Source organism: Motacilla alba, chromosome 2 (genome assembly GCF_015832195.1).
Source record: "Motacilla alba alba isolate MOTALB_02 chromosome 2, Motacilla_alba_V1.0_pri, whole genome shotgun sequence".
In the NCBI taxonomy this organism is placed as follows: Eukaryota; Metazoa; Chordata; class Aves; order Passeriformes; family Motacillidae; genus Motacilla; species Motacilla alba.
The window spans coordinates 126,410,959-126,699,316 of NC_052017.1; the positions used below are offsets into that span (position 1 = coordinate 126,410,959).

General features: G+C 38.6%; 5 protein-coding genes and 1 long non-coding RNA gene across 17 annotated transcripts; 4 read left to right on the top strand and 2 right to left on the bottom strand.

Moving 5' to 3' along the window:
- Positions 1-1,056: 1,056 nt before the first annotated feature.
- LOC119697215 (Y+L amino acid transporter 2-like) lies at positions 1,057-21,416 on the top strand. 9 transcript variants are annotated; one of them, XM_038127675.1, is made up of 12 exons: positions 1,058-2,742; positions 2,855-2,931; positions 3,706-3,748; positions 9,174-9,691; positions 11,101-11,226; positions 13,895-14,039; positions 14,916-15,039; positions 15,778-15,881; positions 16,157-16,253; positions 17,305-17,454; positions 19,586-19,769; positions 20,444-21,416. In XM_038127675.1, exons 4-12 carry the CDS (start codon positions 9,190-9,192, stop codon positions 20,533-20,535), a joined length of 1,524 nt encoding a protein of 507 aa, XP_037983603.1. In that variant the 5' UTR covers positions 1,058-2,742; positions 2,855-2,931; positions 3,706-3,748; positions 9,174-9,189; the 3' UTR covers positions 20,536-21,416. The 9 variants fall into 9 exon arrangements, with proteins under 9 accessions (XP_037983608.1, XP_037983603.1, XP_037983605.1 ...); XM_038127677.1 differs by having other exon boundaries at positions 3,709-3,748; XM_038127680.1 differs by lacking the exon at positions 3,706-3,748 and having other exon boundaries at positions 1,057-2,742; positions 2,824-2,931; positions 20,439-21,416.
- A 31,676-nt stretch (positions 21,417-53,092) lies between these two features.
- OSGIN2 (oxidative stress induced growth inhibitor family member 2) lies at positions 53,093-73,721 on the top strand. 2 transcript variants are annotated; one of them, XM_038127803.1, is made up of 7 exons: positions 53,093-53,430; positions 54,480-54,544; positions 56,365-56,519; positions 61,167-61,303; positions 62,925-63,116; positions 63,785-63,876; positions 65,841-73,721. In XM_038127803.1, the coding sequence occupies exons 3-7, from the start codon at positions 56,453-56,455 to the stop codon at positions 66,886-66,888; spliced, it is 1,536 nt and encodes a 511-aa protein (XP_037983731.1). In that variant the 5' UTR covers positions 53,093-53,430; positions 54,480-54,544; positions 56,365-56,452; the 3' UTR covers positions 66,889-73,721. The 2 variants fall into 2 exon arrangements, with proteins under 2 accessions (XP_037983731.1, XP_037983730.1); XM_038127802.1 differs by lacking the exon at positions 54,480-54,544 and having other exon boundaries at positions 53,094-53,430.
- On the bottom strand, positions 73,197-98,437 carry NBN (nibrin). Of its 2 annotated transcripts, XM_038127800.1 has the most exons (16): positions 98,255-98,436; positions 96,571-96,704; positions 94,840-94,985; positions 93,418-93,577; positions 92,901-93,004; positions 88,620-88,737; positions 88,139-88,329; positions 86,966-87,066; positions 85,332-85,464; positions 84,627-84,887; positions 83,880-84,348; positions 81,828-81,899; positions 80,464-80,619; positions 79,348-79,461; positions 78,299-78,348; positions 73,197-76,662 (listed from the first exon to the last, which is right to left on the bottom strand). In XM_038127800.1, exons 1-16 carry the CDS (start codon positions 98,283-98,285, stop codon positions 76,632-76,634), a joined length of 2,271 nt encoding a protein of 756 aa, XP_037983728.1. In that variant the 5' UTR covers positions 98,286-98,436; the 3' UTR covers positions 73,197-76,631. The 2 variants fall into 2 exon arrangements, with proteins under 2 accessions (XP_037983728.1, XP_037983729.1); XM_038127801.1 differs by lacking the exon at positions 81,828-81,899 and having other exon boundaries at positions 98,255-98,437.
- A 2,634-nt stretch (positions 98,438-101,071) lies between these two features.
- On the top strand, positions 101,072-117,363 carry DECR1 (2,4-dienoyl-CoA reductase 1). The gene is made up of 10 exons (XM_038127166.1): positions 101,072-101,205; positions 104,415-104,617; positions 105,502-105,559; positions 105,706-105,792; positions 108,124-108,271; positions 111,514-111,613; positions 112,870-112,942; positions 114,896-115,042; positions 115,357-115,419; positions 115,512-117,363. The coding sequence occupies exons 1-10, from the start codon at positions 101,143-101,145 to the stop codon at positions 115,569-115,571; spliced, it is 1,002 nt and encodes a 333-aa protein (XP_037983094.1). The 5' UTR covers positions 101,072-101,142; the 3' UTR covers positions 115,572-117,363.
- A 3,971-nt stretch (positions 117,364-121,334) lies between these two features.
- CALB1 (calbindin 1) lies at positions 121,335-139,496 on the bottom strand. Its single transcript, XM_038127168.1, has 11 exons — positions 139,300-139,496; positions 138,922-138,998; positions 134,396-134,470; positions 129,695-129,778; positions 129,550-129,606; positions 126,558-126,635; positions 124,226-124,281; positions 124,089-124,128; positions 123,948-124,001; positions 123,744-123,815; positions 121,335-123,329 (listed from the first exon to the last, which is right to left on the bottom strand). Exons 1-11 carry the CDS (start codon positions 139,379-139,381, stop codon positions 123,216-123,218), a joined length of 789 nt encoding a protein of 262 aa, XP_037983096.1. The 5' UTR covers positions 139,382-139,496; the 3' UTR covers positions 121,335-123,215.
- A 136-nt stretch (positions 139,497-139,632) lies between these two features.
- Positions 139,633-202,955, top strand: LOC119697070. 2 transcript variants are annotated; one of them, XR_005255713.1, is made up of 4 exons: positions 139,633-139,800; positions 147,320-147,438; positions 156,329-156,450; positions 197,891-202,955. It is a non-coding gene; the product is annotated as an uncharacterized LOC119697070 (long non-coding RNA). The 2 variants fall into 2 exon arrangements; XR_005255714.1 differs by lacking the exon at positions 147,320-147,438.
- The last annotated feature ends 85,403 nt before the right edge of the window (positions 202,956-288,358 follow it).

Here is a 288,358-nt window from a genome sequence, read left to right on the forward strand (position 1 = left end):
GCTGTCACACTGCTGCAATCACTGTGGGCTGCTCCTCTTCATGTGCCATCACCCTGAGGTGGCACAGCTGTAGAAAAAGTAATTTTCTACCCCCAGCTCTGAATATGTCCACATCTGTAAGGCCATGAGCATTCCAGCCAAAGCCCAGCTCTCCAAGGAAACTCTGAGGCTATTCAGTATAAAAACTCAGGCCAATCTCCCTCTTTCCCTGGACCCTGAGCCTCACTCCATGATGGAGTACAATTGTGGAATAGTTCAGGTTAGAAGGGGCAGCTTGTCCAGCCCCTCTGCCATGGTCAGGGACATCTTCAACTGGATTAGGTTGCTCAGAGCCCTGGCCAGTGTGACCTTGAATGTTTCCAGGGCATCAGACACTACCACTCTGGGCAACATCAACCAGCCCTCTCCAACGTCTTAGGCACACACAAATTTCCTTGAGCAAAAGGGAGGAGGAGGCAGCCACAGCTGGGGCTTGAGAGATACAAGGGCATAAGGAGAATGATTTGGGGTCAGCATGTGGGAAGAGAGGTGGAGGTTGTGTGCTTGGCCACACAGAGTGAAGGGTTTATGGAGGTGACAGACGTGAGAGTCAGTATGAGCCACAGTCTGACACTGCTGTTGTTTTACAGTTGTTTTAACAGTATTTTGTGCATTCCTCATTACTTCATTGCAATTCCTAACAGATTTTCCTGCTTTTTCACTCCAAGGGGAAATGCTGCTGATGTTTCAGACTGACAATAAAAGCTTTTCCCTGAGTTCTAACAGCTCACTGAAAGCCTTTCAAAATATGCATGTAGAAATGTCTTTTTATATGTACACAGGGGAAAATAGAAACATAGGACTACAGATATTATTTAGTGTTTGTTGACATTAGATTTTGTATGGTATTTTAGCACCTTGTCACTTAGTAGTGGCTGCTCCTTGTGTTCTGCTCCCATACCTGAAGTTAACATGATTGGAAGAAGCTTGTTGGTCTGTGAGCTACATTCTCTCCTGCATCAACTTCATGGCAAAGTAAGTAAAGATCTAATTTTACCAAGATGACACAAATGGTGGCCTTTATTTGTCACTCAGAGTCTTGCAGCTAATGGTAGAGGGTGTTTGGCAGTGTGTTTTCAGTCAGGGTTCAGTGTAAGCGCATCTGTTGTGGATGAGGACCGTAGGGGCCTGTGCTGGCTGAGGCACAGAGGGCAGAGTTACAGAACAGGAGGAAGCAGAGGACTTGGCAGGGGCACCACTGAGCTGTTTGCTGCAGCTGAACCATGGTATGAATGAAGAGGGCTCTGGAAATAATTGAAGTAGCCTTGTTTCCAGTGCACAGTATGAAAAGCTGTCCTGAGCAATAATGGAAGTGTGGGCAAGAAACCAGAAAATGCCACAGGTTTATTCAGGCAAGCATGCCTTACTTTGCTGTTCAATCAGGAAATGTGTGTTTATATGTAACTAAGACACACAGAATAATTACTGTGAACAGTAAGTTGGTACAGGAGGAGCTTCCCTGCAAACATTCTCACCAAGTCCTGAAATACTGTAAAAATCAGTAAGAAAAACTTGTTACAAAAGCATTCACATTCACTTCCTTACATTATCCATCTTGCTAACTTAAAATGCAAGATTAAATGTAATCTTCCTTGGCAAAGGAACTAGACTTTGTGTTTAGAGAATAAATGTTCAGGAAAAGTCCTTTTTGTGCACAGTGCATGCTTTATGATTGCTCAATGTTGATTTATGTACTGTTCCTGTAAATCTATGGCAAATGTCCAGTAGTTTGTAACCATGAGGGTCAGACCAATAGAAATATGGAACACATTAATGAAGAAAAGACTCTGTTTCATGTTTGAACATGCAGCTTCTACAAACTTGAAACAAAGGGCTGAAGCTGGCTCAGGAGCAGGATAAATGGACAATATAAAGGTGCTCTGATAGCAAAGTCCCTCAATAACACAGACAATCAGAAAACCAGATGGGTGCCCCAAATCAGGAACAGGACAAACTCAAGTTCAAATTTCAGAGTGAAAGTAATTACACATTGTTGAAAATATGCATTCTGGGCTTTAGGCTATAGTTTCTGAACATTGCTTGGCAGAATAAAGAGAATTTAAGATGACAGAGGCCCTGATTAAGGAACATGGTGCTCAGCTTCTGTTTGTCCAATAAGGAACATCCCTGCAAAACAATCCCATTGCCAAAATGCTTCTTGCTACATTATAATGTACGTAACCACAAATTTGCAGGCAGCTGGAATTGTGCAATCTTTTCAGGCAGGCGGACTTAGAGAGCTCTCATCCTTCATAGATAAAACAACTTGAAAACTGTTTATTCAAAGAATTTGTCCTACACCTGCTTTGAATGGGGTTTTAAAGAAACACAGCCATTTCTGTGTAAACATTAACTGTATGGCTGTCTCAGTCTACCACAAAAAGCTTGTTTATACTAGATGTTACTTTAAATGAAGCAGGAGGAGCCCTGGCTTTTAAAGGAAAGATTTGTGTTGTTTTTATTATTCCTTTTGGTCACCATGGGTTACAGAATGGAGCGTGCAACATGAGTCTATGCTCCTGCTTGTTTTCTAGTGGGGCTGCTCAGGTGTGTTAGAGGAATATCTGTGCTTGGATTCAAATATTTTACTTTCCTGTGTGGATTAGTGGTTCAATCTGATGAAGTGCTGTTATCTGGTGTCTCAGCTCTAGTGACAAGACTCTTGACCTGCTGGATCAGCTCCTTCCAGATGCCCTTTGGCACGTGAGTACATCATTCTTCACGGAAAACAAAAATCCCAGGTTAGTGCTCTTGCATTCATTAACTTTTTGCTCTGCCACAAAGATTTTATTTTCTGGATGTTTACTTGTTTCAGTAGATATTATGCTGTATACCATTCTGGCTTTGCTACAGGACAACCTATTACTTCAGAAGACTAACTGAATACACTGGGTAAATAATTTCTTTCTTTGCTTATTTTTATCCTAGGGTTTTTTTTTTAAAGCTTATTTAATTAAAGCAAGATCTTAACACCAGATCAGCCTGTTTTGTGTCTTATGCATCATGCAATAAATTATTATAAAAGACACAGATCTGTAATTCTGAAAATAAAAAAAATAATTGAGCTGATTAATATTTAACAATGCATAGATTAAACTTAGAAGAAAATTTGGAAAAAAAAACATTTAGTTGTTTGAAATTAAATAATACCTATGAATTTCACTTTACAATTCTTTGCTAGTCTACCCCTCTTAAAGACTTTCTGATTTAGCAAGTTATGCCATCAGAATAAACATCTTTGTGTAGTGTCAATAAAAATTCCATTGTGTCTTTCTAAATCAGCAAGAAGGAATTAGACTGCATTCATTATTCATGGTTTCAGTGACATATGGATGAAGGACTTTTTTCCCCCCCCGAACTTTCCTTTCGTTTTACCTCTATCACAACTTTCTTAGGAATAGAGAGCAGCAGTTGCCTGCTTCTGCCTGCTAATGACTTCAGTTGAGGCTGTTTGGGGAAGCCACATTCCAGGAGAGTCTGAGATCTTTCTTGAAAGCTTTCATTGATTTTAATATTTATGCTACTGTAATAAAAATAGCAGGTAAGGCAAAGCTAAACAGAGAGTGAGAGAAGAGGCTATTCATTTGGGTGTTAACTTACCCATCCTGGTAAAACAGAGGTGTTTGTTTAGAGCAGCAGCCTAAGAGAGACACTGTTCTATTCCAGCAGCTTTTCTGCTAAAGGAAGCAAGCGTGTCACCTGCCCTCTGGTAAGCTGCTAGCTTCTCTTTTTAATACTTTCCTTATACTTGGGCTACAGCAGCTCTTCTCTCAAATCTCCTCTGCGATTTGTTTTGGGGTGGGAATGTAGTGCTGGGGGTGGAGCAAGTCCCTCCTGTGGGAAAGGCAGTCTATGACCATAGCAATGCATTTGGAGCATGTGAAGCAATAATTCATTAAATGTTTTTATAAACATAGAATTTGAAAACCAAAAGGAAATAGGCTTTTTTCCTATTGAGTGAGAAATGTTTGCTTCAGATGAGATCAAAGTGAATTTTTTGTTGCTGTTGTTTAGTTTTTAGTATTATAATTTCTGAGAGTATTTTATTTTATGTTGTTTCCTCATACTGCATAATCTTGTTTTGTTTGCTTTCCTCATTGGGAAATGTCCAACAGTACAATCTGTTATGAATACTCCCTTTGAGACCTGTTGATGCTCATACTCAGTAGTAGTGTTTTGAAGTTTGAACTAGACATTTTTGGTCATGTTGAAAACTGCTTGCTCATCTGATTTCATGTTCCAATAGCTATTAATATAGATGTATATGTTTGGGGTTTTTTAACTTTTATTCAGTCTTCTACAGGCAGGAGAAAATTGCCCAGAATGTACTTAGAGAAAATAAGAGATTGCTCATGACTTTTAGAATGGCTTTTTACGTGCACATTGATTTCTAATACACACATAATTAAAATGTGCTAGATTTTAATTTTAAATGTTAGTCTCACTAATTTTATGACTGAAACTAGAAAATATTGGGAGTTTATCAATTTTCTTAACTGGTTTGGCTTTTCCTGGTTCATTGGTGGCACTTTCATTATTGAGAAATTTTGTGGAGTTAGACAAAATTCACCGAAAGAAAAGACCATGAAATGAGGTGTAAATCTGACGGCCAGCATGTTCCAATATTTTTTCATAGGAGTTAACTTTCTAAATGTCCTCAGCTTCCAAGGGAATCAGCTGAAGGCAGCAATAATTGATCTGTGAGACCTTATTGATTTACTAATATTTCTTGAATTAAAAGATGAGAATTGCTAAATGTTCTAACAAATAGAGGCACCTCAGTCCCTCTAGAAGCTGTTTGTAGGACTTCACAAGTCTGTAAATTCCTATGGATTTACATAACCACTTCCCTGACCAAGTCTTCCTGAATCATTTGGCAAAGGTGAATTACCTCCTTAAGAAGGAAGCAATCACTCGTGAAATGTAGACCCCTGAAGAATGGGAAGTGTCTGAGAAAATCCTGCCCCACCAAACCAGCCCTACAGTAATTTATGGAAGAACTGTGTTTGATTTCAGCTCTAGTTTTCGACTGCTATCCACTTATCCCTTCTTCCTTCACTTTTGTGTATGACTTTTGGCAGTGGCTTAAGTAAGAAACGAGATTTTGAGAATTACCTGTATGCGGTGTTACTGCTTTCTTTAACTTCTCAGGTGTTAGTCTCCAAGGTCCTTTCTGTTGCTCTTTGCATTTACAGCTATGAGATAAACATGAAGCTGCAAAGGATTTAGGGCCATTATGGCTCTCTGGGCTCTCAAGGCATTGTGCTTTCCCTGAGAGGAAAATTTCCCTCTATTTATTGAGAGAGTGCCTAAGAAAAAGGAAGACCTGAATGAAAATAGGGTCCTGAAGTTGTGTAGCAGAGCTCTTTTGCTGACACAAGGCAAAGGCAAGTGTTGGCAGCTGTGTCATTCAGCCTGCTGTGGCCTCTGAGACACACTGATTCCAGAAACCAATAGCTCCTTTTGCTTGTCCCACTCCGTGGGACCAAGACAGCAAGGACTTTCCTTAGCATCAGAAAGCTTTTATGCTTTGCTCTTCAGACTTCATACTCAAGAGTGACAAAAAAGGCCTGTACTGGTAATTTTGCTGCCACAAAGTTTTATCATCACAATACCCAACCGTGTTAAAGCAGAATACAAAGAACTTCAGCTTTTTAATTACTGCATAAATTAAAATTTCTGGTCTCAAGAAGCCACTCTGAATGCTAGAAGATTCTTTGTAAACATTTGTAATCTATTATAATATAGGATTTTACAACTGGACATGGCCACCTCTGTAACAAATCTCGTTATTACAGCTCTGATGGTTGTCCCCAATAAGCTCTCTCAGTTAGAAGCTTTTGCTGTCTCTCACTTGGATTATGTGCACCCTCAAAATATGACCTAAATGTCCAAATTATGGAGAAGAGCTATTGAAGCATTCTTGAACATTCAAGCTTCTCAGCTGAAGCTTCTTGGCACACCAGTTCAAGGCAGAAGCAACAGTGATGGTCCCAGAAAGGGGACCTGGTGGCATGAGGATGAAGCGATAGTGACAACAGTAGAACAGGAGTGTTAGCCAGATTCAGTAGGAAAAAAAATAGCAGAAGCTATACATGAGGTAAAGAGTTAGACAACAGACACTGGGCATATCTTTGAATAGTTTTCATCATTGCCTGGAATGTAAAAGCAGTAAATTCTTTATATACTTGACAGAAAAATTATTCTTATGCTATTATACAGGGAGATCAGTACAGGAGACTATTTCCCATATCCCACTAATTTTCTTAATAGGATGAAAACTTTGCTGAGAACAAGCATCAGTTGTGATTCAGTGAATCTTATTTATTTAAGAAAGACATAATCCTGAATAAAGAAATCAGTAACTGCTCCTATATTGTGATGGCACTGAATGAAATCAGTGCCCTGTCAAAGCTGCTAGAAATACTACTGTTGTCTTGGTGGAGAAGGACAGGCAGAAGCTGTTTAAAAAATTTTGTTCAAAATTTTCTACTTTCAGATGATATAAATTATGGAAACTGAATCTCTCACCCTTTGATTCTCAGGCCATACCTATTTGTGGACTTATTTGAGGGTCTGAGTAAAGGTTTTGCTAATGTGACATGTCTCAAAAGTACTGAATTTTGAACTGTTTCTTCTAATTGTTTTTCTTTTATGCTGGTTTCATCAGTAGACACTTATTTATGCAAGAAATACTTCCCTACACAGCTCTGGTTGCACTTTTTTTAGAAATCAGAAATAATCTTTTAGAAGCACAAGAGATAAGAGAAAAATATGCAAGACATTGTGCTACTTAAGAATATAATTTAAACTTTACCTTAGTTCTCTCATGAAAGCTGCAGACTGTAAAAGTGTTACTAGGCACCAGTAGCATTGCCAGTTTAAATGATCAAATGTCCTTTAGCTAGCAGGCCATCTGCACTAGACATCCAAGTTCAGGTTTGATACCATGTACACAAGTTACCCATACCTACCAATTACTTGATTTCTTGTATTCTTTTTACAGGGAAATAACTGTATCTTACTTATCAGTGAGACTTCATTTCAGGAAAAGTGATAGCCCCTGGGTTTGATCACTGCTTGCATAGCTCCACATTCACATCACCGGGGTAACAATTGCATTTTAAATTCCCACACCCTTTGAGCTGTGATGACTGAAATAGTTGTGCATTTCAGCTCACAGCCAGAGCTTGCATTTAAAAATCTGAAAAAAATATTTAAAAGTCATACATCAAGCATAAGAAGCATACAATTATTTTAAACCAGCTATTCTGGAAAAGGACTATTAATACAGAATTATGTCCAGATTTTTAGCATGCTACTATCATGGTGAACTCTCCAAACAGCTGCCATAATGGGAGGAGTTTCTGCTGATATTTTACATAGCCATTGAGAACAGAAATGGAGACAGGAGGTTCTGGAAGTATTGTCCTGTATTTTGGGATGAAGAGGGTGACTTTGTCCTCCTGTCTGTCACACAGAAGGAAACAGGTGAAGCTCATCAGGAATTTAAAGGAAGATATATGAATGGTGTATTGGATGCATGAAATTTCTCCCTGCAAAACAGGATGATGTTTTTTATTCATAGAGGGATGATTTGAGAAGTAACAGGAGTCACTTGTGTGTGTGAGGAGGAGGCCAAAAAAACAAGAGGGAGACTGCAGTCATGCTTGGAGACTTTTGACAAGAGTTAATATTTAACTTTATTCCAGTGTCCCCACAGTTTTCCTGTGGTTAGAGAAAGTGCCATTGGGATGAGAAAAGCATTTAATCTTTAAAGAGAGTTTGGCATCTTTTAATTTTTAGTACTCAACAGGTACTTGTTTGCTATTTGATCAATTAGGAAAGTGAGTTGCATCAAAAAAGCTGGGAAGGAACACATAGAATTACAATATATTCAGGGTTGCTAAACCAGTCGTACTTTACAAAGGAAAGCAAACCTTTCAGGAAGTTTGGGGAGGGCAGATTGTTTTAAACTGGCCATTCACCCATATTTTAACCACACAAATTTTTAAGTCATGTGTAATGTGTAAAAGTAATGTGTAAACATTTGTAATTAAATGGGTTTTGTTTTGCCAGTGTTGCATGGATGAGCTTTTTTCTGCTTGGATCTAGGTCATAGGATTTTGAGGAAATTATCTTCAGAAGTGCTTTAGAGTGTGTGAGGAGGGGAGAAGGGAAGGAGAAACAAATGTCTTTTGAGACAGATACCAAAACTTAGCCATTGGTCTAAGCACCCTTATACATCAGCAGGAGCCAAGAACGGAGGCAGTCACTGCAGTCCTGGGTTCCTCATCCCCAGGGACCTCAGCCCCAGAGCTGTGCATGTGTGCACAAGGCAGACTGATCCATGGAGCTGTGCAGTCAGGTCGTGCTTCCCAGCTCCCAGCACTCTTGGATCTTGTCCTGCAAGCACCAGAGGGAGATGCTTTTACAGGCATGTTTTGTTGGACTCTCTTACACAGAAGCGTTCCAGGGACAGAGTGTTCCAGACTCAGTCCCTGAGAATGTTAGTGGCTTCTCCTGAGTTAAGTGAGGTTAATAGCTAACCAAGCTGCATTATTCATTGCAGCAGTGATCTCATCACTAGCAGCAGTAAAAGTTGTTGTTTTTTTTTTACTCTCATATGAACATTTATTTTGTGGGATTAGAGGTTTTGAGGCTCTTTTTCTGTCTTTACTCTGGTGTTCCCCAGCATAACAGTTTTCGAGTGACTGACATTTGATGAAACAAATAATAATGTAATTAAAATACTTTCTGGGATAAGAACGAATTTTAGGAAGAGGTGTTCTTGTAGAAGATACTCCAGCTGTGTTAGAACATGTTTCCAGGGATACAGTGTCTCCTTCTTCCTTTTAATATTTTCAATAGCATAACGTAGAATTAAAATTCAAGACACAATAATAGTGAACTGAAAGTTAATAAAAGCTTGAGAATCTAAGACGGTGGCCTCATGTTTATGCATTGAAAAGCTATGCAACTGTGAAAGTTAAGAAAATTCACTAGTGTGCTGTTCCTGAACTGCAAGACAAAATCAGGCAAAACAGTTGTTCCCTGTATCATTTATGCCTTGTATGTTAATTATCTTATCCATGTCTCTGATTACAAAAGATGTTCTTTCCTCTTGTTTTCAGGTAATGTGATTTGAAGATGTCAACCTCTTGGCAAATGTGCTGCAATAAGAAGTCCAGAACTGAGAAAACAAAAGCTGAAATGGACAATATGGCAGAGACAAGTGAAAAAATGCAGATGAAAAAAGAAATCACATTACTAAATGGAGTTTCTTTAATTGTAGGGAACATGATTGGCTCTGGCATATTTGTATCACCCCGAGGTGTTTTAATGTATAGTGCTTCCTATGGACTCTCACTGATCATCTGGGCACTTGGTGGGATTTTTTCCCTGTTTGGAGCTTTGTGTTATGTTGAACTGGGAACATCCATCATAAAATCTGGAGGCAGTTATGCCTATATTCTGGAGGCATTTGGGGCCTTTGTGGCCTTCATCAGACTCTGGTCTTCCTTGCTAATTATCGAACCAACGACTCAGGCAGTGATAGCAATCACGTTTGCTAACTATATTGTTCAGCCAATTTTTCCCCACTGTGAGCCGCCATATGATGCAGTCAGGTTGATTGCAGCTGCATGTATATGTAAGTACTGATTGCCAGAAGTCAAGAACTGTAATTATACGTGGTCAGAGAAAGTTTTTCTAAATTTCTATTTCTTTGCATTTTGTGAAAATAATTATTACCTATCAAAACCATAGTTCTTAAGAACTAATAATCTTTTACTCAGATGTATTGTGTTTGGAGCTGGTATTACTAGAAGGGAGAGAAGAATTACAAAATTTGGCAGAGAGAAATTGTGACTGATGATTAAAGGTACATGTATGTCTATGGTTCACTGGCCTAACTGGCTGATAGGACACTGTTACATGCACAGATTAATTTATGAAAACGAAGGCAAGAAGTTCTTTGAGCATGTGTGGTTGCATGCTAGTGCCCTTACTATAGAGAATGATTTCTGAATTATTTGCATTTTGAGCATTACAAAACCCTTTTTCTTCTTTTCAATACTGAAGTGTAGATTATAGGCAGGTCAAGGAAACAGAAGCAAAGACCAACAAGACTTCTAGATAAGAAAAAGCCCACTTTGATCCGTGCTTGAGAGCACTCTAGGTGACCATGCCACATTTGTTCTCTCTTCTCTGGTAGCTGGGCTTCATACCTGGTACCAATGCACACCATTACCTTTCCTCATCTGTCTCTGTTTTGAATCATGGGATTGCAAGAGGGAGAGGTTGCCTGCGTTGCCCCTGTGTGTGTGGTAGAGTGAGAGCAGATGGGTACATGGCTCAGACCCTGGCTGGACCTGCTGCCCGCCAAGGGACAAGCCTGACTGCAGAGAATATGGCAAAAGGAGGAAAGGAAAACTGTTTGATCCCACCCACTCTCTGCAACCAAATAATTTGGTATTTTTGTTAGATTGTGTGAAAACTGGGACTTGAGAGGATTCTGCAAGTAAGTGCTATGCAATCTTCAGACTCAGAGCCAAAATTTGAGTGCCGCAACTTCTAAGTCATGAGCACAGAGTAATAGCATGCTGGCCTGGCTCAATTCAGTATCTTCTCATAGCATGTAACCTATTTTTGTGCAGAAGTTGTCCTTATTCGGTACCAAAACTAGAACTTAACTTAGCAGGAAGAAAATTTTAACATACAGGATATAATAAATACTATCATTTGCATGTAAATAGCTCTTGTTAAGTTTAATAAAATTTAGATATTATTTAAAAGGAGAAGGAGCTAGTACTAAAGTTCAAAAATTGATGTGTTTTGTCTTACCTACTGTTGTGAAAGCAGTATTCTACAGAAAACCATCCTGTAAATTTTAAACCAGGTGCTTCATTTTAATATATCTGGGTGGTCCTGAAGTGGTGAAATTTGATTCAGTTTTACTCCTTGAAGGAGTAGTGGTATCTGGATAGATGGGTTTGAAATACGACTAAAGTGATGTTAAACATCCAGTGCTCCTTTCATGCATATTCTTTTTCTCTACAGGTTCCTTAACATTTATTAACTGTGTTAATGTAAAGTGGGGTACCCGTGTACAAGATGTTTTCACATATGCAAAAGTCATGGCTCTTATCTTGGTGATATCTGTTGGCCTTTACAAAATTGGCAAAGGTAAGAATCATTTTAATTTACCTAAGTTCTATTAAATAACTCATATATGAGTTTCAAAATCCATGTAGGGAGATCTTTAAGACTTACATATGAAGAGGGAGATCCTTAAGACTTATATATGAAGTGTTGTTTATTCTGGAAAAAAAAAAAAAGGAAGTCTGCCATAGGAAGATCAGATGTATTTTATGGCTTGTTAAGCAATAGGGGGTTAATAATTCAGGCCAAGTCCTGTGCTGCTTGGTCTGAATAGTAAATAGCAGCTGAATTAACATCACTTCACTGCTGGCTAGTTAAAGTCAGCCTCGGTGTCTGACTCAAGCATTACTACCTGTCCTATAACAGGACAGGGAAACAAAAATTGCCTTGCTCCTTACAGTTCCCCCCACCACCATTCTCCTCCTGCCTCACCCCACTGGCACCACCCCCAGCCACAGCACCCTGCCCAGAAGAGGACCAGAGAGGGTAAATCATAGGTGAGATTTGTGGGAGGGCATGTTTGCCCCTAGAAACAAAGGAGAAGACTGTAACAGTGCAGTTCTGTGAATCACTATGGCATGATGTTACTGTAAGGCATCACAGGGCAGATGAGCCACCTCCTATCAGCAATAACTGGACTGAACTGAACACGCTGCAAAGCTGGAGAGCAGTTTATTCTGGTGCTACTCAGAGATTTGCATATAGCAATAGATTTGATTTTATTACTTTGGGCCTCTGGTACAGTGAATTCTCCTCTAGTTCTAGCTCTGCTGCTTAGATTACTAAGGTTTTTACATTTTCATTTCCTTTGAAATTCGTAAATTGCATAGCCATTTTTTGTCTTTATTCCATTGAAATAAAGGTGATTTCTCCTCTTCAGTTTAGGAATTATCTTTTTCTCCTACTAAATTAACTTCTAAAACCCAACAAGAATGCTTTATTTTCCATATTTGCTGGTTTCCTCCTTTCCTTGGCACCTGTTGCATCAGCTGTTACACTGTAAAGCTACATTAGACTTTAGGAGAGCTTTCTTGGTTAGCCATTACCTCTGCATGTCAGTTGTCACCAGCTGGTTGAAGTCTAAAGGAACCTGGACAACCAAACCCAGCCCTAAGGGCAGAGACGTGAAGATTCAGAGGAGAAGCATTGCTTAAGGGTCACAGTTACATGAAGGAGTAGTGCCTCTCATAAAACTGCTGCAGTTTTGCAAAAGTGTGATTCTGTGATGTCACCTCTGTAGCAGCACTGCCTCTGCTTTCAAACTGCCTCCCCTCCTGCTCACTGGTGTGCTGCTGGATCCAGGGGCTGCTCCCTCTGGTCCCACATCCTGCCCATTTTGTTTCCACTGCATTGCTCTGTGGGCTCAGGGAGGGTTGAAGCATAGAGGGAACATTATGGTGAGGCACAGGAAATGGTGAGAGCTTTTGCTGGTAGTGAAGGTGTCATCTCTGCTTTGTTTAAGCAGAACTGAGCACTTAAATACGGGAAAGACTGGGAGGAGGAATGATGTAGATTTCTGGAGGAAGCTGTGATCAGGTCAATGACCCTTTTAAACTCAGCAGCTGTTTTAATGAAAAGAACAGTTATGATGTTTTAGCCCTGCCATATCCTTTCTGATGTGCTTGGATACACTTATTGTGTTAAAGGACTACAAATATATCTGATTTTGAATATGAGCTGTCTTTACAAAAAAAAAAAAAAAAAAAAAAAAAACTTTTCTTGAACATCTTGGATTTTTCTTTCTTTTACCTTCCAACCATTTTCTTCTCCAAAGTATGTGAACATCTCATAGCTTCTCTTCTTTGGTTCTAACAGTCTCCTGCTCTTGGATGACTGAATTGCTTTTGTAGTATCTATAAACGCCTTAGTTGAATCAGTGCTTTCATTTTACAAAAAAAAAAAAAAAAAAAAAAAAAAGACATGACATTCTTTCCTAATTGAGGTTTCAGCATGTTTCTGTCTTCTCTTAATACTTAACCCACTTCCATTTTCATTAGATAGTAGACTTTCCTTCTGCAATCTCAGTAAGGCCTTTCTTCCCCTTTCCAGCATGGCAGTGAAGGTTTATGCAGTTTCACTAACACTTGGCCTATTTTGCAGCATTCTGTCATCTCAACCAATGGAGCTTAACTAAAGCAGAATTTTGAAATGAAAGATTTTTAATCTCATCACTTAGTTTTGGGGAACACCCTTGCGGGTCAGAGCATCCCACTGAAAACTAAAGGAGGTCCCCCTCTTGTGGCCACTAATTCATCTGGTGAAAATAAAAGCACAGCTGTTAGGAAAAAATAAGAGACAGATTCAAGAACTGAAACTGGGTTTGCCAAGTGTCTCATCCTGGCTGAGAGGGTACTGCATGCCCTTGGTATGGCTCCCTCCTTCGGTAGGGTCAGCAGTAATGTCAGGAGAGGACTCTGTGAATTCTGGTAGAATTACAAAAGTCACGTCCAAATAACAAACACGTGAAAATGTTCTGTTTTCTCCCTGTGCAAGTGTAGCTGTCTGAACATCTGGCTGAAACTCTCTTGTTTGTTAATTAAAAATGTAAGTTGTGTACTTTTAGATACAGTAATGAAACCTGGATGCAGTGGGGTGGTATTTCCTTTTTGCTAGCTGGCACTTCAGGTGTAGTGCCCTTCTAAGTTGCAATCCTTGAAATGTAACAGGCAATTGGCACCTGCCATTTGTACAGGGGAAACTGAAAACCTGAGAGCTCCGTTTGAGGGCTCAGCAACAAACCCAGGGATGATCGCCCTGGCTCTCTACTCTGCCCTCTTCTCCTACTCAGGATGGGACACGCTCAACTATGTCACCGAGGAAATGCAGAATCCTGAGAGGTAAACACAGGCTTTTCCTTTGAACCACTGACAGGGTCTGGCAGGACAAGCCACTCTGTATTTGTTTCTGATTAGTCAAATTGTTTTCTCTTCTCTTCAAGTGAAGGAGTAAGTAGGAGAACTCTTTCTGATTATTGTGCTCATTTATCAGTTATACCACACTAACGAATCGTTTACCTGTATATGTGTATTTTACATCTTCCACTTCAGCCTACAATTTTTAAAGAAGAAGAACAAATCCCTGCTGGAAGCAAGGAAAAGCAAAGGTGCATCTAGCCCTCTAAAATTCCCTGCATCTTTTCAGTTAGGCAGAATTATTTTTCCGAGACATTTTTTGCCACCAGTAGAGTAAGGCTGTGTCAGATTTATGGCTTTTATGATGTGATCTTCAGCATTATTGTTTATGGGCAAATACCATCTCCTCCCTTCTGTAGGGATGTCAGCCCTGTGGGAGTGGGTTTGAGTCAGCCTCTCAAGCTGATATAGTTCATCTTGTCTTGGGACACGCATAGGTTATGAGTCAGGAAAAAAATGGCTCAATCAAGAAAATACCTAAGTCTGCACTTAAATCTCATTGTTTCAGAGCTCTCTTAGATTGCTGCATATAACAGACAGTGTATTAAATTTACATGTATGAATGTTTTAAGGGGTTTTTTTTAAACTTGTGACAGACACACAAGCAACAAACTAAGCTTTTTATGGAATTGTTTCACGCATGGCTTCATGTTGTTTTATAACCCCATGACTCCAAATGATGGATTACAAGACATAACGGAGATAGAAACCTTCACAAATGCTTGAATCTGGGAACAATCTTCTATTTAAGTATTTCTCATTTAAATAACAAGGAATAATTTTTCCATTTTCCCTTTGCAGGAACCTACCTCTTTCTATTGCAATTTCAATGCCTATTGTAGCTATTATTTACGTAATGACTAATATAGCATACTATGTAGTGTTGGACATGTCAGCTCTCCTCACAAGTGATGCGGTGGCTGTGGTAAGTTGTGGAACATAACCCAAACAAAAGACACTAGAGGAAAATTTCAGGTAGCATCCTTGGCAAACAGCTGAAATACTGTCATGCTGAAGGCTGCTTAAAACATTTTTGTCATGTAACAGTGCCAGTTTATCAGGAGGTGCATATCAAGAATATATCCAATAAAAATGCTCTTGAAAAATTGTCTTGTATACTCTTTAAATCCTGCTCTTGACACTACATCATAGGAAAGATGCTTTTGCCAGGACCAGGACCAAGGAGCTAGAGAAAGTCTGGGTGGTTGGTGAACCAGGTTTTTTTGTTATCATTCTAATGTACAGTACGTGATTTTTAATGATACACAACCACAGCAATATTTTCAGTGCAAAAGTGTGCACTGAAATGTTTTTTAAAACCTTATCAATGTTTTATACAGAAAAAAAAAAGATAATTCATTGAGTACTACAGTTGGGATTTGTCAGAATACTTTAAAGCCAATACATCATCCTCTTTTCCATCATTGAATTAATCTAGGCTTAGATTTTTTAAAAAATATTTTTAGTGTATCATCTACCAATTTTATTTTGATGCTGATCAGCTTTTCCAAAGTCTAATTTCCTAAGTCATTATTGGGTGTCATCAAAAAGCATGGGCTATGAAACTCTATTTTGGATAATGTGTTTTCATGAGAGTTTCTCAGAATTATCCATATGCCTAACATAGTGGGCCTCACCATTGTTTTTTTTTTTTCTGTTACAGACATTTGCAGGTGAAACCCTTAGTCATGCCAAGTGGATAATTCCTATAGCAGTGGCCATGTCTTGCTATAGTGGCTTAAACTCATCAATTATTGCAGCATCTCGGTATGAAATACAAGATTTATTTTAAATAATTGAAAAGGAATCATTTATCTGCATTCTTTACTACCATTTGGTAATTTTTGCCATGTCAAGTCGTTCATTTATGATGGAGGTATTGGTAAAATCAGATGTCTTCTCATGATTAGCACCATTTGATAAACTAAAGCCACTTAAGAAGAGAGCAGCACTTACAACAGTGTAATAAAAGAATTGTTTCTTTGCTTTGTCAGGAAGCAAAAAGCTATTCCTATGGTTGAGCTTCCTTAGTCTTTTTTTAGGCTTTTCTATGTCGGAGCCAGGGAAGGACACCTCCCTGTCAGTCTGAGCTTGATTCACGTAAAGTGCTTCACACCAGTCCCTGCTCTCCTGTTCAACGTAAGTGACGCCCCAGCCTCGTGCCTGGCTGGGCAGTTGGGGTTTGCACCTCAGGTAAAACATCTCTGCTCTGCCCTGGACTTCTCACAGACTTCTCCTGCCCTGGAGACATCTTCTGCATATGCCCACAACTTCTAAAACTCATTGAGGAGGTGGGAGTGGTGTTATTTTGTGTGTTAAAGGGTTTTTTTTCAGTTTAAAGAGAATGGCTTGATTTGTTCATATGCTCTCCAAACAATATTAGTGAGAAGTACAATAGCATTGCTGAGAAAACAGAGAATGGCTAAAGATGTAATGGTATAGACAAGAGCTGTTTTAGTCTTTAATGTGAGCTGTTAAAGTGTCACTGGAGGAGAATACGTCAGGAACACCTCTTCAACCCTGCCATAGGCTGATGTTCTACAACTGTAGTTATAACAGGAGTGACAAAGCTCTTAAAACTAAATTTCTACCATTGGATGCCTATAGCCCTATTGACTTTTTTTCTGTTGTCATTATACTTATAGTATAATTTGTATAAATTTGTATAAATGAGATCTTGTGACACAAAATTGTGGAACTATAAGTTACAGAATTACTGGCAATTATTTTCATAAATAATCCATGTATTTGAGTATGTATTTTATTTGGTGTCTGCCATTGCCCTGTGTTACATATCATTTATTAATAGATTATCATACTCATCCTGCTTGACATCAAATAATTTACTAAAAATTATAATCTCATTATGAAGACTCTTCTCACAGGGACTAGTTTGCACTAGCAAGTTGATTTATGCTCTCTTAATATACCACCATTCACATTTTTCATGTGGAAAGTGGAAGTTTTTCTGCTCATCTGTTAAAATAGACATTGAATTCCTGGTGGTTTAGGTCTTTCTGTGCAGGCAGTATAGCACACCTGCAGGGCACAGAATTTACTCTAAAGGTCTCAATTTATGAGTGGACTTATGTCCTAAGCTCATACAAATAGGTTGGAAATAGGTCAGTTTATAATTTAACTCTGTCCTTATTTTCACATTAAAAAGTCTTTGTTTTTTTATTATCTCTAGGGCTTAATGACTTTGCTTTATCTCCTTGTGGAAGATGTTTTCCTCCTTATTAATTACTACTGCTTCAACTACTGGCTCTTTGTGGGTCTGTCTATTGCGGGACTAATATACCTAAGATATACTCAGCCACATAGACCACGGCCTGTCAAAGTAAGTAAAAAAGACAAGAAGAAAGCTCTAAAAGCCAGCTAATGCATGTGTTTATATGATCTTTAATATCACAACAGTAACAGTTAATATTATAGATTATTTATTAGCCATAGAAATTCTTTCAAAAAACAAGATGAAGGAGCAAAACCCATTAAGAGTCCACAAGAACACCTGTTCTGGTAGTTTTGCTGTGAGATCAAAATTATATACACCATTTATTCTTCTGTCATTCAGACTTATAACAATTTTTGTTTCAAAACAAATAAGGAATAAATAAATGTCTGAGGTTTTTAGCCCATCCTGGAAGAATAGCAGACCTCAGTAGAGATGGTGATGGAGGCTCCAGAGTGGTTAAGACTCTGATCAAACCAACATGATTTAACAAACCCAGTAAAATCCCTACAAAGCCCATAAATGTCCACAATTCTGCCCACACAGAAGTTAGCTTAAGTAATCAAATATATTTTGAATGTTCCCTCCCACTGGGTAGTGGTCGTAGACAGTAAAATGCAAGTTTAATGATTGACTTAGAAAAGCATTCGACTATCAGTTAGACGAGGGAGACTGCACAGAAACAAAATGTGCCTAAAGCCTGTTTCTAGTTTTAATCCAGTCATTGTCCAGGAACCAAGGATGGAAACACACAGCAGGCACACAAAACCATGCACTGGCTCCTGTTTGTTGGCTCCATGACCTGCATTTTGGCTTGGCAGTGATGCAGTAAAAATCAAGAGAATTACAAATTAACACCCCCCAAATATTTCTTCTTTGTCAATCTCTCTTCCTAAATTCCTGCATCATTTTTACAAACTCATTTTCTTTCCACTTAAGTGTAACATCCTGATTAATTTTTTAAAAGTTCAAACAAAAGCATAAAATATACTAAGCACCTCCTCCTAGAAACCTACCCAATTTTCCACAACAGACCAAATTTTCCTGAAGCATGTTCACACTCAATTTCCAAACTTTCCCAAAAAATATGTTGAAGACAAAGATTAAATCTTGCCTTATTGGCAATTTTGCCTCTGACTCTGCTAAGGATTACAGTCAGATTTTACACAAAGACTGTTTAATTCCTGTCAGAATTTACCAGCTATTTATACCAGTAAACTCTCACCAATTTCAGCTGGAATTCAAGTGGACTCCTGGACCCTTGAGAAGGCTCACTACTAGAGACAGTAAACAAAAATTAGTGAAAAATAAATTCATAAAGAGGTTTTTAAAACTTTCATAGAATCATAAAATGTCACGGTTTGGAAGAGACCTTAAAGATTATCTAGTCCTAACCATCCCTGCCACAGGCAGGGACAATTTCCACCAGATCAGGTTGCTCAAGGATTTATCCAACCTAGCTTTGAACTACTGCCAAGTTTGGGTATCCACAGCCTCCCTGGGTAACCTGTTCCAGTGTCTCACCACTTTCACAGTGGAGAATTTCTTCCTAACACCTAACCTAAATTTCTCCTCTTTCAGTTTGTACCCATTATTCTTTATCCTATCACTACAGTTCCTGATAAAGAATCCCTCTCCAGCTTCCTTTTAGACACTGGAAGGTTGCTGTGAGGTGTCCATGCAACCTTTTCTTCTCTTGGCTAAACAGCCTCAACTTTCTCAGCCTGCTGTCATAGGGAAGGTGTTCCTGTCTTCTTATCAGCTTTGTGGCCCAGCTTTCCTTATTTGCGATATGATATTTGTTAAGTACCCAAAAAAATGGTTGTAAATAAGTCCATGAGTTCCACAACATAAAGATGGTAATTGAAGGTCTAGAGAGGTAGTTCCCAACCTAAACTACATGTAGCAATTCATAACTGAAGTTGGAGAGAAAGCTACACATTACTTAAAGTACTACTTTCAAAGGTTGATCTTTTAGTAATTGTAAAGGAACTGAGTTTATACAGGCCTGAAAAAATAAAATTCTCAAATGCTCAAATGTGTGCCAAATAAGAGGCTCTCAGCAGTGTACACAGAAGTTAATAAATTATGCTGACTGTAAGCAGTCAAAAAGATTCAATACATACTTTTGTTATTGACATGTCTAACTTTAATCTGCAAAGCCTGAATTTTTACAATAGACTGTTTATTGCATCTTTTAACAAATGTTGGTGTTTTGTTTTTTTTTTTGTCTTCACAGCTTAGCCTCTTCTTCCCTGTAGTATATTGTTTGTGTTCCCTATTCCTGATTATAGTACCTCTCTACAGTGACACAATCAATTCCCTTATTGGTGTTGGTATTGCCCTCTCAGGCATTCCTGCATATTATTTGGGAGTCTATCTGCCAGCTGAAAAACGACCTAAATGTCTACTTTGGCTCTCTGGTAAGCAATATCATGTTCCAGTCACCATGTCAAAACCTTGGTCAGAAGAAGGAAAGAATAATTTTTCCTAAAATCATTATTTATATGAAGTTTTGTTATGCTTGGTACGTGGCATGTCTGAGATCATCTGCTTTATCACATGGTCCTGAAAACAAAGCCATGTTTACCTGTACAAAACAGTCCAATATGTAGGTGTCATAACTGTGTTGGCTCAATAAAAGCCATGTAGGATTGGGAATACTTTTTAATACCCTGGAAGGTAGAAATACCAGAACATCTTTGCTTCACTTTCCATCCAAGAAACGGAACAATCGAAATCAGATGATTGCAGAGATTTTCAGAAACAATGAAATAATTAATTATTAGCTTGAAGGGTTGTTGCCAGTCCTCAAATTCAGGCAGTCTTGAAAAGCAAATCTTTAATAGTTTTATTTATTATACGTTGAATTCAGCTGTCAATTCAATGAAAATGTTGATGACAATCTGATTAAACAAAAATTTCAGTTTAATTATTGGCTTCCTTTGCCTTTAGCTATTTATAACTTATGCTTAATTCTATTGATTAAGGTGTTTCAAGATTTTCCTAATATCTGTGTAGTGTTTTCAAATCCTCAAAATCCAGATGTATGCCTAAGACATATTTAAATTTCTGTCACACATTTTTGCCAGTACAGCTACAACAACGAAGTATGTTCAGATGCTCTTCTACTGTGCTCTGTCAGACCTGGACATAGACGTGGAACCCACAGCAGCTAAGAGTAAATAGAGTTGCCTCAACGTTGAGAATTGTGCCCTGACATCTCCTGTCTGGAACAATTTCTATCATCTGAAGTTCTCCCCACATGTTCAGTCATACTAGAGCACTAACCACTGTACTGTGCATCAGTTTGATGTCAGTTAAGTTGTGACTCTGTTTTCCAGGATTTCTTTTTAAAATTTTGTTTGTTAATAGTGAATTATCATGTAACATGTTGAAGCTATAAAGCACTTTGTTAGAAAGGATGAAAGTTTAACAAGAAAGTTTAACAGATATGTATTCTTGGCAAAAAGCTCTTTGAATGTAGAATCTGAGAACGAAAAAGGGATGGAAGCAAGTTTTGATATAGAAGAACAATAGATGTATAAATTGACAATTGCTGAGCCAGTCATCACTGGACAACTAAAAAAGCAAAGGTTAAGTCGAGTTGGAAGGGGATTTTATGACTAGAGCAAAGGATATGTTGACCACAAACAAAAAGATGTTTTCACCAAGCAGAAATAGGTCTTAGGAAAAGCAGAAAGATACCACAAACAAACAAGCATGCCAGTGTGGCAAGTAGAAAAAAGGTCTAAGAATTTTCTGCTGCAGGAAAACTGAAAAAAACCCTTAAGTTTAAACTGTAACATACTAACTCATGTGATTGGATAGTATTGACCATAATATGGTAAGGATAGTAGTTATGATAGGCTATAGGTAATAGTAAAGGTATTGATTGGTTATGTATTAAGATGCTCAGCAAATAAAAGTATATAATGCACTGTAACCAAAACTAAAGGGTCTTCAGGCTTGTCTACAGCTGGAACTGACAGCTGTAGGCGTGGCTCTGTCACCCACAACTCAAGACTGCTTTAAAATCTTGCATACAATAAACTGCATTTTGAAGAGCCGCCTGGAGTCCTGCGTCTCTCATCTCAGGCTCTTACTAATGGCACCCACATTTAAGTAGGCAAACTCGGACTTTTAGCAGTAAGAGACCTCCTGGTGAACTCAGAAGGAAGTGCCCACAAGGAGGAACAGGCACATGTAAGGACTGGGGCCCGGACAGGTGTTGCCGCTGGACAGTACCTGGATCGGAGCTCAACGTACAGCACCTGCTGCAAGGAGGACAGCAGGTGAGCACCGGGGAGTCAATGGGGCAGAATGTGTCTGCCGATCAGAGAGATGTGTATCAGCATTTAAAATGTTTAATTAAATCCAGTCTAAGTAAATTACCAAAACAAGAGCTTAAAAATCCTCTACCATGGACTGAGACCAACTTCCCAAATGCTGATTCTACGGCTGTCTTTACCAGAGATTTTTGGGACTCCCTGCGGGTAAAATTATATAATGCTATTTTCTCACCACAACAAAACCCTCCCTGCTACCTCTCCAGCTGCGAGAGGGGGAGGAAGATGAGGGAGAAGAAAACAGCAACTGCAGTAAGAGAGATAGACCAAACTAAAAGCTACTCTACCTCGGAGGATGAGGGGGATCCCTTAAATCCAACACCAATAAACCCTGAAAAACAACCTGATTTGTTTCCAAATAATCCTAGGGCTTCCCCCGTGACTGGAGGAGATCTTTTAACCAGGTCGCCACACCAGCAAGAAGCACTGAGGGACCCAACAAATCATCCCGCAGATCTCTTACGCCTGAAGCTTGCAAGGCTCAAGAGAAAATTACTGATGCTCTGCAAAATAGACAAGCACATCGCTATGTTCCAGATAAATCTTTTTTCCTTGCAGTTTTAGGAGAAACGCTGAGACTGTATGGCCTCATCTTTCAATGGGACTCCTCTCAAAATGATCCTTTGTTGATAATTGAATGGGTTTTTCTTTCTTACAGGTCACCAAAGACAATCTTTACATCTTTAGAGATGATTTCTCAAATCATCATCAAAGGCAGAGCAAGGCTTCTTTCTATACCAGGTTGCAAATTTACAATCTTCTATTTAGCCATAATTAAATCCTATTTTGATTGGGTCATGCAAAAGTCAGAAGATTTGCTGTATGTCTTGTTAGATTTTCCAGGTGTTTGCTCTACTCATTATCCAGCACACAAACTGATCAAAGCTAAATTATGCTACAAAGAGAAACTCCTTATCAGCGAAGAACCTTTAGAATCTCTTCACTGATGGGTCAGGACAAACACGCAATTCAGCAGTTACAAGTCAAAATGAAAATACTAAATCTTGGGAACAAGAAACTGGCACCCAAACGTGAACTACGCAGAATCACCCAGAGAAATTGTCTGCCAGAAACAGTTCAAGAAAATAATGGAGTTTTATTATTATTTGTGTGGGTTCATGCAGCTTTTAACCTTTTGTTTTTATTTTTACAGTGAAGCTTTACCTGTAACTCAACCAAAGATGAATGTTTGGGTTTCTTTAGCCATGTCTGCAGGCTCCAACACCATCTGCTTATCCAACATGAGCCCCCTTTTTCAACTTGTTTGGTTGGAGTGCCTTTCCCAGAAAGTTTTGATAATGTCACTTTTGATAAATATTGGCCATACGATGATCCCCAACTCCCAGCCTGAGACACCAAACTAATATTGATAATTATAAAGTTGATAAATCTGACATTCAAGAATTAGAAATTTTTTGGCTCATTAACTATGGACTCTTGTTACTTGTTTCATTTTGTGGGAAAAAATGGCCCTCATCTAAATGTTACTCCTTATCACCCAGTTTATTGTAATATGACTTTGTGTCATCAAACTCAGCTTCATACATATGATGAACCTCACACAGATCATTTTAACAAACTTCCAATTCAATTTCCTAAAGGAATTTGGCTCATCTGTGGAGACAGGGCTTGGCAAGGTATTCCTTCAAAACTAGACACTGCCCCGGGACTTGTGCCCTGGGACAACTTACAATAATTGCTCCCAGTGTCAAAAAAGCGATCAAAAAGAAAAATAGAAAAATAAGATCTTCCTTGGGGCATCATTATGAGGACAACTGCAATAGTGATTTTCACCCTTGGAACTCTGGAAAATCAATTGTTACAAGCATTTTTTTTGCCTCAGATTTCCTCAATTGCACTGAAACAGTTAACCAAATTAGGGTGTTGGCTCAGTAAAGAAGTAAATGCCACCTCTCCTATGATTAGTGACTTGCTGACAGATGAAAAGGCAGTCAAACATGCCACTTTACAAAACAGAGCTGCTATTGACTTTCTTTTACTAGCACATGGACATGACTGTGAAGATTTTGAAGGATTGTGTTGTATGAACTTGTCTAATCATTCTACTTCTATTCATAAACAGCTGCAAAATTTAAGAGATTTAGCTAACCAAATTACAACAGATGAAACATCTTGGCTAGAAAGTTTGTTTGATGGTTGGAGCTTTGCACCTTGGCTGAAGGAACTTTATAAAGTAGGCTTGATTGTTTTAGTGGTGATAATTGTAATTGTAGTAGGGGTGCCCTCTGCACTTCAATATGTGCAGAGAATGATGAATCAGACAGTTTCTAGCATCTCTGTTGTTCATCAGACTGGGGGAGATGTTGGGAAGGATGAAAGTTTGACAAGAAAGTTTAACAGATATGTATGCTTGGCAGAAAGATCTCTAAATGTAGAACCTGAGAACGAAACAGAGATGGAAGCAAGTTTTGATATAGAAGAATAATAGATGTGTAAATTGAGGTTTGCTGGACAACTAAGAAAGCAAAGATTAAGTCGAGTTGGAAGGAGATTTTATGACTTAGAGCAAAGGATGGGCTGACCACAAATAAAAAGATGTTTTTACCAAGCAGAAACATACCACAGGCAAAAAAGACGTTGATGTGGCAAGTAGAAAAAAGTCTAAGAATTTTCCGCTGCAAGAAAAACTGAAAAACAACTTTAAGCTTAAGCTGTAACATACTAACTCATGTGATTGGATAGTATTAACCATAATATGGTAATGCTAGTAGTTATGATAGGCTATAGGTAATTATAAAGGTATAGATTGGTTATGTATTAAGATGCTCAGCAAATGAAAGTATTATAGCCAAAACAAAAGGATCTTCAGGCTTGTCTACAGCTGGAACTGACAGCTGTAGACACAGGCTCTGTCACCCAGGACCCTGGACTGTTGTAACATCTTGGATACAATAAACAGCATTTTGAAGAGCCACCTGAAGTCCTGCATCTCTTGTCTCAAGCTCTTACTAGCCACACCTGCTGGAGGGAGGAAGGGCAAAAAGAGTTTACACTGGAAGAAAACCTGCTTGGTGATGTTTGAGAACATTCTACTGACATGCAGAGACCAGAGGGGGAAAAAAAGATAAAGGAAAAGAGCATTTACTGGTTTAAAACTGTAATAAATCCTTCCTCTATGTAGAAATGCAAAGAGTAGTTTAGAAACAGAAGAAAGGCAAATTTGATAGTAATGCTCATAAGTTATAGGACAAGCTGCTGAACCACATGCCTGATGTGCAAAAGAATGTCAGAACTATTGCAATGCACAGTGTGTGTTTGGGTCAAAATATGGTCTTCATAGTGATATTACCTTATTTCTGATTAGACCTTCCTCTTGTCCATATTGTGCCATCATATGAGGAATCCTGCAAATTACATCCATCTTTCTCTTGCTATCTTAGAACTTAGGTCCTGTCTGTCTCTGACACTGGGTCATCTTGGAAGCAGAATTTAAATTGCCGGTGGAGTCACATTTGATTCCACAAGGGGGAGAACTCCTCTGCCTGGTGCTCTCAGGAAAAAAAGAGCCTGCTGTTTTCAGATCTGCTTGGAGCAGTAGAACCAGAGTGATGCGTATATTCCTGCCCCCAGCAAAAGTCCTGAGATGTACAGGCTTAACACCAGTGTAAAGTGTCAGCTGAATAATACATATGTACAACAATCTGCTGCAAGTCCAATGAAAATGACATTTAAGTCCAAACATTCCTCTTTCTTTATAGGATTGCCTTGGTAGCAGCAGACAGATTTTTTTCATTCCAGCTGCTTCCAATATGTAACAGCATGAATGAAAAGGAATACCTTTTCAGAATTTCCACATTAAGCATAAATAATAAATGAGCTAATCATAGCTGATAATAAATTAGCTATTTTATGGAAATGAAAAAAAAACTGTTCTGCTTGAAAGTCTGAGTAGTTTTCCATCCTTATACTCCCTTTTTTTTTCTCTATCTTTTTGTCAGATAAAACTTGTGAAATATCCAAGTCTCTCTGCTAATTGGTAGTAAAGAAATATTTATAAAGACACTCTTTGGAAAAATACAATGTTGATATCAGATGCCTGTTGACCTGCTGCCAATATGATGTCAGTACATGGGCAGCTATGGCCTTTTTTCTATATTTGTTATTTTTCTGTATCACTCTGTTGAATTCACTTCCACTTTAACTGCCTTGTAGAGCAATCCTCTAGCTCTGCTCCCTTAGTGGAATACCAAGCCATCCTTGCTTCCATCTCAGTTTATGATATCCATCTGCTGCCGGTAATTCTCCCGATACATGAAGGTACTCTTGATCAGCTCCTCCTAGCAATAGGTGCAAGTAAACAATAGGCACAAAGTGGGCAAGATATCTGCAAGAGGTAGGCAGCAAAAGGTAGCAAAAGGGGACGGGCAGGAAGGGTATGCAGATTTCATATTCTTTTCTTCATTTTGCTTACTTTGCTCTCAGGCAGAGTACCTGCATTAGTTGTACTGCTTGTCACAAATCCAGATGGTAAAGAGATGGAAAGAGTACAGGGATGCTTCCCAGTTTTCTATGGGCAAGGTCAGGAAGGCCAAGATGCAGCTGAAGCTGAAATTAGCAAAGGGAAATAAAAGGATTGCTGCAGGTGTGTCTGCCTGAAAAGGAAATTCAAAGAAAGCCCCATCCTGGAAACATTCAAGAGCATCTTGCACGGGGCTCTGAGCAACCTAATCCAGTTGAACATATCCCTGACCATGGCAGGGTTGTAGGACTCTTAAAAGGTCCTTTCCAACCCAAATTATTTTATGATTCTATGAGTCTGAGTCTGTGATTCTTCCTTATGGCTAAATTGCTGAGTGGAGCAGAGGGCACGCTGAGCTCCTGCACTGTAATTTTTTTCTCCTGTTGACATCCATGGCAATAAATTATTAAGTTCCAGGTTAGAGAAAGGATGGGGACTGAGAGCTCAGCCTCCTGTGTGGCTGGGAAGATATATCAGCACAGGCCAGGGTGGCATAGTGCAGTTTCCTGAATAAAGCACAGGCAATCAATTTCTGCTAATGGTTCAAAGCAGGGTGCTTTTGCAAAATCAGTTCCCTGGAAACAGGACATAGGGCAAAAGATTTTGACAGTGAATCATCTTCATGGCTTCAACACCCTGGGCTCAAACCATGCTGGTTTTCAGCTGCTCTGTGGCTTTACCACATTGCTTTGGAAGAACAAAATAGGCTGTAACACAAACATGGGCACTAGGAAATAATCAGCTGGGAATGATTTCTGTGTGAAGTAGAGCCATAATATATATTTCTCATCCCTAAGTGCACTGTAGGGCACTGTCAGAGAAATGCTGTGCTCTGGCTGAGCACAGGCATCAGAACAGTCCTGTGGTGCCAGGGAGATCTGAGGGTAAATGACAGTGGCCTGAGCAGAGCTGAAGATGACAGCCAGGTAGACAGAGCAACAGCATTGCTGAGGATGTGAAGAGGGGCACAAGCAGCTTTCTGCACAAAGGGAACAGACACTCAGCATCCTTCAGCCAGAACAGGAATATTCACATTCATGCATCTACCAGGATATAAATAATCCTAGTGAAGTGGCTGCTGCATTGATAGACTGGAGGCTGTCAGCCTTTAAGTGGTGGGAGCTATGAGCTCCTGATGTTGTCTTTGTGACAGCCAGCATGGCTGGGCAGTGCCTGTGGGGAGCAAGGGAGGACAGAACTAATATTCAGGCTCTCAAATTAATTAACCTAAAAAAACCCCCTAAAATCTAATAGAGCACTGCTGAATTCTTTTCTGTCAGGCCTTTTAGTTTCTCTGTTTATTCTTTAGCTGCATTTCAAACCTTTCACTGCAATAATGGGGCATGGAAAGGACATTTGTTCAGGTAGGTTTGTTCTTTTATTAATTACGTTTTGGTTTTAAAAGGAGAAAGTACTATAGAATCAAAAGATTCAAGTTTGGGTTTAACCACAAATACAGAACATTTAAAAGCAGAAATGCAATTAACAATTAATTGCAGAATGCAGAGAGCTGATATGGAACAAGGGAAGAAATCAGCAACTGGTATTGAAGGATAACACCAACCTTTTTGCAACAGCTATGCCAGCAGAAAGCCCACAACAATTTTAGAATGCCATATGCCTGTTTTTTTTCCTTTCTCCTTTCATATACCAACAGTTTAATTATTTTTGTTTTCTTTCCCTTGCTTTTCCTCTACTCTTCATTTCCTCACCATTCCACTGCCATAACTGGAATTCACATGAGAATGATTTTACTTTGTACAGAAGTATTAAGGACAGCAATTTCTTCTCTTTGCCTCCTTTTCCCCTCCTCCCCCTCAAGATTTGCTTTAATGACTTGTCCTAATTAAGTTTGAAAAAATTCTTTATTATATTCGCAGATTTTCTTTGGTGTGATCACTTAACCTGTAAATTATAATTGCAGATTTGGTACCCATGCAGACTGATTATTATAATTGGTACCTGCTACCTTCCTTTTAGCTTTCATTATATCTGTGTACTCAAGGAAGCTAAGACAGTTACATTTCAGAAATAAACAGAATACAAAAAATAATATGTTTGCCTTTCAAGTGCTTATTGCTTTCATACAATATCGTTACCTATTAAAAAGAGAATCTGCTGAGTACTATCTGGGTATGGTAAGAGCACAGTCTGAAATTAAAAAAAACACTTCTGAGCACTTTAGAAATGGACCAAAAATCAGACCAATGTTTGTGGGGTCAAAACAAGCTATGTTACCTGAAAACTTGACCAAATATATTTTAAAAAGCAGCTCTGCCGTGCTGTTGCATTGATAAATCCTGTGCTTTTCACTGAAAAGATGAGTGACAAATGGTACAGGCCTTCTTTCAGTAACTTAGCTTCCTTGAAATCTTCCATATAATGAAGAGAACTGTACAAGATCTAATTTAAAGAATTTGTAGGAATGCCCTGCAATGCAGAAAAAAAAATCAAAACAAATTGATCTGAGTTTGATCTAGCAAGGAAAGGATGAAAAGAAAAGTGAAAGAAGGCTCTGAAACAGTCAAAATAGGCTGGTTGACCAACACCATTAAAATTGCCACTCCTTTTCATAAAAATCATGCTCCTGTAAAAAGTGTTGGACATGAAAAATTAATCAAGTAATCTCCATAGAATTTGGCTAAAGTTTTAATTGGTGAGCATTTAAGATTTTTTTTTCCTTTCATTCACTCTGAACTTGGGTAAAAGGGTAGAAGTTACTGAATTAGAAAGTTATTTTAGGCTGGGATATTTTTTAATTACCTGCACATCACTGATCTGGGTAAAAATAGGAGCCCATTTTCATCTGCTGTAAATGGCAGAAATCAATACAAATTGACATTATTCTCTTGCCTGCCACCTAATAGTATGTAAAACCAAGACATGAGGATTTAATTTATAACATTTTTTGGTTTATGTCTTTGCTTGTTGTACCTTTGTGCATTACCATTTCCTTCACAATAGCACTTAGATACCAGCTTAAAGGTTTTAAAATGTTATTGACTTTGTGTCTGTATTTTTATTGACCTATCTGGTTTAATTCCAAACTTTTTTCTTTATCAGACCTAGCCTGAAAATTTTGCTCTGCATTCTCATTCCTGAGGGTGTTTTATATTTCTGCCTGTATTCAGTCTCAGGAGATGCAGATTTACCAATGGAATGGAGAGCTGCAAAGGCCTTCTATTGCCCTTGCCAACACATTGTTTCCAGCATCAAGTTTCTCTTATTTAGTTCTGTGCAGATTTGATTCAGATGGGGCTCTTCTTCTTAGAATGAGAGTATCATAGAATCATTTAGGTTGGAAATCATCTTTAAGATCATCAAGTCCAACTGTTAATCTAGCATTACCATTGAACCCTGTCCCTGAGAACAATGTCTACTATCTTTTAAATAACTCCAGGGATGGTGACTCCACCACCTCCCTGGGCAGCCTGCTGCATTTTCATCAAATTAAAATGCAACTACACAAAATACATAGAATGATAAAAGAAGATAAATGAAAACTACACTACTACAGACACGTAGTACCAATACGTACTGTTTCTATAAAAGAGAGATATAAATAAAATGTAGAAGTACATTTCAGCCACTGCTATTGAGCAAGCCATTTAATCCTACTTGTGAAATGGTTCTTGGTACCAGCAGTAGCTCTGCCCTATGGCTGTTTTATGTATTCACAGGCTAGTACAGCTTTCCCAGTGCAGTGATGACAAAGATATTCTGCAACTCATCCAGCAGAGCCCAGCAAAACAGTACTATGTTTTCCCTTCCACATTTCCTTTTCTGTGCACCTTTTCTCCCTTCCTAGGGAGCTTGCAAGGAAGCTGCCTGTTTCTCCTACTATTCCTGTCTTGGTTTCCTAATTCCTCTTTGCCCTGATGCCTGTCAGCTATCGCATCATTCTCTATCCAGCTGTATTTCAGCCCTCCTCTCCTCTTTCACCCAGTCTTGTTTACAAGCTCTGTGGGATGTGGAAGTTCAGGGTTTGCACAAAGCATTGCACTTGTGATTGTTGCAAGCCTATTGTTTATAACACAGGCAGTCCTCTTAAGCTATTTGCAAATTCAAAATTCACTATGTTGTTGCATATTCACAAAATTTCAGATAAAAAAAGCATTCCTGACTGTCGTAAGCATCAATTCATACCAGGGACATAAGAAATCACCTCGATGAAGGCAATTGGTTCCACTGGTGATCATGCTACTTTAAAAGGATAGAGACTAGATAGACAGACTGTTCTATCACAGAATATAGACATATTATGGACATGTTGTCTAGATTAATTTCAAGCTGTGATAGTATAGACTGTGTCAAGCTTTTCACAATGGGTAATGTGCTAAAAAAATAAGAATCAGAGTGAGGAGTGAAATCTGCTGAAGAAATTATTTTAGCTGTTTTTACCTAAGGAGCAGCCATGTCCTGCAATGCTGTGGAGGGAGCTCTCCTACAACTGCTGGCACAGAGTGGAAAGTTCCCTTTGCAACCCAAGGGGGGCCACTGCTGGGACCAGATGAAAGACAAGTGATGACAGCCTGGAGAGGTGGGAGGGGAAAGGCCCAACTGCCCCAGAAGAAGGAGACATGGGGCTAGCAGGTCCCCAAGTGATCCACAGAGCCATACCAGCCCTTGTTGGAAATGGGTGGCCCTCCAGGTCCGGATGAGAGCATTCAGAATGGATTTACACTCTAAGAGCGATGTTATTTAAAATAAATCTTAAAATTAAGTAATGAAGCTGGACTTGTGCTAATAAATGAAAAGTGGCTGAGAAAGGCCTGATATCCACTTGTCTACAGTACAGTTTCCTTCAGAAAGAAGTAGGCTGCTAGGTCATGGAGCTTGGTTTACTGATTGTATTGATGCTGACTTACTCAACTAATTAAAATCCTCATTAGTGAACTTAACTGAAAATCTGCTATTTTCAGGTCAGGCTTCTGCCTGCATTCATTTGTCTGATCCTGGGGTTAAAGCACATGGACTCAATAGCAGAAAATAGCTCTTCCCAGCTACCTCCCTCTCTTCTGGTGCGTCCTTGACAAGACACTTGATCTGTTTGACTTTCTTTACCAGGTTGTAAATGTGAAGACAAGAACTTCTCACTTGTCAGACACACAGAAGTTAATTTCTTAGCCTTTGAAAAATAAGGTGTCTGATAAAAAGGTATCCGTTGTATTTATTCAGTCACTGACATTAATCTGAGCAGTGTGTAAGCATAAAGAGGGTGACTGGATAAGTCCCCTGAAGACTTGGTGTTGCAGCAGACCTTAAGCTGTTTACACACAAGTTGCAACAGCACTCTGAAAACCCGTGACTGAGACACCCAGCAGTGATATTGTTATGTGTGCAGGTAATACAGATTAGCTTGGTTAAACAGGGAGAGTGAAGGATTTGCACACAGAGGTATGCAAGATGAACACTACTGAAAGTCAAGTACTGAGTCATCAGCTTCCTCAAAGCACACTGATGACATAAGTTTTCCGTGGCTTACTATGTCTTTAAAGGTCTGAACAGCCTTCTGTTTTTCAGGTAATCAGTTCACAGTACAGTATGGCTGCAGTGCACTTCAGGATTTATGCCTTTAAAGAGATTATTCTGAGCCACATATACTAAATACAACTGCCAAGACTCATGCTGATTGAAATAAATGAATGCCTGCTAAAGTTGAATGTAGCTACATAAAACAGAAATGGTACACTAGAATTTATGCCCTCTACCTCCTCCTCATTCTCTCATGAACAAAGATTAAACTAGGTCTAAGAACATTGTGTCTGTGGTGAAAATCTTACCCTGTTATCTTGTCACCAAGCATGTTTTGCAATTTGTTTTACCTATATTTGAATAAAAACTTGTGTCTGTGGTGAAAATCTTACCCTGTTATCTTGTCACCAAGCATGTTTTGCAATTTGTTTTACCTATATTTGAATGTGTAGTCTACAGCTGCAAACACAAAAAAACCAAAATAGTGAAGAAATCTTTCCTGATTTTTTAAATACTGTGTGTTTATAATGTACAACATCCCTTTAAACATTGCTGATTAATACTTCATTTTCTACTTTAGAATTATTATTTATTACTATTAAGTAATAATGGCAAAATGCTAGTGTAAATTGCATTTCTCTGGAAAATAAATTTTTAACAGTTGCTTTGCTGGACAATTGCACAGTACTCTCAGCTACTAACAAAATTACATGCTTTCTTTTGTTTTCTAAACATGGAAAAAAAGCCCTGTTCCAGATGACAAACCCTAATACTTTATAAGAGGTCATCCGGAATGAAGCCATTTTTCTACATCCCATGTAGGGTATAATGACCTGGACATGCTCTGAAAAATTATTTCATATTCTGAATGATGATTTCATTTTTTAACCAAAGAGAAATATCACTCAGGGAGGTGATGGCTTTTTAGCACGGTGGTGACTGGGGGCTAGTGTGAGAGGACCCTCAAAGGTGTCACCCTGGGAGGGAGAGCCTCTGAAGGTATGTTCTTGGGGACTGCTTGTTTTCAGACATTTTGTCTTCCACAAAGCACTAAGAATTTACCTCACATTATATTTAGTATTGAATACACACCATTACAAATGGCTTTCCATAATATATGTCTCTACTGGAAAGAACGAAACAACTCTGGTAGTGCCAGCTGGAAGGTATAGAAAACACTGTGGGAAGTTTTGACATGAAAGAAGACAATTTTAAAACAAAATGTTTCTACTCAATATTTTAAAATCAGACTATGAAGTACTGGTCACAAGAGCCTTTATCCATAAATTAGTATCCTCTAAATGCTGAAAACACCATCACACAATTCCACTATTAAAACCTCAGGCTTTTTCATGTTTCCTGTGATTTTGTAGGATAAAAAAAAAAAAAGGCATTTTGGAAACATATTTTCCTAGCTGCTAATCAGACAGTTGCACAGTATGAATTGCTTTGGAAGTGTCTGGTTTTTAGTGAGAAGTAGATGGAGAAAAAACTTTAAGTTCAGGAAGCACTGGAGATCAAGAACTGCTGCAAAGCTCCATGCTCCTTTTTTACTATTATTATTTTATTTTCCCATGGAAAAGTGCTACCTTTATCTTCTCAAAACTCATGGTCTGCTGGAATGTCATCCCTCCTTTCCACTCTTTTTAACCAATGAACCCTTAGAAAAAATTCTGCCCCAACTGCAAGTTCATCAGATCCTTCTCTCAGATGGGACACAGTGAGAACATTTTCACTGCCATTTGCCAAATAATTACAAGCTCTTTTCCCTTGTGCTCCACTAAGGAATATGATGCTTTGTGGAAGTTTTCCTGAAAAGCACTGTCATCTCCAAACCCTGAAGAATTACAGGAACTCATAGCACCACTTCAGTACATTTTCCAATGGTTAATACTAAATAATATTGCTGATACTATTTGCTGTAATACTTATGTTACAAACATCACAAAAGCCAATTACCCACCTATGCTATGTATTTGAAAACTCTATGAAACTCTCAAGACTTCCCTCTTGTGGAACACTTGGTCATGTAGGGACAGAATATACAACTGGAGCTTCGGGGAACAATGATTTGAGGAAAATATTTGGCTGAAAGAGAAGATACCATGAAACAGCTTTATGAGAAACCAGGGAGAAGTGGATTGTAAATCATTACTCACATAGGGGAGGCACAGTTGTCTGGTTATTTAGACACAGACTGGATTCCCTACAGTGAACAGGACAGTGTAGGCTATTCACTTGGACTCTATGGACACAGTATTTCAGCACTGTCACCAAGAAAGACCATTGGTAGCAGAAGTGAAAAAGGTTGATGAAGATGAGGTTAACAAATGTTAACACTTGTTATAGGTAAAATGCCAATTAAGACAAATCAATAATTTGCAAAAGCCAAATTATTATAATAATAAAAAGATAGAATTTATTTTGAGTTTGGATTACAATTTATGCCAGCCATGAATCAAAAGGACAGAGCCAAGCCTGGGACTTTGGCTCTGGGTGAACGCAGCTCTGACTCTCTGGTGCATCCGAACTGGTGAGTTCACAAATTCTGCGTGGATCAGCCCAGGTTTTATACTCTTTTACTTGCCCAGAGCTACCTTTTCCTTTGTCCTTTTCTCAGTCTGATGAGCTTTTGATGTTCCTCCGGTGTAGGATAAGTCTATCAGATGAACAAACCTTCCAGACTCTAGAGCTTTGGAAATATTAATATGGCTCTCTTGTTCTCCTTCTGGCGAGTGCAGAAACCTGTCTCTCCCTCGGACAAAAGCTGCATCGCAATACACAAACTGTGTCTGGGAATACATACATGTTGAATAGCGTTTATGGGAATCAGGTTTTTACATGCTAGTGAGGTTCCCAGAACTGGCTGTTCATGCTAAGTTGCTCATCATAAAATATGCTATCTTTAGTCATCGGTAGCCACAATGGGCCTCTGATGACCTGTTGCATGATTTAGTTAAGAGCTCCGGTTCTTTCAGAGTCTTTCCCTTCAATTGTAAATTTAGTGTGTGTCTGTAGACACTGTTTTTAAATGAAGTATGAGGTAACCCGTCTCCTAGCCTCAGCAGATTTTACTCCGTGGTTTTGCTGACATGCCTGGACATGTTTTCCCTAGTGTGTTATACCTTTTATAAATGTAATTATATTTTATTCAAACATGAATTTTGATATATTTATAACACACTGATCATCATGTTGCACTCCTTCCTAAACAAAAAGATTTAGGGAAAAGGTTAAATGTAACACTAAAAGCAAATCCTCCCCCTCGGAGTGATTCATAAATGTTGTTTTAACTACAGTGCAATCAACATTCTAGACAAATGATGACACAGACTGTACAAAAGCTAATCTTAACATCATTTATCCTTCTTTTTTAATGTTAGGACTTATATTTTAAAAAGCAAGGGCATATTATTATTAATAACATGCATTTCTATTATTAATAATATATTTTATTAGACTGACTGCTACAAGTAGAAAAACAGGTCCAACTGCTGGACATGCACAGTGTTGAAATAGTGTAGTGGTAGCAAATCATCAAGCCCTTGAACATCCTTCCCATTTGCAATTTCATGCACTGAAACTCACATACAAACATTGAAAGATGTGTTAGAAAACATTCCTCTTTTGAAATAGGGCTCTCCAGATCCTCCCTTTCAATTGCACAGGCCCCAGCCTCACTAAACCCACTGGGAGAGGCAAGGTGCCTGTGGCCAAAACAAACTAAATGTATTTAGGCCCTTCACAAGTTCACAAAACTTAACCAAAATCTCTCTACTACCAGCACAACAAATAGGCCTTAACACAGAGCAGCCAAATCCGATGCCTGTAATTCTGAGGACCTTTTATCAGGTGCATTGAGGACTCTCAGGGTAATTATGCAGGTGAAACTAAGCAACTACTGGGCAGCTGAAAGAAAGAACATACACAAGTAAAGGAGAGAAGTTCCCCAGTTATCAGGGAGAGAGTATTTCTCAGAAGATAATCACTGCATTTTGAATATCTTAGGCCAGACCCTTGAGGATTCCTACAACATTTTCCAAAGAAAATCTTGGCTGCTTTCACAAATCTGCTGGATATCAAAACCCATGAGTTCAGAGTCAGTGGTTCTGGGAGAGAAAAACCTCCCCACCTTCCCCTTGATGAATCTCTTCCTCAGACTTTTCTTTCTCTTACTGTTCCTTCCTTTAACTTTCCCTTTGAGATGGTCTGAGCACAACTTATGCAATAAGACAATTTGCTCAACTTGTACTTAGCTTTGAAGACTTCTGCTTCTATTTCAGACCTAAAAAAGGACTCACATGCCCAAAAACTCATCTAATTTTGCTGGTGATACAAGCTGGTCTAATAAAAGATACTGCTTTCAGCAAGAAAATCTGTCTTGATTATGTCTTTAGGCTGTCATAACAACAGCATCACCATCATTATTTTTCATGTGACACAGTCAATCAGTAGATATTTTCTGTCTTTCCATAAGTGATCCATAAAGCTAAAATAAACCAGGCACTGTTTTGTTTTTTTTTTAGACTAGTGGCTCAGAGAAAGAAGGAAGAGAGCACTACAAATAGTACTCCAACCAGCAGAGCCATAATTCAGATAGAAAGTGTGAAAGTGTGTGTGGGAAAGGAAGGGGCAGAGGTGAGAGAACTTGTGGTTTCAGAAGACATATACAAACACCTGAATTAAAAAATTAAATTCAGAACCACAGTATGGTGATAACAGACAGATATATTCAACCAATGACATCTAAAGGTCAAATAAAGAGAACAAAAGGAGATAATTTGCTGAACAAATACCAGGCTGAATACAAGCATAGAGTGTAAAAGGACATAAGCAATATAAGGAGTCCATAAGTTTGAATAAGCACGCTGAGGAAAAGGAAAATGGAGAAAATAAGAGAGATGCAAATATTTTTACTAGATATCCAAAAAGGCAAAAATCTGGTGACTCTTAAAAACATGATGCAGATCAAAAGTACCTGTGAAGAGACTGAGGGGAATGATACACAGCTTGATTAACAAGAGAGGAAGATAATTTCTGTGGCAGCACTGTAACCTCCATAAAAAACCATACAGCAAAAAGAAACAGAACCAATAGCTTTACTAATTATGCATCAGAAACAAAAATTCAAGAAAGCTGATTTTTGTCCACTGTTTTCACATAATTTCTGTAATAAAATGTTACAATTTAATGTCAAACTACAGCATTTATTATAAAACTCAGCTTCTAAATGTGATAAATGCTTCACATATTTAGTTTACTTTATTAAGTGCCTGAGCTGCTAAATGAAAAGCAAACATTATTACATCAATCTTTTTCATTGACTACTGTACTGCTTTCAGGGAGTAACAGCAACCTAATTCCACGTACGTATTTCCTTGAAAAAGATGTCTATTTAAAGAAATGAGTGGGGTAATCTTCACATATATTTTCAGACTTCCAGCTTGGATCCATCAGAGTTTTAGTTATACAATTATTCTTCAGCCTTCTCTAAGGACAGTCATAACAACCAGACATCTGAATTTCACCATAAGAATTTATCTCTACTGAGCATCATCTTCTACCCAGATGCAATTATACTTAATTGTCAGCGTTAAAAAACATGGATAAGTCAAGAATGACTGTTACAGTGCTCCACTCTACAAAGACATGGAACTCTCAACCAAAGCTCTGAGATGTGAATTACCTATTGTATCTAATTTGTGCTCTTCCTTAGGGTATTTGAGACATAAGTCCTGTGCTCCCCAACACCATCTGAGCAGCAGAAAGAGTGTTTTGAAAAAGACACTGAGCTGGGCAGTAAGAACATAGTACGGTGACAAAATTTTCTGCACTAGTTTTCCTCTGCAAGATAATGCTCCTCAGCTACCCTGTTGTGGTTTCCTTTCACTGTTTCAGGTACAGTGACCTTTTTCTTTGATCTTGTTCCTTCATACATATTACTTTGAACTATGAGGAGCTTACTTTCTTTTCTCATTCATATTTCAAAATACAAATCATGCCCACTAACCCTCTTGCATCCCATTTAGTTTTTAAAAGTTTATATTTTTCCTGTTAAAAAAGAAAAAAAACCAAAAACACCGCATAAAAACCATACAAAATACCTCAACCTTAGTCTCACAAGTCCAATTCTCCCAGGGCTTGTACAATCATCAGGAGAGATTCTGCTGAAATGTACAGAACTGAGCTAACCACACCAGTAAGCTAATACAAACTACACAGGTTTTTTTCTCAAGAGGCTCAACAACTGCTGAAGATACAGGCATGCTGGAGAAAAACATCTAATTTCCTAAAATAATGCTGTTGTTTCTGGCATTCTGGTCTTCCCCTACTAAGAGTCTAATTATGTGAGTATTTTCCATAAGAATTCCTGTTGGGTTTTCTGGTCATGCTTTTAATTGTCTGTTCATGTAATCATATTAATGAATTATTTGGGCAGCAGCTTTCCTTCTCAAGAATGAGGTGTCAACTGAGTTCATTTGTAATCTGAAATATGTGCACCTAGCAACCAAGCTTAAAAAATGCTGTATTTAAATTCCAAACTGTGTATTCATTTCTTCCAGAATTCAACAATCATATCAGCTTATTATAGAAGTGGAAATTCTGATTGCATGATGTCAATTCAAAACAAAACTATTTTGGTAAATTTTGTATTCAAATTCAGACAATTTTTATAAACTTTTCACTTTAAGTACTCTCAAAAAAAAGGAAAAATAAAAGAAAAAAAACCAACAAAACAATTTTTTGCTTTTTAGTATCTGTGTTAACACTGAATATCTGCATGTTCGACAGGCTTGTAATTTAATATTTATAGAAATTAAAGTAAAATTTAATAGTTCTGCCAATAGAGTAAACTTTGCACTATGCTGTTGTATTGCACTAAATAGTTATTTAGTTTTTTGCACTGGGTGTTTTGGTAATTTGCACTGTTCACATGATTTGTATGCTATCATATCACATGGTCTTCCCCTTTCCTCCCCTAAGTGTCTTTTTACACTATGCAGCATTTATTTTTATAATCATTTATATTTTTAAACTGTGACAAATGACCAAAATAATTCTGGTCAGGCAACATGGTAAAATCCTTGACTAGCTAAAACTCATTTTATGTTTGAGCTCTTTCTTGATTGACACACATTAAAGTAATTAATGTACAAAAGAATTTCTCCTTGTTTGTTAAATTGCTCATCTGTAGTAAGACTACTGAGCTTAAGTAAGACTGCCTAGCCACAATAGTGAATTCCCTGTTTTTAAAAAGAAAAAAACACGTGTAGGTTTTGGGGTAAAGAAAAAAACACGTGTAGGTGTTGGGGTTTTTTGCAAGTAGTGTCTGTTCAAACAGTAATAATGTGGCCTCTGATGAAAAGACCATTACAATAAGCCTGTGATTTACAGTGGCAACCTACTGCAAATACAAGAGAAAAAAAAAAAAAAGTCGCCTGCAGTGGAATATGTCCTTGCTCTCAAAATTCATGACTTTCTATTCTAAACTGAAATATTAGTAATACTTGCAGAAGACACTTCTAAGTTACAGCTTTCCTACCTTCATTTTGATGAATTTGTTGGCATGAACAGGAGTCTTACATAAAAATAAGGCTTGTGGACTAAAATCAGAAAACATTTGCACCACCAGCATATTTAGGTATTAGCATGTGCACAGTTGTCATCCCATTCCTGTTTCCAACCATGAGCAAACCTTGCAACAATGCTTTCACCAATTAGATTATATTTCTTATCTGAAATATAACTTATGATTAGGTCTGTTGATGGGTGCAGACAGTTCACCCTTAAGGGGTTCCTACCTGGCTATGACTTTTTCACTAGATTAATGTTGTACTTCTGCTGATAAAGTGCTCTGGAGAGTCTGGTATTCACATTCTCTGAACAGAGAGAGACATAATTCTCTCTCCCAGGATTTTTCCTAGGGAAGGCAGTAAGAAGCTCAGAGAAGAGGAGAAAACAATTCTTATCTCTATTCACTGCTCCTGTTGTTTTGCACATGTGGAATATGTTACGGAGATTGTTTACCCAAAGTGATTTGTTAATTGGCCACCAGGGAAGGCTGTTTTGTTTCCTTGCCCAATTGAGTCAAAGCTGGGTCCTGGCTGTCTGCAGACAGTTACAGGCTTTTCTTTACTATCTTTTTAGTATAGTATTCCTTAGTACAGTATCTCTTTAGTATGTAATTTAGTATAGTATTAGTGTAATATAGTATAGTTTAATAAAGCAATTGTTCAGCTTTCTGAATCATGGAGTTGAGCACATTATTCCCTGGCTGGGGGATTGCCCTGTTTCTACAATAGGAGAGCAGGGTTTAGACACAGTCATTTATCCATCTGCTCTGCTTACAGACCAGAGCAGAATTAAAATCTTGCCACACAGACTACAAGCACAGCAAACACATACCTGCCCATTTAGAGATAGCATTTTATTTTTCTACAGTGACAGGAGATGCTTTATGCAATATTCATGTTTGGGGCTTCTCCCCCCATATTTGGCAAAGCATTAAAACTGAGAATTGGTAAAATAATATTTTAAGTATAATAGGAAAATAGTATGAAAATAGGAACATAGGCAAATAATACTGTATTTTCAATAAGGATATCTTGTACAAGCATAATAAAAAGTAAGACTCATGAGGGCAATAAAGCGGATAGAATGGAGAATCCTTGCAAAAACGTAGTTGGTTGGACTAGCAAGTCTGATATGGACTTCGTTTTTATAACACTGCTCTATTTTCCATTAATAAATGACGTTCTGGCAATATTTTTCACCTAGCCAAGAGTGACTTTCCACCTTCAGCCCAAGCTTTGTATCATGTACACTTATCATCTGATTGAATAAACAGTTTAAGTTATATATTAGTGTTAGTAAATTTTGGTATGAAGCTATAATTTACCACTAAAATGAGCCTGAATGTAACCTTTTCCCCATTGATCTCTGCTCCAATTTGATAGCTCTTTTCAGCAGATGGCATTTTTAGAAAACAACCAAATTCCAACTGTTTCTACCAAAAGAAGGTCTGGATTCAAGGGGAAAAAAAAAGGGGGGGGGGGGGGGAAGGTTTTGCTACCAATTCCAGATCTGGTAATTTAAGCTGCACTCAGTTAACTTGGATGAAACAGCAAATTGATTTACAAGCAAGAAAGAATTCTCACAAACCCCTGCTTCCCAGCTGGCTGTTAGCTACTAAAATAGGGTCAGTGGTTTGGTGAATGGATCTCCAGGGGAGGGAAAGGAAAGTAAAATGAGAAAGAATTATATAAATTTTTTGGCAAAAGACTTAGGAAAAAAACCCTGGAATTTAACATACAGAGGAATAATGGCTGGAGCAAAGTATGGTAAAGTTTATTTGTAAATCACATTAGACAATAGTAACGTGAACCTAGATTTAATAACAGTGTCTACACACTGAAAACACAGGTGATGATTGGTGATGAATGAGACCAGGAAACTGAAGGACTTAACAGTGTAATAAAATCTGTACACTAAATACAGATGAGGATGTATGTTCTGCAGTAACAACTCCACTGCAAGTAAGATGCTCCAATATGTGCCAGAAACATTGGAAATTAACAAAGTGTCCTGTGCATAAAAATTACCTATTCATTTTGTAATAAGTGTTCTGTGCTCATTTTGCTAAAGAAAGTATTTGAGCATTTAATTAAGTATGTGAAGTGTTAAAATGCTATCTTTAGAGAGAACACTCTTTTTATTGGCAATTTGAGCAGCATGTATTACTGGTTTTCTCTTTCTGGGCTAAACACTACTTTACTTACAAGGTGAACGAGGGGTGCTTGTAGACCCATCAGTTGAACAGCCCTGTGATCATAAGATCAGAGATTTTCCAGTTATTTAAGTCACATTAGTAACAGCTCAGCTAATTAGCAATTTTAAAAGGATCAGCTCACTAACAAATTAAAAGAAATATCTGTATACAAAGAGAGATTGTTCGATTTGGCTCCAGTCTTGATAGTAATAAATAAAAGCATCTATTGTGTGAAAGCGGGGAAATGTCTCATCTGTAGTGATAGGGATTCATTCTGGATGACACAGCCGCAGTTTCTATTTTCTCAGTGTTTTGTGGGGTATGTTTTGGTTTCTGCTTATTGAGAGTGAAATTTAAGGTCAGAGGCTAAATGATGTCAAAATGCCTTCCAATCATTCGATGTGACAAGGCAGCTGAGCTGTTCAGGATGTGTCCTGAACACCACACATATGAGGCAATGTTTAAGGGCACATTGTTGGTGGACTTGCTGTTTCTTCTTGCAGACAATATTTCAAAAGTAAAGTTAACAAGGACATCTTTGAAAATATTGCCATACCCCTCTAAAAGTGGAAATACTTTTATTCTAAAACAAAGAGAGTGCAATAGAAAAAGTGATTCTAGAGGCATTGGCTGAATGCCCTGTTGCCCCAAGCACTGTGATGTCTTTTATGGATGCTATGAAACATTTCAGTTTGCCTTGGATTAGGACACTGGCAGTACAGAGCATGTGATCCCAGCCTCAGCAAAGCATTCTTTCTCTTTGGGATACAGCTATGGAGTGATTTTTCCTAGGAGATTAGATTAATTTAGCCTGGGCATCTGCAATACTTTTTTCTTTCACATAATGGAAAGCTTTTTATCAGAAATGCGACACAAGCTAGTTACAGGAGTCCTCTTGGTTTCCTCAAAGCAAAAGCAAAGACATCAAACAAAATAAAAAACTCCAATGACCTTAAACTAGTATCCTAAGTATGCAGCAGAGACCTCTTACTACTGGGAGAAAACAAGGAATCACATGATGCAAAAACAGGTTGTTACTGCAAGTTTAAAAAGTACTCTAAAGCAAGCTATTTGCTTGACATAACATAACCCTTGTATCACAACTGAAAAAAAAAAAAAAAGGTTAAAATTACTTAGAATTGCTAGTCTGAACATATCAGGAGTACTATGAACACAGTGCTCTGACTTCCAAGGGGCTGGCATTAGGCACTATGGAAAGAATAGATGGCCAAAGCCACAGGGCTTTAGGCTGTGACTATGAAGTCAATAGATTTTGTAAGTGAATGCCATGACAGGATGCCTAGACTACAAGTCAGCAGTTTCTGAGAGGAAGATTATGGAAATACATTGCTTTTAATGTGTTAAAAGCTCTGGTGATCTTTCATGCAAAAAGCTCTGTCATGATCTGTCATCTCCTGAGATGAAGCCTTTCTGTCATTGGTTCATACTGAGCACAGTAGCCCACTGCTGCCATAAGTAACATCACACCAAAAAAGGTTAAATTTTGGCTGGTGGATCTCCAAGGATTGATTTTAAACTGCCACAAAAGAGTCTAAGGACACATTAAAAGAGTCCTGTAGGTTTTGGTTGTTGTTGAAATTTTTTACAGTTACATATATTCAGCTAAGATAATTTCTTATAGTAATGGAGTTTTGTTGTTCTCAGCTGAAGCATTTCTAAACAATATGTTAGATAAATCACAACAAAGAAAAGCAAATAAAGGAAAGGTATTAGCACAAAGAAAAGTCCTGTAAGAAAAGTAAGTTTAATACAGTCAACCTGAACACTGATGTTCCTATGCTGGTGGTCTGAGCCATGAAGTGTTGGAGAAAGGGTTTGGAGAAATTGAAATGGTTTTAAAGCAAGAGAAGAAGGAAAGTATATCTGCCATTTAAAATAGAAACAGTGTCATAAGTATCTTCAAGTATTTAACCCAAAGTCATGAACAGATGAAGCTAAGTGGATTTTTTTTTAAAGAAAGAACAGAATTGAAGAGTGAAAAAACATTAGTGCATATCAGAAAAAAGCAAAATTATATAATAATCATATAATAATCATGCAATCAAGAAACTAAAGGCAACCCGAAAAAATCTGGTTTTCATACTAAAAATTATCAAGAGAAGTAATTTTAATTGTAACTAGTGACCCACACTCAGGGGAAAAAAAACTCACAAAAACTAAATTCTAAACATATAAAGCATTGCTTTTCTCCTTCCCTTGTCTCTAGTTTATTTTACACCAGCTTTACAATGTAGAATTTACAAGCACGAGCACGTCAAGGACCCAAAAGGACAAGAGCAAATAAAGAGACTCTACACTATTTATATCACGTTTTGCTAAAAAATCCTTTGCTAATTTTTCAATGCTTTTGCACACCAGAAGAGCTGCATAGGTCAACACTAAACAGGAAAGATGATGCTTTTCCCAAAGCCATCTGATACAGCTGTGGCAAGCAGATCTGACTGGCTCCAGCTGATGCAGGCTGCACACCTAAATGGGCTCTGCAGGCAGCAGCCAGAAATCATTCCTAATTCCAGTTCCAGGTGGGTTACTAGAGTCTCATACCTTCCTTACCCTGCCAGATCAGTGTAAAATGAGCAAGCCTAAATTCTGTCCTAGAGTCCCTGGAGTTTCCGAAAATTTAAACCAATATTCACTTTCATCTGAATATGTGACAGCAAAACTGAAATGCATATAACACATAGTTTTCCAAAGAAGAGGTCCCCAATACTGATCTCTTGGCAGTGAGTGCATCAGGGCTAAGTATTCAGATCCCACATTCCCAAGTAGTTTGGCTGAATGTGTACTGAAACGATAAATGCTTGCAATTGTTTTCTGTAATACGCAAGGGCCAGTTGGCTGGCATGTAGAACAGTTAAGCCTTTATTGTTGCTAGACTTAACATTTTCAGCAAGGTTGAATAAAGCTATTATCAGTGAGACTTCTATCTGTTGTTTCAGGAATATAGCATGGGGGTTTTTAAGCAAATGCAGAGACCTATGCGCATTACTGAGGCTGAGCCCAAAACAAAGGTACCAGAAACACTAAGTCGCTTAAGAACAAGCAAAATTAAGGGTCTTGTCTGCTTCTGAACCAATTGTCCACAGCAACTTATCTCCATAGATTTTCATGCACTGCCAGCTAGGAGGTAGATGACTTTATTTTCATCAAGCATTCATAAAAAAAAAAAGAAATTCCTTGAAGATGCAAATCAGTGCATCTGGTCACCAGGAAAGTAGGAAAGTATATTTGACTACTGAGATAAATACTTCAGAGGGGGATAATAGCACCTGCTTTTACCTGGTACTGAACACTGCTTATTTATTTGAAATATAAATATGCCTTTATATTGTAGTATTCTAAATGATTACAATCCAGACTACAGTATAAGAGCACTGCATGCTCTAGAAATAAAGCAAAAATACCATTACTTTTCCCTCAGATTCTGTAGAATATAGTATTAGAGTGACAAAAAAACCCCAAAAAAACAGAGTGATGAAGATCATCCTATAGGAACTAGAAAAATGGAAATATTTGTTATAAACACTTTAAAGCATTATTATTAAATAGCCCTTAGATTTTATTTCCCTACTTTTCTCCTCAAAGTAATTGCTATTGTTTTCCTTCAGACATAGCTAAGGTGAAGCAAGTCTTACTGCTGAGTTCAGGTAATGCATCACGGTTCATTTGGATGGTTTGGATTTTCTTATCTAATTTCATCATCATCACTGTGTTACTCATGCAGATTTAATGAAAAAATCAGATAGCCTGTTCAGAGTGGTTGCTTATACCTCTTTCACTTCTTCCACAGCCGAAGACTCCCTCATTCCATAAAAAGTACACACATTTCAGTTGTGAAATATGTAGGAGGTGGCTAAATGTTTAACTTTGTTTTTTTTCAGCTTGCTGAAAAAAAAAAAAAAAGATTTGCAGTGGTGAAGCTGCTAATTTTGTCAGACAGAAATGCTCTTTGAGGAATTAATGTCCTTATATAATACTGATCTTAAAGTAACTTAAGAGCAGTTTCTTTAAAGCTTTCTTTTTGGATTTCATCACAGCTATTACAGTTGGTCTGTGACATGATCAGTCATCTGTTTCAGAAACAGGTGAGCTTAGCAAATATTTCCTACTATTCCATTATATTGAGGAGTTTGGCTCAATGATCCTGATGGATTCCTTCCAACTCAGTATATTCTATCTTTATTCTATCTTTTTGTCTCCATCATATGGGTTCTATAGCTTAAAAGCATTTGCTGCTCCTCACCTTTGGTATTAAATGCCCTTTGGTATAAAAAAAACCGGAACATTATTGGGTCAGGTAATTTGCTTGATTTTTAACAGCTGTTTTAAAACATGAAGACTTTAAAACACAATTTTAAGATAAAATTTTATAAAATTAAATTAAAATGTTTAAAAAACATATCTATATCACACCACATCAGATGTACTCATTACTTAAACACACATACATATATATGTATGTGTATATATATATATAATGAATCCTCCTTTAGAAATTGTGATGGAAATTTTTACTCTGTAAATCTAAGGGAAACTGACAATATTTGCATCCAAATTTTGATATCTCTTAAGGAGCAAAACCACATGCAAAACCACAAAAAAATTATGGCCCTTAGTATTTCACGCCAAGAGGTCTGTGTTTATTCTCAAAATGTGTCCTTGAAATTGTATTTCATTCTGCATTTTCTCTAACATAAAGAGGAACAACTGCATTGGAATCCATCACATCTTATGCAAACTGCTGCTGAATTTGCAGCAATGAGAGAGGAATAATCACACATTCAGGCAAGTTATCCTTTAGCCCATGTATAAGGAAATCAGAGAGAGAGACAGAGAAAAAAAATTGTGGAATAATCCATTTACTCTCAGACAGGAAAACATATAGTAAGTTCCTATTTATTTATGTGACTCAAATTGGTCCTCAAAAAGCCATTGAGGCTTTTTTGTACTAGATACATTGTACTATGTATCTAGTACAATACATACTTTCTTTAGAAAAACAAACAATCTACGAGTACAGTAGATTTTTACTGGCAAATGCTTCCAAAAATTTTGCCAAGTAACCACCCAAGACAAACACCATTCTATCCTCAAGATCATGTAAACCAAATGCAAGCTTCACATCATTCCTGTGGTCTGCAAAAACAAGACAATGCAAAACAAAAGACTGGGTTACAAAAGAATGAGAAACATGGCTGGGCAAGCTTACAAGAGGCTTGAAAATATATTTGGTACAGAGCAAAAAGTCCTGTTGCTGTTTCTAGAGCTTTCTGCAATACTTGTCAATGGGCTGGTTTGCTTTTTGGGCTGGATTTTGTTATTCTTTTAGGACACCTGTGTGTAGTTAAAGCACACAGAGAGGCACATGAGTGGTAACACCCTTTTGGTTCCTTCTTCTGTAACCTGCAGTCTCTGCTTTCCACCTACTTACCTCATTACAGACTAGTCACACCTTATTTCACTCCTTAAGTTCCAAGGTCCATGCAGTCTTATGCCTTTTAAAGACAGGAAGCAGTTAATAGATGTGACAATTAAAACAGTGTGACTTAAAATAATGAGGCCCATTCACATGAACTGCAAAGTGTGGTTGAAGTGTTGTTGCTATGGAGGTGCAGCTATAACCAAGCTGTCAGTGGGTATTGGCCTCCTAGAATACAGAAATCTAGCATTCAAAGACAGAAAAATTTTTGTATGGCTGTTCTTTTGTTTCCTTTGGTGCCTAATGGAAGGAAAGGCAGAAAGTTTGAAATAAGCATATGGTGGGTGTTTGGATACTGTGAGATGGGACTTCCCTTAATTTTCAGCAACTGCATCTCCCATACTGTGACAAAGCTGCAAATCACTGACAATAGAGGGGAAAAAAATCCAACATTTGTCACTTTTAATTATTATAGGTCAACTTTAGGAAATGAGTGTATTAGAAAAAACAGAGACTAGCATTTTGATCACTGTGTAGCAGAACCATAAAAGTACTGATGGTCTTAACTACACTAAAAGTGGCATTGGCTGCCACATAAAGTTTAGCGAAATTCCAAATCAGCAGTAACTGTCATTTTCACCAAAATATTTTCATCATCTCCTATTTTATGGGTTTCTTTTCATTCCCACTTACTGAATTTGGTTTACTGCACAAGTTGAAAGGCCTAATCCGAAACAAGGCTCCAGGACAGCAGTGCCTACCCAAACACACATCGCTCTCCTAAGGACACAATCAGAAATAAAATATTACAAATAGACCTTGCAGATAATAGGAAAAGCAGGAAAGCAAAAAACAGCTGTTACTCTATGACCCAGTAAGTAATTGCATTGTCCAGTTCAGTAAATGAAAGCCTTTATTTTCCTTTTTAATTAAATATGAGCTATTTTTGAATGCTCCATCTCTCACTACTTGATATCCTCTCTCCCATAATCTCCTTCACTCCCCACTTGGGCAGTACAATCCATGTGTGATTTAAAGAAATGTGTAAAGTAGAAAAAGCAATAGGATATTTAGGACAGCTGGATTTTGAATAGATTAAAGGAGGGAGGGATGCAGAAGCCACGACAAAAACCCTTCAGAAGGCTGGAGTGCAATAAATACAACCTACAGTAACTGAATAATTTCAGCTCTTTCAACCCCTGAGTTTTTGTCCTTGTTTTGAAAGCTATTGTTATCATTCTTTGTAATATTCTTCAAATCCCTTGGGCCTTTGTGTATGCCAGCCTTGACCAGTTTGCTTGGCACACAATCTTCTCCTTTCGCTTTTCAAACATCCATGCCAGTACACAAAGCTTCCCCATGGATTTGGCACTATCCCTAAGAGATGCAACCTGACTTTCATAACAGGCAGCTTGGGCAATGGCTGGGAACAAACTGTGTTTCAAAACGGAAGAACTGAGAAACATGAAATTAACATGAATCCAAATGCAGTTTTGACACTTTTAGAACTATGTTACTCTTTTTCCAACAGCTCCTGTGACATCTCAGTCCCCTAGAAAGTGTGCCCCACTGGCTGAGAAGGCAGCACAACACATCCACTGGATACTGTCAGGAGCAAGCTGTGCATTATCACGCTTACAAAAAAAATGCTGTTAGTAACACAGAGCTACATTTCAAATAAAGCAAAGCAACACAACAGAGATAGGCCCACTTCTTTAAGAAATTATAAATCAGACTTACAAAAATACAGATTTAAAATTAGTTTATAGTTAAGGAGTTACTTTTGACAAGGTTTTTGCATAATAAGAAATATGATTGAGACACATTTTGCAGGTTTTTGGGGGACAGAGGATTAGATGTAGCCGATATAATAATTTATCACTGGGAGCTGTATTTTGGCAAGATAACAAGCACAAAGAAATACCTGGCAGAAATTGGGAGGAGAAAATTCTATTATTCTAAAAAAGTACTTATTATAAATATAAAAACTCTGAGGTAATTGGAAATCTTTTCTAATTAAAAATTGCAAATTCCTTCCCTAGAAATGAATGTGGCTTGATAGTTACATGTGATATGAAGTAGAATTATTAGTTGCTAGCATCAATATAATCAATGATCTTAGATGGTATTATTTACAGAATAAAATATTAGGGCACTGCTCAGGAACTGGCTTGGCATTGGAGAGCAGATGGTGAACTTTTGTATCTTCTTTTATAGTTATTATTATTTTCCTTTCCTTTTCTGTTCTATGAAAGTGTATTTATCTCCACCTGTGAGTTTTAACTTTTTGCTGATTCTCTGCCCCACTGGGGGCAGTGAGCAAGTGGTTATGGGGTGTTTTAGCTTCCAGACCCAGTTAAACCAGTGGCAGAATTCTTTGTCTCTTCTTTAATCACAGAATACTACATAGACACCTTTTGGGATGTTCAGGGGAATTGCACCCTGAGGTGCAAAAGGTCCTGTCAAAACTTCTGCAAGATAATTCGATTAAGATAATAACTTCTATTAAGATAATTCTTTGACACAGAAATTGTTGAATCTTTGTTCACAAGCAAGTATTCTTTCATTAGCACTTAGTAACATCTGAAAAGGATCACTGAAAATAATTTTATTCACAGATGATGAAAATATCCCAGGAACCTTACAGACCTGCTCCTTTAAGATAGTTTTATAAGCATCTTTTCTTGGTCCCTCTTGACAAGTATCTTGACTTTCTGGCAGGATCAGTTAAAACTGCAACAAAACTTCTTCACTGGGATTCCCCCATTTTTACAATTTTTAAATTTTTTTTTTTAAACTTGGCCAGGCAGAAAGTTGTTTTGCAGCTAGGCTGTCTAGTTGCCATCTTGCTTAACAGTATTGAGAGCAAATAAACTCAACCCTTCCTAATCTCTCCTGGCCTTTTTTCAGCACCTCGTGCTTTGGGATGAGTGCCACAGGCTTGTGGCAAACTTTCTATTTGCTCATGTCAGAAAATGTTTCACTACTCTGTCACTTGCTGGGCCTTGCAGTTCTCACACCTTTTGGAGTCATTTGATGTCACAGGGAGCAAGTTTGCTCTTGATGAGACATTTGTCCTGGGTAAGCTCCAGAACTGAGATACTGCATTATTCATTCATTCAGAGTTTGTAATAATCCTGTAGTGACATTTGAAGCCTTGCAGGTTTATTTTCTACTTATTTTGTACTTTAATCTCATATTGCAGTGGGTGGGGCCTGGGAATCTTACCAGAATGTTGCAGTCACTTTCCTTGTTTCCCATGCTGTATTACAACGTGCAGGTTGCATTCAGCACACAGTTGGAGTCATTCTTCAGCTACTCACTGATCATGTCACTTCTACAGAAGAGGATGAAGTCCTTTTTTCCCCATGCTGTGTATCCTGATTTGAGCATCAACCTCCTTTTCTGATGCTCCCACCACAGGCAGGATTTTTAAGAATTCTGCAGCATCAAGTACCAAATATATTTAGTTACCAGTCGGTTGATCAAGAGAAGACACAAGTTTCATTACAAATACCCTTGTGCTTAACAAAAAGCTGTTTAATACATTTTCCAACATCAATAGTTGAGATAATGACTTCCTAAATACTTGGGGGAAAATATTTTCAAATGTAATTGATTTTGAAAAAAGAATATTCTTGAACAAACAAACAATTACCTAAATTAGTATAGCGAGTGTTAGCAAAAGAAAGGAGATTTAAATTAGCTAATTGGCTAGCATGATTTAAAACGTAAAGATTTGGAATAAAGCTAACAGCCAGTAACTGCCTGAATCTCTTTACAAAAATGAATTCAACAGGAAAAATAGATCCCTTTAAAATGTGCAGAAAAGTTTGCTGTGGCTTGATGTGTTTTAGTCTCTTTCCATTTGTTCCAACCATCGTGAAAAAAACTAATACAAAGATACATCTAAAGAAAATACATTTTATTCTAAGACACGGAATTTAAACAAATCCCAACCACAAAACTAAGACACTTGAAAAATCCAAGTTAACCTGTAGAATTTAAAGGGAACAGAAAATTTTACTTCTGGGAGAAACATAATTCATTGAAAATCAGGACATCCATGCAGAACATAATTTCCAGGAGGCCTCACCAGTACTTTTTCCAAACCACATCTTTATATCACAAACACAAGGTGCAATATAATCTTTTAATTTTAAATGTGAAAGCGTGCTGGGGGAAGACATGTCCTGATCTTAGACATGGACACAGATGTGTTTGCTTTCCTTGTCAAGTGTATATACATAAAGATACCACAAACTAATAATAGTACCAGTATAGCTGAGGTTCTGTGTTATATTCTAGATAGCCAGACTTATTTGTGGGAGGAAATAAGGGTGGTACTTAAAGCCAAATACATCCTTAATACATTGATTTTGAAGTCAACGTCATCTGATGCTGCCACTAAGTAACTGGTGAAACCCCAAAAACTTTTGCTTGGTTATAGCTAGTTTCCTTGAAATGTGAGGTCCTGAAGACATGGAGTTTTGTATCTGGGAGGAGGTTGTCCTGACTATGAGCAAACTATTATGTGAATTTAAAAAAATAATATTTTTTTCAATTTCTTCTGTAGTTTTCTGCAACTCATTGAAAAGCAGAACGCAACTTTAATAAAACTGTATGACTATTCAAATAGTGTGAGTTATCTGGTCAACAAAAAAATCATTCACATAGTTTCCGGGACTAAAGGTAGTATTTTTGAGGACAGAGCAAGCTAAATGCAGCTTCATGTTGTTAATTCTGGTCTAAAGACATATTAGCCCTGGTGCTGCACTTGAAGAAAAATGTGTTTAACTGAATATGTTTCATCCTTTCAAAATATAGATTTTATATCAATATTCTGTATTTCCTCAGTGGTATAGCTCAGGTCCTGTGTTCTTTTACCTTAAGCTTTTACAGAGCACATATCTAATAAAGTCATCCTTTGTACTGGAACTGGACCAGACTATTAAACAGTAAATATTCTCTGACTACAGACATGACAGTGCCGAATGAGCAACCTTGAGGTGAACTGGGACTGTCAGCTGCCAACAGCTACTTCAGACACAGCAGTTCCACAGCTTTTTAAGATCTTGGTATTGTGGATTTATAGAACTGATTGACAATGAAGAAATATCTAATTGTCAAGTTTCACTCTGTCCAGAAGGCTGTAACTGTTTAATTAATAGTCATAGATTTATTGGCCTTCACTCTTACTGTTTGGTAGACTTTGAGAGAGAAAATCAGTGTAAGACATCGGTGTCTCAGATAGAAGACTGACTGCGTGAACGAAGGCTTAGAAAGCTGGGTCTGTTTAGCCTGTGGAAGAGGAGGGATCCTTAATCCATAAATGGGAGGGGATGAAGAAGACTTAATCAGAAAATGGGAGGGAACTCAGAGGTTCCCTGGGAAAGGATGAGAGTCAGTGGGCACAAACAGAAAGACAAGAAAACCCACGCGAACATAAGGAATCACGTTTTCATTGTCAGAGTGGTCAAACACCTGAGCAGGTTGCTCAGGGAGGTCATGAATTCTCCATCCTTGGAGATACTTTAAACTCATCCGGCCTTGGTTTTGGGCAGCTGGCTCAGGGTGGCCCTGCCTGGGCAGGGGGTTGGACTGGATGACCCCCTGAGCTCCTGGCAACCACAGTCACTGAGATGGGTGTGACTAGGGAAGGAATGCTTTCTCCCCAGGTAAGCGCTCCTGCAAAATATTTATGATAAGACACAATTCAAAGCTACTAACTGATCATATATGAAGCATTGTTCCCGAATAGGTATCTGTTAGTCAAAAGGTGCGTCGAAAAATTTATAATTGTTTGATTTCTGTCGGCTTCTTCATGCGCGTGTCTCGAGAGACCCGACGGGGCGCAGCAGGACGCTGCGGGCCGGGATCCTCCCGCGCCGGCCCCGCAGCCCGGGGTGAGTCCCCGCAGGAACGGCAGCCCCCTCACGGGGCCGCGGAGCTGCCTCGCGCCGCCTTCCACCGACCCCGCGCCCGCGCCAGGCCGGGGCTGCCCGCGCCAGGCCGGGGCTGCCCGCGCCAGGCCGGGGCTGCCCGCGCCAGCCGGGGCTGCCCGTGCCAGCTGGGGCTGCCCGCGCCAGCCGGGGCTGCCCGCGCCAGGCCGGGGCTGCCCGCGCCAGCCGGGGCTGCCCGTGCCAGCCGGGGCTGCCCGCGCCAGGCCGGGGCTGCCCGCGCCAGGCCGGGGCTCCCCGCCCTCCCCGGGAGAGGCGGTGCAGCCCGCATCCTCCTGCGGGAGCGGGGCCGCGGGACCGCGGCAGCGCCGGCAAGGGGAAGCGGCGCTCTCCTCCCCGCTCCCCTCCGCTTCTCTCCTCTCCTCCTTTCTCACCCCGCTCGTCCCTCCTCCCTGCCGGTGCTGGCGGCGGCTCCTCCTCCGGCGTGTGACCCGGTGCCGCATGTGAGCGGGGAGGAGGAGGGACCGCGCGGCGCGGGTCCCACTGTGGCGGCGGCAGGAGGAGGAGCGGGAGCCGGCGTGCGGTGTCCCCCCGCAGCCTCATCGCTGGGCCCCGCCGGCGCTCCCCATGCCCGTGTGGTGCTGCCGCTGCTCCCTGGCCGGCCACTTCAGGTGAGGCGGCGGCGGCGGGCGGTGGGGCTGCGCGGGAGCCGGGCCGCGGGGCGGCGGGCGGGGGCGGTGCGGGCAGGACGGGGACACCGGCGGGGCTGCGGCCTCCGCGGGGCTGCGGCGGCGAGCGCGGCGCTGCCGGCCCCGCACGGCCCCGCCGAGGAAAGGATGGCGGCGGCGGGGCCCGGGCGGCGCGCCGTGACCTTGGGCAGCGGCGAGGCGCAGCCGGGCCGGGGGCAGCCCGCGGCCGCTGATGCTCGGTGCCGCTCCGCCGTTCGCAGCGCTGCACCGCCCGGGATGCCGGCCCCGAGGGGCACCGCTCCGCCCGCTCACCTGAACGAAATCCAACAGTCTGGCAGTGGTTAATTCTCTTCTGGAAGTGTCAAGTTGAGACCAAATTCAGATTCCTTTTATATAACGAGTTTTCTGTTAACCGCCCACCACAGTCCGTTTCTTTCCTTTTTTTTTTTTTTTTTCCTGAAAGTACGCAGTGTATTCTAGCATCTTTCATAACGGCTACCTGGAAAAGGTACCATTTAGTTTACTAACCTGCAACAAATCACTAGTTGTTGTCACATTATTATTATTAGCTTTTTCAAATGGGAGAAAAACTGTTATGTGTATGTTGCGTTTTTTCTCTTAATGGGTTAAAAAAAAAAAAAAAAAAAACAAACCAAAACCATGAAGGCACATTTTTGCATATGTTTAGAATCTGGGCAATTGACAGAATGTAGTTCCCCAGGTTATTTGAGTGACCAGTATAAGATAAATTAGGCACTAGTGTTGGGACTGACTCATCTTGTGCCCACTTGCTTGTCTGCAGGAGTAGTGCCGTAGGTGATTGTGCCAAGTCCCCACCACTGCAAAGCTGTCTACCGTGAGTTTTATCAAGATAAAAAGTGCTGGTACTTGGTGGCTTTCAGTGCTGCTCAGAGGTTAGGAAGATGGTGGCCCCTAACTTCAGATCTTGCTAGGTTCTGGTATGATGTTCTTGCCAAGGAAGAACATGCTGCTGACAGCACTCCTGCATATGCACTGCATTTTGTGTGCAGGTATTCCAGTGCAAAGAACGAGAAACTGCACATCGTGGATGTTCCTGTGGGAATTCACCTCTTTGGTAATTTGTGATATACTAAGCTGCATAGAGGCAACATTATTATTGTTAAAAGATTCTTCTGTAGCCTACAGCATTGTGCATATATCTCTTAAAAGGAGTTTTGAAATGTTTCTTTCAGTTTTATGTTCCATCAAGCACAGTAAGTATAGTAAAGCCACACTAAAGCATGCGTGCTCCCCTTAAGCATGTCTTTTGCAAAACATAAGGTAGCATTGCCTTAGTCAACTTTGAGTAGAGGCTGGAAAATAAAACAGTCTACGTGCTCCTTTCTAAAAGCAGAGGTGAAAAAATCAGTATGATAATCAGATAGCCCCTCTCTGATTCCTCGTCTTCATCCAACTCATTCTGTTTGGATGTTAGGTGTCTGCGAGAGCTAATGTGCAGCTGTAATCAAACAGTAAGCAAGTAATTTGCTTTTTTTTTTTCTGTTCTACTGCAGAGAATAGTGATAACAAGTACTTTCCAAAATAAATACAACCTCAAAATAGCTCCCCACCTTTTTTAACAATGCCATCAGAGAGATGTGTTACAGATTGTGCTACTGCTGTTGTTACTGCACGGCTCTGTCTCCAGTTTACTTCAAAATTCCCCATTGAGGAAAGGCTTTTGAAACAGAATCTTGGGTGCTGTGGGAGTTGAGGCAGTACATGGTTTACATGGCTTCTTGGAGGCATTGGGAATTGGATCAGCGTCTTACAGTTTTGATCCTGTGTAGAAAATAATTGCTGAAACACTAGAATAGCTTTAAAATGTGCAAAGTCTTAGGAAATAGATGAGTGCTTTTTTTATTATTGATAATTACCATGTTTATAAAGAGAATTTTTTAGACATTTTTCTAGAAAAATATCTCCTTGTTGATACAGGTATTTTTGATTAAAAATTGGTTGTCCTTACTGTACAAAAGACTTGACAAAATATCTGCAGAAACAGACTGTTTCTAATTCGACTCTGTCTTTCTAGCTAGACTGATGTGTGCTTCTTCAATGACCTGGAAAGGTTTCAGAAAGGACTCCTAAATAATTAAATAGAAAACATTATAAGACAAGTCTTTGTATTCTAGAAGCACATCTGCACGGTGAAGAGTTACAAGAGAAACTTGTGTATTTTTCAGAGAAGGAACTAGAAAATCTAGGAAAATGGCTAGTGCTGAAAGCAGTCTGCTGTGCAGGAGCTGACCTGACTACATGTCAATTCCTTCTGTAAAAACTTTTAATAATGGTAGGATGGGTTATGTCTAGGGCTTAAAGGGATCGCTTCACAAGGATCCATCCTCACACCACTGCCAACTTTAACCAGCCTCACTTGTTTCTGAGTGGAAATTCGTTGAGGTGAAGTCCTGTGTGCTGCTCAGCCAGCAGGAAGGGATATGAACACTGCTGTTGTACCTTAGCTGCTCCTTCAGGCTTTGTCTGGCCTTAATGTTGTTAATTGGCTAGACAGTGTGTATCTCCTGATTTGATAAGGATAACGAGGAATGAGTTCTACTGTGTGTGGGATCAGAATAATGCTTGTGGCTATACTTTGGCTTTGTATAAACTGAGATTAGAAATCTGCACTTTTGCAGAGCCATCTGTGCTTTTTTGTTATCCTTCTGTAGACTTGCTAGGAGAAAATAGAGTTTTAAAAAATCTTCTGTTAGAAAAGCTGTGCTGAAGAGTAAAATTGTGTAGATTGGATAAAACATATCTGTTTTGGTCTCAATTTTGCCAGTTTCATAGCTTTTAAAGTAAAACATCAAAAGTGACTATTTTTGAAGAGACTGTTCTGACAACAGTTCACTGTTTCATTTTAGTTTTCTCCCATCTGTCCTTCTTAATTAGAACTTACAGCAGCACTGAAACCGAAGGACAGCTTTTGAATTCCTTTGTTCAGTACTTTGGTGACAGCCTTGGGAGGAAGATTAAAAGAATGCCTTTAATTGAAGAAACTGTTCTGCCTGGGGACTCCCTTCTTACCCTGCCTGTAGTAATAATAGGTGAGTTTTTTCCCTTTTTAAAGATTCACTGTCACTGCCATTGGCTGTATTGACCTGCTGCATGAAATAATTTATCAATAAATAACTAAGGCTTAGAACCCTTACAGTGAAGATCTTTATTAGAGTAATACAGTTGTTAAAATTAACAACAGTAGCATTATATTATGTCAAGGGACTTGTTGAATTTAAATTTAATATTTGAATTTAAATTGTGCTTTGAAAAAATCAGCTGTGTTATTTAGCAGTAGATATGGGAGTATTAACAGAAGAATTTTATTGATTCTAGTGTTGATAACATAGGTTTTGATTAATGTAACATGTCTATTTCTGTATGCATGGAGGTTGTCAATGGTACACCAGTAGAAATCTGTGGGGTCATGTGGAAGAGTAAAAAGCATGATGTGTATTCTGTGTTGGTTAGGTGCTAACATCTCATTAATTGCCTTTTTCTCTGTTGCATCCCTCACTAATATCTAAATATTCTCCCATCTTTTCCAAAATTAATCCAGCGCAGTTTGGCTAGTTTAAAATAATAAATTGTAGTCTTGATTGAACACTTAAGGGCTTCTACTTGTAAAATGACAGGGTAACAGAGGGAGGAGGCTCCATAGGTACACAATTTAATTGAGAGTACTAGCATAATGTGTATTGGGCTGAGGTTTTTCAACAATAGCTGGTCACCAGCTCATTCTTGCCATGACTTCATGCGGGGATAAAGAAAAGATTTGAAGTAAAGAAGGTTTTCAATAATCTAGTCCAAAGCTGTTGGGACTAGGGCAAGTACGTACCTGTAAACAAGCAAAGATTTTCGAGATTGATGTTGCAACATAATTGTGTTTACAGTGTTTCCACAACTTTGAAAGACTGGTGTTTGCACAGTGCCTGTTCTCAAAGCTCTCTTTATGATAGCTTAAAATAGCGCTCATGGAGCAGACTTAGGTGTATGTGACAGACGTGAATCACTTGATGAGTTCTGCATCACAGTTGAAGAGAACGGTGTCCTGGCATTTTGTCAGCTTTAGCATAGGTTTGTCATGTGGTTTATGATTCAGTTTCCACTGTTTAGTTTTGCAAATTTGTGTTATGCAAATACCTGTGCTCAATACTTACTTTGTCTAGGAGCACCTTTCTAGGTGCTGACACCAAACACAGCTGCCTTGACCACTTCTCCATCATCCAAATGCTTCTTTACAGATTTATTTGAGACACCTTGCAAGCTGATCTTCTCCACTGACAGCCTGTTATCATTGAAGAGCCTTCAAAAAGGGATCTAAAATGATTTGATAATGTAGTAAAGAAGTACGAAAATAGTTGTCATCCCCCCTGCCCCCCCCCCCCATGTATGAACACACTCTCTGCTGGTTTAATAACTTCTGTGTAGTACCTGTGTTGGAAAGAAACAGATGCATTCCAGAAGGGTTGACAAATGTCATGCTGAAGCTCTTAAGTTAGTAGAACGTGTTCTGTGATAAACATTTTCATCTTCTGCACTAGTTTTGATCATTACTATCTGGAATGTTGTCACTTCTTAGCCAAATAACAAGGCTGTTATGATACTTGAAGTTGAATATTTGCTTTAAATTTAGACACATAACGTAAAGGTGATTGTACTACAGTTTGCTGTTGATCAAGAGAAGATTTTGCTGATATTCAAACAAACTTCTAACTGCTTCTTAAGTGAACAGGGCCATGGGGTTTCTGATTATATTCATTGTACAACTAAAGTTTGTGTAATAGTAGTATTTCTTAATTGCAGTCAGAGGTCTTATTGGAGGCACTGTGTGTAAATAAAAAAACAAAATTTGTCATTTCAAAAAGATTTTTTTCTTTTTTTCTCAAGAATTTTCTGAGAAAACCATAACAAGTCTAATTGCAGACCTTGCAGCTGAACCTTCATCCCGTGTGTTCTTAACAGCATATCCTCAAGTGATTTCCTTTCCCTTGGATTCAGTCTGCTTAAAGAATAGGAGGTGGGTTTGGATCAGCTTTCTGGATGGTCCCAGAAAAGTTCAGGGAACTCAGTGACAGTAATTCACCTTAACATCACAGAATGACTAGGTTGGAAGAGACCTTCAAGATCATCGAGCCCAACCCATGCCCTAACACCTCAACTAAACCATGGCACCGTGTGCCACATCCAGTCTTTTTTTGAACATCCAGGGATGGTGACTCCACCACCTCCCCAGGCTGGCCATTCCAGCACTTTATCACTCTTTCTGTGATATCACTTTTTCCTTATCTCCAACCTATATTTCCCTTAACGCAGCTTGAGACTGTGTCCTCTGGTTCTGTCAGTTGCTGCCTGGTGAAAGAGACCAACCCCCACCTGACTACAGCCACCTCTCAGGAAGTTGTAGAGAGTGATTAGGTCACCTCTGAGTCTCCTTTTCTCCAGGCTAAACACCCACAGCTCCCTCAGTCGTTCCTCACAGGGCTCGTGTTCCAAGCCCCTCACCAGCCTTGTTGCCCTCCTCTGGATGCTCTCAATCATCTCAAACTCCTTCCTAAATGAGGGGCCCAGAAATGGACGCACTCAAGGTGCAGCCCCACCAGTGCCTAGTACAGGGGAAGAATGACCTCCCTGCTCCTGCTGGCCACACTATTCCTGATACAGGCCAGGATGCCATTTGCCTTCTTGGCCACCAGGACACACTGCTGGACTTCACCTCAACAAATTTCCATTCAGAGAGAAGTGAGGCTGGTTCAAGTTGGCAGTGGTGCGAGGATGGATCCTTGTGAAGTGCTCCCTTTAAGCCCTAGACTTAACCCATCCATCCCATCAGTAATCTCCGTGGCTCTTACCAGTCTTTGTTTGGGTGACATTTGTTAACCATTTATGTCTTTTAGCCTTATCCAGTAGGAATGCTCTTTAGCATGGCATCTTTGGCTACGGCACACATTTTCCTTTTTCTATTGTGGATGAGCTTTCTTTATATCCCTGTGGAAAAATAAAGCTAGCTGCGCTATTGTAAAAACATAAAAAAGTTCTTTACTGCATTCAAATTATAATTCTAAAAACAGTTAAGAATTTACTCAGCCATGGAAATGCTTGTGAATTACTGGTATGATCAAAGTGTTTTCATAAATTAATTTGATTTTGTTATGGATAGTTTCTCTGTATTGCTACAGTTCTCTTTCACATCTGTCTCATGGCAAATGGGTGACAGGAGGGGCTTGCATCTTCTTTAAGCTTTAAATTCCTGGTGTGAAGCATATCCAGCAATCTATCTTATGTTGATCTGTTTGTGGGGAGCAGAACAGTGTGAGAATAAGGAAGAACTTTCTCCCTGTCTTTAGATTCTTTAGATGATTTCTTGTAGCCTATGGCTGTGGCCAGTCTATGTGCACAGCGTTGTAATAAAGTATGGGATATTCTGCCACTGGGGACCAGGTGAGTATAGCCTGGTGAAGGAGGAAAAAGAGATCCAATGTATGAAGAAACTGGGAATGAATAGGGCCTCAGAGAAGTAATGGGGGATTTAGGACTGAGGAACCAGGAAAGGGAAAAGAGATGGCATTGGAGAAATGAGATTGTTAACAGGTGATGAAAATAGTGTATGCAAAGGTGATGGGGAAAAGTAAATGACCTGTGAATTCTTGACATCAAGAGATGAAATGGTTAGAAGTAAGAACAAATACCCAACAATGCCTGCTATATTAAAGTATGAATGAATTAGTAACTTGAACCCAGAATTTGCAGTGTGTGCTAAATACCATGTGTCCAAACAAAGACAGAGTACTGACAAGTGGCTCATTAGGAGAACACTGTGCTTTTCATTCAGTTAATGAGTAAGAGGAGCTATAGAAATAACAACACATAGCCACATATTTAAATTTTGTATCATAGCACATACTTTTCTGATTTTGCTTTCTGTAACTTTTGATGTCTGACTTTGCAACAGAATTACTTCTGTATTTGCATGTGATAAATATGGTCCCCTACTTTGTTTAATACGGTCAAATAAAAAGAAATGTTTACCTTATGGTAATGTTTTGGTCCCATCTCTCTCATACTTTTAATAAATTTAAAAAATAATTTTCTATTAAAATTGCAGCAATACACATTGAAAATGCTACAAAGGTGGTAAAAGTAATTGACTTGCTACTCCTCCTGAACAATGAATGTGGACTTACATGAGTTTCTTGTTCTCTGCCACTTACCCACAGGAGGTCTATGGTCACTTAGTTTTTATGTTGCTGTTTTGCAGTGTCTCTAACTTCTATTCTGACTTTCAGTCTTAAGCATTCTGCTTGTCTTCCCTTTATTTTATGGACAGACCTGAAGAGAATATAATCCAGATTGTCTTTCTGCTCTGTGTTGTACAGTGCCTGTGGGAATGCAGAGTTGTAAGATGGCAATGATATTCAGCTATCACTGTGACTGACTGGCAGACCATTATCTGTCATTTTCACACAGTAGTGAATTTGACCTATTAAATTAGGGAACTTCTTTATATGCATTTTGCTTCCTGGTGTAAAAGTCACACATTTGTTTCTTTTTAACTGAAAAAAAAATTGCTCTGCTTTGAAATCAAGACATTCTGGCATTATGCTACTTCAGTATTATTTTGTTGCTGTATATTTAGTGATTAACAAACTATAGATTATAAAGATTTTTACTGAAGCAGTAAATTTTTTCTTTGATAGGAAATGGACCTTCAGGAATTTGCCTTTCTTACCTGCTCTCTGGATACAGGCCATATTTGTCTCCTGAAGCTATACACCCAAACCCCATTCTACATACAAAATTAGAAGAAGCTCGACATCTTTCCATTGTTGACCAAGTAAGCTTTGGTTGCCTTCTTGTCTAGCTCTTTTCTTACTGAAAGCATTAGTGCATTAATAAGTTTGTTATTCTGTTAATTTAAATAGAATCAACTCATGACCATTAGATCCAAACCTGAGCTGTGTAGTGTCGTTTGTGGCTCTTGAAGGCTTTTAGTTTGTGATGTTTTTTTGGTTTATAGTCTGCTCTTTGTTGTGTTCTTACTACTTGCCAGGAGTGTCTAAAGCATGACTTGGTCAGTGGCTGATGCTGGAATTCCAGTTGTTATGTCACGGGATGTTTGGGCACTATCACCAAGGAACATGTTCTACTAACATACATAAAGTATACGTAGTTCAAATTCAAATATTCTTAAATGCTACAATTCTTACTAAGATTTCATTTTGAGTTGTATCGGGGACATATATCTTCTATAAACACGGTCCATTTTTCTTTTTGGAACAGTATACATCCTTCAGCGTTTGTGTTGTATTGACAGTTGCACTTGTGCTGTTGTTACTCATATATACGTCCAATTTTTCTGTCTGATTTGATTAGTTAAATCTTCTCCAGTGTTTTTCTTTCCACTTGTCCATTGATTTGCCATGTTAACACTGTTTTCCACGTACCTCATTGTACTCCTGATGGATTACTGACAATGTTATCACTGTATTGCCTTTGTGACTAATTTATTTGAAATACAAACATGGATTTATATTTGTAGGGAGTAAATAGGAGTTTGTTTGGCTTTGGATTTTGGAGAGTGTTTTTGTTTCAGTGCTGTGCTATTTGCATGTGATGTTTACCTTAGGTCTCAAGGCTTTTTCTTTTGCAGGAGAGTAAGTTGCCTAAGTTTTGGCTACAGATGTTTCATGTGCTTCATCCTCTCCCAACCCCCTAATATTTTGACTAATTAGGAAGCTAAGCTGTGCTGACTGTCAGCAGAAATTGGTCTTATGTCCAAAATTGGTCTTATGTCTTTCTTCAAATCTCTATTTTCTCTTCAACTATTTGCTATTGTATAATTTTTGCAATTATTAGAACAAGACTGGTTAATAGATGCTGAAATGTGAACATTACAAAGTTCTAGAAATTTTTCTCAACCTTAACTGGTGTATAAAATAATCCTGGTTTTACTTTTTAAAAATAATGCTTATTTTATCTTCATTATTTTGAGATTCAATACAGTTAGTGTTGGAACAAGCTAAGAGCTGTCAAAAGAGCCTTTTCTACTTGATGTTTAAACCTTAATGTTTTTAGATTCCAATTTTGCTTCGTCAAAATAGGGCTCCTAGAAGTATTAGCAGTCCTTTGTTAAAAGCAGTCTGTTGTCTATAAATACGGATGTTACTAAGTTGCTCTAATCTCTATTTGTCCACATACTTCTTTGTTCTACAAATACTGACTTGCCCCGGAATTACTGTTATTAACATGTAATTTTTAAATGAGTGAGGTGTACTATTCAGAGTTACAAAGAACTGAATCATAGCAGTTATTTCTGAAAAGTGTTTTGATTGAATCTCTACATTAAATACCTTTACCTAAAATACAATTTGAATTGTGTTTTCTGTTGCAATTCAACTTCTGCACATCAGAATAGCATGATGAACATGAAAAGTTTAAAATTTGTCATCCTTCAGGATCTGGAGTATCTGTCAGAAGGCCTGGAAGGACGCTCCTCAAACCCAGTTGCAGTGCTTTTTGATACGTTGCTTCACCCGGATGCTGACTTTGGCTATGACTACCCGCCTGTTCTGCACTGGAAGTTAGAACAGCATAATTATATTCCCCACATAGTGCTCGGAAAAGGACCACCTGGTGGGGCATGGCATGTGAGTAAAAATTTCATCTTCTCCTAGAGTAACACTTGATAACTGTGTTTTGGGATTTTTCTTACTGCCTTACTCTAGGCCTGTTTTAGATGGTAGTTCCAGTTGCAGTTTCAACTGCTCATTAGCAAAGCCCAAGTAAGTGGGGGATATGAGAAAGGAAGGAAGAAGTTGCCCTTTTCTTGGGTGTTTGTGACCATGAGTGCTGTCTTACCAGGTTTTTTGTTAGTTCACATTTAATGAATTATAATTAAGAGTATTTTCTATAACTTTTTTCCTTGTCTGCATTATTTCCAGGTGCTTTTATACACAATCTTAAATTTTGGTGTCTTTATATGATGCTACTTTCACATGTTTTGTGTTTCCTTCCTCTTTTGTATTTCAAATAACTTGCCTTCAGTTTTCCTTTCACATGCTCTCTCTTCACCTTCTTTATTAGCTTGTGTGGTTGCTTGTTATCTAAGTGTAACACAGAAACAGTTCTTCAGTTCTTCATTTAATGTCCTGATTTTATGTTGTATTCTGGTATTTTGTTGCTTTAAATGAGTACAATGAGAAAAGCTTCACTGGTTTTTACATTTGAATTTTTTTTTTAAATTTACATTTTACATTTGAATTGAAATTTGAATATGAAATGTGTCTGATCATGCATCTTCATGTTTTCTCCATAGTCCATGGAGGGCTCTATGCTAACCATCAGTTTTGGAGACTGGATGGAATTGCCTGGCCTCAGCTTTAAGGAGTGGGCAGCTAGCAAACGCAGGTAAAGATACTGCAGAATCTATTTGAGAATCGTAGTGGCTGTAAAAATCCAGATAACTGGAAAATATTCAAACTTCACTGTTCACAGGAGGGCTTCTTGTTTAGTTTATTAAATTGCTTGATGGCACTGGAAATTCTTCTGCTGTGTGTATTCTGATGGAAAAAAACTGGACCATGGTCAGGCAGAATAATTGCTGGTGAGTGCACTGAAAGCAAACGTACAGGCAGCCGTGTGTTCCAGCAGCATTTCAGAAAGAGGCCCTTGCTGAAAGCAGTTCTGATCAGAGGTGAGGGAAAATGGAGGAAGGAATTTCAAATCCACTGAAGGAGGTATTGCAAGTTCCTCTTTCAACATCCATGCAGCTGAAATTGCTGCGCACACCAGCTGTCTTGCAATTCAGGAAGGCATATATTTCAGCATTTGCTTTTACAGGCAAAGCTGCAGCATCTGAAATCTATGAATTTCAATTTTAAGAGAGTAATTCAGTATTTCTGTGTTAATTTGTAGCAATAAGTTTCTTGAAAAAACTTCTGAAGAAAAGTTGATCTTGTGCAAGCTCACTGGTTTTACTTTAGATAATAAAGGTCTGTGTCAGCAGATGAACCTGGGAACACTCTACATGAGCTTTTTCTAAAATTTTAATTTTTTTATTTTGTTCTAGCAAAATTAAAAGAATTTGGTTTTGTACCATGTATGAGAAAAGAAGAAGTACAGTTACTTGAGCATATGTCTTTAAGGGCAGACTGTTACTCATTTCAGGACAACCCTTGAAGTGAGGAAACTGTAGCTTTGTTCTTTAATCCTTTTCTTAGATAACCACAGCAATCTTGCCTCCTTGCCTAACTGAAATCCCATAAGCTGCTTATTATCTGAAGCTATGTATTATAGTTTTCAACAATGCTAAAACCAGAAATGCTGACCTGTTATACTACAATTAAACAAATTTATTTAAAAGGATTGATGATAATGTAAAATTCTAGTTATGTAGAATAGTTTCCTAAGTTTCCTGGCAAGAGGTGTCATACTGTCACATTATTCTCTTCCAATAAATATTTCATGAGGATTTCCAGAGTAGTAACCTGAGCATTTAAAAGAACATGTGCTATTATATTGTTAGTCTAAGAAAATGAATGGCCTGATTACTTGTAAATAGGATTTTAAATGTAATTTAGTGGCAATACTGATGTTCACTACAGTTTGTTTTGCCCTTTTCCTAGAGTTTACTTCTAAAGAAGCAGCAAAATTTATGCAACTGTTCCAAATAATTACACTGTCAGCTATTTTTCTTATAAATGAGACTGCAATAATCACAAGAAAAGCACAGATGTAGTAGCAGGGTTGCAGTGCAAAAATGGTTTTTATTGAACACTTGAACCTCACAATCCTGTTTACATAGTTGCATTAACACTCTCTGTCATGTTTACTTTGCTCATTCATGTGACATGGAACTACTTCATTTGATACTTAGTGAACTTAACCCTGCCCAAGGGAGAGGTCTTTTGTAAAGTATAATGAATACTTGGTTCCAGTAATATAGTGAACCTAGAGTTTCAAAATTAGCACTTAACGATGACATTTAATTAATTAGATTGTAAGTAAGTGTATTGTCACTGGGTACAAGTTTAGCCGGTATTGTATTTTTGATAGTTGTGATGTTAAACTTTGTAAAACACTTCCATATGGAGCTGCTGTGATGCTCCAGAAAAACTATGTTTAAAATTTTGTTTTAAAGTTTTTTAAAAGTTTTATGTTAAAACTATGTTTAAAAAGTTAGCTGGTCTTGTGTATCAGGAAACAAGAGAACAAATAAACCAAATGCCTTTAAAGATGCTGAACTTCAGTGTCATTTACACTGAGCAGATTTAGTCCTCATAAACTTGACCTGTCATGAGGTATATCATATCTGATATTCAGATTACCAATAAGGTCTATTTATTAACCAGAACCATTCAATTTTCTTTCAGAAACATAAAGAGTGATCGAGTAATGCCAGAGGAAATAGCTTGTTATTATAAACACTATGTTAAAGTCATGGGCCTCCAAAAGAATTTCAGAGACAATGTTTACATAACATCAGTGTCCAGGCTTTACCGAGAAAAGGATGAGGAAGGTAGAAGCCACCAAAATGAAGATATTTCAACACAGCATTTGGAAATGGAAGATGGACAGAAATCACTTATTAAGAGAAACTGGGAAATCAGAGGTTATCAGCGAGCAACAGATGGCTCTCATGTGCCCTTCTGCCTCTTTGCTGAGAATGTGGCTCTTGCAACTGGAACCTTTGATTCTCCTGGCCGACTGCAAGTTGAAGGAGAAGACTTTCCTTTTGTCCTCCATTCCATGTCTGACTTCGGAGCCGCAATCAGCAAAGGAAAGTTACGTGGGAAGGCAGACCCTGTGTTGATTGTGGGTGCTGGACTAACAGCAGCTGATGCAGTACTATGTGCCTATAACAACAACATCCCAGTAGTCCACGTGTTTCGTCGAAGAGTTACCGATACAAGCCTAATTTTCAAACAGTTACCTAAAAAGCTTTACCCTGAATACCATAAGGTCTATCATATGATGTGTACTCAGTCTCATACCGTGGACTCTAACCAACATTCTGCTTACACCAGTTTCCCTGAACACAATGTACTTTCCTTCAAGCCTGAGATGAAATGTGTTCTTCAGAGTGCCTCTGGACTGAAGAAAATTCTGAAGTTTTCCGTAGCCTTAGTTCTGATAGGTTCTCACCCAAATCTTTTCTTTTTAAAGGACCAAGGACATAGCATAGGTCATCACTCTAATCAGCCCATTACATGCAAGGGGAATCCTATAGAGATCGATCCATACACTTACGAATGCACTAAAGAAGCCAACCTCTTTGCTTTAGGGCCTCTGGTGGGAGACAACTTTGTACGGTTTTTAAAAGGAGGTGCACTGGGCATTGCACGATGCTTGGCAATAAGACAAAAGAAGAAACATGAATTGATTGAAAGTGGGGATGGAGGAGGTGAGGGGGTACCATAAATGAGACATTAGAAACTCTCACATCCGGGATTACAGATGTAGTCTTAACAGAAAACTCACTGGCAGCAAAAGTTGATAGCAGTCACATTTCTGTTGTGTACAAGTAACCTGCGCTTGTATTGCTTGGTAAAGGATGCTGATCTTACGATACTTCACTCTTTAAAAATACAAAAAATTGATCTGCTATTTCAACTGATCTCAACTGGAATTGCTTCCAGATAAACAGAAAATGAGACTAACTTATCTTGGCCTGCCTGTCTGTCATCTCTTGCTCAACTACAAGAGCAGACTTTGTCTGTGAAAGGCAATGCCTACCACAGTGGTTTTACATTTTAGTGTCAAATGTGACGAGAATACTCTTACCATGAAATTGAAATAACTTCTAAAAGCAGAAAGCTTGTTTAGTACAAAGTGATTCTTTGTCCCAAAGCAAATTTGGAGCCTTCTGCTTGAAACAAGGATTTTATTTATTTGCCACAGTAATACTTGGAATGAGCACTTAGTAAAATGGTTTCTACTATAAGGACTTCTATAAGCAAGAAGTACTCCTCAGCAGTTTTAAATTATCCTGGTAATTGGAATAAAAGAATAAGCATTCCCATTTAATCTTTAACGATTTGACACAATCCATTAATGTTTCTTCAAACTTTGCCTAGACTTGGGTGAGTGCACAAAGTCTAACATGAGATGTTCCCCTACAGTGATATGTACATTTCTGAGAATACGCAGTAACGTAAACAATAAAGTAATGATGTAAGTGCTCTTATTACAGTGTCAATATCATGAATATCTAGTGTACTACTGAAAAACTAGGTACATGAGAAAATTAAGGGTTTTTTTGCTTCCAAGCTCAGGAAGACTGAATGGGATGACTTGGCTGATGAAGGTGGGGTGGGTGATAGATATTCTCATCTCCCATTTGACTAAAAATTGGTTCTCTTTTTTTTTCTAGAGCAGCACATGATAGTAAAATATTTTAGCCTGCAGTTTTTGAAGCTTAAGAAAGGCTTTTATCTTGCAGACAGCTAAAAAACAAACCAATCTCAAAACAAACATGCAATAGTTCCTTTAAATCTTAAAACTTCTAATGAAAGACAAAGACTTAACTTGTACCTACCTCTGAATCTATGTTTCATCTTTCCACTCCATAATGTAAGACCTAGACATCATTTGCTGGGTTTTACAGTAGTTAGTTCAACTAAACACACTCGTAGGTTATTTACTGTCATGAGGTTAAGTTAGGAAAGTGAACTCCCAGAACTCAATAGACAAAAAGTGATTGGTTTTAACTGTTTCTTTACCAAATGTTTTCATTCGGGTCCAATATGATGGAAAAGGTGTTATTTTTCTGTTTGGGTTTTTTTTGTGTTAAAGAATGCCGTGTTAGTTTCAAGTATTCTGTTTGAGTGATTAAAAATCTCCATATTGAACTTCAGCAGATTTTAAAAAGGAAGTTAGGCTTTGTGAAACTGCTGGTGGTTGCTGGTTTCCCAGCTGTCTCAACTTTCATAAATGGTAGATAGCTATATTCAATAAATGCCTGTTTTCTGTGCCTACTGAATTACAGGGTTCTGTGGCTACTGCAGGTGTTTATGGATCTGAGTAAGTTACTCAGAATTTGGACATAGAAGTTGAAAAGGTAAAGGATGAAAGGATTAAAATTACTATTTTCAGTGTAAGTCCAAAATAATTTATGAAATTATGCTACTACTTTAGTCTAGAGCCACTTAACAGCATAAACTGAAACAAAGGAGCGTTTCTATCAATTTCTGCATTGCTCACATGGCTGGCTTTAGCCATACATTGTCAGTACTAGTTAAAGTACTTTTTTATACTGATATTGAGCTGATTTTAATTCCACTAAAGTCTAAGCTTGTTTTCTTCATATTTTAATTGAGATTCTACAATATGCCTTCTCTGGAAGAAACTGTATATAGAAACCAATTCTAAACCTGTGATACCTAATAATTTTAACTGTTACAAGTGCTAAATACTTGATTATAGAATTTTATTGCAGTTTAGTTATTGGGAATACATCTGCACTGTGACTAAATTCCTGCCCTTTTGTGTCAATATAAATGTCCAAATACAACACATGGCATGTTACTGCTTTTTCATAAATCACAGGAGACATTTAAAATGCCAGCAAAAAAGAGATTTACTTAGCAGTTATTTTGCAAAATTGGGAAAAAACTTCAGCCCCTTTTCTAGCCTCAGCTGCTGCAGCTACTCACCAGCTCTGTGTGTTGTAGTGACAATTTTGTAGCAGAGATGTTTGACCTATTCTTAGTCAAGTATCTTTCACTGCAGTCTTACAGCACCTTGAGGTTTAACTGCTTTTTTTTTCATCAATCTTGCCATTATTTTTGAGATAAAAAGTTGCATGTGTGACCCTCCCTAGTTGGGCAGAGAAATCTCAGCGGTCATGTTTATTAAGCCAGTGTAAAAATACTTTTTTCAACCAAAGCTTTGCTAAAAGATCCTCTTGTGTCTTTGAGGAATTGCTAGATTTCAAGTTGTAGCTAGACTTTTTCATTTTCACCCTTCTGATTGAGAGAAATTTCTGTTTCTCTTCTGTTTAGTATTTTGATGAACTAGGTGATAGAAAAGTTTGGGCTTTGCCTTAAGATAGTTTTACCTACTGCTTTTATTTTGAATTAGATGTTGGCACTGAATAGTTGTCTTTTGGGGAAACACCTTGTTTCTCAGATTAAAAAAAAAAACCAAGCATTTGAATTTCCTGTGTAATATAATAATTTACAGAAGGGAGACTGTTTCTTTCAGCCCTTTTTTCATTGAGAAAAATAAATTTTTAAACATTGTGTATTTTAAAAGGGTACTTAGTACTTAAGATTTATCACGAAAATGCAGATAGGAAGAACATAAATTTTTAACTGAAGTAAGTTAATTTGGATTTACAGAATTTTTAAAGCTGTGTTAACCCATACTGTGTATTTTATAATAGGCTAGTGGAAAAACAGCTTTTACACTTGGATTTGGTTCTTAAAGCTGTGATTGTGTCTTCTAGTGAAATTATTGCTAAGAGTATTTCAAGTAGTGTCCAGATGCTGAACTGGGAGTAAGATTTCTCCTACTAGTTTTTCCTCTTTCCAGTAGTTCTTCTGACTGAATTGTACTTAAAACTTTTTCCACAAAGGAGTAACCCTAAGTTTCACCCAAGTGAGTAAACAAAGGAATCCTTTCAGCAAATAATCCAGAGAGAGTGGTGACAGCACCACCGGATTCTTCTCTCTCTTAGGAACGTGCTTTGTCTTGGACTAGAAGCCTGAGCTTGCCAGTGACTGCATGAAAAGAGTATGGCTCCCAGGAACAGTAGTTGCACACTGAGAAAGGGACACCAAAGTGTATCCCACAGCTCCAGGTCCCTCATCCTCAGCACTTTGGGAATTCTTGTATTTTACTTCTGGCCTAGTGGATGTAGGCAACTTCTTTTTAATAATTTCATAGAATGATGCTTGCATAATGAAAAACACTCAATTTGTAGGAGGTGGCTGTAGCTTCTTTCTCTCACAGCTCAAGAACTGAAAAGAAGGCTAGAGCCAGAAGCCCAGAGTATTTACTCAAAGCTGGAGGAAATCAAACTAAAACCTCAACTTTGAGACAGGCCTGACCTGCATATTCAGTTGAAAGGAAAGGCCATTTTAAGGCCAAATGCTCTTAAAAGAGAATGAAAGGGAGTAAAATTTTCAAACTTGTAGCAAGTCTTTGCTGCTGATAAGTGATGACCAGTGAGGGATGGTGGGAGGAAAGCTGTGAGGAAGATGTGCAGTATGAAGTGCAGACATACAGGTGCTGAAGTGTCAATAGGCTGGAGGTGTCCCATCCTCCTGGGGGAGATGTGGGGCTGTAACAAGAGCTCTGCACAGGAGCTGTTCATGGAACACCCAGCCCGGGATTTGTAACGTGTGACAAATTGTCTTTGCGGACGAAGCTGTAGAACCGGATCAGCGACGTGGGGTGCCAAGAGATAAGGCTTTGTTACTCTGCTACCATATTTTCTACTTCTGAAAAGCAAGAAGGTACTTTCTTGTAATAGCAGAATCTTGAAGTGCTCCCAGACCTTTCTAAACCTTCTAAGGAAGAGGTAGCACACATATGCTTTAAAGGCAGCTAATTTTATTATCGTCCATATAGTAATGATTTAATTAAGTTAGGGAACCAAAAAGGCCAAAAGGTTTATACTGTTACATCTTAATTTAGATAATGCATTAGAACCTTACATAACAATGTCCTGTCATAATTTTTGGGTTCTTATTTTAGAGTGAGAGCAAGACAGGAGCATTCAATAGATGTGACAGCTTGTTGTATTAAATGTTTTCCCCATTTCCCCTTGCCCAACCTGAAAGAAAAATTTTGCTTGAAATAACTATAACAGTTGACTTTACCTAGCAGAAAGAATAGAAATTGAAGCATCTTTGACAGAAAAAGAAAGGCTTTGGTGACATTAGGGGTGCAAATCTGAAGTAAGGAATTATAAACAGCTGTTTTTCTGAAACAGTGTATTTTTGGGAATATGGTACACTGGGAGTTTCAGCTTAATTTATTTTTTAAGTTTGAATTACACAGAGAATTGTGTGGTCAAGGACGAATTTGGTGTAAGGAACAAGGATTATAGGCAGGGGGGAAAGTATTTCTAGTGTTATTTAGTAGCTATAGTGAATCTAAGTGCTGTTTTAAAGATAGCTTTGTCTATAGACACTAGAACATTTCAGCTCAAGCATACCTTGAACTTGAGTTCATATTATATCTATCTGCATGTTAGATCATTTTCTAACTGAAAATTTCTACTTTCAGGGCTTTATAAACCAACTCTTAAAACCTATATATAATCAGTAGTCATTAAAACCAGGAAATAACTCGTTCTGAAGACTAACTCTAATTTGCATCTTCCTCCTCCATCTCTTTATTCTGAGTAATGTGAAAGTACCAGCCTACAGTGGATACTTCAATAAACTAAAACTCAGCTTTATGTCCCTAGATACCTTCTGGAGACTTATATGACAGCATAAGAAGAAAATTAACAACTAGGTTTGCTATGTATTCACAAAATACTATAAAATCCTGGCATATCTAGGTTGTTCTTTAACAAATATTTTTCATCAGTTTGGATGCTAGGACCAGCTGCTATGTGAACAGTGAGCTATTGTTAGAGAACTGATCCTGCTACCTTACATCTCCCTGGCACAATTTACTGAGTCAATACTCTGACCTTGCCCATTTCTGTTAGACCTGCTATGCTGGTTGTATGCTGGAATTCCAGTTTGAAATTACATAAAGGACTGTATTCATCTAGCTATGTTTGCTCACACACAATGCACCTGACTTGGAGATATGTGTAAATATAATTTATATAATTTCTTTGTGTGTGGCAGTGCCAGTTTTCATCTTTTGCTGGAGTATTCTTGCATCATACTTATTTTTTTAAGATGGGCAATGTAAGCACGTGCAGAATATTTTCTGTAAGCAACTTGTGAGCAAAACCTCTCTTTTGATTAGATGATAAATATTCCTGTGGTTTGCATGCTAGGCTTGTTTTATCTTAATGTGTGAAAACTGATTACAGACTGAAGGCAAAAAAATTAAAATAGTGTCACCTAGAAGTCAGTTATTTTGATTTTGAGAAGCAGGGGACGCAAGTCAAAAGCAGGGACGCAAGGGGACTCAAGGGGACGCAAGTCAAAAGAAAGATCAAACTGCAGAAGAAAAGGCATTCAGAGAGCTGCAGTGTTCAGAATGAGAGAGAAGGTGTTTTGTATGGATCTGGTACTTGAACTAGTGAATGACAGATTCCAGTAGTAAAAGCTGCACCAGAGCAGTAGGGGCAGAGCGCTAAAGCAAGTGGTAGAGAGTTGCTAGTCAGGGATATCTGATAATGTGTAGCATTTTTGTAACTATGTAACTGGAATGTGATGATGATGGTGATCAAAGATTGCAAGAGGAAGAGGGAGGAATAATAGTAAGGAAGAGGGTTCATTTTTTTTGGCACATTTGGCTTGAATTCTAAGGAGATACCAGAACAACATCAACACAATTGGAATTTGAAAATCAAGCAAAAATCAGTTTGGGGATTTGTGACTCAAACCAGATGTGGACAAATGTGACTGACCATTGATTCAAGAAGTGGAAAAGAGCAAGAGATGAAGTTGCAAGACTCCCTCCAGTTTTATGGGAGAGGAAGAGACAGGACTGAGACATTATTTGTATAACATGGACTGGAGCAAGATGGGTGAATGGGTTAGAGGTAGGTCTACAGTAGAAGCTTCAGGTACTGTCTCAGTTAGGATTTAACGTGGAATAGAGCCTATCATACGTCAGGAATGAAGGCAAGGAAAAGACTTGGCATTTCAGAGGGAGGTGATGAGGAGGTGTCTGGATGGAGGAACTCAAGCTGACTGCAAACACAGTTTGCGCATATAGGAACTGGTGCAATGACAAAGGAGAGGCCAGCCCTGACGCACAACCATCACCATTCTGGGGGAAGATGTGGGAGTTAAGGGTAGGAGAAAAAAGGACAGACTCGTAGATGTGAATGAACAGAAAAAGAAATCACACTTCAATAGTGCGAATATCTTGGTAGTCTTCTCCAAAACTAAACCTGTGGCTTCCCCAGCTGATGTAGAAAGTGGGAAGTCAGCTGAAATTGGTGTGAGTTAAACTGAAAATTAAACATGTTTTTGTGCAGGGATACAGCACCTATCCACGGTTTAGAAGTACCTAGAGTAATTCAATCTGCTTTAAACTGTTTTCTTCAACTAAGCTGCTGAATGCAAGACTGTATGTTAAGAGCCCTGCTAATAAAAAGTTTTAGTTTATGTATTGTGTGCATCTCCTTCCTGTAAGCAGTGTGAACAAAATTGTTACAAAAAAAAGCATCCCAAGCAAACCCTTAAACTGTTACATACAAAAAAATGTAAGAAACAAGATCTGAAGTTTGTGTTTAGATGTATTTTCAAGGTGAGCAACATAACTTTGTCAAAAAGGTGGGTATACTTGCAGACCGTGAGTGTGGCAGATGAAAGAAAACTTAGATTTCTTCGTGGATTTAATGAACTTTTTTTAACCTTCTACAGAAAAGCAGCACCAAGCAAGCTCTCCCAGAAAATGAATGGTTGAAACAAGAGCACAAGCTGCACAGTGAAAATAGAGCATGCAGCAAAATTTCTGAACTGCAGGATGCAAAGTTGATTGTCCTTGCTTGTGCTCACAACCTTTGCCTTACCTATAAAAATGCCTCAACTCATGAGCTTTCCATCCTTTTCCAATTCTGATTCTCCCATCCTGCTGGGGAGTGTGTGAGTGGCTGTGTGGGGCTTAGCTGCCTAATGTAGGGTTAGCCTACAACAGCTTGTTCTATACCATAAAGGAAATACCTGGTGAAGTTAATGCCCTAGCTCCAGGGGTAAGGCAGATACTGATGTGATTTATTGGAAATTCAAATTTATTGGATCATGTAATTATGTCCTTTACCATCTACCTTCAGTAACAGAAGGCCAAACCAGTAAGCCAACAAGCGTATCTCCTCTAATGGCCTGAGGTGAAAATCATGACAAAAGTAAGTTAAAATGGAAGGAAGACTTTAGAATAATGAAGAGGACTTGTTACATGAATTTGGTGTTACAATTAAAACCATGGTTACGGGGTTTGCATGTCTAAGCTTTTTAATGCAAGCCTAACTTCATAATAAAATAGCAGAAGCTCAGGTGTAAATAATGTGTAGGCTTTTCATCAACTGGACAGCAGCTGAAACTGGATTACAAACCAAACTGTATCACCTGCTAGGCACCTTCAAAGTGGAATCCTAGAATATTCTGAGCTGAAAGGGACCCACAACTCTTAAATACTGATTTTTTTTTAAAAGTATCAAAGCTGGTAAATTCAGCTGTCTGGAAAACTGAATTTGAAGAGCCCTAAATCACAAAACATGAACAAAAGAGTGCTCTCAGCTATGCCACCAGGGTTGCTTGAGCCCCTAGCAGATTGCAGTCTGAGCAGCCAAGGACTTAGTCTTTACTTTCTTGTAGAAGGCCCCTATACATTGCATGTCTTGTCCCTTCACCTCAGAAATTCTCCAGTTGTTTTTTACAACTGTAAATACAACCTTTCTAAAGAATCTTTGAAAATCTTGTTCATTGATACTCTGCTATCCAAACTATTAGCTGGAATTTAGTAATAACAATCCAAAACCTCAGCAGTCTACAAGAGCTGTTGGATCAGTAGGTCTTCAGCCAGAAAACCTGGAAATTTTCAGTGATAGCAGAAAAACTCACCTGAGGATACAGCAGTCAGTACATCTCCTTCAGAAAGAATTTCAACTGCTTAAGAACTGCTGAAGTCTTTTTAAAGGTGTTTGGTGGGTAAGATTTGATGTGCCCTGATGCAAACACTCTCACAGCTTTTGTGGAGCTCAGAAATATTGGGCTGCACTTTGTGTATCACCCCAGACATTGCTGACCAGCAAGAAGATGCCAAGACAGACCCAAGAAAACACTGGCTTTGGAAGGCCAAATATCTTCTGCATGTTGCAACCATGCTGACTTCAGCACACCTGCTGTCTTGACATACACAGACGTCGCAATGTTGTTCCTCTGATACACAACGAGCGGCTTCAAACGGCGCAGCTCATGTTGATTGTATGGTCAGAGCTCTTGGCAGAGGGAGTGATTCTGTTTGTGTCAATTCAATTACTCAACCAGATTACTTCCTCACATGAGGAATGAGATGCTCCCTCTTGAAATAGGATACAATAGAGCTACTGTCCATCTTAATCTGTATGTGATGTCTGTCCATCTTTATCTGTATGTGAAACAGACTTCATACACCTGAGCAGGAAGTCTGGAAAGTTTTTTCTCACTGTACTTCCAGGGTAATCTCACTAACTGCAATTCTCAGATCATTAAGATGAGCTCTCCTAATCCACAAACAGGTAATTGTTTCAATAGCTTTCCCTGCCAATCAAACTATTTTGAAGGCCATATTTTTACACAGTGATTGCAAAAAGTAAAGGCATGAGAGAAAGAAATGGGTCATTTAACTCCAAATGGAGTGTAACAGCTCTTTAAGACTTTGTCTGCCTTGAAAGTACATTTTAACAAATGAAAATTCAACCACACTGATTTAAAGGTGTAAATGAAAATATGTTTAAGCAAGAGAAAAAGAAGCTGTTTTTTTCAGTTCCAAGATATTCTGTACCAGTAACAATAGTATATGCTCTATAAAATGAACCACAGAGAAATGGTTCCTTATGAATCATATAATGATCATATCTTATCAACTATATCTTATCATGATCAAATACCAGTTGCATCTCAGCCTCAACAGATTTTCAATTCTTAAGACAATACCCTTGAAAATGCCTAATTAACAAAGGCTTTCTGAAAAAAAGAAAAAATAGTCTGATGCTAACTTCCTTTTTTCCCGAAACAGTACTGATAACCAAACATCAGAAATAGCCTAAAATGAAATCCTAAATATCTACAGTATTTTACTGAGCATTACTCTGAAGTAACTAATGGGAAGGTCTTGACAATGGTGTAATCCATAAGTACCAAGCAGTGAAAGGAACTTTTCTTTTTCTTTAATAAAAGCAAGACTTGGAAAACATGTCTTACAATAAGAGATGTACAAATGGTCATATATAGGAACATCATACACACTGTAACCAGGAAACCTAAGGAACAGAAAGCAGATTTTGCCAGAGAAACACTGTAAATCCAGGTCACAATTTATCTTCTTCTTTTCACATTAGGATCATATCTGCAACAACAACAAAAAAATCTGTCACAAATAAGTAAAACAATGATATTCGAAGTTTATATAGATATACGATGTGATGCAAACAGCTTTATTATATATTTGTAACAAGGGAATGGCCAGTGTTCAGTCCTTTCGCTGAGTCCACTCCTATAATTAACTATAGTTACTACTATTTAAATGAAGGATGCATAAGGCAGAAGAACCTCCGTAAGAACTTAAGATAACTGTTTATGAACTTTTCAGATTTCCTAACTACTTACAACCTTTAAATCTGATGCATAAACAAGCTTTTCCAAGCCTTTAATGTCCCAACACTAAGCTCTTTACTGGAAAAGGACACCACAAAAAATGAAAGAGCGGAGAAAGAAAAGGGGTGCTTTATATTTATGCTGATGTACATTTGGCCACAACTCATTCAGACAGAACCTTTCGCTGCTTCCTACTCCTACATAAAGCAGATCCTCACCCTACCTTGCCCTTTATACAGCTTCTGACTGACTGTTAGAAATTTAGAGCTACTTTCTGGATATACTAGTTACCTGGTTTACTGCAATATGCTTATAGTTTGACTCGACACTGCTATCCCTTGGCCTTCTCCATTTGTGCTTCATCTCCCAAACTCCTGTCATTTCTTTGACATTCTGATGTGTTTTGTATTCATGCATGAATAACTGACAGACACAACTAAATGATCAGGCAGTTTTACTTCCACTAATTCTGCTTTCACTCATCAAGACTTTATGCTTAGACAGAAAAATGTGACAACTTGTGAGCCAAATTACATCACCACATATCTAGAAAGGTATTAGAAGTCACTGTTGTTGCTATACAACTCAGACTTCAAAAGCTAAATGTATACCCTTTAAAAGAAATGCTCCATATGTTAATGAACTGAGCAAGTTGCTAATACAGTAAGATTTTCTGAATGGCTGTAACATGTATTGATATGCTGGTATCATGTTTGTTTGACAGAGATTCAAAAAAAAAAAAAAATCCTTTTTCACCACATACATTTTTCTACCCAAATGCACAACTTTTGATGTTAGTCAAATTCATGTGAGAAGTCAAACACTGGTCACTTGTTTCTTCACATAAAAAACATACAAAGTAATGAAGTTTTTGCAAAACAAAGTGAGGTCCTTGTATTAACTCTCAAAACTATTATTTTATTGTTATAGCATTGTAACACATTCATTCTAATGCTCAAATGTCTTCTGGACAGCAAATCCTATGGAAGATTCTATGGACTGGATATGGATTCTATGGGCAGGGGAGGAATGGGGAGATAAAGCAGACAGGAGTAGGAGATGATACATGATGGAAATCTCAAATCAGAACAACAGCAGCTTCAACCCTGTCTGTGACTGGCTACAGAGATGCTGACAGTCATGAATATCTTTTCATGTTTTCTTCTCCAACTCACCTCCTCTCATTTTTCATGTTAAATGAAGCCTGAATAGGTTGGGTTTTTTTCGCCAGAGAAATTGCTGAACCACTTTAACTACATTCTATATATGAGAACACGTGAAATTTTGTAAAGAATAGTCAAAGTAATCTTTTCCAAAATAAAAATTTGTCCAAGAAAACATGATGCAAAAATAAACATTTTTTCTAAGTACAAACATAAAACTCTTACCTAAAGAGATCATCAGCAAGTGATTCTTCTCTTGCATGTCGGTTTTGTTCCTGAGAAAGTTTATTTAATATTTGATTGTTATGGATAATTCTAATAAGCCATATAGAAAAACAATATTCCTGCACTAACAGAGTTTTCCCTGAAGAAGTAAGTTTTCTCTAAGTACTATATTTAGTGCATATTCACATTAGACAAGTTATTTCACTACCCAAATTTGGCTACTGCTACCAATTAATGAAATGGAATACTTTGTGAAAGGTATCAATTTTGGTCAGAAATGTGTTTTTTTAAGTTTTAAGCAGAAATACAGAAATATAATTTTAAAAATCTGATTATTTGTGTATAAGGGGAATTTTATCTAGCATTATCTATATTCAGGGATTAAAAAATTAAGAAGTGTTGATGCAACTGCATCTCAATCAGGCTCTGGAAACAATATGACTCATCAGCAAGTATTTTTAAGGAAACTATCAGAAAATGAAAGTGCTAAAGAACTGCCATAATAAGTGGTTTTTTAGGACTTTTATATCTAAGGAGGTGCACAAAAGAAAAAATACTAAATTTATTCTTACTACATCTCTTCAGTATACCCCAATAGAGTTTTACTCATGCATTTTTTTTTCTATTCAAGAGTAGAATATCAACTGTACTGTAGAACTATTTGAACACAGTTAGCCATACAGAAATTCTTTCTAGCTCCCTGTCACATTTTTACATGTCACAAGTTTACAAAGCACTTATTTTACTCATCAAAAGATTGTGCTCATTTAGGTTACTGATTTTGCTTTCTATAAATATTTCTGATTACATCAGTGTTGCACACAAAATGAATTTAAATAACCAGAAAAAGTCGAGTGTTACCACTGACCTCTGACGTTCAGTAACTTTACTATTGTACATGCTCCCATGAGCATGCGTGGATGACTAACCAGCTGAGGTTTTATTTAAAAAATAAAATCCTGAAGTACTCCAGAAATTATCACAAGTTGGTATGACCACTGACATTAGTCAAGCTTTTATTTGATCACGTTTAAAAACTAATTTCTTACCTCCATTTCTTGCCTTAACCAGTCTTCTAGCTCTGAGTTCTTTTTAGCATGGTGAGCAATCAAATCTGATCCTCCAATAATGTGCGGAAGCTGTCCTGCCCCAGGGTAAGCTACCTGTTGGACAATAAATTCTTACAACTAGTGCAAATAAAAGATCTATTTTAACAAATTCAGAAAGTCTATCCAGATATCACAGAAGAAAGTCAGGCAGTCTTTCTTTGATTAACATTCAAAGATCATATGTAAAATTGACAGAAGTTAAAAAAGCATTTACAGAAAGCTATTAACTCCCTCCTTTTACCAAAAGAAACAAACAAAAATACATCTAGTAAGTTAAATATTATAAATTAATTTCATAGTGCATGAATGGTATTTGAAGTATTGATAAAAATCAGATTATATTTTATTGTCAGACAGCATAAGCATCTGTTACAAAACAGCGGAAAAGAAGCTATTATCAGAAAATTAAAACATTATCTAAAAATGAGAGCACACTCCCAGGAAGTAGTATTATGTGATCACATTCTATACATAGTATTTTACTGAAGTGCCTTTCCAGTCATCTCATACCATATGATTTTACTTTTCATTTTATTTTTAATATAAGCTGAAGTGGTACTTTTACACTGAACACTAAGAATCATTTTGCAATTGTCTTCAGGACCCAAGCAAGCAATCATCTTACTTTTTTTATGATATAGCTTTAGCTCTATTTAGAAATCCAAGATTTATTAGTTAAAATGGAAGATTCTGAATCAGCCTACGCTGCATATATAGGTCTTTGGAGAAGTGGAATTGCTAGCTTTTGGAGGTATAACTAAAGTTATGGTAGCTATCACTTAACAACTTATTCCAAGTAACAGCTTGGAATAGAGAGTACAAGTATCTACGTATCTACATAATCTAGCACAAGATAAGCCTTTGTCAACCTGGTACTTCTTCAGTCAATTAACAAAATACTGTTTACAGTATAATATGGAATTCAAATAGTTTCTTTCTTTAGTTATTATCAATTTATAAAACAGTCTTTAGTACCATATTTCTACAATCTGAAGGCAACACTTTTTAGTATTTTTAAACAGTGCCATCTTGTGACCATTCAAAAAACACACCAACCTTTTTGAACATTTTGAAATTTTTCTTTCCCCCATTGCTGTTATTTCCAGAGAAATGACTGTTCTGTCTTGGATGGCTGACAACCAGTGATCTAAACTCTGTCAACAGAAGCCCGCTAGGAAGATTGCTGGAGTCATCTTGCAGTTTGCTGTGGTTCTTATGCAGGAAGAAAAAGGAAGAAGCATTCAAGTGTGTTAACAGACATACCACATATCTAACAGTACAAACTGTAGAGAAATTATCATAAGCAGAGCTAAGCAAAAGTTAGGATTACAAAGGAGTGAGGGAAAGCAGGAGCAGTGCTAGAAGCTAAGATGATGTACGAACTTCTCAGCCTCCTTATATACCATGAATGGAGTAAATTTGTTTTGCTTGTGTTTAAATATGTATTTAAATGCTCCATGGCAGACAAAGCTGAACATCTTCAGTTCAATTCTAGCCTACAGATATCTGCCCAACTTTAGGGCTGTAAGCTGAATTTGATTAATATATCAAATTTTTCTTGTCCAAGAGAATGCTTGTATATCAGCAAGTTTGCATCCACACTTTGCTGCCTGGGGCTACATATGTGTGGATTCCAAAGGAGTCTGGGCGCAGGACAAGCTCATAAGTAACATTAAACTATGTTCAAGGACAGCTCAGCCCAGATGCAGTACAGTTGTTTTATAGTAAAATATAACTACAAGTCCTTTAATCTGAGCTCACCCTGCACTTGGTGTACCTGCTCAGCATTCCCTCTTCCTAGGTTTGTTTTTTGTATGTATGTGAAATGGTATTATTCTGTCCCTTGTTGACTGGCTACACTCTATGTCTTCAGAATTTTTTTTATTTCAGTTTCATTCAGCCTAGTCTCCTTTTCCTCTGCCTCACTGCCACTCCAAGCAATTCTCCCCTCCTTCCTTTCTTCATGTCACCTACAAAAATTAGCATGCTATCTACTGTTAATCACTGTATATGACATCTATTTTCCCAATGCTCCATCTCTTCCATTTTAGTTGTGATCCTACAGCAGACAAGATTACATCCCTGGCAGGTCTTTAAGTAGTAATCTAAGAAAACCATCAGAACAAGTTTTAACCACCGTGAAGAGTTAATACAATGACATGTAGTTTCAGTCACCTTTATGTATCCACCTACATGCCATTACAGAAGCACACAGATGAACTCCTTTTTTTCACAGTCTACAAGCTGGACTGCACTATTCAAATTTGGATATGATTATGTTAAGGAGTACAATCCTCCAAACCTCCTTTACCCTGAAACAGGATCCAAAAATACTATGTTATTAAGAGCAAAATTTTGATGTGTTTTTGCAATGCTACTTTAAGTTCGCTGTTCAAACTTACAATTAGCTGGCTCGTTACCAAGACTGGAGACTCTTGCTTGATATTACTTTTCATTTCTGAAGTTAGAATTGATCCAAGATCCTCTTCCTTCTATTTGATTAAAAATTATTTTAAATATAAAACTGAAATGAAATGGAAACTTAATTACATAAAATTGTTTTCTGCTCTTTATGGTAGAATAAACACATTCAAATCAATATAAATTTTTAGACAGGAAATAAACTGCCCCGTACTTTATTTTTTTATGATTTTATGCACACTGTAACAATCGTTGGAGATTTTCCTCTATTAAAACATCACTACTATTTGGTCACTTGCTTTTTTTCTTTTTTCTTTATACACTAGGAAGTTTTGTCCATCTTTGCAATCTTCAAAGTTCAGGCAGGCTTTGGAAAACTGTAAAAGCTTTTGAATATAAAAAGCAGCACTTTCAATTTGGTATTTGAAGGGTACATGTGTGCAGAAAGGACATTTCATTACCAGGACAAGAACGTGTTCTGCAGGTTGATTATGTCCTATAGTTTAAAACTAGATTTGCATCACATAAATTATTTCCAATGGTTGATAAAATACCAAATCAGCTTTATGCACCTAATAAGTTTTGAGTCAATTACTCACATTCTTTGTCTTGCCAGATACACAAGGTGCATCTATACTTAGAGAAAATAGTTATCAAATCTGCCCGGGGACCTTCATCATGAAATCTCCTTCCTAGTCCACTGGAAATGTATTTTACATTAATAAAGTAGGTCATTATTAAACTATAAAAAGACTTCTTTTCAGCAGAAATCTTTAAGTGCATATCTGCTAAAGTACCAGTTTAGTTACACATAAGATTATTTTTCTCCTTCAGAATCGTTACAAGAAGTTAGACTAGAAAAACTTTCCAAGCACCAAGCAACAAAATTCAACAGATTATTGCAAGCACCAATTTTAGTATGTCAGTATGCTCAGACCTAATAAAAAAGTACCCACTGTCTGATAGCATAAAAAGCAAGAAACAAAATTCTCTAAATTACAGGACTTGTCTTTTAAAGTTTGCCTGTTAGTAAAATACTCAAAAAAGAGCATTATAATGAAGTTAAAGTTCACACTTTACCAGAAGCAAGCTCCAGTACAGCATCAACAAAGTGTCAAGCTGCTCTGACATAAGGATGCATTGAGAATTACTAATTCTTATGTGGTCCAAGGAATCTTACAAATTCCAGTTAATCATGCATTCAAACTTTTAAACACTTAAACACAGCCTACACTGTAAACAGACTAGACAGTAAGCATTAAAATATATATTCTAAATAAATAACAAAAAAATTTGTTCTTTTATTGCTGTTGTATTGTTAATACTCTAGACCTCTCAACATTGTTTTCCTTTACAAACCTGCTTTTCTTTTGTTTTTCAACAAAGTGACCACTGTTAACTCAAGGTGTATTGTTTTCTTCATACCTCTTAGAAAATGTCCTTAGTGTCAAAAACAAAACCAGAAAAATAACACAAGCCATGTTTTGGTTTTGCTGTTGTTTTGTTGGTTTGGGTTTAAAATTTCTCATACAGGAATTTTAATATAATCTTTCACACAATATCAAAAGACTCAAAAGATGTTGGACACTACTGTGGTATTCAACAGAAGAGATCAACTAGAAGTTTCTTTAGAAAACTAATTCGAAAAATAGAATTGAGAGCTATATTAGTATAAATAACAATACTGTAATTAATACAGCAACAAGCAGTATGAGAAATTTTCTTGGACCAGGAATATATTCTCCTATTCTACTCAGAGCATATAAAGTAAAAAAACAAGAGAAAAAGTTCAGAATACAAGCAGCTTTCAATACACAAAGAAAAAAATGCCCAATAGAATGAAAAAAAAATAGGTAGGTGTAAAACTGCAATGTTCACATGTAAAAGACAAATCATTCTGAACTAAAAATTGATGTATGAGATTTAAGCAAACAAATTTGACAGAGCCACTTTCTGTACGCAGGCAACATCCTCCTTAAAGGAGTTAATTGTGTCCTTCTAACAAAGTTGCAAATTTCAAGATTAGGCACCTGAGAAGAATATAAACTTACCAATACTTTATTCTCCTCTTGCTGATTTACATTTACTTCTGGAATCCTGCTTCCTTCGGCTTCCAAACATCGCTTTTTTCGTTTACTTCTTTGAGCTTCCTGTTCATGATCTGCAATTTGATCTTCCCAGTCTATGTCTCCACTTCCAAACACAATTTCTAGTGCTTCTGTCTCTTTAGATAAATCATCTAATTCCTTTCTCTTTTTTGGTGCATGATTTTCACTAGATGTAGTTTTAGTGTCTGTTGTATCACTTGTTAGTTCAACACTTTCCCTCATTGGCTTCATACCCATGTCTTCTGCAAAATTTGGGTTTGGGGCAAGGATGCTGTTTTTCTTTTGATGCTGTTTTGCTTCACTGTTGCATATCAATGAAGTTGTGGATTCAGTGCACTTGGGAAGAGGTGATGACCTTTCCTCCAATCTTGCTATTTTGGGTACAGATGTTTCTTCTTCTTCAGCTCTTTCCCTTAGGCAGAAATAAATTACAAAAGAAATTACAAAAACATTTTTGAGCATGATTAGCTGTACCCACAACCCACAATATAACAGCTTCTGGGGTTTTAGGGACTGCATTGTAAAATTTAAAGTACCTTTGAGGAAAAACTTTCCATTCCAGGAATTTGATCTGAAATTTACTTTTTTAAGTATGTGTCAAATTTAAAATATATTGCTTGAGTTAAAATTTTCCAGAAACATCATGAGCATACCAATAAGGGAAATAATGGCAAGAATACTTCAATGTACCTTTTTCTAGAAACTGGGAAGTAATTTGTAATTGAGTTTGACTGGTGACGTGAAGCACTCTCACGAGGTTTGCCAGCTTCTGGAATTTTAGATGGTGAGACAGGCTGACTTCTTTGACTGAACCCAGATGTTCTGTTCCCTCTAGGTATCGATGCTCCTGCATTTACACTGCCACTTGTGCCACTGTTTTTCTTTCCAGTTGTATCCTGGAATGCCATTTTCCTTTGTCTATGCACCTGGGAAGTATTCTCTATCTCCATACTAGATTAGAGAGGAAAGAAATACCAAATGACACATGGGAGGTTAGCAGAGATACATCAAACCAGAGATACACTTGTTAAAAAAGCTATACCTGTACTTTGAATAAACTTGTATAAACAATGTGCTAAAAACAAACTGTGAAATCTGCTATGATCAATACATTTTTATAATTGTGAAATGGCATAAAAAATTTTAATAGTTCAGACAGTCAAGACAGACATGCAGTACCTACACGTGCATTTGAAAGTCATCTAAATCCTATGGGATGCTTTCTGTAATCTAGTACTCAAAAGCAGAAATTATCTCACTGCAGACAAGTGACAGCAATTTAGTGAATGGCATTTCTAACCCTGTGTATCTTTCCCCATGGCAATGATAAGATCTTCTGCCATAACACTGCTTTATTTGCAAGTATTAGCTTAGAAATTTCCATGAATACTTTACCATGTCTGCTCTTCTGTATCAGCTATGTGTAAGGTGCTGCTATTTGCAGCAGTTGGCATTATGGTTTCATCCACAGCCAGACTCTGGGAAACAGCTCGGCCTACGACAGCTGATGCAGAACTTTCAGGTACAGCTGCAAGACCAACACCAGAGAAGAATTAGAAGGTTAATATCAAATCTGTGTTTCTTTGCATGTGCTATTGCACATTACTACCTAATCATGTGAGATCTTTGTAAAATGATCTTAAAGCAGTTTTCATTAAATATAAGCAGATTTATTAATTAAAAAAAAAACCTGACAGAAATAGTTCTAAAGGACCATCTTCTGGAATTCAGATTGAGTTAAATATTCTATTAAATTATGAAATTCTGCTCAAATAAAAATGAAGCATAATGAGAAATCATATACCAGTATGTACATAATGTACTTAAAAATCATGTGGTATATATTTTATACAAAAAATAAAATATGGATCATACAACATACAGATCAGACAAAACTTGTCAGAGCACAAAATTCCTTATATTTACTCCTTTATGATGATCTCTAATGTGATTATTGTATCTGGGACACAGGTTTTTTCAATTTTAAACCCTGCTCCCTTTAAACTCTGATATACAGTCTGTTTACACTGTTTCAGACAACTTAACTTTTATCCACTTGAATCATTCAGACTGGAAACAAGAATCAGCATCTCTGTCAGTACTGCATAAATTGTCTTTCTCTATTCAAAATACATTTTCAAGTAAGTAATGTTCCTGCATGTAAAGACAAACCTAGGGGGGGTTGTTCTTTGATTTATTTAAATAATGGTAGGATTAGTTACCTGATACAACATTTTGTAGAACAAACCAGAATCTATAAAACATAATTCTGAAAATTTCATATCAACAAAATATAGAATAATATGAAAAGGCATAAAAGAGACAAACAATACCTCTGTCTCTGAAAGACTTTTATTATTAATCATATTAGCAAATACAAGCTTCAAGTCAAGACTTGGAATGTCCATTCCCAAACTACTACTGCAGCAAATGTGGTGATCATGTCTCATTGTCTTAACTTATGGAAAGATTATTTTTAGTTTTGAACTGTGCAGGAGGTGTCTGAATTTTCCTAAAGCAAATTCTGTTTAGAGCAAAGGGCAATAAAGAAAAAAGTGCAAGGCTCAAAAAATTGTTTCCACTCTTATTCTCTTGATTTCTGAAATTCATCTTTTACTTCCTGATTACCCCAGTCTTTTATGAAAAGACAGAATAGCATGGAATTCAAACTACCACATACATATGAATTCAGTGGTCACTAAAAATATGAACTTCAGATGTTTTTGAAGTACCTTCCCTTTCAAGGTCACTGTTCTATGTGTCTGCCTTTTAGGCTAGTTTTAGATCTACTTTTTTATTTACATCTAAGAGTCATGTAATTTTCATTGCAATTTACTGCAAGACCATTAAAAACCAGTTACCTCTTTGGAGTTGAATACATTTTTCATAGAATGTCACTTTTTTTTAGTGGTCTTGCAAAACAGTACAACTTGAACATCATAAAGAAAAAGAACAAAAAGAAATATTACACAAAAATAAATACTGCCTCTTTCAGGCTGTTAACTTATTACTACCCTTCTTCCAATTACCTCTGGAAGCAGAAGGCTTTTGAGGGTTGCAGTATTTTTCTGTAGACATGAAGATCACAGCCAATCCAATTTCTGCCTCTGGAATAGCCCTAAGATTCTTGCTGTTAACATGCAATTAAAAAAAAAAAAAAAAAAAAAGCTTTTCAGTACAGATTCAAAGATGAATAGGCAAATGACCACAGGTATGACAAAGTACAAAGTGTCCCATTCCTCCTCCAAAAAAAAGAAAAAAATCAGCCTCCAAAGAACACTACCGTTTTTCCCAATGCAGTAAGTCAGCACAATTATCCTTCATTAGAGCCATGTCCTATATGTATGAACTCCCATGTTTCCTGCTGCTGTAGCCACTGTCTAACTCCAGTAATCTGGCTCATACATCTCTCTTTCCTGATTTTTGGGCATATAACATATTATGCTCTACCTCTGATTCAAAAATGCGTGAAAAGAGACTTGAAAGATCTGACCACTTCTTACACGTCAGGCACCCTTCCCCCCCAAAACTTCTGTACTACAGTCATGAAGAGAGATTGAGTACTGTCTTTCTGCCTAGCAGGAAAATTTAGGAGAACTAGGTTTATGTGTTAGGATTCAGATTTTGTTTCTTTGTTTTAATAAAATGGCATAATGATAATCCTAACATTTATAATATATGCAGTCTGCCCTCTCAAACAAAACCGACCAACAAACCAAAAAGTAATTTTCATTAAACAGAAGCTGTTCTTCAAAAACACTGTACAAATAATTATACAACAATGAACCACATGACCTCAAGGTGCCATCTCATCTCCTTTTGATGAAATACACATAATCAATGAAATATCAAAAAGTATCTATTTTGAATTCATAGAATATATTAACTTTAACTTATTTTAAATAGTAGAAGAGGAAGTATTTGATGTCTGTAATTTTAAAGCAGCTTCATTATAATGAATTTTTGTAGAACTGAGTTTAAAAAAAAAAAAAAGCGGGAATTCCATCAATCCTCACGGAACTGCCGAGCTCTTTCTTCACTGCTTCAAGAAGCTTTAGTTACTCTGCTAAATACTTAGAACAATGTAAAAATGATCTCTTTATAAGCAGCCTCCTGCTTAAATACGTATGTAAACACCATGACCAAATCTCTGTAGAAGTTCTGAAATTACCCTACCGCTGTACAAGAGAACAATGCTGCACCTTTCCAAGTCAGTCAGAATGGAATCAGTCCAGTTTGTCATAGAGTCAGATCCTGAGATCTGAGAGTTTGCCAAGCCCACATCAACTACACAAACTTCAGGAGAAAGTAGTAAAGGCATTTCTTTTCTTCCTTCTGTCATCAACTTTACTTCCCCTCCTCCAAGAACAACGGCTGGACCCAGTTTCTTGTGCTAAAGAGAATGCAAAAAAAAAAAACCAAAACCAAACAACTTAGAATGCAGTCAGTATAGAGGTATCAGAATACAGAACTATCAGTGTAGTGCTTCTCACTGATGCACTACTGCAGATGAAATATGTTCTGTTCCTCCTCTACATTTTATCATGCTTAGGCCACTGTACCATAGGATAAATACAGAGAAATCCTTCTTTCCTGATGAACCCAGAATGAGTGTGATTTCAGAGTGAACAAATCTATACTTAGCTATCCCTGCAATATTTTTGCAATGTTAAGCCTGATTACCTGCTTGGCAGTTAGAAATACAAAAGTTTTTCCACTGAATATTTTTTTCCTTTCATGATGCTCAGATAAATCCAAGTTATCACTGCCAATGGAAGGCTCATCAACTGGAGGATAAAAGCTGCAAGAACAGAAAATGAAAGTTACAAAATTCAGATTCACTTACCAGTACTGACTTACAGTCCTTTCTGTTTTAGAGTAAAGTTCTGAAGTTAAAATCCTGCATTTCTTTGCTAAAACTACTTACATAAATAATTTTCAAGAGATTGTTAAGAAGAAACAGAGCCCCAAATTTTTCAACAGCAAAGACAAGACCAAGACTTTCTACCTCAGTAACTAAGAAAACACTTTAAAGAATGCTTTCATCTAAACTGCTGTACACATATCCATATTCTTACTAACAATACTGACAAATGAGACTGCAGCTTCATTCTCCACTTACTCTAAATAACAGTAAAACTCCACAAAAAACTAGTCATCTTGCTTCCTCTACCCTCCATGTGTGGACAGTCACCCCTCATTCTCTTCTACTGCGTCAAATTGTGTACCACCACAGTCAAGAACAGCCTACAACATGACAGCAGACAAGTACACTTTTTTTTTGCTGGTGGGATAGAGAACTGAAGGGATTCACTCTGCAGATTCTATATTACTTCATCCAATACAGGGAAAGTGAGCAGGAGTTTAGCTGGGAAATATATTAGGCAAAAATAAAACTCTACCCTGAAGCTCTGAATTATGTCACAGACTGTGACCTCAGCTCCAATTAATGATGGCCTGGCCAGAGCACAAAAAGCCTCTGGAGTTAGGACATGTATCTACCCAGTAATTTCAGGATAGTTACAGGATCTTTGAACCACATATTCACTGCTACAGCAATTCTGACAGAGTGAGGTGAAGGCACATGTCAGAAAAAATGGAAACTAGAGGTCAATTTTAACCAAACTATATCACATCTGTACCCAAATAGCTGTTTATGTACATAGTTTGGCTGATCATAGAACTGCTTATCTTTATTCGGACAGCTGATTATGTATCATTTCCATACTACTATGCAGGAAAACAAAAAGAAACACACTGAAAAAATTCAGTTTTAACAGCAAAGATTGGCACATTCTAAGAAACATATGAAATGCTGAAATATTGACGTTTCAGAAAAAAATCGACCATATGTAAACAGAAAAACATCCCTCAAACACAAAAAATAAACCCACATTTAAAGCTGAACACAAAAATAAGCGCATACATTTTCTACTTCATACAAATATGCAATTCAATAATGATAGGCTAAAATGTGTTATGAATAGGCTATATAGCTACAGGTGCTTTTAAATAATCTTAATTTTTTTGCATTCTTCACAATCCATTCTTCAAACTTTATGAACACAATGAAAATTAAGCAACCTAAATCCACCATATTTTGAAAGGTGAGTATTTGATCTATTTCAGCAGCCTGTTCAAATCTGTTTATAGAAATATTGTTGCATTTAAATTGAATAGATATGATAAAGCCTACTAATTTCAAGTAGAAGAAGGGCAATTCAGACTTTAGTTATTATGCCAGAAGATTTCTGATAGTGGATTCCATAGAGACAGTTATTAACTAAGAAAAATACAAAGGACAAAGTCATCTTAAAAGATAAAAGGACACGCAAAAACAGAAAAAACAACAGTTTTCACTACTTTGAAACTGGACTATAGATTCTTTATAAATATATTTAAAAATCTCCATTTTTTACTTTAGCATACAACTTTAAATTATGATTGTCTCCAAAAAAAACCAAAAAAACAACCTACAACCTTTGATTTTCCTTATAAACTCTTATCCAATGCTGATCTAAGCTCAACAAACAACAGTCTTTTGCAGTCAGAATTCTGAAGTGCTCCTCATATTTGGCCTCATAAGCTTTTAATAGTAACACCATTATCTAGAAAAGATCATCTACAGCCTTGAATCTCTCAATAAAGAGATTTTGACTCTTGGTGAGTTTCTGTTAAAAACTCTGTTACTTTTCTTCTTTTTCAAGCCCTGCACTACTGACACTGGCCTGCAGTAATAAAACACATTATTTCATACAGGATTGCACTCATGCAGCCATTTGTGAAATCTTTGGTTATTGTTCTTCCTTGCACAGGTTGTCAGAGAGTACCAGAGCACTGGGGTAACACCACAAAAAACTCAAGAAGTCTCACACTCATATGCGAACTGGAGGTTTGCCATTACATGACGTTTTACTGTAAACAAAAAAATGCTTTAATTATTTTTTCTTTTTAACTTTAAGATAATGTTTCCCTAGGCTTTTTGGGAGGGACCAGCTCTACAATAATAGTAATGACTTAATTAGCAGTGTCACCCAGTATTGCCATCTCAATATACTTTTCCTGTTTCACACCCAAACCAGTATTGCCCCAAGCTGTCTGGTGTCCTGCGGCTATACGAGCTCAGGTCAGCTGCAGCTACAATGCACAATATAGAGATTCCCAGTTGAAGTTACAAGTATCTTTGGAACTTTAATGAAAATAGTTGCTAAGTGAATTTTCAGCATCCTCCCACAAGCTACATCTCAAAAACATGACTATTTAAAATACAGCAATTATTTTAAACATGTATCTGTGTATTAAATCAGCAGTTTCATTTAGCTTGATGCAGAACTCTCTTTGAAAGCTACATAATGTGTATACTGCTAGTGTCACTACCTTTTAGCCAGTTCAGGTCCTCTCAGCATATTAAAAGTTAGCAAAAATATTACAGAAAGGTAAATATATCCATCTGCTTCTTTTTCAGGGAGCACTTAAAAGCTAATTATACTGTCACTCCTATATTAAATGGAAACACACCCTGGTTGCAAGACAAAGACACTGTTTACTTGTTCCTGTGACAGACAGGAACAGCAGCACTACCACCAGATAATATTCCACCAAACAAATTTCAAGTTGTACAACCAATCACTAGCTTTTGATGGCTTATATGAACTCTATTACAAAAGAAAAAACAAATCCCACAGGAAAGTATTTCAGAAAGTACTGAATAGTTTGTTTAGTTTTCTTACACCCTCAGAAAACAATGCACAAGTTTAAGCAGAAGGGAAAGTTACAATTCATTCAGATTCTTTCTTCTAAAACTGAAGAACAAATGAGTTTTAAGCCACTCACAGATGACTGACTTGACATATTACATAAACCCTGCTAATGTAAAGCAGCATCTAGAAACTAAGGAGTATTTCCTACCAACTGCTCCAGACTGGCATCTGTATTTTTGTAACAAGGTAGTTCATGTTCTGTGAAATATATTTTACCACATATCAAACACAGCTTATTGTGAATCCTCTTGTTTTGTTTCTATTTCCATGTGTGCACCAGAAGCTGGGTTAGAATCTACCCAGCGTCAGTCTTCAAACTATTCTACCAATGGCTACTACCACACCTACTAAAGAAAATAAATTGCCATTTCCTAACATATATGTGTATTTATGCCCATATGAATGTTTATAAATAGTGGGAATTTCTTACCTGTATAAACCACGTGTTCATACAATAAAAAACCAACAACCACAACCCCCAAACAAAACACAAATATCTCCCTTTTCAAGGTAAAATGAGTAGCAATACAGGCTCAGATGAAATTGTCACATACAATATTGTGACTATTTTACATTTTCTCACATTGAGAAAACAACCAGAAGAGCTATTCTGCACTGCTTATTAATCCAAATTAAGAATTCCCTTTTGAAGTTAATTTAACCATGAAAACAATGAATATTTTATTCTCATCTAGCGAAAGACAATGTACATTAGTCTCACTTCATCTCTCAATGGATAATTAAAAACCTCTTCTGTTTCAGAGAATTTAATGGTCAGGCTGACTGTTCTGACCAAAGTTTACAGTAAGCTCAGTAACAGCACACTGGAAAAATATGTCCACGTAATGAAATAAACTTGATAAAATTTCTTTTACAGAAGTGTAATTTCTCTATTTTTATGTATCAATCTCCAGAAGTATTTGAAGCAACATTTAAATACCAACAAACAAGTTCCTTTTCAGAGACAGTAACATCTCTAAGCATAGAGTGAATTCCAGAGCTCAATTTATAACTCTAGAGATGAGAATAATAAAATTGATGGAATATTAAAATGTTAATGATATTAAGCATTCCTCCACAAATAAAATTACTATGAATTGAGTATTATGCCAAAAATCATCAGATAAATGTGTAGTTATCTGATAAGCTAACTCACATAAATTTAATTCTGCAACACAATAAACATGACGATTTGGCAACTTACCTTTGATGATCTGGCAACTGTTGCCTAGACTGAATAGCTCTGATTAATTCAGGAAAAAACTCTGGTTTTATAATTGGTCGAGCACAAATCAAAGCACATATAGTCTGAAAAACCAGAAAATACAAATTTACTGCATAGAAAAAATTCAAATAGAATGTGGTTCAACTGGCATTAGCTTTTTAAGATCTAAGATGTGGAAAGTATCAGACAAATAAAACAATACTGATTTGTGCTTCTAGCAGGGTTTTGCTTCTAACAGCCTAGCTTTTAATTGGCGTCTTGATTAAAGTTATGAAAATGTAGAAGGCAACTGATGAAAATCACTAAGTCTTCAAAACCGGCTTTTTTTTGTTTTCTTTCCCTTCAACCTCATGTTGACATACACATCTTCTAAACTTGGAAAAAGCAGAGTTGACTACAATTTTGTAGAGAAAAATCTTGAGCAGGTCTAGAATTTAATTAGCAGTCGTGGGAAAACTGCAAAGCAATGCTATCAACAGGCAAAAGATCAACGTACCTTAACAGTAACTTTTACTGATACCATTACAAGGTGGGTACATTCTTTTGTCCATTCATTCACTACAAGGCCTCCAAGCTGCTGGATGGCTTGATTTAAAGCATTTTTCTGAGCTACATCTAAACACGAGGAGCAGACAACCAAAGGTTCATACTCCACTCTGCAAAGAACAAGTAAAAGAAAATTGCGTGAGTTAATTCAGCCAATCATCATGATGAACAGAGCTGACTTAACTATCACATTTGTAGCTCATGGAAATCTGAAGGAAAAAAATAAAAGACCCATACTCTAATCTAGATCAAAGTAAAATCTTCCTGATTTAAAATTTCCCAAAGGATTAAAATAGTAGTTTCTATTCAGAAAAATTAATGACAATTTGACCTGATGTCTGAAATATTTCTATGGACTTCTGGTCCTTTTACAGACATCACATAGAATTAGTGCCTCAAGAATAGTGCAAGGTCTGGGAATATCAAAATTAATTTGAGTGTGTGCCTCCAAAAGCAGAAGTATGCTCAACAGGACAGGTCACCAATACATCAGTACTTAGAAGTACAAGTGTCATAAAATGCAATTTCAAGTAAGTTTCCTAACATTTACATTATCCTTGACCATAAGCCTTTATATATATTTTAGATCTTCCATATAAAAAATTATTTCATTTTTATATTATTTAAATTTCTTTCTACTTTGTAGACTTTCTAGTACAACAGCCATGATGTATCCAGTCTCATGGTATGATTCCTGTATCATGTTTCAGGTATGTTTACCTAAAATATTAAAAAATAATTTATTGCACTAATTGGAGAATGCCAAGTTTCTTCTAACAATAAATAATACCAGCGGCATTGATAAAGCTGAATAAAATTTTAAGGCACAAAGCCACCTCCTGGTTACATTAACATTGATTTTAATGGCCATCAGACCTTTTCTATTTATCTGCTACTTCACTTTTAGAAGTCCTTCCTGTAAATAAACAGATAGCACTGGCTACCATGTTAAATTTGGAAAATAAATCAACTTGGGTTCACATCCTCTTGCAATGTCAGCGCTTTCCTCATTACATTCCAACAAGGGCTCCAACAAACTCTAAACCTTTCTCCCCTCTCCTCATTTGGTGTAGGATTTTGTTCTTTGCCTAAAAAAAGCCTGAAAATACTCACTGTACATATCATCTTCTAAAATGCCAATGTTTTCTTATCTACAATTTTAATCTCCTAGAGTCAAAATATAAATACAAATATAAAAATATAATGGAAAACTATTTCAGAAGCAGGTGTGGAACACAGGCAAAATGCTACTTACCTCCTTTGCTTTCTAAAAATTAATCACTGCTGTATCACTTGCAAAACTGCATGATGTGTTAAAATATTCTTCCAAAAAAATTGATTTTTACTTCATATTTATAATCAAAACACTTACCTAAACTTGCTCTCAAAGACTCCAAAGTTGATTCTGTCACCAGACTGCAAAGACACTGAAGTACCATTGAGTTTTGATCCATTAACAAAAGTACCATACTTGGATGTATCCCTTACTGTTAATATAGGTACTGAGAGAGACTGACTCTGAAAATAAACATAAATAAGCCATTATAATTTATCAGGATGAGACAGCTTTATCAGAAACAAGTCACTATCATTGTGAATCAAAGCAATGGATAAATAAGAAGCAGTCCACAAAATATCATCTTAAATAAAGACTTTGGACAATGAGGCTTGCTATAAGTAGTTACTGGTTTTTGTAGAGGAATGAGAGAAAACATACATGTTTGTAGCTTTAGAACTTTTGTGCTTCTTACACTTAGTATTTTTGGAGATAGCACTTTGTCTTTCTGGAGACTGTGCATGGCAGTCATTCACTAGCCCAAAGCCTGAGCTAGTGCAATTTAGCAAGGCTCTGAGATTTATGTTTTTACCTACCACGCAGTTCTATTCAGGCATTGGGCTGAATAGCAAGTAAAAGCCTAAGGTCACCTGAGGGCACTTTCTTGTGCTTCCTTCTATGAGGAATGCTAGTCTTCCTTAAACTGCAGGACATGGAGACACCAACATCTCTTGAGAAGAGGTTAGATACTGTCAGATTTCCAAAGTGGCACACAAGCCAATGAGAACATTCACAGCTTGTTTTTATGAAATTCTGCCATGCAGTTATATGCTACTACACAGAATGGATAAGGTGTGAAGAGACTACTGGAGATGATCTAACCCAAGCTGCTGTTGAAGCAGGTTTCCTTATAGAACGCTACTCAGGATTGTCTCCAGGCTCCTTTGGAGTATCCAGACATAGAGACTCCATAACCTCTCTGGGCACTCTGTTCCAGTGCTGAGTCACTCTTGCAGTAAAGCTCTTACTTGTGTTCAGGTGGAACAGTTTCTGTCATTCCTACTGTCTGGCACTACCAAGGGGAGCCTGGCTCCATCCTCTTGACACCCTCCCAGCTACTGACAGACATTGATGAGGTCCCTTCCCAGTTGTCTCTTCTCGAGGCTGAACAGGCCCAGATCCCTTAGCCTTTCCTCACAAGTGAGGTGCTCCTGTCCCCTCATTATCTTCATAGCCCTCTACTGAACTCACTCAGTATTTGCAGTATTAAAGGGACAAATATATTTTACACGTTTTATTTTAAACACTACATGAGGTTACATAAACTAAATTTCTGCTGACTGGCTTCATAACATCCGTAACTGTCACAACACTTAGCAACAATAAATTGCTGATTATTAATTCTCCTTGGTACATTCTTCTTTTCCGTGTCCTAAGCAAATACAGAACTAATAATGTGAAATGAAACAGAAACTAAGTGTGCAGTAAAACAATTGAAGCACTTCCCAGAACCTAAAATTTGGCTGTGTAATGAAACTTAATTGCATCATTTTCCTGCTATGATTAATACAAATTCCTAGTGAATCTTCACTCTGGGATAAAAGGAAGATTGTACTACTAAAATTATGCCACAAAATTCCTCAATGAAAGAAAACAAACCTAAGGGGAAAAAAAATAAATTTAAAGATAAAAAAAAAAAAGACAGGTCATCAATGGTTCTACTCCTAGCATAAAACTGGTGAGAGCAAAATGAGAGTCTGCAAGGTAATGGCACCCTGAATTATCCCCACAGTGCTCTGAGAATGCAGTAAAATGGTGGCTACTTACAGGGCTTGTTTCAGGCCGACTTACGGTCAGAACCGCGTGACTTCGACTGATAGACTGATCATCCTGAATCAAAATTGTGCAGTTTTTGCGTCCAACAACATATTCTACACCGCTTAAAAGCCGATATGGTTCTCCTGGAAACAAACAAAGAGACAGAAAAATACCAATTTAGAAAAAAAAAAAAACCCCACCAAAATACCTGAAGCACATGGGAGAGACACTGAGAAGTTTGCAGTACATCTAAATCTCAGCTTTGCCATGCATCATTTATGGTCAGAGCATGGTGCCAACAATGGCACCATGGTTGTGGGTTTTATCCCCATGTGTGCCATTCACTTAAGAACTGGACTCAATGATCCTTCCAACTTAGAATATTCTGTGACCCTGAATTCTGTGATTCTGATTAGAATTATCCATTTAGCTTATAGACAAAACTTCTTTCTTTCTTTCTTGCTCCCTTGCTCTGTCCATTATAAAAGGATACATTTTATGATAAACAACTCAGTTTCAAAAGCGGCAGCAAAATTTTTTCAAGGACAATATATTTTTACCAATACCTTCTTGAAGATTAAGTGTAATATCTAGGAAAAAAACCTCACAATGTAAGATTGGTTTTCTAAAACACCTTTATAATGGCACCTAATTTTTTGAGGTTATATTATTTATTCACATAACTGATTAAGAGTTCAGAGGAAAATGTCTTCCTAAGAAATGTAAGGAGATCTTCATGTAAATCAAATTGACACTTAGTGAGTTCAGCGTCTGACCAATGCTTATGCTTTGTACCTGTCACCTGGACCCCATGGTGGCTGCCCAGTGAATGGCTTGACTCTCTCCCAAAGGTGTGCTACCACTGGTCAACAGAAACAAAAATGTTCCTTGATGAATATGAGTACATAAAGATAGATTCCAGTTATCGACCCTGGCAAATAACATTCCAAATATGAACTGTGCAGAAATGATCATTCTGAATAGAATGAAGAGTGTTCTGATTCACTCAAGAGCTCTCTAAGCAGTAAGAGTTAAATCAGTTCCTTTCAACATGATTAGGTGCTGTATCCACCAGGAAATAAATCAAACATCCAAAATTTCCTCCTAGTGAACCAGGAAACAGAGCAGATGCAGTTGTGTTAAGTCTGTTCCTTACAAGCACTTACAAAGAAATATATGTATTATATGATACCTATTATTAAAGCTCCTATAGACAAGAAAGCAAAGAAAAATATAGAGGAGATTTAGTTTCAAAACTCTTCATGCAAGAAACGCCATGAAGTTCAACACTTGGTCCTTGAAACATCAACACAATAGTTACACATGGTTTCTGAGGTTGCTGCCTCGGAGTTCAACTCTCCAGGTATTTCAAAGCCTGACCCTGAAACCTGCAGCACCTTCAGACATCCCACACTGGTTCGAAAAGAACCCTGCCAGGTTTAACAGGCGCTGCGGTCGGCAGAGCTCCACGAAAATACGGAGGCTTCGCAGAGGACGAACGCCCCGAGCGACCAGGACTTGGATCACCATGGCCCGAGGCAGCAGGGACACGGCCGCCCGGCTGCAGCCAGCCCTGCGTCAGCCAACACGGCGGCACGGCCGCGGACCCGCGCAGCCGACGGGAGGGGCGCCGAGGGGCCCGCGGTGCCCGGGCCCCGCCCGCCGCAGCGGCGGAGGCGTCTGGCGTTCTCACCTTTTCCCGAGGCGGGCACGAGCTTCCACATCCTGGAACTCCGCCCGGCAGCCCGCGGCGACCCGGAAAAGACCGGGCCGGGCCGGGGAGAGAAAATCCCAGGATCCGCCGCTGCCCGCGCGATCCCGCGCGCCGGGCCGGGATAAGGGGAGGCACGCGACCGAGGGCGCCGCCCACTGGCCTCGCGCTGCCTCTGCAGCCGTGGGCCGGCGCGCGTGCGCGGGGCGGGGCCGAGGCGAGGGTGGGGCGGGGCCGGGCCGGATTTGGGCCCTCGCCGGTGTCCGTGTCCGTATCTCTATCTCTATCTCTCTCATCTCTGTCATCTCTATCATCTCTGTCATCTCTATCATCTCTATCCCTATCCCTATCCGTGTCCGTGTCGCAGCCGGTCCCCTTCTCCCCGTGTCAGCGTGGAAGCGTGGATCGGGGCTGGCATCTCACCGGAGCCACCTCAGTGCGCCCTCCTCCCCCCCCTCCCCCCCCACCAAAACCCAGGCCGTGGAAAACTAATACATTCAGCCATATCATCGTGTTCACTTTCAGCATGGAAATGCAATGATTATTTCACAGGTAGCTGTTTGGCACGTTTGTATTGTCCAGTGCATGGTTTGTAGTTTGTTTCCTCTTGCTAGAGTTTTTCCCGTGAAGCTTCCTAAATTCTGTAGTATTTGGCAATGTAAAAGCTTCCCTTGAACTATATACACTCTGTTTCTCCTACTTTTTTTTTGGCGGTTTATTTCTTGGGGTTCTTTGTTTGTTGTTGCAGTTTTGTTTTGTTTTTCTGTCCAGTGATTACAGATGACTTGAGACTCTGTGTGGTTGAATTAATGTTTGCAATGTTACCGTGTTACTATGTAAGTCTTAGAGCAACTCTCTAACTATTACCAAATATTTTCCATATGCTGCTTTAATGATAAATGTGGCAACCACTGCCCAGCAGTGTAGCGCTATTGCTTCAATGCCTGCCAGACTTGGTGCAGAACATACAAAGATGTTACCTACTCTAGAGCTTGCTGTACCAACAGAGCATGAACAATTTTTTTTTTCTAAATGCTGAACATTTAGAGAAAATGGCTGTTTTGCCATTTTTATACAGGGCAATGATTACTAAGCCGTAGGATTTAAATTCTGCTTGCTCTGAACTCCCACAGCAGTGTGTAATCAGTTTGCCTGGAATTCTTCACTCAAAAGTTGATAGCACAGACCCGCTGATAGATTTGTTGTCTTTCATGTCAAGTTTTGTAACTGCCTAGATTCATCAAGTGTGGTGTCCTCGCCTCAAAACCTGAAGCTATGTTGAATCTGTAGGTTCTTACTATCCCCCAACCCCTTTCCCTTCCTTATGAGTAGATACAACTCTGCAGGTTTCTGTGGTTACCAAGGCTGTGCAAATGGGTGGGTATCAGTCAGTCATTACTTTTCCCATCAGTCAGTCTCTGCGCTCAACACAGATAAATCAAGCATTCTCCAACTCTCATGGCTGGAACTGAAGGCACCAGGGCAGTGGCTGTGGTTGAGAAGGTGCCCCCGTGTTGTTCCAAAATAGGTTCTTTCACCTGGTGTGCAAGAGGCCAATCCACATTTGATTCATTTACAGTCCTGTGCAGAAAGGTGTGTTGGGTGACAAATCCACACACGCTCATGTTCATTGGCTACCAGTTACCTAGTTCTCTCATTAATTAGCATTCTATGCTCTTTGGTTAATGATTCTCTCACCTCTCCTGCCATTTAGTCCATATATTCAGTCTTTCTTGTCTTTTGGGTCAGTGGGCAATCTCCCCCGGTAGAAATACCCAGTCAGAGCTGACCTGAGCCAAGTTGTGGAGTTGCCTTTATTAGATTTGTTTATCATGGGGATTCTGCCAAATGCCCTTGTCGCCCATAAATTCTCGATTCTTTGTGTCCACTATCAGTAGTGCATCCCTCTTCCCAAGTTTTGTTAATCTCTCTCTAGGTCTGAGATCATTAAAACATGTCAAGCCATTAGCCTTAGCAAGGCAATTCCACCGACAAATAATTTGTCTTTCACCTGGACATCACTTAGAGCTTGTTTGCTCCTTTCGTGTTGATTAGGCTTGAAAGTGTGAAAAATGCATATTTTATGATTGGCTTTTCACAAATATTGAAATGAATATTATATGTGTTATGTTAGAAAGTTATGCTGTATTAATTTTCTTAAGTTGTGTGTTAAATATAGTTTTAGATTATAACATAATGTTAAAGTAGACACTATGCTATGTAAGATATTTTTTTTTAAAGAGAGGACTTGCACCGAGATAGCAGCCACAGGGCACCTAAATCTTTCAGAGAAAAAGAATTTATTGCTCTTTTATCGAGTTCTTCCCGCCTCGCTCAACCCTGAAGACGCTGTTAGGATTCAGAGGAAGAAGCTGACACTGACCAGACAGAATCCTTTGTTTGAATGGAATTTATGCATCATGTATGAGATGTATGAATATGCAACAGGCTGTTGCTTTTAAGGGTTAGTCCTCTGTTAACGTGTGTCCTTTTTCGGACGTGTGTCCTATTTTGACGAGAAAGAGGGACCCGGACTGTCCGTAACTCTTTGTTTTTATTGTCTCATATTGTCCTAATCCTAATTGTCCAAATTTTTATTACTCCAATTATATTGCTACTTTATAACCATTTTATTACTATTAAACTTACAAAATTTTAAAAACGATTGACTGGCGTTTTTCACAAAAGCGTACAAAGATCAAGGATCAAACATCAAAGAACATCCTTTTTACATAAAATTTTACATCCTCCCTGTTTAGCAGCACCTGGGGCGGGGGCGGTCTCGCCGGTTCCCCGCTGCCCGGGGCTGCCGGTGCCCGCCCGGCGGCCGCTCCTCCCCGCGGAGCAGGCGCAGAGCGCGGCGGGGGAAGATGGCGGCGGCGCGGCTGTGGCGGCGCGGGGCGCGCGGCCCCTGCGTGTTCGGCGCCGGGCGGGTAAGGCGCTCCCTGCGCTGCCGGGCTGAGGGCGGACGGGCGGCGCCGCGGAGATGTCCCGCCGCCTCCTTCCGCGCCGACCCGGCTCTGCCCGGGCGCCGGCGTCCCGTCAGAGGGAGGGCACGGCGGGGCTCTGCGGTTCCCGCTGCCGGGGCTGGGGAAGCAGCCGGGAAGGGGGCACCCCTCGGTTCTCCTCAGCTGCCGGCCCGGTCCGCCGAGCCCCCGCAGAGGTGCGGGCTGAGCTGCCCGGCACACGGCCTGCTGCCCACCGCCGGGCGTGCCGTGTCACCCGGAGGAGAGTGTCGCCCTTTGGCCCCGATAGCTCAGCTGTGCGGGGTCGTCCATTTAGGTGAATGGCTGGAATGTTGCTGTCCAAGCAGTGGCATGGCTTGACTTGTGACCGAGTTGGCCTTACGGCAGGCTTCCGGTACCTGGAGGCAGCCTACAAGAAATGTGGAGAGGAATTTTTGCAAGGGCATGTCGTGGCAGGACAAGGGGGAATGGATTCACATTGAAAGAGGGTGCTTTAGGTTAGATATGGACATGTTGCCCAGAAAAGCTGTGAATGCCCCACCTGTGGAGGTGTTCAAGACCAGGTTGGATGGATTTCTGGGCAACCTGTTGCAGTGGAAGGTGTCCCTGCCCACGACAGACGGGTTGGAACACAATGATCTCTAAAGTCCTTTTCAATCCAGGCCATTCTGTTATTCTGTGACTGTGTGGATGTTGCTGGAGGCCATTTCTAGTGAGTTCTCCATGAGCACGGTGCTTCTTTCCAGCGACTGCTTGTGTGTTTCTGAGATGGCTTGGTGCAGTAATTTCTCAATTCACTATCACCCCCTGGGTGAAAGGATTATTTTTTGGTTTGTCAGTGATTTGTGTGTTTGTTGTTTGATGTTTGTTTGTTTTTTAAGCTGTTTACTGGCTTCTTTATATCTCTGTTTACACCTGAGATTTAATTTAAAATCTCAGCCTTAAGCAGTGGATTGATTAACTTGCATGGATGCTGTCATAGAAGCCTCTTGTGCAAGCCAGTAAGGAGATGATAGCAGTCTGACTAAAAGATTGCTCAATTATACCAAGTTTACTGGCTGGTTCTCATTGCCGTACTTTACTAGTCTTGGTGCAGCCTTCTGCTTTCCTCTGTTATGGCATGTCCTAATCTTCCCCCCTGGAGCAGAAGGAAAGCTGCTTGCAGTGTTTCTTCCATGGAGGGCAAGAAGACTGGGCTGTGTCTGTCACTACCAGAGCACCTGATCAGGGAGTCTCAGCATTCATCGGGGTTATCTCCATGTCCTGAAGAAAGGGGGAGTCCAAATGCCGTCTTGATTTGCAGTCTCTGCCGTGAGCTGAAATTCTCCAGAGGGAGCTTTTTTCCTGAAGAGAGATGAGTAGGGGGCTACTAAGAAAGTCCCAAAAGAGAACCTTCATATTTCCCTTTCCTGGAGGCTTAATAGTTTCCTGGTACTCCATGAAAGCATGCAAATTTTATTTTCACTGAGGGAATTAAATAACAGTAGTCTTCTACAAATGTGATAGTTCTAGCTCTAGTTCAAGCTTTGCTTTCTGAATTTTGTCCTGTATAGTGGCTTCAACTCTTCAATTCAACTAAATTTTTTGTTTTTCACAGAACATTCTGAGTTGAAAGGGACCCACAAGGATCGAGTCCATCTCCTAAATGAATGTCCCATACAGGGATTGAGCCCTTGACCCTGGTGTTATTATCACCATGCTTTAAGTTGCATTAAATTGTCTGTGTAATTCCATGGTTGTTCTCTTTGTTTTCACCTGAGTTACTTATGCATATGTATTACCACACAGAAAGATTCATGTGCACACTTCTGCAGGCCAACTTCAAGCTCTGTGGAACCCCCAAGGCACTGTAACTGTGGGAAGTACAGAGTAATCATCTACCACTAAATATATTGTCTCTTAATTTTAATGTTCAAATTGTGAATTAGTAAACAGAACGATAAGATGCAGTATTTTTACTATTTTAAAACTATCCTTCTTCTTCATGTCAGTCTGTTGAACAACTGCATGGTGTTTTTAACAGGATGATACAAGATAACCATTCACTCTTCTTTCACAAAATTTGATTAGATTTTTTTTCCTTTGTATTAAAAATAAACACATTAAAGGCTCAAGTACAAGAGAAAATAAGTATAACTTACAGTCTTCTAATTGCTTTGCGTGCCAAAAATAAATCTAAGTAAAAATAAAGTAATCTAACTTTTAAAACAAAAGTTTTGTTATACTTGGAAGCATTTGCAGCTTCAAGTTGTGATAACTTCTGTCTTTTAAATAATAAGGGTATTTCTCAATTATTACTGTAGTGCTGCTCTCCCAAGGCATTTAATTCAATACTTGGATTAGGCTTGAGTTAGTTTAGCATATTAGGATGGTAGAAATAACCTGTTTGCTGTTTTTGCTGCAACTTTCTTGGTGACATCACCAATTTCTTACTACATTTGTGGGGTATTTTCTTACTAGCAGAGTTTTCTAGGTGTAATACTGAATTTTCTTCCTTTTTATGTCTGTTTTTAAACATGTTCCAATCCTGTGTCTTTTTGCAGGGACTAATCCTTCTGAGGCTAATGAACTGTAGATGGTATTTCTGTTGGGATAGAGTGTAATGCTGATAACCTAACCCTGCCCAGTTTTGTCTGAGAGATGGCATTGGTTTCCTTAGCAGCTCCAGTGGCCATTAGGGCAGGTCTTGTGAAGTTTGATTGTGTCCTGTTCTCCAGTAAAGAAGAAGATTTGGTTGGATGCAGCAGTAAAGGATCAAAATAATGAGTCTATTACTGATGATTTTAAATTTGTAAATAGATATATATATATATATGTAACCTGAAATCGCATGGATTTGTTTGGGCATAAATTACAGTGCATATATCAATCTGATGCCCAAGTCCTTCTGTAATTAGTTGTTAATAGTTTTCATGCTTTAGTAAAAGTGATAGATACTAAGCAGTATAATATATAAAAATAGCTCAAGTGCTTTCCTAGTCTAGTGATAGCGTTTATGTATAGACCCATGTGTGTTGCTATAATGCAATCTTGTCATTCTTATATTCATATATATTTACTTATAATAAGGGAGTTATGATTTTTACCTCCACCGCCACAGGAAAATCTGGTCTTGTGTAACAGTCCTGCATACAGAAAGGAGAAAAAACTAACTTTCTTGGGTTTTTTCCTTTCAGTTTTTCAGCCGTGGGCCAAATGTACTGCATCAAGACAGTAGTGCACCACAAGCTGCATTCTTCTCACCTCTTCAAAAAGTGATGTTGCCACCAAATACCTTCCAAGGGAAAGTGGCCTTTATAACTGGTGGAGGTACTGGGCTTGGCAAAGGGATGACAACAGCTTTGTCCAGTTTAGGTGCCAAGTGTGTTATAGCAAGCCGGTAAATATTAATGAAGATCTTTTAGAAATTTCATTTAGTACTGACTGCTGAATAGATGTTTTCTTCTTTACAAACCAGAAAAAATAATTCTATTTATTCTGTTGCAGTACACATTTAAATTACAGTGTCATAGAAACTTGCAGATTTATCTGCAAATGCCTAATGGTATAAAAATCAGTAGGAAGAAATAAACTAAGCACAGTTTTGTGAAATGTGGCGGCAAAATAAACAACCTCAAATATTAGGCGTAAATTCAACAAAAGCCTTAAAGAGAACAAAAATTTGCAAAAGTTATTGTACAGTAATAAATATTATTACAGGTGTTCTTGATACAGATTTAAATTCCAATAAAGAATTAAATCTATTTTTCTTCTGACTTTCAACAAGAGCCCTGATTTCCCTTTAATGATGATTTTCTACAGCTCTCAAGTACTGCAGTAAAGTCTAGAAAAACAATCTCATTTTAAATCAAAATAAACAGAAGTGGTATGACATTCATCCTAATAGTAATTAGTTTAGTTTTAAATGTGAATATGTATGTATCTTATTAATACTAGTAGAGTAGTAGGTAAAACTAAGTTTGTTATGGTTGTGTGCTTTTTTCTGGCTTATCTCATGTTGTTTAGCTTTAGAGTCTCTACCATTGTCACTTCTGAGTTGCTTTAAAGTAGCACTAACCATAAATTATCTAAAGTTTTCTTTCAGAAAGTTAATGGTTAAGCATAATTTTAATCATAGTTTTAATTGATGAAAATCAGCAACATGCATGTGCACACATACATATTTTAAGTTGTAGTTCATATTTGCTCAGAAAAAAAAGATTTTAGTAATCTGAATTGTAATTGCATTTAACTGACATAAGTGATGTTAATTATTATTTCTAGGAAGCTGGATGTTTTGAAAGGAACAGCAGATGAAATTTCTTCTAAAACAGGGAATAAGGTAAATTTTTGCAGAATTATGAATATGTTATGTATTATACTCTACATTTTATTGGATTTTTTTTGCATTTGTATGCCTCTGCACTTGTTTAATTTATAAATGATATAGTTTTTAAGTCTTAAAACTGCCTTTCCATTATTCTTTAGGTTCATGCCATCCAGTGTGATGTGAGAGATCCTGTTTCAGTTAAGAATGCTGTTGCTGAAACAATCCAAGTGGCAGGACATCCTGATGTAAGTCTTCTAGGGAAAGGAAAGAAGTCATTCTTCATTACTGAAAATACTTTGCATAGTAAGTGTGAAAAAACTTAATAAGATAGAAAGTTAATGGAATCTAAAAAGACACTAGACAGAACAGTGGCAGTACTTCAAGGTAAAGCTAACATTCATAGTTAGACTAGTTACTCTATTTCTGTGCTTCTTAAAATATTTGGTGGCCAAGTAGACAAAACATTTTTACCCTTACTCTGAGGTCTAACATCTCATTTCAAATAATGGGACAATTTTGTAGGGATTCTTTGATTTAAGGGAATGGCATATCCTGAAAAGGTGATTTACCTGTGTTTGCTGAATTATGTCTTAACATAATGCTTTACAAATTAGAAATGGAAATAACCATAAATGTCTTCTTTGATCTTTGCTTAGCTTATTAATATACACAAAGAAGGTTCCAATTTGAAGATTAAGTTCTCATAAAATGAAGAAAAAAGTCTTCAGTCAAGCCAAGCATCTGCTTTTTTATAGTTTGGCACAAAGCCGACAGAGCTCTTAACATCAGATTGTGAGGAGGGTGATCTGGTGGAGTCTGAAAGATGAACTTGGATTCTGCTAGCTGATAGAAAGTGTGATGATGTAGCATCGTTGTAAAGGACAGTCAGATTTAAAACTGTTTACTGTAAATTTAAAATTATTGTATGTCTGTTGTTGACAATTTGCACTCAAGAGGAGCTTCCTACAGATGTCGTAGAGAACCTACTGAATTTCATGTATTGTAAGAAGTAGAGAAATTGTAGGCTATATAGCTGTATGCTGTAACAGTGCTAGAAATAAGGCAATTCAGTGTCCTGACTTGCAGACAAGATTCTCTGGATAATATTTTGACTTTAGTTAAGGCAGTTTTTGGCCTAAGTCAAAATCATGATGTTCAGGTTTTACATGTGTGCAGAGAGAGAAGAGATTTCCTTCTGTACAGTACATTTTTAGAGCATCAGTAATTTTCTGAATAAATGCTTTCCATGACTTGTTCTTTGCAAGTATTTACCTTCTCTTTAATTTCACGTTTTTTGTGTGTTTAAGATAGATGAGCAGAGTAAATTGAGTATTCAGTTCTTTTTGTCCAGTTTTTCTCTTAGTTGCAGACGTGAGATGTTAGTTTATGAATCCTGGGTATCACTCACTGCCATACTGCATGTGAGGTGAGATCTCAAAGACAGAAGTTAATGGCAGTAACTTGAAAGTCCTTCCAAGTTGGACTTGAAAGTCCAGCTTTGTTTAGTTCATTCAATTCCCAAGAACGTTACTTGCAATTAGAAAGCAGTAGTTCTTTTGTCAAGGCTTATTTTGGCAGTCCTGCATACCTCAAAGATCATATGGTACAGTTCTTAGTTCATTAGTTTTATTGTTGTGTCTTTCCTGTATTTATTCAGTGATTTGAGTAACCTCCTTAGTATCTCAAGGTATTTGGATTTTTATTCCTTCAAATTTCAGAGAGGCCTTTAAATTGAGCTTGCTGTCCATATAATAATTTATGGCTGTTGTGTATTACTAGTTTTACATTCATGTAATAGGTACTGTGCTCTGTTTTGTTATTGAAAATTCAAATATCTTCATTAGAGTTTAGCCCAGAAGTTCTTCAGGACAAATTGTTTTATGTGCAAACGTACATGAATCAAGAGTGCCATTCCATTAATAGTACATAATTTTATTCTCCAACACATTATATCACTAAACATGCTAGATCTGGCTACATAATTTTTGGGTTAAATACTGCTAGTGTAATACTTAGTCCCCTGAAGTGAGAGTATCCTCTACTTGATGATTGTTCATAGGAAGTGATGGAGGTACATCTATTCAGCAAAAGTTTTGTAGTAGTTGTTTGCAGTACATTGTATCATAATATTCTCATCATGACTGATTTGAATTCCTGTTATGCAGCAGTCACTTTGTCCAGACTTTTGTTATCAGGTTGCTGCCTTTTGCTTCTATTCCCATGCATCCGTTATATTAAATAGACATGGTGCTGGAATTATGGGGGCTAACTTTTCTGTTAGGATGCACTTGAGACACTATGGAAAATAGTGGCTTAAGTCAGCCTCTACATTATACAGTTCCTCAGTACAGTAGTTTGGAAATACAGCTCATTTTCTGTTACTTATACTTTATCTGTGCTGCAGATGGTAAAAATTCTTCTGGATTTTTTTCCCTCTTCCCCTGGCCCCCATACCTTATTCAGTGAGGGTATATTTTCTTTTGTCCCTGGAAACACTTAAAAGCTCCTTGTAAATTATTTACTTTTGTCGTAGGAAGAGTTATTTTCAGTTAACTCTTTCCCTTCTTGTGTTTCAGGTTGTGATAAACAATGCAGCTGGAAACTTTATTTCCCCTTCTGAACGACTTTCTGCTAATGCCTGGAAAACAATAACTGATATTGTACTTAATGGTACTGCTTTTGTAACTCTGGAAATTGGAAAGGAGCTCATTAAAGCACAAAAAGGTATCTTAAGCATTATGACATGTTATTACTTGCTTTCCTTGCCTTACTATTATTGTAGCCAGTTTTGAGAGTTCATGTGAGAAGAGAAATACAATTTTTAACATTCTTCTACAAAGGAAGTTTTTCAGTGAAAGCTGTACCTAAGTATCACACAGTAGATCTGATTACAATTACTTCATTGTAGTAGCAGGCCTCACAATTGAACCCAGAGGGCAACTGAGGCCAAATAGAAAAATCCAATGGCAGAGTTCTAGTTGTAAAACATTTTTAAAATTCAAAAAATAAAGCTTTGTGTTAAAAAAGAAAAAAAGCTCTTATTTCTTCTGAATTTTATCTGTATATTTATTTATCTATATATTTATTTCTTTTCTGAATTTTATGTATGCTAATTTCATTGAACTGAACATGGGATATTTCTTTAAATGAACAGGAAGTCAGGATATCCCTTTGAATTTTCCTCCTACAGTAAAATAAAATTTACAGCTGTGCTGTATGACTAATAGTGCTAGAGAATATTACCTTTAAGATAATTTGAAAAAGAACTTTGAAATTGAAATCAGTACTGGATTTTATTTTCCCAGGTTTCTGGACTACCTAGAAGTTTAAATCAATATCACAGCTTCACCTTAAAAATACTCCTTTCTTTTATATACTATTATATAAAATATATAATATATATATTTTATGTATTCTTTCATATACCATTTAGCCAAGGATTTATTTAACCAGATGATTGTTTTAAAAGGAGAGATGATGTATGCCGTTCTATGGTATATCATAGATTATTTACAAAGAACTGCATTCATTTTACATTCCAGTTATAAATTGAAAAACAGTAACTTTATTTTATGAGATCAGAATAATATAATGTCATTATATCTCACTTCATTTAAAAGCAGTGAGATATAATTATTGTTTTCCATGTGCCCTCACTTCTGAATCCTGTTTTCTAGGTACAGCCACTGTGTTGAAATACTGCTTTTGTATTTACACTGGTATTTCTTTAACCTCTAAATTAGCTGAATTTCTTCAAAAACCTTTCCAAAAAGTATTCCATGAGCTTATACTATTTAATTATAACAATATGAAGTTAACATTGTTTCAGTGGCTCTGTAATAGTTTTTGTTAGTATACAAGTATGTTCCCTCTATATTTTAGCAGCACATGAAAAATTAATTTCCACCATTCTAGTGCTGATATTCCCACATGACAAACCCATCCCCAGCTGTGACTTGCTCTACCATTACAGCAGATTATTGAAATCGGTTGCCTTGTGCTCTTCCAGGTGCACGTGTTGTGTGCCCATATAGTAATGTGAAATACGAAATCAAACATGCTTTTGTTTTTGCTGTTGTTGAATGGAAATCCTCAAATTTGGTAAAATCCAGACGTCATTCACCTTCATGTTGTCTCTCTTTCTTTGACTTGTAAGCTTCCAAAACATTTGAATTTCTTTTTGCTATTACCTGCATGTCTTCTTTCTAGGGGAGTCCATCTGTAAATAAGACTTTTTGTTTAAGGCTTTCTTTAAGGCTTGTTTTTGTAAGTAAGTCATGTGTATGTGTTTGTCTTCTCACCTTCATTTTCTTCGTACTTGCTTGTTTTTTTTAGTTTGAGCAGAGACCTTAGTTTCTAAAGTGATGCCATCTAGTGCAAATATTTCAGAGCAGTCTGTGAGGACACTATGAATCTGACAGTTTCTAGAACACTGGGATGTCCTTTAGGTCTGCAGTGTGCCCTACATTAAGTCTAATGCAGTAAATAAAATGCAGTAAATAAAAGTTCTGCTTTTAAACTGCAAGTTTGTGCTGGTATTTAAAAGGAATTTATAATCTGCTAGCATATTATTTATTTTTACAAAAAGAGAGAAACTAATTGATCAGTTATTGTCCATTTTATGAATATAGGCTTTAGAAATAAAAGTTGTGTGTGAGCTGAAGTGTTCTTTAAGTATCAGAGTTATACATTTCTCAGCTATTCTTGCTTCTGTGTTAAGTTCACCTAGCTTACATCTATTTAACCTATAAAGAAGATCAGTGGTTTGATTCTACAAAATGTGTAATTAACAATCATCTCTAGATAACTTCAGAGTTGTTCTAGGGTTTTTTGCCTTTCAGAGTCTCTCAGTGAAGACTCCTTTTTTATAAATGGGGCCCATGATTTCTGGATAACTGCTGGCATTTCAATTAGTGCTTGTTTCTGGTTCTCTTTAGTTTCTCTTGTGTAATATTACTGTAGTTTTTTACCTGAGTCTACTTACTTGCAATCTATCAGTAGTGTATATTGTTTTAGAAATATTCCCTGGGCAGCTATTCTAATGAAATTATTTTTGAAATATAGTAAGTAGAACAGTTATTTTAGTTACTATGACATAAGCAGTGAGCTGTCATCCCTTGTCCTTCATTTCCCAGCTACAGTAAGCTCTTGCTAGTCATTGATCAGACATAATTTGCAGGATTCTATAAAAGAAAGATTAAATAAGCAGTTGCAGTTTCCGTTATATTCTAGAATTTTTTTTTGCTAATTCTATTATAAAATATAGCATATAAAAGAAAGTAGTTCTTTTATAATGGAGTTTGTTGTGATAATAATAGGAAAAGTTATGCAGGTTCACTCTGTAATTGGCTCTGCTGCAGAAAAAGCTTCTGGAAGTTTCTTTAAAATCTTTATTTTTCTGCATAAATGTTAACTCAAGCTGTTAATTGGAGATCATGCCAAACCTAACTGTTAATGCTGATTTTTTTTTCCTTGTTTTTTTTTTTGTTTGTTTGTTTGTTTGTTGTTTTGTTGGTTTTGGGGTTTTTTTTCCCCTCCACTCAGTAATTGATTAATTTGGGGCAAAATGTCTGGTTAGTGATAACTAGAGTAGGGCAGCTTCTGAAAAAACACTCTAAGATCTTAGGCCTTCACTCCAGTTAGACTAATTTAAGCATCATTATCAGTGGAAGTCTGAGGGCTTAGACCTTCAGAGCCTAATCAATAGCTACTTGCACTTACCTGGAACAACTCTTAATACTCATGCAAAAGAGTGAACTGAAATAAAAAGGCTTGGAAAGAAAGTTTCAAACAATATATTTTTAAAATGCCTTTTCACTGCCCAGAGTGAAAAGGTATCCCTACAACTTGAGCTGAAAACTTCTGTACCATTTAGCGTGCTTTTACCCAAACTTGAGAGTTTGATCTTCAGAGTTGTTTGGTTTGTGTGGTGTGGGTTGTTTTTTAAATGTTTTTTCACCTTCTAGGAGCAGCATTCCTGGCTATTACAACAATTTATGCAGAGAGTGGTTCAGGATTTGTGTTGCCGAGTGCCTCTGCCAAAGCTGGTGTAGAAGCAATGAGCAAGTGAGTAATACAGAAAAATGTGTCCTTTGGTTTTCACATCCTTAAGATGTGGTAATTGGTCTATAAAAATGGAGCTTATTAGTGTAGTCCCCCTATTTCACTGTTCCACAAGAGTTCAATCCAGGCTCCAGTATCCTAGCAAGAAAATAGTATGCTGGCAGCTTCTTGCCGAGGGAAGTATTAACTGCTGCTGGTTTTTTTTACAAGACCAAGATAAGGACAAGTAGAACTACTTATTTTGGCAATTACAAGTTCCAGAGTTTGCTTCATGCAGTTTTGATAATCAGGTTCTCTTGCATTCTCATTGGTGAACCAGCACCTAAAGACAGCTATGAGGAGGACTGTTTGAGATCTGTAGCACCTTGTACATTCTTTTGTCTGAGGAAAATACATGCCTGTTACTTGGTTGCAGTATAGTATGGCTTCAGCTCTGTTTAGATTCATCAACAAATTTGTTTCCTGCCACTATTTAAAATTAAAGTCTGCAGTTCTACTTAGTTCAGAACAGTATCATGTTGACATATCCATGGTGCTCAGCAAATGAAAGATTTCTCTCATTTTTAATTTCAGGCTAGTCCTTCATAGCACATAGATCTTTCCTCTGCACTTCAGAAGAAAGAATTGAATAGATTGGCAGCCTTTTTGTAACTAGAATTCTTTATCTGGAAAAAAATGAGGGACTGAGTAATGGTCTTGTTTTCTGTTCTACAGAGCTGTAACGGAAATGTGTACTTTTCACAGAGACTTTATGACTCAGCTAATTCATTCACCATAGTAAATCCAAAGTACTCATCATGCAGAGAAAATGTCATTAGGCAAAACTATTCTAGCGGTCCTGTTTTAAAATGTATCCTCTGTTTTATTTCGGAACATAATGTGAGAGCTATGTTGCAAATGTTAGAGATGTATACTTGTGGGATAGTCTAAGTTGCCACAGAAAGATGATGGCCTAACGGTTCTATGCTAAGGAATTCAGGTGCCAACACCATCTGTGATTTGCAAGGGAGAAAGAATTGCTCTTTCACCCTGCTTTACCTATGATTCCTCTATTAAATCAATATTCCTCTGGTGAATGAGATTTTTTTTTGTTTCTCTGAAATTATTTTGTCAAGCACAAAAAAACCCTTTAAGTAGAAATTATCTGCTTCAGGAATGTTGTAATATTTATAAATTTGATTCAATTTTAATTTTTTTTTCTGAATAGGATTACAATATTGTGTTTAAAATATTGATGCATTCTGTTAATGAATTTTTAGGTCTCTTGCGGCTGAATGGGGTAGATATGGCATGAGATTCAATGTGATTCAACCAGGTCCCATAAAAACAAAGGTACATGGCATGAAGTGAAACACAGCCTTGAATGTGCTTTGTAGTACAGACTTAACTTCACAAGAGCCCAACTTCTCTGTAGCTGTAAATTCTAATATGATTTTCTTGATAGTCAAGACTGTGCTGGAATATTGAACACACTTCCCTCTTAGTCTTTTTGTAAAAATAGGATTTCTTGAACTTCTGAGACTTGCCACTGTCCCCTCTACTGCGCTTGATAAAAAGAGAAACTTTTGTTTTAGTGTTTCGAATAATTGATATATCAAAGTACTTAATGATGATTCTTATTTCTGTGTACTTAGTTTGTCAAGTGGAGTGAATTTTTACAGTTGTTGGAGTAAAGTTCCTGTTTCTGCCTACCCCCTAATTTTTAAATAAAACATCTGAAACATTCCAAAATCTTAGAATCTCTTTTAGGTATATGAGAACAGAATCTCACTAGTTTTGTTGAAAATCTCAAAACTAGAAAGAGAAAAACTAAGTTGGCAAGGAATTGAGAAGCTTTGAAGTGAGTGAGAAGGAGGACTGAAGGGTTTGAAGGAAGTAATCCAGAGCAGCTGGAACAGGAAGAATAAAGAAAGCAGTCCTGCAAGAAGAGAAAGAAGGATCCATTTCCCATTGAATCAAATTATTATGATTATGAGCACTAACAACTAATAATGGTATAACTTCTTCCATAAAATATTTCAGTTGTTTTTGCTGTTGTTTTGGGAATAGGGTGCAGAGTTGGTTCTTTTTTACTTTTTTGTGTGTTTGTATTATTTACTATTCTTTCCTTTTTTCCTCTTGACAGTTTTAGATGCTACACTGGAAAACTTAGTTTTGACTCTTTTCACTGGAAAGACAAATAAGTGGCAGAATTAGCGGGATTATAAGAATGTTGAAATACCATTAGAGGATCAGACCAAAAGTTCTCCAGGCCTTGCATATTGTGTATTTTTAAGTAAGAGTAGAAGAAAAACATTTGGCAAGTTAAGGGATTTAAATGTCTCTAGTGCTACCTCCAGTTAATGTTCCTTTTTTGAACTAATAGTGTATAACCTGATTGAGATAATGTGTGTTCTTAATAACAGGCTACATTTGGTGTATGGTTCCAACTTGAAATTTCCCTGAAAGCATAAAAAGGCAGACAGCATATTGCAAAATCAAGGTTTTCTGCCTTAAGGGCAATAAAAATGGCTTTAAATCATAACTGTTTTAAGTCATGATGGGAAAAGAACAAGGCATACAAGCACAACACTGTTAGGCTTATAAACTGGCAATTAAAAACATGGCAATAGAAGACTTAAATAGCATGCTTGCAGCCATGATTGCATGAATTACAATGTGCTTTAAATCATAACTCCAGTAATTTAACATAAATGTTACTGATACATTTCTGATTTTGAGTGAAGCGGTTATTTCCTTGTGGAGGAGCAGAAAAATCTCCTTTTATTTCCCATGCCATTTTAAGCTATTCAAGTACTAAAGCTTCCGATGACTTCCTTCAGCTTTAGCAGTTGCTGCAATTTAACTGAACTTGATGTTTTTTCTTTTCCATTTTATTTATTCTGCCACCTATAATTTATTTTTGGTCACTTTCCTGTTCCTCTTCTTCCCTTGTTCCTCTCCTCTGTCCATGCAGCAATTTTGAGTCTTGGTTATTTCCTCAAATGTTTATCAAGGGTGTTTGAGGAAAATAAGATGATTAAACCCTTTTGTTTTTCACAGATAGATGGTGGGTGACTATCCCAAATGGATTAAATTCCAACTTATCATCAGTAGATGCATATCAGTGCAACGGGGATAAATTGCTTTCCTTTTCTACTTCTTTCTTTTTCATGCTACTGACAATTAGGGTGTAGACACCTTACAAATATTAACTTCCATATTGTGTATGTGGAGTCAAATCTCTGTTGGATTTTATTTTCTGATGTTGTTACAACTTTTTTTAATGTTCCTTTTAATTCTCAGGGTGCTTTTAGCCGCCTTGACCCAACAGGCACATTTGAGAAGAAGATAATTGAGAGGATTCCCTGTGGTCGTCTGGGAACTATAGAAGAAATTGCAAATCTTGCTGCATATTTCTGCAGTGATTATGCAAGCTGGGTTAATGGAGCAGTGAGTTTTGGTTGATCTTGTTTGTACAATTAACCTGATGATGGTGTGAGTATTGCTGATATTTTTTTTAAGGCCTGGTTTGAGAAATGAAACAAAACATCTTGATTTAAAATTCTTTACAATTATTATTCATCTTCTAAGTGTAGTGCGTGGTTGTTAGCACCTTTAAAAAGAACTTTTACTGAATTGTATTGCATTATTTTCAGTATGGGCATTTTTCACCCAAATCAGGAAAATTTATTTTCACAGTTCGTAACAAGGGAATGCTGCAGAAATCACACAATTACTAAATACACTGTTTGTGCTCTTTCTAGGTTATCAGAATGGATGGTGGAGAATATGTTTCTATGGCAGGAGAATTCAATGATTTGAAAAGGGTATTAATTTCCTTGTTTGCTATTTTACATTCAGGTACTTTGATGTGCAAGTATTATATGAAATTCCAATAAAATATCTTTTCTTTTGTTAGGTTACCAAAGAGCAGTGGGATATGATGGAAGCAATGATTAGAAAAACAAAAGGCTCCTGAAGTACATAACTTTATGGTGGAGATTCTTGGAAATGAACCACTACTTTTTCATTAATATTTAGAAATAACCAATTGAGAAATAGCCTTCAAAATCTTTTTTATGCTAATTTCAATAAAATATTTTGAAATGGTTGAATTTTGAATATAGTTTGTATATTTTTCCAATGTAAAATCTATTATGTTGCCAATTGTGAACAACAGTTGGTCACTAATATTTCATTGATCTTTAGATTTTCTTACATAGCCATGCTATGGTCTACAATCAGCTTTTTTTTTTTTTCTCTTCTGAGGATTTTTTTTCTTATATATATGCAAGTGTCTATTAATACTGTAATACCTGTCTATTAATACTGTAGTGCTTCAGTACTATCATAACCAAATGTAATCATTAATCTGAAGAGAGAAACAAAATACTGAGTCCTAATCTTCACAGTTCAGTAAGAGGTTCTAAACTTGCAGATACAGTTTCACATTATTAGCAGGACTACACTGTGAAAAGATGTAACTCCTGTGGTTACATAGCAAATCTGGAAATGCCTAACTTGTCTTGGTCTCTCATCTTTGGTGACATTTTCAGTCTGTTAATTATCTTTTTCTGAACTTTAAAAATGGCATTTACGGACCTGCAGTGCCTTTCTAAGGAGCTTGCTCTTTGTCATGATGAAGTTAATGTTCTTGAAAATGAGAAGCTGAAAATCATATGTTATTACATATGTGCGACTATGGCAGCTCTCCATAAAAAGTGGTTTATTTAAGCCTGTTAAAGGGATGGTGGTACATTGGGACTGAAAGTGTTGAAACCTCATTTGTTGAAATGTACAAAAAATCCCTAGGTTTCATTTGCATTTGCAAGGTGGTCCTAAGAAACTTTTAGATGGCATTACCATCTAGTCAATCTATCCATCCCAGATAAACAAGTGATAAAAAAATTGCTCTTCCTATTTTATCCAAATTTAAAGACATGGTAGATTTTGTCCCTCATGCCTCAGACAATGGCTGGAATTCTTCAAGGAATTATCAGCCTCTGGCCTTTACAACCTGAAATCATTGTGTTTTTTTGGTTTTTTTAGTCTTTAACCACAGCTCCAGCCTGTCTTCACATACAAGCATGTACACAGTTTTATGTACTTTGAGACTGATACAGTGATTTAAGAGTCAGGACAATAGAATCAATTTAAGGATGTCTTCCTTCAGATGCTGGTGGCGGTCATGTATTTTTCCACACAATCCAGGGCATACTTAACATGTGCCAACATCTGACTTTGAAGTCACTTGATTGCCTTACTACAAATCTGAAGCAAGAGAAGATATATTCTGCTGAAAGTGTGGACTGTATTAGTGCAGGCTTCCATGTGCCTTTCTCCTGTGAGTGATGGTCCTGTGTCAGATTGAACAGCCACTGATAATCAAACAAATCAACTGTGTTTATTGGAGCAGCCTTCAAGGTTTTCTTGAGCACGGTGTAAAGCCTTTTTATGGTAACTTGGGTTTGGTAGGTGTGTTGTCAAGATTAAATTCTGACATGACAGCCATGTTTTTTCCCCCAAAAAGTGATTTAATTGAGAAGTTAGGCCTATATATACTGTTTTTTGCTTGTCATCCTTTGCATATAATTATATTGTCTCCTTTTTTGGGATGCAGTTGCATATAAGACTTTGACATTTGAAAAAAAGTGTTTCAGAGAAAAATTCAAATGTATGTTTGTGAGATGTGGTAACATCAATTATTTCTCTGGATTGTCTAGTAGGTTATCCTCTGGTGACATGCTGTCAATAAAAATAAGTTCCTATCAGTCTCTTGCATCTGTGGGTTTCTGTGGCTTACTATAGCTAGGTGTGTTGTGTGGTTGAAGTACTGGACTGAGACTGGAGACAGCCATGTTCCATCTCTGAAATTGCCACAGACTTCATGTGACCTGAAGTCATTTCTGTAGCCTGTGAACAGCAGGACAGGTGTACTTTGCAGTATTCCCTCAGAGCTGGTCATCTGAAGCAAGAAGACTGGCAAGTTCCTTCTAGCTCACAAAACATAGGTCCTGTGTGGGGCACAGGTGGGAAAGATCAAGAAAGAGGCATATTCCAAGTATCAACATGAAGTTGGGATCCAGTTGGTGCTTGGCTTTGGGTGCTAGGAAGGACTTCTGCCTATCATATAGATCTCTTCCCTGTGTATAAAATAATAGTAACATAGGATAGCAGATTTTGCTTCCTCTGACATTGTCAGAATATTGAAGGGAGGCCTCTTAAAGCCTGTCTTGCAAAGAGATACCACGGATTTATTTACTAACAGAATGTTTGTCATTTGTAGAAATGGTTCTGCTTCTGAAGTCTTCTACCTGTTAACTGTTCATAGCTAAATGAATTATTAATTGTAAAGTGATAAAAATAATTTTTAAAGCAATTGAACCAGAAAGTACATTTTAAGTGTTAATGAGCATCTATAATGATAGGGTTTCTTTTATCTTGCTTATACCAGTGACATCCATTTCAAACTACACAAGTTAGTTGCTTTTAGGTGCTGAACATTTTGTCTTGACAAGCTGTCAACAGCAGCATACAATATGCAGGTTTTAGAAATGGCATATAATGTTTTAAGAGTTATATGTTGCTTAACTTACAAAATACTTGCTAATATATAGACTTAGTTAAGTGAAAAAATGTAACTGATCTTGTCATCCACTGCTGGAGGAGAATGGAATAGTCTGGCTGGGACATAGTTCCTTCAGTAAGAGTTGTTAGACTTGGTAGGGACAGGAAATGAACATTACTATGAAGACATGAATCCTAAACATCTCAAGTCTATATTTTGCTTAAATACAATGTAATTGTTACTGAAGTAGCAACACATGATATGTGAACTCAGGAAAAGAATAAGAGAAAGAAGCTTTATAGCCACTACTTAACCCAGGCATTGTCTGAGTTGGAAACTCCAAGAGAAGCTGTTCCTAAATGCTGATGAGGATTAGACTGTCCTGAAAAAGGCATAAAATACTGCTAAAACCCAAAAGGTGTCCAACCCATAAGCATGCTCCACAGCTTTGTATTACTGACTGAAATAAGCACAGTCAACACAGCTACTTTATTCCAAGCATGGCTAAACTGGCAGGAGAGGTAGTGTCTATGCTGTCTTAAGCTGGCATATTTGCCCTGAGATTATTACATTTCTCACCCTGAGATTTCCAGTGAGCCCCAATGTAAAGGGAAGGATAAAAAAAAGTATTGCTTTGTGGCAAAATCATGTTATGAAGTTGGAGGGACAGGACCGTGGAGGAATGAGTCAGAAAAGGTGATGGTGTACATTGGAGATTGCAACAGGAGTCAGTAGGGGTGCAGAGGCTGTTTAATTTTCATGAGTCACAAGTATGCTTCCCTAAAATCCAAATACCTTTTTAAAAATGACTTTTGCATGGTCCATCAGTGAAAGATGTTACCACTTCTATGAGCTCAACTTGGAGACACCCACAAAGGGGATTCATTGTTTTCAACTGAAAAGTACATCTTGTCTACTTAATTAAATCTTGAAATTTTCCTTTTTATTTCTGCTGGTGATTTATGGTCTTTGAACCTGTTACAATTTATTAGATTAATTGAGTGCTACAAAAGTGTTATTGTGCTATAGTAGGGGCTTATCAACAAGTTATAAAAGTCATTCAAGACTGAAAATGAGAGAAATCTGTTGTATTTCCTCCTCACTATGATAGCAGAACTGCTGTCAGTCTTTAGTTCTCTTAGTTCAGGGAACTCTCTCCTCTTGAATATTTTAATTACTGTTGAGAATATTGCTTCTATTTCCCAAGTTGAGGATTTGCTTTACAAACAGAGGATGATACTATTTAAGGGAACTGAGTTCCTAGCTTTCCTACTGGCTTCCAAGGTCATGTGAACTGCTCATTTATATTTTCTTTTTTTCCCATACTGATAACATGTAACTATAGACACTGAACTGCAAGAAAGTTTGTACCATTGTTTTCCTCCAATATAGCATCTTGTGTTGCAACTGCTAAATAAGTAATGCCACTTGAACAAAGGTAACCCCACAGTCTTTTATGTGATCATTTAATATGCAATAAAATAAAATAGTCTTTGGGATTTGAGTGCACTGACCTGCTTTTAGTTGCTGAAGAACAACTTCACTTTGATATCATAGGGAATTGGAGGTGCTCAACACTTCAGAAAATCAGGCCATGTGTATTCAGGTGCCCAAGTATGCATTCTGTATCTTTTCAAAACCACAGCAAGTAGGAGTGGATTTCAGTTGCCCTCCATAACCAAGTGGCTATAACCATGATTATGATGAGGACTTAGTAAAAATCAGAAAAAGCAAATCTTATGTAAAGAAACAAAATCTTAACCAAGGTTTAAGGGGAGTTTAGCAGCCGTGTGTATGTATTTTATTCATTGATGAGGTTCATTTTGCATAAAAGTGCTGATGACTGTCAGCACCCTGGTCTGTATTTGACATTTGCCCATGGAATATGGTGTTTAGAAATTTCATCAGCTTGTGTGGATAATATTTTCAAACATGGATAACTAAGTTCTAAACAGGGAAGATTAGATCAGTGCTATGATACTGCGCATGAACTGTTGACAGAACAGTGAAGCAGTGAACGAAAGAAAGCCAAAGTACTTGTTTCAATGGCTGTGTTCAATCCTGATTAAGTTGTTGGTGGAAATTCACATGATGTTCTCCATAACGGTTAGTTGGGCACTCCCCTGAGGTGCCCTGGTGGACAGTGCTGCGGGCCCAGGTGGAAGCAGGCACTCTGCCTGACCTGGCACTGTTAAGATTTACTTCTGTCAGCAAACACTGCGTTTATAATGCCAAGGGTTTGAAGGCCCTCATCGTTACTATTGTTATTTTTCTTTCAGTTTGCTAGTTTGTGCTTTAAAATTTCTAGAAGATCACCTTCTTTGATTTGAATACCTAGTGCTACGTTAAGTTTTAATCTGTACATATTTAAACTAGAATGGGCTAAAATATTTTATGGCATACTTGTAATTTGTAGGACAGCGGGTTTTGGTATTTGTTGGCTTGAGTGTGTCTTTGCATGTTTATTGTAGTAAATTATGTATTTATAGACAGCACAATGGTTAATAGCTTCAGTAAAGGGGATCTCAAGTAGCTCTGTCTCATTTTCTGTGTTTAGCTGGAATACGGCATATCTGAACTACATCATGTAAATAATCTTTGTGCATACTACAATTTTGCTTTGGTCACCAGATGTCTACCAGAAGGAAGTCCTCCCTATCATCACCTTTCTTATGGTTATGCCTTGTTCTGCCCCGACCTTGACATTTAAAAATCAGTCTGCCCAGGAGTGATTTAGAGTTTAAAACCTGGAGGTTTTACAGCAGTTTTGACTTAGCCATACTTGTCACAATTTGCTTTGCACTGACAGTAGGCACCTTTGCTAGAACTGGGGTTCTAAACTTCTGGCTTTTAATCCAGGTTTTATTTAAGAGAAGTAACTGCAGGAAACACCCTGCCTGTGGGTGACTGAGACCTACTTTCTGTGTGGTGTCCTGCAGCAGAGCCAGCTGGTGGGCAGCAGCACTTGCACAAGGGTGACTCCAGAACGAATCTGTGACAGTTACCTTTACTTATGTTCAGGAAGACAGATTTCAGTTTTGGTGGTGACTCTGTCAAAGCACTTTAAAAGCTTTATCTCTCACTGTAATGATGTAGCAAACATATTTTTACACACAAGGTTTGGGGCTTTTTTCTTTACACTTTTAAAATGTTAAAATAAGGCAAAATTCAGGGTTTCAAGTGGACAATATGAACAATATCAATCATTTATTGTACTGATAGGCAGATTCACTTTTCCTTCACTTCATGTACACAATTGTATTTCACATTGCATAGAGAAAAGAGGAGACAAGCAGGTAAGACGTTAAATCACTGTGCATGGAGTGGGAGTAAAACAGTGAGAATGAACTGGCTTCACCTTATTTTAGCTTTTTGTGTGGTTTTTTATTCCCAGCAACACCCCATTCAGCACCACCCTTTAACTTTCTGAGGCTTAGGCCGGAGAGAGCCCAAGGCCATTAGGCCATTCCTGCAATGGTATTTAGTTGCCTGAGTTCACCTGAGGAATTCAAGGATTCGCTTCAGTGGGAGTTCATTGACTGTAGTCTTAAAGGATTGAGCCTCATTGTTTGAGACACATTTCAAATAAAATGCATTTGCTTCCATAATGTAAATAAGACACAGAAGTGCATCTGAGAAGTTGTATATAGCTAATCTGCTAAGCTGGAATTTCTTCCAAAACAGTTGTACATGGAGGCAGCATAGGTTTATTGGCATTAAGAGACAGCCCAATTTCTCTTCCTTCTCCAGTACTTACTGGGAGCAGTGGCCTGGACATTCATGAGGTTGTCTGGCATAAAATTGGTGTAAAGTAAAAAGGGAGCCAGACCAAAAAACACCCCAAGTATGCAAGGAGATAGGGCTGCTTCATAGTATAGTTCTCATTTAAAAAATACATCTCTAATATAATAAAAAGCAGAGCCCACCATGTAAACTAAATTACTAAATTGTTATAAAATCTGTGTTATTTTTTCATTTAATGTCAAATTTTAATGCTAGTGAGATAGACTAATAATTCAGTGTAAGATCCAAGGAGGCACATTTGTTTAAAATAGTTTGTCCTTTACATGGTACAGATACAAGAATCCAGGAGATACACAAACTAGACACCAATTATCTTAGGATATTAAATTTAATTATAGATTACACAGAATATGATGTAAAAACAGCAATTTACTAGAATAATTATAACCTGCAAAATGTGAAAATAGTTTAGAAAATGGATTGTCATATTCTCTGACACAGCAATAGTCATGAAAGGTACACTTATAATATCATATGTTAATCTGTGTATTAACTATACTACCTGTCATTTAGCCAGGATTTCAAGACAGATTAAAGGCATTTATTTCTGAAGTGCCTATGTTTAAATTCAGTAAAACAGCTAGATTGAGAACACTATATTTTTATCAACTACTGCATGGAGATCTATTCCAGATAAATGCTTTGTCTATATGCTATGAATTTGCAATGAAAAGAGTAATTGTAAGACTGCAGAGAGTACAGACCTGTAAGTGGGTGGTTTAACAACTCAAAATATTTCTTAGTGCCTTATTAAATTTTTGAAATCAGACATGCCAATGTCTCTTTCCTTTTTCAGACCTAGATCATATTTAATCAGAATTCATGTCTCATATTTAAAAACCCCACATTTATTTGTTTTGGGAAAGATATGTGTTTATGTGTAGATCTTTTTGTTATGTAGTTTAACAAGAAATGTTGCAAGTGTCAAAGGATATGATGACCATAGCAATGTCAGCAGGTTTCATTTTTCTCCAGCCATGTTTATGAAAGCAAAAACCCAACCAAAACCAACCCTGACATATTTAGTTTCTTTTTGAATATACAGACTGGCCCAAACACTGACATTCTCTTTATCAATCTTATTGTTACAAAAACTGTACATTACAAACAGTATAGAAACAAACTGAAAGGAATGTGCCACACATCCTGGCTAATTTTCTATATGCAGTTTAAAAATACAGCCTACTCCCTTATAGTGCACAGTTATTGTGTAGAGTACATCACTAGTTAAGTGGACATGATAGAAGAGCTCTAGTTTTCCTCAGCACAGAGAATAAGAGCCAATTCTGCTCGGTAAAGCTTTCCTCCATCAGACAAGGCCATGATGCTTTTCTTGTATGTTGCAAGGTTGGTAATGTCTAATTCCTATTTAAAGAACAGATAATGCTTTATAATCCTGTTTAGTTATCAGCATGAACAAGTTTACTTCCAATGGCAGGAAATGAGAAAATATCCCAGGGTTTCTCAGCCTGTCCAACAGTAACACACTAAAATGTTTTATATATTTGTATGTTATCCATTATATGATAGCCATATATTACCTTGCTGCTAGCTGGTGTCTCAGAAGCAAGCAAGATCTTGACAGTATAACTGTATAATCACAACTCCCCTAGTTCAGGATTTACTCTGCTATTATTTCCACCACAATTTTTAGTTGTACTTTGACTTCAGGAATTATGACTTAGAAGCTCTATATTTATCTTATTAGGGTGGATTAAAGCGTCCTTAAAATCCAAATTCAATCTAATCTCCAAGGGGAAAGAAGCCCTCTAGGATTACCTTTTTGTTCTTTTCACAGAGATCCTTCAGTAGGGCATCAAGTTCGTTTTCATCTATATAGCCATTGCCATCCTGAAAAATACCATTAAAGATAAGTTTAAATATTTATTTTTAGTTCCAGAGGTTATGGCTAGTTCTCCACAAATTCAGAAAACAACTGCCAATAAACTACACCATTAATAAAAACATTCTTTAAAGACTTACTTGATCATACATCTCAAAGGCATTATTGAATTCTTTTGCACACATTTTGACACCCTAAATGCCAAAAAGAAAACAAACACATTAATGACACCAGTTATGTGTGATCTTAACAGGTTACCCAAAGAATGCAAATATTCATACCTGAAATTTAATAAGAAAATTTTCCTGTACAGGGAGCAGTCTTTGGAGAGAGAAAAAACAAAGGTCAAAATATTTAACTGTTCCCATTACAGCACTTGGTATATGTTATTTGTTGTGAAAAGAAGCAGAAGACATACCTGGCCAGTTCAGTCAGCTCCAACTTTCCATCATTGTTTGCATCAAACATCCTGAGCTGAAAGAATAAATATCAAAATTAATCAACCTAATGAAGAAACACTTATTTGGAAAACTTAAATCTAATTAACTTTGTCCTGAAATTATGTCCCCAGGTCACGTTTGGTGTGTAATACATTTATTTTAAGTACTGACTAAGTAACTTATAGTAATTAATTCTACTGAAAAATCTTGATAAGAAACCAGATGAGCAATTCTGATTAACCTGCAGTAAGGTAGTTCTTAGCCTGCCTACAGTGCTGAATGAATTTCCTGTATGAGAAATGTGCATGTTAATTTTTTTAGATGAGAGAAGTGTTGATGTGATAACATTTTACTTTTGACTTCATGTCATGATTGCGTAATAGAATCATTATTCTCTATTCATAAAGATGAAAAACTGTTGGGTTAAGTGCAATAGAATCCAAGGCATTCAATTCCCAAGACAGAAAACAATAGACATTTCATTCAATTGAATAGGTCTAACTATTTAAGTAAAGACAGTACTTTTTTACTGTGAAATATTAAAAAAAAAAAAAAAATGAACAGATGTTGCAGATGATCCTATTTTCTTAATGGTATGAAAATGGGAAAATAGATCTCTCCAAATAAGCATAACAAAATTATAGTAATAACTATGTTAATATAATTTCACAAAATAAGTTATTATTATCTCTAATAATTATTAATAGCTTTACTATTAAAGTGTTTTCCTTTGAGGCCTTGAAAGAATGAGTTCCTGCCACTTGAAAGGCACAAACAGCTTATAATAGCTGTTAGAAGTAGATGAAGATATTGTTCCTGCATAGGACTTTCTCTTCCAGTACTTATGTCTGTATAGTTCCATTTTTCTACTTTCGAACATAATATTGCACTTGCTGCTAAAAAAGCCACAAAAGCAGCAGACTACAAAAAGCTGGGTGGAAAGCACCACCACCCACACTCCATCCCATCACCTGCAGTCCCAGTAATTTCAGATGTAATTTATAGATAAGAGGAAAAGCAACATCCTGTACTGACATATATACATAAACATATACCCTTTTGAAGAGGAAGCTAATGTAATGCAATGAAAAAAGGCCTACTTTCACTTCGTTAATACACAATAAATGACAAAGGATACCAGAAAAAAGTGACCAATTCTATGAACATTTATTTCTACACAACACCATGGTTCCTTTTAACACTTCCTTCCTTTGTATAAAAGCATCTGCCTTGTGTGCATTTCCCAGGAAAACAGATTTGCATTTGAGGGAGGTAAGCAGAGGCAGCTGCGAAGTGAACTTACTTTGTATTTTGATGAGTTAGTGGCTGGCTCTGCCTGCCAGCAGCTGCTCAGGACTGTGTGTTTTTTTATTATCCTTCTGTTTTCTGCAGAGATTATTGGAGAGCTGGGCTTATTTTTTTCTCTTTTAACTAAATTTTTTGTCAATGTGTGTCTCTGCAGGGGCCAGAACTTATAGCACACTTTAGGACGGAGGTCAAAAAGCTCTCTGGATGAAAATGTTATCTTCAGCAGAGAATGAACAGTGACAATTCTATGTAAATGGCTTATACTGGTACAATGAACCAGCAGACTTTTTCCAGGAGAGACACAAGATTTTTTCAGCCAACCTTAAGCCAGTTTGAGCCTTAGTGCATCTACCTAGTACTTTTTTGATTGTTATAAGTATTTTAGGATGAAAACAAGCTGGTAAAACAAACAAACAAACAAACAAAAAATAGATTTATACATTTCCGGAAGACCAGAATTCTGTTTGTTTCTTGAAAAGCCCATGCAGAAGCCAGTACTGGTCCTTACCATGGAGTGCCATAGCAAAGGGATGGATGGATAGATTGTTCAAAGGATGGGATGACCAAGGAAGCAACAGTTTTGCTATAGCGTTTATCTAAAATATCAATTATCTTCCTTGAAGCAAGGGGAAAAAGAAAGTGTGAGGTATTTGTAAATCTAAGGAAGCCACCATGCAGTGATATCTTTTAAGACAAGAGACAGACACAGCACTGAAAGAAGGCAAAATATAGAAAGTAACACCAAATTAATTTCATCAAAACAATATTTAATTATGACAAGAACAATTTTGCTCCTATGAAATGTGAAGACTTTAGTTTTACAGCTAGCAGCATGAGGGAGCGAACCAGGGAAAATACAATAGCATGGCATGATATTATATAAATACCAAGAAGGTTGAAAATTCCTGGACTTTTCTTTTTGAGCCGTACTGCCCATTAACCCATTATGGGCAGTTACTGAGTAACTTCTCATTAACCCATTATGTCTTTAAATAAACTTACCATTATTTCTGTGTACTCTGTTAGCTTGGAGTCTTCAATCTGCTTATTTGCTTTCTGTAATAAATCTTTCAAGAAGCTCTGTTAAAATGAATAGAGTAATAGGTGAATTTTTATCTACAACAATGTTTGACTTGCTAACTTCAGATTAAAGTAATGGGAAATACTATTTTACTTCCACTTTAGTATTTACTACTGAAGTGCCAAATAAGTAAGAAAAAGATAGTTATTAACAGCTAAGACTATATGTTTCTTTTGGTAAGTTCAAGTATATTGCATTTTATTTGGAAAAAGTAACTAATAAAACTTCCTGCATTGTATGCCATTTGTTGTATTGAGAATTTGGAAAAAAGTTGGGCTTTCAAGTATACTGCTTCTTAATATGCACTACCAGTAAACTAAACTAATTAACCTTGGGTCTCCTTGAAAACTTGTGTGCCTAATCACTTCTTGCAGCATCTGAACAATTTTACAGAAAGGATCAATGATTAATTGAGTTTTGTCCTTGCCTATGGCATTACCTGATGCTAGAAGTGAACATATTGCTTATGTGCAACCAATTTCATTGCATTTTTGAATGAGAATTTGATGTCACATGACTTGAAACACCAGCCATTTTTACTTTAAAAAATAAGATGGTTTCCACCCATTCCGTGTTTTAAATTTCTGTACTATATCTGTGACATAAAAAAAAGGAAGATACCAAATTGTAAAGCAAGACCTGATGAAGGACCTAATTCCTGTCATCAGTTGGAGTGTCATTATCCTTGCAGAATTTTTGGCCACATTCCAAGACAGAAAATGGGAGAACTTGTAAGAAAATATACTTGTATTTCTGGACCTGAATGCAGCCATGTCAATAGTGGTATGACTAGTACTCCCTATAGCTCTTTTAGCCTGGCCCCCTCCAGCCTGGGGGCCCTTCCTGGTAGCTTGTATAATGAAGAACACGACTGAAATGTTGTGAATGGATGTTACAGAAACCTGTTTAATCTTGTGTGCTTCAATGGAAAATAGAAGTGGAAGGGAAATTAAAAGGCTATTCAGTCCATGTCTCCAGAAAGGATTCTATCTATCTAAACTTCCTGAATTAGTCTCTGATCTGTGCTATTGCCAAACCCTTCCTAAATACAGGCAGTGATGACGAGTCTGCCTCCCCCTTAGACAACATATTCTACTGCCATTACTATTGTTAGAAAGTTTTTTTGATTTCCAGCTTAAATTTCATTTACAAAGTTGTAAGTGGGTGTTCTCCTCCCCTGGTAAATACTTAAAAATGCTTGGGCTTGCCAAGAAATACTGATCTAAAAATAAAACTGGACATTTATGTCTTATTTTCAGTGTTAAAATGACCTCTTTCTCTGAGGCAAATGAAACCTCCCAGCACAAGAGAGATGAACCATTAGAGATTCAGATGAAATGTCTTCATTCTTCAGCTGGCCCTCAATCAACCCTGCCTTTTAAAATCTATTTTAAAATATAGCAGTCAGCAGGCATCATCTAACAGCTGGAGAGTTCTCAAGTGCCACCTTTTCCTGATCCTGCAAATTTAAAAACACTGGCCTGGGGCAACCAGTCAGCAGAAGAATGGGCTTGTCTGCCTGAGGGTTACCCTAAGCTTAGATCCTCAGCAAATGTCACACAGATATCAAACTCAAAAGAGAAAGGGAAAAGGAAAAAAGATGTGAATTTTCTGTGATGGATTTCTTTCTGAGCAGAAGAACAGTAAAGATTTCGAACAGTTTGATCTCCTGGTGCTTTATTTAAAACTTACATCACTCTTCTTTATGCCACATATGGACAAAATAGTCTAAATTAGATGGATAAACACAGATAGTTCTCTTGCTGTGAACTGCTTTGATTCCTTTGAATGTAAAGCTACAATAATGAATCAAATGCAGTTGAATAGTGGAAAATGGCACCTTTCTACTCAGAAAGCTGTTGTATGTGAGCATCTCTGCTATGAAGAAAGGCAGAGAGAATTGGGACACTTAAGCTTGGAGAAGAAGAGCTTCAGGAGAACATCATCAAAGTATAGAAATACTTCAAGCGAGGGGGAAAAGAGGAAGGAGCTAGGCTGACAGGACCAGAGGCAATGGTGACAAAGTGAAACACAAAGTGTTCCCTCTGAGCATCAGGAAACACATGTTCACTGCAAGGATGACACAGCACTGGCACAGGCTGCCCATGGAGGCTGTAGAGTCTTCATTCTTGGCGACATGCAAAGGCCATCTGAACAAGGTCCTGGGCAACTGATCTGGGTGGTATTGCTTGAGCAGAGGGGTTGGACCAGATGACCTCCTGAGGCTCCTAACAACCACCCTGTGATTCTGTGACACTAACTCAGCATTGACAAACTGATGTTGGTCGTATGACTAGGGAAATAAAATCACTCTTTTTTCAAGATTTCTTAACTGTGCAAGGCCGAGATGGCTAATAGGGTAACCTTGATTCTGCTCTTATTTGTGCATATTAAAGCTGATACCAAAATCAGCTAGGTTAACCAAGCAGAGGCAGCACAATTCCATTTGTGTTAGTCTGGCAGTATTAGAGTTAGGAAATTGCAGGGTTATGTGGTACTTGAGACAAGCATCAACTGTCCAGCAGCATAGTGATTAACACTAGTGATACTCTTAAGAAAAAACACAACAAAGCAGTTCTTTTCCCCCAGAAGCCAAAAAAATGACCAACATAGCTGTCAGAGACTCATCTTGCTTTCCTAATCTTTCTTACTTCTGAGATACATGGTACCCTAAGTCATTTGATACCAACACTGATCTGAATTAAAACATGGTTTGAAAAAACAGTGATCAGATTAGAGTTTCACTTTAAATAATTTACTGGCAATAAAAACATCAGCTAATTGTATTGCATTTTTTGTCATGTTTGAAATGCAAAAACATGCATAGGTGGGTATCTGAAGAAAGAGATAGCTGCACAGGCTGCAATCCAACACCTGTTCTCATGTTGTGCATGCTCATAGATACTGGTTTACCTTAAGCTCCTCAGAATCAATGAAGCCACTGTGGTCACTGTCATATTTCCTCCATGTCTGCAATCAGAATGTGAATGCTTTAATGACATGTTTAGGGCAAGCAGGTCTTTAATGGTTTTGTAACAGACAATTTTTCATACTGTACCTGCATGAAATCTTCACTCGACTTTAGCTGCTGGCATCTGAAGAACAACAGGAAATTCTCTTCCGTTGGCAATACCTGAGCAAGCTGTAGGAGAATTTAAGAAAGATTAAATTCTGGCCCTTTATCAGGCCTGCTGAGCCTGCAATAGAGCATGAAGAATTTTTAAAAGTGTAAGGAATTCTTTGTGCTCATACTGCCGCTGCCGTATTGTGGCTCGCTTGGAAGCTTCATCCTGCTAGCTGAATTGTTTGGAAGGTGCCTCTGAAAGGCTTCTGGCTTGCAGCTTTGTCATAGTCATCAAGGTCAAACAGAACTTGAGGTCTGAGAGAAGGGAGTGAGGTAGCACTTTACCAAAAGGGTAGCTGGGGAAAGGGAAAAAAATTCACCCATGCAGAATTAGAATCTGTATTAAAGTCCATTGAATCAGCATGAAGACATAACACAAGGATTCACAGAGGATAAGTGTGAAGGACCATGAATTAGAAAACAGAAATATAGACTACTCAGATACCAAGGAAGAGCAAGAAAGAAAGGAACACTGACATGAAGAACATGTGTGTAATATAAATGGTTAAATATAAGGAAAAGCCAGGAGAAAAAAACCCAGAAAATAGGGAGGGTAAGGGATGGCAGTTCTCATTTGTCAGTCATAGAGATATGTTCAAAAAGAGCTATAAATACCAGAAAGAAATCAAGAGAGCTTTTAGCCCTGCAAAACCAGAGATGGTTCTTCCAATGCCTCTTCTCTACAAAAGGCTTTTTTTAAAATCAGACATTATTGTACTGATTATTGAAAATGTTCATTTACTATAACTCAATTTTGGCAAGTGACAAATGTAGAAGATGGAAAGTATGCTGTATAATTTATTGTAAATTCATGATTTGTTTTCAACAAAAGCCCAATTTTTTTTCTGTCCTCAAAATGTATGAAATATGTTTTGATTAAAAAAAAAACTTTTTACTTGAAGAATAGAACAGCTGTGCTTACTATGGAGAAAATGGAGAAAGACAGCTTTCTTAGCTGCATTCTTTTATGTAAAATGGCATCTGCAGAGTTTCTGGAGTCCCATCTTAAAATCTTGATTCAAATTTTTGTTTTTCTGCCTTCATTTCTCACCCTCAAATCTTTTGTTCTGCCTATTTCAGTGCTACTGCCTAATTGCTGAGGCTTTTTTATTGGGAACCAGCAGAGCTATAAGTGACTTCAGCTCTCACCTCACAGACACAACAAAATTATGCAGACATATCTCTTGTTTCTCTAAAATCATATGTGCAAGGAATCAGTTAATTTTTTTTAGCATTGGTACAGCTGAAAAGACACATCAGAGCACTCTCCTTACATAAATGGCGCAGCCGATGACAGGCTGTCAGGCCCATCAGAACCTTCTGAGTGCTTTTGCTAAGTGGCTGAATATGAAATCAAAATCAACCCAAGAAATGCATTTTTGTCAGCAGCTTTCAGAACCCACTCCATTATAAATAGCATATACATGTATGGGTGAATACATATTTATGTGTACGCAATAGCTAAATGTGTTTAACGCAGTCCTGATTTATGAAAAAATGTCTTTATTTCTCTCAGGACAGAAAAGCTTTGATTTTTAGAGTATGCTCCTATTTAACAGCAAATGTTCAATGGAAGAACTATTCAGAATAAAAAAGATAGTTTGGGTGAAGTGACTGATTATAACAACAGGAAAGGATTTGCTTGTGTGGAAAATATAAATAAGATGTCTTTCAATGACATAGCTAACTCCTGTGAATTTTGCAAGGGCACCATAAAATAGTAACTGTCCAAAGGATCATTAACAGCTTATTAGCAGTACAAAACTGTAACTGAGGCACAGAATATATTGCCTCTGAAAGAAAATTACCTTATTTTAAGCTATACCTCTCACCCTTTTTAAGTCTCAGGGGAAAGCATTAAATTGCTTTTTGTGGAAAACTTCGGAGTATTAAAGGGATGAGTAGATTGTGTGGAAACTGGTTCAATTTCCCAGTCCCAGTTTTATACCACTGCCAAGAAGGAAGATGGAAACCTGGTGCTATTTTAAGTGATGACTCCTTTGTGGGGATAAGCATAGGGGGACTTTGTGAGCACGTTTGAGTAAGAGTGCAGCCCACTGCAAGTCTGTGTATGGCAGCAAAAGTAGTATAGTGAGCCTTGAGGTTTGCTGCTTTTATGGAGAAGGTTAATTATTGCAGGTAATGGAGGACAACTACAAAGCCGGAGACTGGTTTGACTCCTCTCTGGTCAGCTGCAGGATAAGGTGTGTCTTTATAGGCTACCTAGCAGAAAAAATACTCTCAGTACCTGAACCAATATCAGAACTATTTTCTAGACATTATTCTCTAAGTAAATTTTGTTGATATTTAATGCTATTTAAAATTCCTTTTGCCTGAATTTGCTTCTTAAAATCCCATAACAGAGCATGGGAGTACAAAGAATATTTTAGGCTAATAAGTAGTCAATTTTTTTGGCAGCAGTAATCTTCAAATAATTTGAATGTGAAATTGCTGCAGCTCTGAGTTTTGAAACCTTGGGTTTCACAGCCACATTTTAGTAAAAGCATTGGTCTCAATGAGTACAAAAGGTGAATTAAAGGTCTCTTACACAATGGAAAGAAAGTGGGCAGGTCAGTCTCTGCCTTTAGCTGGAGGACACTGGATAATAGCCAGCAAACTAACTGCAGTGTGCTTGCAAAGACAGAATCAACACTTGATCTGAGCTGAAAATCCACTTCTTCCTCTGTGAAGCCAGCCAGGCCTCCTCTTTATCTCAGTCAACAGACCTTTCCTGAAAACTCATTATTGGCTGGCACATTCTTTGTCAAATGCTGGGTGTCCATTTTGAGGGCTGGGAGTCTGAATGGCTTTACGTAAGTTTTCTTGAACAGCGTTCACCCAGCTTTCAGAAGAACTATTTGATGTACTATGTAAATGGGAACAATCTGGAATTACTGGATAATTTTTTTAATATAAGGAAGGAGAGTCAAGTCCAAGTACCAACTTTAATATCATACTGCTCTGCATGTACCACACATTTCATGAGTCTCATCAGCAGTTTCCAAATCAAGCTTCATGCTGATGTAAGGGAAAGAAAATACAGCTATTGGGTTTGGAAACTGCTATATTAAGGGAGAAAGTCCCTTCAGTCACTGAACTCCGTTCTATCACTATTCAGTTGCTTCCGTGAATGCTGAGCATGCTTGGCCCTTCACTGGGGGTGGTGAGCCATATCAGACCCTATTGGATTTGCTCATCTTCCCTCATTAAGTCAATATCAGAATCAGAAATAGAATTTGAAAGGTAAAACTTCCAGTTATCTTTCCTAAGTGAAGAATCACAGTCTTTTTCAGGCACTGTTCACATATTCTTCTTGCATCAGTGCTGGCTCCACAGATATTCAAAAAGACTAATTTAAATAAAATTCTTCAATAACAAATAAATTAGCATTTGTTAGTCCAAAACAAAAAGAGTTGTTATACCAAATAAACTCTACTTCTTTCTTGATGCAAAGCTATTTGATCAATGCTAAGTATTGTTAAAAGATGCACTTTCAAAAATCAATCATGACTGCAAGGCAAACAAATTGCTCATATTTCTGTGGTAGTTTAGTCATAATTACATATGCCTTTAAACAAATATATAAAATTCAGACATATGACAGAGGAGAAAAGGTATCTTGACATGATCTATTGTATCAGCAGTGACACTTTCTATTGACTTCTACAGATTCTATTCAGTCCTCAGTTTTAAAATAAGATACTGACCCAAAGCTGGTCACTGTAGAAATTTTGCAGGCCTGGATTGTTTCCAGCTGTTTCTTAATTAGCTCTCTAGGTCAGATTTCTTATTATCAGGAAAAAAAATACAGTATCATTTAATAACAAAACCGCAGTCTCACTGCACTCAGAGTGACATAAATGAGTCGTTGGTTTAAGCTCAGATCACTGACTTCTCAAACTGTAACCCTGTAACCCCCACAAACTCTCCGTCTGAATTGCAGTGCTGAAGAGTGAAATTCAGAGAAAACACAGTGGTTCCCCGCTTCCTATCAAGTTGTCTAAGTCACACAATTGTTGAGCAGCTGTACGAGCAGAAGCTGGTTATCTTAAGCCTCTTCAGAAAATGGGAGTAAGGAATGTGAGAATTTTCTGCCTGCAGTTCTGTTAAAGTTCAAGAAAGGAAATCCTAAGAAATTCATTCTTAGTCACAATTAACATGCTGACTTACTTGGGTTATATATTTGGGGTTTTTTTGGAATAGACTACATGCAGTGACTGCCCAATTAAGTGCACTCAGATGTTATCATCACTATTAGGAATGGTGACAGCACAAGTTCAAAATCACAGGTAGCACTACATCGCATTACTTTTCATCAAATTACCTTTTTAATTTAAATTTCTGACATAGAACTTTATTCTGCTTTGTACAAAACTTAAATTGCTGTTGATGCTTATTTGTATTGAATGAAGAGAGAAAAGTTAAATGACTCGTGGTGAAATGTCTGGAATGTGGTAAGGAATACATTACTCGTCAATGAAAAAGTTTCACTAGTGAAAAGAAAAAGTAGAGATCTTAAGGGTGAGGAAGAAATATTCTGTGTATCTAAAAATCCAAAGTATTGGCATATTATGCTCACATTGTTCTGTGCTAAATGTATTTTCTTCAAGTAAAGTTACAAAGTAACTGTCTTACCTCAACTATACCTATTTTTCCATCAGTAGATTTCCCGTATTGGTCCACAAAAGCTTTCATTTCAGGTGTTAAATCCTACAAAGTTACAATGATAGAATCATTACTTTAAAATACAAGAAACATATGTAAACATACTCGAATAATCTATTATTTGCCAAATAATATACCACATTTAATGAAGTACTCACACATTGCAGCTACACTTGTCAAGTTCAAATGAATTTTTTTTCCTTTTACTTCCTAGGGAATTACTTTATAGCCAGTGCAAATGATTGGCATCTAAATGCTTAGAATGCTATTTTAGTTTACAGAATGAAAAAATTATAAAGACAGATGTGTCTAACAGTTCCTTTGTTTGAGATGGTGACAGTGAAGTTCATAGGTAATTATTACTCCATTTTCTCAGTTTTCATTTTTAAATTAGTAACTTGAAGGCAGTGCAGAATCCTTCAAAATAAGGAAAAAATTTCAGTATAATACATCTGAACACCAAAATAGTCTTTCCACGTCTTTGCGTGGATTTTTCCTGAACAATGGATGCTATTTTAGTCTTAAAAATCTCATCACAATATCATATTTTTCACTGTTTAGTATTTGGTTATCATGGAAACAGAGTCAAAATGTCACTGCTTAAATGTAGAAAGGGAGATTTAGTCAGGAGAAAACTTTAGGCAGTACCTTAAATCTGACAGAATAAACCATCATTGTTGTCCATATAAATTATGGTCCCTGCTATACATCTGTCCTCTAAAGATTATTCTCATTCTAGGCTACAGCAAAAAGTGCCAGCCTTGGAGTAAATATCTAAATATTTGATTTCACACTTCAACTTGACCTGCCTTTCTTTGATATGAGGTGTCATCAACCTTCAATACTGATTAAACTTTTAATTTTCATTGTATTTCTTAGAGGTGGAAGCTAGTGAAACCATTCAGCAACAACAGGGTTACAGTTATATTGAAAAAATGGACAATTCCATAGTTATAGATGAAGTTACATCAGACTTTAAAAATTAAAGGTTCAGTTGCTATAATAGAACTGATTATACAGGACCTAAGTGATTTTCTCACTGGAGACATGGGGACTCTCAGCTGTACAAAGTCCGTTGTAGCTTGTCCCAAATTTCACCTGCCAAAGCTAACTAAAATGTCAGCTCCTTGTAGCTGACAGTCACGGCCTAGTATCCTATTTCTGTCAAAGTCATCCATAGCAAGTTAGTAATTTGCTGTGGCTTTAATTAGAGATGTGGTTATTAATACAATGGACTTCAAAGTCACCTTTCATCTAATGATCCCAAAGTGGGGACAAGTTTGCTTAGCAGATAGAATGGAGAATTAGACACTTGGATTTTAATTAGTCCTGGTTAAATATTTTACTAATCTTTCTAATAGCAGCTCTGCAGTGCCGGACAATGTCCAGCCATTGAAGGAGGCACAGTTGATTACAGGTTAAACAAACCAGGAAACTTATCCTCTAGTTCATTATTCAGAAATTATGGTGAGTTTTTTGGTGTTCACTTAACCTGCTCATGAGCTGCTTGAAGAGTTATTTGAGTTATGTTATTTAAATAAATATTTTTGGTCAAAAAAATTGCCTAAATTTAACCAAGTCTAGTCCTAAACCTGATACAGATGCAGTGCTCAATTTTTGAAATAAAGAAACTAACCTTTTATGCCTTAGTCAGACACCTCAGAAAAGATACTTTTCCAACAAGTGGAAAAAATTAGCTTTTCCTGATACGATATGACAATGTAAGGATAATTGGCACTACAGAAACGCTCATGTAATTGTACTCATAAATAACATACTTCTGTGCAGAAATATTGTCGTTATCTATACAGGCAGGGAAAGTGAGAAATGGATATGGAATAGTTCAGACTAGACCCACCTATTGGCACTTTATCAACCTCTGTGCTGGTCACTTATACCCCAGGGTTCCTTTTGGCAATTGGCACTCCCAAATAGAGAATGCATTGCATAAACGTGGGTCACAATAAACGGAAACTATGTTTATGCACTTTTGTGGCTTTTATCTTTACAAAAGAGTTCTTTTAGCACGGCTGAAGTTATACCAGATCAATTCAGTATTTACCATAACACATAAAACAAAAAAGCCTAATGTTTCCAAAGCCCAAGCACTAAACCTGCTGAGTAGACATTCCCCTCTTCCAGGGGGGCTAGCCTGAATCAAGCTGCACGCTACGTCTCTGTCTGAGAAAAAGCAGCTGTGAAAGTACAGGCTTACTGAGTGGATTAATGCAAGGATTAGCATCAGAACATAATTAGAACAGTTCTGTGGTTGGGAAGAATATTGGGAAATATTAAACCATCCTATTCAATGACAGCATCAATGTGATTCTTTAATGCATCTGGCATGACTGATTTAAAATCCAGCTATGAAGAATGCATAATTGAATATTTCAAAAATAGTGAGCAGAAGAGCGACCTGAAATGCAGAAGTTAATGATGACAAAGAAGCTTTGGGGTGTTAAAAGAAGGACAGACAAGGAAATGACATATAACCTACACTAGTTTCTCAACGTGTCCCTCCTGGCAAAAGAATAGATATTGAAAGATACTGAATTAGTATCCCGTGAGACAAGAAATGAGCTAATGAGATGCTTGTTTAGCAAATGAGCCTTCAAATGCAAGAATCAGGTTAGATTTGAAATCTAAGATGACATATAGCCATACTCCAGAGCCCATAGACCAGGTGCTGAATTTGGTTTTGCTACTGTAGATTGCTCTTTTCAGCGGAACACTCCAAAGCTAGGTTTGAATCAGAGAAATGGGACAGAAAACTTAAATATCTGAGCATTTTTAAAATACTGTGTCAGATACCATCAGGAGTTATTTAAAAAAACCCACATACATTATAACATTTGTAGCAGATAAGAATAATCCTGAAAGGGTTTCTGTGTTGCTTTGAGTAGGCTATGTTTTTAAGAGATGCACACTTAATTCGAGAGAGAAAAGATTGTGACCTTAAAATTATAAATATTTTTTACCTTGAGCTTCTAATCAATTTTTAACTACTCAATTATATATTAGCATTTCTACTAACAACGCCATTCATACTAAATATAAAGAGGCTTTAATATCTTCTTTCTACCAAGCAAACTTAAGTTTCCTGCACTTTAGCATAGAAGAGAGATTTGCTCTGTTGCAGTACTTGAAATGTATTGAAGTTTTTTAATCTTTTCTATGAAAAAAAAAAAAAACCAGAATTTTTCCTTCTAAAAAAATCCACATTGATTTCCCAATTTTCTGTTTTGTTTTGGGTTTTTTTTTTGCTTTATTTTATTTTTAATTTTAGTTTGAACTTACACTCAGGAAAATTAGAGCCTACACCAACATCTCTTATAAGAATTGACTGCTACCTGGACTGGAGTAACGTTAGAGGCATTGCTGAGAGACAGATTTTCATATGTGTAAAGTTTGTACTCTTACAATTTATATTATACAATTTTCCACAAAAACAATTAAAGTTTGTATTAATTTATTTTCTGCATTTAGGTCTAAAATAGATAGGAACTTTCCAAGTGAAGTTAATTATTGAAAAGCTATTTCTCATTTTGGAGGCATTCTAATTAGGAAGTATTAATCTATTTTCTCCATGCACACATCATCCACTTAAATTATTTTTTTTTCTGTTTCTTCAGAATTCTTTGAGCATAGATTCATTTAGACTGATTCCATTAAGTTATATATTGGGCTTTGATGCTAAAGTGTCTGTATTTTTCCATGGAATCTTTAATTTCCTTCTTTCTTTCTCCTTTTTCTTTTTCCCCCCTGCATGGGTGCAGTTTGGAGGAAATTAATAGTTAATGTTTCAGTAAGTCATACACAGACGTGTTTGGCAACACTGTCAAAAACTTCGCTGACTCTCTGAGCCATTTAAACAGTCCGGATTTGGTACATAAGAGTTTAGGAGTCATCTGCAGATCTATTTAGTGACCACCAAGGGGCAGAAATGCATTTCAGCCCGTGCTGGCCATTAGGTGTGAAATTAAGAGTCCAACTACCCTGAAGTGATTTTTTTTTCCTTCCTTTTTTTTTTTTTTTTTTTTTTTTTTTTTTTTTTTTTTTTTTTTTGTCTGTGTGTGTGTCTGTGTGTGTGTCTGTGTGTGCGTGTGTCTCTCTCTCCCTCTCCCCGCCAGTTTTAATGAGTACATATCTGGATCAGATTAGATTAATTGCAATGGGATAAGGTCGCATCCAAGACAAAAAGACAGCGTCCGTACATTTCTTGACTTTTCTTTTTCAGCACTGTCAGAGGTATCAGCTTGTAGCCTTGCAAGGTACGAGCGGGAGCTGGACCCTGGTTTCCCCTTTCCAAAGCAGACGATTTATCACATTTGCAACCTGCTCGTTTCTAACCAAGCTATTTCCCCTCGCCCGGTGCGGCAGGCGCATGAACCGCGGGATGGCAAGAGAGAACGGAAGGAACCGGGGCACTGGAGTTTGCTCAAGAAAACTCTTCTTTCCCGAAGAAGACGGAAAAGTGGGGCGAAACATTAACCTACCAAGCCTGCCTTCTTGCGTGCCTGCTGCAGCTCCTGGATGAAGTTTTGTAGCTCCTTGCCGTCCATGAACCCATTGCCTGAATGAACAACAGAAAGAGTTACGGCCGCCGTCACCGGTCCCTCCAAACTCTCTCTCCGTTCTCCAGCGCCGGCAGGGGCGTCTCTGACCCGGCTGCTCCCTCCCGGCGAGCGGCTCCCCGCGCACCTCTCCCGGCCCCGGCCCCGCTCCCGATGGCTCCGGGGCTGCGCCCGAGGCTGCGGGCGGCGGGCGGGGACCGGGCCGCTCTGGGGCGGGCAGCGCTGCCGTCCCCCCAGCCTCCCGCGGGCTCGCCCCCCTCGCCCCCCGCGCCCCCGCCGCCCCGCAGGGAAAGGAGTCACCGTCGGAGTCGTAGTGGTGCCAGATCTCGAAGAACTGGGCGGCCGAGATCTCCACGCCCTGCAGGTGGGTCTCCGCCGTCATGGTGGGCGCGGGGCGGCGCGGGGGGGGCGCTGTCCGCGGTCCTGACTCGCCTCCGACCGCGGCCGGCGCGGAACCACAGCGGCGACACCGACGGCTCCGCCAGCCGCCGCCCCGCCGAGGGCTATTTATGAGGCCGTCCCGGCCGGGCCACTCCCCCCGGCGCTGCCCTCCCTCTCCGCGGGCCCCGACGCGCCCTCCCCGCCCTGCGCGGGGGGGCCGGGGTCTCCCGACGGCGGCACCGCGCCCGGGGCCAGCCCGGCAGCGGAGCCCTCGGGAAGCGACACCCCTCGACGTGGGAGAGCCGTGTGGGTGCCGAGCGAGGAGCCCCGAGCAGAGGGAGCGGCGCTGACCGACCCACTCAGGAGTTACTGCGCATCCCTTGCTGTGGAGAGCGTGCCCATGAGACGTGGGGACAGAGGGTGAGCACAGCCTCCCAGTTTAGCCGTGGGGTTTCCATGTAGAAGAGGGTCCTGAATTTTAGAGCGTGGCTTGCAGCATCTCAGGATGTCCCGGTACAAGAAAAAAAAAAACAAACCAAAAAAAACCCCCAAAAAACCAAACCGCTTGGGGCACCATGTGGTGCAAGGAAGCAAGCTGCAAGTAACCCGTTTTTTACTGGTCCTTCCCCAGTCCAGAGCTGCAGCAGTTTTGCACAGAGATGATCTCTGAAGAGCCGCAACCCTTTACCTGATATTCCTTCTGGGATACAATGGGATCTTGAGATACCCATATTGAGACAGCATAGAAAGTCTGCTCTGACTGAGCAAGAGCTTTTTTCATAGACCAGCTTTGGAGGCTTGCTCTCTTATAAAGCAGCTAGTTGGAGGAAGGGAAGAGAGCAGCCTATAAAAATCTTCCTCTTGCAGTGGGGAAACATGGTGCTGTGCTGGTAATGCTGACCGAGTCCCTTTTGGGATGATTAATTTTAGTTATTAGGGCTACCTGGATACTCTGAAGCACTGAAACTGCCTTTCTCCTTCCAGCAATATCCTTCAGATACTACACTGACTTACCGTGGTTTGATGGTCAAGATGACTGGCTGACAGGACATTGGAAAATGCAGTAGATAGTAGAGTAAAGATGAGAGATGCAAACAGCTGGGAAACCCAGAAATCTCCATGTCTTAAGTGATTGGCCTGACTAACAGTAGGGCAATAGTATGTTAAGACTCACCAATAGCATGAGCATAAAAAAACAGGGTAATGCAGAAGACAGCAACGTGCCAATGGGGATGAGAGGGAGATGTTTAGTTAAAGGCTGGCATGTTGTGAGAGGGATTTCAGTAGATTGGGTGGCTGAAATCTTGTATGCATTATGGAACAAGATGTGGACATAGTGATTAAGAAATCATGAGACCTTATACTTGATTCCTTCCATCTTTCCATTCTCCTGTTTCTCCACCGGTTATGGGCAGCCCTCTGTCCTGCTGGCACTGCTGTTTGGCTGTGAGTTGTACAAGAGATGCACCAGTTTTTTTAGCTACTGAACGAAGCAGCAGCTAAGAGAAAAGACACAAGAAACTGATTATTAATCTCTTCCGTTCAAAATATTTGTATTAGTGAAAAATGTTTAGACTAGTTTTGCCATCACAGATACCCATTATACTTACAAAATGGCTGAAGAAATTTTAATATTTTTTTTACAATCAGGCTCTGGGTTTCACCGTGTAAAAAAGAAAAAAAAAAATTGAGACTGGACCAAATTCTCATCTAGGAACTTCTTTTCAGGCATGGCTTTCTCAGAGAAGGAGACTTCAGTGGGACCAATATCATGAAACGGTTGTAATCTGCCTACATCTTTTCTTGAAAATAAAAATCTGAACCTAAGACATTTCCTTCCATAAAGTAATAATGACCAGAAAAGAGAGAATTCATGAGGCATATTTTTACAAGGAGCAAGGACATGGCAGTGCTCTGGCCTCAACAAATGGAAGCACAGTGAATCAAGCCTGGGATTATTCTTTGTACTTGGAAAAGACAATGGGGTGCCAGTGACGCAAGGACACTGGAAGGAGACAAAGGTGGAACTAGGATTTCCTTCATTTTTAGATAGAAGATGTCTGTGCCAGTGAGGCAACTTCTTATACGCCAAGCATATTGAATTACCCTATCCAGTGCAGAATTTCAGCTTCCAGCAAGCCTGCAGGAAAAGAAACCAAGTACTGAACCTGTTTCAACAAACCTCTGACTTGCATCTGATGTTGATTTGCTCCTTGCTGCTTACCATTTTCCAATGGCACATCACATCTTGTTCTTGTCCCTTTTCCTTGACCCAAAAGACTGTAGCTGAATGGGAGCGAAGAATTTAGCATTGTTTGGGGCCAGTTCAACCTTATTCTTCTGACTGTTCAGACTTTTAAACAAACGGGAGCTGCAATGTTTACATTTAAAATGTTCTCAGAATAAAGTATTTTACATAGGTCATATGTGGCCAGGAGGATTTAAAAGAAGTCTCACATGAACTTTTGCTGCTTCTCCCCGTAACTGTACAATTGAATGCAGATGCTTGGACACATTGACCTCTCATTCTGCTAACATCTACAAAATCAGGACTGGCTCCAGAGCAAGTTATGCGTCTTTGTGTGTTCTTTATAAAACAGTATATCAAGGTGAATGGGTTTGTAAGTTCTCTGCTGCACTTGACATGATCATTCTGCACAGGCATAAAAGTAGCAGACATCTCCGTGCCAAAATAATCACTTACATAACTAACTATACACCATATTTTTATGATTAATGAATAAGCAAGCCAGCATTCATATTTAATCCCACTGGACTCTGCTTATGCAAAACTAAATCGGAAACTGGTCATTTCAATTCAAGAAGCTATTAATTTCCATTGAAAGAGGAAGCACTGGAAAAGATTTAAAAATGTAGATATATACAGGATGTGATCCATAACTCAATGAATTCCATGCAAATTTGCCCAGTGATTCTAGAGGGCTTTATGCAAGGACAAAATTCTTCTCATTTATATATATGATAAGCATATATTGATTAATGAATTACTTTACTGAGAAGCCCAAGCATTGTCATTCATTTTTACAAAAGCTACATGAGCCAGATCCATATCTGGCAGAAATTAGAAGATCTGCACTGAAGCCAGCTGGGAAATTGACCCAGTATCCGAGTAATGATGATTTTCTTTGAAAACATTTGTTGTTCGAATGCTTTTCATGAATATTTTTTTTGTATGTGGCTTTTCTGAGACTTCTTAACTCTGACTACCAGACTCTTCACTCTCAGGAAAGCACCTAATGATAATAGCCAAAGGATTTCTCAATATGTGTGGAAATCAAACATGCCAATTATTACATGGAGTATCCCCCAAATAAATAACAGGGCAAGTAATTCTCAGTCAGAAAACACAAAAATTTAAACATCATGTGAACCATCACAAACTCGATTTTGTTGAGCAGAGATCAAAAGAGATGCAAATATAAGAGCTTTCAAATGAACATGTCCAACATGAATGACACAAAAGCTCCACGAGGACCACAGAAGTTGTTTACTTAGCTATTCTCAGTCCTTCATCAGAAGTTATATCAAAGGCAGGGACAGTTTTGTTGCCTCTCTTTTGAAAGGCTACATTCTTGTGTGATCCTGAGTTGTGGCTGGATTTGCCTTATGAATTTCTTCTTTCCTATTAGATCCTTAGTGACTATTAGCACAGTCATTCCTGAAAGATGTAGAAGGAAATCCTGGTCTTTGGCTGAAGTTGCCAGTTTTTCCATATGGAACCATAACAGTAAGAAGCATTTTGAAGCAAGTGATTTCAGAGATTTTAATCATAACCTTTTCACGATACAGAGAAGGTCTCTCTTGCTCTTCTACACTCTAACATTAAAATACATATCTGAAAAATATCACAACTGGGAGTCTTTCATAACAGAAAAAGTATGAAGAGTATGTAAATTCTCAAAATTTTATGTCTATACAGAGTATAGCATAGCATAACATAACAAATATTGCTGTTGTCAGTCTTAAAGGTGACAGATGTACAAACCAGATGATAGATAAGCTTTATAAAGTGATCCTTGAAACCCAAGCCTCGGAAGAATTTTTTCTTTTAAATCTTTGATCCACATACTCAAGTAAGTCCCCAAGTTTATGCCTGGCACATAAACCAGGCAGAGAAGCTGGAACAGTGTTGGTACCCGGTTTGGGCTGTGGCAGAATTTGTTGGGCTCTAGAATGCAGCTTGAGATGTGTGCAACTCCCACCAAGTCTGGCTGCCTGTGGCTGGAGGAATGTGTCTTTTCAGAATATTTAGCTAATACTACAGAATAGTTTATTGCTTACTTTTTCTTTATCTACATTTCAATCAGTATTTGTATTCTTTAAAAATGAAAAAGAAAATGCAGCATTGAAATGCACTCTCTATGTTAAGCTGCCCTTGGATTATACAGTCATTATGGTAAACCACTATTGGCACAGGAAATATATTATGTAAATAGTACACAAGCCTTTGCTGGTTTCTGCAGACAGCATTATATAGAGACAGAAATATATTTTTCATGCACAGGACAGAATTGTCCAAAATAATTTTGAGGAATTAAAATATATTTTAATAGAAAGTGCAAATTGATGAGTCATTTGTGACTTCAGATTGCAGCATAATCCAAGCCTTAACCTTCTGACAGGTGAAGCTAGAGCCTAATTCATCCCTTTCTAATCTACTTTATATCTTTACAGTCTCATCTGTAGCTTACCAAGAAGAAGCATAATGACAAGGCAATGCTTAACAACAATTATGTTAGCATTAGAAGGCCAATAGTCTATGCAGCCATGCTTTGCCATCTCTTCCCTCAGAGATCGCCAGAGATCCTTGTAAGAAATCCCTTTTAAGAACCTCAGAGACATCAGAACATTTCATTCTTTACTTTTCAGCTCCCTTCCTTCAAGAACTAAATGGATGTGCAGCACAGACCTCGCAGGTGGCACTGACCTGACTCCAACCCAGCCATTCCCAAGAGCTGGAAGCACGATAGCCTGTGGCTCCAGACATGGGGAAACAGCTTTTTTGTTTGAAGGAACACAAAACCATGTTCATGCATGAAAGGTTGTACTGGGTTGTCAGAGCATTAGTACCACCAGAAGTAGCCCGTGATGGGGATGGGATCTGTGTGATCATCTGTTCGGTGCTATAGACCAACTATAGCCAAGCAGAAAACAAGTGAAATCATGCTGCATTCTTGCATTTAGGCTCAGCTTTCCTAAGATAATGCCTAACTTTGTATTGTCTTGTATTTTGCTGCTAAGTACCTGGCTAACTATGAGGTTTAAAAGAGCCTTAGGGATGACCTAACTCATACCAGTAGAAAGCAGTTGGGAATGACCTAACTCATGGCAGGGAAAGCAGCTCCTCTTGCCCACCTGCCACAATCCCATAATACCTTTACCGTGGTGGCCTGTGAGGTGTTGGGCAGCTGCTGCTACAGCCAAAGCTACTCCTGGCACAAGGAGACCTTCAGCTGTTGCCTTGCGTGTTCTCCATGGCACAGACTGGGTGGGGATGGGCTGCAGGTCACTGGACCCAGTGCTATCTGTGAGAGCCTGATCAGTGTTTACTAACATCAGTGTTCATCCTTGATTTTCAGTGAGTTTCAGTGGGTTTTTTAGTGGCTTCTGTTGCTATAGGACAGACTGGATTTTTATTTTCTTTTTGTTGGGATTTTTCTCCTGTTCCACTGTTTGGATAATGTATATTTTCCTGCAATTCCAAGCAAACTCAGCAGAGTTTAATTGTCTAGCAAGTATTTATTTGGGACGTTAGTGCTACTACTAGTGGTGGTAGTTACTAAAGCTTTCAGAGATCTGCCTTGTGAGACATTTTACTAGAAGACAGCTGGAAATTTAGGTTCCTAATTTAAAAGGTTTGACTGCCTCTTTGGAGGATTTTAGAGCTCCTATTGGGTATGTCGGAGATTTGCATTCTAGAGAACTCAGACTGTCTAGTTTACAGGGAAGTATGCATGCTTTGGCCAAGCATTAGCTCTGCAGTGGGAGGAGAGCTGGGTGTGTATCAGTGGTCCCTGTTCCCAGAGTCCTCACTTCCTGAGCACTGACTTCTTTTTTTTTGCAAAGAAACTTGAGCTGACAGCTGAAAGGAAAAATAGTACACCCACAGGTCCTGCTGTCCTGGTGAGGGGGGGAGCAGGGCTGTGGGGAGCCCTCTGGGGCGCACCTGCCCTGCAGTCCAGGCGCATCCACAGGACACTGTTCTACTGGGAGGAAAAGCTGATTGTGTGACCAAAGGCACAGAATTTAGGGGTACATTAGATGTGATGGGATCCATGTTGAGAGGTTGGGTGGGTCAATGCCCTGGGGACAGAATGAGAGACAGATCTTCCTCTCTGTTTTCTTTGCATCATCTGAGCTGAACTCAATGCTCTTTAAGAAGAGCATGAATCATGAGAAACTCAACCTGTGTCCCAGAGTAGTTATGTAGGATGATCGCATACTGTTAATTTGTAACTAGGAAATGCAGTGTTCTTCATAAACATTGAATTAAAAACATAAACCATAGTCTTTTCTTGTTTGGGTTCACAGCACAGCCTTATCCCATACAATCTGTGTGCTGCAAGGGTCCACCACAACATAACAGTTGCTTGAAAAAGTACTAATTTTAGCAAAGTTACAGAATATGAAGTTGTTTAATAAGTAGCTTCAACCTTTTGTAAGTAATGGAAAAACTTGTGTTATCTCATTCCAAATTCTTTTATTACAGTTATAGGTCAACCCACACAACTTCAAAGCCATAAAATTACACAGTGAGAGTCTCAAAGGGTAATATGGAAAAAACAATAAATAAAGCAAACAATATTATAAGGTGAACAGGTTCATCTTCCAACTGTGCTGAACTCAAAACTAGCTCAGCAAAAATGATGTAAGTGCCATTGTAATAAAAATTTCAGTCACTGCATGCTGCTGCACAGCATTGTGAATTCTTGGTATGGACATAAGTGTGTATGATCAATTATTACTGCAACTAGAAGTCTACAGAAGCAGGCATGTAACTCTGTTTACTTTTTCCATGCAAATACCATAACTATTAATTCAGCTGTAAAGTCCATTCATATGCCCAGCTCTCACTGATGATCAGTGCCTGGTTGTCCTGTATATCAAAGGAAGAATAACTCTTTTATATACTGTTTATCCCCCAAATTATTTGAGCTCTTTTTACATAGATTTTTGCATTCTTCTATTTTTAACTTTTATTCTGTTTCACATTTCCATCATCTTATCTTCTGTCTTATCTGCAGATTAAAATATGTGTGTGATTTTTAAAAGAATATAGAATATTTCACTGTGCAAGCAGACTTTAGAGCACTGTTTTTCATCCCCCTGATCTATTAAAAAAAGTTCTTTAGAAATTTAAATAATTTACTTTGTAGATGAGTTCAAAATTAGAAAAGAGAAATTTAGTAAAGAATCCCTTTTTTAATTCTCTTAGGCATATTACTTTTGAAGGGAATTGACAGCTTCTTCTAAGTAGCTCCTGGAAATGATTGCAGCATCTGATAAGCACAGCAGCTTCTTGGAACCTTGTAAATGATACATTAAACAGCATTTATTTTGTTTTATTTCAAAATTGCACTCAAGATCAATATTAGAAGCGTTCCTTGCAACAATTCATAACATAACCACTTATCAAAATTGTCCAAGGTTTGCAGTAAAATTATGATGGGAAGGTTTGATATAAAAGCTGGACCCTTTTCTGAGCAAAGATCAGGGCCTCACCTCATGATTGTGGAAAGAAATGACATTTACAACAGCCAGAGAATGGAAAATGTTAGCAAGTTAAAGCAAACAGAAGCTAAACGTTAGGCTTTCACAACACAACAGTGCAGTGTGTCCAACCTGTTATCAGTTTACAACTTCAGCCTCACAGTCCTCTTTCCAAACTCACTGAGTCCTTTGTTCCTTTTTGATTGAGATCGACCTGGATTGCACGGCCATTCCCACCATCCCTTGTGCAGCACTGCTGCTGTGGGAGCCAGCAGAAGTGTAAGGGCTCTGCAGACCAACCTGCTGCATTATTCCTCATCAGTGAATGTGAGTATTTGGTACCTTCATGGAAAGATTTTGAGGAGCTTGCTTTCTCTTGTCAGCTAAGGACTAGCTGTAGACACCAGCAGGGCTGCCAGTTTGACCAAGTGGAAGCAAAGTAAATCAGGAAAAGTTCATCCTATATTTAAATGGCTCTGAACTAATCAAAAACAATGAAATTTTGCACTCAATCATACAGGAAAAATTGCCATTCATACTTCAATTGGTCTCTGTACTTTCAGGGCACAAACTTACTTGCCCAGGTGGTTTTATCTTGGTCTCACCAATTGCAACACAAGACTGACCTCAGCTCCAGGTTTCTAGTCCCACGTCAGTTTGTGTGAGAATCACAGAGACACTTCCAGACAGCCTCTTGTCTTCCACAGTCCCACCAGCAGGATTTTTACACAGATTTGCTTTGCGTTCCACCATTAGCTGTGGAAGGGCTCTTCGCATGAAGCATGGGAATCCTACACATCCTACAATCCTACAGTCCTTCTGGTGCTTGGGCTGGCTCTCAGATGCCAGTTTGTCTGCAGTGAACCTATCCCAGACTTGCTGGGAATGAGAATAATAGCCAGAGGTTTCCCACAACTTTTCAGCAACGTCTCGCTGGTTGTATCAGTCACTCAGTTTCAAAATTATTATTTTAAAATGTCTTTTCCTCTGCTTCTCAACATATCCCTAATCTTCCAACAGCCTGGAGGAATGTAAGGAAGTGCTTGCCTCTGTGCCATGGAAAAACATGGAAAAGGCAAAAGTGACAGATAAAAGCTGTACTCTCAAAATGGGTGTGAAACAGCCTGAAACAATATGTGAATCTGTGGCCAGAACAGACAGAGGAAAATATCCCAGAAAGCCACAAAAAAAAAAAAAAAAAAAAAAAAAAAAAAAAAAAAAAAAAAAAAGAATAAACCAACTGAGAAATAGTGGAACTTGTGAGCTTTAACACCAGCATTATTGCAGCCTGACAGAGCCTGAGTTAGACCTGAAGGAGGACCTAAGAAAGGATTATTATTCTCCCTCCACCTGTATGAGGGGGTGTGTCTATCCAGCCATACCTATGAAGATGAACTTTTCTGATACAGATAGCTCCAGTAGCTTCTCTTGAAGTCACTCTAAAGGACTGACACACAAGAAAGTAAATATTTGTTCTGGTGGTGAGCTCCATTCAAGTCCTGCATTTAGGTAATGGAGCATATGCTTGACTGACCAAAATCTTACACTGTGGGTACCTCACATACTTTAGAGCAGGCTTATTCTAATTTGCCATTCTTATGCCATTCTGATTTGCCAAACTTTATTCCCTTTATTTCATTAATATCCTTTATATGAATATCCTTTATATGAATATGCCTTTTGGGGTGGCACTTTTCCTCTTTTTTGTGATACTCTCTAGTGTACAAATTAGGTGTGTTTTGCATGGCTGCTCTTCAGATTCTGAAACACATAGAACTTTTATCTTTGAGAAAAGTTTGCTAACTTCAGTGAGCCTTTCCAGTACTGTTTCTAAAGACTTAGAACACTCTCTTTTACCATACATTTTCTATTGACAAGCCAAGTTCCTAGAGTAGAAACAATCTTTCACCTTTTTAATTAATGTTTGTAGTAACCTGAAGATGTATTTTTAAATAGACACATCTTCCCTGGATGCCAGGGCAGGACTTTTTTTAGTTCACAATGCACATGTGTGTGTCTGGCTTGTTGATGCTTTGCATGTTGATATAAAAGCCATAATACTTCTCCAGTTTCTTGCACAGGACTCATATTCTTCCCTTTTGCTACACATACAGCTTCAAGGTCATTTGTTCTTAAAACTAATGTACAAAGCAGATACAATTCAAGAAAGTGGGAGGAGGCTTTGATTTCACAGGAGGCACAGTGGGCAGGCTGGATTCTTTAGGCAACAAAGTCCGGCGGAAGCTTTCTTCATGGTCACTTCTTCATGGGGAGAGCACCAGTAATTGCAATTCATGATCTCCTCTCTCTCCGTATCATTAAATGACAGTAAAGCACAAGCAAACAGCAACAGGGGGCTGCTAAACTGTTGGCAACCAGAAAGTATCTGTAACTTGCATGTTGAAGACATGGCCCAGGAAATCCCACCAGAGATGACCCCCATGGAGCAGCCTGAGTTCCAGCAGGATCTTTGCACTGAGCTAAGTGAATGCCCAATGTGATTTTCTGTTCTTGGAACCAGAGTAGTTAAGAAGTGCTAGAAAACAAGTAAAAACATAACAGTCCATAGCTCAGTTTTTCAAGTTGATCCTTCTCCTAAGAGGAGGAAGGTTTGGCAAGAGAATAATACGGATTGTTTAGTCAAATTGCCTGAAAAAAGCAATACAATTTACAGATATGTATCTGCCTCCAAAGTCTATATCTAGGCATTTGTGAACACACTGTATGACTCCAAAACTCAAATACACACAGATCTTATTAAGCATTGGAAGCAGCACATGCTCACCATCATTTCCTGAAGGCTTTTTCTTGAAGGTGGTAAAAATTATCCTTATCAGTTTTAGGATTTTTTATGGTGTGTACTGTAGCTCAAGATGGAAGAAATGAATTTCCTAAGTGGAATAATATTTTTATTTTTTTTATCAGGACCGTAGCTAATTTATGATTACAACTGCAAGGGCCATGGAAACACACATAACTGTGCCTGAATGTTCTTCATATTAAGGTGTCTGATGTTTCATTTAACTCCACTGAGCTCAAGCTATAAGTTTGGAAAGTACACAAATTTCCTGTATCTACAATTCAGTGCAGGCTATATAATGATCAAGACATTGTATCAAATTTCTCCAGCACTGAAAGAGAAGAGATGAAATGTAGTGACTAGTCTAAGATAAAACTAGTTGGATCAGATATAGTTAACTTGAATTGCTTGTGAAGATCTATTTTAAACTTAAGATTAACAAGTTTGTGTTGCTGCAGGCATCACACTCTCAGACTGGTTAACACCAGTTGCTCTCCCGGACATGCTCTCCAGATTAACCAGGCATGAAGTAACAGAACCTAAATATAGGTTTCTATTTTTGTTAGAAGGTGTTGTCCTTACCAGGTAAAATTTCTCATTCCTTCTCTTAGTAGCATATATAGTTTTTTTACAGTCACTTTCTTTAGAGCAGAGGCAAAGCAGCTGTGGAGTGATCACTGATAAATTTTGACATTGGCAAATAAAAGTATCTGGAACCATCAAAGGGAATTTGGTGCAATTGTTTTACTAGCTGTCATTAATGATGTTGAAGTCTTTCTAATGCCTTTAAGTCTGTGGTGTTTCAAAAAATATTACTTAAATCACTGCTCATGCAAATGCTGTTAGGTTTCAGAGAGTGCTAGTCTGCGAGATGTACCTTGGATTCAGTCTCCACTATCAGCTTTTCTGGTTTGTTTGTTGGATTTTTTTTCTATCTCACTTTGGACCTGAATTCTTTTCTAAGCAAACATCTGTGCATTTGCATATAATTCAGAATATTCTGGAGTATTTTTTATTTTGTTTGTGGGGGGAAAAAAAGACAACAAAAACTTTCAAATGTGTCAGTTTCTGTGGTGTTAGAAAACAAGAAAATTAGTTGCTCATTTTCATTTTTTCCCCCTCAGGGTTTTATTTAGGAGAAGGTAAGGAGAGAGGTCCTTTAAGTTTTAGCAGGAAATACCCTTGTTTTACCAGCTCCTGCCGTCTTGGCTCAGTAAGGCACCTCATTACCAGTACCAGGTCACCATGCCCAAGAAATCTCACACCACTGGAAGGAGTCCTAAGTACTCTTGTCCAAACACTGCCTAGCTCAGCTTTGTATCATCCACACAAAGCAGCCCGGACATCAGATTAGCTGGCCTCCAGATGATCCCCAGCTTGGGGTGACCCTTGGTACTGAGAAAAATCAGTTTGACAACTGCCATGGCACCTCGATGGACCAAGGCAGCTGGGTAGGTGAGAAAATTACTCTCAGTAATTAGAGAAACCCTTCACAATCTCTAATGACCAGGACAGGACATGTCGGGGAGACTAAGAAGAGGGTGAACATCCAGGTCAGAGGGCATAAAAGCCACCTAAGTGCTTCCTCATTAAAGTGGTGAGCAGCACCACAGGTCTCTGTAGCTATATATTTGTGTTAATGCTTTGAAGCCTAAATTTTTTTCACTGCATGGTACTGTGTGCAAATCCACATTTGCTGTTGGATTAGTGAGTGACCTGCTTGTAAATGAGTTGGGCAATTTCTTGTTCCCACCTGTGCTTAAAAAAAAGAGTGGTTCTGGGAGGGAAAGCCAACTCCTGCAGAATAGAGATAATAATCTAATAAAGGAAGGGAATTCAGAAAAAAGCAATAAGTGGGAATCACTTCTAAGTTAGTTGCTGGTATTTGTATTTTCTTGACATTTACAGCTTTAAGACCTGTAGGATCTGTATTCAAGATTTTTTCACCTGTGGTAAATATGCCTCCAGAACTGATGCATCCCACTTCATTTGTATGTAGGCAAAGCTTAGAAATACTTTGTTTTACAAGGTATTAGTGCAAATGTTGCCTGCGGAGCAAGAGTCTGACCCATAAGAAAAAGAAACCTGTGTTCTCCAGAGGATTTTGAGTGAAGCCTGAAATGCATTTGTATTGAAAATGGTGTGCAGATTTGTCCCAGGTGTGCAGATTTGTTTCTAAAGGTATCTCTGAAAACCATCCAAGACACTATTTCATATCTAGTTCACTTGGGTAATATGAAATGCAAGAAAGGATTAATCAGTCTTCTAAGATACGTGACATGGAGTTCATTATTTACATGTTAGACATAAAAAATTCCAGTTTGTTTAATACAGGTTTGAATTAAATTTTTATTGTATAAAAGTTAACTTCTTGCTGGTGACCTGCATCTGATGAAGGACACAGAAATCTTTCCATGCGAGTTCTGCTTGCTCAAACCCTGTTACCAAGGCTTGTGTGGTGACAGCTGGGTATGGCATAGATGTGATAAATTCTCCTTATCCACAGGAATCTCTTGTCTTTCATTTCTTCTGCATAACCTAAAAATCCAGAAGGCATTTGACTCCATGACTCACATTTGAAAATAAGTATATAGAGAGCACAGGTACATTTTTCAAGGAATATTTTCCTATTTTCATGGGTGGTTCAGAGCTAAATAACCAAGGAATGCAAGTTGTGCTTTTACTGATGTGTACAGTGGATGACCATAAGGCAACCATCAAGCTGGGACACATGGGTCCTCTGCCTAAATTCACTCTTCAGAGGTTGTCAGGTCTTCTCCTGAATGTCAGATATTAAACCCTAGTGCTGCTTTTCCCAGGCGTGTGACACCTGCTAGTGCAGCCCTAGACGTCACCTTTCTTTATTTCTGTTTCCCTCAAATCCCTCTTTCTTTGTGGAGGGGTATGTTGAGCTCAGGAAAGGAGAGTCATTCCCAGAACTACAGTTGCTCCAGATTTCAGTGGACTCCAATTCTTGTGGACCCTGGTGAGGAATCTATCTTAGTCCAGGATTTGTACCTCTCCCCTTTCTCTTCCTGCATCTCCAAAACTGTAAAGAGCAGTTTTGCCGTCTTCTTTCTGCCCGTGAGTCAGCACATGGTGGGGTACTTCAGGCTGGGGTTCTCTCCCATCCTGCCCTTGTAGCTGTTTGACACTGAATTGTGTAGCTGCATGTTCCTTTGTCCAAAGAGAAGGACTACTGTTCTGTGGCTGCCCGTTCTTAAGTGTTCTTTACACTGTAAGAGGAGACATAGCTATTCTGAGGAGAAATGCTTTAAAATACCCCATTATCACATCATACAGCCAGCATTTAGGGACTGTGAGCAATACCCTTGGGTCCTGAGCGGCCCCAACCAGACTGAGCACTTTGGAAATTTCCATTTGGTTTGTAAGAATCTTCGTCCCTGCCTTTGTCCAGCTCTCAGCTCCCAAGTCTGGAGGCAAAGGTCAGAACACATGGCCAGAACATTTACTGCTGGAATGGATGGGTTTTACAAGGTCTGTGCTGAGGACTGTCTTTCAACAAAGTACTGGCCCATTAAGAATTGTATACTTACAGCATGTAAAACTTAGAAATTTGCCATCTCAGAATATTTTGCTGCCTGAGTAGGAGCCTGATCAAACATACTGTTTACTTTTATGGTCAATAAAGTAAAGCCTGTTCTCAGATGCAGGGCTCTTAGTGGCTGTCCATTGCTAACATGAGACTTTAGACAGATTTTATCCTTCTGACGTTCAGTGGAACAAATATCCTGTAGTTTGCAGATAAGGATCACTCCAGGCTCAGTTTCAGTTTGACACAGTTGTTTCAAAATTCACCTTGGGTATATTTTTTCCCTTCAACTTTATCTAAAAAACTAATCAGCCTGGCTAATGAATTAAAGGGGTCAGAGGAATCAATGGTCCTTATTTGCATTAATTTAAATTAATACATAGCTGTTTAATTGAATAAGGAGAGACAGGTCTGGTGTTCATAAATAACTGATTGAGAATGAACATAATTCAGCAAAAATATTCTGGTTCTCTTGTTATGAACATACACTGAAACTATAAGCATTTTTTAAATTAAAAAGACTTATCATGTGAAAGTGATCTCTGGACAGGTAAATGGTGCAATTGAAAGGCAGGATGATTGAATAGCTGAGGTCCTGCTGTTAGACTTAGGAGGTCTGGACTCAGTGCTCCCTGAATCCACTCCCTGAATGGCTCTGGGAGCTCTTTGGATCTCGGGTGCTTCAATTCCCCATTCATGAATTTTCTTTCTTGGAGCAGTATGGTGAAAATGAATACCTGAGAAGCTAAGGATGTCAGATTTTCAGTTGTGCAATATGGTAAGAATAGAAGACCAATACAAAAGAAAAAAGGTCAGTCTCTTCTGAATGGATTAAAGAAATGTAGTGGGAAAACTGGAAGGGCTGACAATGCTTTTTTGTTAAAGTCCCTCTTGTTTTCCCATGACATTCTAGACTAGCTCTGTAATATGGAAGGCTATAAGAAACCTTATTTGAAAGCTCAAGGTTTGTTTCCAAAACTATATGGTCCCTAATCATTCTTGAGACCTCTGAAAAATTGCGCTGCATTCTTCTGGAAATTATTATATGTATTTAAGGTAATGAACTTACTTGACTGACTGCAGGCTGCAGAGTCCAAAAGACTCATGACTATTCCTGTAATATTTGCTCAGAAGAAAAATACTCTGAATTTAGGTCCCACTTCTGCTGAAGCATACCTGCTTTTCATTGCAAGGACAGGGAATGTCAGCTGGCAGGGCTGTTAGAGTCAGTGAGATGGCTCAGATGGGAAACAAAACTTTTCTGAGCAACTTCCCTCTATGCAGAAATAATGGAAGTTCAATGCCACACAGTTCAGTGCTGTGCAAAGAAAACTGACCCATTCCTGTGGCTCCAGCTAGGACCAGGGGAGCTGGGTAAGCTGAGGCAGCCAGTGTGAAGTGCTGCACTAGCATGGCCCCATTGAGGCAAAATGGGTTCATTTGCAGTAAATACTACAGGTGAAATATTTTATGCAACCAACCCATTTTAGTTCCTGAATAGTTATAAAAATCAGCTCCTCAGATTTTCTGTGGCGATCTTTTATTGAAAATTACTTGATATAAGCCCCAGAGTAACTCTTAGATGTCTTATTTCTCATATAAACTTCCTCAACCACTAGACAGAGAAAATGTTTGTTCCCCTCTTCCATGCAAACATAAATGGCTTTTATGGCAAGGAGGAGATGCCTTTTTTGCAGGCCACAAAGAAGCATAGACAGGGCCCTCTCATGCTCAGAGTTCAACCCTGTTAGGACAAAAGCAGAAGCTAAGTGCAGATCTCTGCATCTCAGGCAGCTGCAGACACCAACAGGGGAAGCAGATCCCCATCAAAGGCTTGAATGAAAGGATTGTGTTATGATTGGTTTAGAAAAGAAATAAATTTCAACAAGATTCACAAGCACTTAGGCACCAGTTCAGCATAAACTAGCACCCAGTGTAACTCCTGCAGTCAGGAGAAGATTGCCTGGTATGACACTAATTCCTGAAAGGCCACCTCCATGCCCCTGAGGACCTCAGTGCTTACCTGTATGGGAGGAGATTTTGAGCTAACATTTGCCAAAAGGGATAATTTTAAGACACCTTTTTGGGGCTTTTCTGCTTTGCTGACTTAGGTGGCTTTCCCCTGGGTTACCAGTTTTGCCTGTCTCTTTAGAAACGCTGCTCTATTTCCAGCCTGTGTAAGCCAGGCAGTCTCCCTCTCAGGGCTGTACTTTGGAGGGCTAGAGGACAGCTGTCTAAGATTCCTTGTGTTTCTAACCCTTAGTTAGTATTCATAACAATAGTTCAAAACTGAAGGCATTCAGATCTTTTCTGTCTATAGAGAAAGAAATGAAACAAATATTTAACTTGATTTAATAGCAGGGCAGGAAGGAATGTTCCACAGAGCTCCATGATGTTCCTATTGACTTTCTCTGTGCATCATACTTTTGAATTTCTTCCCTCTTATTTGGTGAAAATGTAAGGACAAAACTCCTCAAGCTCTTTTTATCTCTGCAACAAGCTCTGGTTTTAACAGGAGTTCGTTTTCGGGGTACTAGAGAAAGAAGAGAGAACATTGGACCCTGGGGACACATTTCCATAGGGTAATGCTATTGAGCTGCTTGATTTGTGCACAGCATTCTGCCTTGGGATTAAAGCTAGGAAGGCATTTGGAAAACTACCTGCTCACTCAAGTTATTTGGTTGAAGTGTGTTCACAAAGTACCCATTTGTGTTTATAACTGCTCCGAGCAGATTTTGGCAGATGTTGTGCTGTTAGCCTGAAATATGGCCCTTTGTTTTCCTTAATGATCGAGAGCTGTTAATACCATGCTGTGTTTCTGATGTCTTTTTGTTGGTCAGTACTCTCCCTCTTTGCTCCAGCAGAAACAGGAATGGAAGCAGTGATAGCAGACCATTGCAACTCCCACTCATCTGATGTTACAGACTGGAAAAGTGAGAAGATGTCTAGGAGGAAGAGCCATTTTCTTGTAATCAATTATTAACTGGTAAGTCGCTCCAGCTAATCTTTGCTCAGCTGAGTGAACCTTGTGAGCAGGTTTTTGAGCAGACCAGGCTTAGCTGAAACCAAGTGCTAGAAAAATAATATTCTGGGCAAACCTACTGAAAAAATCAGGTAGATGACAAACTGTGGAGAAAATGAGAGTATGCCTACTTATATTTATAGACATGTTCTCATCCTAAGCATCATAAAGCTCTTTAGGAAACCTAGAAATACACACAGTGTGTGAGGACTGTTTTGCTTTACCCCTAGAAACAGTAAGTGAATGAAAGAAGCCTTTCTAATACCACCCATGGTAGCACTGCAGTGAAGAACAGCCTATCTAGTAGCAGGTTATGTTGGCCAAATATAACTACCTAGTACCAGCTTGGAACAGTGTTGTTACTAGGGCAGCTATTTTTACTGGGAGTGATATAACACCTGTAGCTAGTAGATGTTGTCAAAACACTGATGATGTCTTCATCACCACAATACCCCTTAAAATGGAGAAGTGCACAGATGCAGTACAGAAATAAAGCCCTCATTTAAACTCTCTTTTTCTCCCAGGGAAAAAATGCAAAGCTACTATTTTTTTTTTAATGTTTTCCTCACAATGAACACTAATTGTTAGTATGATAACAAGAAAGGTATCTCCAGTTTAGCAGTCACACAAGCTAGGTATTCTGACAAAGGTCATGAAAAGGTGCATATCATTTAAGGAAATAGGGTCAAAGTTTTGGATTTGCAATAACATTGGAAGTTAAGCAGGCATGATCCAGATTAAGGCACATCATAGTAAGCACCCAAGTTGACCTGCTGGAAAAAGTAATTACTGTAAGTTTTCTGTTTAAAGCTGATATATGTTCCCTACCTCTGATTCATGGTTGACAAGACACACAAACCTGGTCACCTTTTAACACCAGGAAGACTTTTTATGGCTCTGCAATTGTAGCTTTCTTGGAAGAAGCCCTCTGGGACCTCAGATTACCAGTCATATTGCAACAGTGTGCAAGAGTTTAAATGGGGACCTGAAGTAAACAAAGACCAAACATTTGTTAGAAGTGATTAAATGTTCTCAGAACACTAGTTTCTTAAAAAAATGCATCTGTGCATAATTGTTATGGTTGTCTTCAAAAGAGAACTTACTCTAAGCCACAGAGGTGTATCGTTAATGAACAGCAAATTAATCAAAACATTCTTCTGATAATGTGCTTTTCTTCAACTTACATAAGCATTACTTTCAGCAAAGAATTTGCTAATGAGTTTCCTGCCACAGGAGGACTTACTTAACAGAAAAAAAATTGAACAATGTGCAGAGAGAACTATGTGAGGGTATAATGCTTCTAAATCATCAGAGTTATTCAGATGCAGTCCTCAGAGCAGCTCCAGTGTGAGCTGTCACTTCTATACATTAAGAAAACCCTGCTTTATATGCTTTGTATTTATTTTAATGCACTATTTTGGATCAGAAGAGTGTCTTGAAGCAAATGTGTCTGCTCATGCTTTGGTTCCTGTCATGTATTTGAAACTTGAACTGGATTCCTTTTGCATGAAACTAAAGGGGGAAATGCTCTCTAGCAGTGTAGCTAATGCATTGCAACCACTAACAGGTCTTCAGTCTGTGGGACTGGACTAGAGCTGTTCTGGAGTAAAAGGCAAAACAAAACCCTGTGAAGAGTTACTGTGTGGATGTTGGGTTCTCAGAGTCTTTCCTTGTATAAATCTACTCCTACTGATCCACACTATTAAATAATACAGATGGAGGTTGTATCATCAATTCTTGCTGAACCAAAATAACAAAGCTGCTGTTTGGTTTTGTGTGTTATTTTACAAGTTTTCTTCTACTCCAGTCATGTTCTAGTCCATTCTTATGTATAATTAACAGTCTTGCTTAATGAAATGCAAAGGACAGCATTTGGCAATCGCACTGAAGTAAAAAGGTTGCAAAGGTCTCACTGCAGACTATTTGAAATGCCATGGAGTCCATACACGCAGCTATATTTGACCTTGGCTGCCTTATTAATGCAAGTAGGAATAACATTTTTAGTACCGATCCCCTGCTGAGTTCTCTGGGCTGTAATGCATGTACCTTATACATATAGGTAAGATGGTAAAGGTAGATCCTAGCAGTACTACTTTCAGAGAGGAGAAATGGACTTGACATGAAGAATAGACCCAAGCTAAGAGACTGGAGATGGATTTTAATGTATAATTAATGGACCAAGAGACAACATTCATAAAAAACTAAAGCTGTTTGGTTACTAGAGTTCTGTAGTTACTTTCTGTGTTGGTTCATCATGTGTGGGTCAACCCTTTTGTCTACTGAAGATGTTAAAAATAATCCACCTGGCATCAGAAGGACAGAGCCAGGGGCCATCAGAAATGAGCAGTTCCCTGACAGGCAAATTCCATTACATGCATGAACTCTAATGCACTCACCACTGCCATGGTGGTAATATATCCATCTCTGTATTAAATTTGTATATCTCAGTATATAAATGAAAGTGAAACCAATGTATATTTCAGTGGTAGTAGTACCATGATAATTTTTTAGAAAAATTCACGCACATGTATGTCTTCGCAGTGAAAATTCTTCAGATTTTTTATAGGATGGGCTTTGGCTAATACCACTCTGTGATGCATTTATATGCTTTAGATAACAGTCTAGGTTTTCAAACTGCAGATGGAGGTGAAAAAAGTGTCTCTTTTCAAGTTAATTTCACTTCGAAGCCATCTCAGTAGTGCTACTAATGAATTTCTGTCTCTATGTATATGATATTTCTGAATGTCTATCACCAGGGTACCCAAATGTCATTATAAATTTAATGAACAGCTGCTGCCCATTAAAAGTAAGTGTAACTTCTATTGCTTAAATTAAACTAGTTTAAAGTAAAATGAGCATTTAGGTTAGGCAGGTTTTGCTGCTATTTATATCCAAAAGTTGAATTTCTCCCAGACTGAGGGCTAGTTTCAAATTGCATTTTTTTCTGTCACTGTTATTTTGACAGGGAAAAAAAAAAAAAAAAAAGAAGCTCCATAAATTAGTATCTAAACTGCATCTCAGCTCTGGTCATTTCTAAAATATAAGTAATCATGGCAGAGGATTGAATTTGAATGATATTAGATGAGGAACTTTTAGCATTTGCTTTTTATATTGCCAATTGAAGATATTAGGCTGAGGTTAATTGGGCCATTCAGTCGTGCTCTGCCACTTTGTCTTTCCTGAAAGGATTCAGTTAGATGGCTTGCTAAAATTCCTATTATCTCTGTAACAAATCTTAGTTTTACTACTGCTGGTCTAAGAGCAGAGGAAAAAGATTGGGGCAGTTTCAGAGTAGAAATAATTTGTGTCTTTGATGCTCTTTTGAATACTCAATTACCAGAGTTCACAGGGGTGTCCAGAACCAAACTTTGTCAGGGCAAACATACCAGGATAGTTGTAAACTCTCTGCCAGGTAACTAATAGCAGCAAAAAAGGCCAGCTTCAGTATGTCTGGGACTGCTCTTCACAAGTGACTGAGCAAGGTTCAGTCCCAAATCACAGAGCAGTGCCCTGTGCTGGCAGAACATCCAACTGCTAGCTCTCTCTAATTGTAGGAAATCTGTTTATTAGGGTGCAGAAAATGGACATAATTGCAGGGAAATAGAGAGGCATATCACACATGCACAAATATTGATATCATCTGGAAGTCAAGAGGAAATAGTATTGTAAATAAGCCATTTAGCATCCTTCCTCTTCACCAATGAGTATCTCTTATCATTCCACTTTGGATATCAACCCCACCCTCTCCTCAGCTTAGCTCTGCAAAGAGCAGCTCTGTGAAGGTCTCTTTGCCTGTCTCAGGTCCTCAGGGAGCTTTTTCAATCCAGCTGTGAGCTGCTGCTCCGTAGTGATTCAGCTGCATGAAGAGGCTGAGAAAGCAGGACTTGATAATAGGATCACTGAGTGATGCTTTCCATCCCACCTTCTCTCATCTGAAGGGTTTCCTGCAGTGTTTCCTCAGAGCAGGTTTGCCAGCCTGCAGAGCAGCAGTCAGGGATTGGCCTGGCCATTTAGAAAGGAATAGAGGAAAAGGGAAAATGAAGGCAGAGCCCACAAACCCCTTTTTTTCTTGTGGTGACCTCCTAAATGTTGCTGGAGGACATATTAGCCTGTGCCCCTGCCCAGGAAGGTGCCTGATGACTGGGGCTGCCCCGGCTGCCCTGCTCCCTGCTTGGGGCACTGGGATGGTTGAGGGCTGCCTGACCCTGCCCTGTGGGCAGCCCCTGAAGTCCCCAGCCCTAAGCAGACCCTGGCTCGCTGGGAACTCTGTCAAAGACCCCACTTTGACTGTGTGTCTGCAAATATTTCCAGTTGTTTTTCTATGCATAATGTTAATTATCAAAAACTTCAGAAGATTTTTGACACATCTGGCTGAGGAGATCCTCAAACAAATTTTAATGGAGAATAAATTTTTCATTATCTAGTGGCATTGTTTGGAGCCCACATGTGTTTTGACTTCACACCTGCTGTAGGGCACTTAGCAGAAGTCAGGTGGAAGAGCTCTTTTAGATACTCACTGGCCAAGGTTATCCCACGTGATGCCAGAGATCCAGCACAGAGCTTTTCTGCAGTTCTCCAGCAAGCAGGCACCCACTGAATTCACCATCTTATTCAGGTGGTGGAAATATAATTCTCCTCTTCAACAGTGCTACTGTCTCCTGGATTTTTTTCTGCTCTGGGCCTGTTGTTGGCCTTATTAATACACTTACATTTTCCTGCAGTTTGCTACTTTTATTTTGAGGAGAAATTAATGCACTAGGTTTCTTTGTTAGCCTGGTAAACTCTTTGAGTAGCAAAAGCAACACAATGCCTTTGTAATTTTTTAGTTTGCTTGGGAAGTATCTTCCTGTCCCTATGAACTTTAAACTTGGCATCTCCTGTATGGCAAGGGAGAAATGGTGGCTCTGTGAGATGACTCCTGACAGCTAACTGTGGTGCAATAGAACAGGTACAGGTCTTAGTAGGGCAGTAAAAAGTTTGTGTGGCACCCTGTCTGAAATAAAAAAAAACAAAAAAACTGAAAGACTCAGTGTCCAGGAGGTCTTTTCCAGCTCTGTGTTATTTTCCTGTTGTTTTTTGCTGGATTTAGATGATCATCTCAAAGGATGACATTGAAAATACAGGTAAGAAGGTTTCAGGGCATACCACATCCTGTATGTCAGCCATTGTGTCAGTCAGTCTCTCACAAATGTTCTCTTTTAGTTGGAAGTAGTTCAGTAACATCTGGGCTTGGTTCATGCTTTACAAGTAACTTGAAGTGAGGAAGGAAAACAACTGAATGATCCTCAACAGCAGTCAAGCGCCAGCAGCATGCATCTTGTATTTTAATCCCAGCAAGGGGCAACAGAGGAGTAGAGGCAGAAGTTAATTTACCATATTGGAACATCCTTCTGTGACATGAGAAAAAACCCAAATCTTTTACACATCCTGAAGGTATTTAAAAAATGTCCAAAAGCAATGTTTTTGAGGCATATTGTTGATGAATGGGATATTTTGATACATGCTGAGGGAAGGCTTTGAAGTGCTGCTGCATGACTTAGAATGCAGGATTTGGAGGGTTTGCCCCAGTTGTTTGGAAAAACTGAGTCCAGAGTTTCTAACACTCTTAAAAAGGCTTAAAGAAATGCAAACCCCTTTTTTTCAAATTTCCTCCTTTGATTTTGTATAAATGGGTCTTTTCAGAAGGTTTCATGCTTGTAACCTCCTTATTCTGGGTGAAGACCTAGTCTATCAGCTTGCTGAATTCTGAATGTGAAGACCCTGAGCTCTAGTCCAGATGCCATGTGCAACAGGAGTGACTTTTTAAATCTTATATATACATTGAGCTATAAAAAAGTTTGGGTGGAAGGGACTTAAAGATCATGTAGTTGCAGCCTCCCTGGCATGATCAGGCACATCTTCCACTAGGCCAGGTTTCTCAATGCCCTACCCAACCTGGCCTTGAACACTTCCAAGGATGGGAAAAGCACCATGCCCCATACGATTCATACATATACATTACAGTTCAAAAGTCCCACTACTTCAATGGAAGTTGTCATGCACATGTATATCCTCTCCAGCCACTGAACTCAGTGTCAGCATGAGCTTGTTAACATGAAAGGAGCATCAAAGTGGAAGATCCTAATGCTAGTTGTAAACTACTGTGTGTGTGTGTGTGTGTGTATATATATATATATATATATATATATATATATATATATATACACACATATACATAACAAAAAGGATTTAATGAAAATGATAGGCAGGTCTGTTTACTCCCTCCCCCCAACTGACTCACTCTATGCTATTAGCAAAAGTCTGGTTAATTAGTAGACTAAAGACAGGTAACATGCTGTACAGAGTCACTTGTTCCATGAGGAACCAATTAGAGGACTACAGTGTGAAGACAAATAACAGGGTAGAACATGGTCTTCAGGGTAGCCAGGATGAGGGAAGAGACAGAGAAATCTTGACTCCATGTTTCAGAAGTCTGGTTTATTATATTATGATATATCTTATATTAAAAATGCCACAGTAAAACTATGCTAAAAGAACAGAGAAAAAGATGCATCAGAAAGCGAGACAGGAATAGAAAGGAATGTATAACAAAGGCTTGTGGGTCCCAGGGAGTCTGAACCAGCTGCCTCCTTGATTGGTCACTAAGTAGAAACACTTCACATTGACCAATCAAGGAAGCACCTGTTGCATTCCGCACTAGCAGATAATAATTGTTTACATCCTGAAGCTGAGACCCTCAGCTTCTCAGGAGAAAAAAATCCTGACAAAAGGATTTTCATAAAAATGTCGTGATAACAGTAGAACAATTTTTTTTTTACCTTCCTCATAGCAATAGGATGCTCTTAATGATAAAAAACTGATTATGAACAAAATGTTGGCCAAGGCATGGCTTCATCAAGGACAAATCCTGCCTGAGCAACCTAATGGCCTTTAATGATGGAGTGATTACATCAGTGGACAAGGGGAGAACTACAGATGTCATCTATCTGGGCTTTTGTAAGGCATTTGATGTCGTCCCCACAACATCCTTCCCTTCTAAATTGAAAAAAAGATGGATTTGTAATTTGGACTGTTTGTTGGATTAGGAACTGGTTAGATGGTCACCAGCCAGTAGTGGTCAATGACTCAGTGTCCAGATGGACACTGGTGACAAGGGACATCCCTCAGGGGTCTTTATTGGGAACAGTGCAGTTTAATATCTTCATCAGTGACACAGACAGTGGGATCCTGTGCACCCTCAGCAAGTCTGCAGATGACACCAAGCTGAGTGCTGCGGTCCACGAACCTGAAAGATGGAATACCATACAGAGGGATCTGGACAGGCTTGAGAAGCGGGCTCGGGGGAAACTCATGAGGTTTAACAAGGCCAGTTGCAAGGTGGTACACCTGGATCAGAGCAATCTTTGGTATAATGTAGGCTGCAGGATGAAGGGATTGCAAGGAGACCTGTGGAGAAGCACTTGGGGACACTGGTGGAGGAAAAGCTGGGCATGAGTCAGTAATGTGCACTCACAGCCCAGAAAGCCAGTCATGTCCTGGGCTGCATCAAAATAAGGATGGTCTGCAGGTGAAGGGAGATGATTCTCTACTCTGCCCTTGTGCCCACTTGGATCACTGTGTCCAGCTTGGGGGTCCTCAGCACAGGAAGGACATAGACCTGATGGAGTGAGACCAGAGGAAGAATGATTAGAGGGATGAAGCTTGTAAGAGAATTGGGACTGTTCAGCTTGGAGAAAAGAAAGCTCTAGGGAAACTTTATTGAGGCTGTTAAACATTTAAAGGGCGCAAAAAAAAAGGGGGGGACAAACTTTTTAGTAGAACCTGTTCACACAGGACAAGGGGTAATAGATTTAATCTAAAGGAGGGTCTATTTAAACTGGAAAAAGAAGAATTTTTTTACAATGAGGGTGGTGAGCCACTGAAAGAGATTGCCCAGACAGGTGGTAGATGCCCAATCAAGGCCAGGTTTGCCAGTCCTGTCCAGCCCAAAATATTCTATGAATCTATAATTCAGAGACTTCTGGGCAGCCTATTGAATCCTGTTTAATACTGACCTTGAGGTGTTACAAGTAAGTGTAAAGCACTTCAGAGATTTAAGTACATTTTGCTGCCTCATAATGTAATTGATCTTGTTAAAACCTCCAGAAAGGTTTGAAAAATATGGTAATATTTTTCACATTGCAGCAGCTGCCGTAGTGTGAAACATTAATCAGTTCTACATGATTTTTAATTAGTGGTCTTAAGTCTCTATGAGTGTACAGTGGGAGTAGTTTTCATTTGTGCTCCACTACAGTATTTGCCTTCCTTTAAGAAAACATGAACAGTCTAAGTCTGTAACACTGCTCAACATGAAAATTGGGTTCTTAAATTTTAAAGCAAAACTACAGTTAACTCTGTGAATCTGCAAAACCCTTAGTCAGGGAAGTGACATTCAGAAATTCATGTCTGAATGTCGATTCATTAGGCATCCCATTTCAGGAAAGTTAGTCATTTAAAGAGCACAAGATGTCTCCACATCCCTCCCAAAAAGTACAATTAGGATAGTAGAGATGTCATCATCAAGCAGAACAAGAGCTGTTAAAACAGCAGTGATCTGCTGAACAAAAAAGCAATACAGTAGAATTAAGAGTGCATTTAAATCACTTCTTGCTGAGAATACAAGTTACTGGAAACTCCTTTTTAAGGGATATTATGCTTTATCTTGGACACGTGTATTGCTTCAGTTAGGTAGTTTGCTCTTTAACTTGGAAACATGAGGTGTCAGGACAGTATTATTAGAGCTAGCTGTATTCTCAGGGCCCTGCTGTGCAGTCAGCAGGAATAATTTTACCATTCCCATTTATGAGCCTTTGGAGCTATAAACACCTCCCAGCTTTTCATGAGGAACCCTGTCACTGAATAAGCAGTAAGTTCATTAGCAGTCTGGTTGCAGAGAGGGAGCAGAGAAAGTGTACAGAAAACCATATACCTTCCATGTACTAGCTGGTGCAGCCTTCTACTTCAAGCCTTCCTTTGCTTTATTGAAGCAAATTCCTGCTTCAACACCACCATGTGAAAAATTCAAGGAAAGCAGGTGGTGATCAGATCAGCAGAATCAACCAAAGTTTTTCTTCCCCTTTAAACATATGGATGTGTATATAACTAACCCTTTGTCCCTTAACTGGTTCACACCCAGGTCTTGTTAGCAGTACTTAAAACTGCCACAAGATAATTATTTAACTTCTGTAAGATGTTCCTTTCCATGTGAAAGGAGAGTGACATCACAGATTCCATGACCATAGCTGGCCCCAAATCTGACAGTCTCAGCTGGAGCTCCGAGTTGTAATCAAGCCTCTTAGCTCAGAGATGGGTCTTTCTGCATCAGGGTTGATGGGGACTGGTGTGTCTGCCTATATAGGAGATCCTGATGTTAATATTCAGAGGTTAAGTGCAAGATGCTGGTTGTCTCTACCATTTCCCTATGAGTGTTAAATTTCCTTGATATTATGAGAAGTGTATTAGAGGATTAAGTGTTTTGCATCTTCATCTCTGCAGAATTCTCTGCTGCCTGGTTGTGGGATGGTGTGATGAACTGTCATATGTGACAGGTTAATAGAAACAGATTTTTACATGCATGAGACCTCCACAAGTGTCTGGTGGGAGGGAGCAGTGCATGGGGCTTTTTATCAAACTTCTTGCAAGGCAGAGAACTCGTGATCTTAAATGGACAACTTTTTCATATTAATTGTGTAAATCTGACATTACCCAATTCTATGTGTGTTGCAGGGAAACACACACCTTCATTGCGTAAATGTGCATCTGGCTTCCTTGCAAGTAACCATCTTTTTTCTTCATTCATACATTCATTAATTCCTTCTTAGACCATGGAGAAGGATTCCTCAGCAGCAGGGATGAAGGGACAAGACAATTATTTCTCTTGTTCTAATGGACATATACAGTTGAATGATGTTAAAGTCTAGTGGTTTAAATCCAGATTGTCTCTCCATACAAAGTCTCTTGAAGGAAAGAGATAGGAAAACAGGAAGGATTTCACCATGAAAGGAAGAATTCTCAATTTTACAGCTAGGACAGAGACACACTGAAGCCACACATACTCTCCATGGACCTCTAAAGAATGGTTCCTCCACTGGCCAGCAGCTAATAGAGCTCCCTGCTGTGTCTCTTCTGTCAAATGGTGTCAGGAAAGGTCACTGGACAGTAAAATCTTATTATATACTATGCTAGACTGTTAAAACTGTCCCCGTTGCAGCTCAGGCTAGCTGCCACTCCTCCATACAGTTCCCATGAAATCTAAGGCCCAGTGCAAGCTGGGGACTATCACCCACACACAGTTTGTCTTGGAGGTTGTTTAACACCATGGTCACAGTCTGTTTGGTGATAAAGAAATGGCATAACTCTAGTGTAAACATAGCTGGCTGTGGAGCAATACATCTTTCAGTCTCTGTTAGAAGATGAGTAGTTAAACTTTAAATAAGATGTGCTCTTCTTCTGTTGTAATAAATTGTGTTACTGCTTCTGAAAAACTAGTAGTGGTTTGGTTTTGGGAAAAGGGGTTGAAGTGCTGAGTTTGTCACTGGGAATAGTTTTGTGAAGCACTGTATGGGTGTTAAAACTCAGCTGTCCAGAGGGTACATGCAGATGAGAAATGGGCACTATGATTCCAGACATAAGAGAAAGTTGGAAGAAATCCTTCGGGAAAAAGACAAAGGCTGATAGCAGAGAGGGTGAGAAGGAGACCAGAAAGGGGTTGAAAGTGCAGGGGCATCTGGCCTTGCTGAAACAGCAAGCAAATGATGACTTGTGATTAGGTCATCAGCTGTGTCTTCTGCGCAACCCACAGGGACCCAGGAGTGCATGGGAGGCTACTCTCCTCTTCAGGAGTTTTCCACACTGGTGTTAGCACAGGCAGACCTTGATCCTGGGCAGCACAACGTGTGCAAGGCATTAAGGAACACAGCTGGACCCTTGCTTAGAATGTTTAGACTCTTATGTAGAATTTTACACAGCATGTAAATTATATGAATCCCTAAATTCTTATTAAGAAATAAATCATAAGGTGACTGAGACCTCTTTGGAATAATCAAATAGGAAATGAATCTACAGGAAATGAAATGCGTCTAGAACAGAGGACATGAATTTATGCATCCAGCCAGTAACTGGATCTCTGTTCCTTACCCACTCATTAGCCTCTTTTCAGCAGAAGTTTCACACTAAAAGGGATGACTGTTTTAAACACAGTATCAATGAGAAAAATACAAGTTAAGCTCCCTTTTTGGCTCCAGCTTTGTTCTCAAGCTGAAGCATGTGCAATCAGGATGGTATGCAGGGTAAGGCAATATGCTGGGGAATGCAATGTCTTATTAAGGGATTTGTGAGTGAAATACTTCCACAATCTTCACACATTCACCCAGTGTAAAATAATTGTTACATCCTGAAAGTAAAGCAGCACAATGAGATAGGGAAGCTGAGTACCAAGTTGTTTATGCCCCTTCTTGATGTAAGATTTTGGGAGTCCAACAGCTGTTGGAAGAGATAACGCCCTGATTGCTTTTAATCTTCACAGCTAAGACTGATTTCCATCTCACCTTCTAACACAAAGTTTCATGCTACACTGCTAAAAAAGTTTTCAGGGTTTATGTACAGGAACCTGATGTGTTTGCATTTTTCTCTCCCCGCCCTGATGTCTCTTTTCAGGGGTAGAAAACAGCTGCAGTATTAAAAGAGTAGTTACAGAGACTGCAGGCATATAATGATATCCAAAGTTGAGGTTAGCACCATCATGAGAGTTGTGGGATGTGAAAAGAGATGGGAAGAAGCATTACATATGCAAGGTAGTTCAACAGAAGGTGTCATTTTGGTCAACAGCCAAAGCTATATTGTTTCTTTTCCCAGTAAATTTGTCCAGTTCTTTTTCTTTTTCTTTTTCTTTTTCTTTTTCTTTTTCTTTTTCTTTTTCTTTTTCTTTTTCTTTTTCTTTTTCTTTCTTAATTATCTTTGATTCTGATTTCCAAGCACTGTGTGCGATTTCTATTATTTTTATCCCCAAAGCAGGAATGCAAAGGAGGCAATTATCTTGAGCTCCTGTTCTTTATGAAAATAATGCAAACTTCTTCAAGGAACTTTTTTGGATACTAAATCTGTGGGTCTTACTTTCTACCTTTCTTACTTGCTAAAAAGGATGAAGAAATTTGTCTAGAGTATGGCAGTATGGTGAAAAATTTGGGTGATGATTAAAGCAAAGGATTTCCTCTGTCATTCACATTTAGATTACTTCAAGCCTTCCATCCTGAATTCTGAGATTATGTGTGTAGTTTTCCAGGTCCATATGTGATCTCAAAACTGCTGCACAGTAGAACTGATAAGGTGAGCTGAAGCTTATAGGAGACCAAGGCTCTACTCTTGAACCTGGAGAACAAAGCCCACTTGCTTTAAGTCCTAGTTTAGCAGGAGGAGAGTTTGCAAATCAAATTGGCTCTGGCCCTTTTTGACCCTGATATTATGTTGATATACATAGCATGAAACCTTCTTATGTACAAGAGTAGATACCATACATTATGGTAAATCCAATATTTTCCTGGAAGTTGAGAGAACAGGAGATAATCAGGATTGCTTCTCTTTCTCATTTAGGAAGAAAAGTCCTTTCTTTTCCTTTATTTTTTCTTAAATGTCCCTTTCAGTTTTAATCAATAAATAAGGGTTATTAAATTAAATTTTAAAAATTAATCTGTTTTGATATTACATATTTTTATTTTGTTTATTTTAAACAATGCCCCTTGTATTTCTTTGTGACCTCTTCTTTTACCTTCTCCCTCAAACCTTTCACCCTCCTTTGCACTTTTGCAAGGCTACAGACATGTTTGTGTAAAATGGACCTGGTTGCCACGCAGTCTGAGTCTTGTAATTAGGACACCGAATGCTTTTCTTTTAAAGTAAGTAAATCAAGTCTGATGCAGATTGCCACAATCACACCTTTCTATCTTCTAGAAGTTGTCCACAGAGTAGTGTTAAATGCTCCTTGTTTCCTTCCTGACAGAGAATGTCTCAGCACAAAAATGTCTGACATTATAATTAGTTCTTCTGTTGACAGCTTCAATAGAAAGACCTAGGTCAGAAAGAACTGGAGACCAGACTGCCTTAGCAACAGTGATCTGCTTATTTATTTGATCCGTGGTTAGCCCAGGGCTTTCCAGATGAGGAAAATTAGGATCTTCACTCAGATGTACTGAAGATTTAGGTGCTCATGCTGTATCTTATATTCAAGGGCAGCATACCGGATAGTCCACACTGCCAGACCTGGTTTCTCTAAGCAATGGAGAGAAATGGGAACTGGATTCAGGCTGCCCTCTACAGCTATGTAATATAAATGTTTAGCATGAATTGGAGAGTTCACCATGGCCATGCAGCAACAGGGCTCCCTATGCAGTCATGGGGCTTCCTTCAGTGTAACTTAATAACTTCAGCCTTTTGGCCATCTCCACAACAGTGGTTAGCTGTGGGTTCTGAATAACTCTGCCAGACCAGGAAACTACATCTAAGTGATATAACACTGAATGTTGGGCCACCCGAAATTGCATAGAGAAAAAGTCTCTTTTCCTAGGAAGTTATTAATCCAATTCACTGTTAATCCCATTTTCCCAGGGTCCGAGTCTGTTGCTTTGTTTTTGCAATCTCAATATACATGACATTAATAGAAGTCAGGAATGAAAGCATTTCCCTTAAAGCATCCTAAAATCCTCTTTTTTTCACACTATACACAAACATTGTTATTGCCCACATTTGTGTATGATTGTGGAGTATGATGGTTTAGGGGGTGTGGGTGTCATTCTTTTCCTAGTATCACTCTCTGGAGAGCTTGATTTTTATCTCTTTTCATGCTTGCTAATTTATCAAGATAAAGATGACATCAGCTATTTAAAATGGCTCAAAACTGCTGTTCTTTGGCAAAAAGTGAGTCATTCATAGCTAAAAGGAATAAGATTAACATTTCAAATTCTTGCTCCAAACAATAAACAGGCACAATAGCAATACTGATATTTCTGTTCAGTGTTTTTACTCTCTGTCTTTTGCTTTATTTTAACCTGCACAGCATAGGGCTTATCAAGGAGTATATTGAGCATTCACAACACTTTGACCAAAAGTGCAATTTATGGAAATCCTGTGTGTCTTCAACTTTGATCCTGTTAAAGAAATTCAACAGAATATGCAGAAAAATCTCTTTTCTTTGCATAAGCTCCAGCTGAAGCTTTTCAATCCCCACTTGAGACGAGTCTTTAACAACTGTACTTCATGTCATGGATGCTTGTTCTTATGCAGTGAGTTTGGTTTGGGGTTCTGTATTTAACACTGACATGCTACAAACAGCCACACCTCAGCTCTATGCTGAGATCCTGTTTCCCACGTCCACTTAAAGCTTCAGTGAGAAAGAATGTGTGTGTGGTTACACCCCAGCCTTGCAAGATTATAAACATTTCTCAGCACGTTTTGGGGCAGAGGCTCTTACTACTCAGTGATGTTCACAACAGTCCCTGCCTAAGTCCACAACTGGACTAAATGTAATAAAATATAAAATAAAGGATAAAATATACAGAAGTTTAAAAGTCTCTTTCAGAATGTCTGTGGCTGTGTGACACTGCTGCGGGGCAGTGAGTGCCTGCCCTCCTGGCTGCTCCTGTGTGTGCAGATCTCAGGCTGCTAAGGTTATATCTGCTCTGGTGAAGCTGTTTCCCACCAGGAGTTTTTATAGCTTCCCTAGACTAGGCTTAGAAAGTTGATTTCAATTTTATAAAAAAGCAATAATTTCAGATGGATTTTTTTATGTTTACAACAAAGAGTCAAATTTCATTAGTGATACACAATAATCCCATTTGTTTTCATGGCAAAAGAGTAGAATAATTTAATGAGATATTCCATGACAATTTTATGTTTTCTGACATATTGAAATAAAGTTATAAGTCTCTTAATTTTTAATTAAGCCAAGCTTTAAGTTGGCTTCAGAATGATATACTGAATCTGTATGTTGGGAGAGTTCATTGGAAAACCGGCTTTAAATGTCCTCTCTAAATTTAGTTTTTTAAAGTATATATCATTTATTAAAAAATTCTTTAGGAATTTACGCCAAAAAAGCCCTGTATATTTGAGTAAATAAATTGTTCACCTAAAAAGTTCAACTAGCTTTGTATTATCTGGTCTAACAAATTCACCACAGTGAGTTTCTGAACCATATCCAGTATTTTTAATGAGTGATAGGCCAAGTCCTGAGGTTTGAATGCAAACCCACATGTCATATCTTTAAAGATTCTTATCTGGATGAGGTTTGGTGTTACTACCACCAAACTCCACTGTGAAATGAAGCAGAACTAAACTCTCTGAACACAGTGCTCAACTGAACATCTCAACAGATTTTCAATGTTACATCTGTATGAACAGAATTAAGAAAAAATTGGCTTTGCTGGAATCTGCTGGTTCTAAATAAAACTTGTAGCAGGAAAATCCCTATTGTGTACTGCATCAGTTGACATGTCAGTAAACTGAATTTGCAAGAGACTCAATGTATAAAAAGATCAATGTCTCCTTGGGTTCTTAACAGCTTCTCTTGTCAAGAGGCTTCTAGTACTTAAATGCCTTTAGCCATCACTCCAGCCCTTACGTTTGCTCTGCTACGGTGTATATGTGATAAAGATATTTAGGATAAGGTATGATCTGAAGATTTGCTCCTTATGTGATGGGTGAGTAGGGAAGAAGAAGGATGAAATTTCACTACAAAGACAGATAAAATATTTTAGGGTAAATTTGCTAGCTAGAAAAATGACAGAGCTTTATTCAGCTTACTCATGTAGACAGCTTCAAGATATGGAGGAGGAACAATTAATTTCATTCTCCAAGCTGGCAGACTCTGACTCTTATGAAGTCTTTCAAGAGAGGATGGTAAGACACTCAGGTTAGACCAGTATGTTTTGACAGCTGGATCTCTTAATGAAATGTGCAGGAGGTCCAGGAATGACAGCCCTGGACAGCAGCGAGCTTGGCTCAATAAGCATCAATCTTAGATTAATTCTAATTCCTTAACTCCACCTCTGCATTTTGTATTTACCAAACTTCTCATATGCAGCTATTCTAGGCACCGCCCTCACCTTTGCTGCCCATCTGTAAAAGATGTACAGATTATCTTATTACTGGCTCCTCTCCAAATGCCTGTGAGGATAATGCTGCCAAAACCCAGGTCTGATCACCACCAGGCTCTGTGCTCCTCCACCTTGTATTTGGACAAGAAATCTCCAGACAATACCAGAATCTGAGACACACTGCAGATCTGTGTGGCCCATCATCCTTTTTGAATAACCAACATTGAGAAAAGTATACAGAAGGGACATGAGCATCATGTCCTACAAGATCTCAGCTTTCTGAAACTTGAGACTCAAGTATTTCCTGAACCAAGTTGTTTAAATACTTACAGTGGGTTCCTCTTTTATTATCCATAAGTATTTCTTGTATGGAAATAGAACCTAAAGTCTGGAGACTGTGTCTGTCTTTTCACATGGTAACAGGAGCAGCCTGCCGGTCATTCCCACAGGCAATGAATTCAAAAGCTCCTGCCTGTACAAGCCTCACTGGAGCCAATGGCTCTGTCCATGGTACCCAGAGCAGTGATCTGCCTGCCACACACCCACACTTGGAGCTGCTTTGAAGCCTGCCTGAGTGCATGGGAATATGGGACCTGTTGGGACACTGGAGTCCATCGGTGTCTTCTGGCTGCCCAGGAAGACAGATTTGCAAAATTTCAACTGGTTTTCCATGTTTTCCTGGGGCAGCCATCAACACACAAATTCAGAAATATCAATAAATACTGGGTTCATGAGACCCTCATCCTAAATCTACCCTCTGCAAAGGAGAGAAGTTTATATTACCTTTTCTACCTACTGTGCTTTGGAGAGAAAGAATACTATTGGAAAGGCATGCAGCTGTTTCAGTGACAGGCGGGGAAAGAATGGAAATCCTAGATCTGAAGCCAAATTAAAAAGATACCAGATTGAATCCTAGCAGCATTACAGATGCATTTGTGTCTCTAATTGATTTACCTCCTAAAGGACTTAAACTCTTTTACTATCTCACTTAGATATGATTTGAGATATTCTGCATAATTAGGATGCAGAGAAACTTCATGATTCTCTGCAGTTAAAAAAAAAGCCAGGAGATCCCTGTTCCATTTTCCTTTTCTCACAAGTTGTTCTGGACATGTGCTTCATCCATGCTAGCTGTCCTGGTGTTGATGTATTGACACTTTGTGTTGCTTTTTCCTGTTAGAAATAGAATATATTATAAAGATGAATACAAATCACTTGAGGTTGTCCACCATGTCTGGTTCTTTACATCTGCATAATAAAATATTACAGTTTGGTCATTACTGCTGTCTCTTACTTGTCTATTTTTGTGCAGGTTACTTGGGGACATCCCCAGGTCTTTGCTTTCTGTTACTCAATTTAGCCCCAACTTCACCAGTGGAAATTCTAAGGCTCAGGGAAGGATTTTTTTACACATATCAGCTTGTGACATAACTTACAATTTTCATCAAGCCTGATTCAGAAGGAAATGCAAAATAAGCCAATTACCAAACTTCTTCCATCTCTGAAGATTTCCCATTTGGCAAGAATAGAGAGGTCTAACATACATAAAAATTGATTAGGAGACTTTGAAAGATTATTCAGACCACCAGTAGACAGATTATCTCACTATGGGATGGTCAAAAATGCATAGTTTTATGATTTACAGATCACTCTGCCTTGTGAGGCTCTAAACTCTTTTATGCCTGACACCTTTATGTATTCAACACTGAACATATTCCATCAGTTTTTTAGGAACATATTCAGAGTTGCCAAATTGTAAAGGCCTCTCTCAGATGTATGGAAACAAAGTAGAGTGTGGGGGAAAATAATTAAATACTGGCTGAAACAAGCATTTAATGTGAAAAAAACCCCAAAATGCTGGCTGTTAGTGTTTAGTGCAAGGACATGTAGATTTGGCTAGTGTCAGCAAAACCATGAGAAGGCACTGAACTACTGAGGAGAAAATTCATTTAGCTAAATTTAGAACCTCCTCGAAATGACAGAAACTCCCATTAATTTCAATAGAGCCAAGATTTCATGTAGAGCTCCTAAATTTAGTACAGAAGTTGAAACATTCATAATTAGCAAAATGGGAGTTCTAGAATGGTGGGAATGGCTTTATTTATTTGCTCACTAACTTTTATTTCACTGTAATTTGAACAATCATTCATTAGGGGAATGGTTCATATGTTTTCCAAGTTCTTTTCTTAAATTTTCAGAGGATTTTTGAGGGAGGATTCCTCAAGTTTTGTACAACTGATAGGATTTTCATGCACTTCTTGAATCAATAAATGGTAAACTTCCTTCAGAAATCTGTTTTGATTTTCAAAGAGCTGATGGCATGCTGTTCCCTGTACTAAAGCAGAGAAAGAGGCATACATCCTTTATCAGTGTAAGAAAAATGTAGATCTACATTTTCATTCATTCATGCCTGGCTTCCACCCAAACACCAGAAAGGATTTCTTGTTTCCTCCATCAATTGTAAACCGGAACGAGCTTGTATCTTGTTCCTCTTGAGAAAGCAGCTGTCAGGCAAATGGCTTCACAAAAAATAATGCTTGTGCATACTCTGCAGTCAGCTCTAATCTGTACGTCCACAAACTGTAAATTGTGCAGAACTGGATCTCTGTCAGCTGACTTCTTGCAGGCAGAGCCGTTAGCTTCAATTAAGAAAGTACAAACACAAACACCAAACCTGCTGACTGGCCTGTATGCAATATCACCTTCCTTGGACTTTTTTTTTTTTTTTTTTTTTGGGGGGGGGGGAATGAAGGCCTTGAATGGTTCAGTGAATCTTGTCATACCAAAGGCTAACTAGGTAGCTGTGGAACTTTGATAAGGTTAATCCTGGAATTTTGTTAGGAAACCTCGTGACTCTGATAGCAAGTACTTAAAATGCCCTCCCGCCTATTCTAAACTTTATGCAGCCATGTAAATCTCAAGAGACTTGCTCAAATGAAGGGCAAACTTGCCTACTTTGTAGATAGAGGCCTTTAATAGAGGAAATGTGGTATTCTGGCTATCAACATTGCCAAAGTACTGATGTCTATGACATGCTCCTCCTTGCTCTAACCTCCAGTTGGAAGTGAGCTGAGCATTGGTGGCTGAGCACTTATGAAACAATCAGGATAAGTGGTATCTTATATTCACACAAGTATCTAATAATAATATTTGTCACAATAAAAATATACAAAGTAAAGAATGAATGAAAAGACTGTGCCGAGAGCTGTGTCTCCAGCACCATCGAGTAATGAAAATCATGAAGACTATATGTAAAAAATAGACATGATTGGCTGAAGCTTCTTTTTCTATATCTTTCTGGATATTACTTCTTAATTGACTCTCTTTCTCTAACATAATTTCTCCATTATGGAAAAAAAAACCAAAACAAACCATTTAGAGATCTCTGAGGTAGAAAGCTGCATCTATCTAATTCTCCTGCAATCTGTTTTGTTCCTGAATGCACTGATATTTTGGTCTCCCCAACACCCTGTGTCAGAGTTCCACCTTTGAGCTATATCCCATGTGAAAGACAACATTTTCTATTCTTCAGAATGCTGTTTGATAACACCAGCATTTTCTGAAAACCTGAAGCAATTTTAAGAAAATATATCTTATACCAATTCTCTGTAAAAAAGAAGTCACCTTTCCAGGGAGCTGCTGATTGCCTACTGGCATGCAACTCGAACAAGGTGTATTGCGCAAAATTGATCCTCTTTCTAATTTAGTGCCTGGCCACCTCTAGGATTTATCTAATTTGGGATATCATGTGCTAGTAAAAAAGAGATTGATACAGAACTGTCTCATAAATATCTCACAATTCCCTCCCACCTTTGGTCACTACACTTGCCTACTTTGCCAGGGCATTCAGAAGCTGCTGAACAATTCTTTCCTTTGCCACGGTAAACTGAGAAGAGAAGCCTCTAGGAAGGTCTGCTACATGCTGACTGGGAAAATGAGGCTTTCAGAAGTTCCCTTTGTCCTTTGCTCACCACTCACCCATCCCACTTTTCAGAGCATGGCAAGTTGTTTGTTGGGGTTTTTTTGGTAAAGTGATAAAGCAGGTTTTTGTCATCCTATCCTTCCCTGTATGCTTCTTTTAGCAGAAAAATAATCCAGTAGGAGGAGGAAAGTTCTCTTTGTATGAGTTAGCTCCTTCCAGCAACCTGGCTGAAAGGACCTCTTCCCTTTTTCTATTTACTGAAATGCCTGAGAAAATTTACATTCTCAAACAGAAGTTTGTTTGTTCTTTGTTCTGTTGTTTGCCTTTATGAAGACTCTTCAGCAATTTTAAACCTTACTTTTGTAATTATAATTTCCATGTACTAAATAAAATAAAACCCTAAACTTTTGTTGTTCCTCTTTTTCTAAATAAATAAAGTTCCTTTAGTCACCCTAGGATAATTGCTCAAAAACACATGCAGAGTGCCAATAGTCACTTCTATAAATCCTGGGTTTATATTTGACAGCACATTCTATAAGTGGGTGTTGGATATATCTGAAGACAGGTGAGAAGTACTACTCCAATACATTGCTATCCTTGGCCAGAGTCACGGTAAGCACACAGAAAGCACTCCAGGCAGAGCCTCAGTCAAACTTCCCAGCTGGGATGGGTATGTGGCCCTGCACAGGTGGTTTCTTATGCAGGCAGGTTCAGCCTTCCATTAGGTAACTAGGAAGAGCCAGATTTGAAGGTAGTGCCTCTGCTCTATCTATCCACTGAAGACTCCAATACTCCTAGGATGGTTGGAGAGAGACCATCCTGGACATGATTTTAGGTCTAGCTTTTCCTCATATACAAAGTTTGAGTGGAGGCCAGAGAAGCTGTGTCTTGTCCTTGTGGTTTGTGGCTTCCTGCTGTGTTAAGTCCAAACCAAGCCTTGGTTTCTGAACCAATGGCAAGGTAGAGGAAGGGCAGAATCTATGTTTAGGATACAGCCTGCCGTCTCCTGTCCATGTAGCTCTCTCTGCCTATGGCCACACTATGAAGATTTAAAGATTATAATCTCAATATCCAGAAAAGGGAGAGGAAGTAGTTACCCATGGATCACTTTTCATGAGTGGAAGACATCACCATGTGACCAGTAAAAGAAAGGAGGACAGGTGTATTAGTCAGTGTTTTTACAAGTTTTATATAACTTTTATTGCCAGTGGGGTTTCCCTGAGGTGCTGTGATATTCACTGTGGTATGGGGAGCCAAAGGAATTTGGTTGTCTGTTGCTTAAGGAGCATCTGTGCACCTAACCAAGATGAAAGGGGTATACTTTTAATTGGGAATGGTCACCAGCACATACTGACCTCTGAATCATCCACAGGTGTCATGTCCAGAAGTGCTGTTCCTTCAAACCCAGCCTGCGTTAGGCAGTTGCATGACGGGCAGGACACAGGCTTGTTTCTTTTAAATTCAGATTCCCCAAAAGTGGGTGATACATTTCTGAAAGGTGCAGAGAGAGGCACTGCTTAGCTGCTAGACCAGCAGAAAACCTCATTTAGCCCATACCAGGGATGTGCACATCTCAATTGCAAAAGCTGGTCTGTATGGACATGGAGCTAGCAGCATGTTTCAGACCTTGCACTTCTAACTGATGAAAAATCTGATATGTCTGCAAGTGATGGTGTTCCTGTTCTTACAGATAGAGGATAGAGGCATCACATGTCATGGCATCATGTTGCCTTTCCACAGTTACCATATGCTTTGTCATCACATCAGTGTCCTGCTTCAGAGCAGGGTGTTTTATCTGAGGATGAACCCGGAATTCCCTCCCTTATGAATGCAGAGAATGAGCCTGGTGGACTAGGATACTCCTAAAACGAGTCCTGTTTCACCATATAAGGAATTACATATCACAAGGGATTGCATTGCAGTGATGGGAACCTCAGATATAAGCTAAAGATCCAATTGTACCAGGAGCAAGGGGTGCATCCAGTCTCTAAAGCTAGATCTGCTTGCTGCTTTTAAGGAAGGAGAGGCACAAAGATGCTCACTGCAGACCACTGCAGGACTTGGATATCTCAGAGATCGCTCATTCCCTGGTGCATTTTGGAGCAACTGGAAATCTTTCAAGACAAAGCATGTGATGATGACAAATAAGCATTCAGAAACACAGATGTGTACCCTGTCTACCTCCCAAAGACTCCAGCTGGCAAACTCAACAGCTGCTGTCTTCCTCCCTGTTCCTTAGGCTCTTACTAAGCCAGCATGTGATTTCGGCTAGTTCCCTGGTGCCTCTGGAGGTGCAGTTTCACACCTAGTCTCCACCACACAGACCTCTCCAACACATGAACTCTTTTTCAAACCAGATTTACAGAATAATTCCTCCTTCCACTGCCAAACAGTGCCTTCAATCTGATGAAGTATTTTGTATACTTCTACTTGGGAAAAAGAGCCAACAAAAAAACACCCCTCCAACTTCCTTATTTTTTTCTTCTGAAATACTTATGTAAAAATGTTTTCTGAAGTTCTCAGCACTATCCTGAAGAAAACACATAAATGCAGTAGCCTTTTTCCTTTCCCTAGGAGTGGAAAATGTTCTACTGCTGCCCATAAATCCTGCAGTAACACATTGCCCTGTGAAGTATGCTTAGACCGTGCCAAGGATGGAGAGTAGATGAAGAGATTACCTGATTTGATTGAGCCTTGCTCAGACTTTTAGAGAATTACTCTTCTCTCAAATACAAATTTTCATTCATAGTTTCTTTTTCTTGCTCATTCTGAGTAGGTTATAACAGAACTATTTTGAAGGCATTGGACAGCTATGCTCTCCATGCAGAGCTGACGGTTTTACCAAGTTTGAACTGTGGAAATAAATTTGCTTCTGCAGTCCTTAGTAAGAACTGTGTTTTGGATAAAAACCTTAATTGTCTAATGACTTCCCAGAGTTTTTCTTGAGGATTTAACAGATATGTTTACAGTTGTTTTTTAAGTTTCTCTTAAACTCCCCTTTCTCCACCTAACTTGCAACTTTGCAATTTTGAGGTTCTGCTGCTTGTACTCTGGCTGAGGTTACACGTGAAGGTCAGTGGGAACAGTCCCTCATGTGCATTGCAAATGCATACCCATTAGGCAGTGTTGCCTAGTAATCATTACATTAGCTCTTTTCTAGTTGATCTCTCAGAACCACAGAATGGTTGAGGTTGGAAGGGACCCCTGGAGGTCATCTGGTTCAACTCCCCTGCTCAAGCAAGGCCACCTAGAGCACTTGCCCAGGACTATGTACATACAACCTGGGAATATTTTCAAGGGTGAAGTCTCCACGGTCTCTCTGGGAAACCTGTGCCAGTACTCAGTAACACTCACAGTGAAAAAGTGTTTTCTGATGCTTGGAAGGAACCTTTTGTGCTCATTGCCTCTTGACTTCTGCATTTCAAACTGTCAAGCTCCTTATATGATGCCCAGAGTGGTTTTGTTCTTCTTTTCTGAGAAACTTCCTGTAATCTTCCATAGCTCTCCTTAATCCTCTCTGCTCCAGCTAATTCTGAAGATAAAAAGTTTGGCGGTTCTCAACTTACATCACATTTAAGGACTACCACCTTTCAACCAGGAGATTGTTCTTCTAATGCATATTTTCACCAAAACTGGAGCTCAAAACACATGCTAGAACATGAGATTTCTTGAGTAACAATCACTAGAGGTTGGAATGGAAATAACAGCTGTGACTGTTCTGATTTAATAAAGCCTTAATGCTGCTTGTTTTTGCATTTGATGCTCCAAGGAACAGATGTGCTTCTGTTCTTTGCTAATTCTTACTCTGCCCTGTTGTACCTGCTGCAGCTACTGTGTGCTGCTCTGGATTTGGAGACACTATGGGAAAGAGCAAGATCAGAAGACGCCTAACATAGGGTTTATCCATAGGGACAGAATTTCCCAACTATTTTCAATATTCTGAGCTGAACCACAGGTTTGTGTACTTGTTTGTAAGGCACTTGTCTATGCAAATTCCAGGTCAGGACAAATAATCTTTTGGGGGATGTAACAGGTTAATTTATTCCTGTGCATGTTTTATTTTGCCCCCATTTAAAACCTTACATGATTCTTTTACATTAAAACTGTTATCAGATTTCTGGAGTTAATAAGCCAGAGAGACTAGAACACAGCAAATTTTCTTCCACTGACTTGGAAAAAATGTAGTCATTAAAAGAAATTACATCACTTGTTATTCCATGGGTCTAAAGGTTATTTGCTTATTTATTTATTAAAAAAAATAGAATGACAGTGGCATTAGACTTGCAATGACAAATTTCAGAAGGAATTGAACAAGTGTTAGTGATATCTGCTATTTGAAACTTTGGCTGATGTGATAAAGATCTCTGCTTTTAATATTCCCTCCAGCTTTAGAAAAGGGTGAATGCTGAGTAAAGCATCAGGCCCTAACAGCAAGTTACCAGCTGTGATGGCAGATGTGGTCTGGTGTCTGTGAAATCTCTTTGCAGTGCCACAGCTCTACTGCAGGCTGTCTGGTGTGATTGACATCCCCAGGGATTCAGGGCAGACTTCTCTGGGCAGCTCCATGCCAAAGTTACTGCTGGAACCAGAACACAAGTTCCTCTGCTCCTCCTCAGGGCTTAGGTCAGTAGTAAGCATACAGTTAGCATGTGTCTATGGACAGGTATGCAGATATGGATATATCCTAAATGAACCCATTTTTTCCACAGAAATTAATATTTAATATGTTAACAAGTAATCAACTTATCCTGATGGCTGAGCAGGCAATAGCAATGGAACAGGCTAGGGAAGCTAACCTTTTCAACTCTCTGTAGTCACTATCTATATGTCAGTCACTATGACCAAGGTAAAGCTAGCCTTTACAATTGCTGCCTTAGCTGCTTGAACTCAAGGTACTTCAAAATACTGCAGAAATTTCTGGAAGGATGCCAATGCTGTCATCTCAGTGTGGTGCTGAAACACCTGAGCTCTTCTTTTTAAACCCCCTCACTGTGGCTAAAGGACTGGGCTGAAAGCAGGTCTGTTCACAGTGTACCATTCCTTGCCATTGGGAATGGGAATGATAGGCAGCCCAGTGTCCCACGGAGAAACTCACCTCCCCCACTGGCCTTGCTACCCTGAAGATCCTGCAGGAAAGAGTGGGAATCTGCTGTGCAGGAAGTGTGCCTTCACTGTGGAAGTGGCTCCAGTTTTCCATACTTGAAAGCAAGTCCAAGTGAGGAAGTACCTCCTTCACTTGTTAGGGTTGGAAAAATATCTCTTTAAGTTGCTTAAATGCTGCTTGATTTCTTTATTTTTCTAGATTTCCAAAGATTTTGTTTACACATGGTAAAATTACTCCAAAACCCAAAAAGATTTGTTTAAAAAGGGTAAGGTTCACTGTGAAAATGTTGCTAATGAACTCCTCAAATCCAAAATTTTAACAAGCTCCAGAAAATGACATTTATTATGAAGATAGCATGAATTTATCTGAGTCACTTTATCTACTTGTCAGCACCAGGCTATAACATGGACCAAAATGAAAAATTACTAGAAAAATTTAAATTGTACTTGAATAGCTGTTTTTATTTAACAGATGTTGACTAGATCTAATACACACTTTACAAACTAAGATCCTGAAGAGTCTCATTAATTTAGAGAGATGATTTTTATTTTGTTCAAATAAGAACATCCCAGAGAGCAGATGAAAAAAAAGAAGATTTAAATCTCATCTTCGCCAAGTCTAACATCAAAACCTTGTTTGTTTAACAGTTGATAAAGCAAAATGGAGCTAATTTCTGCATGTGTCTCCTTAGAAACTAATACTGTTGAGCTCATTATGCCTTCTCTCACATCAAAGATATTAAAAAATCAGCTCTGTTTGGGTGTTTTTCTGCTGCAGGGAATCTTAGCTGGACACCTGGGGTTCTGTAGTGTTTTATTCATTTTAATACCTTACTCTTTAAAATTTAAAGGCATTTTAGTGAATCTGCTGTTACCAGAACATTGTGGGAATCAGGCAACAGACATTGTAGCTATTTCTTCAAAAGGCATCTATTTAAATGGCTCTTAGCATCAGGGGTCTTAATTTCCTTGAACTCACTCACAATTCAAATAACCTCAAAAAATTGGACCTTGCTCCCTTATTTACAGAAACAGCATCTGAACTTGTTTCCTTTGCAAGAATTTATTTACTCATGGATTTTCTGTCAGGCATAATTTCCATATTTCAGAGACTAAATTTCATCTAACTTAATGAACGCATGAACTAAATGGTTCTTTAAAACATTTAAAAATCAAAAGCCTTTACTAAAATTTAAAGAAGGTATCTCAGACCAGATTCCAAGGAAAAGGAAGAATTTCTGAAGGAGACACATATTGAGTACAGGGATTCATTTGTTTATTATCCTCATGCCTATGGGGAAATAAAACATTTTAATTGTATCTGAAAATTTGTTTGCAAACTGCTGACCTGAAAGGATTGCCCTGGAAATAATTTGTTACAAGCTTCTTGGTGAACTACCGTGTGAACTGACACACAGACATCTTCTGCTGCTGGAAGGAGAATTCAGTTAGTTGCAGCTATTCTCCAAAATCTAAATTCTGATACAAAGCTGCTGCAGTATTTAGTACTGGAATCTACAAGAAACATGATTAAGTGGTATGGCACACCTTCTGAGTGAGGCTGCAAAAACTGGCTCTTTGGGAATCAGCATGCTTTACTATCCAGAGCAATTTATAAACCGTGGATTCACATAAGAGAAATCCCCACGAGCAGGGTAATGAAGGCAGTTTTACAGGTGCTGTGTGTTGCTGGAGCAGGGAAAAACATCCCGGCCCTGGAATCATAATTCTAGGTGTCAAAAATCTTATATGACTATTTGCAAGACTTTGTAAACACAGACGGGAAATAAATAAGTGTGCTCCTGTGTCTGACAAGAACTGTATAAGGAGGAACTGGGGAAATGTAAAATCATTATATTTTTCAGAAGATGAAATATATATTTGTTTTCTTCCATGAAACCATGGCAATATTCTGTAGCAAGAGGAAAGGTGGTTGCTTGCTCTTGGTCGTTTGATGGGCAGAAATAGAACTGCTTTTTCTTTACAGCAAAATCTCCATGCACTCAGACCAAGATGGAAAACCTGTGTGGGTCAAAGAGGTGTCTTGTTTATGTGATACATCCAAAATCTCTCTGCCAGCCATGGGCAAGAAGGTGTGCAGATACTTTGACAGAAATTCCTGGGAATATGGCAATGTTCTGCCAGACCTTAGAGTTCCATGGTCTGCTCCTAGTCCAATCCCTTCATTGGTTAATGCTCATACTTCCCCAGAGCCTTTCCAAAGGTATCCCCAGTGTGTGTAGTGCAGGAGTAGATCCCACAGTCTGTAGAGAGTCTGGACAAGGGGACACCTTGGGAGGAGCAGCAGCAGAGAATATGAGAGCTCCTTCTGCATGCCCGTCTTGGAGCATCTGTCCACATGCAAGCTCTGCCTGGGTAGCCTGAGGAATAATAAACTCAGTGTTAATTGTTCCCAGAATGGTCTTGGGGATTTTTGGCACAAGATTGAGGTGCTCTGCGAATGGCAAACTTAAGTCTCGATTCTACATTTGCTACTCTCTCTGCCACCAGCAGTGATCATCACTCTGTGTGCCCTGCACCAGTTAAGAGGGAGGATGGGCTTGGTTGAGAAACCACTGAAACCCTATGGCAAAAAATTTTGTGATGGAGCTGGAAAGAAAGGCATTGCCCACTGAGGCACTGCAGATGGAGCAGGTACAAATGTTTGCAGCATCAAAAGCAGCTTCCCTGAGCTCTGGGCTTCTCATGTGTGCTCATTTCAATGTACTTGCTTGCTCTGAGATTGTATAAAAAGACATATAACCCCACAGGACTCAAAGCTCTATCAGAAAGCCTGCGGGTGTTGCATGTCTTCCTGCAGTTTGCACCTTTCAAACTTCTTTCCCTGCTGCAGAAGCAGCAGCAAAGCTTCAATGATGAGAGCTTCTATGTTACCTGCTAAACTAAAATGTTATGAAAGAAATATTTGATTTCAGTTTTTTTTTAGAAAAAAATTCCTGAACACAGAAAAACATCTCACTCTAAACTATCTGTATTTTTACTGGAAAATGAATCAGTTCACTGTCAGGTTTTACTGTTACAAAAAATACATTACAGCTTCAGGTAACCTGATAACTGAGCCCAAACTATAACTCTGTGGTCAGGACATCATCTCCCTCCACAGCCCAATGGGAGAGAGCCCTCAGCAGTTGTACAAGGGCACAGGGGAAAACATCTGCAGAGCAACAGGTACCACACCTGGCCATTGCTCTGTGCAGCGCTCCTGGACAGAAATCTCAGACCCAGTAGCGGGATCCAGCAGCTTGATTAGCTGTAAGATGGATTTTATAAACTGATGGATAGAGTGGTACCACCTGGTAATCTGCAGGAGCAGGTAAGTAGATCTGATGATGCAAGGGCTCTTGTGAGCCTGTGTGCCCATATCCCTGTTTCATCTCTGCATCTTGGAGATGTTCTCAATGCAGGGCTCCTGTTCTGAGAAGCCTTCAGGCCACCTCTCTAGGGATACAGCTCAAGGAGCACTCTCAAGGGCCATAGCTGTCCAAGTTTCCCTGTAATTATATTGGTTTATGCAAGTAACTCTCTCAGAATCTGCTGCTTTGCATGGTCTCTCTCTTCCTCCTTCTGCAAAATTAAACTGTTTTAATTTTTATCCTAAAACTGCATAAGCCTTTTTTTCTAAACAGATAATTTTCTAATTGCCCCTGACTTCAGATACTTTTTCTTTATTTTCATCTACATCAGGTCCCAGGACAAATACTGGTAAAACACTCCACCACACCTACCATAACTGGTTCCTCTGTAAGACACGTGGATGTTACAGAATTAGACAAAAGAAAGTAAACCGGGGCAGTTTAGCTGATAATGCTGTTTCCCTGTAAGGTTATAGAACGTAGCAATGTGTCCTAATGAGAGAAATATCTCCTTTATCAAGGGAAAGCTATTTTTAACTGATGCTTTTAATTGACTTGCAGTAACTCCTTACATGGAGCAGTGGATGTTGAAACGTCTCAAAATCTTCTTCTCTAACTTCCTGCAAAAAAACCTGTATTGATCAAGAATATCTATAATTTTTGTATGCTAAAATCAGAACTAAAAATTTGAATTTTGGCTTTAGCTCTGAGTCACTGTAGCATAGTAAGAAATTAAAAGAAAGAGAGGAAGGAAGAATTTGCCTTTTTTTATTTCCTGTCCATTTTGCTCTCTCTGGAAAGCTCTGTGTGTAGATGCGTTGTGAAAGAAACAAAGGTGACCAAGGGTCTCGAAAGGGTCCAAGTCAAATGTGGGTTATGTTCTAATTTCTGTCACCTCCATTATTCTGATTTTGCAGCATGGTGGGACACTTGTTTTATCACTCCTCTTTAAGAAGTTAGTGAATACTTGAGAATCCCTGTAAGCAGAAGACTTCCTGATCCTTGCAGGGGGATGCAGAGGGGGAGAAGAGAAGATGGAAAGGGAAAGGATGCAAGGGGAGAGGCTACTTTCTATCTGTTTCTGAGGGGTCTTGTAAAAGTGAACTTTTGACCAAGGAAATTGAGGTTAAAGAAAGATACTCACCACGCCTGTTCTGTCCCATAACGCCCTACAGGTGATTTTCCCCAAGATGTCAGTACTGCCTGAGGGGAGACAGGCTCTCTTTAGTCATGTTTTCCAGGTCACCAAACGAAGGTGCTGGGCACTAAGACATGGACTTCCTACCCTTGATATGCAGGTATACTCTTATATAGTGAGACTCTCAGGCGCTGAAATGTTTCCAAGCATTTCCAAGAAGCAGAGTGTTTCACAGTGTTTCCTCGGGGACATATTGTTCTGCATTATGCTCTCTTCAAACTGAGCCTTGAAGTTATATTTTAGCCCTATATGATCAAGAAAGAGTTTTTCTCTGCATGAATTTAATCTTATGTTCTACTGGTTTGCAGGTAGTGAGAAAGCTTTTTTCTCCCCTATGCACAGAGGACTTACCTTGCAACCTACAACAGAGCAATTAGTGTTACAAAGAGTTAGGTGCATAAATTCAATCCCCTAGATAACAAGTACATATTAGCTGCATGGTTATGAATTAGGTGTGTTATATTTATAGAAAGCCTGGCCCCTGGACAGTCACCAAATGTAAGAGCAACCTGTTCTCTACAAATGCTAAGATGAAAGTAACAGTCAAAGTAGGATATTGCTGTCCATTTACAGTCCAGAAGTCCTTGCATCTGATCTGGCACTGGTTATTTTCAAGTGTATTTTAACAATAAAAATAGACTCTTTAATTTTGATGTTAGGTTGCAATGTATGTTAGTAAGCAGAACTAACATCAGAAGGTTGTACTGAGCAATCTGTTCTCTGCAGAGCAGGGCAGTAGTACACAATCAATTTAAGAGCTCAAGTACATTGACTTTTGGTAGCACTCAGTACCCCAAGCCACTAAACCAAGGGACAATTTTGTGATCTCTCACACCAGACCTCTCCTCAAAGGTTCTCATGGTGAGGTTATTCATGCCAGGACACAGTGCCACAGCTTTTCACATACTGCAGGACACAAAACACCTTCCCCACAACCTGGAGAAATCCCTTCCTACACACCTGGGAATAAAAAAATTCCTCTCTTTTAAGCTGCTCAGCACATCTTCATGAGGCATATTTGGAAACATTACCTGCCCATGGGCAGGCCCCCATTCCTCTTTCCTGGGATGTCCTGCACAGGACACATTTGCTCATCATCCAACAGCAGATGTGGCAGGATAGTGGTGCTCTGTGTGTCCTGCCATGGCTTCCCAAACTACAGTCACCCATGTATTTTTTCATAACATCAGGGTTCCAAGCAGTCAGTTCAATGCAGATATTTAATGGGTCTTTAAAATAAGTAGCTGGGATTTGCACCATGCTATGGTTTCCATTATATATCTCGTGTGCTCTGGAGTGAGATGGACATTTATCATGGAGCAAAGCACATCTACAGCTAATGTACAGAGAGTGTGAACAATCAGGGGCTCTGGCAGCCTCAGCTCTGGATTGTCACCTTGGAGTGACATAATATGCATGCTGCACCACCAAACAGGTTTTTTTGCCAAAAAAAAAAAAAGTAATGTGTCCTCATGAGCATACCATACATTGGAAAGTACTAAAACAAAAAAAGAAATAAAATTCCTTTCCCCTCCTTTCACCTCCACATGGGCACTATCCTTTTAAAATTTTATTTCCTCAGCCAAATATTGTAAAATTACCCCAAAATCTGAGACAAGCTGATGAATGCCTTCCCAGAAAGGACTGTATCCTTTTGACTTCTCACACAATGAGGGAATAAACTTTCTGCTGGTAAATCATGGACCTCTTTTTTGGTTCTTCTTTTTTTTCATTAATTTATATCTAGAATAATTAGTCAGGTGGAAGTTTTATTGTTGGCATTTTTCTTTTTTTTTTTTTTCTGTGGGATTTGCTGAAGAGTACCAAGTTTTAAATTGTCCTGTACCAATGCCTCACTTATTGCTAAGTGTCAATGTCATATTACTGACAATCTGTAAGCAAAAATTAAATTTAAGTTTTGCATAATTTTATTCTTTACTTTCAAAGAGGCCACATTTATATTGAAATGTAACATGTAGGAGCAGAAAGAGCTCTCTCTTTTCATATGGGCATATAGCTCTTCAATTATTTACACTTAAAAGACAAGGCATTCTGAAAGTTACAATGACAACAGAAAATTTTCAAGGAAAATAAATCTGAGCAAAGCCTTTTCTCAGTATTCTAAGTAATTTAGATTACAGAAAATATAATTTTTTTTTCCAATAAAAGATTTCTCTTCAGCTAGATGGGAATGGTGATTAGCTTTGCAATGATAATGAGACCAGTAGTACAGTTCCTAAGGGTATGAAATGTTCACCTGGTTTTAGAGTACAGTGATTGCAGAAGAGTCATAAAACCTCCTAAATCTGTATATCCCAGTTAAGTTCACATGTCTCTTAGTAAATGTAGAACAACCTTTTAAAATCCCACTTCTGCTATCAGAACTCCTAGGCTTCTCTTGCCAATACCACACCATATCTCCCCAAATTATTTTTTGCCTGAAGGAAAATTGCATACAGTTTTTTCCGTCAGTTAAGTGCATTAACTGAAGAGTGCCGGAAATTTGCTGTTATCTTTTCGGTATCTGACATCTGCTACAGAATCTCACAGAATTCCAAAGTGGAGGAGATTGGCAGGGACATCAGGAGTCTTCTGACCCAACGCTCCTGCTCAAGGAGGGCCACCCAAAGCTGTTTGTGCAGGAGCATGTCCAGACAACTTTTGAATAACTCCAAGGATGGAGACTCCACAGGCTCTCTGAACAACCTGTGCCAGTGCTCAGTCACCCTGACTGTAAACAAGTGCTTGTTGATGCTCAAGAGAGAACCTCCTGTGTTTCACCTTAGATGCTGCTATGTACTGTTTCAGTTTCAAGTCCAGGCTGAACATACTCTGATTTGAGAAATGTATGTTGCTGTTACAGCAAGGAAATGAGAGATTTCCTGATAGTGCTGTCTCTCTTGCTGTTGAGGAGGTCAGTTGTTTTATTGTTAGGACAAGGATGGTAACTCACAGAGCCAAAAATATTGTTTGCTCTAGCATCTGTCATATGCATTCAGACAGCCTATTGTAAAGGGACCAGGATAGCTCAGCTTTTTACTGTTCTAAACTTCAAATATTTCTGTGAAGTATGGAAATATTTTTATCTCTATTTTTAGTGGAGGAAGCGTGAGATAGGAGAGGGTAAGTAATTTGTCAAAAGGCACTCTTTAGTAGCTGCAGTAGAGGAAGTCTACTTGCTTCCCAGAGACTTCCCTGCAGTCCTTGCTCACAGGGAGCACATAGTAAGGACTCTTACTGTGGCTCTTCTCACCTGACAGTGATTATGTCTTTCACTGAAAAAGATTTTATATAGTGCTAGCTGGACAAAAACTCTCCCTTATATATCTCCTCTGCTGTCATTGATGATGTATGTCACCATGGTCCACTGAGGACATACCTCACATGAGCCTGGTTTGCAGATAGAAGTACTATTTTAACAAAATAATAATTCATTCTGAATTCTAAAGTCAAAACAGAATATTGGTGATATTGACTTTTTTTATCTGATCCAGAAATAAATCCTTCCCATTAGATAGATTTCAGACTGGAGAAACTGAAATGAAATATTCTGAGTTGTATTCAGTGAAAGTGAGCAAGCACATTCTAATCCAGTGAGTACTAGCTACGGGTACTGTGGAAAATTACAACTAGACTTTTATTATGTCAAACTTCTACTGCCTTTGATAGCTAAAATCTTACAATATCAGCTCCTCTTCTGAAAATGGTTACATGGCAGCAGAAATTGTGTAAAGGGATGTAACAGGCTCCCTTTGCTTTAAGAGCAGAAAACAACTATAACCATGGCAGGCATTACATGAGCTGAGTTTTTTTGACAAGAACATTCTTCCTTCTAGCCTCCATCTTTATATTATAAAATAAAATGATGGCATCAGCAGGCACCTTCCTACTTTTAATTTCTAAAAATGATGTTAGACAAACTCCACTGCCTATTTGTCACCCCTAACCAGACAGCTCTCAGTGGAAATGAGTAACATAAACGGGTTTTTATTGTGTTTTCTTTTCTCAGTGGTGATAGGCCAGATAATCTTTTTGCTGGAATATGAGACAAGTCAATTGTTTCTCTAACTTCAGCTTTCATAGTCCAGGAGCTAGCTATTGATTTTCAGTAGATTTGTTAGTGGTGGGTTTCTTGGTTGCTGTTTTTGTGGTTTTGCTTTTCTGGTCTTGCTTTGTCTAGATGCAGGGCTCTTCCTTCATTTGTCCCTTTCTGTCAGGATCAGTCTCCCTTTTGTACATTGGCACACAAGATCTCCTGGAAGATGCACCCTGTCCCAGTGGTGGGATTCTGGAGTGGTCAGTGCCCTCCAGTGAATGCTGTGATATTAAAAACTTCTTAAGTTCTGGCATAAAACCTGTAGGAGATCAACAGTTTTGGTATATTAGAAAGTATATCTGAATTAGACCTATAGATTTCATCATCTTTATCAAGGCTTTAGAATCAGCATGTTGGCATTTTTAAGCAGATGTTTACAAAACAATCATTTTCTGCCTTGAAAATGAACTCTTTTTTTTAGATAAACATGTACCTAGAAATAATAATGCATTCCTTAAGACACTTCCAAGCATTACCTTTGTTTTATCCACTCAAAAGTAGTGTCAGTAATATGCAATAAGACACTGGCATACCTTTAGGGTTTTGCTCCCTGCACAAAATTCACAGAACTAGTATTATGTACATTAAACAAAATGACAGGCTGGAGTACAGTTACCAATGAGGAAAAAATGCCTTGTCTTCCTTTGTGAGATAGATAAATCTCTGTTATGTATCTCTTAAATAATAACATCCATTGCAGGGTGCACTTTTGGACCATTTTCTTGGGTTTGAATCCTTTACAGGATAAACCTGTGTATTTATATACCTATATATATATATATATAGATAGATAGATATAGATATAGGTATATTTATTTATATTTTCATATATTTGTATACCTATATAATACCTTTAAATTTCCCCCGGCTGATTTCTCACCTCCACTCATCAGGATGTAAGCTTGTTCCTTTCTCGGCTGCTTGTAGCAGAGGCAGAGTCTGACACCCCCACTTGCTCAACCTCTGCAGGGGCCAGTGAGGGGGAAAGCACTGCTGGCCCCCAGCAAGTCACTGAGTTCATGCCAGCCCAACAGCTGATCAGGAGATCCCTGGAAAACTGTGTTAGTGAATGAAATGGTGTGAAAGCCTCCATTTGAGGCACTTTTAGCTGTGCATACTCAAAGGTGACCATGAGAAGAGCTTCCCCTCCATCAGCACCAAGCCTTTTGCTGCTGATCTGGAGCTCCAGGCTTCTACCAGACTTGCAACACAGAAGCAGGTAGTAACATGTAAATATGTGTAAAGGGATGTATAGATATATACTGCATTCCATCAGAAAACACAGGTACTTATTTTTCTCCTACATCTTCAGTATGCCCATACCTGTGGTGGCAGCCACTCCCCAAAGTGGCTGTGCATCATCATGAACAGACCTCTATTTTCTAGCAAGCAGCTGAGCATGGCTTCCTTCCAAACACAACAAAACACCACCTTGTATCCACTTAGAATAATCTATTTTCCTTCTGACATATCTCTGCTGAAGTCTTCTCATTCCACATCAGGTTCAAATCTGACTTGTCATACTTTAAAGTCCGCCCTAATTTCACATCTGCATACAACTCTTCTCATATTTCCTTCCTATCTTCAAGAGAGCAGAGACTGCACCTTCCATGTCTTTCCATGATTATTATCTTTTACCCCTCCTACTGGGAGCGCTTCCCTCCACCAAACAGCCAGTATCTTTCACATGATCTCCGTGAAACAATCTTTCCCATGTGCTTTGTGTGCTTTGGTCGATCCTGTTTTCATGGGGTAGTTGAGTACCTTCTAATGTGAAAGTTGTGTTTCTCATGCCATGCTTTCTAGTGGATGAAACTAATATAAATGTAGAAGACAGAAGCAAATATTTTAGTGCCTCCCTTGTTATCTAGCTCTTCCTTTCTATAAAGAAAGCTTTTGAAGTCTTTTTTTCTTTTAGTAGCCCTGGAGTTATTCCTCATGGTGCTTCTCAGACCTTCTGCAGTTCCCCATCCTTCAGCATGCTGGGATGACATTTCTACTCTTCCAATAGCTACAGTTGTATATTAGCTCTCACTTTCTTCTCCTACCTTTGCTTGTCCTTCCATCTCACACCTGTCAAGACAATATTAATATCTCTTATGCCAATGATTCTGTATCCAACTCATTGAGAAAACTCCTTCCCTTGAATTCAAAAGCCCACTTCCTGCTGCTTTTGCTGTGTTTTGTGTTTGGTTGCTTGTTTTTGTTGGGACAAAATATTTCGTTCTTCTTTGAATGTTTTGATTAAATTTGATTTTTGTCTCACAGGACAGTAAGCATTTGGGACTGGGTATATGCTGAGTACAACAAGGGTGTGTTTTCCTTTTCATTAAAAGGAAAGCTATTATCTGTATACTTGAGCAGGGATTTCTGCATATGCAGTGGGGAATATCACTGACACAACTATCTCCAAGGAGAAAGGATTAAAGACCTGCTGCTGGCATGTCCCAGCTCCAACCAGCACTGTGGTCCACTGAGCAGACCCAAGCTTGTTAAAGTGCATAAACAAGTCTATGTACATATACCAGCTCAAAGAGCTATCAAGGATATCTGGCTATTATTACATAGGCACTGCATAAACCAAATAGAAGAAAGATAATCTTGGAAAATTGAAATAACAGTATATAAATCACACAAGAGAATAGGAATTTAAAAATAGATTGTTCGAGCAGGGGTGGGCTGTTATACATTAAGGAAATTATGGAAGGAAATTAGTGACTTTGATCAATGCACAATAATCTTTATCACTATATTCATGGCAATTAAAAAGGATCCCCAGCAACTGCAACTTCAGACTGACAGTACGAAAATGCCCTATAATCACCCAGGGCAGAGACCATATGGATTGTAACTGCTAAGAGAGTAAAGACAGAATTAAAAAAAAAGGCAGAAAACATGCTAATGAAGACAAGTGTCATTCTTCCCCACTTCCTTTTGCACCATTGTTCCTCATGGGACATTATAATGAAGCTACATTTTTGGACATAGTAGGGGTTTTTAAATTACTATCTCTTGCTGGTTTGGAGAAAACTCATAAACAGAGAAGCATGATTTGATGTAGTCCTCATGGGAACATCTCACAAGCCCTAGACTGAAGCATTATTAAACAACTATCTTGTAATGCTGACTTCAATATACTTATACCCAGAAGCCATGTAGAACTGAGGAAAGCTCCCAAAAGACAAGGAAAAGACTCCTAGCCCCACACTTCAGTACCACTTAGCTTCAAAACTGGGAACTGCATGAAGATGATGTAGCTTACCAAAGGAAATGAAAAAGTCCTGGTAAGAGAATAAAACGATTATTGGTGTGATTATTGGGGGGAGGGAGATTACATAAAAGCATCAGATTAGAAGCTCACATATATACTTTTATCCAAAAAAAGTTTAAAAGATCATGAGAGACTTTGGTTGTATTGCAGAGAAAAGACATTTCTGGGTGTAAGGTATGTGGAAACAATCTCCAATCTAGAAAAATCACATTCTCTGGCATGCTGAATTTAAAAATACTTCGAGACAGGACAGAACAAATTCAGCAAACAGCCAATTGTTCAATTTGCTGTATGAATGTTACTAACAAAACTTTCCAGCCATGTCAGAAATGGCATATCTTTTAGAAAATTTGTAGGTACTGAAAGATAGCTGACTTGTAAAAGGGTTGCTCAAAGAAGATAAAGAAGCAGCAGAAAAGCTAAGTGCAATATTTTCATCAGCAGTCAATTTCTCAAAGTCTGAGTCTGATGTTACTCCCACAGCTTTTCTTTACAAGAAAAAGAGGAGGGGAACCATCTCAGTCAAAACAGTCAGCAAAAGATGTTTCAGGACAATTTTAAAAAAATCAATGGAGCACTGCCAGAGCTGATAGAATTTGCCCAGTGGGTCTTAGATGATTCAGATTTTAAATGTTCATGTTTTCAGTTGTGGTGGATAACCTATCACTTAAATTTGCCTCAGTACAAAAGGAAAGGAAGATAGTCCATACAAGGCTAGTTTTTAATAAGAACTCCTGGGGAACCTTAGAAATTATGGACCAGGAAGTTGTACTTTTGAACAGGGGAGATTAGTAGAAACTGTGAAAAATAACAATACTAACAGTATACATTAATATGATTTAATAGGGCAGAATTAACATAACTTTTGCAGGAAGATGTAATGGGTTTCAAGCCTTTTTCAGTACCTGGAGAACTCATTAAACCATTGCTTATCAATATTAAGGTGGTTTATTTACCAGGCTTGGATTTCAGAAAGGCTACATATATATATATATATATATATATATATATATATATATATATATATACACATACATATGTATCCAAAAAGGTATACTTAAAGAAAGTAGGTTGATGTGGGGTAAAGGGAAGGCCCTCTGCAAAAGGAATAGGAAAGAGGAAAAAGAAGATAGGAAAGATGACAAGAAAGAAATGATGTGTTTCAAAAGTACTGTGTTGGGATTCTATTGATGGGTATTCTTTCATACTCGAGCCAGAAAAGTGATTACATAAATTGATCTCAAGACATAAGCATATTTAACTTTTCTGACTTTACAAAATTATTTAGAGTGGTTTAAAATACAACTGATTACAAAGAACTGCAAATTATATTGAACTGAACAACTGTTGACAGCTTCAAAATAATGCACTTCCAAAAAATATCTGACATTAACTATTACTCAGTCAAAAGATGGATCTTAGATTTATTGTGGGTTGTTTTATGTCATCTCAGTACTCCCTATAATTTAAAATAAAAACACAAGGTTAAGTATCAGGCAATACATAGAGATCTAGCTTTTAAACGTCATTATTGCAACAAACAAACTTGATCACATACTTGCATTCTGGGTTTTGTTTATCTCCCTCGAAAATACAGTCACAGATGAGCAAGGAGAGTGATCTGAGGTATGGCATGCCTTTCAAGCAAGATGAGCTTAAACCAGAGCACACTAAATGCAGTTAGTCTGCAACAGCCTCAAAACAAGCATGTCAAGCTTTGTCAACTGCACATCAAGTAAATTCATTGCCAAAAAAAAAGGAAGGAAAATAGTCCATACAAGGCTAGTTTTTAATAAGAACTCCTGGGGAACCTTAGAAATCATGGACCAGGAAGTCATACTTTTTGCTGCCCTAATCCCTTCATGCTAGTATTTGCTGCTTGACATTCCTGCTCCTCATTAAATTGGAAGACTGAGAAACACCTGCCACTAAACCTTCCCCTCTTTTTAGAAAAATGTGTCTGTAGAAGACTTATCAAGACTTATATCTGTTAGCTTTCTAAAACTCTTTCTGCTAAAATTGCTGATTTTTAAAAGACAAAGGATTTTGTCAGGCCTCCTGAATATATTTATGTATTCATAAACATCCCCAGCCCAAAATCAATCCCAGACCATAATCAGTTTACTTCTTTTCTCAGCCATGGACAATTTTTTCGGATTATAAATGTCAACATTCTGTATGATGATTAAAACTCTTGATGGATCTGAAAGTCTCAGCCACAGACTCCAACATGGAAGTTATTGCCAAGATTTATTTTTATTCACCTCATTACATTGGCCTCAGTTTTTATCCTGTGATTGAGTAGTTAACTTCTGCCAAGCCACAGGTCATACATTTCTTTATCTTCATTTGCAGGCATTTGCTTTGCAGGAAGAGTGGCCATATCATTAACTGTGGCTCTCACTCAAGGAAAGCTTCATACAGTGCACAGGGATCCCCAGAGACAGGTGCTCTACCCTGGTGATCCCCTAAGTGCTGGTAGCTTCCTGCAGAGAGGGAGTAGCTTATCACATTTTCAATTAAAAGTTTGCTGATGAGAAAGCTCAGCAGTCTGTGAGATCTTGAGGACTGAGAACAACTCACCTCTGAAGCAGGGAGCAGTGTGAATGCTGCTGTTTGTCACCTGCTCAGACATCCCCCATGACTGACACTGCAATTTTCTGACCTCGGTTTCAAAGTTCAGATCAAGGAATCCGTCCTGGACTTAACTTTCTATTTCGTCTTAGGCTTCTATAAATACACCGGCTTTGCAAATGTAAGCAGTACAGTCATGCCAAATGCTTTCACAAAGAACATTATCTTCTGCTCTTTTTCAACTATTAAAAATTATTTTCTTTTGTTTTATTTCATAAAGTAGCGTGTTTATTTTTAACATGACTACAATAAGAAAACATCTGGATATGTATATAGAGCTGGTCTTTCAGAAACATTCAGGAATAAAACCATACCGAGCTCTAGCCTGGTTTCAGTGACTGCCCAGAGTTCATGCTTCCTTCCTGCTGAAGCAATGCCTAAGAGCCATCTATTTCCCTGCTGGGTGCAACACCTCCCTTGATACAGGTTACTGACTTGGTGGCCCTTACTCTTCAGATTGTGGAACTATCTGCCCTGTGTAGAGCAGTTGCATAAGGGACAAATAAGAGCAGCAATCTCTGGCTTCCAGAGTGTCATGCCTTCCACCCAGGGTACCTGCAGTCAGGTGACAAATGATGGGAGGGAATCAAACCTCGTACCCTCCTGCTGTGCCGCGGGCAGTGCTGGGACATCTGAGACACTGGCAGGCGTGGTGAGGATCTGTTTCCCCAGCCACTCTTTGGAGAACTCTGTTCCTTCTACCTTTTCTCACAAACATGAGATTTTACTTAAATACGTATTAGTCTATAATTACTCGGGACACACAAATCAGTTGAAAAAGAAGAGTCTGCAGGTTTTATGCTTTTCTGGGGGAGTATTTTGGTGACCACCAACTTGCTGCAACTGCTGCAGCTGCTGCCACACAATTTCCTTTGGGACCAGTCATGAGAAGAGCAGGTGGAGTTGCTCGTTAGGCTGATGGCTTTCCAAGGCAGGAAAAGCAAGAGATCCCTCAGTGACCTGGCACCAAAAATCCCCCACCTAGTGTGTGTTTCCGGATTATGTCTGAAGCAGGTAAAGCTCCCCTGCACAGGTGCCAGCACAGGTTGGTATTGTGGCTGCAGATTACAAGGTTATGCAATCCTTGCTGGCACTATTTTTATGATGTGAACTAGAATTTGACTCTGGCAGTCTGAAAGACCGCAGCGTAACACAGTGGTGTAACTTTTGGTTGCTTAGCTCTCTATAGCTCTGTTTAGCACAAGTGTATAAATAGCTGTGAACAAATAGACTTATAAATCTGTCACCAGCAAATTACTGATTCTCTGCCTCTTGCCATGAGAGAATTAAAAAGTATTTTAGATATTTTGAAAAAAAACCCAGTCCCTCTTTCATGAGAGATGAATGGAATTATCTAAAGCATTTCTAAAGTCTGCACTCTTGCATGTTTGTTGAATACATCTGGCATGTGAGTATTTATAGGCATTCTGTACGTGTATAAAAACATGTTGTACAAAAGGTATTTCAAAACTGACATGCATGATACATACAACACTCTTGTTGAACTTGTAGGCAGATAATATTTTATTGAAGGCAAAAAATTCTGCATTGAGCTGTACCTCTCTCAAGAAGGTAATGCTTCTTTACAAGCGAAATAGTTTCAAATGAAACCCTGGATATTGCTAACCCCATCCCCTTATATATTCCTTAGAGAAAATGGGAAAACTATCCTTCTAATCCCACAGGTCTTAAGAATTAATACCTGAAAATACTCACTGAGAATCATGTCGGAGGCCGGGGTCAGCCGTTGTACTGCCTGCACCAGACATCTGACAGACTCCAAGGCTTGAAGGCAGACTCACAGCAGTTCATTGAGGGATAAATGGTTTGAGCTGTGACCCTTCCACCTGTGCCCAAGCCCTGAGTATTCCCCTGACCACTCAAAAGACACGTGAAACAGGTAGTCCCCAGGTGCTCATACAGCTTGAACTGTGAGTTATGAACAACAAAGTTTTGCCACTTTCAAAACTGTTCAGAGAAATACTGATAAACTTTCTTTACTTATGACTGTTTGTTAGAGGTTGATTTACCAGAGAACTTGCAAGTCTTAAATAAGAATTTCGAGGATTTTAAAGCTAAACAATGAAGGTTCAAATAATTTATAAAACAAAATGCATTTATTGGTTTAGTGACCTTGATATCACACAGTGTTAAAAACCATTTTTTAGTTTTAAAAACAGGACAGATATTTTTGTAGAATTCTAATTTCTGGGACCATCCATGATTCTGTATGACCTGGAAGACCTGAAAGATTCTGGATGAATTTATTGAGAAGTTAAAAAAAAAAAAATCATGGTGACATCTTCTTGACTGTCCCAGTGTGAATTGGTCCTGGACCTTTCTGTGATGTTCTGTGATGGAGGATAATATTTTTCCATTATATGTTCAGCACTGGTGTTCATTTGTGCAGCCTCTGTGCCTATAAGTAAATTAGCAAGCTTTTTCTGTGATACATAGGGATGCAAACGTGGGGAGGAGAAGGTGGTGGAGGTGTGGAAGGAATCTTTGCAGACCAAGAAATTTATAGAGAAGGTAAGGACATTTCTCCCATCATGGGTCCCATGGAAATTTTATGCAAATTGGTACCTCCTCATGGAGGAGCAGAATGAAGCCCTAACAGAAGCTGCAGCAGGGCTGCCTCTCTGACTGTGTTCCTGGCAGAAATTGCTGCCTCATGACACCTAAAAATCTCCTAATATTGGAAGAGAGCTGCAAATCAAGGTAGTAATTTCAGGCAAGTAGAAGCTCATACAGAAGCTTTTTCTGTCGCACTGTCTCTGAGAGGAGCTTTCTTTAATCGTATTATGGTAAACCCAGCATCAGGTCTTTCCCTTCTGTTGTTGTGATGAGAGAAGGGAGCTGGCACGAAGTCTGTATCTATATTAATGAATTAACCAGCAGCAGAAGTGTGCTGAGGCCGCTGATGTGTGCCCTGGTCATCAGCATGCCTTTGGTCTGGGCCAACCAGCACTTTCTGACACATCTCCTCAGCCTGGATTTGGCATTAGCCCAGGAGCAGTCCTAAGAGAAAATATGAAGATATTTCTGCAATTTTGTGTTCTTTAAAACACAACCCAAAAATACAGAAATCTTTTCTCTGCCTCTGGTTCTCTGCCTGTCTTTATGTTATTTTTGACTACTGTCAAAAGTTATATTAAATAGCTATTATCCCCATAAGCATTCTGCAGATGCCAAATAGAAATGAGCTGTGTAAATGTCAGCCATTAAAGTATAGTTCTGTCAGATTCTTTTTTCTGGACCTTCTGCAAGTCTAATGGATAACTAGACACAGAGTTATCCATAAGTGCCATCTTACCAATGCCTCTTAACAGCATCTTACTTTGGAAGTTATTTTTTACTGCATTTTCATAATTTCTTAAAAACTCCATTGACTTCTATTTTCTTCTCTATTCCCTTTCTCCCCTTGAAATGAAGTGTTCTAGCTTTATTTAAGGCTTCAGACCAGAGGTCAAGCTGCTTGCAGAGGTCTCAGACACACTCGGATTAGATTTTGCAGCAGCTGTGGGGAAGAAAGTGCCACAGTTGGCAGCAAGCTGTGTGGGTGGGCTTGCAGCAGGAGGAACTTGGCACAGAGCAGCTGGGGGGATGGCATCTCCTCAGCCCCGTAAGCTGAAGTACATCTGAGTGCTCACTTATTGACCTGTTGCATTTCACTTCTTGGATTACTTTAGGAGGTCTGGAGATACCTGTGGAACAGGGAAAGGACTTAAAAAATAATCAACTTTTTTCTCTCAAACAGTAGCCTTGTGGCTGGCAAGGTGTTATTAAACACAAACTCTAAAAATAATCAAATTAGTGAAATATACATTGCCAGAAATTTATATATTGTGTCCTCAAGCCACCAAAATATTAAGCACATAAGTTACAAAATTATGTTGTCAAAGTCCACCAAATTCACACACACAAAAAAGAAAAGCTCTCTGATTTTGAACAGCGCTAAACTTTACATTCTGTCTTATTCAGCAAGTAGATTTAATTTTGAAGGTAAAATGGGAGAGGCTGACCAAAATAATATTCAGGTTAATTCTCCTTCAGGGATGCTATGGCACTGGTTGAAATTGGTGAGCTGAAGACAAAATGAGCCAGTTATTTCTGAGTGTGTGGCCCATCTCCAGCAGCACCAGGCAGGGTGGGTCCCACTGCCACAGCTGGGAGGCTTCACTGCCTTGCCCAAGCAATGCTGACAACAGTTTCTCACATGAGCAGGTTAGTCCATAGGTGTTTAGCACAAGAACAGAGATGCCCTTGTCACAGAGATGGAGTTCCTTGCCCCACAATCACAGTAGTGTTGCTGTTCTCATGTACTGCTATGGGGGTATTTATCAGCCAAGTCAAAAGATAGTACCTGAAGAGGTACAGTAACACACTACACTCATTGCTAGAGGTGAGAATGACAATCACTAGCACATTTTTATACCTTTAATTAGAAATCTCAGAATTAGCCCACTCTTTTTAATGCCTTTTAATACATACTGAATGAAATCAAGCAAACAATGAAAAGGTGAGTACACTCTGGTACAATGCTGGTTGTGTGATGCTCATTCCTTAGGTTAGAAACCCACCTGGTAGCAGTCATCAACCTCCTCTCTTCCAGGTCACAGACTCAAGAGAAATTCAGCATATGAATAGCCCTGTCGGCTAACATCATGACCTCAAAGTTGTGTCATTCAGTGCAGATGCAGTAGAAGGCACTAAGACTCATAAACAAATCCACAGGTGCTTACAGCCCTGCAACGTTATGTGACTCTAAGACTGGGATGGCAGCACCTGTGGTACTGAGGAGGGTATGCCATCCCTGAAGTGTGACAGCGAGGTACTTGAGTGTCTCAGTGCAACATTGAACAAGGAATTTCTGACAAAGTGATGCTCGGAGCTTAAAAACATTTCCTAATTACTTAAAATTTATCTTTGATATGCACAAATAGCATAGCTTCCTTTGAAGGTGTATCTGAAGCACACCTCAATGCCTGCGTGAACCTTGTCCTACATGTGTACATCTGTTCTTTAGGAGTGTGTGTTGATTTAAATCTTGGCCTGGATTTTCAGGCTCCAGGACCAAGCTTCTCCCTTTATCCAGGATGTAGTACAACAGTTTCAGGTTACACAAATTCATATCTGCTTAAAAGCATACTAAAATGAAAGTCATCACATAAATCAAGGTTAAACTAAGACAGAAATCTGTCTGGCAGGTGAAAGACTGCTTCTTTACTTACTAAGCCTTATAATCTTTTAACTTGCAGTTCACTGCCAAAGAAGATTATGAAAGAACACCAGCCATATCCAAGTGTTACAAGTCTATATTTGTCTTCTATAATGAAGTTGAGAACAATTGCCAAGTGTGAAAGATTACCAAGTAGGTTGATAGACAAGGAATAGAGCTGCATTTTAGAAGATGTGTGAATCTGTGCATTTATCAGTATCAACACAAACCTTTTCCTAGCTGTTTCCTATCATGCTATGTCTGAGCTATCTGAACTGAATTAAAGTCAGAGAGTGCTGCCCAAATGGTTTAACTGCAGATTTGGATTTTCAGAGTTTGATGATTGGACACTTTGAATAACCTATTTTTATTCATTTATTAACAATTACATTGGTTGTTGTAGACACATGGCCCTCTGTGGATTCTTCAGTAGTTCATTGACTGGGCTCAGGAGGCTGCTGGGTGCCCTTTTGCCTGTGTTCAGTGATCAAAACTTGTGAGAGAAGAGCTGGAAAAGGGTGGAAGTCTAGCCCACAGTCTACATGCAACCTACTACACTTTTGGTAGAAACAAAATGACGGTAAAAGTCCTTGAAAACGCCCAAAGACCATTCCTGTGACTGGATCACTGGCGTGGGCTCAGTATTTTAGAGTGGACTGTGGCAGGCTGAGGTAATAGAGAAGGGTAAATTGCTGGCAGAGTGAGCTGACACAGCATTATCTCTAAAACAGCCAGTCAGCCCAGACTGATGCATTTTCTGAGAAAACTCACAGTGTTTTTTGTTATTCTTTTTAAGTGTGTAAACATGGTGGACCTCCTGCTACTATTTGTGGCCATGAGGAGGAATCTTCTGCAAGGTGCAAAGGATGCAATTGCATTTGCCTACATGTACACAAGTATTCTGTGGGCTAGAAAGGAAACTTAGGGATACGTTGGGAAGGGATTATAGCAAATATTACTGGTAGCTGGGTAATAGCTGATGTTAGCCCTTGAAAAAGATATTTTCCTCCTTTGCTGTATTTTCACTGTAAATGCACAAGTAAAAAAAATAAACCTAAAATAATTACACAAATTTAAAAAAATGGAAAATTGCTTAGGATTATTGTTACACTTCAAAACTTGGTCCACCTATTCATGTGGGACTGAAGAACTGCAATTATCTCACAAGAAATCCATCCTGTTAAATCAAATCCAAACACCCTAAATATTCAGATATCAATTTGCTATCAGGTTTCACAAGGAATTTCTAATCCTGTGTAAAATGCTCTAAAATATTGATAAATTTAAAGCACACAAGAGCAAACTGCAAACTGTACCATGGTAATAAGGGAAAGGTGGGTAACTTGGAAAAACATGTCACATCAATCCTTGTTCCCTATGATTGCTATAGAATCAAATACATCAGAAGTTTATAACAATGCGCCTTCCCACCTTGATGCCTCTAAAGTATTGGTTTTAACAGCAGGAAGCCCTGGCAGAACAAATATCTGCTTCATGCACAAAAAAAAATAAAAAAAAAAATAAAAAAATAGACATTATCCAGATGCCTTTTAACACATTGATTGAAAACTTATTTCCTCTTTTACTTGCAAGTGTCAGACAAGGCAATATTTCCCACTTCAGCCAAGAGTGGCAGAAATTTAATTCCTCCATCTCATTGTCCTGTTCTACACCCAGCCTTGAGGGAAGTCGAAACCTTGGCTGTGAAGCCAAGGAAAAAGATGGGAGCTGGAGCCAGGCTGCCAAGCAGTGCCATCTAGGGGTAAACCACCGGGACAATGTCCTCTGCCTTACTCAGCCTGAAGTGACCAGACCTCCAGCTGCTGTAGGATAAAACACATCATGGCTCGTGTCCCTGATCTGGTTTTGCAGCTCTGTAGGATGGCCTAAAAAGATATAAAATACCACTCACTCCTTACAGCCTCACAGCCTCACCTCCATGAAGTCCTATAAAGATCTCTGTAATGCTTTAGTGGCATAATTAATGATGCTGTTGTTTGTTACTATTAATTGCTTTTATTCTTTTTAATCCTCTGTCTGTAATAAAATTGTGCTTTGATTAACACATCTGATAGATCAACAAAGCCCAAGGGGATTTTGGTCGAAGTTTGTGTTACTGGCCATACAAATAAAACAAGAGATCTAGCAAGAACATTCAGGATGGCAAATGTCACAGGCAGTCAACAGAGATACTCTTCCTGCCTGTTGATGTACCTGACTTCCTCAAAAATTAGGTCAGTATTTGGGATAGGATCCTGGAACCCAACACACAGATGAGATTAACTGGGAGATTGCAGCCCTTTAAGTTGTTCCTTGCCTCTCCTGGAAAGGATGGTTTTCTGCAAGACCCAGATCCAAGCACCTGCACAGAAATGATGTGGAGTAAAACAGTAAAATATTAATTTTTCATGACATGAAGCTTCTTTAGGAAGATGGGTGAATGCTGTGGTGTTTGCTGGGAGAAGGAGAGTTATTGCAATAATCAGGACTTTATGCAACTACCTACTCTGTTTCTTAATTTGCAACATAAATAACAGAAAGCTGCAAAGATGCTGACATGTTTAATGCAAAAAGGAACTTTTGTTAGGGTCTAGTATAGCACAACTATACAAGCCACAGCTGAAATAACTGTTCTTTCACTTGAGAAAATGTGTCAAGATGCAGAAAAGATCAGTGCCCTAGGGAGTCTTTGATCTTGACATGAAAGAGAGGTTAGAGAAGAGAAGTGTTGTAAACTCCCCCTTGCAACAATGAATTAATGTAAGAAGAGATTAAGTGAATAACCCAAGATTATTTAGGAAAGCCCACGTCAGACCCAGGAAAGAAACCAAAATGAGAAAGAAGAACAAAATACAGAGTTGGAGGATTGAAGAGTTCAGACCAGAAACTAGGGGGTGTGTTTTTAAGGATGGCAATTTAAGCACTGGAACAGCTGGCTGACATAGGTGGGTCTTGGATTCATGATCACGTTTAGATGCATCACACTTGGATAGGAAGTCTTTCACAGGTGCTGTGACTCCCCAGGAAGCTGCTGGCCAGGAACAAACATCACTCAGTGCTTTGCAGAGGCACATGGGTGTCCACCCTCTCTTGCTCTGCACTTCAACAAGATCTCTGCCCTGTGCTGGACAGGAGTTTGTGCCAGTTTATCATGATTGCCACATATGACCCTAGCCTTGAGGAATCAGAAATCTGTCCTCTGTCATAGCAATTCCAGATGACTCTTCCCAAAATATTAAACACTCTATAAATCAGCCAGTTACTGAGCAGCCTAATGATGGATTAGGTAATTACTGCTAAAAATCTTGACCAGTTCTTGCAGCAGACAGAAGCAACCACAGGTACCCCCTCACTTCACTACTTGAAGCTGATGACACATCATACCCCAGAGCCATTTCCTGCCTCATGTGGATGTGAGGATTACCTAGGATTCCACAGGTCAAAAGCAGACTTTTGCAAATCCCTGCTTTGAACTGCTGTGAAGAACTACAGAGGATGCAGAGGAGTTTGGTATGAAAAAGCTGATATTCTGAAATGAAGCAGTGAGCTGTATTAGGACACTTGCATGCCAGGCACACATCGTGGTGTCCTGAGTCTGCTGCTCCTGCTGCAGCTGCTCCTACTGCACCTCGTCACCTTTTCTCCCTCCAAATCCTTGCTGGCTGGGAGGAAGTACTGCCTTGGCATTAGTGTGTGCAAATCTGGGCCTGTGATACAGAAGCTCACTGAGATTATCACAGCTGTCCCTGCCTGCATTACAGTACATTATTCTAAGCCACTAGGTGCTCTCCTGTTCCCCAGCCTGAACTCCTGCATCACTTACCAGAAGAGGAAATCCCACCACGTGTAAGTAATATTTGTAACTCCTGCTTGTGTGTTTTGCAGACTCTTCACAATATGAAAGTGTATTGAATGATTCACTATAGATGTTAACTGCAATTCTGTACTTTTCAAATAGCAGTAGATGCTGACCAGTGTAGTATACATTTACAGGTAGCGTGATGTTTCTTGCTGTTTCTATTTAACTGCTGACTTAGGTAATAAAAGGTGTGAGGAAAAATCATTGAAAAACAGAAGGTGGCTGTTTGAATTCAGACCAGACAGTTTGTGGATCTTGGCTACTGAAAGAAGTTGATTTTGGAATTATTTTTCTGTTTGGTTTCAGACTAAAAATCTTTCCCCAGAGCAATCAAAAGAAGGAACTAAAATTTGCAGCCCCTCATCTGGGTCAAAGGAGATCATGCTGGGTTACATGACTATTGTGTCTTTAGAAGCTTCTGTTGAATTGCAGCAACCTGAATATCTTTAACCTTAGGTTAACACAATCCTCACTTCAGGAGAATGCCTACACTTCTGAAGTGCATGTGAAGAGACTCTCCCTCCTCTGCTAGGGGTGACACAAATTCAACAAGGATTAATAGCAAAAAAGAAACATAAAGGAAGAAAAACTTCTGTTTTAGTCAAAAGTTCTGGTGGCATTTCTCCTGGCTACATTGCAAGTCCATTTGATGGGCTTACTGAAGGAGCCAGGTTTCTTTAGGGAGGGAAAGAGATAAAATGAGGAAGAGGAAAAATGAAAAAGAGAACATTTGCAAGTAGGCTGCTACAAGGGACCTATCTCCAAGGATATATGGATACGTGGTCTCAGAAATGAGGCAGTGCCAAGCCTGCTGCAGCTCATTATTTGAACCAAGAAAATTTGTCAGGACTTAAATGAGAATAATGAACTCAATGTACAGAGCAGGCTGTGACTATAGGCTGTTGAGACCTGTTTCTTTTGGAAGAAATAAAGAGGAAGAGCAGTAAGTGTTTCACCTGATGATGTATGGTTATCAACAGGTGTTGATTCATACATGTTTGTGAGTTTACACAAAGCTTAGATCAGTATCTTTCAAGAATATATTTCAAATAGTGCCTTGTGATTGAATTTAAATCAGATGTTTTGTTAGCTTGTTTTTTTTTTTTAATTTTTAGCATTTTGACTTATAACATGCAGAAAAGTTAACATTTTTAGCAGTAGGTGTGTAGGAGCAGTGTGCATTTCAGATTGGAGAATCTGTTGTACTATACATGAAAAATAAAATTGAATTGGTCTTAATGGGCTTGACAGCTCACTGGGTAAGAGATTTTGTTTTAATACAAACTCAAATGCTCTGAAGCTTTGACATAACTTAGCAAGCCTTAAAGCTCATCTCTCTCACCATAGTGTTAGTCTTCCCAGTTTAGGTCAGTCTCTCCCAGGGATTGTGAAAGAGGAAATCACAGCTGGATAATTGAAGTATTAAAGGCCTTAGCACAACAGCAAAAATGGGATTAGAGCAAACATTGATAACTTCAGACAGAAAGTTCTAGAAGCCACCCGGGACTAGTAAAAAGGAGACTTAAACTTTTATATCCTGCATTTCAAGCTATGCCTAACCTGGATGACTCAGGAAGATCTCATCCTGCCTTATTTTCCCCCAGCCACATCTTGGCACCATGTAGAAGCAGGCCTGGGCATGCACTGAACTCTCCAAATCACCCTCCTTAATCCCCACGGGCTGGAAATTCAGAGCAAACAGAGCAGGGAGGGAAGTGTGTGGCCCCACAGGCAGGATGAGCAGGAAATTCACTGCACAGGCACTACTGCCCCTCACATCCTGCTGCCAGCACAGCTGTCTCCTACATCTTCACATATTCCTCTACAATATCCTCATTCCCAGCCTGATCAGTGAGACTTTGGTGTCATTTTAAGCTACACAATGCCATTCTGGCACAGCAGGGCCAGGGGACAGTCTCCCTGCCCCAGCAATTGAGACAGGTTTGTCAGGGTTACAGGATCTGAGGAGCACAGGACTGCATCTGCTGCTGCAGCTCTGTTCCCAAAAAAGACCCAGGTATTTCTGTCAGGCACTTCACTGAGCAATCTGCATTCATATGTGCATATACCTCTGAGAAAAACATTCTTTATGTTACAGAGGTGTGCTTGGAAATAGCATAAATACATGTACCCTGCTTCTGTACAAACTGAAGTCCTGTCACCACATGGGAAAACTAGAACTTGTTTCAAGAAAGACAGATAACCCTGACATTCAGAATCCACGATTAAAGGAACAAAAAGTCTCACCAAACAGTAGGCTAGCACCATGCCCACTACCCTGACCGCTTGTTTCAGGACTGTGCACTTGTTGGGGATGCCTCCACTGCAAGCCAGTACAGAATAAAGAATTTCCAGAGCTCATTAGAGAAATAAAGACACGTCAGCTGATATATGTATTGATTGTGTCTTTTTGCACTGATGTGACATTTGTTGAAAGAATTTGATCATGGTGGAATTGCACAGAGCTTTTTTCCTATTTCAAACCTTGCACCCTAATATTATAACTTTGTGTGTATAATGAATATCTTAGGAAGAAGAGTAGAAAATTCATTCATTCCAGTCTCATAACGAGAAGATCTCAAAGACATTTCATTAAGTTGCAGGAAGGACACATCTTAATATATAGAGAATATATTGAGATAAAAATTATCCGTAATAACCATATTATGTATAAACTTCATAGAATGATATGTATCTACTATAGAGTATATAACATATGCTACAAAATATGTATGTACATACACTTATCCATAAATTACACCAAAGCCTGGCATAAGTTAGACAAGATGTGACCTAAGGATTCAGATTTCCTCACACATACCTACTTTGATGTTTTGAATACTGAAAAATAAACTCCACTGTAGTGGCTGCTGTCAGATGCAAAAAGCTGGTCTCTTTGGATCTCTTTGGCTGAGGATTACTCTATCTTGCATATTCTGCTGATGTGCAAAAGTACTGCTAAAATGTTAAACTCAACAAAAAGGACATGCCTTGGATATTGCAAAAAGAGGTGTAAAAAAGAAGCACTCTCTCAAAGTATTCTCAAGATAATTTATATACTAGTGTCTTGGTTAATAATGTTTTCTGAACTGCTTTCTGCCATGGTATCAACGGGGTTCTTGTGAACAACGAGCAGAACAAAGGTTCTGCAGCCTACATTGCTTTAGTGTTTTGGAAGCAATAAAACACTGTCCTAGCAGAATTCTGCTTTGTTAACACCCACAGAGCAAGAGATAAATATGATTCTATTTAGTTAGCAAAAGAATATGGTGTTTATAGATTGTGCACAGGTCATGGGCTAGAAAGTCTCAATGCAAACATGAGTACATTATGGTAGAACGTGTGCAGCAGCCATATACCCTCTAGATCTTATATTTGAATAACAGGTTTAAAAAGCAAGGACATATTTTTGCTGTGAAATAACCTGATACTTTGCTTAATATTTGCCAGAGATCCATATCCCATAACAGTGCATACATCTCAGCATCAAATTCATAATGAGTTATTGAATGAACTATGGGATAACTTTTAGAAATATACTTAACCTCAAATTTAGCCTTTCAGTGATGGAGAACACACCAGTTGTCATCATAGGTAGAAAAATATAGACTTTGTTCCTAGACTTCATTTATATTTCACTTTTCATCACTGAATCTCACTGTGTGTTATTCTTTCAAACAGAAGACCTGTTTACAATCAAAGATCTATTCCCCAGATAAATATCTGCCGACAGAAAGCAAGTAATTAATTTCTCCTGAAAAACCATTGTAAGTCTCTCCATCTCTCTCTCAGGCACGGGTGCCACATGGGAAATAATTTTCCAACCTTTTTTTAAACACTTTCAATTTTCACTATGGTCTGAACAATGTAGGGTTGACACAAGTGGACACCACGTCAGTACTGGTCCTGTCACTAGCATTGCACAAAAGTGAAACCATACCCAGAGTCTTCTAAGAGATCAGCCTGCTGGTAAAGTCAAGTGTTTCTTAGCTCAAGACTCATGTGAGGAGCTCATGTTTAAGTGGTGTCCACCAACACTGTAATCAGGCAGAGCTAAAGCTGGACAGGTGGAAATGGAAACAGGGCTAAGGGCCAGTTGACATTGTTGCTGATAAAGTATCATCTAGATTAGATTGTGCCATTTGGATTCAAGTTTTCCATCTTCTACCACTGCTCAGACGAACACCTGCACCCCCAAGCTACTACCTAGTCTGGCATGACAGGCTGATCTTTTATTCCCACTCCCTGTGGAACAATGCTGGGGGCTTTTTTCCCTAAAACAAAGATTCTAAATTTATGCAAATAAGATCTTCTCTAACTAGGCTATGAGGGACTCTGCAAGACCACCCCGAATTTTTACTGCTCTATTCTGTAATCTAACTTTTCACCTACTAATATCAGAGGTACTTTTTGACTCCTAGATTGTGTGTGATAGGAAAAGAGAAGAAAATAGGGTTTGGATTGTGTTTTTTTGTGTTGTCAGGGTCTGAACAAATAAAATGCAAAGGCTTCTTTCCCATCTCAGTTCCTTGATCAGAGCTGAGGGGACAGTCTTTCATGTATGTCTGAGATTTGGAGAGGACAAAAATAGCCATACCTCAGACTTTGCTCCTTTTCTTTTCTTAATCATATTCATCTCTGTTCAGCAGACCTTAGAGATGTTCAGTGAATACTGACACTGACTTTGTAACATCTAAATTAACATTTGTCTGATATCCTGTTAATCTGCAACAATAATCAGCTGGAGTCTTTTGAGCTACTAAGAGTTGAAGGGTGATTAGCACAGGATGGACAACCCTTTTAATTGATTAAAATGATCAGCAGAGAAAGAGCGTGCTGCTTCCAAAATCCTGCAGCTCAGTGGCCAGAGGAGTGTGCACAGTGTATTTTCTAAATCCCTCAGTTGCTAAGCAGCTTTGACTGAGATCCCCTGTGCACTTTGGGAGTATAAAAGGGCACAGGTCTTGAATTTACAGATCAAGAAGTGTAATGATGTCTACAGCAGTTTTGTGTTCTCCTACAGGGAGAGCACCAGACAAAGCATATGTAACAGATTAAAAGATCAGACAGCTGCTGTAGGTTTGCATGTCAGAAAATCAGCTTTTGTTGTTCAGGTATTAGAGGAAAAAAAGGGATTATTTATTTGCATATCTGTGTTTAAAATAGACATGCACTAGGGCAACCTTTTAAAATTACGTGCCCAGGAAGATAGATTCTCAGCAGCATCAGTGAGACTTATCCCTTTAGATTTACAATTATCCCTTTCAAAACTGGACTGTAAACTTTAGATATACAAATGATAAAGAGTTTTGAAGCACTTCTATTTATTTTCTGCTGAGCAAGTAAATGCAGAGCAAACGTAAGCCTGGTGCGGTGCAGACACTCCTGAGAAAATGGTTAATGTATACCTTTCACATAAAATTGCAGGAAGGGGAAATTTAATTAGAGAGCACCCTGGTGGTCAATTATTGAAAGGAAAAACTGAAGTCTGATGATATGTGTACAACTTTGACAGCAGCCATCAAAGTTATTTCTCACACAGTAAAAAGGAACATACTATTTTGGACAGTTACTGTCCTGCATCTCACCGACAGTTGCCATACAGTGTGTGTCTTCAGGGGATGTCAGCAATGTGAAACAGGTGCACACTTTTTATGGTGAAGAGGGGAGAACAAAACCCTAGACTGACAGACTGACAAATTTCATGCTATTTTGTATTGTTCTGTGTGTGGTTGCTCCAGAAATACAGACTGCTATCTGCTGTCCTGCTGGTTCAGTTCTCACTGGGTGGGTTTTTCCCCATGGAGTTTAGAAACAAATTCAGTGGGGAGAACTCCTTGTGAGAAGTGCTACATAAATACACATCCTCAAAAGAAACTGCACTTCAAAAATTACACAATGGGCTATTTTTGCACAAAAGGTACACACAGGGAAGTATTTGGGTAGTTAGAGTATTTGACAGAAAAAAGAGGCAAAAGTCTTTGCTCTTGTCAAGAGTTATGTTTTCTTTGAAATAATCAACTCAAAGAAGAGCTTACAGCAGAGATGAGAAGGAGGAAAATTAAGTCAATCTGCCTGTTAATGGGTACCTTGAGAGAAGGACCTGACAAGACCACACTCTGCCCTTTTTTGAAAGTTTATTGCTGATGAGTGAGGATCAGTAAATGGAGCAGCAGAGCCAGAACAGTGTTCTTCTGCAGAAGAAAGTTTTGGTCAAAGCATCAGGCTAGGATGGTGGTCATGGGGAGCAGCTGTGAGCAGCCTGGGATTGCCTCTGCCAGTGTAGCTAGAGAGAAAAAGATACTGAACTAAGAGACTCAGAGCTATGGAGAACAAACTTTGGGTAGAGGCTAAACAGGAGAGTGAAGCCATGGCCATGGCAATTTCTTACTGGTAGAAGTGAGAAATACGTAAGGTGTGTAGTGATGTCTGTAAGGATCCTACAAGAAAATAAGAAAAAAGAGGGGGAAAAGAAAATCAAAGGTCTCTTGCAGCATTTTTAGCTTGGACAAGACATCATGGTATCATGAGAGATATTCTGGAGACATATGTGATCAACTGATGTACATCAAAACATTGGATCTATATATTATTTCAATAGAAAGAGCAGCTAAATTTGCATAAGATCATAAAATATGAAGCTGTAAAACAGGAAAAACCAAAGAACAGAATCCTGTGGGGATATTTCTCTCTAAAGCCATCTTGAAGGAGCCCCAACCAGACAGTAAAATTGTAAGGATACCTTCAGGCTTGTTCCCCTAGGACCTTTGTTGTAGACTATACAGTCTACATACCTTAAAGGTATATACATACCTTTAAGCAGAAGGGTTCACATTGTGCAGCACACCTAAATCCTGTGCACAGCAGCAGTTTTATGGGTCTCTGAGTCAGTTCTTAATCCATTTCATGCACCTTTGACTTGCTTTCAGTGTAATAAGTTTGCCAGCCACCTGGATTGCTATTTTCATTACTCTCTGCCTCTGCTGATCTTCTTAACCATCACTTCTCTGTTATGCATAATCTGGGTCTTGGTCTGTGCAGACTGCTGTGTCAGTGAATGATGTGCTGTCTACTGACACAGTGAATGAACACCTTTGCTCTTCATGAATGAGCACAGACTTGCTTTCATCAATCTGCACTGAACACTAATCCATTCGCATTGCAATTTACATGTGGCACTGAATTACCTTTAGTCTATGCCATCAGTCTATGCCATTTGGACTAATGCTGAAAATAGAGGCTTTTCCTCACAAGTTCTTCTCAAAAGAAGGGGTCAAGTTGTCGATAGTAGTCTTAAACAAAGCATGTGTTTCCCCTGCTAGTCAGTTGGCATTTATCACAGCATTATTCATCCTTCAGATTATTTAGCAATTGTTTTATCCAATTGTTTTTTAATATATTTTCAGGTATTCATTGAATTCTATATCAAATGGGTAAGTAAAATCTACCTACTTCTTCTCCTGTCTTTTCATAGCCTACTAATTTTGTAACAGCCTTAGACCACCAGCTGTTTAATATCTGCTTATGATATTTACTGTTTCTAATATCATCCACTACACATTCTGATAATTTTCCCTTAATATTTGTTCCACTGATGACATCTAGACTTCCTTTTATCAATATCTCTTTTGACCAAGCCTTTAATGCTTGATAATTTATCAAACTGCTGTCTTTAAATATCAGCATCCAGGTTGCCATCAATTTCACTGTCTTATTTACCTGTAAGCCTCTATGATGCTTACAGTGTCTCAGTGTATTATTTGCAAAAGACTTTCTGACTTCTCCCAGCTTTTTGGCTAGAATCACATCAATATATCTTCAACTTTTAATGTTCCTATAAATCTTTCCTCAGTGTATATACAGTTAGAAGAGTGTCCCTTACCTTTCATTGATACACTTCATAGTCAGGTTTCTTAATATTGGACATTGGCCCAACTCTCTTATGATCCCCAGGAGAGCCCCTATTCTTATTTGTGGTATCTTGGTATCTGAGTCATCCTCACGTTTGAATAGAAAATGCAAAAAGCTCTTGGCACATCTTGAGGCAGTGCTGCTCAAACTAGGTATGCACAGGGAGTGGGCCTTGCTCAATTATTTACTTTCAGCCTTAAGATGACAACATGATTAATAATAACATTTCAGTTCTCATCCTGTTAATTGGACTGGGATGCCCAAGCTGACCTTCTTGTCAGTCTTCTACCTCCTATGGAGTGTCTGTTAAAAGACCCCATCTGACCACTTGTGTAATTCAGTGTTTCTTATTACTGCAGCTGCTTAATTAGGGGTCATGTCTTCACAATATAGTACACAGACAGAATTAGCTTCTCAGAACTTCATTTAGTAAGGGAAACCAGGATGGGGATTTCACTAGGATCACAATTTAGTCTCTTTGACTACACCTGGACTAGAAATATTGTTATATTTTTTTATTGTCTGCTTCCAGGTATGATTCTTTATATTCATGCACACGTCACTCAGACCAGTGGTTTTCATATTGAAATATTCCCTTTTTAATGAATTTATAAATATTAAAATGATCATTTGTTCTGCCTTCCCCCAAACTAGAAGGCTTGGGTATTCTTTTGAATTAAGCATCACTCCGTTTAGCATAAGATTTAGCTGTACATTAAAAATTCATTAAGTCCCCTCTATTTTGCATCACATTGCAAAGTTTTCTTGTATACCCTGTATATCCTGACCTGGGCTATCAACCATCATGTGTATCCCTATGGGCTCCCTTTGAGAGGCTGGGACAGAGACTGAATGGTCAAATACGCTGGAAGAAGAGAAGAAAAACCAATACAACATGATGGAAACAAATAATAACACCTCTTGAAATATGTAATTTCATCTCATATGGCTCACCCTGTGGTGGAAACTACTGATAAAGACAATTAGATTTCATTATAAACAGTGTCAGGTAATGATGCACAATGTTTGAGATACTGCTACTGCCATTGAATCCAGTGATTTTCTAGTACAACATATGCAGGAGAAATCCAGAAGGAAGAGATCTTTGGACTGTATAATCTTGGATGAATATTTCCTCATTAGATAATACAGCCACACTTTGTTTCTCAGCCTGTCCTAGCTGTGCAGTGGTTCAGCTTCAAGGGATGTTACAGAAGGTGCCTCTTCTTGCAGTGACTGTGGTCATGTACACTACACACTTTGGATTCAAATGCCTCAAGCAGGGAAAAGAAAAACTTGTTTTCTTCTGGCTAAGTATTCTAGCCATTTGGAAGCCTGGTAAAAGATATATTGGGCTTTCTCTTGTTAATTTTTAAATAACCATACCAGAAAAAATTAGGTATGCTTAAATAATTTTTACTGAATGAAATATAATCATCTCTCTGAATAACCTTTGACTTTCACTGAAGAAGAAAATTTCATAGATCTTCAAGCTTCCAAGGAGTTTCTAAAACACATGGGAACTACTTAAGGCACCACAGACTGAGATGAGTCTGGATGACTTTAGAGGTGCCTAGAGACTTTCAGGACTCTTGTGAGTCACGTTCTGCTGTGAAAGAGAAAGGTTTCTTTCTCCCTAGCATTTCAGAGTTTCTTAAATTGTGCCAAATTTAGGGAAGGTGTAATGTAAGAAATGTAAGTCCTTGTCCAAAGGAGTTAATATAGCAGAAACTCATCTCCTCACTCACTCAGTGGACCTGACACAATTAAGGAATTTATAGTGACAGTCCCCTAAACTGAGGATGTTGGTGACCTAGAAAGGTTGAGGTTCTTGCATTGTTAGTTAACACCCCACTCAGAAAGCACTTGTATTCTTTAATTTCTAGCTCAGCTTTCTATGTAAGCGTGAGTAAGCAGTGCATCAGGGCAAGGAATGCTCTTGTTAGACTCTAGAGTCATATTTTTAAGAACTACCATTGCTTTCATTTAAATTACTCTGATGACAAGCAATACATAGTGTTACAATCCAAAATCCAGAGAATATATTAAAGAAAAGCCCTGTAGGCATTTATAGATAATCAGTGCAGGGTTTCCTGTCATGTGCACTCCCTCTTATTCTGAGAAACACTAGAACTATTCCACAAAGGAAAATCTTTTTCTCCACAAGGAGGAAATCTTTTTCATCCCACAAATATTTTGAGTATTATCTGGGAAAAGGAAGGCTTGGTGGGCATCCACTCCTGCTGTGGGGGAGCGTGGTCAGCTCTCCTGGCAATGACATCAGGATTAGCCCCAAGCATACCCTTGTTCCCACAATTAGAAAGATGCTGTCTCTCCCTTCAAATAAGCACAAAAAGCTCAGGGCTTCAGGGATGTGGCAGTAGGGTGGATTAGGGGCAATCACCTTAGCAGCCCTTGCTCACCCTTCCGGCTCATGTATTTCACACCTCCCAAAACAAAGAATGGATCTTCATTTTATGCTAGTGTAGTATTTTCAGGGTAAAATATCTGTTACTTAATGCTCATTACTTACCCCACACCATGTTCTTGTTGAAGAACTTTAAATAGTTCCCACGTATAAAGTAAGGGAGCACATGCTTTGTGGTTATCAAACTTGTTTTTGAATGAAAGACTCCCTTTTGATTTATTTGTGTTAACAATTTCATTACCTCCTTTCAAGTGCTCTGACTCACTGACACATTGCCATGTAACTCTCAACTGATACAGTAGAACATCCCATTGTCTGAAGACATCATAGATTATTTAGATGTTGCAAAGCAATTAGTTTTCTGAAAAAAAAGCTCTCAATTTTAAAATTTTTACTCCATTTTTCATTTTCAAATCCAAATTAGTTCTCACTTTCCATTGGCTCAAACGTTTTATAAATGCTTTTCAAATGTGTTTCTCATTGATGCTGTCCCACAACACTAAAACTTTTTCCAAAATCCTTTTTCATACTTTACTGAAAGAAAAAAAAAAATCTCCTGTTCCTCCACATGAGATGTGCTGACATTTTAACTAAAGGACTTTTTCAATATATTACATATGAGGCTGTATCAGGAGGCATGTGCACATGCTGGCATCTGACATTTCTGTGCAGTTTAACAGACTATATATAGTAATCTAAAATAGAAACATTTTACCTGGCAGAGCCCTACAGAGAGTCTCCAAATAGCCCAGTGAGCCAAGGGCTATCAGCCCAGTGGGTGCCTCTGTGGGTTCTTAAATAACTGTGGGACATCAGTCCTTTCTTAGCAGAGGAGGGAGGGAACAGTGTCAGGATGACAATAGCTTTAAATTTCATCTGATCAAGTTGGAAGGAAAATGATCATATTGGCTATTTACTAAAACTCTGCACCTACAACTGGACAACAAAAAGACCTTTTCATCTACAGAAAAGAATCATTTCCCAAATCAGGTATTTCTTGCAACAAGGTGAAGAGGAGGTCCAGGTCGCTTCTGTCATGTCAGACAGTCAAGCTCCTCTTGGCACTCTCATGTTCAAGATTTTGGGATGCTTATGGAGAACCTTCATGGGTGTGAAATGCATCATGGGGACACACAAAAAACATCTGATAATCAAGCAATGGCATGATGGGGGTTGGCATTACAGACCTGAGACTTTTCATAGTAAATGATTTCCTGTTGATACCCAGGAAGCTGGAGACACTGGTGATCACCCAGTTCAGAAAAGAACTCCTTTCATTTTCTGAGAGAAATCAAATGGTAATATTTTCCATTCAGTGCCATTTTGCCTTTTGTTTATCTTCAGATTAATGTTTGCTTCCAACAATTTATGCCCTCTCTCCCAGTGTGGTTTTATAGTGTATCTGAATTGGTCTCACATATGGTATTGCAGAGGGTTTCGATAGCCACAGATGGTGCATCTGCAAACATTTGAAATCAGCTTCACTATCCAAACCTCCAACACTTGTCTGTGTCCCAAATGGAGTTGGTAAATGCCTGATGTAGTTATTCACTCATAATAAACTCTAAAGGGCGGTGAGTTGTTGGCAATTAAAAAGATTAAAGAAATCTTAATTTCTGATTCTGTAGCTCCAGCAATAATATCAGGAAGAGAATCTTTTCGCAGCAGGTAAATTGAAGAAGTTTTAGTTGATCTTTCTGTGCTTCATGACCATTTCCTTTGCTTTATTTTTGTCAGTTCTCTGTAGCTATATGGCATTATTTCTACTTTCTAAAGCAGAAATAATGTCATTGTATTTTGCTGTCACTAGAAGAACACAGGATAAGAATTTGTATACGTATTGGCTAAAAATTCCTAAATCCATTCAAAAGGAAAATGAAAAGCAGGATTATTAGACAAACAAAACTGACTCACTTATTAGTGCGCTTAATACAGAAATTTCAAATTACTTGTCCCATTAGAAAAACACAAATAACTTTCATTTTCTGTGTGAAAAAGAAAGGAGTACCAGCACTCAGCAGGACTCAGCCTGGCAGGATCCTTCATAGAAACCTGTTGGAGGGCTGATGGGGGGAGTAGAGAAACACAGAGACACAGCCAGCCCCTGCTCTAATGTCGGACAGCCCAAGGGGGTGTTTCAGCTCATGTCCATGGCCCAGATCCCATCTACATGGGGATACAGGCTGGCCTTTGCTTCAAATGCAATTCTGCACCTGCCTCTAAGTAAAGCTCTAAGTAAAGGTAGGAACAGAGAGAAACACTACCCTCTGCACTCTGTGGACTTTTTGAAATAAAATCTGCCATTAGTTCCATAAGCTCATCAGAAGTCCTTGCCCCAGCTCTAAAGTTGTTGGGCTGACTCCATTATGAAAAATAGATGGCAAAGGAAAGGAAAGCAAAGAAAAAACCATTATCCTCATTTTTCAGATGATGAATGAAAGTCCTGCAAATACATGACATACCCAAAGTGATACAGAAAAATCTGTGCCAGAGCCATGCAGCACTTCAGGTGAAGCGTGTCAAGGCCAGACTGGGTCCTCACACTGATTTATCCACAGTCTAAAGGCACTGAGGATCCAATGAGCTGTGGATGAGGATGAACATATGGAAGAATAAAACCAGGCAGAAACAGTAAATGGAAAGATGTTCTCACAATTAGAGTTGTCTGAAATAAGCCCAGAGCTGGGAAAGAAGAACAAGACAGAAAATAAAGCTGAGCCTAAGAAAAATGGAACAAAAGAGTCTTGGAAATCAAGAACATGCTCTGCTATAAGAGGAAATTGAATCAGGATATAAGCATTACATGGTTAGAGGAATTGGTGAGGAAACACTGTAATTTTGGCAGCTGCAACTTTACTGAAAAGGAAAGGTAGGTAGAAAACAGAAGAAAGAGAAGTCTATTTCCCAGGGATTAATGAAGATGGCGCAATGGTATCTTGACAGATGTGGGTACATTCTGTGGGGAAAGAGTGAGTTAGATTGTTTAAGGGCCTGGGTGCGAGGGGAGAAAATATCTCCTAGAACCAAGACTTTGGCAAAATGGGGAACAAGGAGTGGTCTGTTCCTAAGCAAGTCACTACAGCCCATACTGCCCTGGGGAGCCTGCTTAACCTGTGGGGTGCTGCAACAACCTCATATCCCTTTGGCTTGGGGTCATCTGCTTCCTCCAAGAGTGTGTGCCGGGAGCTGCAGCAGAGAGCCACGGCCAGAGAGCAGGAGAGGCGAGCGGCAAGCTTCAGCCAAGTGGGAGTGCAGAATAAACCCACAGCAGCTCATGTCTCCCACAGGAATGGTCTTCCTTCCCAGCCATCAATACCAAGCAGTTTTAAGCCCCAGACTTGACAGCTTTTCTACGATTTCCTTAGGAGTGACTGTGGTTGCTGAGGACTGACACCTCCATGTGCAGACCACTCTTCCCAGACTTTAAATGGCTGTGAAAGGTACATGGCTCTGAGTATGGCTTTCCATGCAATCAAAAGCAGCATATTTTTCCAAGCAGGAGAATGAGCATAGAGAATGAGTTTCTTTCTCATTGTACAAACTTTCAGTCTTACACAGTGCAGCTTGAAACCATTACTGTTCCAGTGAGGAAAATATGCAGTCAGTTGAACATTAGCTGGTTTGGACACCATTACTACAAAAATAAATAATCAACCAACTTCATCTCTGAATAGAAAACTCTGCAGTGGGAAGACTGAGTGAATAACAGTCATGATTGCTGAGGAAGAGATGGAAATAACAGTTTACAGTTCACAGGATCTTAATGGATAATCAATGTGGTAAATTAGGATGTGGCTGAAATTACAGATACAGTAATTAAAATTAGCCGTGAATAATAGAACACAGCTCCTCTAGAATAGAATAGAAAGTGCTGCTAGACAGAAACAGAATAATACTGTGCAAATGTACAGAAAATTTAATTTTTAAGAGAAGTTCAAATTGGCAAGGGATGTGTTCAGTATATCCACTGACACTTTTCACAAGCTTATAATAGGTAGCTGTAAACTATTGTTGGAGAGGAATTTAATTTAATTGCATCTCCTCCTTATGAAAAGTACATTCTGAAACACATTTGAAGTCAGTGCTAAGGGGTCTCTAAATTATCATTCAGATAGAGTCTATTCACTTCAACTAGACACGGTTTGACTGTACTCTCTTCTTTGGTCTATTGCTCTATTTTAAATTGCAGAAACTATGCTAGGAACAGAATAAGCTCTGTTGTTCCAGCACAGAGGCTTTTCCCAGCCAATGCTGGAGCTGCTTTTTACTTCACAGGAGAAAATTACAAACCCAGAGAAAGGAGAGGGGTTATCTGTTCCTCCTGTTTCCCTGCAAAACTCCTGCTGCAAGTCACTTCTGACAAGGCAATGCAGAATATAGGGCATTGGTTTGTTCTGCCCGAAGATTCCCATATTTTCAAAATATTCAAGTATAATGTGCACTGAGTGACTACACGCTGAGTGACTACACAACTGTAAAACTGGCCAAGAAGCCCATGGGTCTTTAGATTTCTACTAAATATACAGGTTCAGCTTCATCAGGCTCTATGAACTCTGTGAGGTATGTGGACAGTATGACTGAAACAGTTTTTTGCCAGATCTGCAGTAGTTTCTCTGTGCTACCAGTGCTGACCATACAAGCTTTAAAGGATAACATTTTTCTGCTAGAATTCCAAGCATATACTTTGATATTTTGATTTTGTAATTTCCATTTTTTTGTGGTTTTTAATGGTTTTTTAGCAAATGGGAATCTCAACAGAAGATTTTTCCTAGATGTATGTCCTTTAGGAGAAGATCATACAGAATACAGTGTAAGTCAGTTATTAGTTATCAAGATAATATCAAGAAGATCGGAGCATACAGTCGTAATGCATTAGAAAACTGAAAAATAATGACCAAATACTTTGCAGAAGGCCTTTTAACATTCTGCAGTGTGCCCGTTCCAGTTGACACATGGCTCTCCTTGTGGGCCTGGGACAGACATTGAGCCCTCTCTGAGGGTACCTGTGCAGGTTCACAAGTGCATGAGCACAATGTGGTGCTTGCTAAAGCTTCTCATCAATCGTAAGACATGCAGAAAACCCCACATTTAATCTTACAAATTACTTGATAGGACAAAAAAGGGGCTTAAACACATAAGTATATCTATAGTTTGTACATCCTGATCACTCCACCTCCCAAACTGAATCCTCATAACTCCTTCTCACAAACCAAATCAGAGGGCAGCCAGGCTGTTTTATGTCTCCAGATTTTCTTCAGCTCAAGTTTAGATAACACTCAAAAAGATTTACTTGGGGGTTGTAAAAACCAGTGGGGATGGGCTCCACTAAACCCCAGGAAAGATTCAGTGCTGAAGGATATGATGAAAAATTTAAGGTTTGTTATACCAGCATGATTATGTCTGTGATATGCCTTTTTCTCTTTTTTTCTCTCTTGTGCTACATGTATTCTGGCAGATCTTTGGATTCTGCAGCAGTTTGTTAATTATCTGTTGTGTTATAAACAATCTTGTTTTGTTGTGCTTTTTTTAATATAATTGAGCTGTTTCTAATGATTCACAATTAATTACAACAGCTCTAAATTTTCAATTTTAAGACGTTTAAATTAGTGCCTAGGCTTTTCCCATAGGCAGAGACATGTAGTAGCAGAGTCCTGGTGAATCAGATTTAATAGGCATTTTGAAACAAGCACAGCTGCAATTATGCCCAGAGAATTTCTGCCAACTTTTTAATAGTTTATTTTTGTTGTAAAAGCATCTTTTAAATACCTTTGTTTCTCCTGCGATGAAAATTATTGTTTTGAAGTATTTGATGCCAAGTTTTTACTTAGCATGCTACCTAGTAATTTATTTCTTATTACATAAAAATCATGTTATATTTCAAGAAAATATAGAACTAATACAAGATAGCATGCTGGAAATAGAGGTATTTGTGTTTGCTGTAATACATCCGGTAGTTATTTTTTAATGTTACTCCTGATATTTTAAAATGCTATGCAAACATTAAGTGAATCATAAAACCTAAGAACTCATTATTGCTCTGTCCTTATTTTACAAACAGGGAAAAGAGAGCACAGAAGTGCCCTGACCACTGCAACAGGGAAACAAAATTAGAACTTCTGTTCCCATCTCTTAGATGACTCCTGAAAATGCTTTTTGAGTAACAACCAAATTTTGTGAAAATTGCCTTTGATTTTATTTCTGTAATAAGATTTGGACTTTTTCTTCCTTCATGATGCACAGAAACAAGAGAAGATGCTTACATTTTATTCATCATGTTGATAAATGTTGTGTATCCAAACTTTGCACCATTTCTTCATTGCACCTTGGAATCCAAATGAATGCTAAGCAGTGCAGGTCACCACACGGTAGCTATACCTCTATTTTCCATCAGACCACATTATTACATATTAGACTGGCTCTGAAAGCTTCAATTTGTCCATCTGAAGTCCAGCCTCCAACAGGAGCAACTGTCTGGAGTACTTATGTCCCCATATAGATAGCACTAAAAAGAAAGAAATTGACACTGTAAGAAATAAATTAAAAAGTTTTTTTTTCTACTTGATTAACAAGAACCAAGAAAAAAACCTAAAAATTGATTGAAAAAATGCGAACATATTCATAACCACATCTGGACCATAGAATATTATTTTTCAGTAAAAATGCTACTTAGATGCTTTGAATGAGGCACAAAGTAAATACCTTTGAATTTGGTTGAATATAATTTCATTTGGTTATCTTTTTCATACATAAACATGATCCACTGACGCTTCATTCTGAAAGTCACTCATTTTGTTAAATTTAGCTTTAGCAGTGTGCTGGGCTGAGGCTCCAGTTATACCTGTGATGGTGGTACCTCTCTGACTTGGTATGAGTCCACTGTGGCATCACTGATTATTCATACTACTATTTCATTTTAGACATTTCTCTATTTACCTATATCTCGCTTTTTCAGACTGTGCTGATTGTGATTTCCCCAGTCTCTGAAACAGTATTACAGGAATATAAAAGTATTAAGTGGGAAAAAAACCATTTCCCCAAGAAAGCTGTTCCACAGCTCAATTTGTGTCACTAGCAATTATTATTACCAGTATTCACATCTTAAATACTTGCATACTTATTTTCATATCTTAAATACTTACATACTTACTTATATTGCACTTAGACATGTGTGGCTCCAGATCAGGTTTTAAGATCTCCTTATCTTTGTGTTTCATTTGACCTAGGTATGATTTCCAGACCCTACTTTAAGCAAGCAGATACCTGGAGCATGACAGAGGACACCTAAGCAAAAAAGATGATAAATGTCAAGTAAAAAACCTAAAGTAGATGTGAATGATTTTCCATGCAGGCCAAGTAGGATGGCATTTAGAGTGCTAAAGTTTTGAAACACATTTCTACCCCAGAAAAATAAAATTGAATTAATTATAGAATAATCTGTATGATGTGACATGTTAATACTGTTAAAGGTTGGGGTTTTTTTTCTTGGTGGTGTGTATTTCCGTTGGATTGCTTCAGAAGTGCAAAATATATTTATTTAGTCAGAAGGATTCCTGCTAATTGTTCAATGGCTCTTGCTGTGCTGGAGAAATTTTGAATTTATATTGTTTCTCTAAATGCAAGGCACTTCTGATTCATTTAACATTGTTTGGACAGCTGTGAAGAGAAATAAAATGGCACAATATTGTTTTCCTGTGCTGCCTTTGAAGTGACATAATTACTTCAAATATTGCCTCAGATACCCACTGAGACAATAAGGGACTTAATTTTAAATGAAGCAATATGTATCTCAACACTGAGAGCAAAATTGTGCAATGCAAAATGAGGGAGGAAGTATTGGAATAGAGATCCCTGCTAAGCACTATGTTATTTACCTACTTGCCAGCCAGAAGTTACGTATTTTTAGACAACTGACAATTTTTATGTCAGATATACTATACGCTGCCTTAATTCTGTAAGTCCCCTTTACAAACAACAGCAGTGATATTTGTGTGCCAATTGATTACTGTTTCAATCTTTCTCAGAAGATGCACTTGTTATCACGAACAACATGCAGTTATTCCTTCAGAGACATCATTTGTACGTTGATTGCCTCCTTAATGTCATGAAGCAGTCTTTTGATTAAAGAGAGAAATGAGAAATTTTATGCTACTTCCTAATTTTAAACCTCTCAGTGTAAATGTGTGTCTTAGCACAACTCTTCATTCAGAATAACTGCTAATCTCCTCAAACACAAGCTTCACCCCTGAGGCTGATGCCCCAGCCCAATTGTCCAGAGGCAGGAGGCAGACCTTGCTCTTTCCTTTATCCATGCTGGGCTGCATAATACCAGCTCCATTCTTCACAGCTTCTTTCTCCCTCATACAAATGGTCTGGTCCCATTTGCTTTACAAAAAACAAGAGCAAAACCTGTGTGCCTGTACCAGTCTGTAAAAGGGTAGTTTGCCTCCTAGCATCATTTGTTCAGTTCACAAAATCATTATGTCCAAGGCAGAGGTTGGATTCCCAGCCCAAGGCAGGAGGAGGGGAAAGATGCTCATGCTGTATGAATTAGTTTGGGACCCACAGCATGGCTTAAAGTGAGCTCTTGTAAGCTTTGGATTGGAACTAGCAGCACCCTTGTAAAGGAGGAACAGCACAGAGAGCTCTCTAACACTCAGAACAAATTCACCAGCATAAATGCAAAGTCTTGGGGATGAAATACTGTAAAGTGACTTTACATCTTGAATATCCTTTATACTTGAGCTTGCCTTGTCACTCAAGGGTCCCCTAGCAACATTCAGAGCTTTCTGGGGAGAAAAAGGCTCAGGGCCCAGGAGGCAACTTTGTGGTTTTCATAGAAATAATGGGAGGAAATGAAACCAGAATCTACGTCATACCTTCTGGAGTTGTTATGCAGAGGAAAAAAATCTTGAGGAGCATTTTGATTATTTCTGATTTGGCAGTTATAAAACAAATGAAAGATTTTGTATTCACAGCATGGAATGGATGTATCCATTTTCCTTAATGTCCTGTCACCAAGCAGGCAAAAGCAGATACTTAGAAGAAGAGAAAAAGAAAACGTCAAAAATATAATGATGTTTCCTTAGAATGTTTTTCTGGTTCTGGAGACCCCTTGAGTCCAAGATGTTGTCTTTGCAATTAACAGCCCTGATTTTTTTTTCTTTTGATTTTTTTTCATCCTTTGAAGTCATGTAGATGTTTTGCATTTGAAAAGAACTGTCTTTACCTGCACAACGTGAAAAATCAATTTCTTTAATTTTCTCTGAGTCTGCCATCTGCTTACTTCTGTTAACCTGTAGTTCTTGCTTTGCCAGAGACTGTGAGCAGCCATTCCCCATGTACCTCTCTGGGCATTTTTTTTAATATGGCACTTTTCCCTACTCCTCACTCCCAGTTAATGTTTATTTGTTAAAGGTCCCATATTACAAAAAAAGTAGTTCCACATTTTGAATATTTTTAATATATTATTTTCAACAGTATACTTTTGAATATGCTTGTCACACTGCTCATGATCTTTCCCCCTTATATTCTGTATTTTCTGAGATTGGGGGAGGAGAACGGCCCACAAAAGTTCAAGAAGAGACTGAACCATGGATTTATGCAGCTGGGTAATGAGATTCTCTGCTTGTTTCAAAGGCTGTTCTGTCTTAAAACTGTATATCCAGTGTAGGCTTGCCAGCTCCTGTATGCATATTGTTTGGAGACCCGTAATTATGTAAGAGTCTCAGCTTGCATTTATGAGTTGCATAAACAAGTTTCTATCTTCTGTGACTAGAGAAAATTCTGCAGGAAGTCAAAGCTATAGCTTTGAAATCAGGAGCTAAGACAAAATAAAGATGCATTATTTAGGGAGGGGTATTATTTTACAATATGATTTCATAATTTGAAGATATATGTAATATTTGTATGCACCTTATTAGTATAGAAACATTTTGTGCCACTTGGCATGCAGATTTGATGAGCTATTCATCTCCTCACCCTAGCTCCATACCTGGCATGGCCTCCACGTTCTCCACACTGTCCATCTGCAACCAGACCCTTACTGAGGGATGTTCTCACACATGTGATCTCCCAAATCTGCCCAGAAACAGTTTGGGAGAGCAATGGTTGTCCTGGGGTGGCTCAGAAAGCTTCCAGGGCCTGCAATGTTTAGGATTTGGTGTCACAGCAGTATTTTGGAAAAAGAGCAGGCACAATAATCTCTCCATGTGACTCCTCATTTTACTTCTGACAGTGACACGTGAGCAGCCAGAGTCCTTTCTGAGAGCAAAAACCTAGTCCTGCTGATTTTTAAAATAAATTTCTCCCTCCTGCCTATTCTGAGGATCATGTCTGTTTGTTCTAATTCATCAAAGTTAAGGTCACATAGCAGTGCTAAACAATACCAGATGAAGGTGCTTTTATCACCTATTGTAAACCTATACATGGAAATAAAATGCAGGTGGGGAAAACAGATAAGCAAGGGTTAGAAATAACTCCAGGGAGGGAGCTGGTATTAAAGCAGGGTCCTTGCCAACCAATGCCAGACAATTTAGTCTGAAGTACTCTTGCTCAGCTGCCTAAGGACTCTGCATGATACATGTGAAATGATAGTGCTAATGTAGCAGGTACTTATTCTGCAGTCTTGTTCTTCTTCATAGAAGAACTGCAATTAACTGTCTTTTTCAAGGAGTGCTATTACTATTTTTATTTTTACTGACCCTTGAATCCTATTCAAAGAGATGTAATGCATTTTTGGACTGCTGGTATCACTTAATAGATGCTTAGAAAAATGTGAATTTAAAGCAGATACGCTGTTCTATAACTAACTGAATAAATAATGTAGCATGTGCAAATAAAATGTCAAGATTTTGATTGGCCTTATCCAAACTGCAGTTTCCATTAAGTCTTCTTGGGAATGAACAAGGTGAAATGTGTGAAACCCTACGTGCACACATAGACCTTCTTGTTTACACCTAGGTGGCTGAAAACTGTGAAAACTAACTTAAATTCAGTCCTACCATTCCCATTGGAAAATATAGACCTCTATTACCTCCTACACACTCATATATTCTTGTGATGTTGCATTTTGAAAGAATAACTTTGAAAGGCAATGACCATTTGTAAAAATGTTAGATCATTACCTGTAAGGGTAGAGATTCTGAATTTCCAAAGTAGTGATTGTAAGTTCAGGAGGCTGAACTCCTGGAAAATTACAAGTTACACTTCCAGTAGTTTAGTTAGAAATGTTGCACCAAAAGCACAATGATGATTTTTTTTTCGTAGTTCCACTTTACTCTTCCATCTTCTACTCACCTCACTGATTCTGGGACTCTTTCTTATTTAGATATTTTAAAAGTTTTTTACTTTTTATAGCCTTTTAGCAAATTCTTTCTGGAAATATTTTCTGTCATGAAACTGATTTTATACAATTGTATGCAGAATTCATTACCTTTTATAATTATTTATGCTTTTTTGAAGGTGCTTTTTTTGAAGGCAGTATCTTTTTTAGCATTTGAGTAGGTTCTCTGCATGAGTTTGGTCTTTATGAAATCCTAATTTTAAGAGTGTTTATAGGTTCTGAATCACCATTTGTGTCTCTAACCATTCTTCATGGTTCTTTCAACCATTTTTCTTCTCTTAACTATTGTTAATAATCTTCTAAGATGTGCCCTTGTCTTTGTTTAGATCCTGTTTTTTAAAAGATGTCCATGTCAGACGATTTTGGTTTCTGTCTTTCTGACAGAGATGGTCCCTATGATAAAAGGGGTTCTGTCTTCTGTTGCTGCATCTTGAACCAGATCCTGTGCATTGCTTGAATGCACATCTCCTCTTGTAGACTTTCTGATCATCTTCCTTATAGCTCCATCATTGATGATGTCTAAAAAAAAAACAAAACCACAAAACATGCGGGTTGTTTGTTGTTTTGGTTTTGGTTTGGGTTGGGTTTTTTCTGGCTTATCTTAATACTCCTGCTCTCAGAATCTCTCTTATTTCCTTTACCATTCTGTAGCACAAGTGTCACCATATTGATTGTGTGATCAGTACTGTAGAAACTGATCCTACTTAGATAAACTACTTTAGAGTAAAGGTTCGTATTTCTGCGGAATTTACCTTGCTTCACTTGAATTCTTCTTCAATATCACCCCCCTTCGTTAGTACAGCCTGCTCTGGCAACCTGATAGAGTTAGGCAGAATGATACTGTTAGGTATTCCCTTGATTATCTTCCCTCCAACAAGATTTTGAGGTACCTGTTCTAGGAATACCATTGTTTAAAGACAAGTATTTCACTGCAACTCCGTCTTTGAAACAACATTTGTGAAGTTTCTTAAGAGCAAAAACCAAAACAGCACACACTGTGAAAAGCAATGGAAATGATAATTGGTTTACATCAGATTTCTTCTCATGAGCCCTCTTCAGTGACCAATAAAAAATTCTGTTGGTGCAATTGAAGTAGAGTTTAATTATAAGCAGTTTTGCTGCCTGGAAAGCTACACAGCATATAGAAAATTCCTAATCACCAGGGGCTTACAAGAAGTCTGGAGAGGGACTTTTCCCAAGGACATGTGATGACAGGACAAGGGGGAATGGCCTTAAGCTGAAGGAGGGTATGGCTAGATTAGAATCTTTATTGTTAGGATGGTGAGACACTGCAGCAGGTTATCCAGAGAGGTTGTAGAGTCCCCATCCCTGGAGGTGTGCAAGAACAGGCTGGATCAGTCTCTGAGCAAACTGGTCTAGTGGAAGGTTCCCTGCCCATGGCAAAGGGGTTGGAATGAGATGATTTGCCTTCCAACTCCAGCCATTTTATGATTCTATGACTCTATAAGTGCACTGAAATTCAGGCAGACAGTAACTACTGAGGGTGCAGGGTCTCCTCCACTGAGGACATTATAAACAGATAATATTGTGCACAAAGGATCTGGTTCTACCTCAGACTAGTAAGCTAAACCACATCATCTCTTCCAGCTTCACTTTCCTAACTAATTTGATTTAGTTAAGCTTCCTAACTAGGTTTCAAACTTACACAGTTCCGATAACTTTTGTGTGTTCCACAAATACAGCCTGACCTTGATGATGTTTTGATTTAAAATGAAGTCTTCAGGCCACAGTGACTAACCATTAAAAATAAAAATATTTTAAAAAAACACTCTGTAGTAGAATTTTCACCTATCACATTTCAGATATGGAAAAATTAATTTCAAAATACTTAGTGTAAATCATTTTTCAAATGTTACAATTTTATATCCCACAATTTGTGGTATATTAATTAAAATGATGAGAGGAAATGTAAGACACACATAGACTACTGAATTTAAAACATTAATTCATTAAATCATTTCATTTTAATAGAAGAAGTTCATGAATTAAAGATGAATCATTAAAACAAAGAAAATGGGGAATATTAAACAGTCCTTTATTTGTGTTCAAGTGATGCCCTCACTGAAGTCTTGTGATGACATCTGGAAATAACAGGAATTGTTAAGAAATGTAGCCCCAGATTTAGTATGTAAATAGAGTATTTCTTGGTGAGGCTCCTATTAACTAGGAAAAGCAAGACTGAGCATAACCCACTCCAAGGAGCCACAGCTGCAGAGAACGTGCACTGAGGTAAATCCAGCACAGTTGTGGGCAGCAAGAGACCGACACCCTGCTTTGCTTTGCCTGAGGCACAGGATGGCCCACAGAGAGGATGTGACCGCGGGTGACAAGGCATGCAGGCTGCTCTGGCTCTTCACAGTGCCTCTGTCTCCATCCCTCCCGGCTTCCCTTCCCCTTGTGCTGAGATGCAGACAGTCTCCATGGGAACCAGCACACCTTCCCCCTGCCAGGGCCCGAGAGCCAGGGTCGCTGGCTCTGCGGCTGCGTAGGGACCACTGCAAGGGACAGGAATAAGAAGGGCTCCCTTCCAATATCCACTGGGGTTTTTTCCAGCCCAATCTTGGTAAATCAGTTTCTTCAAATGGGAATACTAAAAATAGTGGGAGCTGTTAATTTTTCAGCTGGAATAAGACCAACCAGCTACCTCACCTAGCTTCAGGAAGTAAAGGTCAGTGCTTGACTTAGCAATGGCCTTCCTTCCCCACTTCAATCTACTGTGAAAGAATGCATGGCTGGACACACATGTATTTTTTTCTGAGCAAACCATTTCATCCAGCTGATTCATTAAGAAGAATATAACCACAGGAACTGAAGTTCTTGCCCAGAAAAATGTTAGACATAAATACAGAGAGGGAGGGAAATGGCCTGCGGTTTTTCCCATTGATTTCAAGTGACAAGAAAACATTTATTGTGATAGTATCAATTAAAGGAAGACAGATGGAGAAGTCGTCCTTGTCAGAGTCTGCTTCCTTGGGTTGAATACCTAATTTCTTTTGCATACAGCTGCTGTTTACTTCTTATCACTTCTTCACAGATCTATCTACCAAAGGGCATCCTATTATGGTAGGCCTCCAGTGCTCCTGGAGGCTATCCTCCAGGTAAATTATGTAATCCTGGAGTATTGCAGGATGGTTTCCCTGTAGAACACCCTGAACAGCAGTGTATGAATGCATTGATTTACAATCACAAGACTTTGCACGAGGCAAAGATACAATCTTCCAGTATAAAGTATTGCTTTTGTAGCATATCGATCCTGAGATCACACCACAAAAAGCTTTATTATCAACAAAACTCTTTAAAAAGATACTTACTGTGTATTCATCTGCTTTGCAGTGATACTGACTTTCAATAGGTTTCATGATTATAAGCAAAGTTTTTTTAGCATGGCTGTAGCAGACACCAAAACTTTTTTTAAAATCTCAACTATTTCTATTCAGGTTGTTCTATTCAGGTTGGGGTCCCCTTTTCACTTGCTATGACAGATATTTACTTAATTATTTTAAGCTTCCAGTCAAACTGGTCTTAATTAATATGGTAACTGGCATTTCTGACTTCAAATACCTCAGAATAAAGCACAAAAGGTCACAATATTCCAAGTCTGTATTCTGGTTTTTTTTCATAATAGCCTTTATGATATAATAGGTAAGAGATTTTTCTCTCCAGTATGCATAAACAAAAATTACAAAAACCTCTGTATTGTGCTGAAGCTTTTGTGCTGCTGGAAGTTCTACATGGAGAGAAGGAAAACAAGAAATGAAAATAACAGAAATGAAACAACTAACAAATATTTCTATCTCTGGCATAAAACATTAAGTTTGCTAGCAAAATAAATACATATTTGACATACATGGAAAATTTGAACAATGTATTTCAGTTTTTTACATTCTTTCTTGAAAATACCTTCTTAGCAATGTAATTCTTCATTAATAATGCTAAATCAGAGTTAGTCATTACTTACAATGTATTAAATTTTTCAATACCATGGTGAAGTCAATTTATTTCTACAGAGGGGCAAAATGAAAATCATCGTTTACTGGTAACACTTTCACTGAACTTGTAAGTAGAAGAGTGTGGGGTTACAAACATGGTTCAGCCCTGAGAGATGTTCAATAGCCACAGCAGTGTATGACTCTCTAAAACAGTCTATGTCTTTTCTGGTCCATCCTGTCAAGCACTCAGCCCTGGTTCCAGGCTGGTCCTTGGCAGGATGCTCAGAAGCACTGACTGGCCCTAGGCATGCAAGGACATGCCCATAAACTTGTGTCCCCCCTCCTCCTCAGCAGGTGGGGCAGGCCTGCAGTCTCCATTTGACATCTGCAAAGGCCTTTTCAGTGGATTCAGATAACTGCAAATGACCAAGGAGCAGGAGCACAGGTTGCAGAAGGATTGAGCTTAGAAACGGGAATGTCAATTGGGCATGGCCAAATGCCAGCTCATCCTCTATCTCCATGTCAAGTTTGAGGATAAAGGCGCTAATCTCTTTAATTACCAACCATGCCATCAATGAAGCACTTGAAAAGATTACTATGTCCTGGTAACTGAGCTGCAGTACAGCAAAAGTTAACTCTTTTCCCTTGGATAAAAAGTATTGTGGCAGATTGAAGGGGATCCTGACACTTGCTAAGGTTCTTTTCTGAAAGCACTAGCTTTTGTCTGGAGACTGAAACCTTGATCCTGTAGAGAGTGAAATGAAACCTCCTGAAGGCTGGTGGTTTTGTGCACAGTCCTTGCAGGATGGCAGTAACACCTTGTTTTTTTTCTGTCAAAATAACCTGTGGTGACCCATATTCAATGCACGTCTCACAGGAGCACCTCAGATGCAGCATTTCCTCCACCAATGGCTACTGCCTCTGACTCAGTCGATGATACTGAAAGCTTCAAAAGCTAGCAAGCAAATTACTGTAAGTACTTTCTGCGACTAACAGTGGCAGCATGAGGTACCTGAGAGCAGATTTATCTGAGCCATGCCTAGTCAGACTTTTGTCTCCAAGTGCAACACAAGCTCTAGTGGGGCAAAGGAAATGCTGGGACTGCAAGCACAAAAACATTAGCTTCAGTCTGCAATGGCTCACTTCCCCTGTTCCTTTCTTCTTCAAATAGCTTAGTGGAGATAATTGCTACTTGCAGCCACTCTCCCTTGTAAACTCATTTTCCTACAATCTGTAGCATCCTGCTTCTTTCAGTGTTTGCAAAGATGCTTGTCAGTGGAAAAAAAAAATCCAACCCTCGTATATTACTTGCCTCACACCCAAATGGCACAGAAGACACACACACACTGTCAAAAAATGGCTGTGTCAGTGAACAGTTCCAAATCAATGAAACACAAGTGGTAGTCTTTGCCTGGCAATGCTGACTACACGGATTTGCTCTCATTAGTCCATGATATTTTGCTGCTGTTTTCACACTGTGAAAATTGCTGTACGAATCCACAGTGGGTCTTCCATCTGGAAATAATATATATTGCTAAGAGTTTCTTGGGAGGAACAATCATTTTTAGTTTAGTCATACTGTGTCATTTTAAGGCAAGCAACATGATCTGAGATGTTGTTTACACTATAATGACATAATAGAAATAAACCTGGCATGGTATAGTTTTATGTTGATCTGGAAAAAATGATACCCAATAGTACACGATAGCCACCAACTATGGAGCAAAGGGTGGACAAATGGGTGAAAGACAGATATTTGTACTAAACTTATATTTAAAATCTTTTCCCTCTTTTTGCAATTGATTTTACAGTAGCTTACCACCATAGACAGAGATTTTTTTCCACTGCAGATGATTTTGTTGAAGACTTTTAAAGGTGCTATCAATTTCAGCTTAGCTGTGTTTTCTCTGGCTGGCCTTTCACCTGAGCTCATCAAATAAGACATAGGAATCCACAGCATGAACGAGAAAGAAGGAAAGTAGACAAAGTGGTTTGGCAGAGTATGGCAATGATGTTTTGGAAAATAGCTTCTTTCCTAGAACTTCTGTGGAAATTATTCTATAGACTGAACTGATACCAGGGAAAGGGTAGTGTCACCCTTTTTTGTTGATTCCATCTTCTGGATGAGACATTATCACACAGCACCGCTAAAACCTGATTCTTGGCAGTCTTTTCCTGAATAATACTATTCTTTAGCAGATTTTAAGGTTAGGTGAGAAGCAAAATATATAATTAAAGGACTCTTTGCCTTCTACTAGCTTCAGTTTTATATCTGATCCTATTTTATTTCCTACTCCTTGCTAGTGCTCTTGCACGTGTGTGGGGTGAGATCGAGCCCACAGTAAGTTTCAGTGTCTGTGTGTGCACTGGGTGTTGGAGCTCTTGCTACAACAAAAGAAACTCTTGTCACCAGCTGATGGGAGGCCAGCAAATGGTGCAGATGGGGTCTGTGGAAGAGGAGTTGCATCACCTCCTGGGCTCTGCTTCCTAGATCCTTAGATAAAGTACTGAGCATGCAGGCAAACACCGATTTAGGCATCATGTTTTGGTATCACTGGTCCTCCTCATGTCTGGGAGTGCTCAGGAGGGAGTGAACTAGTCAGAAATTCCCAGAGGTACTATTTTCATTTCTGACCTCACTGAAGTCAACTGGAAAATGGAATATCCACCAATTGTCCAGACTCTTCTACAGCCATAGGGAAAGAGTTAATTGCAGGCAGGGAAGCAGTTTGGCATTATGACATTTCTGCTTTGGTGTAGTCAATCACATCTTGGAGGGGCTCATCCCTTTCCATCATCTCTAGAAGTATTTCTGGGTAAGTGGCTTTTGCTGTATGCTGGAACTACAAGGTGCCATGGTGAAACTCGCCCTGTGCCAGCATCTCTGAAGCAATAAACTGACCACAGCCTCAAGAACCTCAGTGTAGCTGTTGGCAGGAGAATCAGTCCAGTGTAAGGAGACCTTTTAAATCTTCAAAGCCAACAGAGATATGTCCGTGGGCTGTTAGAAACATGTCACTGTACTCATTTCTTGCTGATGGCTTGTCAGAGGCCAATGATTAGAGGCACACAGGGTGGCTGAGGCTGCAAGCAGCACCAAGGCCTGTGCTTTGATTTGGGCAGATGAAGCTCCAGATTGCTGAGGGTAACCTATGCACGGTGGACATGGCAGCACCTGAATGAAAGATCCAACACACATATAAAAGAACTTCTAATACAAAAACATTATAGGGATTATGGCTAATATCTAATTAGTTGCTGACACCAGTTCACTCCAAAGTCACATCAGTGGCCATGCTTATGTCAGAAGCATGATCTGAATGTGGCCACTGCTCTTCTCTGACCTGTGCAGAGCTCAGGGATTACATCCAGCAAGCGTGGCAGTGCTTTTCCTCTACAAGATGCTTCTACCTGCAACTCAGGAGACCCATTTTGCTATATTCAAAAAATGATAGATGCATGCAGGGGCTACTGAGAGAAGGGGAATGAGGAAGGTTTCTTCTATCAGCTCGCTATATACAGATGTTGACACAATGTAAATTGGTAATAGTACTTCATACAGAACACATTGATCAGCAAATAAAACATAATTTCGTGCTTCTCAAATACTGCATGTACATATGTCTAAAAAGAGAAATTGTGCAGACAGATATGCCAGCTAGATAAATAATATGGCAGCTTTGAGACCTGTGGTTGTGTTAGCTGTATTTACTGCCTGCAAGCAGTCTTTCCCATTAAGTATACTCATTGCATCTTACTTAAGCCAACACTGCTCAGTATTCATTAGCCTACAAATTAAATGTGAAGAATTAAAATTGGATAATCTCACTATTTTGCCATCTGTTCCTCAACTTGAAAGTAGCAGAGTATCAAGCTGTTTTGTGGGGTTTTTCCTCAAATATTCATTACAGACAAAAAATCACAATAGAACCTCAGGCACAAAAGTTTCAGGACTGTGTCCAAAATCAGACAGGTTTGTTGAAAAAGCTTTGGAACCACTGTAAATTCAGCAGGAAAACAAAGAAGTGTTTTCTTCTAAACACAACTGGAGCTGCAGCAAAGAGTCTGCACGGTACTGCCAAAACTGGCCACCAGAGACTAAAGGCTTTGCTCCTGCCAAACCCCTGGGGATTTGTGGGACAGACAGCAGTGGCGGGGTCTCTTTTATTTTCCCAGGCACAATGAGTGCTAGCAAATTGGAAAAGGTGGTAATATAACATTAAGATTCTTCATCAGTCTACATGGAGGAAAATCAGCAGTCTAGCATTAGAATTCTTGAGTGGTTGCTTTGTTAACATAGTGAAACTAGAGTGAGTCTTTCTGAACATTTTGATAGATAAAAGTTTTCTGGAAGTTCCTTGTAAAACCGAAGATACCCCAATGTAATCTTGGTTACCTCAGTTTAAAAAAAAAAATTGGTTTTTAATAACTTTAAGAACTATCTCCAAACTTCTGAACTTCAGTTAAAGTAGTTGATGCTAATATTTAGTATCACCTCATATTCCCAGAGATTGGAGAAATGGCTAAGGAAAAGGCATGCTGTCTTTTTGTAGCAATTATCCAAAGGGATAATTAAAATGCAAGTAAAGTTAAAATACAGATAAAATTTTTCCTGTTTAAAAAAGGTAAACCAGGACATTAGTGTCATATGACACTATCCCTAGAGATCCATTGCCTGATGGGAAATTCAGCTCTGAACATAGGGCCAATAAAAGTCTAATTTTAGTGTAGAAGTCTTTTTTTTCCAGGCACAGAGTGAATCAAGGCTAAAGGGGCACAGAGGTTATCTCTGTATTCTCCTTTTTGAGCTGTCATAGCTGTAGATCTGATTACTGCTGTAAAGGATCACCTTTGGTAATTGTACTAAAGGATCAACTTTGCTGGGGGGAAAATTTCATCCTAATGTAGAAGGTAGAGGCCTTGTTCCTGTGATACAAAAAGGTACAAGATGACTGCAAGGAAAGGTTAGTGACCCCTATTAAAACAAATAGACTATGCTGGGTACTTGGAATTCCCAGTAACTACTGTTACTTTTTTTGTGGCTTGTGTTACAGCAGGATTCACTTTCTGATCTCTGCAAAATCCTCTTCTGAACTCTATAAATCTTTAGTATCATGATGACCACATAAGATTAACTGCAGTGAAGCTGTGATGGAGAAACCTCAATTACTAGGAAACACCTGGATAGGAAAGGTTAATAGGAACATCCAAGGGAAAGCATATATGACACTGAGCAGTTATAAAATATCATTCCTGTGGTTTTTGTCACAACCACATGCCTGGGTTGTGAATCTCTACCTGGGTTCCCTATTGATGTCTGCCTTTGCCTACACACCCCTACAAAGGCAATCAATCCTTGTATGGCTGCTAATTACTGATTACATTCATGTACAGATTCATTATCTCCTCTTCTCCAAAGAAACTTACCCATAATGTGTTTTTATATTATCTTCTGATGGTTACAAGAAATTTTGTGCCGTACTGCAGATTTCCTTTAAAGACCCTGTCTGTAGTAGTTTAAAGTAATTTTAAATCATGTCTGATTGATACTTAAATGATAGTGCAAAGATTAAGAACAGACATTGGTGTCTTAAAGAAGTTCAGTAGAAGCTCCATTAAATGATTTACAAGAAGAATAAAAGGTCAAGAAACTTGTTCTTAGTGCATCCCTGTAGTCTGAAGGTCTATTACACGCTGAAGTCTCAGGCAACTTAGAACAAAACCAAACCAAACTGTACAGCACCTAATTGCACCTCAAGGCATTTTTTTAAAGGTTACAGCTGGAGCTGGACAGGAACTGAAAGATATGGTGAGATTCCTACTCTTCCACGTGCTCCATAGGGATCCAAGTGCTGGAGCTTTGAAAGTGAAGCTGCAAACAGTTGTGCTTCTTATGCATTACACAACAACAGCAGCAGGAAGAAATAACCAGGGCTGGAAAAGGGTACAAATAAACTTTTTGACTGGTAGTTTTCAAATTCTGGGCTAAGATCAGTACATTGCTGTGTATTCTGATTGTTTCTAAAACAAGACAGGGAGTCTTGTTTGAGGGAGTACAAATTGAAGCACACACTGTGTTCTGACATGTTTTTTAACCTTGTGAGGTTGACCACCAGCCACTTCCTGGGACAGGATCATGAGTAATACTATAGGGTAGGTGGCTTCTGAGCAGGAAAAGGTCATTTAAAATTGCAATTTGTAGTTTGTGGTGTGCAAGGGACTGTATATATGTATGCATGCCTGTGAGTCCATGACTGCCTACATGGGAAATTTGACCCCTTGCTCTAAGCATCACCATCCTGTGCAGCAGCAGATGCTAGAAGCATCTAGAAGTTATCCTTTCTTTGGCATAGCTAAGATATCACATTCTGTTCACTGTAAATATGGCAGCACAGGTGCAGCCACATGGTCTACACAGGTGTTCCTTCAAGGGAAAGTGAAATCTGCAGAGAGACAGCAGCAATGCCCCAGGGAAAAGCCCATGTGAGTTGCATTACTCGTCTGGCAAAGATTTGTTCACCTGACACCCTGAATCATTTGCTTTGTTAGGGTTTGATGAAGCCAACACAAACATAGGGGATTTTACCCACATGTTTTTGCTCTGCCATCAACAATGGAGTAATGTACAGCACCTCAGAGTTCTTAACCAGGTCCAAGAACTCTCTGAGTTCTTATCTAAGAAGGTGCAGGAATCAGTTACAGCATCTCACAAATTACAGCTTCCCCACACCACTTGGTATTTAAGAACAATAAACACAAATGTCCAATTCAACGTTCCTTGTTGGTACCTTTCAGCTGTGTTCAGGTTTGATATTGCCAGGCTGACCCCAAAGGCTCCTGCTACAGTCCTCTCAAATCCATTGCCAGACAAGATGAATAGCTGTGTGGACAACCTGCAGAGCTGTGGAAAGGTAATCAATGCTTGCCTCATTCTCCAAATGCTTTATGTGCCTTCACAGGTAGTGTGAAAGTCAATATCCAAACAGGGGACCATTGAAACGCATTGTCATGCCCTTCTGAGCGATTGTTTTGGTTTGCAGATGGCTTTTTTTGCCCTGATCTTTATGGCAAAGCAAGCTGTGTACTGCTAGTCTCTGCCCAGATGACATGATGCATCACATTTGTTATATGCCCCTGTGGCTAAATGTAGATAAAACAGCAATTAAAAAGTAACCAAATCAAGGGGAGGATGTTGATAAATGAAAACACACAAGCTCAGTAGTTTAGGTGAGATGCCTGGATTTTAGTAGTGGGGAAATAGAAGAAAATTACTGACAATTAAATTCCTATTACTTAACTTTAGTCCTCAAAAAAACATCTGGTCTAAACTATTTATTTGGAACGCAGCCTCAGTTAATAGGAGAGACAAACCTCCTCAAAATGTCGTCTGTGCCTTCATCAGAACATGTCTCAGTCCAGAGAGAATGTACCCATCCTTCCATAAGGGCGCAGGCATCTTTAATCAGCTGCCAAACTTCTACCAGGACCCCAGTCACTATGGGAAGAGCATGGACACACAGATTTAGGGCCATAATCTCTAAAGATGATGCAGCTTAAGCTTTATTTCCAAGGGCGGCTCAGGTAGCAAGCAGCATTGTGGCATTGTAAATCAAGGAACTAAGGCTACAATATGCCTGTTGCCTAGGAAAGTGGGATGCAAGCTCCTAAATTGCTTGATCCTTTGGGAAATCACAAGTGCTTCTGAAAGACTTTGAAATTAATGATCCTTGCACTATATTGCAGCAGCTTCAAACAATATGTTAAATAATCTGACAATTTGAGACGTTAACTGAAGGGTGAGGTTTTGTTTTAACATCAACAAGGAATATGTATCCTCATCAAAACAATTTCATAATTTTCAGGTAAATCTCTCTGTAGAGAATCAAGTTATTCCTTATAATTTAATTTTTGATGGAATAAAATGCCATTTTAAAAGGTGATACTGTATGTTATGAAGCGCTTTCTTCCCCTTGTGACCTGTGAAATAGGATGATACTCTTATCTCCTCCACTCCCCCATATCAGGAGCCCTGTGCTCTACAACATTGATTTTTGAACTGTACAAATCTGCATGCAGGTCTGTGGAGTCATACCCAGACTGAGGTTTGTGCAGTCCATTTCAGGATCTTTCTGCTTATAAAGACATGGCAGGAATGTTTTAGAGAGAAACTTGAACTTACATTGAACAAGCCTAAACAATCATATAGTTACATAAACCCTAGCAAGAAATGTTCAAGAGCATTTGATAAAAAGATGTTTTCAGGTTCACATCTCAAGGTTTGCCAAGGTGTTTGTGGTTTGTGTTTTAATTTAGTAGCACTGAACAGTAAGTGCTTTCAGCAGCTGCTTACCATGAAAGAACATCTAGAGTGTTTTACAAGGTCTAGATGTTGCATATCTTTCTGCACTTGCAGAATTAAAATCCTGAAATTATTTCAGAAACAAAAGTATGTCAGAATTTTCAATATATATAATCAGAGACTAAAAAGAATGGGAAAATGGAGGTGTGGAGAGTGTAGAAAATACAAAAACAAAGGGGAAAATATTCTGATTAGATGGGCCTGAAGAGTGATTTTGTTGGAAATCATACATAATATTGAATACAAATGGAAATGGAAAAAGGCCAGGAGAAAAGAAGGAAACAGTAAGTACAACAACTGCAGTATCACATTCTCTACCCACAATGCATTATATGGACAACAGAGAAAGGACCCAGGAAAATAGTGGAAGTGCTTGATTATGTCAAGGTACATAATCAAAGATCGGTGGAAACACTATATCCCAACATCAACCCTGCTCCTAGTTCTTGGGAGATTAAATTCTTCGTAAGGGATTAGGAATAAGGCAAAAAGAGTTTGTATATGAAAGTGTGGAGAACGTACACAGACTCTCCAAGGGAACAGATGTGAGCAAACCTAGCGAATAGACTTTCTTACAGATGCAGAGAAAAATAATCCTCCGAGTAGCAAAGATCAAAAATTTACAAGGAAAGACAGCACCAAGTATGTGCAAAATGCACATACACAAACTAGGAAATTATAACTAAAGGAAGATTTTGGGGGGAAAGAAAAAAACAACTTCTAATCATTAATTCTCAATATATTGAGTCATTTACAATAGCTATGGCTAGGGAAGTCATTATGTCAAAGTTTACAGACAAGAAAAGCCAAGTAAAAATGTACCAAGAAAACAAGCAGTGACTCACAGGAAGAACTTCAAAATAATTTTATGATAACTAAAAGTAAATGGTTGGTAAGGCCAAGTTGGCACTAGGTACAAACACAAAGCAATAGCAGCCACACAAAAGCAAATGTACAATGTAGGCTACAGGATATGAGTGAACACACAAAGCTTCACCAAATCAGCATCAAATTCAGTGATAGCATGGCGATTAGAGTGCTAGCCATAGCACAACAAGGATAAGGATGCAGACTGGATGATTAGACATCAAAACCACTCAGAAATTTTGGTTTTCACCTAATACAAATATCATGTGCCCATGGGTACCGAACCTGGATGAACTGCTCCCGCCACCGACAGATTTATCCATTAGAAGGGCAGGCTAAGAGGCACCATGTGGCACCATGGCACTGCTGTTGTCACATGAATTCATTTGGAAATTCAGGCAAGCTGAGGAAAGAAAACTGTTTATGAATTTGCAATTTCACTATATGTGAGAACCCAGCTTTTAAGATAAAACAGTGTAACTTGGAAGAAGAAATTATACACTCCTTGCCTTGCATCTCTCATTACTCTCCCCATACCTGAACCTAATCAGCACCTAAAATGTGTTTAGAAAGTTTAAACTTATTTTTCCTTTTCTTTTAACTTTTTAATTCGTGCTGATAACTTATGTGGGAAGACACTTGACTGTTCCTGTTATCCCAAAACCATTACATTCGAGAGATGGTAAAATAGTAAGAAGAGGCAAGCAGAGACAAAATCTGTGTGTTTTGTGGGCCTAAGTGAAAGTTCATCTCTAGAAATGCCACATTAAAATTTTCTTTTTCTCTATTTGATCCCCTTTGTGGCAGCACTGACATGCTAACATGAATTCAGAGGCAGCTGAAGTGACCACTGCAGTGGGTCAGCTGAGCTGGCCACAACATTTGGTCAGTGCTAGTGTGATAAGTTTTTTCAGTTGAATGGCTATAATTTTAAAGTCATTGAGATTTGAACTATATCTGACTTAAGGCCCCAGTCTGGAATGTTCTTTTTAATGTCCCCTCTCCCCACAAAAACCACAAGAACCCCAAAAATCAACCAAAAAACCTACCTTCTCAATTATCTAAAATTTTGTATAAGAGAAGAGGAAGATGGAAGATGACTGATATACCAAAAGACTCAAGAAGAAAACTAAAAAAGGAAAAAAATGGCTATTACAGACCCAGAGAAGTAGTAGGTTTTCTGAAGGAAGCTTATTAAGACACTTTCCATATGCTATATTTCTGTCTTCTCATGCTTAAAAATGTTGCAGGGTTTTTATTTCACTTATGAGATGGATTGAGCAGTTCTGGTTTGAGTCACACTCCTTTCTCTCTTCCTTTTTCACAAAACAATTTATTCATGGTTACCATGGAAATGATTTCATCTTTCCAATAGAAGGATTCCAGCCCTGCAGTCTTGGTCTTGTCAATATAGTATCCAACCCCTAGCATCCCTACTTATTAATGCCACTGTTAGATGAGACTATTTACCTATATCAAGAAACACAAATCTTTCAAAGCATTTAACCAATTAAGGATGCTGGCACTCCATCATTTCATAACTTTGTGCTGCAAATAAAAGACCCATAGTTGTGATCTCCACTATTTATTCAGAGTTCTCACAAGGCCCTGTCTTATAAGTCAGTTCTGTCCTTCCTGGAACAGGTAATGGACAGACATTGATATAACACAAAGCTTACTTTTTTTTTTCCCCCTTTTTTTCCTTTTCCTTTTCTCCCCAACTTTATGGGCATGTTTCTTCATACTTTCCTGATGGTCTTTTAGAAGAAAACAGAACTGAAATTCATCAGTTTGTATCCCTACCTTTATGCTGCTGACAGACAGACTTGCCAGGGGAAAGACATACTCTAATCCTTCTTTGGGCTTAAATAGGGTTTTCTGTTTCATAAGGCAGATGAAGGGGCACACAGAATGCTCTGAAACCAGCTGACAGAAAGCAGGAGCAGCACGGACACCTATAACATGTACACATCAGACACAAATAATCAGTGCTGCGTAAAAGAGGCATCATTTCCTCACAATTTGCTATGCTTCAGTTGTGACTCCTTTGCAAAACACAAGCTCCAGACACCATTCTTGTGGGGGAAAAAAAGAAAAAATAAATCAGCTTCTCTTTTCATATTTATCAGTAGATTTTAAGAGTCTATTTGGGAGAAAGTAAAGAGTGATTTAAAGTTCAATCTGATACCATTGATTTCTTTGCAAGAATTGTCCACCCAACAGCAAAATAGGAGATTTCTCTTTAAAACATAATAAACTTCGAGCACTTTTATGAAAAGGTTCTGCCTTGTCTTTGTGCTTCAGGCAGAAGTCTCTTGGGCCTCTCCAGCATGAGGAAGTAGTGCACAGCAGTCAGATCAGCTGTGGTGCCATTACTCCATTTAAAACCACATTTCAAAGCCAGCTCAGCACTTCCATAAGTTTCTGGCCAACATTGTTCAACTTTCTGGCGTGTTTTGTTCAAAGCTTAACTTTTGGATTAAGTACATCCATTTCTCATTAAAAATACCCTCATTGTTCTTCCTTTTGAACACAGGTGTAGTATGAGATGAAATGGCTTCAAGTTGCATTGAGTACATTTATATTGGATATTTGGAAAAATTTCTTTAGGGAAAGGTTTGTCAAGTACTGGAACAAGTTGTCCAGGGAAGTGGGGGAGTTGCCATCCCTGGAGGTATTTGAAAGCCATGTCAGTGTGATGCTTAGGTACAGGGTTTGGTGGTGGACTTGGCACTGTGGCGTTCATGGCGGGACTCAATGATCTTAAAGGTCTTTTCCAACCTCAATGATCCTTTGTTTCTAAAAATTTCTTTTAAGAGTAGCCTCTTCAGAAAGGGATAAATTACCTCATTGATTGAATACTTAAAATTAGCAAGGCAGAGCTGATGAGTGTGAATGAATGTGTCGTTTTAATACTTTGGGGCTCTCTGTGCATGGCATGTCATAATATTACATTAAATTTTCAGATGTCTTGTTGCCTTCCATGGCAAAAAATAGATAGTGAGAGAAGAGGGAAAACCATCAAAGATAAGAAATGTCTGGACAAAAAGACTATCTGTTCCAAGATACTGTACATTTCAATTATGTCATTCCCATTTTTTCAGACTCAGTGTGAGACGGCTGGTGGAACACAATGTGGGGGTGTGCTGAGTTCTGGCTTGGCTGCCTCTGCCAGTGGCAATGATCAGGATATGATAAATGGCACTGGTAGCTCCAGTGGTAATAATGGTGACCCTGAAACTTCCTGTTGTATTTTCAGCTGCTTAAGGTTTTGCAGACTGTTAATAGTTTGGATGGAAGTTTTCCATGCTGTCTTTTTGCTTCAAAATGACCTCCTTCTTTAAAATTTCACCTGACATAGTCTGGCTATTTCTGATGGAGCAGCTTCCTGTTTGGTGCCTAATGCACAGCAAAATACAAAACTGGGAAGAGTGGATAATAGACCAGGCAAGTGTGCTGCCATGCAGTGAGACCTGGACAAGTGGAGAAATGGGCTGACAGAAATCTCGTGAAGTTCAGCGAAAGGAAATGCTAAGTCCTGCATCGGGGGAGAAGTAACCCCAGGCACTTGGACAGGCTGAGCGATGACTGGCAGGGAAGCAGCTCTGAAAGAAGGATCTGGAGAAGGGGTGGACAAGCAACTGACCTTGAGCTGGTGTGTCCCTGTGGCAAAGACAGCCAATCCCAGCCTGCACTGCATTAAAAAGTGCATTGCCTGCAGGTGGGAAGACCTGGTTCTCCTCTCAGTGTTGGTCTCCTCTCAGTCTGGTTTCCTCTCAGACCAGAGACATGGTCTTACTGAAGTGAGGCCAAAGAAAAGCCACTAAGATGATTAAGGGAGTATCTTGCATACAAAAATAGGCTGAGAAAGCTGAGACTATTCAGGTGGAAAAAGAGGTGGCTCATGGACCTTATACATGTGAATACACACCTGATTGGAGGTAATGAAGAAGAGGGAGTTAAGCTGTTCTAACTAGCGCCCACTAACAAGAGAAGAATGTGATGGGCACAAAACTGAAACTGGAAGCTCCCTCTGAACACATAAAAACATTTATTTAGCATGTGAGATGTTGTGGAGGCTCAGTTCATGAAGACATTCAGAATGCAAATGGATATGGTTCTGCACAAATTTCTCTAGCTGATTCTGCTTGAATATGGGGTTTGAACAAGATATTGTGAATGAAGAAACCTTACCAATGCTTAACAGAACATTTGTAGCTTTGGAGCAGAAATTTTAAAAGTCTTTATATGATGACCCTTCTGCTGTCATTTATTTTCCTGTTTCCACCAGAAAATTTCTAAATTCACAAAATTTTCATGTTATTAAATTTATGAGGCATCAATAGAGCATGACTGAAATTTGATCAATAGGCAAATCCTGCAGGCACCTCCTGTAAGGAGCAAAGGCCATCTCTGAGCCTTGGGTACTGTATAAAATTCACCTTGCCCTTACTTTGCTGCCTGGAGGACTGTGGAGCAAAGCTCAAACAGAGAGAACCACTCTTCTTTCAAGCTTGCAAGGCTCTAATTGCTGGTGCACAGATAGGAAGAAGACTGAGAAGCCTAATTTGACTATAGCAAAATGATGCATCCCTCACAGGGAAAAGATTGCCAAAGAAAGAGAATGAAATGGAAAAAAAATCCATTGCAGAGGAATTAGAGTAACAAGGCTGTTACAAGCCTAGGAGTGTTTGAGGAGCATGGAACAGACTGTAACCAACTCCAGATGTAGAGCAAAACCAAAAGACAAGATCACACAAAACCCGAGTTGCAACATTAATTGTATGAATTTTATAGTTTAGTTTTGACATTCGTGCATATCTTCTCCCATCCCCCATGTATATATGTGAATTCTCCTCACCAGATGAACCCTCTTAAGATGCTTTGGAAAAAAACAATCTTTACATAAAAAGTGCTGTAGGACCTTTTGAGATAAAATTCTCTAGTGTCCCATTCATAGCCTCTTCCTTTGTTGGTAGAAGTACCTAGTCTTTATATAATATTCATCCCTGATTACAGGGTGTAACACTTTTTTTTCTGACTAAAGAAATAGTGATGAAAGATGGCTAGGTTTGGGTTTTCTGCTTTGATGCACAGCAAACATGCAATTTTGCTACCGGTAGCAACAAACAGCTTGGAAAATGATTAGGCTTTTAAATGACTGGGCTTTTTGAAAAAAGCATAAACAGGAAGATGTAGGCTGTTTCTGGAGTTATAGTGACTGCATTAGAAGGGAAGAGGCAGCATGAGTGATACTCCTACACCAATTTCCATGTGGACTCAACCAAATCTGAGGAATTCCTCTAAATTTATGAAGTTTGCAAAATTTCAATTGAGTGTAAAATTTCACTCTTGCTAATTTTGAGGGCTAGAGTTGGACTTTATCAAACTAACTGGTAACTCATGAAATTTTGAAAGGTGGTTTACTGTGTTAAGCAATATTTTCATTTACTCTAATTCATCTCATTTGGTTTTGTTTGCCTAAAATTTTTGCATGTCTTTACATTCATTACAGTCCATTAAGGTAAACCTTTTAACAAATACTCGCTTTTGGCCACTTTCACCACTTTCCACTTGAACCTTATTCTTTTTCAAATATCAAACTCTTCAAAGATCTTGTCATGAAAGGTCACATTTCTATGAAAATCATATCCAACACTATAGCTCTGGCCTGGAATGAAAACTTATACAGAAGTCTCATTCAATTCAAGAGGAATCTCAGAGAGAACCTTAAATGTTTTGTTAGGGTTTTTTTTGTTTTGTTTTGGTTTTGGTTTTTGTGGGTTTTTTGAATTAAAATTACAGTTTTCCGATCAGTTTTCAGTACCATGACTCTCACAAAAGCTAGTGTGTCTAATGGCCAGTTTTTGCCTAAGATTTTCCCGTGAAAAAAAAAAATGGCCCAGAAGATACAAGGCACTTCTTTGTGCTTTGGTGGGGCACACTGCTCTCGCACTGTGTGGAGCAGATCATCTCACCAGCATTGACCCATGAGCCCTGTTAATAAAAAGGATTCGTAATGGCTGAAAAGACTGGCTGAGGTGCTTAAGAAGGGGACATACTCAACCACATAATGTTGGACTGCTGTGCATTAACTTTCACAAATGCTGTGACAACACATCACATATTTTGTTTTGTTACTTGTTATCTTTGCTGCTGTACTGCCTGGTTCCTCAGGTGTGATTGTACTCTGCCATTACACAGTAAAAAAGACTTCCTTGCCTAAAGGGCCTTCTAAGTTTAGGAAAAAAAAAACAAGCAACCAGTAACAGCTTACAGAAAACAGACACATGGACAGTAGAAAACAATTGGTTAAAACAACTCAGAAAAATGTTGTGGAAGTATATGCTTGCAATTTTTTTGTAGCCACAAAGCAAATATGAGCTTGTGCATTTATGTATATGAGCTTGTGCTTTCACCTGGGGCTGAAATGGCCATTTAGGGAAGCTGCTAATGATAGCTGTTGAGTAATAAAGACAGTTTTTAAAGTCCAGGTGAAACTGGAATAAGAATGTTTATTGACTTAGCTGATATTTCACAAATAAACCTGTGAGGAAATATATGAAACAAAATGGCACTTGATATCACATAATGCCTTATGCTATTCTCAGCTTTACTTTTTCACATGCATTTTTAAGCCTCAGTAGTTGTCCTTTTATTCTTTTATTCTTGCACTCTCTTCATGGCCCTGCACCTTGAAACTTCAATAGTGTTTTCAGGGTGAGTTCTCATGGGTCTCATGGGAAAGAACTACAATTTTGCCCCTCTTTATCCTTACTCCTTACTTCTTGTTTTGTAGACCTTGAATCAGATTGGAGAAAACTAAACAATTCAATAAAAAAAAAAGATCAGCAATTTAAATAATTAAAAAATATTTATGTGCACATATCCAATAATTTATGTGCACTGTAGCTGACATGCAAAATTTGCAGCCTCTCAGTATACACCCCTCAGAGCTAATAGCTCCAGAAGTGGAAACAATGGGGGGGACTAGGAGTGGCTCAAAATGGAAAGTGTGTAATGCTGGGGAAAAAACCATGACAAAAATCATCAGGTATCTTGTCATCTTCATCCTTACCACCTGCTGCACTGGACAGCCCCTGCCCCCCAAGAGGCAGTGTCCTGGGACTCTACTCTTCCCAGGTGGTCACAGGGAAGAAGCTTCCCTCTTCCCTTCTCTCTTTCTCTGCCTCTATTTCACTTGAGTTTGAAATATCCTCTGCACTTTGATGTATAGGCTGATTATCTGACTGAAGCACCTCTAACACACATTCTGTTATCACAGCCTCTATATTTGAATCACCAAAACCAATTTCCATCTTTTCTATCTGATTTGTGGTGATCCCTTAAAATCCTCCCCTTTCAATGACTTGTTGAGAATAGCCTTATTTTTGCTTTTGGAAAATGCTGCCAATATCTGCATGGCATCAAAGTATGACAGTTGCAATTTATTTATCAGCCCATTAGGTTTTAACCACAGCATGCCCTCTCATAACTCAAAAAAAAATTACAGGCTAGAGTCTTATAGCTATATCATTTCTATGAATAATATGTATAACTGAATTTAGTCCATCACTTGCTATTATTCTGTCACAGGAATGTCAAAACAGAGGAGCTGTAAAGCAAACAAAAGAAGAAAAATGGTAGTCATAAGGTGAACAGTTCCAAGAGAGAAAGACAATCACAGGTGGAACATTCATTGGAAACTGGTTTTTAACCAGGTATTAGGAAAGTAATATGCCTTGTCAAGACCTGATACAGAAAGAATATTGAAAAGCTAATGGACTTCTCCTGGAAGGCAGGTGAGTGAATAAGGCTATAAGCCTGTTTGGGAAGAACAGAATGCTGGAGAACAGGCTGCAAAGGATGCCCAGGCAGCTGGATTGGTCCCCACCTTCAGTCTAAGAAGTTTTCAGCATAAAACACAGGCACACAGACCTTTCACTACCCTGTTTAAAACTGTTGCATACCTTTGACTGAGCAAAGGAGAATTGTTTGAAGAAACTGTCTTGAATCATTCCACATGGCTGAAAACCAAAACAACCCATTCATCTTTCTCAGTAGTCCAGTTACAGGATTCTGTCTTAGGACAGGTGAAGGAAGTGAAGCTCATGATGGGGAGGATGCTCATAAAATATGAGATGCAGTTCACACTCAGAAATATCTGAGCAACTAGGTAGGCATGTTTCTATTGCAGCAACTCAGGGTATGTCATGGAATTACTATGGTTATTGAGCTAACTTTATTGCCATGCTACTTCATAACCTGCAGGCCCTTCATTCTCATCAGACCCATGTGACGTAGGGCTATAGTTCATTTTTCCTGTATTATAGGCTAAATAAGACTCAAGGCTCCCAGGGAAATAATCAGGGAGAGTTGCTCAACTCTAGGACATGCTGATAGCTAAGAAGCCAATGGAAAAGACTTGTTTGTCTTCTGATGAGGTTTGCATGGTCTCCAGAGCTTGCTGCAGCCTGAGAAGGAAAAGTATACTTTTCAGTATTTTTGTCCTTTAGGAAAAAAAATCATAGAATATTACAATAACTGAGGCTTGAACAGAGATCATTTCAACCAAGAAATTTTGAAGAACTTCAAGGATAGGAAATCCATCTTTAGACCCTAAAGCTCCTTATCAGTGTATCTCTCTCTACTTCATTATTTCAGTTTCCCATAACAAAGGTGGAAAGATTCTCTTTCTTGAAGTTCTTAATAAATCAATATTAGCCAATGAGTCTTGTACACTGCCAAAACCCATTTTTTTGAAAACTGAATTTAAGGAAGTAGTGATAATGATGTTAGACAAGCAAAAACGTGTGTACATTCATAACAACACGTGTCTTAAATTCTGTATTTGCCAAAGTACTCCTGAAGCTTTTACGGGCAGAAAAAGGTTTCAGTTTTTAAAAATAAAAGACAAAGAACAAGCTGAACTGTTGGAAAAAACTTGGTGACTACAGAGTTCAACACAAACTTTTCTGCATAAAGTTTTTTGAAATGTAAGATTCTAGACAAGTAGTGATATTAAAATAAATTGAACTGTGAAACTGAGACATTGCTCTGTATCTCAAGTCAATCTCTCTCAATATCTTAATTTCTTAATTTTTTTATTGTTGATGCTACAGATATTAATAATAATAAAAACTGAAGAAAATACTTTTTCCACTTGAAAAATTGTGAACTTTCAGAAGGATTTTAAAATTTTGGGATTCATCCTTTTGAATCTAAATTCGGAGAATATCATCAATCCAGAATTTTCCTTCATACAATCTTAATTTTCAGATGTTTGGGGTTAGTCTTCGAAACAAGTCATAAAATAATAAAAAAAAATCTCAAACTTTTAAGGCAAGTAGATTTTATCAGGAAAAAAACTCCCAAATGTAAATAATATTTGGCTTTCCTCTAACAACCCTTCATTTTTTTAGTTTGAATTTTTGAGAACTATTCAATTATTGTGAGTCTGCTGTATTTTAGGATGTGCTGCCACATTGAAATTATATGAAGGTCATTGCTTGTGATTGACGTTATCACTGTCCTTCTTTGGCCTATTACATTTTTTGTGAGCAGGAAATCCTGATGCTGTCAAGTGAAGTGACTACAGAATTTCTAGAGACTTATACTGCCATCGTCCTCAGGCAGAAAGTAAATAGTTCTTTCACTGCTGCACAATCTGATCAACATACCTACATTGAATAGGCTCCTTTATGCCAAGACAAATAATCCCTTCTCTCTTGCCATATTTCATAAATTCTGCAAATTTGCATTAAAGCAACCTATAAGCATTGTGAAATTATTAATATGGCAAAAGAAAGGCATTGTTGGCCACTCTTCATAATGAAACACAGAGTTAAATTCTGATGGTAGTGCTCTATTTCCAGGCCAGCACAGGAATTGTTACAATTCCTTTTTAAATAGGAATTGTTACAATTCCTATTTAAAATTGACACACTTTAAAATAGATATTTCAATGAAGCCACTTCCTTTCTGGCTAATTTGAACCTCTTTATTTTGTAATGCTGCGATATATATTTCAAAAAGCTTCCTAAGAAAAAGGATGCACAACGTTTCTTTAATTATTTGACATTGAATAAGAACAGTCCTTTTCCTCTCCTTTAATGGCCTGAGAGGAAAAGTTTTGTGTTTCAAGGACTTTTATGAGAATCAAGTGCTCAATTTTCATGTTTTAATTCTTTTCCATTGTTCCTTATTGACTAGAAATCTGGCAGCCTGGAGTTTAAAATCTACTGCTCTGAGTTAGGTGCCTCAGCTCCCAACCACTATATAGGATAAATTTGCTGTAAGGATCTGGAATAAAGAGCTGCCAAAGATGAATGAATGTTACGGTAGGAATTTTTCCATTATACAAGGCTGAGTGGTTGAAATTTAGATGTCAAATGAAAGGAAATCTCTGTGATTATTGAATATCACTTGGTTTTCAATGTAAAAAGTAGGTGAGAGCAAGGAAAAGCCCTACCAGAACTATAACTCTCTGAAAGGGAGAATAACATGAGAATGATAAAAGAGCATTTCATCCTGAATCACAGATGATCACTTCCAGAACACAAAGAAAAGTCAGAAATAAGATGGCATTTTTTCCCCTACCAATTTATGACTTATTAACTCTGTATTTTTAGGAGCAGGTGTCTGTGAATCCTTTTAACTGATGCTGAAAACTCCAGAGCTCCACCTAAAGAAAAATGTAGGAGAGGAACACATTTTAATAGACTTCAAAATGAAATTGAAAACACAGAAAGTTTGTAAAAAAGACTGTACCGTTTAATTAGTTGTTTTGGAGAATAATTTGAGCTATTTAACCTCTTAAAATGAAAACAAACTAGTTCAATATGAGACCAAAAATCCAAAGGAAATATAGAGGACCTCAACAAAACAATTAATATTGACTTAAAGATTTTACAAAGATTACAGTTAACTACCCTTCCAAAATAACACATAACTTTTCTATGACTTAGCTCTTGAAAAGGACTTGCTCAGCAATGCCTCAATGCACTGCTAGGAAAAGAGCAGAAACACACTGCCAGATATGAGGGAGTAAGCATGTCTAAGGATCTTGGAGCTGAGTGGGAAAAAATTGTGCTGCAATTGACAAAGACTACATCTCCCCTGGCAAGTAGCACAGACCAACACGGATCGGTTGAGGGAAACACTTTGTATGAATGTGGTATGTGTTTCAGGAGGGTCTCCAACGTGTTTCCCTGGGATGTACATGCATTAGCAGCTATAGTGAAATAGGTGCACACCTAGAGTTTGTCTTCCACTCTGGTTTTAGCCAGATGGAATCCAGTTTCTGTCTTCCATGAATGCTCTGTAATGTGAAACAGAAGATGGGAAGTATAAGACAGGGTTGTAGTAAAATGCCTAGTCCTGATCTGAACTAAAATACTAGTGTAGATACATCTAGAGTCCATCTGCATACAAGTAGATAAGAGATTGTCACTGTCTGGGCAGGACACTGCTCCCAAGTGTGCACTACATTCTTGCTTCTTTGAATCTGTTGGCCTAGCATGGAGGAAGCCCTCAGCAAAAAAAAAATGCCAACATTATTTTCCTTCCTGCTATTGGAAGATAATAAAACTCTTTTTGGGGCTGCAGAACTAGTTGAACTGGACAATCTCAGAGCAAATACGTAGTTTGGGCACTATTTATTCAGAACCAAGATGAAGGGCTGACTCTCTAGATTGTTCTTCACGTTGGCTGCTAGCGTATGAATTGGTGGTTAGTGAGAAAACTGACACATGGCTCTTCAAAGTCAGAGAAAAATATTTTTTTTCAATAGGCCACTGATTAGATGTGGCTGAGTCAGAAGGGTATGAGTCACCACTCAAATGACAAGTGTAAATTTAGAGCCAAGGGGAAGGGAGGAGGCTTTTAAAAGCAAACACATTGTTTGAAACTGAAGAAATTGAAGCCAGGTCTCCGCCACAGGATTTTGCTGGCATACCATGTATTGTCTAGAGGTGTTAGAAAATCACCCACAGAGTTGACACTGGTCTATTGGCAAAATCCACAGTGAAGACACAGGGATGCTTAAGGAAGAGTGTTTGTCACAAAGCTGTTGCTGTGCAGGGGAAGGATATAGCTATGCTGGTGAATAGATAAATGTCTTGGGATAAGATTATTGATGCATGTAAAGGTGCTCCTGTTTCAATAGGCCCCTCAGAAAGTGAAAATCCCTGCGTCTAGTTTCAAGATCCTGAATGGATTTAGATATGATCTAGCTCTCAGCTGCACAGTATGTGTTTGAAGACAAGATCTAGGTGCTGGGGAGCACTGAAATCTCAGAATGGTAGTAAAGAGAATTGTTTACACTGATGTTTTGGGCCTAATTATCTCAGTTTCCCACAAATATTCCTTTAGGTGCAGACGTTCTCTAACATCGTCTCAAGACAACGGGGGGAAAATGGTCTAGATAAAATAGTCAAAAGGTGGCTTTGCAGTAAAATATTCCAGAGTAAATATTAGTAGATCATGCCAAACTGCCACAGCATGTCAAGTGAGATCTATCAGGGCACTCACCTGAATGCCAATGAATACTTTGATTAATGGGAAGGTTGATGGAACAGAATCTCTTACAAAGTGTGTAGACATCAAGGCACAAAGCAGACGGTAAACACTACTGAGGACAGGATTAGAATTCAAGATAATTACTTGAGACTGGAAAAAAAGGCTTTGAAAACAATAACCAAAAAAACCAACCTAAAAATCAATGAACAGCAAGGACCAATCCAGTGAAAGATAAAAGCAATTAGGCAAATATATATATATATATTTAAAAAAAAAAGACCTAAAAAAGACAGAATACCTTGGAGTATTAAAGTCTGTTGTGGACCACAAACTGTATGACAGGACTAAAATGCACTGTTGTTATAACAAAACAAATCACCATACCAAATGAACAGTACTGTCTTCTTCAGAACTTATGAAGCAATTAATCTTTTTGCCTCTATGTAGCTCGGGGCACTAAACTTTACCAGAGATGCAGGCACATTAAGAAGAATAACAGGAATACTGAGAGGTTCAGAAAATGTGATCTATCTATCAATGCAGAGGCAATTCAGGGCTTTTTTGGAATATAAAAAGAAGCATAGGAGAACATGATAAAAATTCACTATTGAAAATATAGTGAAAAGTATTGAAAATATAGTGAAAGGGTGGTTTTATATGACTTTTCATTTCCAGACAGTGAAAGAAAATAAAAATTAACTTTCTGAAGGATAAGATATAGTTTAGATATTATGGAGTGTATTCCTAACACAAAGATCAATAAGCATCAATAAGATACCTAAGTTTTGTCATCTTCATTACTGAAGGTTTTAAAGACAATGGCAGGAAATCTTTGCCAGGGAGAATAACAGGATTTTAAATTCTCCTGAGAACAGGGACATGAATTAGCTTTCCCGTGAAAGTAACTTCCAACTTTGCTATGAAGAAAATTGACCTCACTCTTTTTGTAGGCAAGGAGCAAAACCACAAGGAGAAACAGGCACAGGTCCTAAGAAGAATATTTCCAGTAAGGTGCAAGAAAATATTTTCTCCCTGTGGACAATTCAATGCTGGAACAGGTTTTCCAAAGGGGCTGTAGAATCTCCAAGTTTGGAAGTATTCAAAGTTCTGCTGGACAAGGCCCTTGCTGCTGCTTTAAGCATGGGGTTAAACAAATGAGCCCCAGAGATCTCATAGAAGTTCTAGAATAGAATGGAATTATGGGGTTCTATGATACTGTGACTCTACCGCTAAACTTACACATGAAAAGGGAGTGCCATATCACCCTGGGTGAAATATGTGCCTTTTAGTCCAGAGAAGGAAAACTGAAATTTACATTATCTGCAGGCTGTCTGGAATTTCTTCTATTAAATAAAGTTACTTATTTTCCATAATTGCCTTCAATCTACATAAATGAAAACCAATCTGCATTAAAATATCGAAAACCAATCTGCATTAAAATATCTTTCATCTCCTCACTGATTCCCTCTCCTTTCTCTTTGGATAGCCAAATTTATTAATATTTTTAATCAGAGAATAACACTGAAAAGAGCATTATCAAAAGCTGTCTTTGGGAAGTGACCTAACTGATTTGCCTTTGATCCCTGTCATCAAGTAATTAGCTTAAAATTTTCAATGTCAAAATAGCTGGGGAAAAAATAAGAGAAATTACCTTTTATTCCATATTTTGGCAGAAATGTTAGCCCCACACTTGAACTGAAATTGACTACATTGCTATGAGGTAATTAGTAAAGCAGGAACCTCTTTCACTATAACTTAGTTTTCTAGTGTGCAGGATTAGCTGTTTCCTTCACAGTTATTCTAAAATGTTCTTTGGACACATAACATGTTGTTTTCAATGAAGGATGAGACTATTGCTATCAGCCAGAATGAAAAATGTGCTCTTTGTTTTTTAAGGTTGCTTCGACTTATGCGAGGGTAGGTCCAGATGGCATTTGGTCCAGGGTGATTCAAGCAAAGCATTGGGTGAATTTCAGTTCTGACCACTTACACAGCAGGTGATGGGTAGGTCGGCAGGCAGTCAGGTGTGACAGCAACAAGCTTCCAAATCTACCAGAAGGCCCTCTGCAGACTTTTGACCAGTGAATTGAGAACAGCATCAGTCAGTTAGGAGGGTGGTCCATTTTCCCTTCACTGAATCTGTAGAGAGACAGTCAATCTTATGTAAGCACTGCATTCCAGCGAAATGAGGCTTTTAAAAGCCCCCAGGAACAGACACAGACATGCAGAGAACCAGTGATGTAAGAGACACTTGGAAACAGGCTTTGAAAACTTTTAGGAAAACTGTAGAGCAAGATGCCTGCATATGCAAATATATATTTTTATAAGCAGTTTGGAAATATCTGGTGGATCACAGCACAGAGGAACGGGAGGAACGTTCATAGAGACAAGAGGATTTCCGTATAACAGTGAGTGGCACTGGAGTTTCAAGGCACAGGAAGGACAAGTTAAATGAATTAAGTTGGATTTCCAGCAGTTCTCTAAGGACTGATTGAAGAAGTTAAATAAGTCCTCTTCAGGTGGCCTCTTTCCCAGGAGAACTATAGTCAGTGGTAAGTGAAAATACTCAGGGAATTTAATTGTATTCTGAGTGCAGATCTTGAGATAAAAGAGCAAGCCTTCCTAGCACCTTCACAGACTTTGGCACAAGCTTTTACACAGATACAGCCTTTGGGCCAATTTGTGAATGCAACAGAAAATGTTTGATATGATCCTTAATACATGCCCAGCATTTGCCTGTTCCAAATGCAGGGAACCAAACTGAACTACCCTGAGCGCACCATCACTCACAAATCTATCCTTGTGCTCCCAATATTTGCATTGTTCTGAGCTCAGCACTTGTGAGTCTTTTCTGTGTGAGCTATTTTGACTTAGTCTGGCAGAGAACTAAACCAGAAGAAAACAGCTGCTCCTGAGTGAACAAATTCAAGCAACTCAGAGGGGATTCAGCTGCTTAGGGTCAGTGCCAGTGCAGCAAAACAAATGACAGCAGAGGTCCAGGAGAGATGAAGGACGACAAAAGAACTCTTTGTAGAGAGCTGAGTGACAATTCCACGGCTTAACAGATTTCAGACACATTTCTTGGAGGACAGGGGCTCCTAGATACCTTTTTCCCTCCAAAAACTGTAAAGATAGCCTAGAGTAACCAGCTCAGAGTTAGACATCCAGCTTTTAGAGGCTTACTTGAGTATATATAAGCTGCTTGCACCAGGATACATCCCCATGCTTAAGGTGACATAAGAAGTTCAGTATTGCATAGATGATTTTTGCAAGAATGTCCCTAAAAGGGTGGGGTATAGAAGGAGTCTGGATTCTGAATTTGAGTACTTTTAAAGTACTCAAATCATGAGGTTCCTGTACTTGCTCTGGGAACCAAACATGCAGTAGTGTGGATGCACAGACATACAGAGGGTAAGTGGTATTGAAATTTGGCTCACTGGGGGTTGGAAAACTAGAGTTCATCTCATTTGTATAGCAGGACACTGACTGCCTTATTTAATCAGTTCCTTGCAGTCAGTTTACTCACAGGTACTTAAGTGAGAAAGTCTCGGTCCAGCTAATTGTGTGAATAAGCTTTTATTTTGCCATGATCTCTACTGGAGAGCAAAATCTCTTCAATCAACTGCAAAAAATCTAGCAGACACAAATGTGAGCATCAGAAAAAAACCAATACATCTTTAAGAAAATGTGAAATATAAACTAATTCTCAGCTAAGACTCTGCATGGTTTTAACAATCAATATCTGCTCAAGCCACACAACAGCTCTCTGAAGAGTAGCAAGTTTCAAATGAAAACTGTTTCTCCTCTATTTAATCAAAACAACTTTGTGGTAGGAAAGTGACTTCAGGAAACACTAAGTGATGCTATAGTCACTACAGACACAAGAAGATGGCTTCAGAAGACAATCAGCTGAGCAGGAGAGAGTGAGTGTCACCCACATGAGTAGGTGGCCAGGCAAGTAGCATCCTGCTTTTTTAATAGGAAATTCTCCTGTGCATTTTATCACACTTGGAGGACAGGATCTCCCACTGTATTAACAGGTTATGGTGAGGCCTTGACACATTTCCTACCCAGAAGGAACATTGCTGACTCACTGGGGTCCCAGAGCAGACTTTTTTTAGCCTGACAGTGCTTATTCTCAGAGCAGAGCAGAGGGTGATCTGCTATGAAGCCTTTTGCCTGGGACTGTTATTACCAAAACAGGCAAACAGGAAGGTAGGAATTAGAAAACCTTTTAAGTCACAGGGCAGCACTAAATGGTAATGTCATAGGGCAGCACTAAGGAGTAATGTCATCTCCATTTGAACCTATCCTACCTATATCACTGCTGATATGTTAGAAATAAATATATAATTTTGACCTGTGCAATGGGAAATAATCACAATTAAAAATAAATTCTTCCTCCTTAAAACACAAAAATTACTTGTCTGTCTGTGTGTTCATTCCCTTTTTTTCTAGCTTTCCCATTGATCTTGTACCATTCACTTGGCAGGTTGCATCTGGTGTGTGGAGGCTAAATTTAATATTTGAGGAAGCAGAAAATACTTTATTTACATGTCAAAACAGATGAAGGACTTCCACTCAAACAAAATAGGAAAGACAAGTTAAGAAAATAGGAAAGACAAGTTAATTTTTTCAGGACTGGAAGGGTGAGTATTTCAAGAATGGGAGTTGTCTCTCTGCCCTTTGTCTTCAAAAGTAGCAAGTTTAACAGCAAGAATTGACATCATTCATAATCAGACTTACTACACATTAGGGTGTATCTGTAATGATGCTAGTGCACCCTGTAAGTCAAAAACAAGCAGCCCAGAAATCCCAGCACATTTTACCACCCATAGGTTTAGAGGCTTTTGTCAAGTCCACCTTATAGCCTGTTTCCTTTAATTGCTAAAAACTGACTGCTAGAGCACAATTCTGGCTGGAAATAAAATATATTACACAGCGATTCCAGTTCGTGGTCGGTAGCCATGGAAACTCCAAGCAATAAGGCTTAAAAAAGGAAATGGCCGTTAAGGGCTAAAATGTGCATCTTGAATCCAGACAAGTGGGATACAGAGGAGGTTTTTTCTTCAGAAGGAAATTTTTAGTTTCTTTTTTAAGGCAATTAACTTCTTCGTTTGCTCCAGAGAAACTAACTCTTATACATTTTTTTATATAATGTGATGTTCATGGCATGTTCAGTATTTTTCAAGCCCAATCCTGAGCTTCTCCACCTGTTGCACATCCTCTAAAGCTAGCCTCAGTCCCCCTGCTTCTAATGGTTTTCAAATGTGGGTTTAAACATTTTCAAAGTTTTCTGATCACTACTTCTATTTGTTAAAATTGATAGTGCATTTTTTGCTCTATGGGCAACATTAAAAGTCCAAGAAAATCAAATGGACAAACAGCTGCTTTTCAAAGAGCTGCATAAATTAAGTACAAACAAACCAGCAATCTGTAAGGCCTGTCAGTTTCTGTAAGAGGAAACAGTTATCATTAACCTTCTTAGGCGATCATCATACAGAAGCCTAAATATTGGATTTTATTTTTGTTGTTCTATCCAAAAATCCAGCTGCTACTACAGAAGAAAATTATTCTGGTCTGACATGATGTGCTCTCAGGAAATCCAAGTCTGTTGCTGCTGCCCATCTCCAGTTCTTTTCCACAGCTTCTAATAATTTTATTTTCTGTTTGTTTGGTTTTTTTCTTTTTCCTCCCAGTGATTGAAGTAAAACTGACGATGTAATAATTACTGTGTTATGTCTTGTATCCTTTTTTGTTCTCTTTACTAAAGACGTAATCCATTCTCTCCAGGGGCACACAGTTGTCACCACTTCTAAGAGACTTCCTCCTTTTAGGTCTTCATGCATTAACTTAAGATAAAATTTGTCGGATTAGGTGAGCTAAAAACATCTAATTTAGCTAGCTTACTCTCTAATTTGTAATTTCCACACTGCACTCAGAGGTCTTACCCCTTTTTTTTGCCCATTGCTGTATTAGGTCACAGCTGACCTTTTTGGTGAAGACATTCTCAAAACTATACATACAATTTGCCTTCTTGACATTCTTTGTTATTCACTTTTCCTGTCCATTAGCTAGCAGAAAAGTATGCACTTTGGTCTGTCTTCCTCTTCCTTTTAATATAGTGATTGAAAGTGCTGAGAATTCCAAATCACCCCTGATGCTTCTTCATGGCACTGTTCATGTTGTTTTTACTGATGTTGTTTTTACTTGCTCAGTTTGTCTTTTTATATCCATCCTTGGTGCTCTGATCTAGTTTCTGTTCTCAAGTCTCCCTTCTTGGTTTAGATATCAATGAAGAGTTCACAGTTTAACTAACCTGATCTCCTAGGCTGTTTTTTATCCTCCTCTATTGGGACAGGACTGTGCCTCTGCCTTTAGTAGTATTTCCTTGAGGAACTGCCAGGACTCTTAAAAGCCTTTGAAAATGCACTGACATTTCCAGAAATGCTATGCAATCCCAAAGATGAATAACATACTCTTCAAGAGAGCTTTATGTCTCCATCATAAATGTGACATTAAGCATGGGAAAAAAGGCTCAGATGACAAAAATTCGGGAGAGGTGAGGCAAATAACTTCCAGTTAGGTGTTCCCATTAAACCCTTTCAAAAACATCCTTATGCAAAGGATGTTTGGTGAGTGTTTTAGCACACACTCACCAATGAAGTTCTACTCTCAACAGATGTATCTTTAATTAGAGAAAAAATTGAATTTCCTTCCAGGAAGGGAAAGAAAATTAAAGAATATGAATTTATTTTTTTTTAAATAAACTGAAACTCAAAATCTTTTCCTTTTCTTTAGCTTTTTGTTTGCTTTTGGTTTTTGGATTGTTTTGTGGTTTTTTTCTCAATCTAATATACATATTTATAATCTACTGATAATTTTATTAATTATTTTGTGAAAAATCTATGGAGTTTTGTAAGTTTCCTTTACACTTGACATTTCTTCCATTCTCTATATGCTGTGCTGAAGGAATATCTGCTGTAAAATGACAGTGGCTCTTCTACTGGTCATTATAATACTGTCACACTGAAAATACAGTCACACCTCAATTCTGATTTTTTTTTGTAATATATGGTCATAACAAATGTGTCAGAGAATAGATTTTAGTGAAACCTATTCGGTATCTTAAGTGGTCATGGCAAAAATTCTTCATGTTACTGTATCTTGCTTCTTCAACAATATTGATTAAAAGGAGATGTTATTTCACCAGACAGGGTAGTCTTTGATTTCAGTCTCTAAGCCAATCCCTAGCTATCAGTATATCTGATTTATGACTCTTTCCACTCTAGAACATGATCATCCACATAGGTTACTGAATTTATTTTACAGCACGTTTCTAAATCACTGTCACGCTCACAGGATGTTCAGGGAATAGGAGGCTAAATGAACAGGGTAGGGCAGAGTCATGAGCAAAAGTAGAGTCTTTTCTCTGTTCTTTCTGTCACCAAAAAATTCCCCCTTTAGAATGTAAACATGTGGAACATTCCCTCTGGAAATACACAGGGGCTGTAGGGTATTACTCAAATGCAACTTAAGTGTTAAACTCATAAAATTTCCTCATGACCCACTGAGGGCTCAAAAGATCCTATGGAAGTTTTCTTGCCTTACAAAAGGGGTGAGGATCTAAATACTACTGCCCAGGTTTGATACCTGAAGTTAGACTGCCCGAATTCCTGGTCTGAAGGTAAGTTTGCAACCTACATTCCTCATCTGGAATGCATTTTTCAGGATGCTGGATATTAGGAATGCTTCACATAAAAGTATTTTTGAAACTAATAAATAATAATAAATAATTCCAGTTATTAAAAAAATAAAAAAACCCAAAAACATAACAGGGAAAATAACAACAGCAAGACTATGAGAACACTAAAAAAAGCTATGCCATAAACAGTCTTGAATAGCAAAGTATGAGTGAGGGCTGGAGCTGGGAACACAGCAGGCCTTTGCATAAATGGAAATAAATTAATAATTATCAATAGGGAAGTGAGAGAAGTGAAGGCAAAGAGATAAATAAATGCAAGAATAAATTTTAAGCAGTGATATATTGTGATATTGTGTATTGTGTATTGTGGAATGGCTTTAAACTGAAAAGCAGTAGGTTTAAATTAAACACTAGGAAGAAATACTTTACTGTGAGGGTGGTGAGGCACTGGAACAGATTGCCCAGAGAAGCTGCAGGTGTCCCATCCCTGGGAGTGCTCCAGACCAGGCTGGAGGGGTGTCTGAGAAACCTGGTCTAGTGGGAGGTGTCCCTGCCCATGGCAGGGGGGCTGGAACTGGATGGTCTTTAAGCCTCTTCTGACTCAAACCATTTTATGATTCTATTCATTTTATGGTTATGCTGACAGATGGAAGAGTGAACTCCACTGACTTGAAAGAGCAAGACCAGTAGAAATTAGTGGTGGTCTGAAATGCATGTTGCTAAAACTTGTTGACCACAAATCATGTCTTTACTTTTTAACACTTCAGTGTTGCAACTTTCCATCTTGCACATGTAAAGACAGACAGACACCAAATCTCTACCCTGTGTTTTTAACCTTTTTATTTATTGATATTTTTTGGACTGCAAACTGTTCACCGGTGAAATCAATACCTGGTTCACAAGACTGTCTGACAGCAGAGCTTCCCCATGTGTAGTTGTACTATTTAATTCTGCAGAGTATCCTGGAATAGTTTATTTGAATGATGTTTTATGTAAATAATTATACAATTGATTTCACAGAGTCACTCGAGCAGTTGAACAGATCAGTGTTCAGAGGCAGGAAACTCCCTGTAGACAGCACATCTCCCAGGCCTAACTGTGGCTGTGTTTTGAAGAAAAGTTTCAGTGATCTTAGGGGATTTTTATCTGACAGGCAGACTGCAAATGCTGCTGTATAATATCTAGCTTGAAAATAAAGGCTGAATATCTGGGGCAATCAATAGCAGAAGTTAGATTCCCCAGTGGAAACCTAACAGCAAACCAAGACTCATTGCTCCCTTAATTCCAAAACAGTCTGTGTTAGTCTCATAAACCAAACCATAAGTTCTAGAAACACAGTCCTAAACACATGGCTGTATTTGTGAGAGGTAACTATGACTTTCCTGGCTGTTTTTAATGGGTTTTATCTTTTAGTAATTTTTGTCTTCCTATACATCCACATATATCTTCAAATTTTCTTTTCCTCACACTTCACCCTTTATATGCAAAGCTCTGATTGGATTAAACCTCACAGAAAATAAGTCTTCAGTTGTGCCAGCTGAAGACACTGGGCCCTAAAAGGAAAAAAAGACAAAATCAAATTAGAGTAGTTTTCTAAGTCAGAAGTCTGGGTAAAATTTCTCTCCCTGGATTGCTGAAATGCCACAAAGAATTCAAAACAACAATAAGACATTTCCTCAACGTGGCACAGAGGTAAACAAAGTTGTTTCTTAATATCCTAGAATCATAGAATGGTTTGAGTTGAAAGATGTCTAAAGATCTAGTTCCAAATTCCTTATCATTGGCAAAGACATCTTCCACTACACCAGGTTGCTCAAAGCCTCATCCAGCCCTGAACACTTCTAGGGTTGAGATATCCACAGCTCCTCTGGGCAACCTGTGCTACTGCCCCATCATTCTTATAGTGAAGAATTTCTTCTTTTCTTCGTTTCTAAACCTACCATCTTTCAGTTAAAACATGTTTTCCCTTGCCCTGTCACTGTAAGACATGGTAAAAACTTTCACTTCATTTCTCTTTTAAGTTCTCTTTATGTACTGAAAGGCCACAATAAGGTGCTCCCAGAGCCCATTTCCAGGCTAAACAACTCCATGTCTCTTCTAAAGTAAAGATACTTCATCATGGCTTTATATGCACAGTATTAGCACAACTTTTCATCACATTGGGCCAGCAGCACCAAAGCCCAAAGCAAAACCCAGATCCATTCCTCACTTTCAAGCAACCTCTCCTTCATCTCAAGTTCTCAACCCCAACCACTGCTCCATGCTGTGGTGTGTGACAGGGTGTGTGATGCTGGTCACTGCTGGAAAACCTTACTCCCATTCACAAAGATGGATGTGGCTTGTCAGGTGACATGGAGCACATCAACTGTTCCATGTGCCCCAGTGCCCTCCACAGCAGGGAGGGGAGGAGGGAAGGAATGACATCCTTCCTTTTGTAGCAAGGGAGTTCAGCAGGTGATCCCTGAAGTGCTGAGTTACAAACACAATTTTGTATAAGCAGTACTTTAGATTGGTTCATTGACTGTCCAAACACTTTTACACCTTCAGGGTGAGAGACTCTGCCAGTTCAGAGACTAATGAGTCAGAAAGGGGAGTTACAGGGTGGTTCCAAGTGGAAAAAAAAGAGTTTGGGTAGCATGAAAAATCCTATGGAATTCTGTAGTGGCAGAATGAGAAGGAAAACAGAATTAGGGAACAGGGCTGTAGCACTGAAAATTATAAATAATGAAGTGACATTGTAGAACTGCAGGCTCAGGGAGTCTGACACAGGCACTGGGATTAGAGGGGCAGTTCTGCAAGCCTGTTTCAGTCCCCAGGATAGCCTTGTGATGCAGTGTGCACCACAAAACTTCAGCTGAGGAGGCCACTGTGCTGACTTTGTGATGCTTTATACCCCTCTGCCAGGCAGCTGTATTGTGGTGTTTATGGGGAAGCAGGATGAGGTCAAGACATGGGTGACAACATTCAGAGGTGGCAGATTTCACTCTTGCTCCTTGATGCCTTGGGGCTTTGTTTCAGCTTCTTGACTGCTCTGGGACTTCATTGTGCCTCACACCCACCTCATCAGGGGCCCACAGAGACCCAGCAGCCAGCTGAGACCTGCGTGTCAGACCACAAAGGTGGACAGAGGTACAGCTCATGCGAATCAGTGGGAGTAAGATGGGGTGAAGGAACGGGTCAGTAAAGGGCAAGATCGTACAGGATGCCAATTTGTGATTCTGGTACTCCACGCCTGAGCCTTGACCCGTGTGCACCAGAGGAGTGCTGCTGCAGGAGGAGCTGCATCTCACTTGTGCACAGAGCTCCCTGAAGGCACCACCGGGGCACATCCCACACGTTACAGGTCTGACACCACCTCCTCTGACACTGCCACAGCTGCTGCCCTAGTCCCAGGCAATGCAACTAAGCTTGCCCCCATAACCTCCTGGGCAGTCAGACAATCCCCAGGCACCTCTCCTTTGGTGTCCTTTTGGAATTGAATATGGTTTGAGCTCAACCTGTAAAATGAAAAGTATAGTTGCTGCTCTGATAATGCAAGTTTTTTTCATTTTGTGCCCTGGACTGAGAAAATACTTTGTGTTTCTAAAGAGAATGAAAGTAAAAATAAATCCACAAACAAAATGTGCATTGTATACAAAATTGCAATCAGGAAACAATATATTGGGTGAATGAAAATATTGCATTTCACCAGAAATTACTTGTTTCATTCTGATTTTGACTATAATTATATGAAATGAGAACTTGCTAAAGAAAGGTTATTTGAAAATAGGAAATATCAACACCAAATATTACACTGTATCAAAAGGTTTTCTCCCCAGTCATTATTTTAAGAAAACTTTTGTTAAACCTATTTCATAATTTACAAAGATAGAACATTAATTATAATGCTGCAACTTCAAGAACACTTGTATTGTCTCCATTGCATGAATAACAGCTGTTCTACAAGTAGTGGAGTGCAGACAAGCTGATAAATCTTACTCCAGAGCAGGAAGCCACACTACTCCATTACTAGCATTGAGAATTTCTAGCTTGGCCCCCACCCCACCTTGTAGATGTGAACAAATTCTCACAGCATAAGCTCTGTGCTCAGTCTTCCAGGCTGAATTTTTCTCCAAATAAAGGAAAAACCTTTGATTACACACCTAGCACACATTTGGACATCACATGTGAGAAAGATTGATTATATCCAAAGTTGGGAGCAAAGAACTTAGAAGTGTTCAGGTTTTAGAGATTTAAATCAGAAATTTAGAGGAGTGTAAAAGAAGAAAATATGAAAGCAAAGAAATAGAGACAATAGATTGCCATTTTGCTTTTTAACTTCAGGTGATAGGGTGAATGTTGTCTTGTGGGGAAAAGGAAGGCAACATTTGGCTTCTTGTGGCAACTTATCTGATCCACAAACATTTTAGCCCTGTGCCTATCAGCAGTGTTCTCTCTGTAGCATTGGGTCATTTTGCCTTTAGGAATAAAGGAAAATTCTCTGTCAGTTGGTGAAGGTTTTCACTTTCATCCAGGTTTGAAGTAGGAAGTGCAGCTGATTTTTTAAAGGGCATGTGGTCTATCAGAGATAGCTAAATCTTCTCCAAGGAGGTAGACAGTTCAAAGCTCCTGTTGAGAGGTTTGATATGGAAGATTATGGAGTAGTTGGAGCTGTAAGTAAGCCACAGCATCCCCTGGAGAGCAGGTTGCTTTCAGTGAAGAAGTCCTTCAGAGATGATTGAATAGGAGCTCAGAACAATGGTTTATCTCTCTAGTCAAACCTTCAAAATTTACTTTATAGCTGCCTGAAGTCAGTTGATTAGTAGTGCATCTGTACTAAGCTTTCATTGCCATCTGTTGAAGCTTCTTTCTTCAACATTTTCGTGGCATTTTTTTAATAAATCCACAACTAAAAGAAAATTAACTTCTAAAGAAACAATATAGGAAGTAAACAATTTTCTTTTATTTATCCTTGACAGAAAACCTATCATGCCCTAAAGCTGAACACTCCACTTTTCTTCCCATTATACAGGCATCTCTTCACCTTTTCATCAGTCACTGCTCAGGCTTTGTTAAAATATGAGGTCCACGGGGCTTCAATGCTGCCCTTGTACACACTTAGCACCTGTGATGTTCTGGATTTGTCAGCACAAAAATCACAACCCCCCCCCACAGAAAACACATTATTAACTCTGCAAATCACTTATGAAAAGCTGCGGAAATACCAGGATTAAAATTTGCCCCACTGTGCTCATGCTTATGTAAGAGAATGTAATATAAACACATTCTCCTCTCCTATCTTCCCCCTCCTCTTCCCTCTTCAAGAAATAGGAGGATTTTCAAGAGATGAGAAACTCCAGTTCTCCACCCCCTATGACAGATGAAAGAGTTGTTAGCCCAGTTTTGGTATCCCACTAATGACAAAGACAGCAGATCCCACCCACCACACACTCAGCTGGTCAGGGGAGGGAGGCAGAAGGAGATGGAAGCAGCTTGAGCAAAAGTGAAACGTTGAGCATGCCCAAGCAGAAGAAAACTACTACGTTTTTTGTTCTCTACTTCTCACCAGCAAACAATGTCCAGCCACTTGCCAGGCCTCAGGACTTCAGCACATGTAGTGGTTGCTTGGGCAGACAAACAGCTTGTCCCGTTGGTCAGCTGGGGTCAGCTGTGCCCCCTCACAAGATCTTGCCCACCTCCAGCCTACTGATGGGGAGTGGAATGGTGGGGAGACAGCCCTGATGCTGTGCCAGCACTGCTCAGCAGTAGCCAAAACACCGCTGTGTTATCAACGCCTTCCCAGCAACCAGGGAAAAGCACAGCACTGAGGGCTGCTGTGGGGAAAATTAACTCCCTTCCAGCCAGACTCAATACAGGCACAGAGATCAAACAGAAAATGATCAGTTGACCCAGAGTAACCAGTTTAATGTATCTCCAACCTGCTATTACAACAAGCAAGAAAAAGAATTTTTTTTTTTTTTTTTTTTTTTTTTTTTTTTTTTTTTTTTTTTACATCACAGGATCCTGTGTTTCTCTTTGTAGCTTTGGCTCAACTGTAGTGCTGGCTGAAAGCAGGTACTGTTATCCCAAATCATATTCCCTTGTTCTATGGCATAAAAAATATAGAACTCCTTTTCACTTTTGATAATGACCCACTCCCCCCCCCTTTTTTTAATATTCTAAATAAATAAAAAATTATATCTTTTGGATGATATTTATAAGAAAATATAATCAACCTGAAGAGGCATACAACAAGAAACTTCAGTCCAAGGGAGAGTTTGAGTAAGTCGTATCTTATTTAAATCTTACACAGTGTACCCAGCAACACTGACATCAACAGGTGGGGCTAGAAGCCTTCCCAGCAATGTGACAGTGCCTACTTTGGGACAGTTATGGAACAAGAAAAAAATCAATTTTTCAGTGCAGATATTAGCTCATCCTTCAGAGTCATTTATCTTGCCAAGGAGAACAGCAACCCCATTACCCTATCCCAAAGTCTGTTACCCTGTGAGTAATGACAGACAGCAAATCAGTCACTCCATTAGGCAGCCAGAAGTGTTTTGTTCAGCAATAGTTCTCTTCTCACTGTGAAGCAAAATGACAAAGCAAATGGCAGTCTGTTGAAAATATCTGCTTTGCTTTGGGGCCTCCTGAGAAGCAGGTGAGCAGCCATACAACCACTTCACCATAGCATTAAACATTTGGTAAGCAGGAAAAGCTGTCCCAGACAGAAAAAGAAATTATGTCATCAGCGAATATGACAACACCTCAGCACCTGAAAAATGGCACTTCTGACTATGCAGAGCTCCTTCCAGAGGTATGTCAGATGAGGTAAAGGATTCTCAGTTCTGAAACAGTACAGAAACCAAAAGTTATGTCCAACCTTGCAAATGCATAACTGTTGGCTTTCTCTACTTGCATTTTATTTTCTCTCTTCTTATAAAGATACTTGTCTTTGAGAAGGATTCAGGTGAGTCCCTCATCCTTTCCCAGCTGGATATGTGATAAAATTAGAGACATAGCTACAGAACTATTTCCTTTCTTAGCGAGACTGTTGAAGACGCTGATTGGTTCTCAGCCCAGGGCAGCCTCCTGGATGCTTCAGTTTTTGAACAGGAATAAAAGTGCATATAAAATAAAAGAAGATCATAGGATTTCATTTTATATAAGTTCAGTCTCAAACAATTCAATAGATGCCAGTTATAGAGATAGATGAGGCTGTTCTGTATATTCAAGTTCGATGCTCCACTTGTTGCAGCGCTGCATGGGAACTGAACAGTCATAATTAATTTTGTTCCCATTCCATTCCTGTTCCATATCCCTGTGGATAATCTTCCAAATTCCCTTAGATCTACTAAAGAACAAAGAGCTTTCTAGGTCAGGTGCTGCAGTATCTAATGTGTGGAAAATGTCCAAAAAAAGAAGCTTACCTTACAGATTTTCCCACAGATCATGAGATATTAGGAGAAAGTTAGCTCAGCATAAGAGCCCAAACATCCAGTACCCTGAACCAGGAGATTCAAAATGATCACATAGGGCCAGGATGGTGTTGCTACAGACAAGTCCTGCAGTTCAAGGAATAAGCACTTCTGTCTCTTTAATCCTCACATCTGTGAATCCCTTAAAGAGAGGGCTAGACCATTTTTTTAAAGAGTCAAACTGAACTCTGTTGATTTTGAATGTATTCAATATAGATCTAGATAATATATTATTAATATATAAGTGTGTATTAATTTTTTTTAATAGTGAGGTATCCATGGTTTTCCATTATATAATAGTCTGCTGGTTGTAGCAAACTTCCCAAAAAGTGTAAGTCTGACTACACTTTCCTGTCCCCAAGGGAATTTAAAGACACAGTTTCAGCATTCTGGTAAGCACCTTTAGCACCCAGACAGAAAGTATTCCACAGTCTGAATAAAGCAGAGCCACCAGCTTTCCAACAAAGCTGTGTCAAAAAAATGTAGAACAGAATTCAGGATTTATTGGTGCTTTCTGCAGGGACTTTCCAGGCAAGAGTTATCCAATGCTCTCTTGTTTCTTTTTGTGACCCAACTCTATTTCAGGTTTTTCTTCCTACAAGATTTCCTTTTTTCTCCCTCTGTTTTCTCTGCATGTGTGTATTGGGGTCTTTGTGGTTTGTCAGGTTTTTTAAATAGCTGATAAAAAGCAACGGTTGCTTCCAAGAATTTTTCCCCTAAAGCACCGAAACTGTGTTTAAAATGCAGCTAAACAGATATTGCTACCATGGTAGGGGTCACTTGCACATGGAATAGTGGGAGTTTTCTGACTCACTGTACTAGTGAAAGTATGTCTTACTAGTGCCAACCATCATCCATAATGTGGCAGGAATTGTGATAGAAGGTGTCTAAAAAAGTCGAGAACTTTTTCTTGAATATTGAATAGTATGAAAACAGAATGAGAAATACTGAAAAGCAATGAAACCAACTCGCAATAAAGACTTTTTTCTGCTCTACTCTTAGCCCAAGGTGTTATTTGTGTTTATCTTCAAAACTGGCTTCTATTCACACAAAAGAATCACTAGAATAAAATCTAGAATACTAGAATAAAATCTGTCTTTTTCTCTAGAGGCCAGAGATTGACTTATTGTAGCTGAGAAGGACTGGAAACTTTTGAGGTTCCCAGTTTCCTTCCTCAGAGGACAAATCAATAAAGATTATTAATTTCCTTTTCAGTCCCTTTGCACAGACTTATATCCATCCCCCAGAATATACCTAGTGAAGTTGCAGTAGCAGTTGCTGTGAAGAGAAATTCTTATAAGAAAACAGATCTACTTCTGCATTTTTTCTACACTGCATAAAAAGAAATTAAATAATCAAAAGAATGTTTTAGTGAATATGAAGCTGGAATATTTTTCACATAGAAATTATTTCATTCCGTAGGGATTCCTCACACAAAAAAGACCTGCTGTGGGCGTGAACCACAGCATTTTATGAATTTTATTATGCTTCTAATTTCTTAATTTTGGAGTTTCTTTTCAGATATTATGATGAAGATTTGTAGCGACAGTGTAAAAAATAATTGAGCAAGGATTAATTTATGCAATTAAGAAACTAAAACTATCTATTACTGTGGTTGGTTTAATTTCTTAGTAATTCTTTTAGCAGTTGTTTACTCTGCTAAAATAACTCTGAACTTCTGTAGCTTTTGAAAGATTAAAATTTCAGTCAGCATCAATTAGGGTAGTTCCCCAGAGGCAAAAAGCAGCGCTCATATATATATCACTGTAAAGACTTGAAATAAGGCATCAAATTAAAAAAGCTAAAATCTTCACTATAAGAAACAAGTTACAATTCCAGTTAGGGTCAATGACTGCAGGTACAGATATCACAAAAGCCAAATTAGCTACACTTTCAATATGCCTTGTGAGTATGGAAGTCAGAACTAGCATTCTTTTGGGCATAACAATAAATAAGTTTAAATTGTGCAGGAAAAGTGAAATTATACTTGTAGATTTCAGAGATCAGCGCTCTCTTAGATTTTTTAGAGTTGTGGAATTTTAAGAAGCTAAGAAATGGAAATCAACTTTCCTGAGAGTTGTTTTGGATTTTGAGTTAAAATGTATTACAATACACTATTCAGAATACTCTCCAAGGTGCTGTGTTTTAGGGGCAAGTGGGTACTCACCAAGTTCTTTCATAGAAGTAGTACCTGATAGAAGTAGTATTCCATAGAAATTTTACAGAACTAGCCAGCATGCAAGAAAAGCTAAATAAAGGTCAGCACAGTGTCTGGCTATCTGTGTTTTCACATTTATCACAGGGTTACATCATCCCAGAGAGCCATTCATGGAGACTGAAACATTCATACATTATCTGTGATCTCCCTATAAATAGAAATATTAATTAAAAGATGTAATGACATAAGTAGATTGCATTCTAAGCATATTAGTTGAATATGTAATAGTGTTATATGGAAGCAACATATCATCCAGCTGTTCTTGGTCATAATCCACAACATTTTGTACATGATTACATATATTTGCATTTGGTTAAAAAATAAACAGTGGGTATGAGTTAACCATTTTCCATGTGAGTCTTATTGAAAAATGACATTTCAGTGTAATATAAGACAACCTTTCTGTCTGATGTAAAATTACACATATGAAAAGAAAAATTTTTGAACATTTTGGGCTCATCAGTTCTTAGGTCATTCAGGTTAGAAAGTGTCTCGTGAGGTCTGTAATCCAACCATATGTTCAATGGCCACTTGTTCAAAGGAGGGTCAACTATGAGATCTGGTATGTTAAAGAAAGCTCGGAAAACACCAAAAATACCTATATTCCTGGTTACTGTTATTTTCACTTGATCTTTCCCTAAGATTTGTGATCATGGATCTCTTTGGCATGTGAAGTCCCATTGACTTCACTCACATACATAATCTGGAATGTAAAAACTGGTGAAAAAAAATTTAATATCACATTAGTTACCTGAAATCCAATCTCTTAGAATACATTCTTCAACCCTTTATATGATACTCTCAGCCCTGATTCCAAATGAAAAAGTTCATTGAGACAAACTTTGTTAGCTGTTAGTAAGAGAAAGCATAAGTAACTGTTGTGAAACGTTGGATAATTCATGATACTCCCACACTTCACTTGAAATTATTATTTCTGGTTTCTCCCACAGATGCAAGAAGAACGCAATATGTATTCTTAAATGTGCTTATACTGGTGGTTTGCATTTACTCATTTGCTTTTGTCTCTTAAGTCATCGTTGTTTTTTCTTTTTCAATCATCAAGGAGAAAAAATCTAACTATTCCCTTCCTTGCACACCATCACTGTATTACATTTTTAAGCAACATTGCTCATATACAGAACCACGTGAACCAGGCTAGATTCTGATATTCAACTGCATTGCTGTCAATCTGCAGGAGCTCCACTGTCTGCTGGTTACAGATAATCATGCTCTGGTTTCCAAACCTCTAGTATAACATTAAATCTTCTTGTCAAATTACCTCCTGGCAACCACATTTTTAAGGACATAATAACAAATTCTGTAGAAATATAAATCAGGCATGCTGGTCAGCCATAGTAATTATCTTCTCAGTTCTCCTGACCACACACTCAAGGGCACCTTTTAATTGTTTCAAGAACAGGAAAGCAAGCTTTAACTTCTGCAATTTCACATCAAACAGCAGCTCACCTTTCTTATTTCCACTGTTTTCCCATATAATGATTAATTTTGCATTTTCTGAGTCAATGTATTGTCCTGTTCCTGTCCTCCACTCCTCTACATAACTGCAACCTTTTCAAAGTGATTCACTTTTGCTCTGACAACAGAAATTTGCAGTGTCTTATTTATCATCTCTTTTAATAACTGAGGATCTGAGCTCTTTAGAGCTGCATATTTTCCCATATTTGGAAATCACTTTCCACTGTGGCATAATCAAAACTGGTGTGAGAAAATATTTTTTCCCACAGTAAAAGCATAATCCATGAAACCTGTACCTGAAGGAAGTTGCTCAATACAGGAATTGAATTTAATTTGGAAGAAGCCTGAACATTTTGTATTGCTAACAGACAGAGGTTTAATAGCTCATACCAATGCACTTCTGGAAGAAATATTAGCCTTCATGATGCAGCTCTTAAACCAAACTTTTAATTCCTCTACATCAGGACTGAGAAGGATTTATTACCGCTGTTTATGAAAAAACTTGTATGTTTTCCTTTGGAGCATCTATGACTGACATCAAAACAATTGCACCTTACAGCAACTGTGTGGCTTTGTATGGCAACTTCTCTGTTCTTTAACAATATAACCAGTCTCTGAGGGAAAAAGCCATCCTATTGTTCCTGAAATTCTTCCCTTAACAACTGCACAGTCCAGGAAAACGTGCATTGGCAGAAATAGGCATTGATAGAACACCATGGTTATCCTCAAAAGTTTTGTGTCAGAACTCCATTTCTCAGAGAGGGTCAAGGTGCAAAGCAATGGAGTATTTGAAGAAGGAAAAATAATGTTGTGTATCCTATCTCTCTCCATCTGAATATAAAACACATTATTTCAGGACAGAATAATAGGTTTGCAATAGAACTTCTTAGGTTTAAGGAAAAACTTAGGTCTACTTGGAACATTTCAGGCACAGGTCAGAAATCAGATTAAAGAACATCCCACGTGGAATAGATGAGCTTTGCTCTATGACCACATACATGGTTCTCTTCAATTAACTTTGCCAAGAAACTTTATAAGCTAAGAAGCCAGTAAGTCACTGCGCTGGTTTTGATCAATACAGAGTTAATTTTCTTCACAGTAGCCGGTACAGGGCTATGATTTGGATTTTTGGTGAAAACAGAGTTGATAATCCAGGGATATTTCCATTATTTTTAAGTGGTTCTTGGACAGAATCAGAGCCTTTTCTGCTTCTTACACCACCCCACCAGCGAGGAGGATGGGGGTACACAAGGACCTGGGAGGGGACACCATCAGGACAGCTGATCCCAGCTGACCAAAGCGATATGGCACCATGCTCAGCAGTAAAAGCTGGGGCAAGAAGGAAGAGCAGGACATTCAGAGTTGTGATGTTTGTCTCCCCAAATCACTGCTGTGCTTGATGGAGCTCTGCTTTCCTGGAGATTACTGCCCATGGGAAATGGCAAATGAATTATTTTTTTTCTTTGCTTGTGCATGTCACTTTTGCTCTACCTAATAAACTGTCAATGTATCTCAATCCACAAGTTTTCTCACTTTTACTCTTCTAATTCTCTCACCCATTCCACCAAGGGAAAATGAGCAAGCAGCTCACTGCTCTCAGTTCCTGGCTGGGGTCAAACCTGACAGACACATGCAAATTGTCAGTGAGAAAATGATTGGTCCAAAAAAGTTTTACAAGCACGTGAGCTACCCCACTGTCATGAAAATTCATCAGGTGTTTAATAGCAAAAGTACTGAAAATGGCAAGTGTGTCTATAGAGACAATGCTTTGACTGAGTAGCCATATTTTGTATTCTTAAGTATTGGGGGGGGGGGGGGGGGGAAGTTATAATTACAGTACTGGAAGTAAAATTTCTCACCTCAGTACTTAGAAAAATGTTTTGTGGTATGATCAGATGAGCTATGTAAGTCTCTCAGACCTTACCCTGACTGACATAAGAGTACTTTTTGCAGGACACCAAACAGGTACAAGACAGTGAAGAGAAGACTGATCCATGACCAGGACACAGTTAATACATGCCCTGGATCACAAAAACTCAGAATTGTTGATTGACCTACTGTGTGTAGCTATCTGACAATCATGGGCATTATTTCCTTCAATTCTTAGCATAGTAACACAGTGCAAACAGTTTCATAGATAAAAAGTCATAGATATCAAGTCTATTAAGAAAATTTTGTTTTCCTAGAACAAGACATTAAGAAAAAGGCCCCCTGAAACCCCTTTTTACTACTATCAGAACTGTGTTCTACCTAAGACATTAATGAAAATACTACAAAGAAAGTACCCACCCTAACAAAATAAAGGCTGACTGTGTCTATCAACCGATACCAATCAATGGATTTAGAGAAACCACAGGGAAATATTTTCCAATTTTTGAAATGGTGAAATGCTGGAATTATGGCTTGCAGAGCCTGTGAAATCTCCATCAGGAGTATTTTTAATAATGTGTTGCACAACCATCTGCTTGCCACTAATTCTGAGATAAATGAACCATCCTTGGGGAAAAAGTAGGATATATCATCTTTTGAGGCTCACTGCAGCTCTTAATTTGTAGAGTTCCAGAATTACTCAGGAGGTTTGGTTCTTTTCTGCAAAAGAAGATATAAGATAATCCCTCTTCTGTACTCTACAGCCCCTTTGATAGGAAAGTAAAAATGCTATGAAATTGTTTATGTTGACTTTTAGTAGAAGCAATAAAGTAAGATCAATTATTTAAATTATATTTGAGATTTCCAAATACTTAAAAATTTAGTGGGCACTGTATGAAAAATTAGGTCATTATTTAAATTGTGGCCAAAAAAAAAAAAAACCCAAACTCCAACATGTCACTAAAAATCTGATCCAGGTGGACAGATGGAAATAATACTATTAAATACTTTTTTGCCAGAGGTCATGTAATCAGCAACCAGTGAAAGGAAAACCTTGAAGAGATGAGAGACAAAGACATTTCATGCTCTGCAGGTGATGTAGGTAGGCATACTGCTTCCTGATTAAATCAAATAATTGATTTATTTTCTTGATTTGATATCTACAGAATTATTCCTCATAACTTTTGAATATAATTTGTTTTAAATCCAAAGGTTTACCCAAGGTTAACCTTATTACAGCCTATGTGGAGAACAATCAAAAACACTGCAGATGAGATGAAAATGACTTTTTTAATAATAGGAATTTTTTTTTCTATTATTTAACCTCATAAAATTTTGTGTGCAAGAATATTGGAAGTTTGAATGAGAAGTGGCTACTGGGCATTTCAGGTCTAACTCCTAATGGATAGAATTTGCAGAAGAAGGGAATTCAATGGTTGTAAACTCATTTGTAGTTTGCTAATCCACACAAATATTCAACAGTTGTTTTCTAATGTCTTAAATGCTTTCCCAGATGCTGCAATATATTAACTTTCCTAATTAAAAAATGTATCACTGTACACTTTTAAAACAGCTATGAAATACTTTTACAAATGCTGCTGATAGTAAATCCCATAGCTGAATATTTTCTTTCTTCTTCATATTGTAAACCTGTCACACTTTAACTGTTCAGACTCAAAAGTTTTGTATCAGGTTCTGCCTCAGACTTGATTTTGTTGGAAAGGATTCCTTTAAAAGGATTGAATCATTGCTGTAGCTAGAGGAAATACATTAGGCTTAGGTAAGGTTTTTTAATTTCTTCACTATTTACTGAAAATATCCAGGTTGTCTGTCGATTGAAGTACTTGAGATCTGACAAGAATCCTCATGGTGTCTCTTTTTTAATCCCACAGAATCCACCCAATTCAGACTAAACCAGAGGATTTTGAAAAATCTAAGTGTGGTCATTAGAGATTTCTTACATGCCGGCAGTTTCCAGAGACACCATCTGCTCTAATTATGTTTCATCCATTCCCAGCTTCTACAAGCCAACCAGACATGCCATGTATCAGTCCCACAGAGCGACAGTGTGTTGTGCCTTAGGGGTGTGATATGTGTGTGGGAGCGAAAACATTTACCTGCAAGTGCTCTTCTTGTCTGCTGAGAACTGTTGGATGGAGCTCAATCCAGTATTATACTGAGCCAGATTTGGTTTGCACAATCTCTTTCTTGCCACCAGGACAAGTTAAAACTAAAAATCTGGCCCAAGACTCACAGTTCTTTTGAATAGTTCCCTCGGTGCAAATATTTTGTGCCATCGGGGCAAAGAATGTGTAATGTGTTGTTTTGATAGCAGGGCTCTGGTAAATTACTAGTTCCTGGCCGTAGTTCCCTAGAGAAAGCTCATGGGTGTGTCCCTTAGTGAGACTGTCAAGGTAACAATTCAAAACAGGTAGTGAAACCACAACTAGTCCCCAAAAGGAGAGTGTGTGTATTCTGCTGAAGCTAGGTCGAAGATTCTACAGAGGAAAGACCACAAAGAAATAAATTAAAACATTAGAAATCACCTGCTCTGAAGTTTATCTTTGGAATTTTATCCTACTTAATTTCCTGTATTGAGGCATTAAGCAGGAAGTGCTCCTGTGCAATTCCATATGCTCCCTTCCTAACCTTCCTAAGCAACAGATCTGGAATGAATTTGGAATGAATTCATTTGTAATAAACCCTATGAATTTCTCCTAAAGAAAAGGTGAGAATTGGAGGATTTTCAGCAAGAACTAAAACAGCTGGATAGCTTTGCAGATATAGATTAGACCAGAGATGGCCAAAGAATGGCCAATAAGCCAAATGCAGCCTTCCATCCCAGTTCATTCAGCATTGACCTGTTTTCTCCATGTTGCCTGCACTTTCAAAAGGCCCAGGAAGCACTCAAAAGGAGACACATCTAACTGCAGGGGAGGAAATGTTTGTTCATGATTTACCTTCCAGTTAGTGAACAGTCATACCAAGGTGACAGCTTTACATGGCTCACACTGCATAAAACTCAGCTGAACTGTGCAGCCTCTAGAACCCCAGCCTTGCTGTCAATACAGATCCAGTCAAGACAAGCTGTATCACACTGCCCACAACACTTTCTTCACCAGCCTTGCTTCTTCCCTGCTAACATCTTTCTCGACATTTCTTTTCTCCCAGTGTGGCAGCGACAGACACCCCCATTTTAAAGTCCAGGGCTATTTGGAGCATCAACAAGTTCTCACTCACTTTACACCATTCAAGAAGACATTGCAATATCTTCCATTCTGAATCCTGGTTCTTTTGAGCAGGAGCATAAACAGTGTTGGGAGTGAGGCATTAGGGCTATAAAATACTTCTCTTTTTTAAAATAACCTCTTAAGGCCAGGAAAAAATTCCCTTAAATTAAAGGTTTAAAGTTGCCATAGGGCCAAGGGCCTTCCTGGGGCTGGCTGGCAGGGCCAAGGGAGGGACCCTTATAGGGTAGCCTTTGGGCACCTGGGACTCACTGATTCAGGGCAGGGAAATTAATAGAGCTCTGCACATCTAAGTGTCTGAGTTAGTCACTCTAGGATTGTCCTTATCATCAAACAGGCAGCTTCAGATGGAAATACAACTGGCCTACTTTAGGGTTAGAAAATCTGAGAAATCTGAGCTCAGGATATCTCAATTTCTCCATACTGACCCTGAAGGGACCCTAAGACTGACAATGTCAGGCTGAGACATCTAACTCCTAGGCATCAAAGTGATCTCAGCAGGACTCTCTACAAGCACATTTGACATTACCACCTGTGCCATTTGGCTTCCAACTACACCCTCAGGAGTGTGGAACCCTACTGTAAGCCCTGCAAAATATTTCCAAAGCTGTGTAGATGACCTGGGGATGCCAAGGCATGCAATGGCATTGGGTGGCTCTGTTTGCACTCCCCTTGAACTAAGTAACACGATCCCCATCCTAAGACTACAGCTTTCTTTGAATTTTACCATATTTTCCTCTTTTTCTATAAAAAATAATTTTAAATCAATGCTAAAAACTACTTCTATATAGCTAATACAATCCCCATTTTTGTCTGATCGTATGAAAATAGAAGGCAAACATACATAAATCTGTAGACGTAGACATCTCTTGTTATCATGCAACTATTTCTAAGCTCAATATTATTCTGTTGCCTGGAGTGGCCCAGAAATAACTTTGTAAGCTATTTCTTCAATTCTGAGATTATGTTCAATTTTTTAATTATTGGTTTAGAAACACAGGTGCTCATCACACATATGGAAAGCCGAAAACTGCCTTGGTGTGATGACCTATTTTGTATCTCTTCCATCAATCAAACCCAAATCCCTACCTAAAATTTTTCGTAGTCTTTTTTGAAGCATGTTTTTCCCTTCTTTATTAATCTTCCACTTGTACCAAACTCAGTTGACTATCTGCCTAACTGAAAAAAAAAGTGGAACATAATATCCTTCTCATGAGCTAACACTTTCCAAGTTTTCTGTTAATTGTGCACTGCTTTTAAAATATTGAGTGGGATGTGAATGCGACAAGGTCTACAGCAACATGGAAGATCTGATATGCGGTACAGCAACAGTTTACAAATATTTTAGTCCACTCATAAAACAGATAAAATTGCAACGTTAGCGTGCTGCTCCTCTAAAGTTAATAAACTTCTGAGGGCAGGATTTTACAAAGCTAGAAAGTTTTCTGAATTTCTAGAGCTGTGCAAATAACACCAACAACCAGAGCACGCACAGGTTTTTGTTTTACAATTCATACACATCCCTGAAATCTGGATTAAGTTATGCAGGTGTTTCTACTCACTGAAGAAACATGCAATATTGATTTCATAAAATTGGCTTTGAGGGTGATTTTAAAACTTCTGCCTCAAAATATTATCAAAGTACAGAAACAGACATGCTGTCAATACCACAGCATGGAAGCAATGAAATATGGTGTATGATACACACAAATAAGAAACTTAAATTTAGAATTAATAGACTGGGATATTTGGATGATAATTGGAAACTTGAACCATGCTGCCAGGTTGCAAAATTTTAATAAATCAGCATAATTTACTTTATATCATATTATAAGTATTCTTAAATTACTGATTTAAGTCAAGGACTGAATTTCTTGTAGTAAGTATAAGGACTTGGGATTGTTCAGTCTGGAGAAGAATAGGCTCTAGGGAGATCTTATAGCAGACTTACAGCACTTAAGGGAGGCCTTTTAATAAGGGCATGTAGTGGTGGGACAAGGGGAAATGGCTTCAAACTGAAGGAGGGTAGGTTCAGAACAGATATTAGAGAGACATTCTTTGCTGTGAGGGTGGTGAGGCACTGGAAGAGATGTTCAGAGAAGCTGTGGATGCCCCATTCCCAGGAATGCTCCCTGGGGAGCAGCAGCCTGGGGGCTCCCTTGGGCTTTGCTGGGGGTTAATGAGCAACACTTCAACTAGCAGCTGAGAGAAAATATGCTGAAAATATAATAAAAATCATTAACAGACTGGCTTCCTTAAACCACTTTGGCAGCTTTTAGTTGCCTCTTTTATCACAAAATGGGATCCCAGTTCACATAAAGGAAACATGAAACTGGAAATGCTTGCCATCTCTTTGTGCCTTCCAATGTGACATTAAAACTCATCAGCATTGGTAACTGCTATTACAGTAACATGGAAAACATAGTTCTACCTGTTAATGAGGAGCCTGTCCTGTGTAGATTCAACAAGGCAAACATAAGAACACTACAAGTGTTCCTGTGAGCAATGTATATTGCTTTCCCATCCAAACAACCACAGGCAGCCTTCAGTGGAAGAGCATGGAAACTGCCTAAATGTATGTAAGTCGTTGAGACATACCTTCAATCCACAGAAGAAATGCTGATGGCTGTAATGAACCCAGCCCAGTAACTAGTATCTTGATCTGCTCAATCAATATTGTTCTTATCCCTAATAATCCTTCCATTTCTAAATTCCATAGCTTTATGACATTCTCTCTAGGAGGCCGAGCTCTTTCAAGCTTTAATTTCATCGAGTGATCTATTTTCTTTGGTAAGTGGACAAAAAAAACAGCCACAAAACAACAATACGAGACTGAAATTACAATTCTTAGTTAAGGAATACCAATATGACCACTTTTTTATCCCCACAACCTTAAAGATTGAAGTTGAAAGATTAAAATAATTTTGAAATGTGCACCATGAAGGACTTTCTTTTGAAGAAATGTTCTTGCAGTTAAAAATACTACAAAGAATATGTATGCCATATATGCATTTTAACTAAGCTTACATGAGCTTATGTGACTTGGTTGAACAATAGAATCAACATCCTCAAGGATCCTTAGGCATCTAACTCCGTATCTTTGAATGTTTGGGTCTTAGCTTTTTAAGTCTTTAAATCACTGACCTGTAAATACAATCACTTTCAAAACACGCCAGGTTAAATTTCTATTCTTGGTACTCAGTTTATGATAAGAATTAAGGAAGGCTGCAATTTTTTTTTCCCATGCCTTAGAGAAAATATCTTTCAAAATGATCTCTCTTGCCATAACTTTAGTAGTAACCTATATCTAAAAAAGAGTTCAACCACAGTCTCTAAGCACCCTCTATGGATCCATATTTTTTTGATAGATATAGATTGGCAGCTTTTTTTTCCTATACTCCTGCAGAATAACTGGGGTCAGTGCCTTTGAATAATTCCCAGTTCCTCACAGAGCCTGTGGTGTAGCTTCTCTCACAGGCTGTTTATTGAGGAGTTCTTGCCCCACTATCATCTAAGCATACACAAGTTTCTTTTCACAAGATACTGGATGCTTGCAATAATTCAAATTTAGCACTCTAATAATTTAAGGTGTTTCTCTAATAGTATAAGACAGCAATTTCTTCCATTCTGCATATTTAATAGTGGTTTGACCACACCTTATCTACTCTCTTATGGCTTACCCAATGAGAACAATGGATGAAAAGGAATTCTTTATCATGGTTTTTATTGGCAGTTTTCCTCAAAAGTTTAGATGGCTTCTTACAGCTACCAGTATGGTTTTTAAGAACAGAGAAAGGATCAGTTCTTACTGACACAGATCTGCTTTCCAGCTCATATCTTAAATACTCACCCATTTTAGCCACAGTGATTGTTTTGTTCACAGCCGTTACAACTAGCTCAAAGGACTATTTCCCTCAGGTAGAATATTCATTGTGATATTGCTCTTCAGAAATTTTCCTCAAGAGAAGAATCTGAAATGTTATTAAACATTCCTGAAGTAAATAAAACTGAATTCTTTCTCAGTTCTCTCAAACTAGATTAATTCTTTTGTGGTTGCTGCCACTGCTACAATGGATAGCTGAGTTTTAGGGGAAATTGGTGAGGAAAGGTTTGGTTTGGTTTGGTTTGGTTTGGTTTGGTTTGGTTTGGTTTGGTTTGGTTTGGTTGGATTGTTTTGTGTTGGGTTGGGTTGGGTTGGTTTGGTTTGGTTTATGAAGGGGAAGTAATTATGTCTGTCAATTTAAAAAAAATATTAAAAACCCCAAAAATGTGTGCATGTTGTGTATACCTGACATTTAAGAAACAGCAAGAAACTGAATATAAATGGCTCAAGAGACAATGAGACAATAAACTCTCTTTTACTAAGTTACTTCTCTAAATACTGAATGCTGAGAATCTGTTTGGTAGAAAGGGAGGATAGAAAAATGGAAATATATATCCTTTAATTATTGCTGTCTTCCCCCCACAAAGGGGGGAAACTCCACATTCAGAGTCTTCTCAGGACAATTCATGTATCACAGGTAACATTTAAGCATTTGGGTCATTCCTGTGATGTAGTCCCCTTTCTGAAGAATATCTGAAGGAGGAATGCCACACACCCCAAAAGCTGACTACTGGGTCTTGCTCCTACATCCCCCTGACCAGAGCAGAGCAGTTGTTATTTCCCTTCTGCTGCTCCTCCCACTATGAAAGGCCATTGCTGCACTGGGACGGAATACTGTTTTCTAGGATGAAGTCACCTACATGAATTTGCAAAGGACCCTTTGCCTGACATAGAGAAGGGAAGTCACAATTCTAAACACTTTTTCACATCACAGACAACCCTAAGGATCTGAAGCAGGGTATGGAAATAGACTGCAGGAACAATAAACTAGCAGTAAGATACATTCAGCCTGCTTCATAAATGTTACATTAAATATGCCAAATTAGGCAATGGCAACGCAGGATGATGGCATCCTTGCAGCCATTTATGATATTTGTTGCCTTTAATAGAAGACAGAAGCTCCAGTGAACCTCCTAGGACCCTGCTTTTAGTTTGAAAGAGAATGGCCACCTTGCTGTTGTTGGGTTTCAGTTTAGTGCAAGTGAGTCATTGCTCAGCCAAAGATAATAGATGAACTAAGAGGATATTTCCTCTGGACTCTTTTTCATGGAATTCAGAGAACTCAATATGAAAAAACCCACACCTAGCACATCCCTCCTGACTTGATGGAAGATTATGTTGTCAATATTAACATATCACAGGTTAACTTTTTCACTGAGATAAAGTGAATCACTGTCTGATAACACTTAGTATCACTAAGCTTTGATGGGTGACAAAAATTAGGGTTCTGGACTTCTTTTCTCTGAAATTTCTTGTATCATCATCCTTGAGGAGTGTCCCTTCTTGGACACTTACTAGCCTGATGAACTGGCATCTGGACACGACTGCTTCAGGTCTCACTTTCACACTCGGGTAGGTTTTACATGCACCCAGAACCACACAAAGACCAGACAACTTTTCCCACTTTTACCCCCTCAGTCTCCCAGTTCACCCTCTCTTTCCCTTACCAAAGGAGTACCAGTAATGCCAACATATCCATTTGCCCCAGCCATAAGTTCATCTTATGTACCCAGGATCGAATATGCACACTGGTTCACTCATTATCTCTCTAGCACCACAATTGAAGACATGCTTCTATTTCTCCATTCTTGGCTTGTGAGTAGGACATACTTTTTCTTAGTCACTCCACTTTTCCAGGGTTTTTTTTTTTCTTTAGAGATAGAATTTTAATTTCTTTTTTGTCATTTCATAGTAATATTTGGAGCTTTCTTGTCTGTTGCCCTCAGCATTATTTAGTCTTTGTTATCATGGACATATTGGAGTGGAGAAGAGAGAAGCTCTATGTGGATGGCAACGCTTCTGACTTTTCAAAGACTGATGCTTTTGTGTCTCATGTAAGAGATATTAAACATGGCTTAGTCAAAGAAACTGCACAGTGTATCAGACAGTTTGTCCTCCCTTTCTTTTCCAATTTATTTTACCACATGAGAAATAAAGACTCTCAGACACTAGTCAGCCCAATAATGAGGAATCTCCTCTGCTAACAACAACTACATTACTGACTAAGTTAAAGGATAGAATTGGGTGTTTTACAGGAATGTATCAATGAGGAGATAACCCTGACTTACATCTACTACCCCCAAGAAAGGTCAAGAGGATCTGTGAGTGATAACTAGAGTAATAATTTCAAAGCCTTCAGCTGGAGGAGTTGGCCCATGGCCACCCCATTGCTGCTATGCACCTATAACGATGCAAGGGGTTTTTTTTCTACTGCACTTATATAAAGTAAGCAAAGACTGTGGGCTTCTCCAGTTATGATTTGCACCTGACACAGCATTACATAAACATCTGCCCACTCACTCTGCCTCACCTCAGCTGTAGTGATTTATACTTTACAGCATGGAGCTCAGTCTGTTCATGGTTGCCCCTAGACAACCATGTGCTGGTGTAAGTATTGCTTTGGAATCGAAGATGGAAACCAAAGGCTGAGTGACTTTTGGATGAGCTGATTTCTCAAGCAGCAAACTTCCTTTGCTTCAACAAAATACTTCTGCCAATGACCAGGTCCTCCAGGACAAAGCTTGAAGTTATCACAATCAGCACAGTAGATATAACTTCACTCATTTAGTCTTCTATGTTAAACTTTATTTTATATTATTTTTATTTTATAGTAGCTTGTATTTCTGTAAGCCTCTGTAATTTCAACCTTCAGAAATAGATCTTAATTCTGCCCTTTCAAAATATGTGTTTCTCTACTACAGCCACCCATAATTACCTCTCAAAAACTTAAAATTATGTGGCACATAACAACATTGTTTTTTTTTTCATTAAAGGAATTCAAGAAAATGAATGGTTCATAAAATTATTCCAGTGATCCATGGTCTTCCCTTCTCTTGTCTTCAGGGTATGTTTCTAGAAGCAGCAAAAAAGGAAGCTCTGGAAACTTTCCTATTAAGAAAAAAAAAACAAAACCAAAACACAAAGCCACCTCAGTCCTTTCTACCTACCTAAAGGCTAATTACTGCAACTGTGATATTAAAGCATTCTCAAAATAATTTCCTTCTGACACACACTCTGCTGACGTACAATAAAAGCTTTTAAAAATATCTCGCTCACCTTTCATACTCATTCACATAGAAACCTCAGCTTTGTTGAATTTCTAAATGTTAATTCACAGCTCTTCATTCATCAGTTATAATCTTTTTTATATTAGTAGCTGTTATGTAATTTGCAGGGCTTTAAATGTCAGCTTCACTCATCTATCTGCATACACAGCTGCTGATATTTCTTAAATATCTTTATGAACATGTAGAAAAAAAGTCTTGCTTAGATTATTCAGAGTGTATAGAGTAACTATAATTCAGAATGTATACTTCAGTAACTATGATGTTCTGAAAGGATAAGAAAAGGAAGATGGTTTTGCTAATGGATACAAACAAATACATACATTTTTGTATTGGTTATCTCAAAACATACATATTACAAGTAATTTCCAATTTTCTATATGTTCATTAGGTACTTCAAGTTTATTCAGAAAAGAAAAAAGCAGGAAAATTCAGGAGCAGCATACATCTGCTTCTGAATTGGGATTTCCTTAACATGTTTCTCTAAAAGGAAGTATCTGTTAATCTGAATCCAATCTCAAATGCTTTAGGGAGATGTGTTTATACACTAGCAGTTGGAGGATTTGATAGCAGCAGGATTCAACAGTTTAAAGATGTCCAGAGTTTGTAAGCAGTAAGTATCTATTATTAGGAAATGACATTAGTGCCCTGAGGACAACACATTCACTGATATTACAGTTAGAGCTCATTTGAATGAGAGTGTCAGATATGAGGTCCATGCAGAGCTGGATTCCCATTATTGCAGCCGCAGGTAAGCAAACAAAATGAAAAATGTCTAAATGAGCCTATGTATAGGAACTGGATTGGTATCACCCACTTGTAGCATAGGGGAAAAAAAAGAAAACTCACATGCTGTGTGGAGAAGAGTAAAATAAACAGCAATGTGTCCTCTATTTCACTTCCTAAAACCAGCCAGACTTCAGGAACTTTGCATGAACTTTTGCACCTCATTTTTAGCCTCTGTCTTCTTTTTCTCCAGATGAATTTCATACTATGCATCAAAACATAGGAGTCAAACTGAACTTTAGGGACTCAGAGGTAGATATATGGTCTGTGGACTTGAAACTGGAGTAATGGAAGGGTTAGGCTCCCTGACTGCCACTCTATGCCCATGGGCAGCTAGCACATACTTAACTGAATTGTTTATTGAGGCTAACAGCAACCTCAGTGTCTACCAGGGTAACCCCAAAGTGATCACAGTCCTAGGTTTGGCAGAGCTTCCAGCTTTTGAAGGAGTGATTCTACAATACATATACTCTAGAAGGACCTACCACTTTCACTGTACCAGCAGCACTCAAGGGCAGGATCGCTGTTTCCTGACTTTCTTCACAGTAACTGTTCCACATAAGCAGACCCCTTTCTTATGGGTGATGGTGCAGCACCAAAGACCATTACTGAGCAATAATTCACACCCACAGAAAGTTCTGCCAATACAAAAAATATTTCTTTGGAAGTGAGTATTATATAAACACATATTTCTGTGTTGACATGTTTAATTTTTTATGTGCCATGCCTAACTGAAGGACAAAGCACTCCCCTTTTTGTTCCCCTCCCACAGGGGTGGAACACCTAGACCCAGCTCTTCTACAGCCTCAAACTGCTGTTCTTTAGACAAAGGGCTTTATGAAGATTTAGGCCAGATAATTTACTGGTGCTTTTGACAGCACTGTCAATATCAGATTTCACTTGTTTGACAATTTGGACACCAATTCACTGAAACATTATAAAACATGCAAAATCATCCAGCTAAAACACAGCATGGTCTGGGAAAGGCTCTGATGGAGGGTTTCTTAGGCTGCAGCCTCCACAAAGGCTCACAGACACCCATAACCTTGGACTTTCTCTGATATTCCCTTTCCATTTGTCCCTCCTCCCATGACATTAGCTGAAATGACTCCATCCCTCCTGACGCAGTCATCATTCCATAGCTACATCCCCCAGTTTTGCCTTTTGACAACAGCGCCTGTGCTCTCCTTTGAGTACACACCAAAGTCTTTCCTGCTACTCTTGCTAATTAAGAGGTTTCTAAATTGGAGTGATGGAAGTGGGTGGAACTGTCATGGTTTAACTCCAGCTGGCAAATAAGCACCACCCAGCCACTCACTCACTTTCACCCAGTGGGATGGAGGAGAGCATTGGAAGAGTAATAGTGAGAGAAGTTATGGATTGAAATAAAGACAGTTTAATAGGTGAAGCAAAGTTTGTGCACACAAGTCAAGTAAAGGAATTCATTCATTGTTTTTCCATCAACAGACAGGCGTTCAGCTGCCTCTAGGAAAGCAGGGTTCAATTACTTGTAACTGGGACTTGGGAAGGCAAAATGCTGCTAACTCTGAATGTCCCCTCTTCTTCCTTCCCCAGCTTTAATTTCTGACATCACATGGTCTGGGATATCTCTTTGGTCAGTTGTGTCTGCTGTCCCAAATGTGTCTCCTCCAGCTCCAAGTGCACCCCCAGCCTCCTCAGTGGCAGAGCAGTATAAGAAGAAGAAGAAAAGGCCTTGACTCTGTGTAAACACTGATCAGCCATATCTGAAACATCCGTGCATGATCAACACTGTTTGCAGAAAAAATCCAAAGCATTACTCCATACTTTTTGTTTCCATACGGAAACAAAAAGCTCTATCCCAGACAAAACCAGCACATTCTCCACCTCTTATTTCGTACCATTTACATGATATTCAGGTCCCACACATCCTCATCAACCACCCCTTTCCTTCCCATCCTTTGATATGATATGCAGACAACATTGCTTCAGTCTATTAGTGCACATTTTGCAGGGCCACCTGCAAAATGCCCACTAATATCCACAAACTGCCCATTGAGTTAATTTAGTCCATGACTTTGAGCTCCATATATTATGGGGGGACTCAGGCAGGAAAGGTGGGGTGTTATGTGGAATTACTGGGCGCCAAAGCAGCTCAGGTCAGGACACTGCTACACTTGCACCTCCTTGTAAGATTTGTGCTCCATTGGTTCAGGTGGTTCCTGCCACTGCAAATTCTGTAACATGCAGCTCAGGTGTTTAGAGGTGCTCCAGCCTGGCTTCCTGCACAGGTACTGATGCCTCAAGGTGTGGATAAATCCATACTGCAGCAGGGTGCTTAAAGGTGTATCTTCCTCAGCATCCACTTATCCTTGGGCCACAGTCCCTTTGGAGGTACACCTGCTGTGGCACAAATGCCGCAGGTACTTTGAGATGCACCTGCTCTGGTGTGGACCTACATGAGCCCAGATGTAGCCTCTATCCCAGTCACAACCAGCATAAGAAGCCAGAATGTTGTAAGCTACCTAGGGAAAGAAGCATGAAAACAAATCTAGACATACATAAAATGCTGCAGCTGCAAAATTTCATCTATATATCACATTCACTATATAACACTAGAAAGAAAAATTTAATTCTGTTGACTCATGACCAAGAAATAAATAAGAGATTTTGCCCATCTCTCTGTTTACAACTGTTGGTCCTGTTACACTGGACGCTGTCCTCTTCCTCTTGTCTTCCTACAACACCAATTACCCTTAGTCCCAACCACTCATTGGCAGGACTCTCATCCCAGGTCTGTGAAAAAATCTGAGCAAAACTAGAAACTTCACTGACGTTCCTTAACAAAAGCAAGGCAGAAATATAAAAGACATTTGCTCCTTTTATGAGAGCTAGGACTGCTGTGGAATTTAGGCTAATCAGATGTACTAATTTGTACTAATATCTTCTCCAAGTACTTTATCTGGTGCTTCTACCTTGCAAGGTAGAAGTGGGGCCAAAGATTCTGAATGTGTGCTGCTGCAGCTTCCTGCAGTTACTTCATCTGACACAGTCTTGGCAGTGTTATTTCCCCTTATTCAGCTTCAGTAACAATCACAGATAACAAAGCAGTTGCCTTCTGTATTTTATTCTTTGCTTTTTGTGGATTTGGGCTCTTTGGGGGTTTGTTGTTTGTGGGGTTTGTTTTTTTTGGTTTTTTTTTTTGTTCTGTTTTGGGGGGGTTGTTTTTGGTTTTTGGGGTTTTTTGTTGGTTGGTGGTTGTTCATGTTGTGGTTTCATGTGTTTCTTTTCGTTTTGTCATTTTGCTGTTTTGTTTTAATCTGACTGGGTTACACTGCCCTATAAGCTCTCTAATTTGTTTAGGCATTTAAGCACTATTCTCTCCTCCTTTAAAATTAGTTTTGGAGGAGCAGAAGTTAATAAGTGATTTTATATTTTCTATATTACAAGTTTTGGTTTGAGGGGGTTTTTTTGTTTGTTTTTTTGGGGGTTTTTTTGTGGGGTTTTTTTGGGGAGTTTTTTATGTGGTTTTTTTTGAGAAAGGATTATTTTGGTATGTCAAACTGAAAACATTTTAATGGAAAAAGAAATGAAAAACTGCCTGCAAAGGACAGCTGAAGAATTAAAGTTCAACCTGTTAAAAATATATTCTGACAGGTATTTTCTGGCTGTTAATACTGACTTGATTTAATAACAACACTCTGTGGGGACCTGACAAAACTGTTGATGGAAAGCAGGCAGGGAGGCTGGTGTGACCTGTCTTACCTTCCAGGCTCCTTAGCTCTAAGGATGG

Excerpts from the sequence above, each read along its gene's own strand:
- LOC119697215 (XM_038127675.1), top strand. The coding sequence starts at position 9,190 with ATGTCAACCTCTTGGCAAATGTGCTGCAATAAGAAGTCCAGAACTGAG. Across the intron at positions 9,692-11,100 it reads GATTGCAGCTGCATGTATAT|GTTCCTTAACATTTATTAAC; the intron begins GTAAGTACTGAT and ends TTTTCTCTACAG. Across the intron at positions 15,882-16,156 it reads TCAATTATTGCAGCATCTCG|GCTTTTCTATGTCGGAGCCA; the intron begins GTATGAAATACA and ends GTCTTTTTTTAG.
- OSGIN2 (XM_038127802.1), top strand. The coding sequence starts at position 53,387 with ATGCCCGTGTGGTGCTGCCGCTGCTCCCTGGCCGGCCACTTCAG. Across the intron at positions 53,431-56,364 it reads TCCCTGGCCGGCCACTTCAG|AACTTACAGCAGCACTGAAA; the intron begins GTGAGGCGGCGG and ends CTTCTTAATTAG. Across the intron at positions 63,877-65,840 it reads TGGGCAGCTAGCAAACGCAG|AAACATAAAGAGTGATCGAG; the intron begins GTAAAGATACTG and ends ATTTTCTTTCAG.
- NBN (XM_038127800.1), bottom strand. The coding sequence starts at position 98,285 with ATGTGGAAGCTCGTGCCCGCCTCGGGAAAAG. Across the intron at positions 94,986-96,570 it reads GTCGGCCTGAAACAAGCCCT|AGTCAGTCTCTCTCAGTACC; the intron begins GTAAGTAGCCAC and ends GTTTATTTTCAG. Across the intron at positions 76,663-78,298 it reads CTTGCTGATGATCTCTTTAG|ATATGATCCTAATGTGAAAA; the intron begins GTAAGAGTTTTA and ends TTGTTGTTGCAG.
- DECR1 (XM_038127166.1), top strand. The coding sequence starts at position 101,143 with ATGGCGGCGGCGCGGCTGTGGCGGCGCGGGGCGCGCGGCCCCTGCGTG. Across the intron at positions 101,206-104,414 it reads GCGTGTTCGGCGCCGGGCGG|TTTTTCAGCCGTGGGCCAAA; the intron begins GTAAGGCGCTCC and ends TTTTCCTTTCAG. Across the intron at positions 105,560-105,705 it reads CTTCTAAAACAGGGAATAAG|GTTCATGCCATCCAGTGTGA; the intron begins GTAAATTTTTGC and ends ATTATTCTTTAG.
- CALB1 (XM_038127168.1), bottom strand. The coding sequence starts at position 139,381 with ATGACGGCGGAGACCCACCTGCAGGGCGTGGAGATCTCGGCCGCCCAG. Across the intron at positions 138,999-139,299 it reads GCACCACTACGACTCCGACG|GCAATGGGTTCATGGACGGC; the intron begins GTGACTCCTTTC and ends TTGTTCATTCAG. Across the intron at positions 123,330-123,743 it reads TCTGTGAAAAGAACAAAAAG|GAATTAGACATTACCAACCT; the intron begins GTAATCCTAGAG and ends TTCTTTAAATAG.